Source organism: Xyrauchen texanus, chromosome 12, assembly GCF_025860055.1.
Source record: "Xyrauchen texanus isolate HMW12.3.18 chromosome 12, RBS_HiC_50CHRs, whole genome shotgun sequence".
NCBI classification, from domain to species: Eukaryota; Metazoa; Chordata; class Actinopteri; order Cypriniformes; family Catostomidae; genus Xyrauchen; species Xyrauchen texanus.
Window position 1 is genome coordinate 21,866,693 of NC_068287.1, and position 288,358 is coordinate 22,155,050.

The following is a 288,358-nucleotide window of genomic DNA, read 5'->3' on the forward strand; positions in this document are numbered from 1 at the left end:
AGTGGGATAAATGACAGCTTATTTTAAGAAAGTAAAAGTTACTAATATTTAAAAATGAGTATTTGCTGAATATAAGCAACTTGTGATTGGTTAAAATTTTGTACATTAATTTATTGAAAACCCCCTTAAAAACTTTGCCCATTCAAAGAGGCAAGATGGAAGCTAGAATAGTGAAGGTAGTCTAAACCATGCTGAAGGGTTGGACTATTGATTGTTTAAATGTCTCAAGTTTATCAATAGATTCCTTTTCTAACTGACAGAAGACCCGATAATGATGAAAAATCTGGCTTTCCCTTCAAGTGTCGGTTAATTTTTTTAGGCAGATTACACATTCCTAAAGAAAAAAGTATGACAAAAGACAAAAGGGAAGTTGCAATGCAAGGAGAATGAAGTAATGTATTTATGGGTCACAGCTAAAGGCTCTGAAGAAGCACATTAGGCACAGTATTGACTTGTGCTTAATTAGTGCTCATGTCGCCCCCTTGCGCCTTCTTCTGTATGTACAAGAGATAATTGGGGTTTGTTTTAATATGACAGAAGCAATAAAAGCAATGAGTGCAGCAGACGAGTGAACAAATCGCTCATCTTATAAGAGAATAAAGTAATATGCCTAAAGGATTACTTTTGTAAAGAAATTACAGTGACCTAAGGGGAAAGAGTACAAATTACAGAGGACATGTTTGAAAAGATGAATGCCATATCACTGATCATTCTACTAATTTATCACTAACATATGCCATTCAAAGCTCGTCACTCACCAATATTTCTGACAGCTGTACGGCTTCCAGGCTGTAAATGAATTAATGAAGCGACTAAGTCAAGGTCCCTGTGCCCTTTGAGCTGCAGTAATGAACAAAGTTTAAACATGCATTTCTTCTCCTCTGGGCCCCAGATAAAGCACACACATGAATTCTCCAAGTAAACTGTGACATGTGTGACATGCTGACAGATTGGATCCCTTTTTCGTTCTGAGCTGCATATTCAAAACATGCACTGTAAAACTGCTCCATAAGTTCAAAACATGTTTTTTAAAGGTGCACTTAGTAACTTTTGTCTTTGTCATCTTGTACTTAGTGCATCCACCTAGTGGCTTGGATGCATTATAATTTAGAATAAATAATTTTTAGTTTCAGATGCCATTGTAAAAATTAATTATTCACAGTCTGCCATGATTACTTTAATCAATGAGCGAAAGTATCAAATAACAGGACGGTTACTGAGATTAAGCAAGTAGTATTCGGCTGGTCATATGATTCTAACATGGCAGCCCCCATGTGCAGACCCTCTCCATGTAGAATTAAACAGCTTTTGTAAGGTCACTGAGATGACTGGAGTCTTAATTTTGATGTGCATTCATGATTTCCTGCATATATTTCAAAATTAGAATTCATATCTTTAAAAAAAACCACCGAGTGCACCTTTAAACTCTGAAAATATCTATTTAACTACAAAAAAATCTTATTAAAATTAAGCTGTTAATGGTTCATTCAATGTTGATGTTTAGTGAACGTACCTATTGATACACTAAGTTGTTTAGGATGTTGTTTGTTTGCAAGAGAAAATACTAGGCAAGTGTACACAAATATAAACGCACTCAATAAAATAAATGACAGCAATAGGACTGCCACAATAAAAAATCTGCTAGCACAGGACCATATGCCCCCCCAACTACTTGATCTTACCCTCCTGCAAACCAAATTATGAGTTATGCAGGGATGACAGGAGATTTAATATTTAATGCATTAATTATAATACAAGAGATGATATGCCAGGGAACACTGAATAAGTAATTATACAGTCATGACTTCATAATGACTCATCATGAACACACCTCATCTATAACTCAATTATACACACGGTGACACACTGTTGAGACAGCAAGACCAAGAAAGCATTATTACTGAGCAATTCATAAAATATAAATATTGAGACGAGCACAGATTTTAATTGGGAGGGGGTAAAATGGAGAAAATAGCAGGCAGAAATTTACTATTACAATCAATACAATAATATAAAAAAAGGTCAACCACTTAAGGCATCATGCAGTAAAACATGTAAAGCTTTTAAACAGCATGAATAAACTCCATTACACAAACCACTGCTTGCATATCAAAAATGACTGATTATGCCATTTGAGTCCTTTAAGGGTGAATCCAGCTGGCAAATTTTAGCCTTAATGGCCGATTTAAATTCACAACCCAAGCTTGCAACAACAAAAAAAAAGGCACACCAGACTACCAGTTAATTTCGGCATGAAATTAACATTGTGTACAGACACATTCTTTTAATACAAGCTACAAAAGCATGCCACATTTGTCCACAAGAACAACAGTCAATCAAGAACCGAACATAATGCTTTACAGGTCTGTGTATTTAGAGTATTGATTCACTTTTTACAAGAAACAAGGGATTTTAGTACATATTTACCAAGGTTTACACAAAACCTGATCAAATGTAATGAGGACATTGGTTAGTGGGTGTTGTTGTTTTGCCATGTTGTGTTTAATAATGGGTATAGTCATAGCATCTATTAATATCAGTCATGGTCTACTGCTAAATTATGCATTTAAAGTGAGTGTGTGATTAATGTAATCCGCCATATGACTCCACAGGTAACTCCCCGAGCAGCTCATCAAGACCATCTTAGGAAGAGAAACATTCACAAAAACATAAAAAAATTAGATTATTACTAAATTCAGACACACAAAGTAGATTGTCAAAGACTTATCTGATCTAAAAATAAGTCAAATTCTCTCCCATATTATTTCAAACAAATATAGTAAAATGAGGCTTAGCATACCACCCACTGTTTTAGACAAAACAATATTTGCAAAAAAATTAATAGTCTGATTATTTGTGATAAAGGCCATTAAGATAATTGCATTAATCTTAGAAATATTTCAGATTGATGACCTCCATATACTTGACTCATTTCTCATTCACTGACGTCCTTACATTTTTAAACCAATGAGCTCAAGTTTAAAGCGTGAGACTGCTTTGGTTGCTTTTCATAACTATAAAGACAGAACAGTACAAGCCAATAGCATTCGAGTGCGGGCTGTGAAGGAGCATATCATTGGTTTAACCCACTGAAAAAGCAAGGATCAGGATCTTCGGCAGTCTCGTTCAACAAAGTTAGAACACGATTGGATTAATTATTAGGAGTAAAAGTGACTGATGAAATTACAATGATGCACACACAACAGCAAAGCTGCTGAAAAAAATCCTAGGGAAACACTGGTCATGTTAATTGTTAAAAGACTAAGTGCTAAATCATCATCTAATTACTTTCATCATTCTCACAATGTTTACAGCATTACTCACAGCTATACCAAAAATAAAAAAGGGCCAATTCGAGAATAACAATTTAGAGCCATTGTGATTTTAAAATACTTCAGACAAGACACACTCACAAACAGACACACCTGTGTCCCATGCAGAGTCCTCGGTTAGCCCAGACCCTGTAGGTGCTTCACAGAGCTCATTAGAGACCGCTGCAGCGTGATCTAAACCAGCACAAGCCCTACTTTTCTGAACTGCATTTTCACCCTCATCTTCATCATCAAAATGGAGCTCCATCTGAGAGACAGGGCCCCCTGCAGGCATGGTGGGTTCACAATGCAATGCAAGCTCCTGTGTGTACACACACACACACACACACACACACACACACACACACACACACACACACACGGGAAAAATGTATACACAATAAAGACAATAAGGAACACATTGGAAGGAGAGTATCTCCTCAAGGCTTCTACTTCAATAGACAAGCAATATGACAGAAACCACTATATTAGATTAATTAAAAGGCAATTGCAATGTCATAGCTATGTGGATCTCTGGAGGAAAACCAATTTCAAAGAAAGTCTTAAAGAAATACACTGGAGAACAGGGAGACTCACCAATGGAGGATGGGATTGCTGGGATTTATGCAAGACTTCATCAGGGGAGTATATCCTGAGAAGGTTATTAGGCGTGACGTTCAGGTAGTGATTCCGATGTGTTGGTGAAAACACCCCCACCTTTAAAATAAGTAAATAAGTTTTATCTTTTGCTTTGTTGTTGGATAGACACACAGCAGAGAGGAAAATAAATAATGGAGAAGAGTGGGGAACGGGATTACGGAATGTTGAAAGCCAGACTGAAATTTGCTTTACCAGCTTGAATGCCGTGGCTCAACATTTCCGATAACATGCTCAAATGCAAGGCAATGACTCTGACATAATAAATCTTACGCAGTATGGAGGTGTTAATGTCTAAGATGTAGTTACTTGTTTTAGTAGTAGCACAGCTCCTGCCTTGAGCTCTTCCTGTCTGTCTTCCACCAGGCGACGATGGACAGTGCCCTGCATCTCACCTTCAGCGTGCAAAAACACAGAAAAAGTGTTGACTGTCCAAAAAAAAATAATAATCTTTGAGTAGAGGCTTTTCACTAACTAGTGTAGGAGTGTAGAATCAGACCAAGAATAGCGAAAAAGCCTTACACACCAGCTCAGTCAGGGACCTTCTGAGTTCAAGCTAAACTTTTTGTCTGTGTGTGTTAGACATTGATAGACATTGATAGCATAGTCAATAACACCATGGAATATGTTTGGAATGTATGTAATGCATTTATCATATTATAACCGTAATATTATTTTTACCTGTGGGGTCTCTGAAGATGACCTTCGCATCTGCATGTGTGTGTGTGATACTCTTCAAGACAACAGCCATGTTAGGGACCTTATTTTTAGCCAACTGCCTGAGAGCAGCCTGGAGGGAGGAGTGAGAGACAGATAACAAGTCACAAATAAGCACCACAGAAAAACAAGTGAATAAAAGAAAGAAAAAACATAAGTTACAGCACAGCCCCAAGGCCTCGAGTAATGAATCAAGTGAGAAGTTAATCATCATTTGTCAGCCTAATGAATATTTAACACAAGTGTGCCATTAGCAGAGGATCATTATGACGCACTGGGCAAAAAACGTTAAAATTACATTAATAATCACTTTAAATTGACTGATGACAATGGTGATTATGGTCGTGTTAATCATTAAGAGAGCTGCAGCGACTCATTAGTCCTGATTATAGTCCTGGACTTCCACTCTAGGCACAAAATAAGTACTGGTAATACAAATATTTATTTTCAGACTTGGCTAAACAGAAAAAAAAGAAATTCTACTGTCTGATAAAGATTTAGCCTTAACCATCCTGTTAGAGCAAACATGTAGTTCACCTTGCGTAGCACCATGACAACACTGTAAGAGCTCAGGAAACAAGAAGGGTTCTTCTCATCCAATCCCATTTCAGACTTCATCACTGCCCACGGCCCCCTACTGAACTCCTCTTCCTCACTCACCTGAGAGCTTGAGACCTGTTGAGAGAAATGGACACCACCAACATTCAGTCTGATGATTGAAAATTTGAGAGCATGTTACATAAGAGTGAAAGTGGATTGTGCAAGTATATCCACAGAATTGTTTAGGTTATAAAGGGCAAGCAAAAAACAAACAAAATGAATATTTTTTTAATTATGTAGTGTTCCCTTATACAGTATAAGAGAACCTAGTGCTTAAAAACAAATCAAAAGACACTGAAACTGACTAAATTCTTTTGGGAGCCATAGACTGACAAGAAATGGCACATTAGCATGCAGTACGAATAGCCTCAAGTCCATTTACTATATTTTCCAGGTTTGGGGAGTAATGGAATACATCTAACGGGATAATGTATTTAAAACACAAAATATTAGTAACTATATTCCACTACAGTAACAATTTACATTGTTGGTGCTCAGAATACAATTACATACTGCAAAAATGTTATTCTTCATGAGAATATTTGTATTTTTTTTTATGTAAAATAAAAAAACATTTGCTTTATCTTGTTATAGAAGAAATAGAGCATAAGTTAATTGGCCTTGTTCAGCCTAATATGTGTCTTACTGAAAAATGGCAGATCTTTTTTTACTTGTTATTAAAAAATCTGCTAGTGCCGAAGAAGTAATCCAAAAGTATTTAGATTAAGTTACTGACCTTGAGTAATCTAAAGGAACACGTTACAAATTAAAATTTTCAGCAAGCATTCTGTAAACTGTAGCGGAATACATTTTAATAGTAACCCTCCCAACCCTGGTAGTTTCAAATGGACAATCCCACATTACCTCAAACCCACATTTACGTACCTCACTACTACGCAGGCGAGCAACAGCTCCATGTGCAGGTGTGTGAGGAACTGACACAATAATGTCATCAAGACTCTGCCCACTGACCTACAAGACCATAGCACAACACAATTAAGCCCCTTTCACACACAGATCCCGGGATTAATCCTGGGAAAAGTAATTCTGGCAACCGTTCTGGGACTGCAAAATGTGTTCATTCACACTGCAAAACCTTTCCCATAATCTGTGCTCGCATTCACACACACACCCCGGGACAATCCCATAAAGACAAAAGTGACATCACGGTGTGACGTCTAAATGTACAGCATCTTAAGTTTACAGATAACCATATTTGGGAGAAAAACTAATTTATTGTTTGGAACCTAATGTTTTAGAAAATAGCAATAAATTAATTTTCAGTATCGTTATGTTCTTGCCCTTTTTGGGTTAAGAAAATAAACATGTGAACAAACAGTTGACAGCTTGTTAGCCAAGGAACACCATCCCAACCGTGAGGCATGGGGGTGGAAGCATCATGTTGTGGGGGTGCTTTGTTGCAGGAGGGACTGATGCACTTCACCAAATAGATGGCATCATGAGGAAGGAAAATAAAGAAAATTATTATTATGTGGATACATTGATGCAACATCTCAAGACATCAGCCAGGAAGTCAAAGCTCGGTCACAAATGGGTCTTCAAATGGACAATGAAGCATATGGCATACCTCCAAAATTATGGCTTAAGTACAACAAAGTCAAGGTACTGGCAGAACTGAAAAAGCATGTGCGAGCAAGGAGGGCTGTACAAACCAGTTACACCAGTTCTGTCCAGAGGAATGGGCCAAAATTCCAGCAACATGTTGTAAGAAGCATGTGGAAGGCTACCCAAAACATTTGACCAAAGTTAAAAAACAATTTAAGGCAATGCAACCAAATACTAACAGTGTATATAAAATTCTGAACCACTGAGAATGTAATGAAAGAAATAAAGCTTAAATAAATGTACAACATCTTAAGTTTACAGATAACCATGTCTTCTCTCTCATGAAGTCTGCTCTTTAATTTTTTTGTAAATAAATAGTGTATGGGGGGGGGTAGAACTATATTTGGGAGAAAAACTAATTTATTTTTTGGAACCTAATGTTTTAGAAAATAGCAATAAATTAATTTTCAGTATTGTTATGTTCTTGCCCTTTTTGGGTTAAGAAAATAAACATGTGAACAAACAGCTGACAGCTTGTTGTAAGGTTGCAAGCAGCAAGTTAGTCTACCTAAAAGCTATATTGAGTCATTACAAAACTGGTAAATGTGTATCTTTATGTGGTTGTGTTTCTTATGTAGCAGGTCTATAATTAATTAGTATGTACGGAAACTTTGCAATGTGTCTATCCGGAGTCATTACACACACCTACACCTTAATTTGTTCAGTTGAAGTCAGATGTTTACATACACTTAGGTTGAAGTCATTAAAAAAAAAAAAAAATATTATATATAAAAATAATATATTTTTTTTTTTTTTTTTTTTTAACCGCTCCACAGATTTAATATTAGCAAACTATAGTTTTGGCAAGTAATTTAGGACATCTACTTTGTGCATGACACAAGTAACCAACAATTGTTTACAGACAGACTGTTTCACTTTTAATTGACTAAATCACAATTCCAGTTGGTCAGAGGTTTACATACAAAGTTAACTGTGCCTTTAAGCAGATTGGAAATTCCAGAAAATGTTATCAAGCCTTACGGCAATTAGTTTCTGATAGGCTAATTGGAGGTACCTGTGGATGTACATATTTTAAGGCCTACATTCAAACTCAGCACCACTTAACATCATGGGAAAATCAAAAGAAATCAGCAAAGTCTGGTTCATTCTTGGGAGCAATTTCCAAACGCCTGAAGGTACCACGTTCATCTGTATAAACAATATTACGCAAGTATAAACACCATGGGATCATGCAGCCATCATACCGCTCGGGAAGGAGGTGCATTCTGTTTCCTAGAGATGAACGTAGTCTGGTGCAAAAAGTGCAAATCAATCCCAGAACAACAACAAAGGATCTTGTGAAATGCTGGAGGAAACAGGTAGACAAGTATCTATATCCACAATAAAATGAGTCCTAGATCAACATAACCTCAAAGGATGCTCAGCAAGGAAGAAGCCACTGCTCCAAAACCACCATAAAAAAGCCAGACTACAGTTTGCATTTGCACATGGGAACAAATAACTTTTGGAGAAATGTCCTCCGAAACAAATTTAGCTGTTTGTCCATAATGACCATCATTATCTTTGGAGCAAAAAGGGTGAGGCTTGCAAGCCAAAGAACACCATCCCGACCGTGAGGCATGGGGGTGGAATCATCATGTTGTGGGGGTGCTTTGTTGCAGGAGGGACTGATGCACTTCACCAAATAGATGGCATCATGAGGAAGGAAAATAAAGAAAAATATTTTTATGTGGATACATTGATGCAACATCTCAAGATATCAGCCAGGAAGTCAAAGCTTGGTCACAAATGGGTCTTCAAATGGACAATGAGGCATATGGCATACCTCCAAAATTATGGCTTAAGTACAACAAAGTCAAGGTACTGGAGTGGCCATTACAAAGCCCTGACCTCAATCCGATAAACAATTTGTGGGCAGAACTGAAAAAGCATGTGCGAGCAAGGAGGGCTGTACAAACCGGTTACACCAGTTCTGTCTGGAGGAATGGGCCAAAATTCCAGCAACTTGTAAGAAGCATGTGGAAGGCTACCCAAAACATTTGACCCAAGTTAAAAACAATTTAAGGCAATGCAACCAAATACTAACAGTGTATATAAACTTCTGACCCACTGGGAATGTAATGAAAGAAATAAAGCTTAAAAATAAATAATTCTCTACTATAATCCTGACATTTCACATTCTTAAGTATTGATCCTAACTGACCTAAGACAGGGAATGTTTTCTATGATTAAATGACAGGAATTGTGAAAAACTAAGTTTAAATGTATTTGCCTAAGGTGCATGTTAACTTCTGACTTCAACTGTATATACAAAGGAAACCCAGATGGGACTTATGACAGAAAGCAAGAACATTAAAGCCGCTGTAAGAGCAATTTAATTACAACAGAATCAAGAAAACACATAATGAGCCGTTTTCTGCAGCGCTTTTTGTGAGAAGTTCAAAGCGGCATTTGACGTTGGCATCGACACCCTCACACAAATCATAAACACACCCCCAGATCAGCACAAATCCTCTACCAAATTTCAGCGGGTGTGAGACATTGTGGCTTAGAGGCCTCTCCAGGTCTCTGTCTAACCATTAGATGACAAGGTGGAGGATCTGGGGGTGCTTCTGCAAGGCTGGAATCGGACAGATTAATCTTTGTGAAGGACGCATGAATCAAGGCACATACAAGGTTATCCTGGAAGAAAACTTGCTTCCTTCTGGTCCAACAACGTTCCCAAACTCTGAGGATTGGTTTTTACAGCAGGACAATGCTCCATGCCACACAGCCAGGTCAATCGTTGTGGATGGATGACCACCCGTCAAGACCCTGTCATAGCCAGCCCAATCTCCAGACCTGAACCCCATTGAAAACCTCTGGAATGTGATCAAGAGGAAGATGGATGGCCCCAAGCCATCAATCAAAGCCAAGCTGCTTGATTTTTGCACCAGGAGTGGCATAAATTCAACAGCAATGCGAAAGACTGGTAGAGAGCATGCCAAGACACATGAAAGCTGTGATTGAAAATGAGGGTTCTTCCACCAACTATTGATCTCTGAACAATTAAGTTAAAACATTAGTATTCTGTTGTTTAAAAATTTATATGAACTTGTATTCAAGGTCTGAAAACATGACTGAAAACACTTTTTTGTTATTTTGACCAGTTGTCATTTTCTGCAAATAAATGCCATAAATGACAATATTTTTATTTGGAATTTGGGAGAAATGTTGTCAGTACTTTATAGAATAAAACAAAAATGTTTATTTTACTCAAAAATATACCTATAAATAGTAAATCCAGAGAAACTGGTAATTTTGCAGTGGTCTCTTAATTTTTTCCAGAGCTGTGTATGTGTAAATATATATATTACACACACACACACATATATATACACATTATATATATATATATATCCTAGAAATTTGTGTCAAACTACAAACTTTAACAGTGGCTGTCAAACCTGTTGTGGTAGTGCTCCTGCTGGGCCTGGGAAACGGCGAGCTTTGGTTCGTCTCATACCACTTTGTGGTCTTTGAGGTGTCTTATTGGCTGCAGACACCAGCCGGACCAGATGATTAGTCAGGACTGGTGTGCTGAGGGGACGAGGTGTAAGAGGGAGATTGGGAGTTGAAGACACTGCGTGGTAAAGAGACCCCTGGGACTGCAGTGGGGTTCTTGGTGTCGAAGGACCCGTTCGACCTTGAGGCGACACAATTGGAGGCCTAGGAGATACAGGTCTGGGGAATCGTGGGACGGGAGTAGCTGGGGCATGCATGTGACTCGAACTCCGTATAGAGGTAGATAGATGTATGGGCCTTTGGATAGCGGAGGTAAATGAGGTATTAACCAAGGGTCGTGCAACTGCTGACACTGAGGCTGCTCCACTAGAGGCGTAAGGTCTCATTCGTTTGGCTGATGAAATGCGGTCCAATGGTGAATGTGACGCTGTATTCTTGTGTGGCTGAGAAACCATTGCAGAGACGCTTTCATCCAGTTCCTCCAAATCCACATCCCAGTCATCAAAGTCATCCTGAGGAGGGGGGTCTCTCTGCAGGACACTGAGTGATTCTGGGGGTTGAGGGTGTATCTGGTAAGAGGAGGGATGCAGAGATGATGCAGGTGCACGAAGGGAAGGAATGTGGGAAGAGAGTGACTGATGGCCAGGGAGAGAGAGGTCTCTTAAGGTTTTGACAGGACTGCATGTTGGGGTACACAGAGATGCTATGCAACCAGATCCAAAAGATGAACTAACATGGCTTTGTTGAACATGGTAAGATGATGGGTCTGATGTGGAAGCAGAAGAGGGCTCTGCTGGACACGTCCAATCAGCTTCAAGCAAATCCTACAGGTGAAAAATCGAAGTGACCTGATACAAATGAACTTGATAAAAAAAAAGCAAGGCTAATTAAGCAAGAAACTAAAACGTTGCCCACCATTGAATGTCACTGACTCAATATATACACTCACCTAAAGGATTATTAGGAACACCTGTTCAATTTCTCATTAATGCAATTATCTAATCAACCAATCACATGGCAGTTTGGTTCAATGCATTTAGGGGTGTGGTCCTGGTCAAGACAATCTCCTGAACTCCAAACTGAATGTCAGAATGGGAAAGAAAGGTGATTTAAGCAATTTTGAGCGTGGCATGGTTGTTGGTGCCAGACGGGCCGGTCTGAGTATTTCACAATCTGCTCAGTTACTGGGATTTTCACGCACAACCATTTCTAGGGTTTACAAAGAATGGTGTGAAAAGGAAAAACATCCAGTATGCGACAGTCCTGTGGGTGAAAATGCCTTGTTGATGCTAGAGGTCAGAGGAGAATGGGCCGACTGATTCAAGCTGATAGAAGAGCAACTTTGCCTGAAATAACCACTCGTTACAACCGAGGTATGCAGCAAAGCATTTGTGAAGCCACAACACGCACAACCTTGAGGCGGATGGGCTACAACAGCAGAAGACCCCACCGGGTACCACTCATCTCCACTACAAATAGGAAAAAGAGGCTACAATTTGCAAGAGCTCACCAAAATTGGACAGTTGAAGACTGGAAAAATGTTGCCTGGTCTGATGAGTCTCGATTTCTGTTGAGACATTCAGATGGTAGAGTCAGAATTTGGCGTAAACAGAATGAGAACATGGATCCATCATGCCTTGTTACCACTGTGCAGGCTGGTGGTGGTGGTGTAATGGTGTGGGGGATGTTTTCTTGGCACACTTTAGGCCCCTTAGTGCCAATTGGGCATCATTTAAATGCCACGGCCTACCTGAGCATTGTTTCTGACCATGTCCATCCCTTTATGGCCACCATGTACCCATCCTCTGATGGCTACTTCCAGCAGGATAATGCACCATGTCACAAAGCTCGAATCATTTTAAATTGGTTTCTTGAACATGACAATGAGTTCACTGTACTAAAATGGCCCCCACAGTCACCAGATCTCACCAATAGAGCATCTTTGGGATGTGGTGGAACTGGAGCTTTGTGCCCTGGATGTGCATCCCACAAATCTCCATCAACTGCAAGATGCTAGCCTATCAATATGGGCCAACATTTCTAAAGAATGCTTTCAGCACCTTGTTGAATCAATGCCACGTAGAATTAAGGCAGTTCTGAAGGCGAAAGGGGGTCAAAAACAGTATTAGTATGGTGTTCCTAATAATCCTTTAGGTGAGTGTATATTAGTCATCTAGGACGTTGACACTTACTAGCATTGATGTAGCATAACTCAAATGCAACAGTTTTTAGTTACTGAAGCAATTATAGAAATTCCCTATTCACTGTCAGCCTTGATTAATTTAATCCATTAGTTTAAATTTCCATTAACAGTGCAGTAACTGAGATTAAATTATCATTCGGCTGGTCATGTGATGCTAACATGAGGTGACCCTCTCCATGTAGAATTAAAAAAAAAGCATTTATAAGGTTTCTGATGTGACTGAATTCTTCATTTCATGTGAGTGGCCATGATTTTCCAAGTTGATGATGATCCAAGTTTAATATTAATTTCTATAGAATTCAAATATGGTGTATACCTTTAAAGAGTCTAAAAATGCATAGTATGCTGAAATACACATTTATACTCAGTCATATTACTACAAAAAACATTGTGTAAAAAGTAATAAGCATTATTGAATGCGTTTAAAAACACAAAAGTAGACAAATACTGTCCCAAACCTCATCATCCAACTCCTCTGCAACGCTGAATAAGCCTTTCCATTTATTACAAGCCTGTAAAAACAAACCGTGATTAACATCAGTCAAATATTCAGTTTGTATATTAATCATTTTAAGATAGCGTTGTCGCAAATGTCTTGTGATGTAATGTTATGCAAAAAGGTTAAAGAGCTACAATGTTTTCGAATAGCATGTACCAAGGCTAATGCAGTCTTACCGTAGCTGTCATGTCTGCTCTGTGAATCAAAGGAACAGATATAAACCGCGTCAAGTATGACTCATGAATGCATTAAACAATTAATTGGATGTTTCTTTTTCTGTTATTAGATATGCAACTATGAACACAAAAAGCTTAAGACTGTATTCGGTCTTCAAATTTCACACCTTGGCGCGGCCACGTTCAAACAACACGCACAGCGTGTGACGTATGCAGGTGACGTGTCATGTTTGAAGGCGTGTTTAGTGCCAATGCAGTGGCACCATCTGCTGGATGTAAATTACTGTTGGACACACATTTAATGTGGTTTATTCATTGAACGTAAACGGAGTTTATGCTCGAACGTTTGACATGCTCCTCGTGTTGTGCAATTAGTAATTTATAACGTGGGAATAAACGCGGTAATCCAAAGAGAACAAAATTGTTCGGTTTATGAATTTATTAAGCATAGCAAACTGCCAGGTATTTTATTTCAGACAAATGAGGCGATGAACCGTTCTAAGTGTGTGAGGGACATAATCCTCCCCCTTTAAACAAAATAATTTGGGCAGCCGGCAATAAATGTTCACAAGGGTAAAAAGGAGGCTCCCCTTAAGAAAATGTTGATTGTCAACCTTGGATTAAACCAAATATCTTGTCAGCAATCATCTTTTCCCTTTATTTTGCAAGTTGTCCACATTCGCGACGAAGTCTTAAAAACGTATTTACATTCTTTTCTTGCATATTCAACTCAAGATATCACTCGGTAGGGGATGGCTAACTTAGGACACAATGCTAAAATACACCAATATGATTTGTACATCAACTTCTATTTCCCAATTCTTTGATCATTTTAGGTAATAAAGTTGAATGGTTAAGACTTACAAATAGTCAACCATGTAAAAATGCACAGAAATGTAATACAAAGGTCCAAAAAATTGTAATACTTGGGTGTGATTTTAATGAGTCATATTGCAAAAGGGTAGCATACAAACTGTGGACCTGCTAAATTTTGCACTTCTTTCAAAGTTGACAAAACTTGGGAGACAATTTGTCTCAGCCAACAACAATGGACTTATGCTTGTACCATTGGTGACCTGAACAGTTTGCTTAGAAATCAAACAGTTGACCAATGTGATTCTCAATCCCTGCTCATGTTGTTACACTATATTAATCTGGAAACGGTTTCATCCAAAATGTGTTAAAAGGGCCTCTAAAAGCAGGATATTTTTTTACCAAAGTGACGTAAAATACAAAAGTCAAGAGTTCACTGAATACCTGAAATACCAATGTGAAGACTTTTTATTTTTTATTTCCAACAATACAGGAACCATATGTTTAAAATGACAGTTCTAGAACTTCTGGAACTGCTTCTTGGCTCCAGCTGCCTTGGTGACCTTCAGGACGTTGAACCTCACAGTCTTGCTGAGAGGTCGGCATTCTCCTACTGTAACGATATCACCAACGGTCACATCCCTGTAGAAAGACAAAATGGAGACATTAAAGAAAAAACCTTTATTCCACCTATTTTTGCAAAACACCAGTTTCAACAGGCTTGACCAAAACACATTTTCATTATGGACTTTATGCTGCATCAGTGATGCCGTTAAGGCATTTTCGTCAGAGTCTGATAGACTTGGAAGACCATCGTGAGAAAATACATCATTTGCAGCTTGTTGCCCATTTTGATGTCACCAAAAAAAAAAAAAGCGTATAAAATTGTCATTTGGGCCTTAAAACAATGTACCACAGGAACAGTAGCTTTACCTGAAGCATGGGGAGAGGTGGACAGACATGTTCTTATGCCTCTTCTCAAAACGGTTATACTTGCGGATGTAATGCAAGTAGTCCCTTCTGATGACGATGGTCCTCTGCATCTTCATCTTGGTCACCACACCTGGGAAAAAAAGTAAAAGCAAGTAAGCTCACTTGGTAACCCATGGAAATGTTGTGGACTAATGGACAGCATCCACAATACTATTCCACCTCCAAGGATAACTGATTTGAAAACCACATTGTTAAATAGGCTTAATTTACTAATGAAAGCAAAGATGAGATACTGGGAAGCATCAGTTAAGCCATTGGGCACTGTCCTCACAACCCAAAGGGTTCAGAAGACCATCGTGATAACACATCATTTGCACCCCAATTAAATGAGTACAACAAACAAACCAGAAAGTGCACTCACCAGAAAGAATACGGCCTCTGATAGACACATTTCCTGTAAAAGGGCATTTCTTGTCAATGTAAGTGCCATCAATAGCCTGTGGAAACAAAGAACTTGAGCTATTTGAAAGGTCACAGAGGTTACAACATGGAGGCATATTCTACTGCATCAGTGTTGCCATAGGCAGTATCCTCAGAGCTCTCTTAAGAGACTAGGAAGACCATCGTGAGAAAGACATCATATACAAAAAAGGGTCACACTTGTGCTCAAACATATACTCACCTCTCTTGGGGTTTTGAAGCCCAAGCCAACGTTTCTATGGTAACGTGGGAGCTTCTCTTTGCCACCTCCGTCACTTGCCAGAACCCGCTTTTTGTTCTGGAAGATGGTGGGCTGTTTCTGATAAGCCCTCTCGTTCTGAAAAGGAGCACATTCACAGAGTGGCATTCATAATTCTTACAAAAACAAATAATGACACAATGTTGAAACAGTCTCAATTTCCACAAGGCTTAGTAGCGTGTAGTAGCTACAGCCAAACTAATAGTGTATAGTTAACGTAGATTTTAAGCGTCAAGTAATAAAGTACAATACTCCGCCAATGAAAAACTAGCCCAAGTAATTTTTCTAAAGGACGTTTAGATCTGCGCCTCAGTTGCAAGGAAAACCTACCCATGTGCTGCAGATCCTGGCCGACAAACTCAACTCTAATATAATTAAGTGAGCCTAAACTCACTTGTGTGTAATTAAAATTTAACTACAGCGCGAAACAGTTGCCAACAAAGATTGTGTGTTAAAGAAGTCACGTTATGCTGGTGAGCTAACTAAGGCCGCTCGAGTTTCCGCTATTCAATGCCCTCTCTATACTACTCTCGGCGATGAAATAACACATATTTTACATCTACATGTAGTTAATTTGGTAATCTTTGCCTCGATAATAGCATACTTTCTGATCAACGACCAAATTTTTGGCTTAGAAATTAAATTCAATGTAAAATTAAACATTTTTATAACCACGCCGTTTGGTCTAACATACCTGCGTGTCCGCCATCTTCGCCAGCCGAGTCGTAAAGAGAACTACACATGCGCGAGGCAGACGGAAGAGAGGTTTGCACGGATATGACGAAAGAGTGAGGGCGGAGCTTTTTGGGACTTATTTTGCATTAAAAATAGGAGATCATTAGTACTGAAGCTTACTTGTACACTGCAATCTATGACCCTGATGTTACTGATGTGCTTAATCATATTAGGTTCAAAATTATCATCAATAGTACAGAACATTTGACAAAATATACAGCATAATATTAATCTTTGTAAAAAACACAGAAGATATGTACTACTCTGGAATGCTGACAGCAACATTTAGAATATAATTTTCAATGTGAATCTATACAAATAGAGTGTGAAAGACACATGCAATGACAGTGATATACCTTGGTTAATCAGCACTTTGTTTATATACCTGACCTGTTTTACCCTATGTTGCTATGACTTAACAGATTGTATTGCTTGCATTTCCTACAATATAAACTATAATTTTAGGTGCAGATTGCTCTCACAGTTCCACAAGTTTTTACATTGTTATTTGCTGTCTGTTTAACTTATGAAAGTGGTTTTCCTTGTGCAATTGCTCCATGCAAAGCAGTCTAGCCAAATAGCAAATTTAAATGTTATACCATATAGTATATGTGTCATGATATAAATAACAGAAAGGGCTCAACAATAAGGATGGCCCACTGGCTTGTGATAGAGTTTTTGGACAGTGGTGTGTTATCGCTGAAGGTTGCTAATGGCGTAAATGTGTTTTTACAGTATGCTTAAATTATTTAGTTGTCTAATAGCTGTCAATTGATTTAAGATAGTCTTGGAGGCATCAGTAAGAAAATAAAAAATGAAATAGTAATATTTTACATTGTGTGCCATTGTTTTCTAGTTTATTGCAAAGAAAATATTATTTAATGGAAAAATATACATATTATTCCTGACAAATATACAAAACAAATGTTAAATAATAAAATAAAAATGTGTAATTTATTTGTAGTGGGGCAAATAAAAATGTAAACTACTGCTAGACCTGCTTGCTATTTTTTATCATCATTATTTATCAGATTATTCAGACATGTTTATATGCCTATGATGTGGTTTGGAGGACATTTGATTACAATTTCTTATGGTGCTCTTCATTGTTCTAATACACAGATAGCAATCTAATAGTGTATTTATTTGTCCCTGTTGGGAAATTGTTATTCTTCACAGTAAACAAAGAGACAAGACAATATGAAACACCAGACATCAATAAATATTCAATATATATATATATATATATATATATATATATATATATATATATATATATATATATATATATATATATATATATATATATATATATATATATATATATATATATATATATATATATATATATAAAAGAAAGTACATATATAGCAGTGGTGACTCAGTGGTTGAGGCTCAGGGTTACTGACCAGAAGGTCGGGGGTTCAAGCCCCAGCACCACCAAGATGCCACTGTTGGGCCCTTGAGCAAGGCACTTAACTCCAGGTTGCTCCGGGGGGATTGTCCCTGTAATAAGTGCACTGTAAGTCACTTTGGATAAAAGCGTCTGCCAAATGCATAAATGTAAATGTAAATATAGCATATTTATGTAGTTGTCAAAATTTGCTGAAGGCTTACACATACCAACAAATCCTTCTGTAATATATAAGGTTCCCAAGAGCAAAGAACATTGAAATGTGAATGAGAAAGTGTGTAACGGAGACTTTTTAGTGAAATGCAAAATGTCTTTATGTTTGTTAACAAGCAGAAATGGTGTAGTTTGGCTTTATTGACATAAAGCTGTCTACACAGCCAAGTTAAGCCTGCTTTGTCTCTGTAAAGACACAATGTCGCATAAAAGACAGACTAAATCAATGGTCACATGAACATATTCACACAGAAATAAATAAATAATAATATAAAAATATATAATAATTACACACATCCACAGCTAATCCTCTCTCTCAACTACCTGCCCCACTTCCCAACAAACAAATCCAAATGACCCAGTCTACTAAATATCATCTCTTCATATGCTGCCACCCTCCCCATCTCCACGCACCACTCCTAAAATGGGGGCGCTCCAGCTGACTTCCATCCCTTCAAAACAATCTGTCTGGCAACCATCACACTTGTCGGGACCCAGTTCTTTATATTTTGTTCCCCATATCAATGACCTCCCCATCGCTTAAAACACAGAGTCTGTGCAAACAAATTAAGCACCTACATAGTTACAAACTAACTAGTAAGCCCTTAGTGTGAACTTTACATCCTAACTTACGTGAGAACTTACGCACAGCTGGTGCAACCCTAACCAGGTGTCGGCACGCAAGTCAGAATTGAGGTACAGTAGGCTATGAAAACAGGATTAAACTAAAGTATTTTTCTAAATAATACCGATGATCTTATTTTGACTCAAACATTATTGGCTCCTGTAGATGGGCATCAGAAAATACTTTGGATGAAGCAGGAACAGGAAAGCTTGAGGGAGGTAAGACTCAGAGTCAGGTTTCAGACATCAGATGAAAAAGCATCAAGTCTCGGGAAAACCTCTGTCAAGTCTATGGAATTGCAGAGAAAATAAACACATTTTTGTGTTCTGTAGTACTGTCTTTGACTGTGTATGATAACAATGAATCAATTTTTTGGATATTCAATTAATAATTTAATTCACTAGCACTAATTTAGAGCACTACATAAACAGTTGGCAATAACTATGGCTGCTGTGTACTAATTACCTAGCGACTAAAAAGGACTATGGTTTGGCTTGTTTTGAGTTGTTGTTGCAAGTAAACTTAATGAGCTTCAAACATCAGTTTAAACTTACACCAATTATGTTGGTAACCATCTCCTCCAGTTCATTACGAGCACCATATTGACCTGTCTCCGGGTAGACCATCGAATAAGGATACTGCCGCAAGCAAGTTAATCTGACAGTATACCTACGGTAAAACTCCCTATTGTCATACACATGTCCTTTAATCTAAACCTTCCACCCGGATCGGGCCCTTACGTGAGGCTGCTTCCGTAAGTTGGCTGATTAGATGCAATATATCAATGGTACAGCCCCTATAGCTGCATAAATGTCCTTAGTCTAAACCTTCCACCCAGGGCAGGCCCTTGCATGAGGCTGCCTCCATAAGCCGGCTGCTTCAATGCAGTTTACCAAAATCTAGCTCCTGTAGACCACCCTTTTAGATAACTCCACACCCTATCTAGGGTTTCAATACTAAAATCTCTCCCAGAACATTCCAAACTTACTGGACAACTTGGATTTCCTTCAAACTTCCACAGAGGATACAACTTAGTTTTTCCAGATTTTACTCTCCTCTCCATATCCTCTGTAATATCCCACCTCCATAATATCAAATCAGTTCAGCCAAGAATAATCAAAGTCTACCTCAGCAGAGTATATTTCTTCTTTAAACTCATCCATGGCCAACAATGCCCTTCAATTACGAAACCCCAGATAGCGCTCCTTATCAAGAGTTAACACACAAAAAAATCCCATCTGTCCGGCCACCAGACAACAACTAACTAACCATCGACATCCTAACAGAATGCCTTGTTACTCTTTGCTCTGGTCTATTTTCCCCCAAACAAAACAAGAACCCTAAACACCATGTTCAATTTGGCTTTCTTCAGCTTCCTCAGAGTCTCAGAACTCACCATGAACTCCACCTTCAACCCAGCCATCCACCACCTTCTCTGACCCTCAATTCTTAAACCATGACACAATCCGTTTCAACCCCCATTCAACAATACCAGTCACTGGCCTTTTTTCTACTCCAGAGAAACTCTCAAATCACCTCTCCACTCGACCCTCTATTTGTTGATGACAAAAGCCTCCCAGCGTCTAGACATTGGTTTCATTAAAAAAAATTCAAAAAGAATTATCCTCAACAGATTCGGGATTCTTACCAAACATTTATCTTCCCATTCCTTCTGCATAGGGGCCGCTACTTCAGCCGCCCAGAAAGGTCTATCTGAACACCAAATAAAAATGCTACGGTTGGTGGTCATCCCACACCTTTGAAACATACATTCGATCCAGCCTCCATCACATCAGTTAAGCACACCAAACACCTCTTTTTAGGCTCGGACAACGCCTCCCTACTATTACGCACCTCGCTGCTAACCTAGCCCCACTGGGCTCTAATCCATCTGGACGCAGCGAGGGCCCTCCCGTTTGAGTACACGGCCTGGCAGGCTCTCTCCCATTCGAATCGCCGCGTGGGCCCTCCTGATCAGATACAACGCGGACTCTCCCTTTCAAATTGCAGTGTGGGCTCCCGCGTTTGATATCATTCAGCCCGCTCCACTGGGGATGAGGACCTCCAAAAGCAGTGCTCCCTCATGACTCTTGGTCGAAAAATGCAGCAGCGAGATGCATCCCAGCGCAAAGCTTGCAAAATCCTAATGCAGCCCCTTGAGCTTCCTGTCTTTCACACTGCCACAGCAGTACCTAAATCGCAGCTTTCACCGCAAACCCATTGCTGGGACATGCTTTCCAAATGTAGCTCCCGCCACAGCCCCTTTCCAAATTATGCTGCCGCAGCAGTACCCAGCTCATAGCTCCACATGGTGGACATAGTAGGGAGATGTCGGTCCATCCTAAGCAGCAGCAACACCTCCTCATGTCTCCAGGTCGATAAACACAACGGTAAGATTCATTAGCCTTTCAAATTGATGCATCCCCAGTTGACACTGCCACTGCAGTACTCGCTCCCATATGCAAATAGAAAAAACGCAGCAGCATAATGTATCCCAGCATTAAAACTACATATAGCTCCCCCACAAATGGAAACTCCCACAATAACTACAGCCAATGCTGTTTGCTGTTTCATGTGGAAACGACCAATGAGCCAAATGTCTGAGACCAAATACTTAATAATATAACAACATTTTGGGTAGGCCTAGCCCACATTTGTCAATCGGCCTATGCAATTTATTAAAATGTAATCCAGGAGGCTTACCATTCCAAATGAATGACTTCGCTATGCTATCAAATTGCTTGAAACAAGAGAGGGGGACATCAACAGTGAGAGACTGTAGCAGGTAGCTGAATTTTGGAATACAATTCATTTTAATAACAGTAACCTTCCCAATCATAGATAAATGTAATGAAGCCCACCTTAATTCTAAATAAATCACACAAATTTGCTGGGAATAAAATGCCCAAATACTTAATGCCCTGTTTGGGCCACTGGAAGGCACCCGGATAGAAGGCTGTTACTGGGCAGTATGCTGTCAGAGCATTTGGATTGAGACCAACTGACTCTGTATCCTGAGAACTTAGAAAATTTATTAATAATTCTGTGAAGGCAAGTCATAGATCTAGCTGGGTCAGAGACAAATAATAAAATATCATCTGCCTAAAGCAAAAGCTTATGCACCATAGCTCCCACCACCACCCCTGGAAAATCCTCCTCCTTTCTTATCGCAGCTGCTAATGGTTCCAGGGCAAGACAGAACAATTATGGGGAAAGAGGGCAACCCCACTGGGTGCTATCAAGTGAGATAGCAGCGACTGGAGTCATTGGATCATTCACCACTGACCATATGATATTGATTAAATGGGCCTTTCAGTTCTTCAGGTAGTAAAACTTACTCCAATGTCTTGCAAGAAACTCCAGCCAACAGGAGGCATAAGCACCCAAAACAAGCAGATGTATCCTCAAGCTGTCATGAAGAAATGATTCTACACAAAACATACCACAGTCGCTAGTTAGAATCACTGCATAAAGAAACAAAAAGGTGCCCAATTTCCTCGGACAGTCGAGTGTATTTTTAATGAGACAGGTCCACTAGGCGGCAACATGAAAATCACCAAATGGCTTACTCACTCCAATGTTTTTATGAAGGACAATGCTTGCTGTGGGCATGTAAATATTTGAGGCCATCCTTAGTATCTATGCTCTGTTTGACCGGAAACATCAGTGCAAAAGTGATCTTCCATTGATGTAAGAGATTCTTCCATTCAATTAATCTATCACGTTTCTCTCTTGTCGAATTCACAAAGTCTGGGAACAAGAAAATGCTGTGGTTCTTCCACGAAAGCTTTCCTTTGCTCCTCGCCTCACGTAACACTAGATCTTTATCGGATGATCTCAGAAATTTGGCCAGAATTGATCGAGGCCTGTCTTCCTCCTCAGATCTGCAAACCGGGACTCTGTGAGCTCAACCAATTTCCAGCTTATGGCCCGCTATGTTGAGCTGACTCGGGAAGAGCTCGTCTAGGAATTTCATTATATCTCGCCCTTCCTCATGCTCAGGATTTCCAACAATTCAGACGTTGTTTTGAATTCACAATTCTCCAAATCCTCCAGGTTTTCCCAAACATGTTCCAAATCTATCTTGGTTGCTAGCAGATTAGCAGATAAGTCCCTCTCCGATGACTCCAGATAATCGATCCATCTCTTGATGTCCGACAATCTTGTAACCAACTCGAAAGAATTTAGTCCCAATGGAAGTAATCGATTGATGTATTACCGCAAGATCCTCCATGTCTGCAATGACTTTTGTCAGCATTGCCAACACATTCATCAATTCACACAGGATTTCTTTCAGTTCACTGTCCGAACTGAGTGCAGGGAATCAGCCCGAGCACGTAAGTGTCTTTTAATATCTCCAGAGCCTGAGGATTTAGATTTTTTTTACACATTGTCTTCCTAGAACATTTAAGAATCAGAGTGTATGAAATCTCACTGGTTTATGACACAAATAGTAATAAAATTATCGCCACTCACATGTCTGCTCCTCGCATGATGTCATGTGACTCCAGTTACTTTGATATTTTATATTCTTATATTTGGCATACAGTGAAATTGAAACCATAGATGCGTGAGAAAGCCAAAATCGATTTGTCAAAAAAACAATTGGGTTCGTATCACTTATTGTTCAGGCGAAAATGATATGTCACATATAACTATTTCCTTTCAAGTACATTTATTCACACATTTACTTTTAATAAAAATAAAAACACAAATAGGGGTCACGTGATGCCATGCGAGGAGCAGAGGTGTAATCGGCGAGCTCTGCTCACTTTGCTAATTGTTTATTTATTTTCATGTTATAATCTAGTGTGATTTGATACACCCAGCTACATATTTGTCCTTTGAGGTAAACATGGCAAAGAAGTCAAAATCCTTGGGCTCTGGAGACATAAAAAGACAATTATGTGCTCAAGCTGAAACCTCTTATGGGCCTGCAGACCAGGGACTCGGTTTGGACAGTACGGCGGGAGAAATCCAGCATCAACTCTCCAATATGTCTGTGATGCTGACATAGGTTGTTGCTGACTTCAGGATTTCTCTGTAATATGTCAATCGATTACGGCGATGGAAACAAAGTTGGTTACAAAAGTGGCAGATGTTGAGAAACGGATCGATTATCTGGAGTCTTCAGAGAGAGAATTGTCTGCTAATAAACTAGCAACCAAGGTACTATGGTACCTATGGTATACTAGATAATGTACAGATTGTTGGAATTCCTGAGCACGAGAGATCATGAGATCATCCAATAAAGATCTTGTGTTGCGCGAGGCGAGGAGCAAAGGAAAGCTTTCTTGGAAGAATCACAATATTTTCTTGTTCCCGTACTTTGCAAATTAGATGAGAGAAAAGAGACAGATTCAAGGAATGTAAGAAACTCTTACATCAATGGAAGATCACTTTTGCACTGATGTTTCCAGCCAAACTGAGAATAGATACTAAGGATGGCCGCAAAGTATTTATGTGTCCCAAGCAGAGGTGGAGAAAGTACGCAACTCCATTACTTGAGTGAAAGTACAGAATCTACTGATCAAATATTACTCCATTACAAGTGAAATTTGTAAAGTCAGATTTTTACTTAAGTAAAAGTAGATAAGTACTTGGTTTTAATAGTACTTAAGTATCAAATGTATATTTTCTTTTTTATGTCAATGCATTGTTTTATAATTCTTGCATTGTTGTATGTAATACTTACAATACCTTATGCCTCTGAAGCAACCTACTGAATACACTGACTAGCTTGTAGTATCTGTGGAATAAAGAGCTTTTAGAATGTTACAAAACCTATAGAAATAAAACAACTGAATTAACAAAAAAGCTATGATCATCTTAATGTTTTTATTTAACACTCCTACCCACCCCCACAAAAGCAGCATGGTAATGTTCTCACACAGCTCTGGCAGTGTGCAAAAATTCATGTGTATACATTTTTTTTATTTTTTTATTTCAGCTCTGCACATAACTAGTAATTATGCAAGGTAACAACAACATAAAAAAACTATAAAAGTTACAAGATTTTAACTTATTAAATTCTTAAGCTCATTTACATTTGAATTCACGCTTTTGCATGCTAACTAACGTCATTGTCGTACCTTACATATGCTTTAGCGGTGTATCCACAAGGCTATGTCAACTTGGCGGGCAAATCCATAAAAAAGAATTTGATCAACCATACTTCATATTGAATCATATTGAAGCGCTAAAGCACAGATCATTTAAAGTTTTCACAAGAAATGAATAGTTTACATACCTCAACATGCTTCCGCAGATTGGACGGCGAGTTTTTGAAGGTTGTGATATGGTTCGTTTTAGGCAAACAAAGCTTGGGGTTTGATTGTTGCACAAATGTTGGAATGTGTTCTGTATAATCTAGTTTTTGACACACAGGACATGGGCAAGGGAGGAGTAAGGAGACAATGAAGCAGGTTCAAGGTCAGTCTCTTTAATTGTTTGTTTAGCCACACAATCGAAGGTAAATGTCGATAACGTAAAACAGTTTGTATATAAATTAAAGCACTCTCAATTCTGGCGTGCCTTTTCAGGTCTCATCACTATAATGAGAGACAGGTGTTAGAGATAATTAAGACCCAGGTGAGCCTTACCACTCTCCCTTTCCCGCAGACCGACACATGACCACGCACATGCCCCCACTGCTGACTCAGGCCAGGGCAACATTCAGCCTGCCTACCTGCCAAAAACTGCCTTACCCCCTTTTTGGTCTTGGGCGCTGGGTAGGCTTTGATCATTGCGGTCGGATGCACCTACCCGTGACCCAAGTGGAACCCCAGATCCCTAACTTCCACCCGCCCAATTGCACAATTCTTTGGGTAGGCCATGAGTTCCGCCTGTCTCAGCACTCTCAGGACAGCCCTCAGATGTTGCATATGCCACTGCCAATCATTAATATAAATGATGATATCGTCTAGATATGCGGTGGCATATACTGTGTGCAGTCTGAGGACCTTGTCCATAAGGCACTGGAATGTGGCCTTCCCCCTCAGTGAAGCACATGAGAACGGGAATTCTCTCGTCTGTATCATCCTGATGCGGAGCCGAAATTGACGGCCCTGGCACCGCCTCACCAGCTATAGTATCGCATGTCACACTGTTCCAGCAACTGCTGATCGGCGACTTCCACAATGCCGTGGGCGTCATGGAGATGATGCGCAAAAGTGAACGGGCGGCCATGCTTCCTGAACTCAGAGACCGGAAAAGCTGCAGACTATGCTCTGGGGTCCAACCAACCCATTTCTGGATGGCCTTCTTCGGGTGGTTGTAATCTAGGAGGCTGGCGGTGGGAAGTTTCTGTGCCGCTAGCTCCGCATCCCCGGAGAGTAAGGGCAACAGGCATGACGCCCACTGATCAGGAGGCTACCTCCAAACCTCTGTGGTTTTCTCAAACAGGTCGAGGAAGGCCTCCGGATCTTAATTTGGCCCCATCTTCATGAGGGCCACCGGTGGATTAGGCTCAGGGGAGGTCGCAGTGCCAGCCCCCTCCCTGGCGATCAGTCTCCAGAGTACCTGCCGGTCCTCCGCTTGTGCCTCAGCAGTGAGGACCTCCAAATCCGGCTTCTCTGCAACACTGTGACAAGTTCTTAGCACTTGGGCAATGGAGGAGTCAGGAGACAACTAAGCAGGTTCAAGGTCAGTCTCTTTAATTGTTCCTTTAGGTGCACATTTGATGGTAACCATCGACAACGTCAAACAGTTTGTATATAAATGAAAGCACTCTCAATTCATGAAACTCTCAGTTCAGGCCATCATGCTTTCTGGTCTCTCTCTTCTCTCCTTGATGCTCTTGTGTGCCTTTTCTGGTCTCCCTCCACCATCAATATGCATGACCACGCCCCCTATGCCACAGTGTTTTGTTTCTCCACGTGGAAAGTGAATGGATTGAGACACCCCATAAAAAGAAGGATGGTTATTTATTTTCTTAAGTGTAAGAAATGTGATATGGTGTTTCTTCAAGAAACATTCCTCGCAGGAAGCTGAAAACGTTAGAACATATGGCGTAGGCCTGTTTTCGTTAGTGCTGGCTCAAGTAAGTACAGGGGAGTCATTACATTGATAAGTAAACATCTACCATACAAATCTTTCAAACAGATTAAAGATTCATTAGGGACAATCTTTATTGTTTTAGCAGAAATTCAGGGGCAAAGGTTGTTTTTGGCTAATATTTACGCACCTAACGTTGAAGGGATGTGCAAGCTGCTGGCACCCCTCATGATATAATATCGGGAGGAGACTTTAATCTTTTAATGGACTCAGTCCTCGATCATAGTGAAGCAAAAGTGTGTAAGCCCCTTAGAGCAACATTGACGCTTCACAGAATGTGAAAATATCTTGGTCTTGCAGATATTTGGTGACATTTGAACCCATCTGGTAGGGACTATACTTTTGACATTTTTTTCATCAGTTCATAAGATTAATTCTAGAAAATATATATATTTTTTATTTCTAAGTCTCTCTTTTCATTTGTTGTGGATTGCTCAATTGAAATATCTTAGTCTCAGATCACGCCCTGGTGAGTTTAGAAGTGTTGCACATATGGAGAAAAAGAAATCATATAGTTGGTGCTTTAATGTATCCCTTTTGCAAAATCCTGATTTCCAACAAATGTTAAAGACTGATGTTTATATGGAGACCAACTGGTCCTCAAGATCTTCTGTGGGCGTGGCTTGGGAGGCACTTAAGGTGGTTCTTAGGGGTCGGATCATACAGTATGCCTCATTCATCAAAAAATACAAAGCATGAGAACTTGTGGAGTTGGATGTGAATATTAAAAGAGCAGAGGCAGAGCTGAAGCGCCGAATGTCATCTGATGGCCTCAGAGAATTTACCCAATTGAAATACAGATAATAATATTTTGTCGAGGAAAGTGGAGTTTTGGTTATTCAGGGCAAGACAGTCATACTTTGAGTCAGGAGACAAAGCAGGGAAGCTTTTGGCTAGATATATAAAACATATATATATTGTCTACCATTCCCTCACTGAAATCTGCTGGGGGTGAAATTTTTACCTCGGCCATTGATATTAATAATGCCTTTAAAGAGTTCTATCTTGATCTATAGTTAAATATTTTCGTCTACTGGTGAAGATATTAGAAAATTTTAGCAACATTTCCCTGATCCAGCTAGATTTTTGTCAAATAAAATTTTTGACCAGCTAGAATTTTGTATAGGTATGGCATCTCTTATACATATAGATCAGGTGGGAATATATTAGGGGCTGTAGCTCTTTTGAAAAAATTAGGCATTTCATCAATATCACGTGGTCAGTGGCAAATGTTCAGTCTCCGGTCGCTGCCATCTCACTTGATGCCGAAAAGGTGTTTGATATGGCAGAATGGTATTATCTTTTTAAGATTTTGGAAATGTATGGGTTCGGAAGTACATTTATTGGTTGGATTAAGTTACTTTATTTACACCCTGTAGCAGTGGTACAAAAAAGTTGATTAATTTCAGATTATTTTACTCTGGATAGGGGCATTCGGTAGGGTGCCCTCTTTCCCCATTATTGTTCTGTCTTGCCCTGGAACCATTAGCAGCCATGATAAGAAAGGAGGAGGATTTTCCAGGGGTTATGGCGGAAGACGTGGCACATAAGCTTCTGCTTTACGCAGATGATATTTTATTATTTGTCTCTGACCCTACTAGATCTATGCCTTGCCTCCACAGAATTATTAATTCCTTTTCCAAGTTCTCAGGTTAAAAAGTCAATTGGTTTAAATCCGAAACATATCTGACAGCGTATTGTCCAATAACGGCCTTCCAGCCGCGTGCTTTCCAGTGGTCCAAACAGGGCATTAAGTATTTGGGTATTTTAATAAACCCTTTAATAAAAAGGTTTTCGAGCGATGTGGACAGGTGGGCTTCATTACATTTAACGATGATTGGGAAGATTAATGTTATTAAATTGAATTGCATTCAAAAAAGTAACTACCTGCTATAATCCCTCACTGTAGATGTCCCCCTCTCTTATTTCAAGCAATTTGATAGCATAGAGAAGTCCTTCATTTGGAATGGTAAGCGTCCCAGATTGCATTTCAATAAGTTACATAGGCTGATTGACAAATGTGGGCTAGGTCCACCCAAGATTTTGTTTTATTACTATGCGTTCAGTCTCAGACATTTGACTCATTGGTCTCTTCCACCTGAGAAAGCCCCTCCCTGGTTTGGTATTGAACAAGAATTTCTTGCCCCTAGTTCACCATTGCAAAGCCTCTCTATCAAACTAATCTGAGAAGTTAAGTTACACCCCGTTATTTCGCATTTGCACTTGGTATGGACAAAAGTGTCCAGAGTGTTTAACTGTTCAAGATTTTGCATAGATTTTATTGGACCCCCTCTAGATTGTATAGACTTGGTCTTAAAGACACCATCTGAGGATGGAGACATGGCCCATGTTTTTGGTGGGTTGCTGAGATCCAGAAATTCTGGTTGAAGGTTCAGAAATTTGTGTGTGACGTGGTAGGCACTCGGGTTTCATTTTGCCCCAGACTTTGTGTTCTGGGCGATGGGGTGGTCATCGATGTTGGGGATAGTCAAAAAGTTAATTGATTTCTGACCTGCGTGATGATCGCAAGGCAGGTTATTTTGAGGGGTTGAGGTCAGGTCAATTTTGCATCTTTTAAGATATCCTAAATACATTTTTTGATATCTGAAACTAAGATATGACTAGGCAAAATATAGTTGTAGATATCTTGAATTGGATTTATGACTAGTCAATATTTAATAGGAGATATCTTTAAATTGAATTTTTACCGTTTTCATTTAAAGATATCTATAATATATTTATGGATATCTCAAATTAATTAAAGACCAGGAAGATCTTTATTTGGAGATATTTGCAATTAGATATCTTGAATCAACATTCTTACTAGTGAAATATATTTTACAGATTTCTAAAATGTGTATGCACATTGCCACTCTTTATAAAAAATTATTAGAATGCATATCCATAGTAAGATTTTTGGGTTTATGGTTTGATAGCAGATTAACGTGAAGATAAGATGGTATAGATAAGATAAGTATAGATAAGATGGTGTGGAAAGGCAAGAGAATTTGTGTGTTATGTCAAATACGGGGAGCAGATAGAATGACATTAAAGTCTATATATACAGTTCATCCGCAAATTATTCACAGCGCTTCACATTTTCCACATATTGTTATGTTACAGCCTTATTCCAAAATGGATTAAATTCATTATTTTCCTCAAAATTCTACAAACAATACCCCATAATGACAACATGATATAAGTTTGTTTGAAATCTTTGCAAATTTATTACAAATAAAAAACGAAAAAAATCACATGTACATAAGTATTCACAGCCTTGGCCATGACACTCAAAACTGAGCTCTGGTGAGTTCTGTTTCCACTGATCATCCTTGAGATTTTTCTGCAACTTCATTGGAGTCAATCTGTGGTAAATGCAGTTGATTGAACATGATTTGGAAAGGCACACACCTGTCTATATAAGGTCCCACAGTTAACAGTGCATGGCAGAGCACAAACAAGACATGATGTCCAAGGAATTGTCTGTAGACCTCCGAGACAGGATTGTATCGAGGCACAGATCTCGGGAAGGGTACAGAAAAATGTCTGCATTGAAGCAATGAGCTCAATGGCCTCCATCATATGTAAATGGAAGAAGTTTGGAACCACCAGGACTCTTCCTAGAGCTGGCCATCCGGCCAAACTGAGCAATCTGGGGAGAAGGGCTCCAGCATTTCTCTGTGGAGAGAGGAGAACCTTCCAGAAGAACAACCATCTCTACAGCACTCCACTAATCAGGCCTGTTTGGTAGAGTGGCCAGACGGAAGCCACTCCTCAGTAAAAGGCACATGACAGCCCACCTGGAGTTTGCCAAAAAGGCACCTGAAGGACTCTTAGACCATGAGAAACAACATTATCTGGTCTGATGAAACAAAGATTGAAGTTTTTGGCCTGAATAGCAAGCATCATGTCTGGAGGAAACCAAGCACCGATCATCACCTGGCCAATACCATCCCTACAGTGAAGCATGGTGGTGGCAGCATCATGCTTTGGGGATGTTTTTCAGCGGCAGGAACTGGGAGACAAGTCAGGATCGAAGGAAAGATGAATGCAGCAATGTACAGAGACATCATTGATGAAAAGCTGCTCCAGAGCACTCTGGACTGCAGACTGGGGCGAAGGTTCATCTTCAAACAGGACAACGACCCTAAGCACACAGCCAAGATAACAAAGGAGTGGCTATGGGACAACTCTGTGAATGTACTTGAGTGGCCCAGCCAGAGCCCAGACTTGAACATCTCTGGAGAGATCTGAAAATGGCTGTGCACCGACGATCCCCATCCAACCTGATGGAGCTTGAGAGGTCCTGCAAAGAAGAATTGGAGAAACTGGCCAAAAATAGGTGTGCCAAGCTTGTAGCATCATACACAAAAAGACTTGAGGCTGTAATTGGTGCTAAAGGTGGTTCAACAAAGTATTGAGCAAAGGCTGTGAATACTTATGTACATGTGATTTTTTTTTTTAATTTTTTTTTATTTGTAATACATTTGCAAAGATTTCAAACAAATGTTTTTCACATTGTCATTATGGGGTATTGTTTGTAGAATTCTGTGGAAAATAATGAATTTAATCAATTTTGGAATAAGGCTGTAACATAACAATATGTGGAAAAAGTGAAGCGCTGTGAATACTTTCCGGATGCACTGTACATCAATGATACAGTCTGTACTGGACTATGGTTGTATTGTATATGGATCAGCAAGTAAAACTCATTTAAATAAACTGGACAGAATTCAGTCTCATGCTTTAAGTATCTGCTGTGGAGCATATTTAACATCTCCAGTTTCAAGTTGAAATGGGTGTAATGCCTCTAATATCTAAATTTATAAGACAGCAGTTAATGGGGTCGTATTGGGCAAACTTAGGAGGCCAGAGTGAAAATTACCCCACAAAAAAGGTAGCGAGTCTTAGTTGGGAACATGGGAAAAGTAAATGCATTGGTTGGATTGTTGGAGATTTAGTAAAAGATTAGAGGAGTATATATGCATCAATATTAACTATGCCACCAGTACCATTATGTGTCATGCCACAGCCCAATGCTGATCTAACTCTATTACAAATAAAACAAAATGAAGGACACAGAAGTGTATAAGGTTAGGGAGCATGTGGTGTTGAGATATGGGGATTTCACACACATTTTCTTAGATCCAAAAAATGGTTGCATACCCAATTCCAAAGTTGAAAGCTAAGTAGGATATCAGATTATTTATCGTGATTACTGGAGAAATGGTTGGTATAATGATAGCAGTAAAGTGGATAAGTGAAGTTAGAGGTCATCGTGTAAACATACAGTATGCTCAGACTCTAGCTCAGCCCTCTTAAGTCTGAGTGTTCAGCAATCAGATACAAGACAGGATTTGGTAATAGATATTCTTCAGGATTTATATTAATTACTGCAGAATAATATGTGTTCAGTTTTTGTTGGTTCTGGCACATGTGGGGTTGAAAGGAAATGAAGAGGTGCATACAGTACAGTGGATAAGTGTCTTTTAGTAGATCAGAAATAAAATAAATAACCAAAAATAATATTAATAACATATGGCAACAGCAATGAGATAATGAAATTAAGGGTAGACATTTGAATGCAATTCAACCAGCAGTAGGAAAGGGTAGTGTTAGATAATTTTGTCATCCAATGTATTTAATTTATTTTAAATACCCCCCCAATGAAATAGTTCTTTGCCTTATATGGGGGTGACATAAATGTTTGAACTATGTGTGAAACGTGAGAGTTGAGACAAGAAACACATTCCTAAAGAACACATCCTTTGAACAAGGAGCAGCTTTGCTTTGTGATGACACAAAAAGCTACATCACCCAGAGAAGTTGTTGAAAAGCATTAATTATTTCACAGGTAGGTTATTAGGAGGGAGAAGTAGAGAAGAGAATATAATAACAAGACCAAGGTTGGGTCATAGAGGGCTGAAGAGCACATTATACTTAATAGGGAAACATCCAACATGATTTTGTGAAGTGCGTGTGGAGTCAGTGAGTCGGTGGAGCACGTAATTGTTCAGTTGTAGGACATATAGAGTGGAAAGAAAGAGGGCTGGATGTGGGAGCTGGAGGAGCTGAACACGCAGCTGCAGCCCCGACGGGGTTAGGTAGGGTGGTGTAGGTATTTTATATGTAAAAAGTGCCGATAGTCCCAGTGGGCGATAGGTGGCGGTAATGCACCAATGGGTTTTCGAACCACTGTGAAACAGCAAGAAGAAGAAGAAGAAGAAGAAGAATACTTCACAGTAAACGGAAAAAATCTCGTTTATTTTCATGCTAATATGGCAGCGCAGTCGGGTGAAGGCGATACGGGTGAGTACCGCTTTTTTCAAATAAATATTATATATATATATATATATATATATATATATATATATATTCGTAACACAACTACCTAACAGAGTATGAAGTCGGGCGGTTTAGTGGATAGAATAGTAATTTGTCATGTAAACAAGGAGTTCGCTCACTGCCGACGACTGTCACAACACCGCTGTCTGAAACATGTCCGTACACATACTAATCACCGGACGAACAGCCGGACAGGACTGCTTATTTCTTACGATCATGACCGACATAGAGTAATGACGCAAAAACAAATAAACACATCAATAGACTCTGGCTGCGGCTCAAATACAAGTTGCCTACCCAGACAATATTGTGGGGCATCGAACATTCGGAACGCGCCTATGTTGCCCAAATAATTCTGTCTAGATAGACAGCTCACTAGTTTTTGTGTGTTACAGCCTGTGTGTGCGTGATGGCTACCCTCACATGCCCGATACCATCGTTTCAGTGATGATCAGTTAGGAGGGGAGTAAACAAACACACCTCATAGCGATATCTGGCCATGTACAGGTTTCGAGTTTGTCTTGCCTGTCGCTTTAAATACTCGTAAGAAATTAAATAGATGTTGTGCTTTTGTTCCCTAGAATAGGAATTCACCATTCCTTAGATCTAAACTGTACTTATTTGGCATGATGTGTGGTCATCTATTCACGACCAGACTGAGATAGGTGCTGCTATAGACGTCACAGATCGTCACGGGGGGCGGCACATTGAGGGACAACTTGAGGGCAGTAAATAATTTTTTTTATTTTCTAGGGCTGTCAATCAATTAAACATTTTTATCGAATTAATTACATGGTGTCCCGATTAATTAATCGCATATACAAATATTTGCTGAGAAAGCCCCTCATATAACAATAATTCAATAATGATTATACATATTTATATCAATATATAATTATACATAGTTATCTTTAAATATTTAAACATTATATATATAAATAAAAAATATTCAGATAATTAAAATGCATTACATTCTTAATCATTGATAAGACCATAAAGTGGCTTTAGAATACAATGTATTGTTTACCACCATATTATTGATCATAAGTCAATCATAGGCATACAGTTCACAGCAATCCATTTCACAAGTGAATTTGTCAATCAGTTGGAGATTTATTATGAGGGCTTGTTTAAGGACCCCTCAATTTGCACCTGCATCAGACATTTTTAAAATTATTCTTTTTATTAATGCTTACAAAACTTTTACATCTAGAGCCAAGAGGTATATTAAAACAAACAACAACAAAAAGGAAAATAAATAAATAAACAGTTTAATAAAAATATCAAATTGTTTACGTATGTCAATACACTTTACAGCTTTACTAATGGTTTATAACCACCATACTTACATTTATGAATACTAAACTTTGCCAACAAAAGCAGAACATTAATCAAATAATATTCCTTATGAAGAGACATGTCATAGCTAAAAAAATGAATAAAACATTTTCAAAACAACGTTGAAAGCTGGGAATAATATGATCGCTAACAATCTTGCAGAAATCAGACCAAAAACAAGTCGAGTAGGGACAACTCCAAAATAAATGAAAAAATGTTTCCTCCTGTAGACCACAAAATGTACAGAATATATCGACATCACAATTAAATCTCTCTACAAGAAAATAATTAGTGAGGTAGTACTTACAAATAAGGTTGAAGGAAATTTCTAAGATTTTATTCTTATTGGGTAACTTCCAAATTTTGCACCATCTCAATCCAGCCACACCCTGCATCAGACATGCTTGTGTAGCGTCTCGGGTGTGTTGCATCATAAACATAAAATGTTTAGGTAACTGTGTCAAGTTAAATATAGTTTAATACTCAATATTTAAACACATCTTGAGATCCCTTAGTTCGCATTTGTGCTCCTTCAAGTGTTTTGAATGCAAGAACATAACACATCTTTGTGTTGTTGCTGCTGAATGTTGTTTTCTTCACTGTATAAACTGTGTGTTGCAAATACAGCTGAAATTTCACTTAGTGCCCTCTGGAGTAAACAAGTGGTACTACAAGCTTGCATCTCTCAGGACTCTTCCTTATTATGGTCTGGGTGAAGTGTGATTATTTGCGTTATTTAATTAGTTTTTGCAAAATTAATAGCACTGAATTAACGCGTTAAATCAACAGCCCTAGTATTTTCTTTTTGCTAGCCAGCTGACACAGTCATGTAATTTTACAGATACATCAATGATGAAAAGAAATTCAAATTATATTAGTCTTTTCTTTGAGATGGCACAAAAAAGAAATGATGACTGAAACAGGCAAATTACTAGCAATGCAGACACAGTGTTTGTCTTGTACTGTGTGATAAATACATGTATCTTTTTAAATGAAAAATTATAAAATGCTGGGCCTTTATCGCATTTCAAGCCTTTATTCAGAAAATGATTGCATTCACCTCACATGAGGACCATTATATTTGTAATGCCTCCACCCCCAAAATGGTTTGGGGGGCAATGTTAAAGGCATGGTTACAGCCTTGATTTATATATTAAAAAGATTTTTTTTTGAATAATACAGTCAGTGAATAAAATTTTGTATAAATGAAAGCTACTTCCTCTTATATAATTTTCTCTTTATTTGGAACTTGTCAAACACATAGACCAAGTTAAAAAAAAAAAACTCAATTTGGTTTTAAATCAACCAAAATAATGCTGCATTTCATATTATGCCAAATTTCAGTGTGATTTTGGGGACTTATTATTATAAACTTTCCTAAAGAAACACAATATTTTCCATAAGCAATGCAATAAAAAAATATAATACAGAAGTAAAAAAAAATATTCAACAAATATAAACACTTCATAAGGCTTTTAGTACCCGTGTTTCCACTATCGGCCAAATGAGGGCCAATACCTTTGGGCCAAACAAGGCCAACTGGAGATTGAGGCAGGGTCAAAGTCAAAGGCAGAGTTTCGACATACTGGCCAGGTTGTATATCCAGCGCACAATAGTAGTTGTTTGGGAAAATTTAAACCATTGTGGGTATAATTCAAATCCATTAAAACTGATAATGGACATAGCAGTGCCTAAAGAAACAACTTTTCATGGTTCGAGATCATGGACGGTGTGCTGGAACATCATCCCACTGTTAGTGGAGAGACCACTCGGACACCATGGTAGTTACAGTCGGTGAGTTGTCAGCGTTAACATATCTTGCTAGCTAGCTAATGTTTACAAATGATATAACTCAATTTTTTTTAGATAACTAGATAACATGTTACCTCAGCTTGAGCTTCCATCTTGCTAGTGAAATGGCTGTGTTGTGTGACGCTGGCACACAGGGCCATGTTAAGGGTGAGTTTTAGGGCAACTCTGCAGTGCCTATTGGCCTGATGGTGGAAACACAGATACATTTTGGTTTGTTCTTGCTCAAGGTCCAAAGCTATTGGCCCCGGCTGGCCAATTGATAACGCTGGCTTGCACTGGCCTGGTAGTGGAAAAGCAGCTAGTGATTTAAGTAATCTCTATAGAGAATATATGAAAATGAATATTTGAAGGCAAACATGGCCAGTATTATTAAAACAAAATTGTATTAAGGGTGATGACATGTATTTAAAAAAAAAAAATGCATGACACATAATTGTTGCCGCATGACACATTTTCCTCATCAGTGTTGGTTAGAATGTCAGTCTGTCTAGCTATTTGTGATGTTTGACTTCCTCAGCGTTTTATGGTAAAAAACTCAATAGAATTAGAAGTGATCATGTAAGTGTTGTGGTTTGTGCCGCGATATCGAGAGAAACTGAATTGAGTAGTGCGATTGTCCCCGCTCTGCACTCTACTGTCTCTGGAGCAGAAACAGGAAGCCAGTGTACTCCATATCGCTTTTTCTAAAGCCAAATCAATTCCAAACACTGGAGGACTCTTCACAATATCGATCTTCTCGTTAACAGTGAGTTGATGAACTAGTAGCATCTCCACCTTCCTCCTCTATTTCTCCGACAGAACCGCGTAGGCTATGTGTAATGTGAATACAATTCTGTGCACATTTCTTGCCACACGGTCGTGACTTTGCGTAACCGCAATAGGGAGAATAATCCAAAATGTATACTGGTTGTCAAATTTATACCGGTTTATCATCACTTAATGTGAGCATTTTCAGAACACACGCGCATGTTCCGCACACACATACATCACCTGTCAATCAAAAAGGGTGCAGCTGTTACGGCGAATAATAAAATTACGTGCTCTGGATTATTTTCAACAGCAGAATAAGAATGTGAACATTTCTAATAAGTTACACAGGCCAAGGCTATCACAAATATAGCCGATTATTTTTTTAGTTATTGACGTTTTAATCAGTCTGCCGGTCAGTTAAGTAAAATCTTTTTCATTTGCCCCTTCAAATATCCACTTGTCCCAGACAAGTGTTAACGTTGAGATTAAATATTGTATTCAACATTCTCCGATAACAACTTTTTCTTCTGCAGTATTGCTCCTAATGTAAATATACATTGTTGTAAAGGAGTTTTAGATATTATTTTGGAAAACAAGCCAAAAAACACTAATCAAAACTTATTTTGTTCCAGTGTATAATGAGCTAAGCATACACTCTCTCACATTATGTTTGCTTTGATCCATCTTTAACAAACTTTTTCTTAATAGAGTTGCTTATTGCCGATTTTCTCCATGATAAGATACACACAGTGAACATGATGCATATATTATGATTCACTACGTCGCAAGCGTCACGTTATAATCTAGCTGCAGCAAATGTGCACGTGTGATGAGCATCCCCACACCAGAGTTTCCATCAGCCGGGAGAAGAATCATTCTCTTCCCCGGTCACTTCACGCAACTCATAGATGCACTGCTGACTGCACAGAGAAATGCCAGTTTCTGAGTTTATTTTCATAACCTGCTTCATTATTATTTTTATTTTAATAAAGGATGTTTTAAAGATATATTGGCAGGTGTTTTATTGAAACGGAATGTGGCACAATAATCGTTTTATCTAGATTATCTTGTTTTCATAATCGTTGGAAGCCAAAATCGTAACTGAAAATAAAATTAGATTAATGGCCCAGCCCTACTGTAAGTATTGTATCAGGCTTTGTGTATCATGGGAAGGTTTAAGGTCAGGTATCTAGTTCCAAGTTATTTTAAAGCTAAGTCCTCGTTTTATTTGTATATTCAAATATGTATAGACAGAAAGTAGTTATGAGAGTTCAGATTTAGCTTGAACCAAGTCTCTTTCTTCATGCATATTAGTTCTTTGCATCAACTTTACTCACCAGGAAACTGAAACCAAATGTGTTCTGAATTATACATAAACTGCTGCTAAGTCATTGAACAAACAATATGGAACTATCTCACTGCCAGATGCAGATCTGTTCTCTTTCAAAGTCAGTCCTGTGTTTTACAAATAAACTGTAACTGATTTAACTGTTTCATGTTAACATTTTTAATGGGTGCAACAACCATGGTAACAATCTTCAAGAATGTCTGCGGGATTAAAATGTTCTTACTCATCCCTCTCTTTTACTATGAGTGTCTTTGCTTTTACATTGTTTTGTTCTTTATTTTGTATTTCCTATTTTTAAAGGCAATGGAAATGAACAGATTCTTGACTTGGGAGCTGCACTGCTGAATAAGTGAGTATCTACTTCAATTTAGTTCTTGTTATTCATGTTCTATGCATTTGTTTTTTCATTACTTCGGTCATCTTGCCCCTCTCTCTCAGCTTCATCTATGAACGGGTTCGGCGGCATGGTGATTGTGATGTTGAGGTAACCCGGAGTCAGTTGGGTGGCGTGGAATTGTGTGACCCCAGCCATAAACGCCTTGCAGAGTGTTTGCAGCAGATTGGAGACGAGCTGGATGGAAATATGCAGCTGCAAAGGTAAGTTATATGCCTTTGCAGCTGAAAATACATTTCCACTGTCTCTGGGTTTTTATCAACATCTATGGCATGTGCATCCAGATGATATACTCTGACTATATAGTTAATATATCTATAAAATATGTAGCTATATACTACACATACGGCATGTATACTAAAACCATGTATGTATTAAAACTTCTGTGTACATTCAGACTATATGCTATATAATTATATATATAGAGAGAGAGAGAGAGAGAGAGAGAGAGAGAGACTCACACACACTCACACACATATATGTAGTTTGGGCTTGTTTATAGTTAAAAGTCCAACTTTATGCACCAAATCTTTTTTTTTTTCTTTTTTTTCTAGTTATTATTTGGAATTCAGTTGCACACTAAATGGATTTTGGGACTCTTTTAGTCAATGTCTGTGCTTGTCATAGTAAGGAAAACGAACAGAAGTTTCATCATTCTATAAATCAATAATAATAATAAAAAACGATCGGCAGATTAATTGTGTATCTGCCTTTGTCACCACCTTGGTTATTGATATTGGCAAAATCCACTATTGGCTGACCGCTGGTATATACATACTGCCTATATCAAATCAAATCAAATCACTTTATTGTCACACTACCATGTACACAAGTGCAACAGTAGGTGAAAGTCTTGTGTGCAGTTCCGAGCAACATAGCAGTCATGACAGTGACGAGACATATAACAATAAACAACATACTTACGCAACACAATTTACATATCAAATGTACACATACTTACACAACACAGTATTATATACAATGTACAGTTAACAATACACACAATATAGAATACACATACAATACAAAATTAAAAAATAAGAGTATATAAAATATATATATATATATATGCAGTAGTTGTATTGAGGGGAATATATTTGACAGTCCAGTGTGAGATAATAAGATGAAGATTAAGAAGATTAATAAAGTGCAGTGCTGATTGTTGATCGTGAGAGATCAAGTGTTCAAAAGTCTGATTGCTTGGGGGAAGAAGCTGTCATGTAATTGGCTGGTGCGGGTCCTGATGCTGCGTTACCGCCTGCCTATATAGTGTATTTAGTCTGTGTATCTATATAGTAGGTATACCTTATAGCTATATACTACACCTACTCTACAATTCAGACTATATAATATTCTAGATATTATGACCATATTTTATATATCTAAATAGTATTGACTATTATTCTGCTTGCATAGAGCTATATGCTACACCCACAGCATGTACATTCAGACACAGTATGTATATAGGCAGGCTGTATGCTGCTTTCTGTCACAGTCATAAGAACTTGTGTTTCACTTGCTGTGCAGTCTCTATTCTGTGTAACAGTGATGGTATATGGTAACCTAAACAGCCAAAATCATAAAATTATTTCAACACAGTTTGAATTACAGTTATTTGCCAATTATTTATTCTGCTATTTTTTTTTTTTTTCTGTGTGGGTTTTTAACCCAGTGAGGCTTTTTAACACTAAAATAGCATGTATCATTGCTAGTTTGGAACTGACTGTGTGGAACGGATAATGTCATATGAACCCTTCAGTATGAATATTACAGGAATAGTTTCTTTTCATTATCTCCTGCTATGCTCAGAAATGCTCACTGGATGGCAATGTGCTGCAACTCAATGATGTGCATCTCCATTCTTGTTTTGTGTTGTTAGCATGCTAAATGACTCCAAACTTCAGCCTACTAAAGACGTCTTCATCAAAGTGGCATGTGAGATCTTCTCTGATGGGAAGTTCAACTGGGGCAGGGTGGTGGCACTTTTCTACTTTGCATGTCGGCTTGTCATCAAGGTGAAGGTCTCATATTGATGCAATCCATTGTTTTAATTTAAGTGAAAATGAAAATTCTCTTATCATTTACTTGCCCTCATGCCATCCCACAAATGAAGATATTTACAAGAATGTCTCCGCTCTGTAGGTCCTCAGTGCAAGTGAATGGTGAACCAATCTATGATGCTCCAAAAAGCACATAAACACAGCATAAAAGTTATCCATAAATCTCCAGTGGTTTAATCCATGTCTTCTAAAGCAATCTAACAGATTTTGGGTGAGACCAGAACAAAATGTAACTCCTTTTTCACTGTACAGCTTGACATTGCAGTCTCTAGGCATGATAATGATTTAAAGCTTGATTACACTTCCTAGTGCTTGACGCATCTGTAGAGCGCTAGATGGTGCTACTAGTGTAATCGAGCTTGAAATCATGATAACCAAGAGACTGCTGACGTCAAGGTTTATTGTTAAAATATAGGTATATTTTGTTCTGTTCTCACCCAGAAGATTATACCACTGGAGATTTATGGATTAGTTGTTAGTCTGCCTTTTGTGTTTTTACCAAAGTTCTGTTCACCATACAGAGCTGAGATATTTTTCTAAAAATCTATGTTTGTGTTCTGCATAAGTCATACACAACTGGGATGTTCTGAGAATTTTCATTTTTGGGTGAACTAACCCTTTAATGTTTTTAACATTCTCTTTCTCACTCTTACTCACAGGCTATTTCGACAAAGATTCCTGACATTATCAGAACCATCATCAGATGGACTATGTCCTACATTCAGGAGCATATTATTAACTGGATTAGGGAACAGGGTGGCTGGGTAAGTAGCAAAAGTATGATTTACTCACCCTGTCAGTTTCTTAAAAATGTAAAATGTTGGGTGTTAAAATGAATGTGACATTTTCACACATGCTACCAATGACCTTTATCAAACCCACTGATACTGCCATAAATTGCTTCAAAGCAGCACGCCACCTTTGTTAAATTCACACAGTAATTTCTTAAAAACAACATTTCACTTCCTTATTGTGACAATTTAGGTGGAATGTAGGCCAGGACTTGATATCATTCATTTTGGGCCGTATTATAGAAAGATCCTAACTCTTGAATGCTATCTTATCTGTTTAGTAAACATGGCGATTTCAGAATCATAACTTAAACTTGTCAAATTTTAACCTTTCATTTAGAAAATGTCTGTAATACAGCCTCAAGATTTGATTGGAGGGAGGGAAACATGTTAGGCCAAGGGTTTATAAACTGTTTAATGTCAAGGACAACCAAATAAGATAAATGACTTTTCAGGGCCCCCATTCCTAAAATTTAGAGGCAGATATATATTTTTATGAATTAAAAATACCCATTTCTATTGATTAAGCTAAATATTATTGGAAAATCATTGTATTGATGCCACAACTAATTAACTTAAAATGGAAAATATGTAATTTGTATATAATTAAAACCCATAATTAGAGTAATGTTAGATGTGTAGACCAACAGAAAGATGCTTTCAAATGTATTTGTATATCGCTCTTCATAATAGTTCTCTCATCTCGTGAAATCTCATGATATTCTAACAGCCTTTAAAAAGTGGAACGTCTCCGTAATACAATATTATTATATATTACTGTATTAAGGTAGAGCTGTGAATAGTGTACTGTACTGTAGTTAATTTGCCAAGCCAAGATATTAAATGTGATTTCCCCAAAAAATACATTTTGTAAAATTTCTCTCTCTCTCTCTCTCTCTCTCTCTCTCTCTCTCTCTCTCTCTCTCTCTCCTCGTGGACCGCCTAGTGCCCTCTTGTGGCCTGGGGGGGTCCCCGGACCACAGTTTAAAAAAAACCTGTGTAAGGCTATAATATTATTTTTGGTTAATATTGTGATTTGCCTATGTGGCCTTGGTTATATCAGCAGAAATAAATTTCAGAGATATAAAAAGTTTATATATTTTAAAGAAAGTTTATGAAGAAAAATGTTGGTAATACATTAAGTATCATGAACTACAATGAAGAATATTTTTAACAGCACTTATTAACCTTGGTTAATGTTAATTAGTAAAAACAATATTTTTAATTTTTAGTTCATGCATTATTCTTAATGTTTATGGGTTTCAATTAAAAAAAACATGGTATATGTTGAAATAAACATTAACAATTGTAAAAGTATTGTTCAATGTTTGTCAACTAATGTAGTTAACGAAAACAACATATTGTGATATTATCCATTTTATAATAATAATAAAAAAATATGTACAGTGATGAATCATCTGTAATAACATTAGGGAGATTTATTAAGAAATTACATAGTCAAATTTAGATTTCATATTGTCTTTAAGTTCCTAATTGCTCCTACTCTTCCCCTCTTAACAATCTCTTTTTATCTTCTTCAGGAGGGAATTCGCTCTTACTTCGGGACCCCCACATGGCAGACTATTGGGGTCTTCCTGGCTGGAGTTCTCACCACTGTGCTGGTGATCCGCAAGATGTGAAGACAAGGACAGAGAGGAAGGTGGAGAGCAAGAGAAGGGAAAGTTAAGACAGAGAACAGAGGGTGAAACAGACTAGCAAAAGGGAACAGAAAGATGTGGGGGTTTCGAATAGAGAGACAGAAGGAAGAAAGGGATGAATAGGAGTTTTGAAAATGATTTCATCTTATAGAAAAAGAGATTGAGAGGGAAAGAGAGAGAGTCAAGGATGATATGGTTTTATCAAGCCACTCTTGTTACTCTTGAGCCTATAACCTTTCTCATCTACAAGCTTAAATCTCTATAATATTTGCACTGAAAATGAGAGTTTAATGTGTAAGAGTTCAGGTTTAGGCATAATTTTAGGTATTTATTTTTTGTTTGGGGTTAAGGGTGTTTAGGTCATATAGGTTCAGAGGCTTGGGTAGATTGGGTATTTGATTTAATTTATTGACATTGTTTCAATTCATACATTTGTCGTTTAAGATCAGTCTCATATTCTTTGTCAAATTGTGCATAATGGCAGTAAAAATAAGATTTAATTTGATTTATAATTGCTTTGTAAGTGTTGAATTGCTGTTATTTCTAAATGTTTTTTTGCAATGTGCTGTCATCTGAAAGGATGGGAATGGGCTCAGGGTGTATTTTGTGGATAACTGAATTTCTCCTCTCTTCCTCACTCCTCTCTTCTTTCTTTGTTCATAGTCTCCTTCAACTCATCACAGTAGGGACTATGAAATATCTAATCCAAAGGCATGCAGTTGATTGTACTTCAGCGATGAAGGTACAAGTTTAGCCTCTTAAGTGTACGTCTTAGTGTTTGCAACAGTGTTTGAGCATGGGAATGCGACAATGCAGCCAACCAATCAGCACTCTGTTGCACTATGTGGTTGTGTATAAGTTAATATGAGCAATGCATCCTTCCTTTGACTGGGATGGACAAGACAAGTGACTCTTAAATGCATTCAACTTCTCTGAGCCATGACGAATGTGTTTTTTACATAACCAAATTTTTTCCTTTTTGAACAGTGGATTTACCTGCCTGACTGTCCAAAAACAGGACTAGTGCAGATGTGATTCTTTCCACATATGGGGATGTAATGAATATCAGTTTGTTTTGCTCGAGCTGGTGCAAACACTCAGTGATTCTGTGCATTTGAAATACGCACAGACACTGACTTTTATCTCTGACTTTCAGACAGATCAGTTTAGCTCTTCCCCTCTGTAAAGTCTTCTCAGTACTGTATTTTTACGATGTTAGCCACACCCACAACCTAACTCTACTTGTAATTGATTTTTTTTATTAATTTGTTGTGTTTTTTTTACAGTGCCTTGGGCTTTTTACAATACTAGCCACCATTTTTCATCTTTTTCTACGTCTTTGTAAAATGGTATGAATTGTGCACCCTGAGGCAGTTTATGCGCTGTGAGCTCATGAATTTGTTTTGTAAGATGTAAAATGAAACAATAAATCGTTTTTATGAATTTCAATATAAATCTGTGTTTTATTGTTAGAGACATAGAGTACCAGCTGAACATAGCTAATAATTTTGATTATAATTTTCTGCATTTTAGAATAATAGTAAAATCATCAGAACTATGGAATTATAGGAATTCTGTAGTGACTAAAATGTTTAGATTCTTTAAAGTAGCAACATTTTGCAGTAGATTTTGAGGTATCCTCCTAAGAGGCTTTATAAACCGTACTAAAGGTACCCAAAAATTTTTTTACTTAACCTCATGTCATCCCAGATATGACTTTATTTCTTCCTTCAGAACACAAAATTTCAGAAGAAAATTTCAGCTAAATACAATGCAAATGAATGGGGTCAAAAACTTTGAAGGTCCGAAAAGCACATAAAGGCAGCATAGAAATAATCCATGTAACTCCAGTAGTTTAATCCAAGTCTTCTGAAATGATCCAATCAATTTTAGGTGAGAACAGACCAAAATGTAACAACATTTTCAAAATAAATATTGACATCAGGGATGCTTCTCATTTCCTAAATTGTGCATCCTCGTTTTCCTCACTCCGTCCTCGAGTCCGTGATCCGAAAACCGATCGAAGTCCGCCTGGTGTATCGATTCTTTAAATTCACCGTGAGGAGGCAAGGACAGAGAATGGAGGAAGCTTACAGAGGATGCTTGAGTGAGGAAACACAGGAGCATCCTATGCGGAAGACTTATTGGTTGAAGCACCTGACTCGCGTATTAATTCTCCTTTACATCTGACTCAATAGTTTTCATTCACGTATCACCTTTGCAATTTAAATAAACCATAATTGACACATACTTCAACACTGCATCTTGAATTATTTTGATTTATTAATAAATAAAGTTGTCAATAACATAACAGCAAGCAGGCCGAGGTACTGCAGCTGCGCTAGATCGCGCTCTGAAGTGACGCAAGTGAGCAGGACATTACATTTTATAAATCCATCTTGCTTTGATTCCTTGTCCTTGTTTCCTTTCCTCATTTCATAATAAGGTGGAGCTAGGAAGCAAGGAAAGGAAACAAGGATGCACAACTTTACAAATGAGAAGCACTCCAGCAGTCTCCATGGCGATCATGATTTCAAGCTGGAGCACACTTCCTAGCGCCATCTGTTGCTCTGCACATGCGTCAAGCACAAGGAAATGTAATTGAGCTTGAAATCGTGATCGTGCTTAGAGACTGCAATAACAAGATATACAGTCAAAAATTGTATTACATTGTGGTCTGGTTTCACCCAAAATTTATTCGATCACTTCAGAAGACTTATGAATTACTTTTATGCTAACTTTGTGTTTTTAGCAGCTGAGTGTTGGACCACATTCACTTGCATTGTATTGACCTACAGTGTTGAGAAATTCTTCTAAAAATCTTCATTTGTTCAGTGAGATTATCTCCAGTAATAGATAATTGCGACAACCGGTAAAATGTAAAGAATAAAAAGTTTCCTTTTATTAACACAAACATGTAAAACATTCCTTCACATCACAATCTTAAAATCACAGGTAATTTTCCACAGGTAGATCGTCCTGACATTGTAAACTAATTAATAAGTGCTTTGGGTTAAGGCGCTTGATTGACAAAAGTCTTGAAACGTATCTTGCCATGAATCAAATTGTTAAAAACAATAATTTTAACAATACAGGGAGGCAAGAACTGCATAGTTCTTTTCAAATATTTTAAAACAGTAAGAATGTAAACCAATAATATGACAATGGCTCAAGAAAGTCAGACCGATGGATACAGACATAGATGGCACACAGTTAAACTGGAACAAGCATACTTTCTTTTAAAACTAAGATAAAAATGTATTGTTTTAATTCCAAGTCATCTTAGACAGGACGTTTTATAGAAACTGATCTGGGACTGAAGAGATCAGTCTCTGGTCTCCAGCACTCCCTCTCTGATCCTCCAGCTCCATGGCATTTTGCAGCAAGGGGCGTGTCCACAGTCTGGGGCAAGCGTGCAGCAGGTGTTGTGCCTATGCTGATGATAATGATTGCAGTTCAGAGCAGGGACACAACGCAAGAAGAGGCTTTTTTCCTGAACCTCTTTGTCATGAGCTACCAGGCCACCATCCTCTGTTTGCAGGCTGAACACGCTCTCTGAGATCTGCCCGAGAGAGAAAAGTATTATACATTTGCAAACACAAAGCAGTAATGTAGATAATATATTGTTGCATTTAAATAAGACAATACACATTTCTTACCTGATCACTGATTCCTCTTGCAATGTGGCCTACTTTCACCCTGGGCGTCTCCCGAATATGAAAGCATTTCCCATTGAAGTCCCTGATATAAACATCCACTCCTGAAGAAACAAAGTACAGACATGAGCGTGGTACAAATAACCTTGCCCACATGTCTGATAAATGTCCTCTAATATCTTCTATTTCTTCACATATGTGTTTAGTTGTAACTTTTAATATAATTATTAATCTTGACTGGGAGGTCTTTGATATTTAATTAGGACTTGTTTACACACCCTCAAAGCACCGAGGAGGAGGTTGATGCACAGGGACAAGCCAGTCCCTGCTGAAGCTCTGGCCATCTTGTTGGCTGTTGTAAGAAAACACACCCGAACTGAGGTCATCTCCAGGACCGACTGACCAACGTCCTGAATCCTGGAGAAAAAAGGAAGAAAAAGAGACCCTTTGAATTTCATAGGCAGTTTAGGATAAGATTGCAAGCTAAGCCAACTGGTGAAGGTTTTCACATGTGTGGAATTGATGATGACATTATACTACAATAATCAGATGTCACTCTTAATAACTTGACAATGTATTTATTAGACATGTATCAAGTTAAGAGGAATTACAGGCTACATCATATTCAGCATTACGAACATGCCTGGGTTTGTTTACCTTCTTGTCCCAGTATTCTCTAGTTGAGAGGCAGTCACTACCAAGGCAAGAAAGCAGCTGTTCCTGTAGCTCAGCAGAATGAGGCTGGGAAAGGCTGCTCAGAAAAAAATCTACAGATAAATTGAGAGAGAACAAACTATTAGTAATTAGGTGTCATTGCAAAAATAATAACTGTTTTCAAACAGGTTTCCCAAAACACTTCCCCCATCTGCCATTAATCAAAATGAGATAGTGCCGCCCCAAACATACACTATTATTTGAGCCAATGTTGCTGCCTGGATGCTCAAACAAACTTCAGAGAAAATCAGCCTACAAATGGATTCATTGTTGTTTTTTCAGCATATTAAGATGGGATTGAAGTATTCACACTTAAGCTTTATTGAACCAGAGGAAATATGCAAAGTTCATTGGCCACTATGATTATCATGTGATCAGATGGTGACTCACCTCTCTCTAGTTTCCATAGCTCTTGCTCAGGCACTGTGGGTTCTGGCTCAGTCTTGTTGATTATTGGTGGTTCAGGTGAAGTGGCTTTAATGTTGAGCAGTGACTTTGGAGGAGTGTGGCCCTCGTCTCTTCTCTCTTTTTCTGTCTGTTTCCACTGTTTTTCCACTGGTTTCGCATAATCTTCCTCACCACCATCTTTCCTCTTCTGCTCTGAGTGCATCCGCTGCAGCTGAGAGCTATGGGAGGAGGTGGTGTAGTGGGATGTGGTGGGTGTGGTTGAGGGGGCAGGGTCAGTTTTCTCTGGCTTCCCCAGTGGCTTCTGATAGGTTCCTCCTCTTGCAGGGCTGCAGAGTCCCCCGACTGTAAATAAATTGATGACAAACAATACAATTCAATTTGATTTATGTATATAATTATAGATTTCCATACATCCATCCATCCATCCATCCATCTTCAACCGCTTATCCGAAGTCGGGTCGCGGGGGCAGCTGCTCCAGCAGGGGGCCCCAAACTTCCCTATCCCGAGCCACATTAACCAGCTCTGACTGGGGGACCCCGAGGCTTTCCCAGGCCAGTTTGGAGATGTAATCTCTCCACCTAATCCTGGGTCTTCCCGAGGCCTCCTCCCAGCTGGACGTGCCTGAAACACCTCCCTAGGGAGGCTGGCCAGGGGCATCCTTACCAGATGCCCAAACCACCTCAACTGACTCCTTTCGATGCAAAGGAGCAGCGGCTCTACTCCGAGCTCCTCACGGATGACTGAGCTCCTCACCCTATCTCTAAGGGAGAAGCCCGCCACCCTTCTGAGGAAGCCCATTTCAGCCGCTTGTACTCGCGACCTAGTTCTTTTGGTCATGACCCAGCCTTCATGACCATAGGTGAGGGTAGGAACAAAAATTGACCGGTAGATCGAGAGCTTTGCCTTCCGGCTCAGCTCTCTTTTCGTGACAACAGTGCGATAGAGCTAGTGCAATACCGCCCCCGCTGCCCCGATTCTCCAGCCAACCTCCTGCTCCACTGTCCCCTCACTCGTGAACAAGACCCCGAGGTACTTGAACTCCTTCACTTGGGGCAATACCTCCTTCTCCTAATTATAGATTTGTTTATTTTTAATTTATAAAACAGTTAGCTCTGATCCTCATATCTGAATTGTCGTGCGGTGTTCCAAGATTACTAATATAAAAGCACTGGGACGCTTTACTTTTTGTATCACTCTGCTTCTAAGTGTTAATTTTTGTCTTAAATGTGAGATATTTCATATAATTTACTTGTTTGTTTAACTGTTGTATATAAGCAATATCACATTCACAATTGTGCTGTTGTGCCGAATCACAGTTGTGCAACACTGTAAAAAATGTATTGCATTTTATCCAGCTTATGGGGGTTTTTGAGTCACAGATACTACGAAACGTGAATTACTTTCATCTACATAAAAACAAATGTAAGACCAACAATATTCCCCAAATGTTGTCCCAAATAGCCTAACAGAGTTGTCTATATGAACAATTATATGTTAAACAATTTTGCTGATTTGTGAATTCCCAGCATGCATTGCAACATTGATAAAATATGCGGTTAATGTTATAGTCACGTAGTTCTCTCAACAAGAAGTTTTGCATTAAGTGAACAAAAAAAATTCACATTGCCTAAACAAAGCAATGTTTCTGAGGACAATTATTAAGACAGTTGTTGAGAGAATTTAAAAATGGTACTGCATCATGTTGCCTTGATTTTTTAAATTTGCTCTACAATTCGTTTTTATTTTAATTGTAATTGTAACAGTGCACAACACTCGCACTTATGTGATATTGTTGAAATATACAAATACAAACAATACTCCAGAGTGTGTTGCATTGCATTTTATCTGTACCTTCTTTAAGTGCTTTCGCCGTTTTAAAGATGAGATCTTTGGCAGAGGCTCGTTTAATGGGATCTTTATGAAGTCCAGCTTTTATGACATCAGCAGTATGGGAGCTGCAGTCACGTGGAATTTCCCTTAGTGGCGGTGGCTCTTTAGCTATCTATTATCATGCACAACACAAAAAATATATATGTACACTTTTTAAAGATCCAACAATATTCTGAAACCTACATGATTTGCAATGCCAACTAAAATATATATATTTGCATAAAAAGAAGTGGAAAGGGCATACTTAAATAGTCAAATAGTATTCAATCATGCCTTACCTTGAGGCAGAGTGGGCGGGAATAATAGCGGGTCCATGGATGACAGCCGTTGAGCATGTGCAGAAGCATACAGCAGCTACTCCAGATGTCTGCTTTTGAAGAACGGGGTTTATTGAGCACCACCTCAGGTGCCATATGTGTCTCTGTGCCTTTAAGCTCTAAACACACATAATGTATAATTAGTTATTAATAACTCGTGCATAAACCTCTGTTCACCTGAAATACGTGTTTGCTACTGTAATGATATCACCACTGTACTTACCTTGACAAAAAATAAGTCCTTGTTTATCTAATCTCTCTGACTGTCCAAAGTCACACAGAAATGCATCTTTTCCATCCTCTGACAATAAAACATTATCAGCTGAAAAAGAGCACAAACACAAGAACATAAATTGAGCTTCTTTGTCAAAAACAACCCTGAGCTTTAGCAGTTTCTGTTGGTTTTAGGGCACTTCCCACATTAGAGCATCCAATGGTCATTAAAGTCAAAACGTAACAGCATTCACAATCCATTTTATTTCTGTTATGAAGCAATGGCTTATTTCCGAGTGAAACTGGATATTCAAATCACTCTTATCCTAATAAAGCACCAGCAACCACTTCTAAAAAGACTTTTTTTTATGTGATTTGGAGTTTGAAAGTCAAGTTTACCTTTGAGAGCATTTCGATGAATCCCATTCTTTTTCAAATCCTTCATTAATTGCTTTTATTGATGTAACCTTTATTACATTAATGGGCATAAAATTACTGTGCTAACTATTTGCACGATTTTATGCACAATAGACTTAAACAATTTCAAAACTGCTATTTGGCTACTGGTTAACATTAACCAATAGCCTGCGCAGCCTACTGTAGGTATCATGAATAAAAAAGGCAAGTTGTTTCAGAGGCTGAGCATCACATTGAGGAGATGTAATACTGATTATGTGTGCACTGTAAGACCGTGAACATGTATTAAGAAAATAAATAGGATCAATTTTGATCTCATGTTGCCTATAAATTCTAGATGCATGAGATTATTTTTGAGCATTGACACATCTCTTCCCAGAAGTCTCTAGTCTAGCACTGGCAAGTTCCAAGAATAGTTAAAATTGGACTGTGAAAGACTTTCGGTTTCAAATCTACAACTCACAACTTGTCAACTGTCGAAAAAATAAAAGATTTAAACTCTGATTATCAAAGAGGCTAAATATCTAAACACCAGATGGCGCTGTAGGTGACAGACTAAAAACGCTTGTTTTGCTGCTAAAATTGAACTCCCCCTTTATCAGTTCAAATGGATTAAAAAGACATAATTATTCCCATTTAATATCTTATGTCCTTCTGCTTTATGGATGGTCATTTCATCCAGTCTCTTGTTTCTTTCTCTTGATCTCTCTTTCTGTCCCCCCTCCCCTCATCTTTACCTCATGAGTCACACTGTGGGAAATTCCCAGCCCCTGTGCGGACAATGTACTGTGATCTCTTCTCTCTCTCTCTCTCTCTCTCTCTCTCTCTCTCTCTCTCACACACACACACACACACACACACACACTCAAGCTCTCACCACTTCACCACAGGTGCTGTTTGCCTCACCCTTTTCCTCTGAAAAACTAAACCCAACAACTAAACAGTAGAGTTTATTTCAATTCAATTCAATAAAAGCAAATGCAATTCTTCATATTGTTTATGCCTTTAGTTAACGTGCTCAATAGAAACCATGTGTCAATGTTCTCTGTGTGTTAACTTTGAAACTATCAGTTTCCAAAGAACTGTTGCAGATCTGAGAAAACAGACTCCACTGGGGAAATTGAAATCAAGAATGATGGGATAGTGATGTCAGTTTTCCACATAAATTCAATTGAGAAACCCTGGATTAGTCAAAAGAGGAGAGAACAAATGCTCACAAGCCTTTAGACTTGCTTATAAGAGTCTGCTTTCAAGGCTCCTTTCAAATCCCAATCTTCTCAATCACTCATATCTTCCAGAAATTGACACTGCCTGGTCTGCATTTTGGAATTACCTTTGATGTCCAGATGAAGAACACGCTTCTTATGCAGGTGATCTAGCGCTCCCAGTACCTCCTGAAGGTAGTGCAGGGAAAGATCCTCTGGAAGACGGCCTCTCTCTTCCACCAGCTGCCCTAGAGAACCTGAAGAGAGTGCAAACAGACCAGATCAAACATGGAATCAGCTTTCCATTTCTCCACAACATCGTTGTGCAGAACATTGGATACCGCAAGTAATGAAAAAAGCTGAATTGTGTCACGGATGAGGCAATCAGTGTCCAAAATGAACTTTTTGGCACACCTACTAATAGCTGATAAATTAAGAATATCTGCTGGCCATAATTACTTCGTACGGCCATGAAAAAATCATAAAAAATATAATTAATTATTATAATGAGACTATTTAACTGTTGTTTTCTTTGCATATTGTGGCAAACAGAACAATCACTTTTGTAGAGTGGTTGGATATCTTTGATTTGATTTGCTCATGTCACTTCACCAGGTATAAAACAGTGAGGCTCAGACAATCGTTCTTGCAATTTGAACAATGCATTGTGTTGAAGTTTCTAATAAAGGTACCAGCCAAATTAAATGTAACTTAATTGTAACCAGTAATAAAAATAACCAGTAATTTTATTTATTCACCAATGCCAAATTTACTTGCATTTGGCACATTGCGAGTGCTAATTTTGGACCCTGCGTGTAAGGGTCTATGAATGTGCTTTTGTGTTCTTACTGGATTTGAGTTCCATAAAGAGGATGATGGATGGACCTTCACGCACCACTCCAAAGAGTTCCACCACCCGAGGAGACTGCAGGGCACTCCACGAGCCCACCTCCTCACTGCTGAAACTCACTAACGGCACCTGAAAACACATCCGCACACATTTACAGATCAAACATACAGACTCAGCAATGGCAACAACATTTTTAGGGTTGATATCAAGGTGGTCACAAATACCTTTTTGGCAGCACAGATAAAACCGGTGCCTTTGTCTTTGATGCTGTAGACCTCTCCGAAGGAGCCTTGCTTTAGAAATTTACAACATTCATACTCCCGTCCCTCTCTGTACTCGTAATTCACTGGTTGTAGCCCCTACAAGGAATTTCAGATGTTAGGAAACCATAATAGTTTATTCTATGAGAGCACATCTAACTGCGTTTTAAAGGAAATTTTCACCAAAAAATAAACCTTCTCTCATCATATACTCACCCTCATGCCATCCCAGACGTGAATGACTTTCTTTCTTCTACTGAACACAAATTAAGATTTTTAGAAGATTATCTCAGCTCTAAAGGTCCATACAATGCAAGTGAATGATGACCAACAATTTGAAGCACATAAAGTTACTATTCATTTTCCTCCCTGCCCAGTAGGTGGCGATATGCATGAAGAAAGCGAATTGGCAAATAGAAAAGAAGCATGAGGAAGTGAAAGTGAAAATGGAGATTTAAAGTTAAACAAAAACAATTAATATTAATCTATTTCTCACCTAAACATGATATTGCTTCAGAAGACATGGATCAAGCCACTGGATTATTTTTATGCTGCCTTAATATTCTTTTTGGATTCACTTGCATTGTATAGATGATTAACAGAGCTGAGAAATTTGAAAAATCTTCGAATCTTCAGCAGAAGAAAGAATGTCATATCTGGTACCACAGACCTATTCAAAGTGTGAATCTTATGAAAACTGTCAAAAGATTTCATATTTTAAACCAAAATAAAAAATAAGCCTATTTTAGGACCATTAGCATATTTTTCATCAACCTACTGTAGTGTGTTTATTTAAATTAGATATTATTTAAATAATATCCAAATTGCAATGTACATCTGTAAAGTATAATTGTAACTATACATGATGGCAGTGTTTGCTACACTGAATTTACATGCTAATTTTATAAAAATAAAACAATGGTGTCCAGACAGGATGATTTACATTACTTGATTATGTATTACATTAATTTGAATGAGATTTTTTCACATTGAAGTGAAAAGAATTTGCTTAATTACAATAAAATAATTTCACAATGCAAAAAATCATAAAAGGCTTAAATAAAAATATATTAATAAAATCTATTTTCTTATATTTTCATTTTAGATTTGGGGGTGAAGTTTGATAAATATGATATTCCTAAATTTTCACCTGAAAATGTGAGATATTAGCACATATGACTTCCTGTACAGTGAGTGCGTGAATACGTTTTTCATTGTTTGCTTATTTCTCTTTGTGAGGAAACTCCCTTAGCAAAACTAGCTGGTGAGGTAAACACGAAACCCTCCTAAACGCAGCAAAACAGGAAATTGACAACCACAAGTAATTTTTTGTCTATGTGTACACATGCAGGCATGTGTGCTTGTGTTTCTCACTCTCTCTCTCTCTCTCTCTCTCTCTCTTCCTCTCTGTATTAGTATGCTTATGTTGTCTTTCCTTTATTATCTTTCTAGAGGTGTTGGGTTGTGTGTGCTTTTATGTCTGTGTACTCATACGTAAATTTGCGTCTTAGCATACAAGACAACTGATCTATGTGTCATACTCTTTCGGTATGAGTTCAGCTGTGTGTCAATGTCAACATGCCTTGTTTGTGTACTGTATATGTTTGCAGTGGTTTTAAAGCACCTCTTTAAACAGGATCCCTTCATTCTTGTCACTCTCCTCTCTCTCGTCCTCAGCCCTCGCTCTCTCCTCCCTCACCACGTCTTTGATAAAGCTGTATACAAAGCAGGGATCTTCTTTTGTTACATAGTTCCTCAGTGCAGCAGTAACAGCCAAGGGACATTCAGTCTCACTTATCAGTAGAGACTTCAGCTCTTTGCTCTCATGGTCATAGCTCTGGCAGGAGGAGATTCCTGTTAAGGAGGTCTGTCGGGACTCCAAATGATAAGAGTACGATGGGCCCTCTGTTTCCTGCACGGACACCCTCTCAGTGCTTAGGGCGCTGCTACTGTATGTATTGCTACTGCTGAAGCACACTGGGTCTCTAACCTAAACCAATAGGACACAACAAATGTTATTGGACAATTAGAGAGAAAGACAATTGCAAAGCACTGTATAAAGACAGACAAAAGGAAGTTGCATAAAATACATAACGAATATATGTAAATGTGTATATATCAGTGTGCCCCGTAGGCTTTTTGCTTCAGGCCTCCTGGGAGAGCAAAAGACAAGCTTTGTTTAACCTGTCTGACTCAGAAGTTAGCTATGTGTTACTTTTCCTTTGGGACATAAACTACTCAATGCTGAGACAACAATATAAAAATGCCAAAAGCCCAAGTCTTTGATTTATAGCAACAGATATATGGTAAATCAAAATAAACATCCTATAAATATACAAACTTTATATACATACACACGTGTACATCTTTCCATTCTTCAAATCTATGATAATAATAGTTATTACAGATAAATTAAGTCTAACCTGATTAAGAAATGAAAGGCACTCTCCGCTGTTCTGTTCTTGCACTCCAGTGAGCATTCGGTCTCTTTGTCGGTTTTCCTTCTCTCGCTGTATCTGCCGCCTCTGTCTCTTACGCCGCTTCTTTCTGGCCCGACTGTGGGAGACGGAGCCAAGAAGGGACGGGGAGGACACGGTAATATGTGGGCCATTTTTGTGGCTGAAAAAGAATTGGTTGAATTGCTTTAGGAACAGAGGCTCATCTACCTAGGTTGTGGTGATACTTATATTCCTTATTAAAGATAAGTGTTTGTGCAGGAGTCATGTAGGTCTTTACCTGCCATTGGGGCAGAACTCCTGTGAATCCTGGGACTCACCTATAAAAGGGGGGAAATCAGCAGTTTACTCATTCACTAATTCAATTAAGAGCCATTATTTCCTTACGATGCAGGGTATTTGTGTACATTTTATATGGTAATTCTACATAGATTATATTTTTTCTGAATTATCAATGCAATTGTCAACCCAGCCCTTGCTCTCGCCTAAAGTGAGTACTTACACTCTGCCTGGGCAATAATGGATGGTTTCTCCGTCCCATGTGGCCAGTATGTGTCCACTTGTTTGGCAGTACCATGACGGATGACCTTCCATAGGAAGGAACTGGTCAACTGATCCATTTTGTCAACCTCTCCTACTTTACTCTCCGTGAGGGAGGCTGGGCTGGAGCTGAGACAGCTGAGACCTTTGATTTCACTTTGGGCCAAATGAGAGAATGGAACGGTGGAGTTCAATATTCTCTGCATCTTTGAAAATCTACAAATCAACAAAGAAACAGGAGTGAGCGAGTAAATCAATTTATCAATCAAAACTGCATGCAATTCTGATTGCTCACATGAATATAGGAGAAGTTAAATTAGATGTCTAATATTAAACTTCATGGTGCTTTAAAGTGAAGTATGTAATTTCTGTGCCTCTATGCACAAAATGGATTTGCAAATATTATGATTGTTTTCAGACAGATTTTCCAAACACTCCCACAATCTTCCATTGGTCGGGCAAACAGATAGTCCCACCTCAAATTTACACAATTAGTTGAGCTAAATTTGCTAATGTTGGGCTCCTTAGACAGCTCAAACAAACAATGTTTTAAAAGCACCACAGAGCTACAGTGTTTATAGTTGTTGGGAAAATGAACTTACGATTGGCTTAGTCAAGTTGTCTCTGCATATTAAGCTGAGATTAGCTTTGCGTAGGCAGACTGTGGCAAAGGTCTGGGCTATATAGTAGCTTCAATTGGCCAAGAACCACCCATTTAGACAGAAAAAGGCTTCTAACTGTCATGCTAAGCGACCAATCACAGTCAGTTTTGTCATAATGGGGTGTTAAGGGTTATCGGAGATGTATCATACTATAATAAACTGAAAACAATATTTATATATTGGTGCACGAGTCTCCACAAGCGATTGCACAGAAAACACAGAAGAGTCACAGAAAATGTGTAGAGAGTCTAAGTACAGCCCAGAAAAACTGATTATAGAGAATTTTACAGACATAACTAAGTAAACAAAGCAAAAAATGCAGCTTTGCTCATGGATGTCCACTTCACTTTCTACTACAGGCCTCAAACGAAACTCTGAATATCATTTGTAATTTTTTTGATGTCACTAACCTGGCAAACTTGGGCAAATTCTGTGATTCTTTCATCCTCAAAAGCGCTCTTACTATCATCATGGAACCGTGTGAACTCAACTCGTTTTCCAGGTGGACTGATAAAATGTCATGTGTTTGTCTACTCGAGAAAGATCCATCGGACCAGCCAATCAGATTTGCTTTGAGTTGATCGAGAAAGCATTTTCAAATTTTGTGTGCTATGCGCATCAAACGGTTAGAGAACGGTCCGTAGGCTCTCTCTCACGCACACACATATCCTGAACATAACTGCTCTGTTACAACACACCTGGCCTTCTCAAACTGATGCTGGTTGTGCTAACTGGCAGGTGTCGGTATTGTCTTTCAGACATGATGAGGTGATATAAATTCAATAAGCGGTCAGACAACAGTGATTTGCTCACCAAGCCTGAACTTTGTACCTGCTGAAAGTAACAGAGGACACTACTCTCAGTGTTTGCTGTAAAGACAAAGACTCTATTCTTCACTTTAACACTTCCTTCTTTCAAAGACTGATCTCTGGGAGCCGGTCACATCCCCCATCTGCCAAGGATGAAACCTGAACCTCTTGCGTCAACCGCTTAACAAGATGAGGGCGGCATCTAAAACATGCCACTGCGAATGTGTTTGACACGTTTGTCAGTATGATGTTGTTTACCCACACCTCCTTAAAAAGCTGTGGCACTCAAGTTACACAAGCAAACCAGTTTAAAGCTAAATCTGATTATGGTCTCATTTTGGTAACGACAAAGACCAAATTTAGAGACATTATATCAGAGCTGTATCTCTGATTCATAACGAAACTAAGTTTGCTTGTTATCATAAGCTAACATTAGTGACTATTTCACACTAGGCTACTTCATTGTGGGTAACTGTGGGAGGTTAACATATCAAGAGTTTTTTCCTTATTTGATTGATCCATGATACACTTTCAAACCAAATTCAGCAGAAGTGCACAAGGTGTGGTTCATCATTAAGGCTACCCACAATTATGCTGTCTCTAACTCGGATGACTTTCTTTCTTTTGTGGAAAGCAGATGAAAATATTTTGATGGAAATATGATGCGAATATACAATATACAAAAAAGTCAATGGGGACCAGCACCAAAAAGAACCTAAAGACAGCATATAAAGGTAATCCATTCGACTCAAGTGGTTTAATCCAAGTCTACTGAAGCAATAAAATCGGTTTTGTGTAAGAACAGACCAAAATGCAGACACAAAAAAGCAAAGCACATGTACAGCTTCAAATCAAAATCGTGCCTAGGAAACTGCAGAAGGCAAGATTTATAGTGAAAAAGGAGTTACAGTTTGGCCTGTTCTCAAACAAAATCTGTCATTTCACTTCAGAAAACATGAATTAGACCATTTGAGTCATATGGATTACTGTTGCGCTGCCTTTATGTCCTTTTTGGAGCTTAAAAGTCTTGGATCCAATGACTTGCATTATATATATATATATAATGCAAGTCATTGGATCCAAGACTTTAAGCTCCAAAAGGACATACATATATATATATATATATATATATATATATATATATATATATATATATATATATATATATATATATATATATATATATATATATATATATATATATAATGCAAGTCTTAGCTTATATATATATATAAATACATGTATATATTAACATTATATCTCCATCAATATATCTTCATCTGTATTCCAAGTCATAAAGGTATAAGGGTGAGAGAATTATAATTTTTCGGTGAAATATTCTTTTAAACTTTGTTGGATAGCACATATCATGTGCTAATCATGTGGTTTTGCATGGGCAGGCACCAGTCACATTTTCTTCAGTAAATGTATAAATTACTGTGCAATCATTTAATGTATGATAAAATATATCAAATAAGTCAAAAGATGATGATTAATTGCTTTATGCACGGTGAGATCATTATTACAGAAAGTCATGATATGCATTCACTAAATAATTTGAACAAGAATTTGTAAGAACTAGAATAAGAAAGCATCTTATTCTTCTTCTATTTATCTGGAAAGATCTTCTTAGCCTGGAGAAAACTCTGCAAAATATCACGCAGTTACAGGCTGTTGCATCAGTGAGCCTTTATATGACCCCAGTTAATCTGTCCCACTCTCTTTCTCTCTCTCTCTCTCTTTCTCTCTCTCTCTCCTGCCATCCCTCTGCAGCTTGCATAGCTCTAAACTAAGAGAAAACAGGCCTCCATCTAAAACTGATCACGTCATCGGTGTAAATCCTGCCAACTGCTTATTGGCTGCAAGGAGCTGAATCTTCCATTTTGATTCCTAATAGAGATGCTGTTACATCATCAAAATGACTCCTGATAGGCCTCAGCACTGTGGGGACATAAAATTAATTTTCTAACTGTATTTTAGACAATTTATACATGGAATGGAACAATATAGTATGGCTGAATGATTAATAAAAAATAAATAAATAGAAATTGCAATATGGCATAATGCGATTATCAAACAGCAAAGGCTGTGATTTCATTAGGCTGAATAAATAAATAGTCTGCACGTGCTGCTTGTTTTTATATGCACAGCTCTTAAAATATTTGCATTAGAGGTGGAAATCACAAAGAAACTGACAAACTATACAATTTCGATAAATAGGTCACCATAAGATTTTATTGCGATTCTTTATTTTTTCTGTATTGCGATTCAAATCTACGATATATTGTGATATTTCACTCAATGTTTCTCATTCGTCTTCATCGGACTTAAGAGAACTGTTTCCAAATCATCAAATGAATATATTAAATTAATATAAAAGTGACAGTTTACAAAACAAGGCCAGTTTATTTCCTAATATCTATGTACAATGCAAAGCCATAAGCATATAAGGCCATAATGGCTCCCTATTTCTGTGGTTAGGTCAATGTAGCTTGTCTTTCTAAAATTAAATTATAGTATTTATGAATACAATAGGAGCCTAAACACTATAAAAACATTATTTATTACAACAAAGTTCCAATAGACAAAAGTACAGTATATTTGATTTCACCTAAAACTTTAGCCTATTTTATATGATACTAACATTTTTGACAAAATACCTCAGTTAATGTTACTACTGTAAAATCATGATAGGAGGGTGATTATGTGTAAAGCATGATAACCGCACAAGGGACATTTGTTGAATTCCTTTATCGATTTGGCAAAGACAAAGTATTTTCCCATCACCACAATATTAATGTGGAAAAATTTATATAATAATATTGATATTTGGCATGCAAATATTTATACAATATTACAAGGAAATATGTCACAATACTTTAACATATCGATATTTTTTTCCCATTGTTGTTGTTGTGATTATTATTACTGTTAATATTATACAAAAATATATTTATATAATAATTTCTTAAGAATAACTTATTATTTGGTTCCAAAAAATAATAATAAAAATGGTTTGAAAACATATCACAAAGTCAACAAAAACACATACGCATTGAATAGATACAATGTGAATTTTTTCCCCACTTTTTTCACTGTGTCTGATTTTTTTAAGAGGACCCAAGTGTGAACAAACTTTCTTGAACAGAATTTCTATTAGCAGTAGAGCATGCTTGCCCATGACTTAATTTTGGTCAAACACTTCTTAGTTTTTTGTTTTGTTTTTTATTATGTTAGCTAATCATATCGCTCTTCGCAATATTTTTCAAAATTATTCGATTTTTTGTCCAAATCGTTCAGCCCTACAATGTAGCAACGTCCAAAAAGACATGCAGCCAAACAACCAGTAGTTTAGATTTGCCAGGTGTGCATAAAAAGCCCCCAAAAAGCCCAATAATCTATATTATAGATATATATATATATATATATATATATATATATATATATATATATATATATATATCTTCTTACCTGAATACTGACTGCAGGTGAAGTCCTTTATTTTATTCCTTATAAAATTAACTAATTACAGTTTCAGGGTCTTATTCAGATGCTTTGAAATGCCTCTTCTTCTTGGTCCTTGTCATACATTTTCCCTAGCAGAGCCCCTCCCTACACTGTCAATCATCTTGGCAGACTGTCCAACAATTGGTCGAAAATAAATTGGGTTCAGCAAAGTATTCTGTGCACATTATTTATTTAAATATAATTTGAGCAATTTTTAAAACCTTCAAACTGCAGAAAAATCTAGTCCCAGAAACAAATTCTGCTGTAAAACCGTGGACTTGGCAACCCTGCTGTACTGTATAGTTCCTACAATTTTAAACCGAGACTTGTTTCAAACAGCACTATCATGCTGACTGTCCTTTCGATTAAAATGATTTTTTAGCCAGGCTTCCTAAAGAAAATTGCATATCTTAACAAAGAAACAAAAAGTAAGACATTTAATCTGGCAAACACACAAATGTGACTCAAACTTACTTGACTGAAAGACAGAAAGAAAGAGAGAGATCATACCAGTTAAGTGTTATTTATACAGGCTTCTGTTTTTCAAATGCATAAAGCAAGAGAATGTATAGCTCCTCTGAACTTCACATCTAATGCTCGTTTACTAACACTATAATGCATTCAGTCTCTCCTCTCACTGTCCTTTAGTCACTGTGTACCTCTAATGATTGATCCCGCTGGCTCTCAGCCATGTCGAGTGCGGCTGTGCTTTGATGGGATAGGGCTGATTTACGGGAAATCCATCTCCACTTCCCTGCTCTGCCCTCCTCCTCTTCTCTGAGGCAGCAGAGGCCTTTAAATAACTTCACCTGACTGAAAGCCTCTCATTCTTATACTTAAATGTCTTTTGAACAATGGACAACATGGACAGTCTGTTCAATAAGATCTTGCTGATATCTTTTAGTTTGAGTTTGGCATTTATTATCTTAATAAAGCTCTCTTTCCTCTTGAAAAATATGAAAAACCTTTTTCTTTCATGCAAGAGAGTGTGAGCATCACTCAAAACCAAGGGCTGGTTGCAGTAACATAGACAATAACTTAAGACTGCATCTAACAATTAGTCTGACTAACTAAAGACGATAGCATATTGTTGCATAAAACAAGCTCACAGCTGACTTTAGTAAGACAGTCTTATTCATATTGCATTTTGTAAAAAGTAAGACACTGACCGACAGTGGGTGCTCAACAGTTTTTCTTTACTGAAATGCATATAAGATGAATACAATACGTAAAAATCGATTCTAATAAAAAACTCAAAAGTTATTGATTTTAACGTAAATAATCAAAAACACAAGGAATTTTGTTACCATCTTAGAAGAGATGCATCCCAAATTGTACACTTATGCACTATTCAATGCCATTTTGTAGTGTAGGTACTGCTAGTAGTGTGTTTACACTAAAAGTGTAACAAAAAGAAGTGTACCGGATGATGCTCTTCTTTATTCAATAGTCAAAATTAAGTGTGGAATTTTGGACACTTCATGCACTCAGCACTGAGGGCTAGCCGACTTAGCGGAAAGGGCAGAGATGCATTGCCTGTCTAACAAAACAATTGTAAATAATGGAGAATGTAGCAACTAGCGAAACTTCAGTGAAGACAGCAGCTTACAAAAGTGAGTTGAATGCTTTACCATCACCCCACGCTGTGTGAATATGTACATTATTTTAGGTTTTAGTGTTAAACTGAATGTCAACACATCACATGCGCTTGAAACGTCACTTCCATTAGCTGCTAAATGGCGAATACTTGCGTGTAGTAAAACATTTTTACATGTTCCATTTGAGACAATACTATACTGAACATTTTTACACTACATGGCTGAGTGCATAGAGTTTTCTACAAGTGCATAGAGTATATAGTGTAATTTGGGCATAACTAAAGTCTTCAACAAAGTCTCAACTTAAACCCACTAGCTCAGCTGAAAGTTATTTTCCATGGCAGCATAGAATGTAAACAAATGTAAGCCATGGGTTAGGCAGTCTTACTCCCTGTCTACACCGGACATGAGTGTCACGTCAAAAGCAATCCACAGTTTTCCTGAGCAACCAATGTGCTGCGATATGATGATTCTAATTGCTTGTTTTCTGTTTATGGTCTTGAGATGCAATGTAAAACGAATCGAAACGACCGGTTTAGACGGAGAACAACAATTTAAGCATAATTTGGATTTAAAATAAATTTCACGCTCAACTTGTGCAGTTGTTGGCTGTCATAAAAACTAAAAGTTGTTAATGATATCAATGTAAAAAACCTCAGACAATCGCTTCATGTCATCTACATAGTCAGGTGAGACACTGTAAAAAAACAGTCATCTCAACTCTGTTTTTTGACAAAAGAAACATGATTTTTTACTATTTCTACAAATGTAATACTTAACCCACTTTGAATAAATGACGATGTGGGTGAAAACACTGGAGACCGGAAATTGAAAACAGGCTAATCATGGGACACTTCCACGTTCAGGAAAAAGTGGATTTAACTCATTATAATCAATGACACTTCTACACTGGAAGCGTCGCACTTACAGTACACTGATGTCCCGTTCCATTTTGCACAGTAAGCTCTGGTGTTACTACTGCTACTAACACAATAAAACGGTTTAGAATGTTCATGTCAATACGTTCGCCAAGCAATTGCAATGGACACATGCGGTGTAGATAGCGTGTTACATTTTAGTCTTAAATTAAATGGATCTTGACCAAGTTTTTATACAACTTACTGAAAAAGTTAAGACTGAAAATTTTAGACAACAAACTTGAAAGACTAGTGTAAAACAGATTTATCCAATTGTTAAAAGCTTTTCCTGGTAAACAGTGGTGAAGTTCAAAATGCCCACTTTCTAGTTAGTGTTGAAGATCTGAATATGATGCATTAATTAAAACTGAGAAAGGCTTTTTTCTTACTGCTGCTCCCTTACAATTCAATCACTGTCAGGCCAATCACCTGACTTTCCTAAAATGTCCATATCTGACCTTACAGCCAAAGCTGTATTTAGAAGACTACCTAGCAAGCTGTCCAATATTATATTATATGTTGCTGTTGATCTTGATGGTTGCAAATCAGAATAAAAACAAAGATCATAAGGGCCACAATTCTTGTGTAAAATGAAATGTTAGTGTTAATAGTGAAATTACTTTTGTTTACATCAAATCTATACTCCTTTCCGGTTATAACATTTTAATAAAACGGTTCGACTGCTTCAACGAATGATTTCTAAGTTAAATAGGTTTGTCCTGAGATAGATATGTAAATACAGTAATGTATATTTCGACAAACTTGTTCAATTACTGATCACTGGATCTGACTGCAAGCTTCTGTTTTCTTTTTGAAGGAGACATTTTTATGACATGGAAAACATTCTTTAAAAGACAACACATGTTCATATGTCCAGAGATCTGCCAGAGAAAGAGAGAAAACACAACTAGCAAAGCCGATTTCACATTTCAAACTTTTCTAGACATGTTTGTCACAGTCATAATGATTACTACAAAACTGGGAGTTACAAAGCACATCAAATCTGTCACTTCTAATTAACAGTTCAGGGAAATTGTGTGGTTTTCCTTGTAACGACAAGTCAAAAATTCGTTACTGGGTGTTAACTTTTCTACACTACTTACAGCATTAAAACTCTGGCCTGTAATTTTCATCAGGTTAAAAGTAAACAGTTCAGTTTTTGCAGAAGTGAGAACATGGAGCCAGAAGGTGATGAGGAAGAAAACACACAATGACAGACATTGGATTCAGCGAACCATGTAGCATATGGAACTGTGGATGTTTTGGACAACTCAAACAGGAAGAGTGTGGTATTGGGGCCAGAGGCGGGGCCAAGAAGTAAGAAAACACACATTCTAAGAGCTATAATGACAGCTTTTACCACTGAAGTGTGTCAAAACAAATCAGTTAACCAACGAGAATGTCCACTTCACAGTGACTATATGGTCCCATTTATACCTTGCATTAACATGTGTTTTCGGTGATCGGATCTCTATCGGATTTCACTTGATAACATTAAATGACAGGTGTAAAAGAACCCAAGATGCATTGTGATCAGATCGTGATTGGATCACTGAAACTACATTCAGAGTAGAGGGTGTAAATTGCAAGTTTTATCACAATACGATCTTATATCGATTCTCTTCCGATGTTTGCCGATACCTCAAAATCTGTTGCGATGCGTTTCTGATTCGATTAAATTCAGGGGCCTGCAATTGATATTACGTGCCTATTTTACACAATCAATTACATTTATTATCTCACAAATGCAATCAAAATATTATTTGAAAGATTTTTTGAGCTCTCTGAAAAGTGGAAATCCGGTATCCAGATTGAGATATCCACAACAAAATAACGTACTTCAGTTATTGAAAAAATATAATACAGACATATAAATAATATACAAAAAAACAGTCACATACATGTGATCATAAATCATTTGATGACAGCTCATTGCCTTGTGGAATGACCGAAACACTACAATGACATGATGTCATCTCTACAACAATCAAGTAAGCCGTTCAATCCAAAATACTCACATTCCCAGGACAGGAGAGTATATGCTATCCGTGTTTTTTACTTCCATAGTTGCATTGAAAAATTCTGTCCTAGTTTATTCTGATAACTGTTAGTAAGGGTGTTGATGTGAAGTTGGGAAAAGTCTAATTGTATGTTGTAATTGCGTAATTACATGTTCAAATTAAAAAGTAATAGATGTTTGGGCAAGGCAGTTGTTTTCTCTTTCCCTCATCAGTTCTGTTCAGAATGTCGGGGCTGTCTAGCTGTTTGACATGGTTAAATTGCTCCATGTCACTTTAAAATAGAAAATTCAAATGGGTCGCATGAGCCACGATTTCAAGGGAAGTCTGATTTAATTGTGCAGGTGAGCCACTTTGCCCTATACTGTTACCGGAGCTCACCCCTGCACGGATTGTGCAGAGCACAACTTTAGACTTCATTCAGGCTTCAATCACTCCACGCACATCCGTGTCCCGTGTGAGAAGCCTGATGGAAATGCGTTTACGTTAAATTCATTACACAGTTATTAAAGCGATGCGTTGCAGGTCCTTGTCTTTTTCTGTTTAGTCTGCCATTGCAATGTGAAGAATACAACATACATGTTCATCTTGCAATCTTGTCACATGAACAATGATCAATATCCCATTAATTAATCAATTGGAATACACTGTTCCTGTTTTCGATCCTCATTGTGGATCGCACGACACTCACGTAAAACCAGTCTTCACTTGTGCTTTTCAGATGAGAACCATGTTTAGCACATACAAAGCACCAAACGTGAGATGATTTTCATAAAATTTGCTTCGGCGACCCAACATCAAAAAAAAGAAAATTCAATTAAGGAATGAATTATCCATCAGTGTTTTTAAATTCTCTAAGATAATTTTCAGTTACCACAGCCTCTGATGTAATACGTAAGTAGCATTTTCCATTTTGCGCATGTATCTTTGATCAGATCTCTTTCCGATCACAGTGGGTATGCATTTGACTGCAAGGTGTAAATACAATCCAGCTAAAGAATATCCAGATACTATCCGGATATGAAACACATGATAATGCAATGTGTAAATGGGGCATGTCTGTGTTCCTGTGTGTTTGGGTTGAACATATAGAACTATAGTGAGCTTGTTTTACTCAAAATTACAGTGCCTTTATAACTGTACAACTCTCTAAAGCGAAGTGTGGATAAACAGCAAACCAGAAATAGTTAAATTTCAATGCTTGTTTGTTACTCTCTTTATGGAGAGAGAGAGAGAGAGAGACAGAGACAGAGAGAGAGATGGAAAAGATGAAACTACTAAAAGTATTTGGATGTTTGTGTATGACTGTCCAACACTGTACTGAATGCAAGGAATTAGAGACCTCTGGTTTTATAAGGCACTGAACTACTGTACTCAACTTCAGACATTCAAAACTAAGATGGATGAATGAACAAACTGGTTGAAGAATGAAAGTTTTCCAATTTGTGGACTTCAAGGAAAACAGACTGAAGCAGATACATTCATTAGGCAGTGACTCATCCACGCCCCCACAGATGCTTCTGGCCTGAGTAAATCCTGTTCTAAAGTCTAAACTCAGTTACAGCAGCCCTGCAAGATCTGTGACCAGCCCATTAAATACTGACCCCTGCCTGAATACCTGCCATGGGGCCCCTGTCTGGCTATGCCACCAAGACACACTCAATAAGCACATAAAAACCTTTGTTATGAGACACTGTTCCAATAAAAATGCAAGAATGATTACTTTAAATCACTACATTAAATACATCATAAGAGACTTATGCACATGTTATTTTATTAAATATTACTGTGGATGGATTCTCTCTCTCTCTCTCTCTCATCTCCTCACTCACTCTCACACACACACACACACACACACACACACACACACACACACACACACACACACACACACACACACACGACAACCGTTAGAGCCAAGGAACTAAATATAAAATGTAAAATGTAAACACTAAACAGAAAACACTATGCATTCACCCCAAATGTATTTGTAAATTATACGTTGTATTTTGTATGCTTATAAATTGCATCCATAAACGACTGAGCACAGCGTAAGTGTGCAAAAATAATATCGTCTTTTTCTAAAATGCTGATTTAAAAATAATAATTATTATTTTTAAAGTATATATGAGTGTTTTTCACAAGGCAAAGCGTTAAAAAAAACATTATAAAAGGATGAAGGAGACGCGTTTTTACTTCCTCCTTTGCGCCTCCGCCATTTCGTACAATTCAGAGCTAAAATTATCTGACACAGAACTCGGTGAATTCAACTGGTGTGTGTATGAAAGATATCCAGTCGTGTTGGTCACTATAAGGGTGATTAAATAGAGTTGAGGGGACTTACCGTAATAGTTGTAATCACACAGAGGAGAACGGTCTTCTGTCGGACTATATGTCGGTCTCTTCTGATCGCCTGAGACTGGAAGACTAAGGCTACGTCTCAAAACCTAGTGAGCTGCCTACCTAGACAGCATTTAGGGGCATCATAGGCGCGTTTATGCGGTTGACTAGATTCCTAGTTCACTAGGTTTTGAGAAACGGAATATGACATCACACCTGAAGTTTAATATTGAAGGTTTATTGGACAAGTAAGATTGTTTTTTTGTTAGTGCTATCAAAATTAAACAGCGCAATGCAATCAAGTATAAAATATTACACAGTACAATATAGCCTATACAATAATAACACACAGTACGGAAGTATGGAAAGTAACATTTTGTGGAGCACCCTTTACCGTGGTAAACATGGTTTCCGCCAAATTAGTTACTACAACCTTAATAAATATAGGCAAGGGTCTATCTTTTTCTATTTACAGTGTAGGCCTAGATGTCTAGTAGCTTAACCTAGAAAGGTTTGGGCGTTCAATATCGCATGTGTAAGCCACACACAAAATGTATTATAAAGTTGTTGTTTATAACGGCGGAAAAGGTAATGTGGCAGTCCCACCCATACTTGTTTAAAAGTTTAGTCCAAATTACTGGAATACACTACTGCGTGTCTCGCAATATTTGAACTGAGGTGAGGATGTTAATGCTTATTTACTATAAGACTATAGGACTCAATGGCTGTGTCTCGTTTCGAAGGCTGCTAGGTAGAACGCTTCCTTTGAAAGCTGCAGTATACCGAGTGTCCCCTTTAAACAAGCCTCGTTTAAACGAGACGGCCTTCGTAGGACAAACGGAAACGGAACGTAACATGGTTGCTATGACAGCACGCCACTCTTTAACAAGCGCGAGTGATTTGAGTGAGAAGGGAACAAAGCCCCTTTAGAAGGGAATATATTAAGTACATTTTAGGCGAGTTAGGATGTAGGCAGAAAATAATTTTACAGGTGTACTTTTAGTCTAATACTTTATTTTAATTAGATATTAATATAATTATACATAGTATATACTCTGCACTCATCTACTGAGGTACTTCAACTTGAGAATTAACATTCCTTGCGTTTGAACATCATATTTACGGGCAAATTGGCGTTATTTTTTTTTAGACATTTCCGTTGAAGCAAAGAATTGTGAGTTGTGAGTGCCCACGAAGGTTACACCTCATGCATCCTCCGAATTCCCACAAAAGAAGGCTGCATTCGAAGTGTTCTACTCGCTTTTCTGAAACGAGACAGCCTCGATGACGTATCGGGAGACAAATGCGACCACCGGAGGATGCAGCCTTCCCAACGAGACACAGCCATTGTATTCAGTTCTGCATAAATCTTCAGTTTTTAAGTCGTACTGGATATATTTCAAATTATTTGATCTACAGCGCCATCTATTGGGGTATGAACATGTAAGCTCGCTCACTGAACTATCTATTGGGAAAGAAACATCCCATGAGAGGGTATGGAGAAAAATTGAAAGTTATACAAATTCTGAAGATGGGCCAATGTAAGCCAGCCTGTGAATTCTTAAGGTATGTTTTAAACTGACATGTAATAATTTAATCTGTCCCAGCCTTGAGCTATTGCTTTAATAACAGTAAATAAAGATAATATACATCCATTCAAAATTGACCTAATTTCTTGAAGTAGGCTATGTAAAAATGTTCCAATATTTTTGCTTTCAATAAAATCATTAATTTGAACATTTATTTAAAAATATTTAATTGAATAAACTAACAACTTTCTTAACTGTGGGAAGAATCACTTAAATTGTAGTTTGGCTGTGGTTTGAATTACATTTGTTTTAAGCTAATATGTTTTCAAAACAGCAGATTTTGTTGTATAGTGTTGTAAAATTTGTGTCAGTTTGAAAAAGCCACACCAATTATGCTGAAGTCTTTTGTAACTGATACTATAAAAAAATGCATCAACCTTTGCAGAAAAGGATGGATAATTTCTTGTTCATTTCAATCACATCTGACATTTCATTACATCTTAAGTATTCTATAAACAAATTAATCTCAATTGTGATTGGATAAGTCAATGTGAGCCCACTTTAAACATCGTTCATAACAAATACAGTTGAAGTGAGAAGTTTACATACACCTTAGCCAAATACATTTTAAACACATTTCTGACATTTAATCGTAGAAAATATTCCCTGTTTTAGGCCAGTTAGGATCAATACTTTATTTTAAGAATGTGAAATATCAGAATAACAATAGAGAGAATTATATATTTCAGCTTTTATTTCTTTCATCACATTCCCAGTGGGTCAGAAGTTTACATACACTTTATTAGTATTTGGTAGTATTGCCTTTCAATTGTTTAACTTGGTTCAAACATTTTTGGTAGCCTTCCACAAGCTTCTCACAGTAATTTTCTGGAATTTTGGCCCATTCCTCCAGACAGAACTGGTGTAACTGAGACAGGTTTGTAAGCCGCCTTGCTCGCACATGCTTTTTCAGTTCTGCCCACCAACTTTCTACCGGATTGAGGTCAGGGCTTTGTGATGGCCACTCCAATACCTTGACTTTGTTGTCCTTAAGCCATTTTGCTACAACTTTTGAGGTATGCTTGGAGTCATTGTCCATTTGAAGACCCATTTGCGACCGAGCTTTAACTTCCTGGCTGATGACTTGAGCTTCAATAGATCCACATAATTTTCCTTCCTCGTAATGCCATCTATTTTGTGAAGTGCACCAGTCCCTCCTGCAGCAAAGCACCCCCACATCATGATGCTGCTACCCCATGCTGCACAGTTGGGATGGCGTTCTTCGGCTTGCAAGCCTCACCCTTTCCACCCCAAAGATAACTATGGTCATTATGGCCAAACAGTTAAATGTTTGTTTCATCAGACCAGAGGACATTTCTGCAAAAATTAAGATCTTTGTCCCCATGTGCACTTGCAAACTGTAGTCTGGCCTCTTTATGGCAGTTTTGGAGCAGTAGCTTCTTCCTTGCTGAGCAGCCTTTCAGTTTATGTCAATATAGGACTTGTTTTACTGTGGATGTAGATACTTGTCTACCTGTTTCCTCCAGCATCTTCACACGGTCCTTTGCTGTTGTTCTGGGATTGATTTGCCCCAAAGGACTTTCACCTCTAGGAGACAGAATGTGTCTATTTCCTGAGCGGTATGATGGCTGTGTGGTCCCATGGTGTTTATACTTGCGTACTATTGTTTGCACAGATGAACGTGGTACATTTAGGACTTTGGTAATTGCTTCCAAAGATTAAACTGACTTATGGAGGTCCACAAATTTTTTTCTTGTCTGATTTCTTTTAATTTTCCCATAATGTCAAGCAAAGAGGCACTGAGTTTGAAGGTAGGTCTTAAAATGCATCCACAGGTGCACCTCCAATTGACTCCAGTAAGCCAATTAATCTATCAGAAGCTAATTGGCTAATTGTCTAAAGGCTTGACATAGTATCTAAACGTCCGACCCACTGGAATTGTGATTTAGTCAATTAAAAGTGAAACAATCCGTCTGTAAACAATTTTTGGAAAAATTCCTTGTGTCATGCCCAAAGAAGATGTCCTAAACATCTTGCCAAAACTATGGTTTGCTAATATAAAATTTGTGGAGTGGGTAAAAAATTTCTTTTAATGACTTCAACGTAAGTGTATATACATTTCTGACTTCTACTTTTTGTGTCAGAAACTGGTGAGATTCTATACACTCTGTTTCATAACTATGGAGACAATATGTCAAAGAATTACTGGACAAGTATCTTGCTGTAATATGTTGATCGATTACGGCCATAGAGGCATGGAGTTGGTTACAAGAATCGGGGACGTCCAGAAACAGATTATCTGGAGTCATCGGAGGGGGAATTAGCTGCTAACCCGCTAGCAACCAAGGCAGATATGCAGTGCGTCTAGGAAAAGTTGGAAGACCTTGAGAATCGTAATCTGTGAAACAACATCCGAATTGTTGGAATTCCTGAGAACGAAGAAGGCAGAGATATGGTGAAATTCCTAGATGTGCTCTTCCTTAATCTGCTCGACATAACAGGCCATAAACTGGAAATCGAGAAAGCTCATAGAGTCCTGACTCTGAGATTCGTGGAGGGAGACAGGCCCTGATAAATTCTGACCAAATTTCTGAGATCATCCGATAAAGATCTCATGTTACGTGAGGGAGTAAAGGAAGAAGATATCTTGAAGAACCACAACATTTTCTTGTTCTCAGACTTTTCAAATTTGACAAGAGAGAAACATGATCGATTCAAGGACTACAAAAGCTCTTACATCAACGGAAGATCGCTTTTGCACTGATATTCCCAGCCAAACTTAGAATAGATAATAAGGATGGCCGCTAAGTATTTACATGTCCCCAGCAAGCATTATCCTTCATAAAGTCATTGAAATGAGTGGTGTAGTGGTCTAAGCACATAACTGGTAATCTGGTAATCAGAAGGATGCTGGTTCAAGCCCACAGCCACCACCATTGTGTCCTTGATCAAGGCACTTAACTCCAGGTTGCTCTGGGGGGATTGTCCCCGTAATAATTGCACTGTAAGTCGCTTTGGATAAAAGCGTCTGTCAAATGCATAAATGTACAGGTGAAACTCGAAAAATTTGAATATCGTGCAAAAGTTCATTAATTTCAGTAATTCAACTTAAAAGGTGAAACTAATATATTATATAGACTCATTACAAGCAAAGTAAGATATTTCAAGCCTTTATTTGATATAATTTTTATGATTATGGCTTACAGCTTATGAAAACCCCAAATTCAGAATCTCAGAAAATTAGAATATTACATGAAATCAATAAAAAAAAAGGATTTTAAATACAGAAATGCCGGCCCTCTGAAAAGTATAATCATGCATATGTACTCAGTACTTGGTTTGGGCCCCTTTTGTATTAATTACTGCCTCAGTGCGGCGTGGCATGGATGCTATCAGCCTGTGGCACTGCTGAGGTGTTATGGAAGATGAAGATGCTTCAATAGCGGCCTTCAGCTCTTCTGCATTGTTTGGTCTCATGTCTCTCATCTTTCTCTTAGCAATGCCCCATAGATTCTCTATGGGGTTCAGGTCAAGCGAGTTTGCTGGCCAATCAAGCACAGTAATACCATGGTCATTGAACCAGGTTTTGGTACTTTTGGCAGTGTGGGCAGGTGCCAAGTCCTGCTAGAAAATGAAGTCAGCATCTCCATAAAGCTTGTCTGCTGAAGGAAGCATGAAGTGCTCTAAAATGTCCCGGTAGACGGCTGCGTTGACTCTGGACTTAATAAAGCACAGTGGACCAACACCAGCCGATGACATGGCTCCCCAAACCAACACAGACTGTGGAAACTTCACACTGGACTTCAAGCATCTTGGATTGTGTGCCTCTCCATTCTTCCTCCAGACTCTGGGACCTTGGTTTCCAAATGAGATGCAAAATTTGCTCTCATCAGAAAAGAGGACTTTGGACCACTGAGCAACAGACCAGTTCTTTTTTTCTTTAGCCCAGGTAAGACGTTTGACATTTGAAGCCCATGTCCAGGACCCGTCTGTGTGTGGTGGCTCTTGATGCAGTAACTCCAGCCTCAGTCCAGTCCTTGTGAAGCTCCCCACACATTTGAATGGCCTTTTCCTGACAATCCTCTCCAGGCTACGGTCATCCCTGCTGCTTGTGCACCTTTTTCTTCCACACTTTTCCCTTCCACTTAACTTTCTATTAATGTGCTTTGATACAGCACTTTGAGAACATCCAACTTCTTTTGCAATTACCTTTTGAGGCTTTCCCTCCTTGTGGAGGGTGTCAATGATGGTTTTCTGCACAACTGTCAGGTCAGCAGTCTTCCCCATGATTGTGAATTCAACTGAACCAGACTGAGAGACCATTTAAAGGCTCAGGAACCCTTTGCAGGTGTTTAGCTGATTAGAGTGTGACACTTTGAGCCTACAATACTGAACCTTTTCACAATATTCTAATTTTCTGAGATTCTGAATTTGGGGTTTTCATAAGCTGTAAGCCATAATCATCAAAATTATATCAAATAAAGGCTTGAAATATCTTACTTTGCTTGTAATGAGTCTATATAATATATTAGTTTCACCTTTTAAGTTGAATTACTGAAATTAATGAACTTTTGCACGATATTCTAATTTTTCGAGTTTCACCTGTATAAATGTAAATGTAAATGATTCTCACATTGCTCCCAAGTGAGCTTGACTCACTGAACATTCATTTGACTGTCCGAGGAAATTGGGCGCCTCCTATTGGATGATTTTTTGCAGGACATTGGAAGGAAGTCATCTGCTGCACTTATGAAACAGCCATCTCACTGAACATTCGTTTGTCTGCCCTAGGAAACTGAATGTTTTTTTTTTTTGTCTGTGTGTGCGTGTGTGTGTGTGTGTGTGTGTATGTTGGTTCTGCTAGAGGCTGGAGCTTGTTTGGGGAGGAACAAACCTTCGGTACAGTATTTGGATGAATCTACATTTTTCAGTGTTTATTTTTTTTTGGTTCAGGGTTTGATTGTTGCACTAATGTTGGAATGCGGTCTTTATAATCTTCTTTTTGACACACAATCTATTTTTCCTAATATGTCAAAATGTCAAATGTCAATCAATCTTAACCCCCACAATTACCCCTCATAATCCCCAATCCCACACTGACCCCAACAATATCACAGTGGTCTCAAATGTTATAGATACACACATACACAAAAAATTTAAATAAATAAATAAATTACATAAAAAAATATCATAATGAATATGTCATAATCCATAAATGACATATACCCACCCCATTTCTCCACGAACATGCTGTACCGCCCGGTTTTCTAAATACCCCTTCTTCAAAGGCCACCACCATTCTCAACTTCGAGCACCACTCCTGGAAAGAAGGTGCTTCAGCCGACCTCCAGCCCCTTAAAATGATCTGCCTGGCGATCGTGACACTGGAAGACCCAACTCTCACGTGTCTATTTTCAATGCCTATGACTGCCCCATTGCCCAAGTTACAGAGTCTGGGGCAAAATGATACCCGAGTGCCTAATACATTGCACTCCAGACTCTGAACCTTTAACCAAAACTCCTGAATCTCAACACACCTCCAAAAGACATGGGTCTATCTCCGTCCTCTGATTGGCATTGGCAGCAGGTGGGTGTGTCTTTAAGTCCATGCCTATAAAATTTAGAAGGGGTCCAATATCACCACTCTCATAGTATCTGCTGCTTTAGGAGGTTGTATGCTATTGCCCTAAACCAGTACAAAGCAAGTGGCACAGCTGTAGATACCTACAACATTTAGATAAATATCTGAATTAAACACTCTGGACACTTTTGTCCATACCGAGTGCAAATGTGAAATAACAGGATGTGATTTAACTTCTCTGGTTAGATTGATAGAAAGGCTTTGCAATAGCAAAAAGGGCAAGAACTTCCTATTCAATACAGAACAAGAGAGGGGCTCTTTCAGGTGGAAGTAACCAATGAGCTAAACATCTGACACCGAATGCCTAATAATAAAACAAAATCTTGTGTAGGCCTAGCCAACCTTTGTCATTCGGCCTATGCAGCTTAATAAAATGTAATCTGGGGCATTTACCATTCCAAATTAAAGAATTTGCGATGCTCTCAAATTGCTTGGAATAAGAGAGGGGGACACTACATTTACATTTATGCATTTGGCAGACGCTTTTATCCAACGCGACTTACAGTGCAATTATTACAGGGACAGTCCCCCCGGAACAACCTGGAGTTAAGTGCCTTGCTCAAGGGCACAATGGTGGTGGCCGTGGGGTTCAAACCAAGGACCTTCTGATTAACAGCCCTGTGCTTTAGCCACTACGCTACCACCGCTCGAAAATTTTTATTATTCATTATTCATTATTAACTCTAACTAAATCAGACAAATTTGCTGGGAATAAAATACCCAAATACTTGCCCTGTTTGGGCCACTGGAAGGCGCCCGGCTGGAAGGCCATTAGTTTACAGTACGCTGTCAGAGTCAAAGCTTCGGATTTAGACCAATTGACTTTGTATCCTGAGAACTTGGTAAAGGAATTAATAATTGTGTTGAGGCAAGGTATAGATCTAGTGAGGTCAGAGTCAAATAATAAAATATTATCTGCGTGTAGGACTTTCCACTAAGGATCTGGAGCCCCCTTTTTAGTGAGGTCAGTCAGCGGGCTGGTGACATCCGAATAATTAGGCACAAATCTTCTGTAATAGCCAGCCAGCCCCAGGAACTGCCTCACCCCCTTTTTGGTCTTGGGTCTAGGGCAAGTCGCAATCGCCGCGGTCTTGTCAATTTGGGGACGCACCTGGCCATGACCCAAGTGGAACCCCAGATAACGTACCTCCACACGCCCAACCGCTGCACTTTTTCGGGTTTGCCGTGAGCCCCGCCCGCCGCAGCGATCTCAGGACAGCCCTCAGATGTTGCATGTGCCGCTGCCAATAAATGATGATATCGTCTAGATAGGCAGCGGCGTAAGCAGTATGCGGTCTGAGGATCCTATCCATGAGACGCTGAAACGTGGCTGGTGCCCCGAACAAACCGAAAGGAAGCGTCACGAATTGGTGTAATCCAAACGGCGTGGTGAAGGCCGTTTTTTTCACGGGATATTGGTGTCAAGGGGATCTGCCAATAACCCTTCGTTAGATCCAAGGTCGAATAAAACCGAGCAGTACCTGGAAGACCCAACTCTCACGTGTCGAATAAAACCGAGCAGTACCTAACCGATCGAGCAGTTCATCAACACGGGGCATTGGGTACGCGTCAAATTTGGACACCGCGTTGACTTTTCTATAATCCACACAGAAACGTACAGACCCGTCGCTCTTGGGAACAAGGACGACCGGGCTGGACCAATCGCTGTGGGATTCTTCTATTACTCCCATCTCAAGCATCGCGTCCAATTCTTCCCGAACTACTTTCTTTTTATGTTCGGGCAAGCGATAGGGGCGGCAACATACCACCACACCCGGCTCGGTCTCAATGTGGTGTTGTATGACATTTGTGCAGCCCGGTAGAGGAGAAAACACGTCTGCAAACTCTTTTTGTAGTTCGGAAACCTCTGCGAGTTGGCGCGGCGAGAGGTGGTCTCCACAAGGAACCGGAGTGTTAGGATTGCAGGCTTTGTTTACCTCCGGTCCGAGCTCCGCCCTCTCCGGAACTACCGTTGCCAACGTCACAGAGGCCGCCTCTTCTCTCCACAATTTCAGGAGGTTGAGGTGATATATTTGACACGCTATATATTTGTATTGAATTTCATTTGTACTATTAGAAGGTCCCTCCTCCCAAGCTTGACGGATGACGTCGAGGATTCCGCGTGGGCGTCACCTGTACAGCAGCTCGAATGGGGAAAACCCTGTGGAGGCTTGCGGGACCTCTCGTACTGCGAATAACAGGGGGTCCAGCCACTTATCCCAATTCCTAGCGTCTTCGTGTACGAATTTACGAATCATATTTTTGAGCGTTTTATTAAATCGTTCCACCAGTCCATCTGTCTGAGGATGGTACATGCTAGTGCGAATCGACTTAATGCCCAAGAGTTCGTAAAGTTTGCGAAGTGTTCGTGACATAAAAGTAATGCCTTGGTCGGTGAGGATTTCTTTCGGAACCCACACCCGGGAGATTACCTTGAAGAGTGCCCCGGCAACACTACGTGCTGAGATGTTGCTCAAAGGCACTGCTTCCAGGACAGTGCCTTTGATCCACCAGGACTAACACAAAGCGATGTCCGCGTGCTGTCCATTCTAATGGCCCGACGAGGTCCATTACAATTCTCTCGAAGGGAACCTCGATCAATGGAAGGGGGCGCAAAGGCGCTTTTGGGGTGGCCGGTGAGGCGGGAACTAACCGCTGCCTCCACACTATGTTTTTCTCCCCGGAATTTGATCGCCAAAGTCACCATGGGATACTTGTGAACATCCCCATGCACACACCTCACCCTCACCCGTTTAGCTGAGCCCAAAGCCCCGGGTTGAACCAAGCGTTGGTGGATGGTGGTCTGATTACAGCCTGTATCCAACAATGCTTGGTATGTACCCCCCTGGATCCTTACCGAATCTGCACGCTCCAGCCCGATCGGGGCAGCCTGCGGGACATCGGAGACCCGCACCACCGTCCCCACCTCCATCAGCGGACACTGATCCCGAAGTGGTCCGGGTCTCCACACCTCCAGCAGGCCGCCCAGGCACCACGGCCGCACCCGTAGCTGGCGGGCTCCCACCTGAGGAGGAGAGCGGCTGAAGGACGGAGAAGGGGTAGGCGGGTTCTCCCACGGCCGGGAAGTTGATCTCGGGAATCCTCCACGCCTCGCGCTGGGCAGGAACGGGCCCTGGGGAGAGAGCAGAGCGAGAGGGCACAGGGGAGGGAAAAACAGGGAAGACACGGGAAGGGGAGAGAGCTCGTCCGCTCGAGTCGCCATGTGGTCCTCCGAAGACGACGGCCTCCAGCGACGCCGGTGGTGGCACTGGACCCACTCCGTTCTCCTGGGCAAGCTGAACAAACTGCTCCAGTACCACCTGATCGACAAGTCCTCGACGTCGGGTCCCCGCAAGCAGCCACCTCCGACAGGCATCACGGAGCCGCTGGCTAACGCAAACGGCGGTCGGACTTATCCAGTTCATAGCCCGAAGAGCTGGCAATTTCTTCCGGCCCGACCAACCCGTTGCAGGATGGCTTTCCTCAGGTCTGCATAGGCCAGGAGGCTTGTTGCGAGTTGTGCTTCCCCGGACAAGAGAGGGACTAGGCGGGCTGCCCACTGGTCTTGTGGCCAACCCCAAATTTCCGCCGTGAGTTCAAATAAATCGACGAACGCCTCTGGATCATCTGCCGGCCCCATCTTCTGTAACGCGGGCGGGGGCAGTGTGGCGCGGGTGTCCGGGGTCGTGGCTGCGGCTGGAGCGGCCTCCTGGCTGAGGAGGCTCCGGATAGCGAGCCGGTCCTCTGCTTGAGCCCGCATGATTTTGAAGAACCGACGATCCTGGTCTTGCCGGAGCTCAAGCAGGGATTGTTGGTGGCTTTGATGGAGTGTAGTGAGGGACTGGAGGACTTCCGCCAGCTGGGAGGACTCTATGGGGCGACTCTTTTCCATAGCTTGGAAAAGAAAATTCCTATTTTTTCCCGGGTTTCGGCACCAGTGTAGGACTTTCCACTAAGGAAGGGACAGGAAACAGCATCAAAAGTAAGGTTTCTTTAATCTTTCTTTCTTGCTACTGCAATTAGACACAGGTGTTAGACATAATTTAGCTCAGGTGTAAGCGCCCTTACCGCTTTTCTCTCCCAGACGGGCGCTTTACCACGCCCCCGCTGCCACATGCCCCTGGTCTGCGGGCCTGTCTGAGGTTTCAGCTTGAGCACGTAAGTGTCTTTTAATAACTCCAGAGCCCGAGGATTTTTAATTCTTAGACAAATTGACTTCAAAGTGCAGATATATAGCAGGGTGTATTGAATCTCACCGGTTTATGACATAAAAATTATTAAAAAATAGCAAAGTTTACACATCTGCTCCTTGCATGGCATCACGTGACTTCCATTAATAATGCTTTTAAAGAATTCTATCTTGATCTTTATAGTTCCACGTCTTCGTCTACTGATGAAGGTATTCGAAACTTTGTGGAACCATTAGAACTCCCTAAACTGACGACTGAGCAAAAAAAATTTCTTGATTCTGAGATAACCTTGGAGGAGCTTGGCGAGGTAATTAAGGCCTTGCCTACATTTTTACATTTTGAATTACAATTTTTTTTTATCTTATGCTACAGAATTTTCTTTACTTTTGCAAGAAGTTTATACAGAATCATTAATGAATGGATAGCTTCTGCTAACCATGACACAAGCCAAAGTCCAAAGATCCAAGCGAGTGTAAGAGTTACCATCCAATTTCCTTGATCCAGATAGATGTTAAAATATTGTTATAAATTCTGGCTAACCGATTAAGTGAAGTTATGTCATCTCTTGGATCAGGTGGGGTTTATTCTGGGCCATAGCTCTTCTGATAACATTAGGCATTTCATCGTGGTCAGTGGCGAGTGATCAGACTCCGGTATTTGATATGATTATCTTTTTAAGATTTTGGAAATATACTGGTTCGGGAATAATTTTATTAGATGGAATAAGTTACTTTATAGACACCCTGAAGCACCGGTACAAACAAATGGATTAATTTAAGATTATTGTACTCTGGATAGGGGCACCTGGCAGGGTTGCCCCATTTTTGTTCTGTCTTGCCCTGGAACCATTAGCAGCCAGAATAAGAAGGGAAGATGATTTTCCAGGGGTGGTGGCGGGAGTTATGGGGCATAAGCTTTTGCTTTACGCTGCCGATAATTTATTATTCGTCTCCGACCCCACTAGATCTGTGCCTTGCCTCCACATAATTATGAATTCATTTTCTAAGTTCTCAGTATAGTCAATTGGTCTAAATCCAAAGCTTTAGCTCTGACAGTGTACTGTACAGTAATGGCTTTTCAGACAGGCGCTTTTCAGTGGCCCCAACAGGGCATTAAGTATTTTGGCATTTTATTCCAAGTTAATTTTGATCCCTTGATAAAAAGGTTTTTGAGCGATGTGGGCAGGTGGGGTTCATTACATTTATCAATGATTGGGAAGGTTAATGTCATTGAAATAAAATGTTCCAAAAATTCCAAAATTACTACCGGTTACAATCACTCCCTGTAGATGTCCCCCTCTCTTATTTCAAGCAATTTGATAGCATAGTGAAGTCCTTCATTTGCAATGGTAAATGTCCCAGATTGCATTTCAATAAGTTACATAGGCTGATTGACAAAGGTGGGCTAAGCCTACCCAAAATTTTGTTTTATCATTATGCATTCTGTCTCAGACATTTGGCTCATTGGTCTCTTCCACCTGAGAGAGCCCCTCCCTTGTTTTGTATTGAACAGGAATTTCTGGCCCCTATTTTGCCATTGCAAAGCCTCTCTATCTAACTAATCTGAGAAGTTAAGTTACACCCCATTGACTCGCATTTGCACTCGGTGTGGACAAAAGTGTTTTTTCGGACCTTGCAAGAGTGTTTAATTCGGACCTTTATTTAAATGTTGCCTCGAGCATATGGCTGAAACCCATATTATGGATTAACAAGTCCCCTTTTTGCTGGACAGAGTGGATCGAGAGGGGGTTACTACACTCTGTGACCTATATGATAGAGGAGTTTTGAGATCCTTTGGCAGTAGTGAGGGTTAAATTGATTCTGTTTTTATGTTTTGCTTTTGTTTGTTTAATAGATGAATCAATCAAAATTGTTAATCACCACAAAAAAAAGAAGAAAATAGAAAAAAAATAGAAGAGGTTTGACCATCTGTTCAGTTTCTTTCAAAACCAGTTTAATTTCTCACTTATTATTTGTGCTAAATGTATTTGATTACAATAGGCTACAGTAACAGCATTCTAAATTCCTTTTGAATTTTGACTGAATAATGCTTAATTATTTACTGTCCGAGTACTTTAGAGTAGGCCTACTATCCTCTCCTAGTTAGCTACAGTCACAGGGTTTACAGGGTAAATAACTAAACACAGCAGATAACAGCAATACTTGAATGATAAGTATGCCTACACGTAAATAGCAAAAGTATATTATTAATTGGCAAAAAGAGTCAAACAAAAAATATCAAACTGAGTAAGTTGAGGATAGCTACTTAAGTAGAAAATAAATAGATTCAATATAAATGTTATATAGCTATAATTTTTTTTAAAGCAAATTGAACCCACATTTTAAGGTTCATTTTTTTAATTACAAAAGTCCATAACACAAAAATCTCATATTAATAACACAAGTTAAGACGTAACTGTATATATTCATACAATATACACCCTAACGATGGTTAGCTACGCTTTATCCCAGTCCCAAGGCGCTCGATATATGCATCGCTTAGATGATTGGACAGCCGGCCCATCAATCAAAATAAGCGTACTGCCATTGGTCCGTCGCTCATCTGCTTGCTTTCACTAGGCGTTTCAGTCAACAACAGGAACAAGTCGAAACGCAGAAGACGAGCAGAGCTGGAGAGAAAATGGCCGACAGATTCAATAGGTTCAACGAAGAACGTGATTTCCAGGTAAAATGTGCAGAAATATCACGTATTGGACCAATCTGTATTTAGAGTATCTTATTTTGTACAGTTTAGCGTTTTATGTTTGGCATTCAGAGCTCGCGCTGCTGCTGTGACACTGGAGCAGCAGTAACGTCCCATTTTGGCATTGACAAGCTCGAGATCAGTGAGGTGTCCGTGTCGCTTTCCAGTTTACCTAATGCATATTTAAGAATTTCCAACGAAATAGCAAATGGGAGTTGAAGTTTGAGAAGTATCGTTATTTGACCCTACGTGTTTAACAATGGTATGTTGTTCATTTGAGGAGAGGTTTGACGCTGGTTGGATGACCGCAGCTGTGCCCGGCCTGGCAAATATCTACGCACTAACGGCCACCTGACCGACTAACACACACAATTTGAATTTATAATGTTAGCTTTTGAAGCCTCAAAAACAAAGGTTGAGTTCGCAAATTAAGCTCTTTTTAGTCCAAATTTTAGCAGTGTATCTTGTTAGTAAGCCATGATGTGTCCTGCGTCTGCTCTCCGTTTGGCTTTATGTGAATAATGTACGCGTTGTTTAATTCTTGTTTTTGTCTAAGACTTGGTGGCATGTCCAGCACAATGCCATGTTTGTGCTGTATTTTGCATACCTGATTTGCAAGTTATGCCAGCTGATATAAAGACCTGCGCTCGTTATTGCTGCCGTCTGTTTCTCAAAAGTAAGATGAATGCTTCAACACACGATGTGATCGAGAGATCCAATTTTTATTGCATTGTGTGATATCTTTGTCATTGGAGTGTTTGCATGTCAGTGTTTAAAACCGATGTTTGTGTGTAATGTGTATGATGCTTGAAAAATCTAGCTTGAAATGAGGCTGTGTACGGACCTTTAATGGATAAAGAAACCTAGAGGAACCCATTTTAGACATTCTTTAATAATTCTGAAGGAATCTGTTATGTTGTTTGTTGTTTTTTACTTGGAAGACGATATTATGTTTGTTATTAGGTCTTTCTGAGAACGTTTTTTGCTGTTCTAGCTAGAGGCTGGTTAAGTCTTTTACCATACTGAGATGTGTGGGCAGATAGTCCATGTTGTCAAAGAAGTGTTCAGCCATGCACCCAACCCCCTTCTCTGAAAGAAAGGTTTCTGAAACTACCCAGCTGGGCTGTAGCTGCATTGAGAACTGACAAGAACAAACATTCTTTTATTAGTGTGCCCATGAGCAGTGTGAAGCCCTTAGTTTAGATATGATCTTGCAGCCAAACTGAGAGCTTGTACATTGGCAGTGTGTCATGAGCTGGAGATATACTTGACCTGAATTTATATATAAAAAAAAAAAGACTCAAGTTATGTTACTGACATAGACATATGCTTTGTATTTATAGGTAAGAGGGAATAAAAGTATGTTGTCCGTGTCTGAATAAAACTATCTAGCTAGTGATAGTGGGTGGTTTTGAGAGAGCTTAACCCTAGATCGATATGCTTGTCAAAAATTGTCTACTTTTGCATTTATTTTTAGCCTACATGAAGTGGTCTTTTGATCTGAGATTCCAGGTAGTTCTCAATTAAGACCAATTCAATTTATATTTTTTACTTCTCTTACACGTGTCTCTGAAGTACTCTATTCTGATATTTTTGAATAACAACTGCACATCCAGGGAATTAAAGACCTCTGCACGCGTCCTAGGAATTAGTAGAACGAATGTCTGTGACATCATTTGGAATGAAATCTGGCCAAAACGAAGGTGTTTTTGCATTGGTTTCAGTGGTTCCTAACCACTCACCTGGGTGAACATTCAGGGGAACTTCTTACCGGCTGCTAAACACCTTCTTACTGCCATTGGTCCACGTCATCGGTAGGTGTGATCTGGAGCTCCTACTTGGAGTCTGACAACCAATTTCCATTAAGTCATTTAAGATCAGTCAACATGAGCACACCGGTGTGCTGAGTTATTAGCAACCTGCTGTAAACTTGCCTATATCTACATCATCCTGAGTTGCACTTTAATTACTGTCACTTTATAACTGTCTGCTACCTCAATAACTGCTATGTGCATAGAACACTATCTCATAGTATGTTATGCTTACGTTTTTAGAAACTGTCATCTTTTTTAGAGATGCACCGATTGCAATTTTCTTGGCCGATTCCGATTTTTTTGCAAGTGTGACCTGCCGATACCGATTTTTTCTGATTGTCTTTCTAAGAACCATTATTGACTGCATATACAAACAAAATCTACCTTTCTTCAATGCAACATTTTATTTTCATAATTAAATAAATTATTAAACATTACAATTTCCCCCAAACTGCACTAAGTTACAGGATCTTCTCTCACTTAAACAACTCTCAAAATAAAGTGCTCTGTGACTGGAAAGAGGTCGAAATAACAATTAACTGCAAATGAGTTGCTTTATATAACAGATGTCATTTTCCACTATTTTTATAAATGGACCTTTTTCTCTTTATTACTCGTCTAACAAAACAATTCCAAAGATCTGAAAAACTGAAGTGTCCAATACGCTCAACTTATGTTAGATGTCCAAAGTTGTAAAACTGAGTACTGCTTCGGGAATGGCTTGTAACATACCTGTCAACACTCCCGTTTTCCCGGGAGTCTCCCATTTTGTTATTTCTCCCCAAAAAAACTCCCGTAATTTGTATGGCCCAAACCACGTTATATGAATAATCACATCAATGTGTTATTCCAAGGTGGTCCAGTTGCCAGATCTTGAATGAAACGCATCCTACTCACACAATCGACACATCATACAAATTACAAATAATTTATGACCTCAACCTGGCAACCTACAACCCATTTGCGCTGTTGATATCTGCGCAGGCAGTAGACGCGGGATGTTAAATCAAGCATCACTGGTAGATGGGAGGAGAAGACTCAGCTGGTGTTCCGGTGAAAAAAAACAAAATATACATGTACATTTAACACCTTATTGGTCCGACGTGGCGAACTCGACCCACGGTGTGTTTCAGAGGTTTATGTTTTTGAAAGATAAAACTCCAAAAAAAAAAAAGTAAACATAATACATATATTTGGAAAGCTGAGATACTCGTGATTCGAACGATGTAAACCTTTTTAAGATACAATCACAACAGCAGGTACAATCTATATCTTTGTCAGACCACCAACATATAAACAAACAATAACAAAATTTAGGCAACTCACCTTTGAAGCCTCAAAGTAGCCCACTGAGCCATAACTTCCCGACAAAAAGCGGTGTTGTTTCATTGTCAAATGTCCAAACGATCAAATCAAGTAAAATGTTTAGTCCAAATCACATTATTACATCAATAAATATCCACAGACTCTTGTTGCATCATTTCAAAGCACCTGGCATCTGTGCCTAATCTTTCACATATAATCGGTACTAACTTCAGTTCAGATGTAAACATTTCCTATATCCGGTATCAAAATGGAAGCACGCACTCTGACCTTTCGATTGACACCTCATTTGACCCAATAGGAGCTTCCATGTCCTGTCCAAAGCCTTCAATACCCAACCACAGTCTGTGTCGAATGTAAGGGCATACCCACTTTCCTTTGTTTACTGATCAAACCAATTACATCGAAGAGTGGAAATGACTGACGCATCGTGATAGCCAATGAAATTCTGAAAACAGTGATATGCAGCTTTAGTCGGAAGATTACAGGATGCTTCTGAAATGTGTATGCATAAAATTGCCTTGCCATTACCCAGTGTTTTGTGCGTCTGCGCGTAAAAATATTGGAGAGCTGTTTTGGAACTGTTTACACATTTGTCGATTTAAATATGGTGAAACGGACGCTGAAAAACAGGATTTTCACCCCAGGATGTGATATAAGAAGGCATTCATTGTCAAAATTCTGAGTTTGGAGATGAAATTTCTGAAAACAATACGGATGATTTGGAGGCAGAGGAAATATGGAGAGATGAGACATGGCTCTGGACAAGTAAGTGTTTTCTTGTGTTTTATAACATATATTACTGTATATTCGCATAAATAAGCTTTAGTTTGAATAATGAACACATTTTGTAATTACCCTTTGTCGTGTGTTTCCTCAGTGAGTGTTTGAACAGTTTGTGCGTGTTTTTGTATTTGTATGTGCGTGTGTGAGGTTTTAGTTCATTGTTTGTTTCAGATCTATTGACATGCTATATAGATGTTTTGTATATTTACTGTAAAAATATATATATATATATATATATATATATATATATATATATATATATATATAAATGGACCTGAATATATATATATATATATCAAATCAAGTAAAATGTTTAGTTTAGTTATATAAATGGATCTTGAAATATATATATATATATATATATAAGTTGAAAATAAGAATATATGTTGTGTTTGAGAGTCTCTTTGTTACAATGCGGGGAGGTGGGGGAGGGGTAGGCCCATCTATTTGTTACAATGCTGAATTGATGGGGGGAGGTGTAGGCCCATCTCTTTGTTCCATAGTACATTGGCAAAGTATACAGTATTTACAGTAAATATACATACAATAATGCATATTTACACACTTTCAAAAAGAAAAAACATATATATATATATATATATATATATATATATATATATATATATATAGATATATATATATAGATATATATATATATATATATATATATATATATATATATATATATATATATATATAGATATAGATATATATATATATATATAATACAGAAAAGATGGAAAAGTTGTGTCTAGCTTTGTAAATTACATTTATTTATTCTCCCCACTCAGCAAGCTGCCACATAAAGTGGAGCAGCAGGACAGCACCTCATCAAGAGAGGAGGGCTTTCAGAGAGACCCTTGCTGAGGAGCATGGCAGAGTTGGGGTCTCACTCCACAGCCAGACCCAGTATCTCCTGCTCCACCGAAGAGCAGATCACAGGCCGTTGCACATCACCAAATCTTGCACCGCTGGTGCGTCTGAAGTGCAGGCAGTGTCATGCAAAGACACCAGTGAAGTACTCTTCCTGTGTTCTGCCTTTGTGCTTTGTACCCAAATGTGACTGCTACAATGACTGGCATGTTGCTAGAAACATGTACAATTTTATAATGGTTTGTAAATACTTTGTGTAAAAATTCATGTAAATAGTTTGTTGTGTATTTTTTATATAAACAAATTGTCCACCATAGCACTAGTTTTGACTCTTTTATATGCACAACATTTAGTTTCAAGAAGGGAAAAGGCACTCTAATGTGTTTATGCATCAGTTACTCTGTGTCAGCAAAACTAATAGTGGATCTGTATATGGAATATGATAGCTCTAAGTGTCATCTTTCATTAGAGCCCAAAATTATGACTGTACGTTGAAGCGTTCAAAAGTAGGAGCCTTTTTGTCCTAGGTTACCAAAGGGTCCTTTTGGAGTATCCAAAGGCACTTTTGTAAAACGCCTGGGTGTACCCTTAGAAAAACATGTGTAAAATATTCATTTTTTATGGTATTGTTCTAAAATTTGAACTTGGACTAGGTAAGGCTTCATGCTGTGATCCCATTGTGTTCTCAAGCTAATAGCTACAAGTTATAGTCATCTGCAGGCATCTGTATGCAAAAAAATTTTCAGGTGGAAAAAAAACTTCTATTTCATTGTGTTCAAACTTCTATTACTCAGAATCAGTAGCACTTACAGTAATTCTGACTGCTGGGGAAAAAACTTCAGAGTGTCCCCTTTCAAATGTGACCAAAACCATGCATGTACTCCAAACGGTTCAAGAACAGCTTTAAATTTACTTTGGGTATGCCTTGATTAGGCGTTTTAGGCTAATTTTACAGGATTGGGAAGAGGTTAACAACAGCTGTATGGAAGAATTTAATTTCATATCCCGAAGCCATATCGACAATGCCCACGCCTTTTGCAATGTGTGTCGCACTGATTTTAATATCGGACACGGTGGGAAACATTACGTTACTCAGCACATTAAATCACAACTGCACAATTTCTATAGTATTTAGCCTGCCTCTGCCATCCAGCACCCCACTTCCCCTCACCCTGATTTGTGTACCCAAATGTTGAAAGATAACAGGCTGTGTGTGTGACATGACACGAGATTAAACAACTCAGGCAACGCGACGTCGGAAAGTACCTCCTACTTTGTATCGAGGAAATGTATCAGATTTCTGAACCCTTTGTCCTCAACTATGGAGAACGGCTGGTCATCCAGCGCATAATTTTCCTCGTAATTGCTTTGGTCTTTTCGCTGCTCATTCCAAGGAATGATAGGAGAGGCTGCTGACTTGTGGATGGCTCTGAGCTCTGGCTAGCTTTAGCCGCTTTCCCTTGTTAGCTTCTTTTTTAAAGTGGGCATATTCAGCTGGGTGATGGTGTTTTAAATGTCTAATTAGGTTTGTTGATCCGAAAGTTATTGTGGTGGTTCCCCCACGGTTTACTTTGGCCTTACAATTATTACACATTTCGAACTTTATGTATTCTTCACCGTGATCTTCCACGCCAATGACATGTTTACGTGCGGCTGTGACGTTATTGCCTGCGCCGCTGGCAACAAAACATCGGAAAGATGTGAGGCTGACCAGCCGGTCACCGGTACGGCCGAGCATGTGGAAAAACGGCTAATTCCGGTCCCTGGCCGGTCGATTGGTGCATCTCTAATCTTTTTGCACTACTGTGTACTGGTCGGCGCTGCACTGTCTCTCACTGTGCCTATTGTCCTGTTCATTGTCAGAAATTTCTTGTACTGTCCCGTACTTTTTGCACATATTTGCATGTGCACTTTATATAGGTATTTAGTTGTGTAGTCTCATGTGGTCCTGTGTTTGTCCTATGTTTTTTTTATGTAGCACCATGGTCCTGGAGGAACGTTGTCTCATTTCGCTCTGTACTGTACTAACTGTATATGGTTGAAACGACAATAAAAACCACTTGACTTGACATCTGTACGATTGTCCAAGTAGGGACATTTCCAAGAGCATGACATGCCATTATTTTAATCAGGCTACAAAAGGAATCAAATCTAAAAAAAATTCTTAAGTGCCTATTCACTCTTGTTATATGATGCTTCACATATGCCATATATGCCTGAAGTGGAAAGCCATTAACACATCTGCCCAAAGTAAGATATGCCCATCATTATTCTTTTGTCTGTATTCTGCCCATTAACACTCTTTTATACATCTATATTTGGAGTAACAGTATCATCATAAATTTCAACAACAGTGTGTAATCTGTGCATATAATGGCCGTGTATAGCGTTGTTAGCACATTAGGGCCATTAATGTAATGTATAAACATGGACAATGTTAATGTTATCTACTGCAAATATATTACTTTAAATCATCATTGAGAAGTTAAAAAAAGCTTCTTTTACCTGACTTGAATGAAATCTTCTCATAGAATGAAGCATTGCTATCACATTTTAATGTCACTTTAGTTAAGTTTTACATGTAGACTTGAGGGTCCTCATAATTAAATGTACCTGTAAACACCTCCCCCAGCTGTGTGGCCAGTGTCTGAATGTTCACATACAGTATGTTGTTGCTCAGTTGTTTCAAACTTCTTTTTGGCTCTCAGCGAAAAACTAGGAAGAAATAACTAAATGAAAACAACACCAACATGAACTGCTGCCTTGTCATTATTTTCTTCTGTGTTTTCCCCTGTTGTGTGCAAATCAGTGCAATTATTGTTGCAAGCTCGTCTTTCATGTTTTTTGTTGGATTCTTATCATGAATAAACTGCTATGTGCGTGAGTTTGTGAAAGAATTTCGGGATCGTCGTTTCATTCGGGCACAAATGGTCATGTTTGATACAGCTGGTCTGCAAACAGCCGTGTTTGTGCACTTGACTTTAGTGTATGCACTTAACTTGCGTCTTTGGCACGCACCACTGTTCTGCCATGATTTAAACTGAACTCAAAATCCATTCTGATTCTTTTGAGAATCGATTCAGAATCGTTTGAGTATGAATCGTGATGCATAGCTGAAACCATTTTTTCCAACAGCTTAGAAAGTAGTGCCGGTATCAGATTATGTTTGCTGATATGATCCGATATGAATTTTTTTTTCAGTACATATAATGCAGAAAACAATACTTGAATATTTATTTTTTTAATTTAAATGGTCAGCCATTGACTGATACTGAACATAGAGTACTGATGTTTATTTAGCTATTTATAGTATTTTTATTTATTCTTTATTTAAATTGTCAACAACTGGCTGATACTGAACATACAGTACTGTCGAGAAGCTGTTTATTGTATTGGTGGTTTATTGTATTGGTGGTTTATTGTATTGATGGTACATGTACGTACGTATATATATATATTACACTTTTAAACATGGGGAAAATCAAATTATAGATGAGTGAAAAAGGCAATGATCCCTAGCATATTATTTATACAAAGTTAGATTTTTGACTGTCCAACTATTCTTTATTTTCTCAGTGTTCATTTCTAGAATTTGTTGACTATGTGTAATAATAATAATAATGTCAAATATTCTTTTGATTAAATTTCTTTTTAAAAAAAAAGCAGTCTTCTGACTACCTTTGCATAGTCATATCGGTGCAAAATCAGTGCACAATCCTAATAGAAAGGGTCTGTTTTCATTCCAGCACAAAAATGAACTATCATCGGCCACCATATCGGTAATCTGTGAAATTCCCCCCTCTATAATCGATATTGAATCGGTTTCAAATATCCCATATCGGTCTGGGTCTACTAGAAAGCGAGAGACCGTTCTCCTCCCACACCTCCTCTTTGGCAGTAGTTCTCTATATACTGTAAATTAGGGCTGGCCGATTTAAAAAAAAAATATATATAAATTTTAATCGACAAATCAAGATTTTGCATAAATACATTGCAAACGTTATTGTTAGATACATTTTAAATCCACCAAAGTTTGAATAAGGAAGATAAAAAGAATTCATAGCGCTTGTCTTAATTCCACTCCTGATCTGATCAGCTGCACGTGTGTGGCATGCTCCAATTGAACTTGACTGGTTAACAACATGAAGAATGATATAAAAAAGACAGTGGCAATATTTCCAGTTGTATACAGTGTGATTGTAGCTCAACTTCGTCCTCGATGATTCAGATAGATCACTAATTATTGCTTTGTTCTGTACATGTTTTAAGTGTAGTGTATCTATTGGCTTGTCATATTTTGTCAATATTTTGACAACTTTGCGAGTTGAGTTGTAATGATAAATTATTTAGATTTGCTTCACTGCTCCGCATGAACCGCTAGAGGGCGTTTCTCTAGGGGTTTATGAATATACAACAAATTGTTTTATATGTATATAATGAGTATTTTCTAGATAAACTTAATAATAATATATTATAGATATTGCTTTCTAGGTAACTTTCTAGACCAGGGGTCACCAACCCGTCGATCGCGATCGACATGTCGATCTTTGAGATTTTCCTGTAGATCGTGAAAATAATATTAAAACCGCTTCAGCCCCCCTAAACTTCTGCCTAGCCCCCCTAAAAATGTGTGATTAAGTGTAGGCTACACAATTCGTGTTCGCTTCAGTGTTGTTATAATCAGATTCAGCGCGTTCTTCATCTTCAATCCAGCAGAGCTGAGCGCACGTCAACAGAGGACAGTGTGTGTGTGTGTGTGTGTGTGTGTGTGTGTGTGTGTGTGTGTGTGTGTGTGTGTGTGTGTGTGTGTTCATCTGAGCCTCATTGGTCTGCCACTGCTCGTCAATGTCAGAATATTTGAGATGACCAATCAAATTAAAGTAGGCGGGCTTTATGTGCGCAGACGCTGCAGAGCGCAGGAGTTTTAGCCAAGTTACAGACAGCTAACATGGCTGAGGCTCCGTGAAAGAAGCCGCAAACCTATTATTTTCATCCAGAATGGGAAGAACAGTTCATTTTTACGTTAGTTAAAGACAAGTGTATATGTATGTTATGCCGGCAAACACAAGCACTGGCTAAAAGAGGAAATCTGGTGCGGCACCATAATGATAACCATCCAACCTTTAGGGACAGATACCACAGACAGTATTCAATCACAGGCATCGCACTGACTTGAGTGAACATTACTGCAAACGTTTTGCCTGTTGGTATTGTGAAAGTGATGCTGCATAAAATGGACTAGACCTGCATTTAGTTTAATTTACTGGGGAAGTTATTGCCATTAATCTGCTTTCTTAAATGATACAAAGTAAATAAACATACATGAAGCAATATCATAAGCTTCACAATTAACTGTTATTAATGGCACTACATTAATAACAGTTAATAACAGTTGGGATTTTTTTTTCCCCACTATGAACAAAATAACCTTACCTACATAATTCATAAATGCTGTTCATTATTAGATCTTATACTACAGGGCTGTTGAATGCTTGATTCTGATTGGTTGAGAACGTTCTAAGGTGTGCAATTATTTTCAGGGAAACGCACGGCTAAAGTACTTCCAGGCAGGTCTTGACCGCATTACAGTTCCATATCACTTCGCGTAGTCAACTGTAATAACGGAAAATAGGATACAATTCATAACAAGAAGTGACAGCGACAAATCCACTTCAACTTCAAGAGGAAAAAAAATGACAGACTATTTTGATTTTCCGGAAGTAAATTTTAATATTTATGGTGAACATAAACATTTTAACAACTGGGCGACCGCAGTATTGGATAGCTCAGGTGAAAAAACAAATAAACGGAAGAGGACATCAAAGGCAGCCGGCAACAACAAAAGACATAAAACAATCAGCGAAGAACAGCTAGACCGACTTGAGGGCAAAAAACATGAAGAAAACACCAAAAAAACAACAGCTTGGGCTGTCAATGTGTTTAACGACTGGCTTAAGCCAAAAAATACTGTGGACAAACTAGAGAGAGACGGGGCAGACTCTTTAAATACCCAGCTGCGGGTTTTCTATGCCACTGTCCGAAACGCATCTGGCGCAGAGTATTCAGTGTCAAGTTTTCACTTCACCATCAATGGAAACGTGCAGTTTAATTTTAATAAATAAATTCGTTCGAATTAACGAATTAATTATTCCTTACTGAATTAATAAATAAATTAAATAATATGACGCACATGATTTTCTGTCTCATTATTGCAACCTCTGTCTCTCTAATAACTACACTAATAACTGCATTAGTCTGCTGTCAGTGGCTCAAACCTCCGTTACTAACTCTAAAATGACGTTTTGGAATTGGCAACGGAGGCATGGGATTAGATGCGTAAGAAATTAGTCCTACATACAAGAGCGTTTTAATGACAAAAACTTGACAAACGTCTAGAATCACATCATCTGAACAATGTTTCGAGGTGTGGTAACTGTAGTATAAGCGGAATAATTGACTCCGGGCCGTTGAATTATTAGAAAAATAATGCACACCCGAGGTGTAAGTGGAGTGGCCGTTACACCTTGGGTGTGCATTATTTTTCTAATAATTCAACGGCCCGTCGTCAATTATTCCTTACATGATACATAATGCATTAATTAATTTTAAAGTTCCCTCTTATCACCTAATTTTTCAAAGGCCCTACCTACATAATTCTATAAAGTAAATAGAAAATAGGCCACATTCCTTTCCTATTTGTATTCATATGAATTTAATGCAACTTAAAATTTATGTTGTGACGTAAAGTTCTTAAAGCAATAGCTACGACCTGTTTAATACACCAGTTACAGTCTGCCTAAATAAAAGGCCTCAAGTTGGAAGTATTTTGGCTTGCTTTCTCTTGCTTCATTAGGTAGATCTTGCCTTTAATCAGGGCTGAGGTCAGGGATCTTGAGCTCAAAAAGGTTGGTCACCACTGTTCTAGACAGACTTGGTTGAGATAAAATGAATATCTACACTGGCTAAGAATTATTTAGCAGTTTTCTTATTTTATTCTATTATTTCTGAGCATGTGGATGTATTAGATTGTAATTTATTTTACATTAGCACCTCCTCCTGTGGTGCATTTAGTGTGTTTTGTAAATTTTTCTTGCACACCTTTGTTGCCTTTAATGAATTCAACTTTGATTTCTCTAACCAGGTTGCCTTGCATTCTAATAAAGAACATACAATTTGAATTATGTGTGAGTACATTTAAAAGTTTTAAAGAAAATTATTGATAATCGTGAATCGTCCATGAGATTGAGGGAAATGTTATATCTTTGCCATATCACCCAGCCCGTCGAATAATTGGTCAGATTGGTGTGTGGGTTAGATTCAAGGACACATGATATTGAGCATCACATTATTACTACCCAGTATACTGTGAATAAGTTCAACAAGGTATTCAGCAGCATGCTAAAATACATTATTGGGTGATGGAGACCAGAAAAAAAATAATTGGTATAGGATTATTTATCGGTGTGTTTGTGGTAGCTCTAAACTGTGTGTTTTTTGACTCCTTGTTTGGTTGTATTTTCTAGCTGCAGTACTGTGTTGTGTACAGATCGCAGAGATGAGTTACAGGACTGGAGTGCATCTTGCAGTCTAATGAATCATGCTACACTGTCTGAGGAGCAAGTTTTGCTTGGTTGATCTACAACAGAAGTCCAACAAACTGTCAATCAAATAACTAGGGCAAACAAAGGATTACAGTGTAATACAAGCAGGTTAAACAAGGATGTTGGAATTGGAAGCTTATTTAGAATCCCCCTACCACTTAAATCAAAACTGTATTTTAGTGTTCTGTTCTATCTTTTTTTTTTCATCCCCTTTTCTCCCAATTTGGAATGCCTAATTCCCACTACTCGGTCCTTGTGGTGGCGCAATTACTCACCTCATCCTGGTGGCGGAGGACAAGTCTCAGTTGCCTTCACTTCTGAGACCTTCAATCCACGCATCTTACTCTGCATGTGGAGGCTCATGCTACTCTCCCTGATCCACGCACATCTTACCACATGCCCCATTGAGAGCGAGAACCACTAATCACAACCACAAGGAGGTTATCCCATCTGACGCTATCCTCCCAATATTTTTGCTTAGGAGACCTGGCTGGACTCACTCAGCACACCCTGGATTCAAACTTGTGACTCCAGGGGTGGTAGTAAGTGTCAATACACACTGAGGTACACGGGCCCCCCTGTTCTCTTCTACCTTGATATATTTTTGTGTGCCCCACATCATATTCTCTCTCAGCTGTTGTCCTGTCTGTTCAGTTTCATCTCCTGATGTGTCTGGACTGAAACGGTCTCTGATCCTGTTGTTGTCGAGCAGATGTCTGTACTACCAGCAGATGAGATTAGAATGCAGGCAGCACGGAAATGTATTTCCTGGAAAGGTCTTCCCTGATGGAGGTTCCTCTGTCTGCTTGTCCTAACCTTTGGGAATTAGTTCTCACCATGGAGTATGGATCAGCTCTTCCAATCTTACATTACACCCCATATATCTTCTCTTCTCTATCCCAGACAAAACCCAAAGACAAGACCAAACCGAAAGAGGGTCTCTCAACAGTCTCCTCAAATTTCTCCAAATATTTAGGGTTTGATTTGAGTCACACAGGCATTGTGTTTTTTGTGATTTGATTATTAATGCCAACCAGGGTTGCAAATTGTAAGATATTTTCATTAACGTTAATGAATGATAATCAATTAATCATTAACAAAAACAATAATTAACTGCAAGCTTGAAAGAAAAACAATTCTTCAATCAAAGCTTTATTTATTAGGGATGTCATAAAATATTGATTATTGATCTGCATGTTATATTATCTATATATTTTTGAGGCATTGACGTATTAAAATTAGCCAACATTTATGTAAGAAGCCTTATTTGCGTGCTTTCAATTCACTCAGTTGGGTTTCTGTTTAATAGTGTGGCGAATTGGCGTTGGGAGACCACAAGAGTGTGATATAACTTTTACTGAAGCCGGGTTGCAGATAGGACCAAAAGCACCAGTATCACACATGGAAGACGAGCTGATGCGGCACAGCAGAAGGCAGTCCAAAGTTACAAAGATTTTTGTACTTCAAGAATGAACAAAGTGACTTTAATGAGTTTGCAGGTTAGTGTATGAAACTGGTGTAACTTTGCAAACTGAACGATTAGAAATGACGAAATTTTTTATGCAATTTCCCTGTATGTAGCATTGAGAAGGTAATTGAAAGCTGTCAAACCACAAAACAACATATTTGTAACTAGGGCTGACCCCGACCAAAGATTTTACTGTTCGACTAGTAGGCGTTAAGCCATTTGTCGGCTAGTCGCATGTTTATGATATTAATTTAATTACTTGAATATATATTAGAAAATGGTTTGAGTTCCAGGGCTGAGAATGAATGTTATAAGTAACATTGCTAGCACTGTTCTACATTACAGAGAAATACCAAACAGTAATAATAAGCCTTTAAAATCAAAATTTTAGAAGCGCATGCACGAAGTGAGCCGCAGTGACACCGGCATAAGCGGTAATGATTCTGAATGTGTTGGAAAACCAGCAAGGATAATGTCTGAACATTTTGATAATATATATATAGAGAAATGCGTGATAGGGTTTTGCAGATGATGGTCTCTGGGATCAACGATGGTGTATATATATATATATATATACACACACACACACACACACCTTTAAACATGGGGAAAATCAAATTATAGATGAGTGAAAAAGGCAACGATCCCAAGCATATTATTTATACAAAGTTAGATTTTTGACTGTCCAACCATTCTAAAGCAACTTGACCTCAACATCGGGGAGAAATTCCATACTGTAGAAGAAAACGTGAAAACATTAAACGGCCACTGAAGTTTGTGGATGTAGCCTACTGTTATAAAAAAAAATTACATTTTAATAAATTCCCCTAAGAAATGTGTATGAATTTGTGAATTGTTTAATTACATTTTTATGTATTACTGTTAATGGTAACTCTTATAGAAGAAACAGATTCAAGTTCATTAAAGCTTGCTGTTGTTGGTCGTGGAATTTTTCAGATATTTTTTTATTTGAAATGAAGTCAAATAATAACATGCTGTATGAATATATTTAATAACATGCCTCTACACTGGTGACAGTGAGATGTCAGGTGAATGTATCTGCATGCTTTCCTGGCGAGAAAGGATGTGATTTACAGTGTGGATGTTACACAAGACCGTGGATCAAAACTGCTTGTTGTTAAGTTTTACTTTAATTCATTATCCATATTTATGCAGTAAATGTAACACAATTTTGTGAGTGTTTAAAGTAAAGAAGGAAGACCTGTTTATCAGACCTTATATCTACAAAAGTTAGCTTTGTTCAGAAAGTATCAACCTATTTGAATGAATTTTGTTTGAGTGATATAAACTTATCCTATAAAACACTATGGATGTGACACAGTACAACATCATAAATGTGGCTCTTATAATGCAAAAAAAAATAAGTGCTGTTGTGTCATACTAAGTGTATATTTCTTGGAAATTCTTGTCTTTCTGTAAAATGATTATTGTTAATATGAAGTAAAAATAAATAGTCCTTCGACTCAACTTTTGCAACCTTGAAATATGGCTGTTTTTAAACTTTTGTTTTAGAAATGGTGCACTCCTCATTAGAGATGTATAAACAATGCATTTTCCTAAAGTCCTTACTATATTAAAGTAAAATATAGTCCTAAATAAAAATGTTTTGTTCTTTTGCTTAACTTAATTTTTTTCATAGTTTGGTTGACATATCCATGTAATTGCCCTATTGCATTGTTGCAAATTGGCAAGCAAAGGTTTATTGTAAACTCAGAAGGCATACTCTTTAGTTATTCTAATAACTATTGCAAGAGACCTTTAGGCTGCTCCCCTTAGGGGTCACCACCGGGACAATCCGCATATTTGACGGATCGTTTATGCCAGTTGCCCTTCCTGACTTAACCCCCAGTTAACTCACTCACAACTGCAGGGCAGTTTTAGAGTCTCCAATTCACTTAACCTGCATGTTTTTGGACTTGTGGGGGAAACCAGAGCACCCAGAGGAAGCATGCAAACTCCACACAGACTTCTCATTCTTGTTTGAATTGAGACCCTTTTTATATTTAGAATATGTCTCTGTAATTAAAGCGCTCAATGATCATAGTAATCTCGAATGGTCACCATTAGAGCAAATAAATGCAATCAGACAATTATGTATCTAAAAGTTTTAAATGAATAGCTATCACAAAAATGTTCCATTCTCATATTTTACATAATTTTTATAAGAATATTTCAGCACTGTAGGGCTATATAATGCAAGAGAATGGGTGCCAAAAGTTTTTTTTTTTTTTTTGATGCTTCAAAAAGCACACAAATACAGCATCAAAATCATCATAATACTCCAGTAGTTAAATCCATTACTTCAGAAGTGATATGATAGGTGTGGGTGAGAAACAGATCAATATTTAAGTCCATTATTGCTAGAAATTCTTATCCCTTCCCAGCAGAGGGCATATGCATGAAGAATGTGAATCACCAAAAAAAAAAAAAAGAATGTGAAAGTTAAAGTGGATATTGACAGGGCAGGGAGGAGAATTTATAGTAAAAAACTGTGTGATTTGTATGTGATATTTAGAGCTTCAAAATTTTGGCACTCCTTCACTTGCGAGTTATGGACAAAGAGCTGAGAATTTATTATAAAAATCTTTGTGTTCTGCTGAACAACACAAACGGGATGTCGTAAGGGTGAGTAAAGATGAGATAATTTTCATTTTAGGGTGAACTATTCCTTTTAAGCATGAGTTTCTTACTGCTTAATTCTTGTTATTGATCAGGATGGGCTGATTAAACAGACCTTTAAACACAAAAGTTTAAACAGACCTTTAACTAGAACTAAAAAAAAGAATTACTGTCATGTGATAGACATATAAAAATGTATAGTAATGTTTTATTCTGAATTGATAAATATGCTATTTCTGATGTAGCAGTATGTAGATTAATTATCTAATTCTGAATTCTTCATAAGTAGACATTTGTCACTAAAGTAATTACTATGTCTATTTTGATTGATCCTGCATTTTGTTTGGACCAAGCAACTGCACCAAGTGTAAAAGCAGCCTAAAATGTCAATTTCTTATTTCCAAATATTTTTTTTCTCAAAGTGGTAAAAGTGAATGGAATAATTGGGGAACCAGAACCATTAGCCTAAGAGGAATCCAAATTAGAACCGGGATAAATTGCTGTTAAATTATAATTCCCATGGGTAATAAACCCATCCTTCCCATTGGGTTTGACAGATGCATGTTGTGTGTTCCCTAGTGTTCATATTCGACTCTGGTTATATCAGTTACACCTCTTCGTAATCCCTCAAATCTCTCTCTCGCTCTCTCTCTCTCTCTCTCTCTCTCTCTCACACACACACACACTCCGTATTGCTGTTCAGCTGCCACAACACGTTATGCTGTGTCAGAGGGCAGGAGCGTGTCAAATCGTAACCCTGCTGAGAGTGTGTTTTTCTTTGTGTGTAAGCACACACCGTATTGCCGTGGGACATATGTGGGTGTATGATATTGCATGTTAGCATACCCAAATATTTGCACACTCTTGCACTTTAGTCAAGTGCAGTAATTCTGTTGTTGAGAGTGAATTTATAGCAATGTTCTTAAGAGTCTTAGTAGCTAAAACATTTAGCTCTTTACGAAGTCTGTGTGTTAGCAGCCAGTCCTGCTGTGAGCAGATTGTATCTGTGTGTGTTTGTCATTGACCTGTCATTGGGACTTATTGTCTCCCTGTAGCAGGGGCTTGTGATGCATAACGTGATGCCAGCGTAACACAGCTCACAGGAAACTTGACTTAAGCTGTTTTTGTTGGTATTAAATACTTTTTCTGTCCACTCATTTGCTGTTTGATCCTGCGGTTCGTAAACATGACTTTAATATATTAACATGAATAGTTTCAAAGTATTTGAATTTTTATTTATTTTTTTTTATTCGTAAGAAATAGGGCTGTGCAATTAACCAAAATACATTTTATTTTTATTTAAGCATTTGTGATTTCTTAACCTCAGAAAGCTGTGATTTTCCTCTCACCCCACTCAGTGTGCAAAAGATGTTTACTGATAAGATTGCAGTGTGCTTAAAAGATCTAGCATGTGAACAGAGCGGGCTAATGATTCATGAGGAAAGTACCGAAACGGGGAAGATGATTTCAGGGCAGAATAAATGCTTTGTGCCAGTATTGTAGTCAAGACCACCTAGACAGAGTCATGACCAAGACCAGAGTGTATTGGGACCGAGTCAAGACTAAGGCAGGGCGAGACTGGGTCAAGACCAGACCAGTGCGAGAACTACACTACATGACACACTTAAGATAAAATGTGGAACATGCAAACAAAGGAACCTTTCAAATTGATCTGAAAGATCCACGTTCCTATAAAAACACCCACAAAAAGCATTCACCTCTTATTTCCACACACACACACACACATCACACACACACACACACACATATATATATATATATATATATATATATATATGTGTGTGTGTGTGTTATTTTAAACCAACAAGTGTGTTTTTGCTAACCACATAGAAAATAGAACAAAGAATACCAAATATCCAACATATAAAATGCTAGAAAAGTTGTAAATGAGTTTAAAAAATAATGGCATAATATGCCAAACCTGAACAACTGCAGTGGCAAAACACTCTCAAAATGCTCAACATTTCTGTTTAGCTCTATTTTAGGATCTCCACGTGTGTGTGCTCCAAACACCATTAAAATAATAAAATAATATTGACACTTACTTAAAAATGACATTGAGATTGCAAACGTTAGGTAGCTAGCTTTGCTAGCATTACTTCCACTTGGCTTACTTTTTTTTTATGTTTTCTTTCTAAATGCTGGTAAAACTGATGTGGTCCCAGCTGTCTCGGTGAGAGTCTCATTGAAAAAGTGTTTTCTTTTGGACGCAACTGTAAATTCTTTGTGGTTCAGGTAACCGAATTTAACTATCGCTGATTTTGCCGACATCTTCGTGGCAGATAGCCGCTGCTTCCCCTATCTCCATTCACTTTTGGGGTGTGGGGAGGGGTGATGGGTAATTTCAAATAAAAATGAGTGAAGTTATTGGTTGCATTTGAAGCGTGATGTTTTACATCCAATAACAGTAATGATATTAACAAATAAATTAAACAGTGCACAGACAATTTAGTGATATTCCCGCAGTTGTGGTCTTGACCGTTCTTGAAATAAATTCCTGAAGCTGCGTACACACTGCCAGCGACTTTATCGCTGCAGGTCGCCAGTGGCTGGCGGTGAAGTCGCTAGTGGGTGTTCCCACTACTGGTTGCCTAGTAACGTTTATAAATGACATTCACGGATGCCATTCCATTGCTGTTGACAGCGAATCTCTTTTCTTGCCACTAAAAACAAACATTTTGGAGGGAAAAGACTAAATATAAATGGAATCAGTACATAAAATGCTTTATATCAAAGATGAATGAGAAACAAGTCATGCTGTTTGCCAGAGTGGCTGTTTATCTGCGTGCGAAAATGCAAATGTCGGTCTGTCTGGGTCCATAAAATCCTCATGATCTCAGATACACCTTTCCACGCAGTATTTTTCTTTAAAATGTCCTTGTACGTGGGAAGAGACATATCATAGAGCATTGGAAAATTTCTAACAGCAAGAATTAGCCTTTCATCCATCTTTCCGTGGAGAGAGAGAGAGAGAGAGAGAGAGAGAGGATAGCGAAGGAGCGTGAGCTCTCCGTCGTCTCTCCTATTGGCTGTCAGCTTCGTTAGTCAGCTCCAAAGTTGAACTTTTCTCAACTTTGTCGCGTCGCTGGACACGCCCACATCTAGCGCCAACGGTCGCGACAGCTCGTGTCGCCGAAAGTCGCTGTGCTCGCATTGAAAATGAATGGTATTGAGTCGCTGTCGCGCGCAGTGTGTACGCACCTTGAGTCCTCTGTCCGAGACCGAAACAAGACTAAGTGTAAATGCTGTTGATACCGAGTTCTACAACACTACTTGGTGCTGAATTTTTTTTTTACATCTGTGGTTTGGCAATATTTTGAATACAGGAGAGATGTCACAGACCCAGGTAATTTGCAAGACCTGTCAAAATATTATTCCGACAAAACAAAGTAAAGTTGTGCTCACACTGCCAGCTACACGCAGCACAAAACAACCTCATCTCATTAATTTTCAATGAGAGCTGGCGAATTCCGGCAACACGAGCGACAGCGACCAGATGTGGGCTTGTCCAGCGATGAAACAAAGTTGAGAAATGTTTATGTTTATTCAAATGAAGAGCGACTTTTGGGAGCGACAGCCAATACGAGAGAAGATGGTTGAGCTCACATGATCCTTAATATTTTTAGAATATTAATTGTAAAGAAACAGTGCTGTTTAGACTCTCCATACACACCACTAGCGACCTAACCATGTGCTACTGGCGACATGCAGCGACAGTGGTTGGCAGTGTGAAACGTGAGACAGTACCATAAAGTGCTATACGAGTAAGGCATGTCGATAAAGTTCCATGACATGAACAAAAGCACATCCCAAACCAGGTCTGAAAAGGGTGAATAAAAATCTATTATCCAGGCATTTACAAGAGGAGCTCAAAACAGCATAAAGAAATAACTGATGCCATCACGTATCATTTAAGGCCCAAATATACTTCATACCAAATCGAAGCACGAATGGGTGTGATGTCATTTAGAACAAAATTTGGCCAAAATGTTTGGTGGTTCATAAGTTTTAGGAAAATGTCTAACCGTCTTAACACCGTCTTACTGCAATTGGTCCATGTCATCGGTAGGTGTGACCTGGAGCTCCACCTTCCTTGACACGACAGCTCATCTTGTTCAGTCAGTTAAAATCAATCTATATTAAAACATCAGCGCGTAGAGTCATTAGCGAGCTACCAATATCTTTACGATCGTTCATGGAGAGAAATTGTCCAAGACCATGCCACGTGTTTGTTTTTTTTTTCTCTGTTTTGTTTAATTAGTCTACAAAAGGAATCAAATCTACTGAAATCTATCTTCACTCATGTGCCATCTGCAGTGAAAGCCATTCACACATATGCCCAAAATAAGATATGCCTATCATCATTCTTTTGTCTTTATTCTGCACATTAACACTTTTATACACTGATCTTTGCAGCAGAAAATTACAATAACCGAGTGTAATCGGCACATATTATGGCGTTCATTATCATCATGAATTCAAAATGTCTACAAGACAAATAAAAAATGTAATCTCTCTTTCAATTATTTATATATATATATATATATATATATTTATTTAAATCATTAGCGAGTGGTTAAAACAGCTTGCTTTACTGACCTCATGTGAATTTTAAAGAGGCTTAAAGTCTTTAACACATTTTTAATGTCTCATTATTTTAGGTTTTACATGTAGCATCCTCATATTTAAATGTACTCTAAACACCTCCCACAGCAGTGTGGCTGGTGTCTGAATGTTCGGAAACAGTATACCGTTGCTCGGCTGTTTAGAACTACTTTTTTACCTCTGCATAAAGGCCTCAATAAACGTCCGGAGAAGTTCTTATTCGTTCTTCATTCAAAGACACGGTGCCCATGTACGCCGTCATTAAAGACAGCTTCCCAAAAAAGATACAAACTCTCCCAACTGCCATTGCGAAGATATTTTTCACGAGTTAACACTGAAAGGCATTTGTGAATGTTTAACATGTGAATTCTCGCAATATCAAAAAATGGTGATAGTATTTTTTTGTCCATATTGCATAGCCTTAATAGGACTGCACAACACTTGACTGAATGGTGGTTTTGTGCCTCAAGAAAACTATGTCAATGTTTGAGTGGTTTATGATGCAATATCACATAATTGTTCCCTAATGGAGCCATGACCTAGTGGTTGGGCATATTGAGCATTGGCACTCAGAAGGGAGACACTGGTTTGATTCATGTCCATATTGTTATCTGATCCATTCCCTCTCCCTACCCCTACTAATTCAGTTACCGTCTCTATTCAATAGAAAGTGGTAAAATATATTTTTTTCAAATGAATAGAGAGGAGGATAAATAAAGAGTGAGGGTTGAAAGTATCTTCTCTAGACTGATTGACCTATCTTTCATGGATAAAAAGAAGAGCAGATGGATTGGAAATCACCCCTCCTCTCTTTGAAGTTGACCTTGTTTTCGCATCTGATAAAATTGTCGGAATTGAGGCAGATAAATGGTCCTGTTATTTTTGAGTTTGGCTTTATGCTTTTAAGTCAAAGATGTTTCATTAAAATGGGTTTTTAATTTTGTTTGCTCATTTCCTCCTGAAAAGTGGAACATTGTGCCGTCTATTTGTTTTGTGTGTTTGAACTGCCAAATTTCGAGGGAAATCACAGATGAACTTAAGTCATTTTAGAATAAATAATTTTACAAAGAATATTTGCGCTGCTTTTAATTTGTCTTTTTTATTGCCTCTCTCTCCTCAGGGTGGAAATCACTTTGACCAGTATGAGGAAGGCCAGTTGGAGTTGGAACAGGCCTCTTTAGACAAACCCATAGAATCGGTAAGGCCACACCCTTCACTTGGTACTTTTGCACTAGAACAGCTGCTTCCTGTGTGTGAGAGTGGATGATTGGTCCAGTCAGGGATAGCCAAACCTCATTTGTAGTCAGCCTCTTCCCCTAATGTAGCGATCTAAGTTTTTAATAAATAAGCCAGAACTACATTTCTGGAGACTTATGTCCCTCTGCAGCCACCATAGATCTATTCCCTGTTCTCCACTCTGTCAGTGAACACAGCTGGTTTAATCATCTGTGTGACTGCGAAGTGTAGATACAGGTGAAGGAGATTTGTTGGATTGTACCAATCACTGTGATCAGCTTGCAGTTTTCTTCTTTGATCACAGATTTGAGTGGGGTGTGTATGTGTGTGTGTGTGTTGATGTGTTTATGGATGGAAATGCTTGTGAGAGTGTTAATTGATGTTCCAGACTGAAGCATTTTATTGTGACATATTTTTTAAATCGTAGACTGGATGGCACACTGTAGTGAAGGCAAAATGTGGGTGATTCTCATGAAATCTATCAGGAAAATGCCCTGGTCATATTTAATCCCAAATCAATAAAAAAAAATTATATTTTTAATATAACAATTTATTTTTCATAAAGAAAATGAAGCCTACATTTACACCTATTAAGATTTTTTGCATTGTAACATTATTTTCAGGACACTTAAGCTAATTTTACCCCCCACTTCTTATTACCGTAGCACATCCGGAAGTTTTTCTTTTACTATTCCCATTGTTTTAAATGAAAATTCTCATTACTGTAACAGCCAGATTTATTCTATTACAGTAAGAAAAGATGCTGTCAGAGAATAATAATAAAAATAAAAAACGTCAGCAAAATAGAATTGACTACTCCAAGTGCTCCCAAGGTTTTTTTTAAATGCACAATCTTTTTTCATTAACTAGTTCAACACAATCTAACCATTTCAGTTTAGGACTCCAATATGGGAAAACAGGCCATGGAAATAACTATTTAATAATTACCGTAATTTCCGGACTATTGAGCGCACCTGAATATAAGCCGCACCCTCTGAATTTTAAAACAATTATTATTTTGAACATAAATAAGCCGCACATGTCTATAAGCCGCAGGTGCCTACCGGTACATTGAAACAAATTAACTTTACACAGGCTTTAACGAAACGGCTTGTAACAAAAAATAAAAAAATAGCAGTAAACAGTAGCCTACCAAGAAAGTCATTGGTCACTATCTTCCTCCACCTGTGCACTGAAACCACTGAAGTCATCTCCTTCGGTGTCGGAGTTGAATAGCCTCAGAATAGCCTCAGCTTTAGTTGTCTTTTTGCAACTAAAAACGCTGCTGTTTCCAACGTCTTATCATCAACTCATTAAGACCAAGCTCCCGTGCAGCAGCTCTATTTCCTTTTCCAACAGCCAGATGAATCGCCTTCAACTTGAAAGCTGCATCATATGCATTTCTCCGTGTCTTTGCCATGATGAGGGTGACAAAATGACTACCGTAATCAGAATGATGGGAAGTTTGAGCGCGCTCGATTTAATCTAAACAGTAAACAAAAAAGTTGTTTGACCTTAATTGGTCTAATGAAAGCTTCATGCCGCCAAAAAACTGAGCACGTCACAGAATGTTTTTTTTTTTTTTTTAATAAAATTTGAAAGCGGGAAAAATCCATATATTAGCCGCGTCATTGTTTATGCCGCGAGGATCAAAGCGTGGGAAAAAGGTTGCGGCTTATAGTCCGGAAATTACGGTAAATTTTTTCATAAGCAATGTTTTCCCACCAGTCTCGTTCATTTAGGATGTTATATTCATGGTTTACTATTTTATGGAGGTATAACTGCTATTTTATTTAGCTGTTGTTTAACTATCACTTACATTCAACACGAAATACAATATTAACCGCAATCATGTTTCTGCATGTGTAACTTTAATCAAGTCCGAGGGACATCTTTTTCATGACCGTCTTTTAAAAAAGCCTTTATTGATAAGATTGTGTAGATTAATAGGTTTAGAGTGCATTTTAATGTGTATTTTGCTGAGTTCAGCATGTCCCGCACAGCAACAAAGGCCTTAACTTCTCTCCCGCCGGTCACAGCACAGTAAGTTCACTAGGTAGACCACATGCAATTTGCCGTGCTTTGTCCAGCGGGTCTGTGAAAACTGGATTTTTCTCTTCAAGTGCTGTTGCATTGATGAAATTATTGTTTTTCAGGTTGACAAACAACTACATTGGTTTTCCAATCTAAAGTGAAATGCTCTTACATAGCTCACACTTCTTGTCATTGTGTTTGGACCCTCTTCCGTGGACTGCATCTCTTATGCCTTATTTTCTAGGATTTGTTTTAATCGAGTAATCAAATTACGTTCAAAAGCCTTAAAAAGGTCTTAATGGTATTAAAATAGACTTCAATTTCTATTTGCAAAATAAAAGTTCTTATTTGTTTCTTTTGTTTTTGGAGTAAAATAAGACCAGGGCATTTTCTTGACATTTCATTTTCAGGTAGAAACATGCACGTAGAAAATATATATTTTTTTCTCTCCCCAATTTGGAATGCTCAATTCCCAATGCTCTAAGTCCTTGTAGTGGTGTAGTGACTCACCTCAATCCGGTTGTCGGAGGATGAATCTCAGTTGCTTCCGCATCTGAGATCATCAATCCGTGCATCTTATCACGTGGCTTGTTGAACGCGTTACCGTGGAGACTGCTCATGTGGAGGCTTCATGCTACTCTCCGCGACATACATGCACAACTCTCCACGTGCCCCACCAAGAGCAAGAACCACATTATAGCAACCATGAGGAGGTTATCCATTTGACTCTACCCTCACCAGCAAACGGGCCAATTTGGTTGCTTAGGGGACCTGGCTGGAGTCACTCAGTATGCCCTGGATTCGAACTTGTGACTCCAGGGGTGGTAGTCAGCATCTTTACTTGCTAATCTACCCAGGCCCCCCGAAAATATAATTTAACATAGGCCATACTCTCTTACTGCCATACAATTTTTTTTTACATATTATCCATGATTGCTAAATTTTTAGTAATAGCCTTATCCAAGGCTGTCTCAAATTGCAGGCCCACTTGGTTACAGAGAGTGATTGTCCGCATGGTGGCTACATCAGAAGTGCCGCTGTGACTTGGATGAGCTCCATTCAGCTGCTGTATAGGAGGATGCCAAGGGCCCTCATGATAGGCACAGTATATCAGACCACAGTACAGATAGTCCTCTCCCTTAGTTCAGATGCCCTTTTCCTGCCAATGGAGTTGCAATAAGCATGCGAAGCAAAGATACAACTCCGAAACAAAACTGCCCCTTCAGAAGATATGCATCAATACTCCAGGCCAGACTCTGAGACTGATGAAGGTCAACTGAACACACAAGCATCCAGCGGTTTTCCATCAATACATTGACTCCAACTTCAACAAGATTAGACTCCGAAGGAAACCTCTGATACACAGGCACACCACCAATTAAATTACACAACTGCTGTGTGTGTGCTTCAAGCTAGACTGACCTGATTTATATATGAGCCAGTCAGTGTTGAGGCTTTCAAATAAAATTCAATTTGTCAAATTTAAGATAAAAACGCATATTTGAATGCATTTGGATGTGTGCCAAGCATTGATGATGACTTATGGGCTAAAATGGACAAAGTGCAAAGAATAAAACAGAACGCAGGTGTCTCGATGCATTGTAAAGGCTGAATTTTGTTTCAAATTGATGTAGTGCATCGTTACTGCTTGAGGACCTGAATAAACATTGAGACATGGCACCATCTTGCGCATTCTTGGATAGAAAAAGACAAACGCGTTTGGAGTGAACGGCCCATTCGGTGGAGGTTTTTGGCAGTTGTGTCTTAACTCTGCCTTGTTTTTCTCTTATGAGTGTCTTGCTGATTTTGAGCAAGAACCTATATGAATTCCCAGAAGTCATAGCGACACTGTGGTGGCAGATGAATTACATTTATCTTAGCTTGGAAAGACTGGCCTTCAAAAGAACATGAAGTCTGTTCTCTGCTTTCTTAGCATTGAGAAGCACCCACTGTGGTACCACAGGTATTATGAAGCTTGAGTCCTTGGTAGTGCTATGGCACCAGTATAGGCTAATGTGCAACACTAAGTTATAGGGGTGTAACAATATATCAATGTAACAAAAATGCAATGGTTTGCATCGTGAGTTTAAAAAAAAATAAAAAATTATAATTACGATATAAAGTTAGATTTAACCAATTAAGCATCTCTTTTGACCTACAAATGTTTGAACTACAGAGGGGCAAAATCAGGATAGGCCTGTGCAGCATGTGTTGGTATGATTCATAATTTCTCTAAATAACCATAATAAATGACCAATGTCTTATGGATGCATTTTGGAACATAAGCAAGTGTAACACAGTGAGCACCAGGAGCGAGAGACATGCCCTTTCAGTGCGATGGATCAAATGTCTTTAACTGGATAAGCATGCTCTTCAATTACAATTAATTTTTGGAAATCAATATTTTGTTCTAATCAGTGACAATACTATTTTAGGAAACTTTTATATTAATTTATAATTTAATGTATGTAATCAGTGACAGTTTTTAAGCATATGTAACATAATTCTGTGTTTTCAGCTAAGCAGAATTATGAATATTTCTATTCTGGTGTCACCATTGCCCTGCTCTGGGCTGATTTTTAGCCCAGTTCATATCTGATGGATCATATGCATTTTGAATTGATTTTCTCACAAAATGCTAAATGGCAACAAAATTATCACAGCACTTTCCTAAACGGCTATTTGTCACTTTGCACTCCAAAACATTTTTAATTAAAAGTTTAAGAACTGTTCATTAAGGGAAAGGATCGTATTTGGGGCTGAAGTTCCCTATTAAACGCATTGTTTTATAGTGGGCCAAAAAAATCATATTACAATGGAGATTAATTTGTTTATAGAATACTTGAAATGTTATGAAATGCCAAATGAGTTTAAAATTACAAGGAGATTGTGCACATTTTCTGAAGTAGTTATTTTGAATAAGCATTATCTTAATTTGTTACTCAAAGCCTCTTGCTGCCTCAAAATTATTTGCATTAGTTGACAAATTTTGCACTGTAATTATTGTCCCAATATCTACACATTATCACTTTAAATCCCTTAGGGGCCTTTTAGCCCAAATGAGGGGTAAAAGGCTCCCTCACCACTTTTTTTTTTTTTTTTAAACTTAATTTTAATCAAAACAACCATTTTTGTACTATTTCAGTGAATAATTCCAATTTAGTGTCTCAGCCCTGTTGACAGCCCTACTCAGTGTGTCATCCACCACCCCACATAGGGGAGATCTAGAAGGGAGTATGAGTGTTTTGATTGAAAGTGAGTGTGTTTGTGTGTGTGAGCACAACAGTACCCAGTATTTTGTGTCTGTGTGTTTGTTTTTTGTGTTAGTGTTTGTGTAGGACAGTTAATTTCAGAAATGTTCAGTATTGTACACAACTTGGGGTGTTCGACATTTCTCTCCTGCAGCGAATTGGCCCCAATTAGCTAAGCAGCTCTGACCCGGTTTGTATCTGCACGCTCTGCTCTCCTCCTACTGTCTCTTTAGGGGCTCCTTGTAACGCTTCTCTCTCTTTCTTTCACTCTTTCTCTTTCTGTATCTCTCTCTCTCTCTCTCTCTCTGTCTCTCCAACACAGTGATTCGGTGTACAGTACCCTCTGTCATAATGTGCTGGCATGGTGCTTGTGTAACTGGGATTGCATTTTTCGCTAACTAGGCATGTAGATAATATCGCAGGCAGCTTTCCTCTCTGTCTGTCTGTCTGTCTCGTTCCTCTGGTTCACTCTGGATTTCAGAGGCTTGCATGCCTGATGCCTCTCTCCTCTTCTCCAGGTTGTTCTCTCAGCTCCGGTCACATGACAGACCTCATTACTAAACATATGCCTATTATTCTAATTGGTTAAAATCCCTAAAGCAGAGAAGTCTATGTATTTACATTGTTAATTTGTAAAAGACACATTATAATTTGCTGAAGTTCCCTATCCTCAAATGTATCTGGTTAAAAAAAAAATGTAAGGTCTTGCATGTAAGATTTTGGTGACTTCAGAGCTCCAAAAAAGTTGTATGTCCAATTTACAGGCCATCTGTTGAATGAATTCAGTTTATTTCAAAAGAACAATTTTTTTCAATCCATGTGCGTGTGATACTGGAAATGGTGAATGTGAATTCAAGAAGATTTTTTTTTATGCAACTTCCATTTCAAGTTATTCTAGAAGACACATTTTCAATTTGTCTAGCATGTTATTGTAACATGCAAGGCTCGATGATAAGTTTTTGTTTTTCGGCTGCCCCGGACAGGCCAGTAGTTCAGGTTTTGAATTGCCCTGCCAAAATTTCCACTGACCCAACACAAAAAAAATTACATATATTTTAACAATGTAGTTTTGTATGTATATGTGCCAGGAAGAAATATTTTTATTTTTCATTAAACAAAAGCAAGCTTTGCTGGGAAATGATGCTGTACAATGGTAGACATTATTGATGGATTTGTAATTAACCCTTTTTTTTACCTATGCCATTCTCACTACTTTGACAAACTCATCTGTTACCTGGCCTTCGTGAACAGATTAAATATGCAGATTTTGCTACTACGATGTTTAATATTTCACAGATTTCCTAATATTTAAGTTTGTATTGCAAAACAACATGTTTACATGATAGACAAATTTACCACGTAGTGACAACACAAGTGATCGTTCCATCAACTGGCCCGAAATTCTCTCACACTGGCCCCGGTGCCAGCAGGCCATCCTAATTTTTGAGCCCTGACATGTAACATTTTTATTTGATTAGATTTGATCATATCAAATAATTACTACTTATTGTATATTTATACTTTTAACACAGTAGAAGTAGCCATAGAAAAATCTTTACAGGTCTCTAATTATGAAGAGAACATTTTCAAGAATTCTCAGGCTTCATAAGCACCCCCTCAGACCTATTAGATATAGTTGAGAGGACCCACCATCCCAGATTGTGGGCCAGAAGGACACAAGAGAGAGCAGGAGAGTTGGCCTGGCTGTCTCCCTGAACCAAATGATTCATGCTCCTGCACTATTGTCTATGGAGGGGTATGGAGAGCAAAGCTGCCACACTTAGTGTTCATGAAGAGAAAAGGCACTACACACCGCAGGAAACGATGGCTATCCCTGTCAATTCATTCAGTTTATATACATAGTATACAGTGCATAATGAGTCCTCAAAAACACAAACACACAAAAACACATTAGAATTAATTTAGAGAGGGGTGTATTTGCTCTTTGGTTTCACGTTCTGGATATTGTCAGGGGTATTTTTTACCAAACACCAATGGTGTATTTATAGTACTGAACTCCTAGCAGCTGGTTGGGGTAGACGGTGACAGCCATCACTGTGTGTTTGTGTCTTGGGTTTGAGCACTGTGTTTGTCATGCTCTTGTTTCCCTTGCTCCTCCTCTGCCAATCATTGTGTGTGATTTTTAGGCAGCTAGTGGTCTGTGATACTTTAATTGCGATATTCTCTTATTTTCCTTTTATCTACTCATTCCCTCTTATCTTGCTCTCTAAACAAATTTTTTTATGTATGCATGTAAAGTCAGTAGTATTAGTTGCGGTCTCTCTCTCTCTCTCTCTCTCTCTCTCTCTCTCTCTCTCTCTCTCACACACACACATACACACTCCCATTCATCTTACTATGTACCCCAACCCTAATTTCCTTTCCCCTGTCCTCTAAACCAAGGAGATGTGCACTGGGCAGTGACCTAGTCAAATTTTACAGTCACATTTTAGACTCTATTTAACTGGCTACACTCTAGGCTTCACTCTGACCACTATATGCTATGTTTATGTAACTCAATGCAAGTATTTACTGCCTAACAGGACAGATGTTGATCCATGCAATCTTCAAAAATATCAATACACAATATAGCTTTGCCACAGCATGGATACACAGACTCCATACCCCTAAGTGAAGCTGTTGATGATATTCTGTGTGAAAAATTAAACCCAGGAATGTTCTGAGAAGGATAATCATTTTTAGTCAGCCCTGACCTGTAGACGCCGATCTTACACCTGTCTTTTTGGTAATCTGTGATGACAGTTTGTTTGCCATGTAAAATCCTTTTTTTTTTTTTTTTTTTTATTATTGGAAAGTTGTGAGGTTTAACACTGGGACAAGGGCTTCCTGTGCATTCAGAAACATATTTGAACATTTATTGCAGATGTCATTGGATTTGGATAACAAAATATCAAACCAAGTTGCATTTATTTGAAAGACAGCACAAGCCCCCTTTTCAAATATAACATTTAGCAAAAAAGAAATTTGTTAGTTATTAAATGATAAAACAATAGCTGAAGATCGGTGGTTCATAAACTGGGTGCTGACACGACATTTAATATTTTAATACCCATCAATGTTAAAACTACTGGCAGTACAGAGTTCTGACTTAATTATGTTTGTCCACAGCCGGCTGCTTTCAAATGCTCACATACAGATGTCTGTGTGTTCTCTATTGATTGCCCGTGTCTCGTAGTGAATGCAGCTGCACGCGTGAACAGTCATGTGCTTGGTCAAAATGCCCCTCCTGACCCGATATCAATGTAAAGACAGCCGTTAATGTATTATGAGAATGTAAGCAGACAGGACAAAAATCTTATAATTTGAAATATCTAATTTGTGTAAATGCAGCCTTAATAATAATCAAACAACAATATTGACAAGAATGAGAAAAACGCTCACTGTCCCTGGCTGGATAACTTTAGTAGCTGTAAGCCCAATACATTTCAATGACAGACCTGCTTCTCAATCAAACTCTGACTGCATTGAATTAGTATTAATGTATATCTAATAATTAGAGATGCACCGATTGCAATTTTCTTGGCCGATTCAGATTTTTTTACAAGTGTGACCTGCCGATACCGATTTTCTTTTTAAGAACTATTGTTGACCACATATACAAACAAAATCTACCTTTCTTCAATGCAAAATTTTATTTTCATAATAAAATAAATTATTAAACATTACAATTTCCCCCAAACTGCACTAAGTTACAGGATCTTCTCTCACTTAAACAACTGGAAAGAGGTCGAAATAACAATTAACTGCAAATGAGTTGCTTTATATAACAGATGTCATTTTCCACTATTATAAATGGACCTTTTTCTCTTTATTACTCGTCTAACAAAACCATTCCAAAGATCTGAAAACCATACCCGTCAACACTCCCGTTTTTCCCGGGAGTCTCCCGTTTTGTTATTTCTCCCAAAAAAACTATGTATGGCCCAAACCACGTTATGAATAATCACATCAATATATTATTCCAAGGTGGTCCAGTTGCCAGATCTTGAATGAAACGCATCCTACTCACACAATCGACACATCATACAAATTACAAATAATTTATGACCTCAACCTGGCAACCTACAACCCATTTGCGCTGTTGATATCTGCGCAGGCAGTAGACGCGGGATGTTAAATCGAGCATCACTGGTAGATGGGAGGAGAAGACTCAGCCGGTGGGCCGGTGAAAAAAAACTAAATATACATGTACATTTAACAACAGCTGTATGGAAGAATTTAATTTAATATCCCGAAGCCATATCGACAATGCCCACGCCTTTTGCAAAGTGTGTCGCACTGATTTTAATATTAGGACACGGTGGGAAGAATTACGTTACTCACAAAGGCACAATTTGTATTTATTTAGCCTGCCTCTGCCATCCAGCACCCCCCTTCCCCTCTCCCGGATTTGTGTACCCAAATGTTGAAAGATAACAGGCTGTGTGTGTGACATGACACGAGATTAAACAACTCGGGCAACGCGATGTCGGAAAGTACCTCCTACTCTGTATCGAGGAAATTTATCAGAATTCTGAACCCTCTGTCCTCAACTATGGAGAACAGCTGGTCATCCAGCGCCATGAATTCCATCATTTTCCTCGTAATTACTTTGGTCTTTTCGCTGCTCATTGCAAGGGATGATAGGAGATGCTGCTGACTCGTGACTGGCTCTGAGCTCTGGCTAGCTTTAGCCGCTTTCACTTTTTAGCTTCTTTTTTTAAATGGGCATGTTCAGCTGGGTGATGGTGTTATAAATGTCTAATTAGGTTTGTTGTTCCGAAAGTTATTGTGGTGGTTCCCCCACGGTTTATTTTAGCCTTACATTTATTACAAATTGCGAACTTTATGTATTCTTCACTCACAGTGATGATCTTCCACGCCAATGACATGTTTACATGCAGCTGTGACGTTATTGCCTGCACCGCTGGCAACAAAACGGACCGGCTTGGGATCTGTGAGACGTGAGGCTGACCGGCCGGTCACCGATCCGGGCCGAGCATGCGGAAAATAGGTTAATTCCGGTCCCTGGCCGGTCGATCGGTGCATCTCTACTAATAATCGCACAGTTAATTGTATGTCAATAATTTAAGTAGTTTAATTTTGCATTAATTGCTTTTTTTAATGGTTTTATATTATGATTTTTTTAAATGTTTAATTGTTGCTGTTACCGAAGAAAATGTTTTCTCTATTTTATTACTAGCTCTAAATAAATAATTACTTAAAAAGCAATGTTTAATTAAGAAACACTTGAATGCTGTTTTTATTTAACTTGTTAATATTAAAACATTCTGAGAAAAGATGCATCATCAGTGGTTTGCAAATTCCACTTGATTTTATATGTAATGACATTAGGTGTGGCTTACAGTAAGTGTCCAAATACACTTGGGGCCACTGTAGTGAAAATTTTTATTAAAATTAAAACCACACATTGCCCCTCTGCTGTCCTCCCATTTGGTTCTGAACAGTTCCATCTTTTGTTTGTGGCAAGGTAATTAATGCATTAGATTTATCTCCCTTACCCCCACCCACCAACACACTCCCACCCCCAAAATACATTACAGTTCAAAGAGAATGTATTGCTTTGCCTGCTACCCCACCTTAACTTGGTCACCTCTGCCACACCGCTCCGATTCACTCTTGGTGGTAATAACCCTTTCTCGGTGTAAAGCGACTGACCTTTTGCCATCCTGCTGTGGAGTATGATGGTCATGTAAAGGTGAGTTTCGTGGGAACACTGTCACCTCATAAATAGTCTCATCCTTAGCCACCACTGTCTGGCTCATACAGTTTTCTGCTGTTTGCAGACTCACCTGATTTGACATTCAAATTGGGCCATCAGTTCCTAGTGTGGTTATATCACTGTGAGGTGCTTTTTATTTGTAGTGTGTCAGCATGATAATCCCTCAAATCTTTTAAGCACATGCGATTTTTGTGGGATGGTTTTATTTTTTTTTTACATGGAACGAAAGAAATAGAATAGAAAAATGTCTTTAACTTATACTTAGGCAGTTAATAAAGATTTGCAACTACAACAATGTGCAGGACCATTTGTATTCTTACTATTGTATTGGTTATGTAATATTGACATGCCATATGCACCTGTCCACAAAATTTTTACATGGTGACTTTTTTTTTATCATCACTATGCTATGAATTTCCCAGTAATGCATAACATATGACATTTGACACATTTTTGTCAAATATATTTTTAAAACCTCTGCTTACACGTCTGATAAAATTCAGACTATATTTGGTTTTATTATATTGGTAAATGTTAGTCTTAATGAAGCTGTCCTAAACGCTCCTAATATTATCTGTCCTGGCAGACCCCTACACGCATTCATAGCCACACTGGTATAAAGAAATGCACACGCTGCCCTGCACATCGTTCTCTCCCTGTTTTTAATTTAATCCCTCCCTTTCCCTCCCTGCTGTTACTATGCTGTTACCCCACTCCTCCCTCTCTATCACTCTGTTCTTGTGGGAGTGTACTTTTTTGGTCAAAATAACATGTTGTTTTTTTGAGTATATGTATTTATATTAATTGAGAGTTAGTGGATGTGTAGATGTGTTTTCACTCTGATAATGTAATTGATCAAAGAGACAGTATGACCAGTAGAAAGCTGTAGAGGTTGGCCAGTTTCTTAAGTTTTGTGTTATGTTTGACTGTTCTTTTGACAGCCCAGGGTTTAAAAGCCAGGTTCGTATGGACATGTTTTCATTCCATTTGCACTGCTGTTGGATTCTTCGGCGTTGTTGCTTTTTATCTGTCAGTTTCATTTTAGTACATTCATCTGTTTGTCCGCACAAAACCCACTCGCTTTTCATGTCTGCCTGACATGCCATTGCCCTAATCACAGCACTGGTGATTGCCTCAAGGCCAATTTCTGATTTGAGGAATAAGACAACTCTTCTTTAAATATTTTGGTTCTCTTGTTCAATTAGTCTCCTGTTCAAGAGGGAGGAGTTTAGAATTACTATGTAAAGTGCTCCACTCAGCAGGAAGATGTAATGTGAGGTCAGTTCAACGCATGCCTCGCTAGTCTTCAGAATGATGAAATACAGTGTGGTGTTCACAGAGTATTCTGCAGAGCCACTGCATTGCAGGCCATTTGGGCTGGGCTTTCTGCAGGCACATCTGCACTGCTGATAAACTAAAGACCCTGGGACTTGCAGTCTTTGGATCCTGCCTTCTATATTCACAGTCGTGAATCATGTTGTACCTTACATGTTCTAATAAATCCTATTTTACATCTATTTCTTTAGATGTTGCTATGGTGATGTAGTCATTCTCGTTGGAATATGGGAGTCACATGCTTGAATTAGCCTGATTCTGGTTTTGACTTGTGCTCTGTGGCATCCACTGCCAACTATAAAAAAAGGAAATGATCTGATAGACAGTTATCCCACAGTCTTTTTTCATCCCTGTAATTTGAATGAAGAACACGCACAGGTCCAGAGGGTGTCCCGAAGGGGATATTTTAAGATGACCATTAGTACACCTCCCCTGCACTAGCCATCTGGGGAAACATTTTTCATATTTTATCACCACACGCAGGAGCAGATATATAAATTGGCTGAATATTAAACACTGTTATTCTCTATATTTTATTGTAATATGGTGGTTTTCTTTCTTTTCTATGCCAAGGACCCCAAAATTTCCCAATTGAAAGGAGACTATATATTTTTATTTATAAAGACATATTTACCAATATACTGTGTGAGAGAAATTGTATGTGGCATTATAAAGATAAGCTGTTGTTTGATAAATTATTTGGCTTTTAAATTTTGTACTAAAGCTGGAAAAATATTTTAAATATATTCGGTAACATATTTTTAATTTGGCAGCGTATCTATTTCCTATCCATTATTAGAGGAATGTCATTTTTGTTTCACTGAAATTTATTTGATGTCTATTGAAAGTAGAACGAAACTGAAATAACGTCAAATATGGTAAATATATAAAGAAATGTACCCTTTGTTTTCTCTGAAATTCTCCATGTATCCCCTTCCAGACCACAGTTTGAAAATCCCTGTTCTAAGATGTGTACAACTTTTCCTACCCTTTTGTTTAATTTAATATAGATAAACTGAGCAAGAAGCCTTGCTTTAAAATCTGTGACAGATTTTCTCAGTTGAATCTAATGTAATCTTAACTCAACCTTTAAGTGAGTTACCAAGCCAGACATCTCAGGAGGCCTGTTGCAATAACCCTATAAAATAAATGGAAAAATATTAGTAAATCCCAGTGGCAATCTTGACAATAGCAGGAAAAAATAGAATAGCTATTTGAACTCAGCTCTATTTAAAACAAGTCTCATCATTCTCTAATAAAATAACAGATCATAAGATTGATGGCTGTCAACTCATCATTCAGCATCCAAATTGGCCAAAACGTTGAAGGGCGTGGCAAAGAAACGGCAGTACTTAAGGAAAGTGGGTGTGTCTTGTGGAGGCGACCGCTCCCTCCCTACCCATAAAGCTCTAACCTAGTTATTGTGCCATTCCTTGCCTCTCACACCACCAGTCATAGTTTAGCCTGTTCCATCTTAATCTCGTAAATTGTGACATTTGTTTAGATGACCTTGTGCATCACTGCTGTATAGTTGGCCTCATCTCTAACAACATCCTGAGCTCTTTGCCTGCCCTCCCATTTCCTGTATATGCTTATTACTATACAGACACAACTAACACCACCGTCTCTTTTTATTAAAATTGTTTAACAAAAAGCTGCATGCTGGTTAATAGTATTGTTTCAAATCTTAATTTTTTTTTAGAATGGCCTTTTATTTGTGGTGCTTGTGTGTAGATGACTAATGTTTTCCCAGTGCATTTAATTTTTGCATACATTTTGTTTTTCTTTATGATTGGATCAGATTATAGCTGTTTCTATTTTTGTCATATTGCTTTTGATTTTTGCATCATTTTTTTTCATTCATTATCCCCTTTATTTATTTATTTATTTATTTATTTTTTAAAGAAGCATTTAAATGCATGTACACAATCCCACACACTTGCAGATTGGGCCTCTCTATGGTAACCTGAGGCTTCTGTCTCTCCCTTTCTTTTTGTCTATCTGTGACTCTGTCTACCTCTCTCACCCCTTAATCTCCTGTTGCTCTCGTTAAAGCTACATACTCTGTTTTCATGGGGATGAACTCACAAAAAGCTTGTGAAAGTTTTTGGTTTAATGTATATGCAAGCTCTGTCTGTGCTGTTCTTTCCTCTTTGTTTAATCTTAGTTGTTTATGTATTAATGTTTCTCCCTGAAGCAGTTTATATATGTACGTATATAACCGTACATTCCTCCCTCCCTTCTCTTGAGACTGAAAGTGAATTTGTAGCCTCAGAGGTTGGTAGCGTTCACATACATTTTCTTTTAGCTGTTACTTCTACTAGGAGTGCCCCCATTTTAAGCTATAGTTTATATTTTAGACTTTAGAATTCAGATGGGTTTAGTTACTCCTATTGTTAGAGCACTGCACAACATTATCCCCCCAGACTGTAGGAGCTTTTCTTCCTCTTGTTCTTTCTATCTCGCTCTCCTTTCCACTCCCAATCTGACATTGAGTTTAAAGGTGTAGCAGATGTTGCTAATTTTGATGACTGTGAAGATGTTTTGACAGTTGTCTGGCTACCACGTTTGATTGTGACCAAGTGTGCGTGTGTGTGGAAAGCGCTTCTTATTATTGGAATATTGTGGTCTTTCCTCTCTTCCTCCCATCAGGATAACATTGGGCACCGACTTCTTCAGAAACATGGCTGGAAGTTGGGTCAAGGCCTGGGCAAAACTATGCAGGGTAAGCAAGCACTCTTTTCTAGTGAACTCTTTCTTCTCTCTCTCGCTCTCTCTCTCTCTCTCTCGCTCTCTCTCTCGATTTCCACCCAAAAGCATCAATGCCCTATGGTTTGATCATCTGTTCTACCACACTCATTTGTATTTATCATTTGTGCTGACATAAATTATGTCTGTTAGGAATGGTTTTGTTTGGGGTATAGTGCTGATGATATACAATGAATGGGGGAATATGATGAGATAGACGGGGGAAGAGGTTGGTAAGATTGTCTGAGGTGGCAGCAGATAGAATATTTGTCTACAAGTGCTCCCATGGAGCTTTATTGTCTCTAGTAGGTATGGATAGACACAGAATGTCAGAGATGTGCATTGGGGCGGCTGTGGCTCAGTTGGTAGAGCGGGTCGGCCACTAATCGCAGGGTTGTTGGTTTGAATCCCGGCCCACACGACTCCACATGCTGAAGTGTCCTTGGGCAAGACACTGAACCCCAAGTTGCTCCCAATGGCAGGCTAGCACCTTACATAGCAGCTCTGCCGCCATTGGTGTGTGAATGTGTGTGTGAATGGGTGAATGAGTCACAGTGTAAAGTGCTTTGAATACCGTTCAAAAAAGGTGCTATATAAGTGCAGACCATTTACCATTGTTGATGCATGTTTGTTATTGAGTTCAGCAGTTGTTTGTTTTGCATGGTGCTTGAGAGTAGAAGAATATTGATATGGGCCATTCTTCCTCCCACAATAAAACTAATAATAAATATAACTGTTTATCCTTCAATAACTACACTGTGTCTTCATGCATTTGCTTAATTAGTCATTTGTGTTACAGCAAAACTCAAAGACAGAAAACAGTCCATAGATATTAATGATTTCTCACTGGAGCAGTTTTAGAGTTTATGAATATATTTTTCTTATTTCTGAATGTATCTCTGCGGTGTGTGATGCTTTCATGGTTTTTAATGGTTGTCAGTATGTCACAATGACATTTTGATATTGACAACAGAACTATTAATAACTGTTTAATTATTGTTGATCTTGGGCCTATTCAAGTATAACTGTTTAAGACACTTAAGTAGAATTGTGAAATTTTGAATTGGATTTATATAATACATTTTTTGTTATGACTATTCAAGTCAAGCTGTTTACACCATTTGTAAGTGTATGTAAGATTTCTATTCATCCATACAGAACTCAGTGGATTTGTGATTTTATTTGTGTACCTGAATATTAAAGTTAAAATAAGCTATTACACCATTCTAAGTAGAAGCTGATTTTATATGTGAGTTTTATAAAAATTCTAGCTGCACTAAGTTAAATGCATTAAGCTGAAGACATCTTTTAGTTACTTTGTTTACCTAGTTATTTTTGTAAACAAACAAATAAATATTCTGCAGCTCTATCTAGGCAAATACAAGTATTGGATTGGGACTTGGTATCGGCAGATATTTAAATATCGGATCGGGGGCCAAAAAAGCTGATCGGGACATCCCTACTTTGGTACAGTTTGGGACATAGAAGGGAGTCCCTTTCTTGGATGAGTAAATGTCTAAATTGTCCTCCAAGGCATAGACTTCACTGTTCTCTGTCATTACCTTATGCTGATTCAATTATTGGCAAACTGAGGTCTATTTTGAAATTGATCAGTGGATTCTGAGACGTGCACACACACTTTTTCATCCCAGTAGGATGCGTGTTTGTCGATGTTTTGTTTGTTTCCACAGAAACATTTCAACACACTCATGTTTCTGGAAATTGATCTGTCCACATGCAAATCAGTACGAGCCATTCCCAACAAAAGGAATATCGAAGGCAAGAAGGCAAACCCAGCTGCCTTTCTATCTTGCTGGCTTGTTAAAATTACCTTTATGAAATTGGACTAACAAAAAACAATGAGAAGAATATTAATGATTTATTAGACTCACTCTAGCCTCCTATTGGATATAATGATTAAGGTTTGTCTGAGTTTACTTTTTACAAGGTCATTCCGCCCATGAGTAAAGTATGTGAGCACCTCCCTTGAGACTGCTTTTATTGCAAACATTTGAATGTGTGAACGCACACATGCTGTCCAGACCACGGCCCTGCATCCGTTAAAATAACTCCACTGTTTAAGTGCTGAAGTCTGCATTGTGTAAACGCCCAAGACCTTAATTCAGTACTACTCAGTGAGAAATGCATCATATCTGTTTTCAATGCTCCCAATGTCCACTTGCCTCAATATTCCATTTCAACCATATTAAGAAAAATAATATTTTTCAATAATTCACCATCATTTCATCCACATCCATTGTTGCGAAGTAGATTCAGAATGTATACACTAAAAATCAATTTAAAAATGAAGGCATTGTTTTTAAAAAAATATATATTTTATTTTATGAGCACAAACAATTGTCATTTTATTTATGCACCAATATAACAATAAATAGTAATTAACAACAATATGCAACTGCATATATTTTTCTTTTACTAAACAATTTAATTTCAGTTAAAAATAATTGAATCAGTGGGCCATGGTCTTTAGGAAGTTTAATATGTAAATAAAATGATATTAAAGTCATTGAGTGCATGTACATGCACACCAATACGCTGATAACTACCAAAAATCAGGTGTTTCATGCAATCTGTGTAATGAGCAAAAATCTATGTATGCCAATCAGTTTGCTTAAACCATAATGAGCTTACCCCAGTAAAGGAGCACCTTTTTAGGCATTTACACATTAAGCATAATTGTAAGAGCATGCATGTAAATGTGCTCATTGTGGAATTTACAATGTTGTTTCATTGTATACTGGCAACAAAATCATAATAATGTAATCACATGATATATCTCACAGCCATACTCTGAAAATATTTTCCTTTCGGTAACCGCAGAAAGCACAATGGCAAACAAATATATATATTTTTTTTCTTTTAGCAACACACTCCATTGGCTGCTTTTGTCCCATCCAAGTCAAGTGAGTGATAGATTGAAATGTTTCTAGTGTGCGCCGAGGCCACCCATCTGTTTTCTACCTTGGTTGTCATCATCCTGTCATCGTATTGTTTTATACACACAGCAGACTGGGAAGGTCTGAAGTTTTTTGCAGCGACAGAGATTCCAGATCAGATAAAGGCCTGGAGATTGCTGCAAGCATGAGGACAAGATTAGTTCCATCTTGCAGGAGAAGAACTAGGGAGGCATGAGAGTGCTTGTGGAAAGTATGCACTGCAAATTAAATGCAAATTGATATGTGGAACTTGTGAAGAAATTGAGTACAGCTTTCTCCTGAAGTAATTGACCCATGTATGTGTGTTTTGACCCAGTTGCATGCTTGTTGGTTTGAAAAGTCTTAACTATTCGAAAGAATGCACTTATCTTAGAAAGTTTTGTTATACACACACAAACAAAAACACGTCTGTTCACCCATTCTGGTGCTCATGCCATGATGTTCAAACCTTTTCCTTTTCTCTCAATCTTTTGAACACAGCCTTTGTAATGAGTGTTAATTTAATGAAATGTCTCCCCAATGCTTCGAGTTTCCATTGTATTGACTTTTTTTTTTTTTTTTACTCTTTTTTTTTTTTTAGGTAAGGTTTGTAGGAATACCCCCCACCCCTACCCCCATTGTATGTCTGTGTGTACGTTTGAGTAAGTGTGTTGATGTTTTTTCTTGATGTAATACGAAATAACTCCCCCTTTTACAGTGTAGCCTAACGGCTTCTCATAGTTCTTCTATAAACGCTTACAATCACTTAACTCTCTCTGCTCAAAATACCAGCGCTATGATTTGAAACTCACACCAAAATGGAATCAGTACACATTTTTATTGTAGAATTACATGTTTTCTCTTGTGCTCAGAATTCACCTATAATAGAATAGTATTTGTATATTAGTTTACTATATGTTTGGCTTTGATTAAGGGGGGTGTTGATTGGCTGAAAACATGAGATGGGACTTACTGATTGGCTGTAAAAACAATTCTGCCTCTTTCCCATGATTCTCCCTGAATGGCTTGCAGAATGAGCCTCAATCTCCTGCCCATTCTCCCACTTCTTCCACCTTTGATCGGTCTATATGTCTGTGCCCACTTTTGTGAAGGGAATGTACATGTGTGGTATATGTGGGAATGGAAATTGTGTTTTGAGAGTGTGTGTCACTAAAATAAGGGGTGGGGGCTCAGGTGTTTTGACTTGCAGGGAGAAGTCTTCACACCATCCCGCCTGCATCCCACTTCTCCTCTTATAAGTATAAAATTGAAAGTCTCACCTGACCCATCTCCTTCCCCCTCTCCTTCAGAGCATGCTGGCTGTTGAGACCCAGTCTTGTGAACCTGAGTTTTCAGCAACGCATGAGATTGAAAAACAGATTGGAATTGATTGTAGATAAATGGCAAGAGAAAAAAGGCAGTTTAATAGATCTACTCCTCTAAATATGGTGCGCTGCTAAAAGCTCTCTCTCACAGTGTATGCTTCTCATAGTTTTTACAACTGCGTGATGAAGTATGCATACGATGGCCTCTCTGTCTCAGAACCATATTCACGTGGAGACTTGGAGCTGCATAGGAGAAAGGGGAAGCTGGGAGGAGGGTGTTCTTTTTTGGATTGTGTGATGGTTGGTATATTTCTGTTGACAGTCTACCAAGAGAGGGGAAACGAGAGAGTGGACAGCTTTAGGACCATGAGAGGAGGATAGTGGAGAGAATTCTGATTGAAAACCTATGTTTTAGATGAAAGTCCACTGCAAGACATGGAGAAAGAAATTAGTAACCATGTCCTTTGTCTTGGAGGATCCTGAAAGCCTGACATTATAGTACCATTTAAATGTTCTGAAATGGGCAGGAACGAGGAGGAGAGCAGGAAATGTCGGGGATGGTGAGAGGGTATCCCTGTAATCACCCCGGCCCAATTGTTGGGGATACACCAAAGCCCCTGCCCTCAAACCGACCCCTAACCCTTTACCCCTGAATGCTCTCTTTGTGCCTCAATCTTCCTGCTTAACCAATTGGTGTTTCTATTTTGCAGCATTATGATCCTGGCCATGTTGTGCTGATGGTAAACTTAGTGGTAAATGTTATTTTTTGCCCTGATTGAATTGGTAATTTTATTTTGATTTTAATTTATGCTTTCATTTTGTTTTGTTTGATTTTACTTCCCCCATTTCTTGTTTTCTCATCATCAGAGCACCAGTGTTTAATAGGCTTAAACTGTCTCCTACCTCTTTTTTTTTTATTAGTCTTCATTCTGCTGCCTGTCTCTTAGTATTCAATAGGTACACTTCTGTTTGATTTCAGTTTTTGGGGGATATTTACATTCACTTCCCCTTTTTTGTAGCATTGCACCTTTTTTGTCCAGTCTCGTCATATTCTTTCATTGGAATGCATAATACTAGTTTTGACCTCACATTGTTCCTAAAGAATTTGATTGCTGGGAAGGGAAAGGATTGAGATTGTTGACTTTGGGCCTGATTTTGGGATTGCCCCCTACCTTTAAGGGAAAATTAGAAAACATACTCCGGTAAATGATATTCAATTTATGCCATAATTAGGCTACACTAATCAATTTATCTGTTTATCATGACAAGAAAATTAAGACTTTACCAATTTACATAATATAAATACTATTTTATTAATAACATGCATGCATGCATAATGTTCAAAATATCATCTTATTATCTATATTATACATATTATCTATTTTCATTAAACATCATAACTAATTTAGCAGCAAGGTCCCCTCTTTCAGGATTCCACCTGTTATTTTTCTGTGCATTTTGTCAACTTCAAACTGGAGAGCATTGACTTATTAAAGGGATACTATTGAACTTTTAAAGGAATTGTTGACCCCAAAATGAAAATTCTGTCATCACTTACTCGCCTTCATGTTTTTACGAACTCGTATGGCTTTCTTTCAGCAGTGATACTCAAAAGATGTTAGGTAAAATGTTCATCTCAGTCACCATTCACATTAATTGTATGGATAAATGATGAATGAAAGTGAATGGTGACTGGGAAACATTTAGCCTAACATCTTTTGTGTTCCACATAAGAGAGAAATTTATATGGGCTTGGAACAACACATGGTCAAGTAATCATAATAGAATTTTCATTTTTGGTTGAACTATAATTTCAACTACACGTAAAGGTAATTGTTAAAGTATTTGCAAATAACAACAATATAAATGCAAGTCTACATATGACTGCATGTCATGCTGGAAAATAAGTGGCTGAAGAGAAAGGCAATAATGTAAGTTGCATACTAAAAAATATTCCATCTGAATGAAACTAGAGGTAATAATTGAGGTAAGTAGTAGTCACCTGTGAGATTTAGATAAAATTGTTACATTTGGTATGTTTTGGCATCCAAAATGTAACTAAAATGTTCCACCTCCCGGCAGAATGCCACAAGATTTTGTAAATTCTCAAAGGGTGTCATGACTGAAAAAAGGTTGGGAAACACTGATCTTATTTATAAAGTGCTAATTTATTATATAAACTTTTTTACATTTTGTTGTTTATAAACACTAGTGCACCATAGTAGTAGGTTGAATCCCACAGTGCACTTCCCTGAAAGGTATGTTAGGGGCTGGAGTCCGATCAGGCTTTTATCGTTCTGCACATGCTCCATCACTTCATTAAAGGAGCAATTATACCACTGGGCTGAAGTTAGTCTTTCTCTCTGCCACAAATTAGACAGTCTAAGGTTTCCAAATAATAGTGCATCTTTTTCTACTTTAAGGGCTAGGAATCATCTGTGTCTCAATCATAGTTTTCTCAAAATGTCCGGCTTCTTAATACTGATTACTTTATTCTTTTTAATTTTGTGAAATATAAGACTTAAAAATAATTGTACTAAATGTTCAACAGGGGTAAAAATGAAGTTAAATGTACTTATTTTCCACTCAGTTTTGGAAACCTATCAGGATTTTTATCTTGTTTTTAATAGTTAATAGGCAGATTTATTTACCATTGTCCAGAAAATACTATGCTAATAGTATAAGGAAATTCCCATAATGTAGCAGGGCTTTCTGTGTCTCTTGCAGCTGTGGATAAACAGACCATATGCTAATTCCTAGCCCTTTTGTTGCAGTATTTAAGTTAATGTAGATATGACTATTCATATTTCTTGTGCCGTATCATGTCATATAACTTGTGCTACTTAAAAGTTTATTTTTTGCCTTTTGTCGTTATAACATCAGCCCAAGGGTATGAACTGACCCTGCTTTTAAAACTTGACCACCCCCCAAAACACCAATTTTTTTCACAAATTGACTGTGACCGTGGTGATCTCCATGCAACCACAAATTAGTGTGACTTCTTTCATTGAGCCTCTATCTCCTTTATTTGAGACCCACACCCACCTTTTCCTGTCTATGTGTCTGTATGTTTGACACACCCACCCCATCCCCCACACTCTCTCAGGTAAGTATATCCTTTCCCCAACCCTGCACTGTCACCATGGCAACCTCTAGCCTTTGACATCACTTCTGCTGTAGCTCAGTGCTTGTCCTTATTCTATTTTCTTTCTTTGTCAACCCCCTGTCTCGCTCTCTGCTTCGTTTGGCTGATTATGAGTGGATTAAGCAATTACGTGTCAATCTTCAATGTAGTTTTGTCATCTTTTATTTCATACTGATTTGTTCATTTTTTTTTCTTATGTTTCTTTTCCTCTAATCTAGGTCTTTTCACAGCTTGTGTATATATATATATATATATATATATATATATATATATATATATATATATATATAAATAAAAAATATGACCGGCTATGAGAATCCATAAAACAGTAATATCATGGGGGACCTTCGTTTGCATCTAGGTGGACCTGCAGGGGTTTTAACTGCTTCTGGTTTTATGGGTCTAAAGAGGAGAATGTAAGACATTCAGGAAGGACATACTGTGTATTAAGGAAGTCAGTGTTGTCGCAGTGCTGTGAAACAATGCTTTAAATGCTTATCTCTCCTCCCTCTCTTAAGCACTCCCCTAAAACCCACATGATTTTCTGCCCTGAGTTAAGAATATTACTTGGACAGAGCACAATGTATACTGCATTGTGATAACCCAAAAAGGGAGGGAGAAGTATGGGGAAGAACAGGAAAAATGTAAGAAAGGGACAAAAGACAATACACAGCGAGGAGGCCACTGTAGAGATTCTCAAATAGTTTAAACTATGTCTTCCCCTTGTTTTCTGTCCCTCGCTTCTTTTAATGGAAGCTTTTTATACTGTTTTAGTGTATGCAGTTCATTTGCGGTTAATTGTTCATTCTAAAACGATTTGGCTGAAAACTCAACTGGTAAACGAGATTAAAACTGGCCTTAGTTACTATCATATGGCAGACCTGGAATGGCCTTTTATAGGAGAGCTGCACATGAAGCTGTGAGAATGGCTAGAATTTGGTTCACTCTAGCTTTCTGGTCTCTTGCACTTGAAGGCAATCACTCTAACCCAGCACCCTGTGCTCTAAGCAGGCTGCCCTGCCCCAAGTTTAAATTTTTTGTCTGAAGAGCAGTCTAACCTCTGTCCAATTTCTCTTCTGCCTCTTCCCCCAACCTCACAGGACGAACTGACCCGGTGCCCATCGTTCTCAAATATGACGTCATGGGAATGGGGCGCATGGAGATGGAGGTAAGAAGATGGTTGTATGTGCTCTCTTTTCTTACTCTCTACTGAATGTAAATGTATTAAGGCATATTTAACCTGTGCGTCTGTTCACACACCCACAGCTGGACTATGCAGAAGATGCCACAGAGAAGCGTCGGGCGCTGGAGATAGAAAAAGAAGACACAGAGGAACTGCGTCAAAAATACAAGGTGAAATTCTGTAATAGGTACAAGGTTTATCACATTGTTTTTATCTTTCCATTCATCTGTCAGCTCTACGCACATCATCTCTTCTCTTTTCTGTCATCATTATCACCTTCTAGTACTCCTCAATTCCCCATTTGTTATTGAGTAACTGAGGCTTATCTTATTAAAATTCTGTGGATGTTTCAGATCGATTTGTCACAGTCACTGGCCTTGGACAGACACAAAGATTCTCTTGTTTCACTGCAGCACAAAGACATACACAAACAAACAAAAAGATAACTGAAGATAGGTGTGGGTACCCTATGTCTATCTCTAAAGCTGTTGAACATTTTAGGTTATCAGCAGATAAATGTGAATATGTATCCTGTATTCTCCTTCACACGCAAAGACATGAGATCTTTAACCATGACAAATTATCCTACATGTACAGTATGCAATTCTAGATTAACATTGCCTCTTTCCACAAACTCTTATACATCAGTCAGTTTTCCAGATTTAGTCAACTTCCCTCCATTAATGTTTGATTTGTTTTGTTGTGTTTTGTAGGATTATGCGGAAAAGGAGAAAGCCATAGCCAAAGCTCTGGAGGACTTGAGGGCCAACTTCTACTGTGAGCTGTGTGACAAGCAATATCAGAAACATCAGGAGTTTGACAATCACATAAACTCATATGACCATGCACACAAACAGGTAAGAGAGATACACATAGGCATGACTACTGAAAAACATATACACTACAGGTCAAAACTTTTGAAACACTTGACTGAAATGTTTGAAATTATCTTAAAAATCGTATGATCTGAAGGCGTGTGCTTAAATGTATGAAATTAGTTTTGTAGACAAAAATATAATTGTGCCACCATATTCAATTATTTAATTATAAAACTAAACTTTTATATAAAAAAAAAAGAACTGGATGACTTGGAACAAATAATAAAGAACAGAAGCCAATAAGTGCTCAACGTAGATGGGAACTCCTTCAATACTGTTTAAAATGCATCCCAGGGTGATACCTCAAGAAGTTGGTTGAGAAAATGTCAAGAGTACATGTCTGCATATTCTAGGCAAAGGGTGACTAAACAAAATCCCAAATAAATCAAAACTGTGTTATATTTTAGCATCTTCAAAGTAGTCACAACATAATTCCCATAGTTCCATTTATGTTATTCCATAGTTTTGATGATTTTACTAATATTCAAAAATGTGAAGAAAATAAAATATAAAATAATGAGTGTGTTTCCAAACTTTTGACTGGTAGTGTACATTTGAACATGGCATTGTTTTCTTCATATTTAAAGATCAATTCACCTTGTGACACCACAACAATTTTCATCTAATTCCACCCTCAATCAATTCTTGTTCCTCCTCCTCTGTCTAATCCTACAGAGACTGAAAGAGCTGAAGCAGAGAGAGTTTGCTCGGAATGTGTCATCTCGTTCTAGAAAGGATGGCAAGAAACAGGAGAGGATGCTGCGGCGTCTCCATGAACTGGCAGAACAAAGGAAGCAGCAAGAGTAGTAAGTTAAATTTGAATTCTGTATTTTGATGGTTTTTAGGGAAGTTTTACCAGTCATATCACATCTTTTCACTGTGCCATAGTATTGCCCATTTACAGATATGGTTATGCCAACAATGTTAGTGGTACTTTTCAGAGGGATAAAATAGCAGCAATGATATTTTATTTTTACTCACCACCCTTTTTTTACAGTGTCCCTGGTAGTGGCCCTATGTTTAAACCCACTACAGTGATAGTAGATGGTGAGAAGGGAGACGACTCCATGGATGGTGTGCCTATGACCATAGATTCCAACACAGAACCTATTGACGATAAGGGAGTCTGTAGTGTTGGTGATCAAGGCTCCCCTAGATCAACTCCTTCCATCAGCTTTGGCTTCAACAAAACTGGCTCTTCCCCAACGCCCTCTGGAGGCTCACATGCTCCCAAAGTTAGTGTCTCCTTCTCCTTAGCTAAAAAAGCCCCCGTCAAACTTGAGACTGCAGCAGCTGTCTTTGTAGACCCTGGTGAAGAAGCAATGGAGGGAGAAGAAGGTCAGGAAGAGGGAGGAGATAAGACAGGAGGAGAGGAAGGAGCTGTGGAAACTAACACTGATAGCCCACAATGTGCAGCAGGAGGTGAGGATGAACTGTCACAACCAGATGATGGAGGAACCCTGGCCTCCACTTTGAATAAGCTGAAGATGATGATGAAAAAGGAGGAAGGTTACTCTGGACAGGAGCCACAGTATTACCATTATGTACCTCCTACACACTGTCGGGTCAAGCCACATTTCAAGTTTCTGCTTTTCATGAAGGCCTCAGACCAGTGTGCCAGTGAAGAGGATGGAAAGAAAGCTGAAAAAGCAGTAGCTGGTGAAGATGGAGAGCAAATAAAGCTAAATGTCAGCAGCAAATATGAAAAAGAGACAGTGAACGAACCTACACAAGTGCAAAACACAACTCCTCCTCCCACATCAACCAAAATGAAGACCGAGGAAGTATCATGTAGTAGTACCTCAGCGGGGCAAAGTAATACAATAATTTTAGAAATTTCTTCCCAACCAGCTGATGCCAAGCAAGGAATGTCTGAGCCTCCAGACACAGGTCCCCGCATACCAACTGGGCCTTTCTTTCCTGTGCTTGGTAAGGATGAAAGCACCACGTTGCAATGGCCTTCTGAATTGCTGGAGTTCACTAAGGCTCAGCCATCCCTCTCCTACAGTTGTAATCCTCTCTACTTTGACTTCAAGCTGTCTAGAAACAAAGGAAACTGGGCAGGGAAAAACAGCAAATCTGCCAAGCCAGTTAGCACTGATGGAGGAGAAGGATCAAAGTCTGTCAGCATGGATACTACTCCTGATGTAGGAGAGGGATCCAAGTCTGGCAGCATGGATACTACTCCTGTCAGTAGTGGAGAGACCTGCACTTCCACAATGGTAGCAGGACCAAGTACTGATCAAAAGAAACATTCATCCTTAAAAGAGGGAGGTGCTGATAATGAGAACAAAGAGCAGAAATTACAAAGTAGTGTGGATGTGTCTGCAGGGACTAAGAAAAAGAAAAAGAAGAAAAAACATAAGAAATCAAGCAAGCGTTCCAAACGCAGCGAAAAAGTAGCAGTGGACGTGGAGTTGGAGAATGAGATGTCAGAAGATAAAACTAAAAAGAAAAAAAAACATAAAAGAAAGAAAAGCAAAAATAAACCATGTGATGCTGAGGAAAATGAAGAGGGAGGTGACCGCAAGGAAAAAGAGAAAGATAAGGAAGAAGAGAATCACAAGGAGGGGAAAGATGGAGTGTCCTCTGCCCAGTCATCTGGAGTAAATGTGTCCCATGATGGAGGAAAGAGAAAACGGTCCCACACAATGTCACAGTGGTCTGGAGTTAAGGAAAGCAGTGCAGGAAAGCCAAGCTCTGCAGAAGAGCACAATGGTACTAAAAGCCTTAAATCTGACCCCGATGCACCCGCAGCCTCTTGCTCTGCTTCAGCCCAGAAAAGCTTAAGTGGAGGTCGACCTCCCAGCAGTGACAGTGAAGAGGATGGAGGATCATCCTCTCAACATTCCCGACCAGCTCGCCGTTGCTCCACACCAAAACGTGAGCACCACAGACACTGCAGTGATGATTCAGGACAATCAGGACGTTCACGTAGTAGATCGTCTCGTGGAGGTGACCATAACCATAGACGCCACAGAGGTCAGAAGTCATGCAGTCGATCTTACTCGAGTAGCTCTGAGCGTTCCTCTGCTGGGAGCAGTGCTTACAGCCGCCGTAGTCACAGTTACTCAGACAGTTACAGTGACTATAGTGATGAAGAACATCGTCATAGAACAAGAAGACCTTCTTCAGACTCAGACTATGAAAGGCGTGATAGTGGGCGGTCTCACAGACGGCACTATTCCTCATCTTCCTCTGAGGACTCTCGTTCACGATCACGCTCACACAGCCGCAGAAAACATCATAGGCGGAGACACCAACGAAGTAGTAGTCGCAGCTCTAGTCGCAGTAGTAGGAGCAGCAGCGCTCGCCACTATAGACGAAGCACTTATAGTCACAGCCGTAGCTCTGCTAGTCGTTCATCTAGCTCCACTAAAGGTTCTCCACATCGACATGGTCACAGCCGGCGATCTGACAGCTCCACACGACGACGTGATTTCAGCAGGTCGCGCATTTACTGTTCCCAGTCTCCAAGGTCCTCCTCTTCCCGCACACAGGCACGAAAGAGCAACTCTTCATCAGCACAAGGAACTAGATGTAGTGGTGGTGCTACCTCAAAGGAAGGTGGAGGTGCTGCAGAACATCGAAATTCATTCACAGCTCGGCAGCTACTGGAGAAAATCCAGTCTCGAAAAGGAGGGGATGAGTCTGGAACTGGCACCAAGCCAGGCATCAAGATCAAGGACCCTCCACAAGGATACTTTGGACCCAAGCTCCCCCCTGCCCTTGGAAACAAAAGTATTTTGCCCCTTTTTGGTAAACTCCAGGCAGGAAAGAAACCATCATTATTTTCTCTTATACGTTTGAATGAGAGTGAAAAGTCAGAGCAGGGGAAAAATTCTGATAGTAGTGAAGTTATCTTGGTAGAACCCATTCGTGAATTTCCTCCCCCACCCCAGCCACAAGTCCAACAGCAAAAGCAGCAGCAACAACAACAAAAGCAACAGTTAGAGGAGGCCGTACCAAATGCTGTAGTGCCAGAGGATACCAGACATCCAGTCTCAGACACACAGGCCCTTCAGGAGTCTCAGCCACAATATGAGCACGATCCAGCTATGATGATCCCACAATACCAAGGTGAGGCAAGGCAAGACCCCAGTAATCCCATTTCGGATGGACATCTAATGGGGTCTGATATGGGTACGCAGTCTACTATGCACACCTACACTGGTTACTCTGCACCCACAATGGAGGATGGGGAAATGGGCATAGAAGCTGAAGAAGATGGACTTGCACCTTTAGAAAGTCAACCAATTACCTTTACTCCAGAGGAAATGGAAAAATACAGCAAGTTGCAACAAGCAGCTCAACAGCACATTCAACAGCAGCTGTTAGCCAAGCAGGTGAAGAGCTTCCCTTCAGCCGCAGCTGTTGCAGCGGCAGCTAATTTGGCAGCAGCGGCTAACCTTGCCCATGCTCCGCCACCTCCACCAGCTGCATTGCAGCCTATACACATCCATCAACCCACAGTTTCTGCAGCTTCTGCTACCTCCATTACCACAATGCAGCATGCCATCCTGCAGCATCATGCTGCTGCAGCAGCCATGGGTATTCATCCCCATACCCAGCATCATCATCACCCTGCACATGCCCAACTAGCCCAGGTGCACCACATCCCTCAACATCATCTAACCCCTATTTCCTTGTCACCATTGGGACATTCCTTAGGCCACTCATTGGGTCACTCTTTAGGACACACAGGCTTGATTCCAGCTCACCACACTGCCTTTTTGTCAGGCCAACCAATACATATTATACCAGCCTCTGCGCTCCATCACAGCCCTCTTTCTCTACACCATATCCCCCATGCTGCCCTTTACCCCACTCTCTTTGCCCATCGGCCAGCCACTGCAGCAGCAGCAGCTGCCCTGCAGTTACACCCATTTCTTCATCCTATCTTCTCAGGGCAGGACCTGCAACACCCACCAAACCATGGCTCCTGAAAATTATATTTGAGGTGTGAAAATTTAAGTTTAGTTGGGTGGTATGTACTCTGCTTCCATAAGGGCATCTCATCAGGACAGTTTATGGGTATATTTTAAAAAATTTAATAAACACAAAAAGTATGATTTTCTTGGCCACCTTTCGAGATTGTAATGTGATGAAAATCATGTGAAATCAGGACCAGGAGATTGGTCGGCAGTGGTATATCGTATGTATATTCCCTCAAGGAGTAAAGAAAAGGTGCAAGGGTTTATTTTTTAGGTCAAGGACATGGATTTCACAACTAGATAAAGGACAAGAAACCACATCTTTAGTTTTCTATGGTATGTCATACATTTTTGTTCATTGTCTGAAGTTTTTCTTATATCCACAGGCTGATTGTAGGCCTTAAGTGTGGCTTGATAGGGTTGACAAGGGCAGTCTTAGAGGGTCATTGGGAGATAGTTTTTTTTTGTGTACTAAGCATTCTTGACTAAATTAATTGACGTGTATGAATATGCAAAGATATAATTGTGCCTGGTTCTCAAAAAACAGGCTATGATGAATTTGACGATGGGCCCACTACAAGGTTGCCATAATATTTGGTCATTTTTTCAGCTCATACTAATTGTTATAAAAGTACCATACTTCTATCAAATGGTGTCAGAAAACATGAACAAGATTATTACAGTTAAAAGCCATACTCCGCACTCAACTGTGTAAACTTATTTTTTTGGTTGGTTGCAAATCAATATTAATGATCTGAAAATAGTGAATGGAACGTAGACATCACAAATGTTGATGTCACACGTTTTTATATTGTCACAGGCTGTTGGAACTGCATACCAAGTTACACTTTGGGATTTGAGGGTTCCCATCCCTTGTAATTAAAATTGTGAAATATTGCACTGAAAAATGTACATTTTAGATGCTGTTTTTTGCATCTTGTAACAACTGTATGATTGTATTCAATAATTTTATTTTGTTTTTTATTTTAAATTATTTTATATTTTTGTTTCTTTTTTTGGAAAATGTTTTTGTTGTCTTTCTGCACAATTAGTTCAATGTAAATAAACTTGTGTAAAAAGATAATGTAAAATAAATGTTTGTAACACCTGCTTAAAAATGCTAATAAAACAAATAATGAAATAAAGGATACATAAACATGATCAGGGCTGGTACTTCAGAGGTCAGGGAAGTATTTGGAAAGTGGATGGACAGAAGAATGTTGTACAAGTTTTGGTGACAATAATTGTGCTGTAAACATTAGCTTTTTGAAGTCCTCTATTCATCAGCAAATACAAATTTGACTAAGTAATCACTTGTACAAGTATTATACTTTTAATACCCAGATAAGTCTTTGACATAAAACGTATTTAACCTGTAATGTTAAAAAAAAAAAAAAAAACAATGCTTGAACATTAAAATAAAATGCTTTGCACTTTCTCATGGTCTCCTCTCAATCACCGGTATAAGATAAAAATTGTGTCATTTCCTAGACTTTTAAGCGGCCATACATCTTGCACCACTTTTCCCTGCATGCTAGGTAGAAGCCCAGAAAACAGCTGCAAGGTATGTAAGTTCCTTTTAAGATACAGTATAAGAACACAAACTCAAAATATGATGGTCACTTGTACCTGCATTTGACTATTTTGCACAGGAAAAAAAAAATCCATTGTCCATGGTAAATTAACATTGATCCCGATTTTGCAAGAATGTGTGTTTACTTGTTTTGTGACCGCATCAATCATACATTTTATTCTACAACCACAGACGATTATTGGATTTAAACACTAGATGGCACCATTTGACTTTGCTTCAGTTGCATTAGATCAGAAAGCAGGATATGTTGCAAGATCATTTTTTTTTATTGCATTAAAAATAATACATTGAATAACAACAGTGGGTTACATATTGCTAACAAAGGGACAAATAAAAACAATACAGAAGATATCACATGTAAAGATTACATTTTCAATGTGACATCCTTAAGGATGTTATATGTTAAGTTTTTGAAGATGTTTAGACATATTATTAAGAGGCAAAAAGCGATTTTACATCAGCAGAAAAAATTCTAATATTAGGTTTCGATTGTATTACTCTGGCTTTGTGAAGATGAAATAACAATAAAGAACAATCAAATTTAGCATCATTACAATGAATATCTGAAAGAAAAACCATAGTCTCTGTAATCTGCACCAATTTGTTAAAACATAAATATAATAACAAGGTTATTTCTGTCCAAAAAGATTTAGAGAAAGTACACTGATAAAACAAATGTAAAACTGATTCTTCCATTTTACAAAAGGAACACAAGGGGGATACATTCTCAAAAAACCTGTTTAAAATCTGATTGCATGTGTAATATTTGTGAGTAATTTTGAAAATAAGTTCTCTAATTTTATTTGGGATAAGAAGTTTGTAAGGAGAAATCCATAAATTGCTTAAATTAGAATATACTCAATTTTGAACAGGCTATAGAAAGAGTTACTTGATCTGAGACAATAGCATTTCCAATGAAAACATTATTACATTTCTTGTCTAGAATATGGATACTTTAATTGAAAGTTTAGGAATATGATTAGACAAGCTAGCATAACTTAGGTGTGCTCTAATTAAAGATTTGATGCTTTTTTTTTACCAAAAAGGGGCAAAATAATACTTTTAACCACCTTATTGAAGTCTCTTTTAGAAAACGGGGCACCCTTCAGAGTAATAAATTCATTAAATGAGATAAGTTCCCCTTGAACAGCAGAGTGTTTATAGATTTGATAATTTTTGCAAGATAATCTAGCCGTGCGTTCAGACCGCTTCTCGCCGCCGAGAGACGCTGGCTAGCATAGAAAATTAATGACTTCCGGTCGATTGAGAAGGGTCTAGCTGCAGACTGTGGGCGATTGGAGCTCCACTCTCAAACAGGAAATACGTCACCTCCACTCCAGTTATTGTGCTGTAAAAATTGGGCAGTCACTTATTTCCAGGGGTTTCAGTACAGCGTAAAAATGTGACGTGGTAGTGTAGGCGTTCTCCTAATTCAAAATTTGCATAGGTCACCGATCATGAAAAGTGAATGATGATAACCCACATCGCTAACGGTTGAATTATTTTCCTTTTTTGCCGCTAATAGAAACTGATGTTGAAATTTAATATGTCAGTTTGGCAAAGTAGATTAATCCAAAATCACACGCTAAAATATGTAAATATTAATGTACCAATAGTATCAATGTAAACAATCTGAAGCCCGCGATGAAAATATGAAACGCCCGCGGAAAGAAGGCACTATAATGCGCATGTGCGCTGACCTGAAATTTGTTTTATGTCATGGCCACGCCCCTTGTGCGTCGCTGTACTGAAACCCCTGTACTTTAGTGAATGCCGTAAAAATTGAGAAGGGTCTGGCTGCAGACTGTGGGCGATTGGAGCTCCACTCTCAAACAGGAAATACGTCACCTCCACTCCAGTTATTGTGTTGTAAAAATTTAAGTTTATTTGGTTTTTTTTTTGTGTTTTTTTTTTTTACATAAAAACAATTAAAACTTAAATTGTGGAAATTATTCTTCATTATTTTACATTGGTTGATTTGTACATGTTATTTAGCTTTAAATAGAAAATTCTGAAATTATTTTTACTATAATATTATATTTAATAGTCATAAACCGTAAAAGTGTAGTATACTGCTTTGATATTCTGTGTGAAGATTAGGTGAGGTCACGTATATATGCGCTCGGTTAAAATATATATATATATATATATATATATATATATATATATATATATATATATGCGCTCGGTCGCAGTCATAGACAGTATAAGGCCGCAGTGGAGGTGACGTATTTCCGCTTTTGAATGGAGCTCCACTCGCCCCGTAGTCTGCAGCCAGCCCCTATTGGAGAGATTTGACGCTCTCGACCATAGACATAATAAATACATAGACGCCCTATTGGCCGCTGGAGCGTACGTCAACGGGCCGCCATATTGCGGAGGGCAACATTCCCATTTCTCTCATAACGGGAGTTGAGGAAAAATGCCTGCCTCATGTGCTGCTTGGGGCTGTACAAATCGCCGCACTATTGAAAACAGGTCTCGGGGAATTACTTTTCACAAGTAAGACTGAACATTTGTTTTTGGTTGTATTTGGTCGTTATATAATTAGTAATAGTAACGTTAGTTGGCCACCGGAGTTAGTCAGACTAAAATAGCTTGCTTGCGAGCTGTGAAAGTTGAGACATGAGTTGACATGATTTATAGTATAGTTTTATCTTATATTTTATATTATAAAGTACATTTCCTGAAAATCTAAATATTTTCTTAAAGACTTTTATGACAAGTACTCGTTACACCATGTACGAACCACTGAAATCGGTTGATAAATGTAAACGTTATTTTTGTTTTTATCCAGAAAAACCGTTTACTTGCATTTGATTACAGCGCAGTCTTGCCCTCCGCAAAATGGCGGACACGTTGACGTATCGCAGCAACGTTCTAAAGCGGCCAATAGGGCGTCTATGTATTTATTATGTCTATGCTCTCGACGCCTCTGGTCTGAACGCACGGTTGGGCGGTGTGGGGCGTCAGAGGGAAGTTAAAATGCAGCCAACATTATGGTAATGAGCTTTGACACGGTTCGGGAATATACATATTATATAGACTCATTACAAGCAAAGTAAGATATTTAAAGCCTTTATTTGATATAATTTTGATGATTATGGCTTACAGCTTATGAAAACCCCAAATTCAGAATCTCAGAAAGTTAGAATATTACATGAAATCAATAAAAAAAGGATTTTAAATACAGAAATGTCGGCCCTCTGAAAAGTATAATCATGCATAAATGTACTCAGTACTTGGTTTGGGCCCCTTTTGCATTAATTACTGCCTCAATGCGGCGTGGCATGGATGCTATCAGCCTGTGGCACTGCTGAAGGTGTTATGGAAGACCAAGATGCTTACTAGCGTCTTAATAGCGGCCTTCAGCTCTTCTGCATTGTTTGGTCTCATGTCTCTCATCTTTCTCTTGGCAATGCCCCATAGATTCTCAATGGGGTTCAGGTCAGGCGAGTTTGCTGGCCAATCAAGCACAGTATATACCATGGTCATTGAACCAGGTTTTGGTACTTTTGGCAGTGTGGGCAGGTGCCAAGTCCTGCTGGAAAATGAAGTCAGCATCTCCATAAAGCTTGTCTGCTGAAGGAAGCATGAAGTGCTCTAAAATGTCCCGGTAGACGGCTGCGTTGACTCTGGACTTAATAAAGCACATTGGACCAACACCAGCCGATGACATGGCTCCCCAAACCAACACAGACTGTGGAAACTTCACACTGGACTTCAAGCATCTTGGATTGTGTGCCTCTCCATTCTTCCTCCAGACTCTGGGACCTTGGTTTCCAAATGAGATGCAAAATTTGCTCTCATCAGAAAAGAGGACTTTGGACCACTGAGCAACAGACCAGGTTTTTTTTCTTTAGCCCAGGTAAGACGCTTCTGACGTTGTTTGTTGTTCAGGAGCGGCTTGACAAGAGGAATACGACATTTGAAGCCTCAGTCCACTCCTTGTGAAGCTCCCCACACATTTGAATGGCCTTTTCCTGACAATCCTCTCCAGGCTACGGTCATCCCTGCTGCTTGTGCACCTTTTTCTTCCACACTTTTCCCTTCCACTTAACTTTCTATTAATGTGCTTTGATACAGCACTTTGAGAACATCCAACTTCTTTTGCAATTAAATTTTGAGGCTTTCCCTCCTTGTGGAGGGTGTCAATGATGGTTTTCTGCACAACTGTCAGGTCAGCAGTCTTCCCCATGATTGTGAATTCAACTGAACCAGACTGAGAGACCATTTAAAGGCTCAGGAACCCTTTGCAGGTGTTTAGCTGATTAGAGTGTGACACTTTGAGCCTACAATACTGAACCTTTTCACAATATTCTAATTTTCTGAGATTCTGAATTTGGGGTTTTCATAAGCTGTAAGCCATAATCATCAAAATTATATCAAATAAAGGCTTGAAATATCTTACTTTGCTTGTAATGAGTCTATATAATATATTAGTTTCACCTTTTAAGTTGAATTACTGAAATTAATGAACTTTTGCACGATATTCTAATTTTTCAAGTTTCACCTGTAGAAGTGCTCCGCTCTAGCGAAGTCTAGAGAACACAACCGTGTAAACTTTGGTTCCCACCAAACATTAGTTCCAAAGACAAAAAGGAGGAGAAACCCGTGTCGGGTTTTCCCGTAATATTTGATCTGTCCTTGTTTGCTTACAGGGATATAAATACAATTTTAAAAAACGATGAGTGGACAAAGGTGTCTGAACGTGTTGGTGTGCCAGATGAGTTGATGAAGTGGATATTATGGTTTATATAATAATATTTAAAAATATTTCATGAGGATATACGCTACTTGAGATATGTCGTCAAAAAGATACCGGTTGACATGTCTGGATGTTTTGTGGCCCCTTTAAATATAGTTCACAAAACAAAGCATTCTGGACGCACGTTGCCGCCCATTTCAAACACGTCAGAGAGTCCACAAATTTTCGATAGCGTTGTTGGCAGGGCAGCCAGAGCGAATTTTGACACTCTCGTCGCCTCTTAGTCCGTGAGGCAGACCCCCAAATTTCAGAAATTAGTATCATAAAAGGGCACCAATGTTGCTCTTTTTTTTTTATTCAACAGAGGGATGTCCCTGGACCACAAAAATGCATGATAGCAATTCTTAGTGGGTAGCTTAAGGTACAAAAATCACCAATTTTATGTATGACCCTCCCAAAATTTGGCGAATTCCACGTAAGGTCAGTTATTTCTTTAATTCATTATTTTTGGTACCAAAAAAAACCTTTATACTTGGTGATATCTAGGTTGGAATATTGTCAAAACTTGAACTTGTTTCAATAATATAGTTGTTATGATTATTTCTCTACATAAAACATAGTGGTGTACAGCTTTCACTCATTGTTTTAAACTGAAGACCAATCTGTACATGCTTCCATGTAACAGGTAAGAATGGATTTTGCAGTGTTATATATTATACAATTATTGATTAATCTATCAAGTCAATTCATTGTATGCTAATTACCATGGATAACTAAACAACAAGTGAAGTGAAGTGAAGTGAAGTGAATGCTAATTGTCCAAATTGTACATTTGTTGACTGTCCGTGTACTGGTGCTTGAGATGTCTTTATCTTAGATGCACACTATATGCAGAAACACACATAAGCAGACATTTATTATATTACTCCTGAAGGCAGACAATAAACATCAAATTAATTTACAGCTTGCAGAAATATGTATAAGGTTCAGGAAGAGAGATCTCCTCAAAAGAAACGGCCTAAAATTGAAAACAAGTGTTTAATACATTGCAATGAAGAGGACCCAGAGAAGAATTTAACAACACCAAAGGACTGGAATTCGTGGACAACATTGGTTAAGGCAGCAGAAATAAGAAATCATAAAGACATATTAGATTTGGCTGCGAGTTGTTCTGAAGGAGAGGTTCCACAAATATGGTATCACAGGAGGTGCCGGAGTCTCTTTACAATGAAAAGGGATTTGGAAACACTCAAAAGCAAACCATTAGACACTACAACAGAAACAATGGCTAGAAGGTCCATACGAACTCAGAGCTCTAGTTCATTGGTGTATGAAAAAATCTGCATCTTTTGTGAGAAGTCTTCAAAGTTCAGACCAGGAACAAAAAGTAGAGCGCCGTTAATGCAGTCTGTGTCTTGGCAGTCTGATGCTGCAGTTAGAAATGCAGCTCTAGCCAACCAGGATAAAAGAATGATTGCAGTTACTAGCAGAGAGCTGATAGCAGCAGAAGCTCACTACCACAAGAGTTGTTACAGGAACTATACCAGAGTCCTTACATCTCATGATGCCCCTTCAGAGAGGTCAGTAGTGTCTGATGAAGAAAACAGGTATAAAGCCACAGAAGCAGCTGCATTTGACGAGTTGTTTGAATACATACGGGAAGAACTGATGGAACATCCTTGTGTTATGAAGTTTACAATTCTCACATGTAGAATCAGAGAGTATATGCACAAACGTGGCGTTGACACTCTGATGGAATCAACCATCAAGAACCTTAGAAGAAGATTAGAGGCAGAATTTGGTGATTCCCTACATTTTTGCAAGTCTAACAATGGCAGGTTACTGATGTATCCTGACACTTTGTCTATGGAGCATCTTGTTGTTGAGAACAGTGAAATACATGACAAGCTTAGTCAAGAAACAACCTATACAGACCGCATATATGCTATTAAGGCGCTTACAGGAAATGTTGAATTGATCCAAATGATGAATCGCCTGGGACACTCTGTATCTTACACTTTGTTAGAGGAGATAGATACAGCCTTGTGCCTGCAGAAATTAACCATGGCAGATGCTGCAGGTTTGGCTGTTCTTCCTAGCAACATAAAGCCCAATGTGCCTACGACATTAGGATGGGACAACATAGACAGAAACGAAGAGACATTGACTGGAAAGGGAACATTCCATAGGATCAATGGAATTGCAGTCCAGCCTTTGACAGAGGGTCCATCACTTCCACCAATGTCCTATGAAATTTTACTTTATTTCATCATAAAAGAGAAGATGTAAAACAATAGATATGTCAATATAACACAGTTTATCAATGTTGAGATTTATTTTGCATAATTAGATTTTTTCAGCACGTTTAAATGTAAAATTTGTAATTTTCATACATTAAGCTACCTACATGGCACTGCTATCATGCATTTTTGTGGTCAGGCGGCATGCCTGTTTTGAGAAATAAACATTAGAATTGGTGCCCTTTCTGATACCAATTTTCTGCCCGCCTCACGGACTATCTGGTCTGAACGCACGGTAAAAGGATTTAGCAAGAACCATGTTTTGGAGAATTTTCATTCATCAGTTTTAAACATTAATGTCTTACGAGAACAGTTTTATCAGGTTTTAGAAAACAACTCAGAGTTTAATAGAATACAAGTAGTGTTAAGGTTTTAATAATTATTATAAATAAAAATTCACAATAACAATTAGTTTGATTAAAAACTGAAGTCTCTAGACTCACAGAGCACATGCAGTGCATACTCAAAGGCCTGGAAGCAGACATCGTCATTACATACAACTGTTCTAGGAGGAAATCGTTGAGGATTACCTTGCTGGGGATCTGAGCATAGGTGTGCCAACAGAGTACCAAGATCAGTAAGCAGCTGTCCAACAGTATATCTAATTTCCTGTTTGCCAGGGACTGTGACCTCTTAGAGTAAGGCGCAGGGTTGGGGAGTAATGGAATACATGTAACGGGATTCTGTGTTTAAAATACAAAATAAGTAACTGTGTTCCACTACAGTTACAGTTGAAAAAATCTGTAATTATAATACAGTTACATTCAAAAAGTGTTTTGATTACTGAAGAGATTACTGCATTTTATTGTCATTTGTATCAGTAAATATTTAGTGCTTTCAGATGGAAAACATTTATACTTCTAAATGATGTGATCCAAAGTGCATTTAAACAGCGGTGAAACACTTTCTTATGAAATGCTACATTCATACGAGCAGACAGAAAAGTAAGTTTGAAGTAAATTTGGAGCAGAAGAAATATAAATAAACCTTGTGTAAATTCTAAATTCGGCATTAGTTGCATTATGATGTGCATCTGCTCTAATACTTCATTGTGTTGGTGCGCATATTTGCATTGTTTTAACCCCTCTTTGTAAGTCCCGCCTTCTCGCACACCAATTGGTCGATTATAAGAGGCTTGCAGACACTATTGGCCAAAATCCTGCCTGTCAATCTCTCCGTGAACACGCGAAGTAACAGCAAATGACTGAGTGGAAACAATGCCCAAACAAAAGTGCAAATTTACAGAAGATTTGCACAAAAAAATTCCCATGGTTTCGTTTGGGTCAAGATCTGTGGGAAGCAGAATGTATGACATGTAAAGACGGCACTTATGTGTCAGTTGCTAATAAAGGTTTGAGTGATTTAGAAGCACACATTAGCTCTGCAAAGCATAAAGGGTCAGCAAAAGGTGAAAGTTCATCAGGTAAATTAACGGACTACTTTTTGTGACCAGGTAAGTTGTTATCACATTGCTTCATTTTCCATGGCCATTCAAAATATTAGTAATAGTAAATGAAGGTACAGCCATGGCATCAAATGTTTTATTTTAGTTCATCGACATTCAAAAGAATGTTGGACATTTTTATTTATATATATTTATGTTATGATAATAGAGTGTCTTTTTCACTGTATTAAAGTTTGCATTCATAGTAACACTGTTTTGAATTTGCATTGTTTTCTTGTAAAAATATTTAATAAAACCCCTTAAAATAAGATCAATTAGCTTGATCTGGTTTTAGAAACAACTGCATAAGATATTTAGGTTTTTCAGAGAATGTATTTTTAACATGTGTGTTTTTTTATAGACAAAGCAAATGTAAAAAATCTACCAGTGCTGAAAAAGTAATCCAAATAATTTAGGTTACTAACCTTGAGTATTCTAATGGAATACATTACAAATTACACTGTTTTAAGATTACAAAACAAGTATAGTTTTGTGTATTTGTGTGTGTTTACTGCAAAGAAATATTCAAGACTGTACACAGCCTAGTAAGGTTTAAAGGCATTATAAACAAATTCGATTTCAGCACAGCAATGAATAATCAAAGATCGAGGACTCAAAACATAAGGGTTTGATGTCCAGAAGGTAGAGATAAAGAAGCAGAATAAGGGACCAATTCTTTAATCCTTCTGAATGAAAATGTTGCAACTTAATTTTAATTACTAACTGCTCTGATACTAATATACCATCAGCAACAGCAAAACAGAGATGGAAAGAGAAAGACATGAGTCAGGAGTTCTTCAGTCGTTAGCAGCAGAAACTCCACCAAAAAGAAAAGTGTGCAGGTTCATGCTGCTTATTTCAGTCAGCTTAGATAAGTGATGAAAGAAAACAAAATCTTTTAAAAAATACTGCAGATATAGAAATTAAATATTAAGAAATACAGTGCCATAGATGAGACTGACCTCGCTACATCTACTCTGTGTCTGAATTTGAAAACATTTTGAGGTATGTTAGAAATGGATTTGTTTATAATTAACAATTCATTTTCACAATAAGATCCATGAGAGATGGAATGTGCCACTGATGAGCTCCACCAAGGCAGTAGTTCGGCTAAAGGTTGGAAAGTTCAGCTGAGGTATCTAACCACTAGGAACATGACAAAACAAGAAGCCAGCATTCCAGCAATCATGATGAACTTGTCCTGCGATGCTCGTTTATTAATCAAACGCATAACGGTGTTAGACAAGCCCAACATATTTGCAACATCCAACATCTTCTTATGGATACCCTAAAAGAGAGAAAATGCAAGATGTTACCAAGAATCTCTGAGACCATTTGTTTCTTCACTCCGGAACATACACTAACAAAACTAATAACATGCTCCAATGAAGGTAGAAAAAACCAGAGTATCTCATATTAGACCTTGCGGTGGAGTATATGCTTAAATATATCTAAATTCAAAAAGGAAGCATATCCTTCACACTTTAATCAATACAACAGGCACAGGTGAAAAAAACAATAATACTACAAGATAATAGGGATGAGTAAAATATCGATTTTCCAATGCATCACGATCTTAATTTGAATGATCTTGATTTTTATATCATTCTTATATCCCAAGATCAAACTTTTACTCTATGTGGCAACCCTTTACAATGCAAGTAATTAAACCACTCGCATGTGCAACCAAATCTCACACCATGCAACTAAAAATGTCACCGATTATCCACTAACTGTTCAGATTTCCCTCACCAGTGATTGAGTAGTATAGTGGAGAAATTGTTATTAGCACAGAGGTACTTTCACTGTGTGTTGAGAGTAAAAGTTTGGTTAAACTCATTCCGTGTGTACAAAGACGAGATCCACGGATCCATATGTCATTGAATAATGTCTCTTTTAATTACTTTGTTTTTTATAGTCAGTTGTTGATTAAAAACAAAAAAATAAATAAACATTTGACTCTAATCACATAGGATGCACTAAAGAAATTACACACGTCTTCTCTTGTTATATGCACTTACTGGCTAATGCCACTAGTCTTGAAGAGACAGTACAGATTAAACACGTACATACAAATAACTTGTAAATAGTTCGCATAGTCCACTTTTATCAAGTAAACAATACAAATTTAACAAAAATATATATGCAATATAATATATTCAATTTCATACCATTAATTGATGGAATAGACTGAATTTGAACATTTTCAAAAGCTAAAATGTGACCAATTTTGATGAAAAACTAATATAATTTGTCAAATTAACATTTTCAAATTGTACCTCGAAGGGTTGCTTAGAAGGTCAAGAGCATAAGCTGAGAGAGAATTTCTTTTATATGTAAGAAAAATTTAAACTTTTTAACAAATGTACCCATATAAATCGAATTGAATCAAGATCAGAACTGAATCAAATTGAGAGCTTTTGAATTGGAATCAAATTGGAAAATCTGTATCAATTCCCAGCCCTACATGATAAGTAAACACATTTCTGTTTGTTTGAATCCTATGAGCAAAAGATAAACCTGCGTTCACTGAGTAAAATATCTGAGGTACAGATTCACAGATTCAACCCCCCTCCATCACTGACAGGTAAATGCATTAATCGCGATTAAGAGAAATTAACGCATTCAACTTTAATTAATCGGAAGTGTTAATTCTGAAGCGCAAATTTTTATATTCCACATTTTTTATACTTTCAGACATGTGATTATGTGTATTCATTAGCCAGTTACATGTCCGATAAAATTATATAGCCCTATTGAATCAAGTTAAAACTGGTTATTTCTTCCAAATAAACCATTGATATCCCTTTATAAAACTTGAATTAATGCTGAAGTATGCCATTTCTATGACACTAGCACCACCAAAAGGAACTGCAGTAATAAACAAGGTTTCCAAATAGCTTTCTGAATACACCCCTCACCTGCATTTGTTCAAACAATTAGACAATTAGAGCCCTGCCCCATCTTGAGTTGAGTAACACCATTACTCAAAAAACACAGGATTTTTTAAAGCACCACAGAGACTGTTTACAGTTTTGTTTTTGAAAAGATTAACCTATGAATGGCTTATTTATAACTGGCTCTGTATATTACATACTTACAAAGTTACATACTTCAGCATTAACATCGACAAACATTATTACATTATAAAATGCTTCACATATTATTAAAACTGCAGCGATGCTCTGAAGAATGCGAAAGCTCTGAGCAACATCAAGTTTATTTTATTTATAGATAAATCCAAACTATATTGTGAGATACTCATGTATCATACACACCTTGAGCGTGCTTCTTTGATCTCTCAGGCCGTTAAGGATACTGGAGCCTGAGCCTAGAAGATCATCCATTCCTCTGTGTGCATTGTGTAGATTGGTATTAAACTGCAGGGTCTCATCAATGGGGATGGAGGTGTCGGCATCCTACATATAAACATATCACTTTCAAAATACTGTCAAAATAATATTAGAAGCACGATGCCTTTATACATAAGACATTCTAGGAATAGTCTACGAGTAAATAAATCAGTATACAAGTTTGTAATATACTATTCCATGAGTACTGATGATCTCACGCCATCAGCACTCAGACGCTTCAATGTGTGTATCATTCCGCTTGTGTTCGTGCCATTCTAAACTAAATGTAAGAGCAGTGCAGATGTGTTAAGAGCTTTCTGTCTCTTTACATGTTATATTCTGACATTACATATTTTAGCCAGCAGGTGGTGGCAAACGACCATTTTTGTGTGTAACATGAGCCAGTTGGTGATGTGAAGTTTGCGTCAGTCGGTGTTTACATTCAACAGCACTCCGTCATTGCTCAAATTACTACTACACTACTAAAGCTAGGAAATTTAAATCACTAGGCTTTTAACTAACAACTTCAGCATTAAGGCTCATCATAGCTGAGACACAACAGACTGATTAATTACACATACTCAAGGCGCTTACCTCTTACCGGAGTTTCTACATTGGAGAGGACATACTGTTCAAAATGGCGGAGGAGATTGCAGTTTCTATAGAGAAAGACTCTTGTGAACCATCTACCGCGAAATAGGGAGGAATACCCCCATCTGGAACGGCTATTTTTCCAACGATAAAATAAGACGGATTTCACAAAAATTACATTATTTTCAGAAAGCTGACTAACGGGGGGCCTGGGTATAATCAAGATTCAGAAGCAGTTCCATGCACAAATGCGTTTTTTATGACCGTACTCAGTTATTCCAAATATTATAAAACGTACTTGTACATTGAACTGTTGTATATAAGAATATCACACTTGCAATCGTCTGCGTTCTCATGCCTATTGCCAAATCACAGCAGTGCTGATGTAGAGCCATATCGCACTCTTGCTCGTGTGATATTGCTTATATATATGTGTGTGTGTGGCCTAACTAACATTTGTTGTGAAACTTCGGCTCAAAAGCTCCTCTCTCTCTCTCTCTTGTGCCTCACGAGTGTCGAGTCTGTGCTGGAAGTTCCTCAGGGCTGTTTGTAGATGCTGCACATCATACTTCAACTGATCAACACGCCTACACAAAGAAAAACAAAGGAAGAGGGGGTTGCTTTCAATCAGAACAAGCTCAAATCATATTTTGGGAAACAAAGAACTTTATACATTGTATAGACCACTGAGTGTCTAAACTAACTAAACATGGAAGAACATGCAGTGTATTGGTAATAACAAGGACAAATGACAATTGGGGATGTGCACGAGTAATCGATTAATCGAGTACTTGTTCCGATTTTAAAATTCGACTATTAAAAACACTACTTAAATATTGCAATTTGAGTTTTTGCCTGCCATGGATAACAATGAAACTGCTACTCTCACCAAAATCTTTTTGTTTCAAGTACAATTCATTGGCTGGTGCTGTGGATGCATGACGTTGTTAAAGGAATAGTTTACCCAAAAAGAACATTTGAAATATTTAAATTACCGAAAATATTTTTACACTTCTCATAATAACATAAAAGATCTCTAACATTGTGTTTTGTGCTGTTGCTTCGGCATAGCATCTCTCACTCCCAGTCAGTCAGCCCCGCCCCTCGCGCACGCATGCTCTCTCTTTCTCTCTCTCTCACACACACACACACACACACGCACGCACTGGAACCAATTATCTAACGTTAACGTTATTACCAGCGGCACTGACAACGTAACTATTTTCAGCATCTGAGGAGCAAGTACAACACAGGTAACCACTTTTGTTTCACTTCTTTGATAGCTCACAAGTCAAGTCACAACAAGAAAACGAGAGAACACTCACTGCAGTGACTGAGTAACTTTAGAAAGTACTGATGTATTATAATCATACTCATACTAATCATCATCAGTGAAGACAGTAGTATAGTTTTATGTTGCATTTCATTCTGAATGTTTACTTGAATACTTGATACCCTACTGCTGTTAAAATCTTTTAAAGCTGTTTAAAAAGCACAGAATTTTCTTAATTTGTGTATTTGGTTTTATTATTTTTAATTTATTTCTATTCATTACTGACTGTTTACTAGTCTTGAATAATTACTTAAGAACTTGAAACCATTCTTCTATAATTAACATATTAGTTAGCAGGGCTCCAGACTAAAAAAAATGACATAGGAGCCATTGACTCCTAAACAAACAAACAAACAAACAAAAAAAAAAAACATTTAGAATCCATGTGGCTATTTTAGTTGCCACATCACAGAATTACTTGATTTAGATTGTTGTTAAATAAAACAAGATAGAAAGACAAAGAAAAAGACTGCTGGTAGCTCATTAATTGGGAGCTTAATATATATACTGTATAGTTGAGAGCAAAAATGTGCATTCCCCTTTTGTCTCATAAGTTTTCATACCCCTTTCAGAATGTATACAATTATAAGAGATAAAATATATATTTTATTTAGTAATGCCCTTCAGAATCTACATAACAGTATTTACATAAACCGTCTAGAGCATCAGTGAATGTTTGCACCTTGTGCAATAGTGGTTTATGAGTCCATCAATGGTGTTTTAATGGTCCTAAGTATCAAAAGCTGGATCTCACATCACATATAAATAAATAAATAAATAAAAAGTGCAAGTCATAAGTTTGCATACACTTAGGTTGAAGTAATTAAACAATTTGTTTAACAAATCCAAAAATGTAATATTAGCAAGCTATAGTTTAAGTTGATTAGGACATCTATTTTTGCATTACACAAGTAATTTTTCTAACAATTGTTTACAGACAGACTGTTTTCAGTCTGTCAGACAGACTCACTTTTAATTGATTAAATCACAAGTCCAGTGGGTCAGACGTTTACATACACTAAGTTAACTGCGCCTTTAAGCAGCTTGGAAAATTATAGAAAATGATGTCAAGCCTTTAGACAATTAGCTTCTGCTAGTAGGTATACTGAACTGGAGGTGTACCTGTGGATGTGTTTTAAGGCCTACCTTCAAACTCAGTGCCTCTTTGGTTGACATAATGGAACAAATCTAAAGAAATTAACCAAGACCCCATAAAAAAAGGATTGTGGACCTCCACAGGTCAGGTTCATCCTTGGGAGCAATTTCCAAATGCCTGAGGGTACTAAGTTAATCTGTACAAACAATAGCACGCAAGTATAAACACCATGGGACCACGCAGCCATCATACTGCTCAGGAAGGAGATGAATTCTGTCTCCTATAGATGAACGTAGTTATGGTGCGAAAAAGTGCCAATACCATTCAATATCAGAACAAAAGCAAAGGACTTTGTGAAGATGCTGGAGGAAACAGGTAAACAATTATCTATATCTACAGTAAAACAAGTCCTCTATCAACATAAACTGAAAGACTGCTCAGCAAGGAAGAAGCCAATACTCCAAAACTGCCATAAAAAGCCAGACTACAGTTTGCAAGTGCACATGGGGACAAAGATCTTACTTTTTGGAGAAATTTCCTCTGATCTAATTAAATAAAAATTTAACTTATTGGCCATAATGTCCATCATTATGTTTGGAGGAAAAATGGTGAGGCCTTCAAGATGAAGAACACCATACCAACCATGAGGCATGGGGTGGAAGCATCATGTTGTGGGGGTGCTTTGCTGCAGGAGGGACTGATGCACTTCACAAAATAGATGGGATCATGAGGAAGGAAAATTATGTGGATATATTGAAGCAACATCTCAAGATATCACCCATGAAGTTAAATCTCAGTTGCAAATGGGTCTTCTAAATGGGACGATGACACCAATCATACCTACAAAGTTGTGCCAAAATGGCTTAAGAACAACAAAGTCAAGGTATTGGAGTGGCCACCACAAAGCCCTGACCTCAATCTGAATTTGTGGGCAGAACTAAAAAAAAAAAAAAAAAAGCATGTGTGAGCAAGGAGGTTTACCTGTCTCAGTTACAACAGTAAAGCTTGTGGAAGGCTACCCAAAAAGTTTGACTCAAGAAAAACCATTTAAAGGCAATGCCAACAAATGATAACAAATTGTATGTAAACTTATGACCCACAGGGAATTTGATGAAAGAAATAAAAGCTGATAATTAATCATTCTCTCTGCCATTATTCTGCCATTTCCCATTCTTAAAATAAATTAGTGATCCTAACCGACCAAAGACAGGGAAAGTTTTCTATGATTAAATGTCAGGAATTGTGATATATATATATATATATATGTCAAATATAAATCTTAGACTTTCTTTACTGCTACTGGATGGCACAGACACAAAGACTACACGAGTGCAAATTGAATGAAATCCCAGATGCAGTTTATTCTGCTACTCCAAACCCACAAGTGGTACACAAGTGATAATATCACTTCGGAAGGCTTCAAATGTACTGTATGTTTCTATGTGTGTACATTTTTTAATCTTGAAGTTTTTTATGCATAGTGCTATTTCCATTAGAATAACAGATTCAGAGGTTGAACTTCAATTCTAAATTTCAAGTCATTGATTACTTGTGTCTTTTTGGTTGTTTTTTTAGAGTACTTGACAACCAAATAACTTGAAATGCCCATCCCTAATGACAATAGTTATGACAAATGCACTTGCTGAACTGAAATCTTCCATTTAAACTGAGACTTGCATTGTTTGTCTAATTTACCTTTAGTAACATGGGATTTTATGAAATTATGTTGAGATGATGTTATTTCTATGTGTGTAAGAGGGAGAGAATGTGTCATCCACACATGAGGCTCTGGCTCAGGTGGTAGAGCAAGCAGATCAGCTACCCATAACAGGGTTGGTGGTTCGATTCCCGGCCCACACGACTCCTTAGGCAAGACACTGCACCCCAAGTTGCTCCCAATGGCAGGCTAGTGCCTTGCATGGCAGCTCTGTCATCATTGGTGTGTGAATGTGAGTGTGGCTGGGTGATTAGGACACAGTGTAATGCGCTTTGGTAACCTCTAAGGTTAAAAAAAGCACTATATAAGTGCAGACCATTTACATGTTCTCATACAGGCACTCTTCAGGAAGTCTCTGTCTTTAATGGTGATTGATTGAGTGAGTGCCTCAGGTCTGTTTGTGCAGTGTTGTAGCCAGGCTTTGCCACACAGGGCAGGAAAGCTGGTGATGACGTGGTCACCGACAAAATGTTTTCACTGGAGCCCACTGTCACAAGACAAACACTATTAATCTTCATCACATTACATTATTCATCATTTAGAACACGCATCCTCATCTTATCCAGAGCCACTTACTGCACATTTTTAATAAAGGGATGATCTCCCAGAGCAAACTTAGGTTCTTTCTCATGGGCCATGAATCTTTTTGGCTTTGAACTTACAACCTTTGGTATACAAACCTACAACAGCCCTATTTTCCACCTCAAGCATACTAAAGTTAATCAATTCAATTCAGTACTTAAAGTCCATACATGCAAAAGCTCTGAAACCATTAATCATTATTTTAAATAAATAGAACTGCTGGTTCTGTTTTGGTTATGATTACAGATAAAACTTGTAATTTCATGATCTGACAAGTTTCACTTCTGTGGGCTATGAAGAAATCCAGCCTTGAACCAAGACTACTCAGTAAAACATGCATTGGAATCCCATTCATTAATGTGTAAAATGGCAATAGCTGGTTTCTGTGTGGGTCAGCTTTCTGGCGTACTTCTTCACAGGCGGGAAAGGTCAGGGTCAAGGATGATGGAAGAACTAGTTGTCATGGACATGTTTGATGATGCACTCACAGTTTGGCATTTTGGCGCCGATTTGGTGGTTCTTTGCACGCTAGAAACTCCAGTCGCTCCAGTTGGTTCAAGATCTGATCAATTCTGGCTTGTAGTTCATTCTCAAATACTGTAGGAAAATACAAACATTAATATTAGAACACAATTTATAATTATATCCAATATTTCACAAAATAATCTTTGAACAAAGATGAAAAAAGCTAAACTAATTTACAAGGAGTAAAAATAAGTAAAAGCCAGCTTAAATCCCCTTAATGACAAAGCAAACAAATGTGTGCCACACACAAGGTATACATTTTACAGACAGAGTGACGCATTGGAAGGCATATTTACTGATTGTGAATTAGTGTAGAGCATGGTGGGAAACTTTTATCAGGCATTTTCTAGGACAGAAACTGCCCCCACCCACTGAGAGAATACAATCTCTCTCTCTCTCTCTCTCTCTCTCTCTCTCTCTCTCTCTCTCTCACACACACACACACACACACACACAGGATCCTTCCCACCTATGACATCTCATATGATGTAATCTGTATGGATAGGCAGCTGCCTGACTGAGACGGTTATCTTTTCAGACTCCTGACAGAGCCACAACACCACCTCAGACATACACGCACACAAACCAAACCACTCTGCAATTTTCCCCTCCAGCATCCATTCTCGATCCTCTGTCAGCTCTTGCCCCCGACCCGACCCCACCCCATCACTCCTCCCTGTCCTTCCTGCTGTGGCACCAGCATGGCTCCCAGCGCTCTGCTCCACCGCAACAGAACAACCAGCTGAACCTTGGCACCATGCTGACTCTGCAGAGTTCTTAAGTCTGCTACCAGATCTGTGGGACAGCTGCAATCTGGAGAGTAGCGAGCTACCTCAACATATATTACTGTTTTATATGTCATTTTGTTACAGCCATTGTTACCTGGTGCACTTTTTGCACAGTTATAAAATATTTTGCAAGAGAATATACAGAATTAATTTAGTGATTGGAAGTATTTTCCTGACAGCGTAAACAAACCCAAAACTATGCTTCATGTCTACACACCACAAAAGTTGTGATTGGTCTATTTGAGGTAGCTTCGCATTTCCCCTCAAATTTATATCAAGATCTACACATCATATCGCATTGACTTTGGGCTAGTTTAAATCTGAAGCATGTGCTGTTTTTATATTCTTTTCATGTTTTATTAAATTACCAGTGAAAACGTGACAGAAAATCCACATCTGTTTACAACTAAACATGTAACTGTGATTGCTTTCATTGCCTTTACTTGCTTTATAAATGGGCCTGAGTGAAAAAATATGCTTGTTGTATTCTCTTTGTTGAAAACATACTATCTGCATGATGATTTTGCTCATGTTTGACATAGGGGTGTAAAAATGCATCGATGCCTTACAATTATTTTACTATAAATTCTCCTCCCTGCCCAGTAGGTGAAAAATGTGAATCGACAAAAACAAAAGGAGAATGTGAAATTGAAAGTGGAAATTTATAGGAAAAATCTGTTTCTCACATATTGCTTCAGAAGACCTAGATTTAACCATGCGTTTTCATTTTAGGGTGAACTACCCCTTTGAGTAATATTGATAATACGTGAGCAATGCATTATTGCAAGTTGTGATTACGGGCATGGTAAGCGGAGGCAGAAACTCAACACTTAAGAAAAGAGGTTTTCTATTAATAAGGAAATATGGACAGAACTGCCAAGCTGTGAATGTAATTTTGTTTATGAGTGAGTATTCAGTTTGAAAAGCATATCTTATCGATAAGAATGAGGGTTGTCATTGGCAGTATGAGAAAACCTGTTTAATGCTACTGCAAGCAAATACACACATACACACACTGACTTACAGTGGAGTGACCGTCGATCTGTTGTCTCCAATCGTCCCATTTGAGATTGAACCTGCTGGATTTGTCTGGTTATAAAAGACACAGAAGGGGTGAGAGGAGAGAGAGCATTAAATACTGTGCCTCATGAAAGCCATTATTCAAATGTGTTGTTAGAGATATAAAAACACTTTATATTCATAAGTGTGTTCAGCTTATATCAAGTATGACGTCAGTTTTCAGCGTCTGCATTAAAATTCTCTAACTTACAGCCAGTGTTACCAGTTGATTAAGACAAATATGACACACTTACACTCACTGTGAAACACTATAAAGCTGGCAGACTCTAATAAAGTGAAGTTAAACACTAACTTCATTATCTACACATATTCCTATAACAGATATTGACAGACCAAAACAGCTTATTAATATTTCAATTATCCAGAATCCAACGAGCTTTTTTATGTGTTTATAAAAGACATTAAGCATTTGAGAATTGTTTACAGATAATCTAGCTAACTAGCAAAGGATTATCATGAACAGCATTAACGAACTCACTTATTGGTCTGATGGTAAAGTGTCTCCATCTTCAGTGACGCCAACCATTTCAAAGTAAAAACCTCTTAATCAATAGCTACGAGGTGTTTTAATGTTTTCGTTATCGTTTACTTTCACATATCGCTGTCAAAATAACTAAATAAATAAGTATATACGTCACCAAGAAAACGGACCTCTTTTAGACGCCCACTCACTCGCCTGACGGAATTCAGCTGTGGACAATAGAACAGCGCCTCTAGTGAGCAATGAGAGTAATTGAAGTTCTCAGTAGGACTGAAAAGAAAATCTTTATTTTTGTATTGTCAAAGCAAAGGTGCTGATTTTTATTTTATTCAAGAGTCTCATGCTTGTGAAGTAGACGTGACTTTTTGGAGGAGTCAGTGGGGTAATGAAATTTGGTTCTCATTCGGTAGCAACAGCTCTGCAGGGGTAGTTATATTAAAAGGAAATTTCAAAGGACAAGTTCACAGTAAACAAACAGATACTGAAGGTAGATGGATAATTCTACATGTTAGTATTGATCTCTCTCACTTTATTATAGTGAATGTTTATGCCACTAACAATAAGCAGAATAATAATAATTTGTTTTTAACAATTGAGGATAAAATGAACCAAATTAGTTCTAAATTTCCTTGTGCAAAAATGATTTGGGGTGGGGACTTTAATATAGTTATGGATGAAGAAATGGACAGATGGCCTCCAGGAAATAATGGAACAACATGTGAATTAAAACACATATGTGCAAGAATGGATCTTTTAGATATTTGGAGATATACATACGCACCAAAGAACATATACCTGGAGTAATAAGGATTTGACTAAACAATCTCATATCGATTTTTGGCTCATTTCTGCAGACAGTGCAAATAATGTTGAATTAGTTAAAATTGATACTTCAATATTAACAGATCATAAGGCTATAATTATTAAAATAAATTATGTTGAAGATCCAGTTGGTCCAAAAAAAGCCTATTGGAAGTTGAATAAAACCTTGTTAGAGAATGAATGGTTTAAAAATAAAGCTGTTGAAATTATAAAGAAATATGGAAAAGGGCATGTATCCTTAATACATTTGGTCACAATTGGGAATTAATGACATTTGAAATAAGGAGTGTAGCTATATGTTTGGGGAAAAAAAATGCCAAAATAAAAAAAGAGAAAGAAAATAAATTAATTGACGAGATAATGGAATTATCCAGTAAGCAAATTTTAACAAACGAAGAACTTAAACATTTGGCCTCCTTGCAGTTACAATTGGACACAATTTATGAAGATAAAGCTAGAGGTGCCTTTATAAGGAGTAGACAGAAGTGGATGGAACAAGGGGAAAAAGCACAAAATATTTTTTTAATTTAGAAAAACGGAATTGTGAGGTATCATCTATGCGTAAACTCATGATTAATAATAGAATATGTGAAAACAATAAAAAAATTGCTGAATATTTCACTCAGTTTTATAAAAGTCTTTACACTTCAAAACCTTTTAATGAAAAAGAAACAGATTTTTTTTTAGCAGAATTTCAGATACAACAAAGACAATAGATGAAGAATTTAAATTATTTTGTGACAAAGATATTAAATTGGAAGAGGTTCAAAATTGTATAATGGGATTAAAAGATAATAAATCTCCAGGGAATGATGGGCTTATTAGTGAATTCTATAAGACGTTCAAAGTTCAATTATCTCCTTTTTTAGCAGCCATGTTCAAAGAATCTATAGCAAACAAGGAATTACCTGCAACTCTTAAACAGGGTCTTATTACAATTATTCCCAAGCCTAATAAGGATAAAATGTATATTGACAACTGGAGACCAATTACCCTTCTGAATAATGATTCAAAGTTGTTTGCTATGATTTTTGCAATAAGACTAAAGAAAGGTCTGGAAGAAATTATTGACGAAGAACAATCAGGGTTTATGAATGGGAGGCATATCAGTAATAATATTAGGTTAATTTTAGATATGATTGATTACAATTGTTACATACCAAATGATTCATTCATTTTATTTATAGACTTTTACAAAGCCTTTGATACCGTGAGTCATGAGTTTATGTTTAGATGTATTGAACACTTTGGTTTTGGAGAATACTTCCAAAAAGCTATTAAAACTATTTACAATGGATGTAATAGCTCAGTCAAATTAACAACAGGTACAACTAGTAGATTTGAGATTAATCGAGGTATACAGCAGGGTAGCCCATTATCTCCATTCTTGTTTTTATTAGTTACTCAAATTATGGTGCTACACATAAAAAGAGCAGAATTTGAAGGTATTAGCGCATTAGGAAGAGTATTTAAATTGTGCCAATTGGCGGACAATACGACTATTTTTCTTAAAAATGACCTAGAAGTAATAAAGGCGGTTAATTGTATTAAAGAGTTTTCTTCAGTATCAGGTCTAAAAATGAATATTAATAAATTTGTGCTATTTTCACTTAAAACATGTGATTTAACAGAATTAAATGGTATTCCCGTTAAGCATACAGTTACATATTTAGGAGTTATAATAGATAAAGATGAGAATGAACGCAGTGTGCTTAACTTCAGACCTATAATTAACAACATTAAAAGGAGATTTAATGTATGGCTTCAAAGAGATTTATCCCTGAATGGAAGAGTCTTACTGTCTAAAGCAGAAGGGATATCAAGATCTGTGTCTTTAGCTTTAGATATGCCATCTAGTGTATACAAGGAATTAGACAAAATATTATTTAATTTTTTATGGAGAAACAGACAACATTATTTGAGAAAGGACATTTTTTGTAAGCAAAAGAGTAAAGGTGGGTTATCTGTGCTTGCCTTTGAAACCTTGAATAATACATTTAAGGTTAATTGGTTAATTAAATTCATGAAAGAAAAGGACAGCATGTGGTACACATTTCCAAAGTATTTGTTTGATATGTTTGGTGGCAAAGATCTTTTGTTGAGATCTGATTATAAAATTGACAAACTACCTGTGAAATTAGCTAAATTTCACAAACAAGCTTTATTAGCTTGGATGCTGGTGTTTAAGCACAATTTTTCCCCAAATAAATATATTATTTGGAATAATAGAAGTATTCAATATAAAAATAAATCTCTCTTTTATAAAAGCTGGTGTGAAAATAATATTGTGTTAGTTAGACAACTTTTAAATTCAAACGGTAATTTGTTAACTTATAGTGAATTCTTGGATAATTTTGGGTTTCCAGTTGCACCAAAAGAGTATGCTGTTGTGTTTGACGCCATACCTCAGCAGGTTACACATTTTGTAATAGCTTGTGGAAGTGATATTTCTGAGACAATGTATGTTAAAGACAGCATGTTAATAGGAGATATTGATATCCTTAAACACCATTGTACCAATAAACATATTAGGAATATTTGAATAGGCGAAACAGCTACTCATAAAAGTTCATTGTGGAACAATGTATTTAGACATATAAACTGGACTAAAGCTTGGAATATTTGTGAAAAATATTGTTTAAATAATAAAGTAAAAGAGGTTATATTCAAAGTTTTACATGGTATATATCCAGCTAAAAGTGTATTAGAGAGATTTAATTTAGATATTGATTATTCCTGTGATTTTTGCTCAACTGAAAAAGAATCTATTGTACATCTTTTTTATAATTGCGTATACTCTAAAATGTTTTGGGTGGATATGGAAAATTTTATCAGAAGGAAAACCAAAACTATATTCAAACTAAATAATTTTGATATATGTATATATTATTCCAATGAAAATAATAATAATAACTTTATTTTTCTTGTGCAACGTTTTATTATTTTGGGGAAGTTCCACATACATAAAAAGAAATGGTCAGGGTCCAAGCCAAATTTCATTTATTTTCTCCAGGAGATCAAGAACTACAGCACCTGTTTGGAAAATATTGTCAACAAAAAAGCAAAAAAGACTTGTAGTGTTTTTCATGGTTATTTTTTTGATTAAGGAATTAACATTTTGTACACTCTGGTATTTTCTGTATATATTTGTATAATGTTATATATTATGTTCTGTTAATAAAAAAAAAAAAAGTTCTCAGTAGGAAACAGAGGTGACCATGCTTCACAGTGAAATGGAATGGGAACACCGGATATCTTTTCACCATTTTAAAACTAACATCCTCTAGGCGAAAACATGCCCATCAGTGAAAATTTACCATGGTAACTGTAGTTTCTTAAAAAAACAAACAATAAAACTGGTAGCATGGCATTAGACATCAATGTCATAAAAATTAAATAATAAAACATAACAAACAAATTGACTGAAAGATTAAGAAAGATTGGTTGAGGAATAAGCTCGAAGTTGTGGCATAATTTTGAATAGCACAAATTATTTCGACTCGTCCCTACTTATCTTAAAAGAAGAAGGAAAAAAAAAGAATCAAAGTCACAGTGAGGCACTTACAATGGAAGTGAATGTGGCCATTTGTATGATTTTTGCTTTTTTTTTTTTTTTTTTTAAAAAAAGAAAAGGAAGGGCAAGTCAAAATAAAGTTGTGTGGTATTCAATATTATGCCAAAAATGCTGTTGATTGATCTTAACTTGTATTGAACCCGGAATATTCCTTCTTTCATGAGGAAATGAACTACAGGACCATGAAGCATTGCAAAATAATGGAAAGTATTAAGATATTTACATATTTAAGTAGCTTCTGGAGTGGGTGGTCATGCCACTTCTTTTGCCGCAATTTGTTCAGCGTGATTCTAATGCTGCTTTCCATTCAACTCTGAAAGTCAGATTTTACTACTGGGAACTTACTACTGGGAAAATTGCAATGATACATCACTCGAAGTCGTAATTCCAACTTTTTAAATTTTAAACTCTTTTATTATTTTTTTCTTTTTTTTTATATATACTGTATATATATATTTTTATTAATGCTTACAAATCTTTTACCACAATAGCCAGGACGTATATTAAAACAAACAACAGCAAAAAAAAAAAAAAAAAAAAAAAGAGAGAAATAAACAGTTTAAATAAAAATATCAAATTGTTTACATATGTCAATACACTTTACAGCTTTCATGTTTCTCAAATTGGAAATTGTACTTAGGTATTGCTGAACCTCTGAATTAAAAATTAAAAGTAAAAGTAACGACTTAGGTTTACAAAATATGCATATTATTCCACATATAACATCTTTTATGTGAGAAATTATGTTTATAAATCAGATTCCAAGAAAGGAATCTAATTTGAAAATTAGATAACTTAATCAGAAGATTGGTAATATTGTAGTTACAGAGTAAAATAAAATCAAGACCACCAATCTGTGAAAAAAATAAAATGAGGTGTAATATTACAAATACTTGTTGGCTTTTTCAGAAATTGCTTGATCCAGTTAATTTTAAAAGTATGGCTAAGAGTAGTAAAATCCTGAAAGTTCAGACCTCCATTTTCAGTTGTGTTCATCACCACAGATTTCCTTTTGTAATGGGTCTTATTTTTCCATAAGTAAATGAAAAGCATTTTATCAATAGTTTACAAATATTATTATTGACCACCAGGGAGAGAGCTGCATATGTAAGTCTTGAGATACCCTCTGCTTTTGTAATCAGTACTCTGCCCTTAAGAGATAAGTCTCTCATTAACCATTGATTACATTTTTTCTTTGTTTTATCAATAATTGGGGAAAAGTTGAGCTCACACATATTATCTTCATTTTTCACAATCATTATGCATAAATAAGTGATTTCATCTTTTATAGGAATATCACAAATGGATGATAATTCACATTGCTGAAGGGACATTAATGCATGGATATTATTAATAGCTATATGTATTTGTTCTGCATTTTTTAAAAAGAGAGTGGAATCGTCTGCTAAATGGCTAATGATAATTTCACTACCCTCAATTGTAATACCCTTCATTGGACTTTGTTTAATAGAATCTGCAAGTAGTTGTGAACAGATTAAAAATAGATATGGAGAAATGGGACGTCTAGGTGAGGTGCCAGAACACAACTTGATCGAACAATTGCCATTGGAATATAGATTTTGAATCGTATTAACAAAAATTTTTTAAGGGCCAAATATATAAATTGATGTTCGATTGTATCAAAGGCCTTAAGAAAGTCTAGAAATAGGATGACGCTCTCATCTGAATACAGGTGAGAGTAATCAATAAGATCTAATACCAAACTAATATTATTTGAAATATGTATATTACTCATAATACCTGACTGTGTATCATCGATAATGGAGTCCAACACTTTTTTAATACGGGCAGAAAAAATAAAGGCTAAAATTGTATAATCATTGTTAAGCAGACACATTGGGTGCCAATTCTCTAAAAATAAGGTGTCCCTTTTTGGTTTGGGTATTAAGGTAATTAAACCTTGTGTAATGGTGGGCAGGAATTTTCCATATTCTATACTTTGAGAAATGTTTTAAAAGAAAAGGAGCAAGTTTTCTGAAAAGCATTTATAGAATTCCGAAGTTACACAATCCACACCAGGGGATTTGTTTAACTTAAGCTCCCAAATTGCATGTTGGACACCCTCTAAATATATAGGATTATCACAGAGTTATTTATCAAATTTGGTATAAGTGAGACTATTCAAGAAATCTAAAGTCTCCCTTTCAACAAATCTTGACTCATAGAGAGAGCTATACAAATATGAACAGTAATCTGTGACAGTCTTTGGGTCATGCGATATTGTACCATTAATGTTTAAATGTGAGATTGTGTTTTTCACTTGAAAATGTTCTAAACTAAATAAATATGCAGAGTTTTGTTCGCCCTTCTCTAGCCACCTCTGTCTAGATCTAATGGAAGCCCCCTCTGCTTTCCTTTTATAGATTTCATCCATCATTCAATTGGTAGATGATATCTGAGTGAGAACTGACATTTTAGAAACTAAGCTATTTTCTTCAAATTTTCTAACATTAGACAATAAACATCCATATTTTCTTAAGAATTTGCTAACTTCAAATTTAAGTAGTTTCCAATTATTAAAATAATCATTACTAATCTGAGCTATATTCCTATATTGTGTAATCAAGCCAGGAATGGTCACCTTTACAGATTCATGTTCCAGAACAGAGCTATTAAGCTTCCAATAAGAGTTATAATGGATGGTGGAAAAGGAAGATTGCAAAGCAATATTAACAGAGACTGCTTTATGATCTGTCAATGGCGTGGGAAGAATACTGACAAAAACATTTTCCTTCTGTAAGCTACAAGAGGTTAACCAGAAATCAATACGAGACATGACAGTACACGCCTTGTTTATTCCAAGTGAAGGATTTCAAACCAGGGAATTTTTCTCTCCAAATGATTATTACTCCAAATTTCTGCATAAAGTCCTGCAGTGTGGTATTGGAAGAAGATAAAGCACAAGGGGGCCATCTGTCAAGAGCATTATCCAAAGTGATATTAAAATCTCCTCTTAAGAGATTAATAAGAGTGAATTTGGATAAACAGTGTGTTAACGTCAGCGCATGCGCAGTAAGTGGTGGCAGAAACCCCGCTGACTGTTGTGTTAGATTTGACAGATTAGACTCTAATCTGATTCTAATCATTAGGATTAAATGAAATTTTTACTCAAAACCATAATAAATACAAACATATTCTTTGCGATGCAATTACTATAATGACATGAGTTAATAACAAACATGTTATCATGTTCGCTATAAATTTATTCTGCAAAGTTGTGAGTTGAAATGAACTCAGGCCAGTCAGCTCTGTTAATGATCTTGAAGCCATACTTTTTCAACAACGCAATCCAATAAAAGTGTATTTTTTACGCATGGTTTTTGCCACCACTTCCTTGTTTGACCTAAGCTGTGACATTTCCAAAGCATTGGTCTATTGCTAGAAAGCAAGTGACTAAAGAGAAAATTTAAAACATTAATTTCTGTCATCACTGCTCACGTCTGAAAGAGTTTTTCTCTGCCATGGAACAAAAAAGGAGATGTTAAGAAAAACGTTTAGTCTCAGTCACCATTCTCTGTCACTGCATCTTGTTTTTCATTCAATGTAAGTCAATGGTGACTGATAATATCCACTGAAATAAGAAAGTCATACAGGTTTGCAACAGCATAAAGGCAAGGGATGACAGTTTAACATTTTGAGTTAAATATCTCAATTAAAAACGGATTGACAGATTTAACAGATTAAATTATGAAAGGGGAGAGGGAGAGATGCTGTGCTGCTGCTTTCCTCTGATTGGTCTGAATAACTCCCAGCATCATGCAGGCAGCTCTGTCTTGTCTGTCCTCTTTGCTCCGCGACATTTTTACTGCATGAGAAAAGGGACGTGTGGCGTGAGCGCATGAGAACAGAGTCAATTGCGTTGGCAGCCCTAGATCTGGCGAGATGGAAATGAGAGATATATCAGGTGTAACTCTGCAGCTGAGAAGTTCTGTTAGCTTTACAATTATTGTCAAATGTAATCAGTACCACCGCTCCCTATAAGCAGACTACGCAGACGCAGTAGTGCACAACTCCCTAGGGGGGCACCATCATTCACCAGGAGGGAACCAGAAAGTCTACCGGCTGCCCTTACTCTCACGTTATATGTTATTTGAGGACCCGAAAGTAGACGTAGTCGAGTCGTGCAAATCTGATGGACTTTTGGAAGCCTTACAAAGGAAAGTCTGCTTTAACCTCTGTGTGGGGATTCCTGCCGAGGTCAGGCTGCGGGGCCTTTCTGACCAATTATGATGCTTGAGGAGCTTAATTTATGACGGTGAAACATTCCAAACTGAAAGGCTGGGTTTTTCCGTTTCAAATGATGTTGGTGGAATTCTTCTGCATATATAATCTTACAGCTGTGACATGGCATAATGCAGGCTGAGTCATGGCTGTGTCATGGCATGGAGCAGGCTGAGTCGTGGCTGTGACATGGCATGGTTCAGGCTGAGGCGTCGTGGCTGTGACATGGAGCAGGCTGAGGCGTCGTGGCTGTGACATGGAGCAGGCTGAGGCGTGGCTGTGACATGGCATGGCATGGAGCAGACTCAGGCGTGGCTGTGACATGGAATGGAGCAGACTCAGGCATGGCTGTGACATGGCATGGAGCTGAATCTGGCGTGGAGGTTACATGGCCTGGAGCTGACTCTGGCATAGCCAGGCACCTTCCTGCAATGGTAAAAGAACACCATCAAAATGTTGCTGCTTTTTGGCATTAAAAATCACAATAAAAGTGATACATTTCCTTAAACGTCATATTCCGAGCATCTGGCAATGGAATTCATTTATGGTTGGAGATCGGATATATCAAGTAGGAATATCCCACATCAGATTTGAATGGAACGCAGCATAATAGACCTTAGTCACAGTGGCCACATTAGATTTTTGACATGAATGAAAACTAGGATTTGTGGGATAAACCTATGTTCTCTTCAGTGACATGCACTGTTTAAAGCTATCAAAAAGCTCCTAGATCATATCTTATTTTACACAACTCGTGTTTTCTGGAGTTTGTCTACTAACATTTTTTGGAATTTTTTTTTTTCTTCAACGGAACAATCCAAAACACTTTTAACAATAGTACAGTCGAATAGAATTGAAGAGACTGTCTGTTGGAGTCGGAATGGCATATTACCCATACGATCTTTACTACCGTTACTAGTTCTGCAATATCTTTCTATGGCAGAAATAGTACGAGTAGTATGGTAGTATGACATTCTGAACTTCTGAACTGAGTCATTACCGTCAAAAAGGCAAGATGACGCTGTTGTGAATAAGGTTTAAAAGTTGGGTCCCGGAAATACAAATCCCATAAATCTTTTGGATATATGAATTCATTAGCTGTGTCTCGTTTCGAAGGCTGCGTGCTAGGTAGGACGCGTCCTTTGAAGGCTGCAGTATACTTAGCGTCCTACTTTAAACAAGCATCATTTAAACGAGACGGCCTTCGTAAGACAAACTGAACCTAATGTGGTTGTTATGACAGCACGTCACACTTTAACAAGCGCGAACGCTTTGAGTGATAAAGTAATAACGTCCTTCTGGAAGGGAATGCAAGAGGTACATTTTAGGATATTTATAATTATGTAAAGAGAAAAGAAAATAGATTTTACAGGTGTACTTTTAGTCTAATACTTTATTTTAATTATATATTAATATCATTCTACATATTATATACTCTGCATCCATCTACAGAGGTACTTGATATTTGGCGTGATTCATCGTCCGAATTCCCACGAAAGAAGGTTGCATTCGAAGGCTGCATTCGAAGTGTTCTACTTGCTTTTCTGAAACGAGACAGCCATTGTTAACCATAACTTATAAACCTTTAAAGACAGACCTACCGTGAGGTCTGAGGATGTTAATCAATGGTAGGCCATACCCCTGTCTCTCTAAACTCTGAAACAACGTGTATATCTGCACATATTTTAATATTTTTGCAGTAAAAAACACTGTTTCTCTACTTGAAAACAATAACTTTAAAACAAAAGTTTTATATTTCCTCATCATTTAACATGCGATTATGTCATTCTCAATGCTTCAAGGTTTTGTAGTTCATTCAATATAGACAGTAGGTAGGACAGTAGTCTTGTCCTTTTGTCTAAATTTCAAATACTTATTTGCCTCAAATCAAAATGTTGTGATTGGATCAGAGCTGGTAAGTTTGATTCATGGTCTATAACTGGTGGTGACGTAGTGGGCTAAATCACATAACTTTTAATCAGAAGGTCGCTGGTTCGATCCCCACAGCCACCGCCATTGTGTCCTTGATATTTGCATTGTGTTTAACAATTAGTAGCAAGCTTTAAACTTAAACTGTGTGAATTAAAAAAAACTTCCCACAGGAGTTTTGTATTCTGCATTACCACAGAAATCTGCTTCATAAAGCCCTTTAAATGACAGCTATTAATGTAAACCTAAATCCCCTGTGTAATATGAATCACCCAGCAATTGTACTTTTATGAAAGCCAAATACCATCCTCCATACAGCTTGAGGCCCTGGGATGATGTGTCGACTTTCATCCCTTGATAATAATTACATTTCTCTGGGCTACTTTTGTCCACTCCTTTCGCTCAATCCAGCTTTGTCTAATTATGTTGGTTTCCGCAACCCTGTATCAAAACGCTACAGTCAGTTTTGGTGCCTCCCATGCCTGAAGTCACAGACACAAAAATAATGATATCAAACTTTCCATAGGAGAGGCAAACAGATCTCACACAGATACCAGCGGCTATGAAGAGCAAGATGAGATGGTTTGTTGACTTGTTCATCACAGTTTGACGCAATTGAGTGGATGAAAGTGACATTGATTTCTCTACATTGGATTTTTACCCCCTGTGGTTAAACCTCAACAATGTCATCACTGAATTCTCCAGAGCCAGGTTTGTCTGTGTGGGTGTGATGTGTAAGTATGTGTATATTAAGGTGTACATAGGTAAACAGAACAAGACAAAGCAATTTAGGGTATTGGCACCCCTATAAACACTGCAAAAAATCTATTTAAGAATAGTTTATCCACATTTTTTTTTAAAGAAAGTCATATAAGATTGGAACGACATGAGGATAGATAAGTAAATTATGAAAGAATTTTCATTTTTTGGGAAAACTACTACTTTAATAATTATTTTTTTTTTGGTCTTGTTTATTGTACATTTTAATTGGAAGCAAAATTTGCTTAAGATATAATGTTTAGTATTAAGTTTTACCCCATTGAGAAATTGTTTTCTATAAATGTAAAAATGTAAAAGTTGTTTTCATGAATTCTACAAGCTGTAAAATTGAAAATAATATCAATTATTTGAAAATAATATCAAATATTCCCACAAAAAAACAAAACAAAAAAAATCATGGAAATGTATTATGTGGGCCCTAATGTGTTGGAAAATAGCAATTAATAAATTTTCAGAGGTACCTTTATTTTCTCGCCGTTGAAAGGTTAATTCACCCAAAAATGCATTTACTCACCCTCATGCCATCCCTTATGTGGATGACTTACTTTCTTCTACAGAACACAAACAAAGATTTTTAGAACAATATCTCAGCTCTGTAGGTCCATGTTGTGCAAGTGAATGGTGACCAAAACTTTGAAGCTCCAAAAAGCACATAAAGGCAGGATAAATGTAATTAATCTGACTCCAGTGGTTTAATGGATGTCTTCTGAAGTGATCTGATAGATTTTGGGTTAGAACAGACCAAAATATAACTCCTTTTTCATTGTATATATTGCCGTTGCTGTCACTAGGCATGATCATCATTTCAAGCTTGTTTACATTCCTTAGTTATTGAATCATGCCCAAAAATCATCATTACTAAGGAAACTTATATTTTTATAGGAAAACTGAGTTACATTTTTGAATTTTCTCACTGTTTTTTGGAGCTTCAAAGATTTGGTCACCATTCACTTGCATTGTGTGGACCTAAAGAGCTGAAATATTCTTCTAAAAATCTTAATTTGTGTTCAGCAGGAAAAAGAAAGTGATACACATCTGGGATGGAATGAGGGTGAGGAAATTATGAGAGGATTTACATTTTCTGTGAACTATTCCTTTAAGGAGGTTTTGATGTTTTTACTGGAAAACACAATAGATATACTGATTAAGAAAATCAGTGAAATTATTTGCAGTAAAAGTAATGGACACAGTCCATTTTGTCCCAGTCATTCATCTCTAGTCTGGCAACCAGAGGTTTTCTTGGGTCAGGTGTGTGTAATTATGGGTTTCTGTGTTCATTCCTTTGTATGAGTGTGTATTTGTATGTGTTACTCAAGATCAGGGCAGCTACCTGTTTTGACTGGTGTTGAAGTTTACTCCCCCAAACCATTAGTGTGGTGGGTGAGACAGGCAGGATTGAATTGAGGCTAAATGGAGCTGCTGGTGGTTGATATCTGTCTCTCCAGGCTACTTCTCTGAAACAGTGGCCCTTTTTTTAACTCCTGTCTACCCTCCACACAGCTTGCCCCCAGCACAATCACTCTTCATGCTCTTTCTTGCTGTTCACCCCCCCATCCGCTGTGCACTCCATCCTTACTGTCATAACACCTCCTGGGGGCAAGAGAGAGTTGAGCCATGAGAAACGGAGGTGGAGAAAAACAGGAAAGTTGAAAAGAATGGGATGATTATTCTGGGAACAGGAAGATAGAATGGAAATATGTTTGCTTCTTATTTCATTCTATCATATTTTCAGAATTTACACATGTCAAAACAATCTTTCCTCCAGCGACAGAGCATCATTCAGCCTTCTCCCATCACACTCCAACACATACACAGACGTACACTCACACACCTGATAACCAGAGGCAGGGTTTTTTGGCAAGTTATGCTGATTATGTGCTAAATGCCCTGATGACCTGTTTTAGTTGTGAAATTAACAACAATGCAACCCCAAAGAAAATTGTTTTACTCTTTCATAGCCTTGGAGCATATGGAGTGCTCAGTTATGTTTAATTGAAGTATCAACATTGTTTCCTTATGGAAAATAAAAATAGATACAAATGAGACAATTGTTGAGCTCTGGTATTTTGGTCTTGGAAGAATTTCATGAGTAACATTTGCACTCATATTGAAATCTTTGACTTTTGATTACAGGCTGTATCTTAGCAAATCTGTGCACAGTTTAAGACATTACTTAGATATTTGTTGCATAATGCTAATTGCCATAAAAATGTCCCTCCTTTTCTTAAAAAAAAAAGAAGCAAAACACGAGGTTACAGTGAGGCACTTACAATGGAAGTGAATGGGGCCAAATTTTGGAGCGTTTAAATGCAGATATGTGAAGCTTTTAATTTTATAAAAGCACTTGTATTAATTCTTCTGTTAAAACTTTTGTATTATTTGAGCTGTAAAGTTGTTTCAATTTAAATTTTTACAGTCATTTTAGAGTTTTAGGGTTTGTTGAAATGACATCATCGACAAAGTTATTGGCTATAACTTTAAACAGAAAAGGTTAGTGTAAAGCAGCTCAATGGAAAGGAGGAGGAGGCGAGAACCGGCCTGGCGATATAAACAATATTTTAATGAATAACTTAAACAAAAGACAAACACACACACATGACGGACATGTCCGTAAACGATCTCTCTCTCGTCGCACCACTGTCCGTGATCGACCTTTATCCCTCCCGGAGGCTTAATTAGCCTGATAAGGGACCAGGTGTGTATAATCACGATCCGGCCCCGCCCTCCGCCCTGTCACATTCCTCCCTCGTTCTCTCAGGCAGGGGAGCCCCCGGCATGATGTACACCACCCCCCCGCCCCCCTCTTTCCCTGGGGGAGGGCGTGCCCTAAGCAGTGTCTGCCGGCAGGTCATCGCTGTCTACCTGGATGAGGGAGGGGACAAGGGGAGGGAAACAGAAATATTAAACGAGAGGGAAAAGGCCAACGCGGATCAACAGTGAGAGAGTGAGGAGAGAGAGATGAAAAAAAAAACACTTACTCGCCAGTTCTCCGATATGCCGTAGCTTGTTCCTCGACCACTCCTCCACCCTCTAGCGGACGACAGCCATGCCTCTCTGGGCGGATCGGAGGCAGTCCTCCAGCCCCTGGCGGACGGAACGCCCCGCCACATTCTCGCCGAACAGAAGGGGTCTCCCCCGCCCCTGGCAGAGGTTCTCCCGCTCCAGGCGGTCGGCAGAGAGCCCCTCCCCACTCACGGTTGGCGGTCTCAGACCCCGCCGCGTTTCAGCGGCCGGTAGGGGACTCCTCTGCCCCTGGCAGCGGCCCTGACCGTTCCAGGCGGTCAGTTAGGAGCCCCTTCTCCCCCCGTGGCTGCTGCGTTGGGGTGGAAGATAGTGGTGAGAACTCTACTATGGTGTATCCCTCCTCCTTCCCGAGTTTCGGCACCAGTGTAAAGTAGTTCAATGGAAAGGAGGAGGCAAGAACCGGCCTGGCGATATAAACAATATTTTAATGAATAACTTAAACAAAAGACAAACACACACACACACACACACACACACACACACACACACACACACACACACACACACACACACACACATATATATATAGTATTAAAATACTACAAAAAATTTAGTATTTTAATATTAAAACTGCTCTATTGTCATTTCTTATGTCAGAGCAGGTTATGGTCAATCCATATAAAAATCAAATACACCATTATATGCCCTTCAAATATGTCAAAAATATTTTTTAACCTCATTTAATTCTCCATAGCTGTATAGCAACAAACCTGTTGTTATTTGGCAAGTATACAGTACAGCACACAATAAAGAGAACAGAGCATAGATAAATTCACATAAACAAAGACAATACTGTGTTATATAGTTTTTTCCTGGGCTTGAAGAACATGTATCTTGTGGCTGTGGGTAATCCAGGCATACACACAACACTCACTGTATATAAAACAATATACACACTGGCTACAAAAAAGTTTGGAATAATGTACAGAGTTAGCTGTTTTGGAAGGTAAATGGTACTTCACCAAAGTGGTATTCATCTGATCACAAAATATAGTCAGCACATTACTATTTGAAAAAAGTTTTTTTTTTCTTTTTATCAAATCTAGACAGACCCCATTTCCAGCAGCCACCACTCCAACACTTTATCATTGAGTAATAATGCTAAATTGGTAATTTGGTACTAGAAAATCACTTGCCATTACATCAAACACAGCTGAAAGATATTTGATTTGTTAAAAGGTCAATATTAGGTCAAAAATGGCAAAAAATTATTGTTTTGAGGAATGAATACAGTACTTGAAATTGCCAAAAAAGATTTCATACAAAGGTGTACACTATAGTCTTCAAAGACAAAGGACAACTGGCTCTAACAAGTACAGAAAGAGAAGTGGAAGGCCCGATGTACAACTAAACAAGAGGATAAGTACATCAGAATCTCTAGTTTGAGAAATAGATGCCTCACATGTCCTCAGCTGACAGCTTCATTGAATTCTACCCGCTCAACACCAGTTTCATGTACAACAGTAAATAGAAGACTCAGGGGTGCAGGCCTTATGGGAAGAATTGCAAAGATAAAGCCACTTTTGAAATAGAAAAACAAAAAGAAAAGGTTAGAGTGGGCAAAGAATTGGATAACAGATAATTGGAAAAGAGTGTTATGGATCTTAACCCCATTGTGCTTTCATTCAGCTAGACTGTAAGGTGCATGAGAAGTGCCCGACAATAGAGGTGAAATGTCACCTGAGTATCTGGACAAACGGAGAGATAGGATGCCAAGGCTGTCATTGCTGCTCGTGGAGGATTTAATGATGAGAACTCTTTGAAGTGGTTTAAGAAGTTCTGAAATTATTTTATTTTAGTATTAACTTTTCATGTTATTAATGTCCTGACTATTCATTGTGATCTGTTGAATGCCACTTTGGTGAATTAAAGTACCAATTTCTTCCCATATGAGCAACATCTGTACAATATTCCAAACTTTTGGCTGCCATTGTATATATATATATATATATATATATATATATATATATATCTATATATATATATATATATATATATATATATGTTCACTCCAATTCCCAATGGCAAAGCTATCATTATTCAAAGCATAGAGTCAACACTAATAATAATAATAATGCTAGCAATATGTTTATTAATAACTTTTTGTGTTTCAAATTTGTTTGTTGGTTTAAATTTATTCAATTGTGGACATTGGTTCCACACAAGAAAATGTGTTCCTTTGATATTAAATTAAAATATAGGCTCTAATAAAATACTTTGTGTAGTGAAAACCTAAATTAATTGAGATAACCTAATTTAAATGTAATCTGTTCAAATTATTGGAAATCCCATGCTCGGTTTCAGCAATACATTGATGTATTGCTGAATATTATTCACATTGCCCCAACACAATTGGAATAAGTGAACATATATTGATTGTACACAATTAAATTAAGTTGATACCATGGGCTAAAGAACTGTGTTCCGTTAGCTTATTTTAAATAAGTTAATTGAGCAAACAGTAAAAATCCCGTTGAGTGAACACCATTTGAATCCATTTGAAAATTTTATAGCAAACTGATCATATAATTTTTTGATGACTGTGCTAAATATCACTTGGACTTTACGCAATATAATTATGTTCTCATCTCAAACATAAATGTATTTTGTTGATTTCAAGTGTAATGATATTTTCAAAAAAGCTGCTTTCCCTTTTTCAGTGTACAAGCTATATAGCAACAGTGTTGTTTTAAATACTAATACATATTATACACGTTATTATCAAAATATACACATTCATAAAATAACAATTGTAATATTTGATTGTTAAGATGCATTCATTTTTGCTGAAGTTTCATGTCAGTGTTGCTTTATTTTTCTCAAATGCCAAGGTATTTTATTGGTGTAGAATGTGAATTCAAAAAATATTGAGAAGGTATCAATCTTTTTGAAAACTCAAAAGAGCCATTGATTGGTCGAGAATTTACATGATCAAATAATCAAATCCTTGTAATAAAGGTAACAATGTACAAGATGGCTGACTGTCCATAGAAAGAGTGCAGATGGGTTCATGACAGATAGGCTTGAGAAAGAAAGCGGGTGGACAGTGGACAAAGAGCTCCAATCACAAGAAGTCTTTAGGTGAACACACATGATGTGTATGTGTATGAGAGAGAGAGACAGAATGTTGATGTGAAGAGGAGAGGAGTGAAGGCTGCTCCTGCCTCCTATCTGCTGTTATCTTTACTGCATTTGTTGATCAGTCTTGGAAACTCGTGATGTTTTGAATCTTGTCTTAAACTTGAATTGTATAATAATATGTGTGGGATGAATGTTATTCTGAGTGGCTTTGGATGTTAACTTAACAGGTGTTAGCACTACGCTAAGGCTCATGAGAAATCCTCTCCCACCGTTTTCCCAGCCCTCAGCCATCCAGTTAGAATTGCAATAATACTTATCCCTGATCTGTGTATCAGTGTGTATGATTGTACATTGGTTGCAAGGCTGAACTAAATAATGCACAAGAGAAAAGTTGGGATAATGTCTAATATTTTTCAGCAGAAATGTTTTCCTTTAGTTTTCGCAAAAGTTCCCAGTGATGTCTTGTCTTTGTGGTAGTATTCATTAACAGCTATTTGCTGTTTAAAATGTATATGTGTGTGCAAGAAAGAATGAGTGTGTCTGTGTGTAGAAACCACCTCCTGTTGATCTCTATCTAACCTTTGCCCTTAAACCTATTTCTTCAAACCTATTTCTTCAGTGACCCAGCATAACAGGCCCCTCCACCTATCATATATATTTTATAAGCCATCATCTAAAGGAGCTGCCTTAAAGGGACTGCCTTATCACTCACTCAATCCAGACATTGAATGTGTGAACAGGACCCCGTTGAGAAATAAAGTGTCAAATGCAAGTTTGGGAGAAGCTTGTTCATTTAGGCCTACCAATCGTATCCCAAGGATAAGCAGCTGCTTCCCTCACTCCGGTGACGATTCTTCATAACCCCCCACCTCCCATCTCCACCTTTATATTATATGACACCTATACTGATTATTATTCAAAACTGTCATTATGTCAATATGGACAGCACACCAAATCTGCTTACCTTAATTCACTCCAGGACTATGAACCCGTGAACTTGTGAAATACCAGTAAATCAACTCTGGCAATTTCCTGGAATGAGACGTTATAACATTACCAGAAAAGTTCTATATTGATGATGTGTGCACATAGCCATAAGATTAACAGTTAAGCACATAAGAGGTCAGGATGCACTGATATAAGAAGTCTGCTTAAGGCCAATCACAATGTTCTGATGGAGATGATGCAATTCATTTTCATTAGATTGGACAGGTTGGAACTAAAGCGTTTGTCTTCATCCGAGGAGATGAAGAAATCTGCTTACAGAAACAGTAAGTGACTCTGTTACTTAAAATAACTAGTCTCTTTCGGGAACAAGGTATACACAAGACCAAAAGCCATGTGAAGGTAGATGCCTACTTTTTCTTGCTGTATTTTAATCTTGTGCATCCCCGCATTCACATGCGTGGACATTGTATTTTGGCTTCTGGCGCACCGAGTCACATAACACAACAACATGACATTGATTTCTATTAAGCGCTACTACAGGCGCAATGTGAACAAAAGTGCCTCTGGTAAGAAACCTCTTCAAGTTTTTTAATTGAAACCTATTTGGGTGTAAAGTGTAGTGACTTTAGTTTCATTTGTTTTGCCACTTAAATAATTTTTGGAGCATCAGCGTGCTGATAAACATGACGCGACATACGTGGATTTTGGAACATTATTCCCTCAAAAGTTGAAAAGACATGTTTGTTATTTTGAATACTTTTCAACATTACCAACATATGTTGGTTATTTGACTTAATTTTAATATACATTTTGTTGTTTAATATTAAAATTTTGAGTTGCCACAGTATGCAATAGACTGGCATGTCTTAAGGTCAATATTAGGTCAAAAATGTAAAAAAAAAACTGCTTTCCCTAGAAACTCGTCAGTCAATCATTGTTTTGAGGATTGAAGGCTATACAATGCTTGAAATTACCAAAAAGCTGAAGATTTCATACAAAGGTAAGGGTAGAGTGGGCAAAGTAACACAGACATTGGACAACAGATAATTGGAAAAGAGTGTTATGGATCTTAACCTCATTGAGTTTTTGTGGGATCAGCTAGACTGTAAGGTGTGTGAGAAGTGCCTGACAAGACAGCCACATCTATGGCAAGTGCTACAGGAAGTGTGGGGTGAAATGTCACCTGAGTATCTGGACAAAATGACAACTAGAATGCCATTGTCTGTAAAGCTGTCATTGCTGCACGTGGAGGATTTTTTGATGAGAACTCTTTGAAATTTAAGAAGTTCTCATTTTTCCCCAAATTGTAATAGTAATGTTTCACTGTAAAGCATAGTGCACTGTATGGGTTCATCCAAAAGCTGAAACATTTTGCTTTCAGAGGCTTTATATGGAGTTAGGATAAAAAAATAAAAAAATAATAAGGTGCATTTCAAACTGTTCTGAGACCAGTGCAGACAGACTGGAGTTTAAGTCATTCACTATGCAGCTACGTGCATTGACTCCTAATCCGACCAAAAGTTCAGATTCAGGCTGCAGTTGATGTTTGGACCACTCAATATGTTTGGCAGACATGGGACAATGGTAATAAGTACATATATTCAGAATTTATAATGTACTTTGAATCAAAATTAATTATGCTAATTTTGATTTAATGTCTGTAACTTCTCATGAACATGAATAACCAACACTCCTGGAAACATAATAAACAATTTGATAAAAATATGACTTCCTATAGCTTGGTATTATTTAAAATTTCAAAACTTAGTCCTGCTGTCCACATAGATGTAGACAAATGTAAGGAGTACTGAGAGCTCTACACTTTTATTGGTAGATAAAAGCATTGTGATATTAGCCAAAATATTTCATAAACAAACATGCAAGGTATAGGTAATGCGTAAAACTTTTATGAATGGCATATGTCGCAATTCTGTGGAAATCTCAAGAGTTTTCGGCGGAATTATGCATGAGTAGATTCTGTCTGAACCTCATTGGTGACACTTCAGCTGTCACAGAAATTCAAACAGATATAAATTTCAACATAATTTCAACATTACATGTTTTAAATGTTTTCTACTTAAATAATGTTATTTTAGAAATATGTGTAATGTATTTAAAAGTAATTCACTAAATTGAAAGTCAGTAACTGTAATCTGATTACACAAATGTCAAATATAATGCATCACACTACTTTTTATTTTGAGGTTATTCTGATTTTTAAAGGTTTTCAATTGGCCTTTGTGAGGGAATTCACCCCAAATATTCATATTAGAGGTCAATCAATACAGGCTTGTCAAAAGATTCTTACATTTTTACATATGGTACCCTCAATCTTAAATATTTGTTTAAATCCTTTGTTCCTGTGTGGAGCTTTTCAAATCAGTCAAACTTCAACAAACTTCATACTAAATGAGGTTCCATTTAGAAGGCATCTGAGTGTGAAGGCAATAGACAACAGTGACTAAATCACTTTCCTTCATTCTCTTCTATCTGTTACAAGTAACTAAATCATTCATGAGGCCCTTCTTTTTTATTACGGAGGAAAATTGTATAGGAAGACTGGTGACTGGATGTACAGATTGACACAGAACCAGCAATAAAATAATCTAGAGAGTTGGACAAATAAAGGAATAGAGAATGCAAAAAGTATAAAAAGTTGGAGGGATGAAGGGATAGAAGGTATAGTGATATGCACTTAGCTTGTCATAGCTCCAGGCACTGTGACTTTGTGATGTGGGTTGAGCAATAACATTACTTATTTCACATTCCAAATTCTTACCCTGTGCCATCGTCCAACTCTCTCACTTATGTTCACTGAGTATGTACATAGTCAAGACGCTCTCTCTCTCTTGCTCTCTCTCTTTCTTTAGCATTTAATATGGTGGTCTTGTACATTGCATAGCAATTCATAAGGTTGCAAATTCAAAGAAATGTGTTCTTGCTTAAGGCTAAAGAACTAACCATCAGTGTGTTCCAATAAGTAACACATAAACCAGTAATCTATGTAAGCCATTATGGATAGAGGACATTTGCTAAGCATCGGAAAATAACATTTATGAAAATGTCCACTGTGTGACCTATTTACTTAAACACACCTCATCACCTAAAGGGAAATAATACTTTTTGTATGCATCACTGTCCTGGATCAGCTTTTAAATGTTTCATCTTGCCATGAGATTTTTACTTGTGCAATTTACTTGTAATTGATCAAAGATTGCTATGTGTATCTGTTTTATATCCAGACTGAAGATGGCAGATAAACTGTCCTGTCCCCAGAGGGTAACAGGCCTACCTGCTTGAGCCCACTGAGCAAACAAAACAGTGTTAGATCACACACACACACACACACACACACACACACACACACACACACACACACACACACACACACACACACATTCTCATTACATTAAAAAACACAGAAATAGTGCATATACATAAAAATACTGTATATACTGACGGGGGCAAACACATTTTATGCAAGTGCTTTGTACAAAAGCACAATTTGAGACATAAATTAGAGGGATGGAAATATATACATACATCAAAGACATAGAAAGGCACAGTTATTGAGGAACCCCCCCCCCCACACACACACACACTCCCTTGTTGTGGGCCTCTCTCTTGGGGATGTGTGCGTGAGAAGAGGGCTGTGGACACTGGGCTTTGTGGAAATTAAGGCTTTAGGATTCATTATTAAACTAGTGCTGCATCATCCCTCCCAGACCTCCTGCTGTTCACCATACCAGCATATCTAATGTATCTGCAGTTCTCTTACTTCAGTCTTAAACAAACTTCAGACAATAACTTATTCACATTAGCCATTTCTCTCCCTGTTGAAAAGACCAGAATGAATTTCCATGTTGGTCTAAGCTGGTTTACACTAGTTAGCGCTGGTTTGGTGCTGGTCTAGATGGTCAACCAGCATGGTCTTTCTGATCAGGCTGGTTGACCAAGGGAGGTTTGGTGGTAAGGCTAGTTAAGAAGCTTGATAGGGACACCAGCATATCCCATGTGGGGACTAGGATAAGAAATTAAACAGGGCTTGGGGCAAAAATGGCACCATAAGTGAAAACTTTCCCCTGATATTTAAAATGTGGGGCAAATTCCTATGTTTTTTTCTTCTGCCATTTAAAATATTTGATATTTTCTTCAAAGCCATCAAGTTATGGGTTTAGACATCATAGTGACCATTTTGATTAATTTGTTCATAGTAATTGTAAAAGTAAAAGTATTTGACATAAATTGTGTGTTATATACTGAATAAATAGAGAAAATATAGCCTACCCTTATAAAAATAACCATGAATGTCGGTATCAGGAGGCAAACATGGCCCCTTAGTAAAAAAATTGAATATTTAATTCAAAATCTATGTGTTTGGGTGAGAAACAGAGAAATATTTAACTCCCTTTTCACTATAAATCTTGTCATCTGCAGAATTCTTGGCGGGATCATTATTTGAAGCTTGATTGCATTTCCTGTCGCTTGAAAAATTTACATAGAGCTGTACACACGCTCTATGCATTTACATGCACTGAACAGCACTAAAGAGTGTAATCAAGCTTCAAATCATGATCGTGCCAAGGAGATTGCAGATGACAAGAGTTATAGTGAAAAAGGAGTTACATTTTTGTCTGTTCTCACCCAAAAGTGATCAAATCGCTTCAGAAAACATGGATTAAACCACCTGAGTTGTATAGGTTACCTTTATGCTGCCTTTATGTGCTTATTGGAGCATCACATTTTCAGACATCTTGTATTGTATGGAACAAAACACCTAATATCTCCATAAAAATATATTTGTTTATATATTTTTTTCGCAGAAGATATCGTACAGATATCATATAGAAGTCATACAAGTTTGAGATGGCATAAAGGTGAGTAAACAATGAGAGAATTGTCATTTTTGGGAGGACTGTTCCTTTAAAGGTGCATTATGTAAGATTCAGAAACCCTTGTTATTAATGACACCTATAGTCATTAAGTGAACTGCAGCCAGCTACATGTTGCTCGTGCTCGTGCTTGTGCAGAGAGGGACGCAAGTGAGTGAGTATCGACCAAAACAATGACGTAATGTACAAAGAGACAACATGATTCACCGGCATCATGCTGACAGACGAGGTAGCATAATTCAAATTACACAGTTATGATTGTCCTGGAACAGGACTAAAACAAAGTGTGGATATAGGTCTGACTATGACGGACTGTAGTTTGAAGATCACTTTTCTTTGAATGATAAATTGACTGCGTTTATACGATAGCCTATACTGGAGTTATTAATAGCTTTTAGCTAAATTTGGTGGATGATGACAGTAGCTGTTTATAAAATAGACTGTACATTATAAAAGTAATATTGATGTGATTCCATCACAACTTTCATTTTGATATATCGATGCGTTTTTGTTTTATAATAATATAATGTTTATATTTTCTGTATAACCAAGTTACGTTACACTAATTAAGGGAGCATTTTACATTATCTTGAACATTGTCTAGTATTCATTTTATGTGTTATTGTAGTTTAGCAAAAATTACACAGATCAATCCTTATGGCATTATATTTCACATGCTTTGAATTTATGTTAGCTTATCTGTCCAGTAAGAAGAATGCCATTTCAGGGTCGGTTTTGATCCCCAAAACAGGAATCAAATGGCCTGCCGATGTTCACTCTAGTTTTCGCTCGACCACGATCATGTTCCCGCTTAGCCAGATGGGATTCAATAGATAAATGTTTATTTATTTATCTATTTTTTTGTGTAGAAGTTGTTGTTGTGCTGGGAGCTGGTCATTTGCTGGATTCCATCTTTAAGATAACTTTACCTAGTGTTGCAGTTTGTTGTCGCTGTTGATTAGCAGAAGAGAAGCTATTAAAGTCTGAGACAAGGCTTGCGGGAGTGCGCATAAACGTCACAACCTTTGGATTTTACCAGCAAAAGCGACCTGCTCCCTTCACTCTGAAAATCAGTCTACAGGCTTTAATAGGCAACCTAGGAAGTCCGGGAAGGGCTCATTTAAGTTGTGTTACAAGCCATTCACACCTTGGCAAAAAAGGCGACTATTACATGAAAATTGTTACATATTGCACCTTTAAGTTCTGAAAAAGGTGGGGACCAGAATTCAAACTAGAACATAATGCTGTTGCAATTGCATAATGCAATTCTGTTTTTTTCCAACAGTGCCGTCACACATTTTTCATTTTTTCATCCTTGTGCTCACTCCTGTTCACTCACTCACTCACTCACTCATTCTTCATGCCCCCCGTCTGTCTGAACTCTACCTTTCTCTCATTGACATGCCCCAAGGGACAGAAATTCCTTTGCTGAAGCATGCGTGCATCAGTTTGTGTGCTTAAATTTAGTCTACAAGGCTCATGTTAACTGTTTTTAGACCTTTGGTTTATTACCAAATCAGCCTTTATTCACAAAGCCTCAACATGACATGCATGTTGTCTTGTAAACATGAAATCTTTGATTCTGTGTGTCTTTAATAAAGGTAAGTACTAGGAAACAGTCATTAGATGAGGTCTGGGTTGAGGATCTGGCCAGACAGTGTAAGCACTGATCTGTTTGATGGAGCACAACTATTATACTCATTACATCTTAACAGAGAATAGGAGTCTTGTTAGAGCTATTACCTTAACACACATCAAACACAGCAATATATGAATACTTTAATGTTTAGACAATTAAGCACTGTTTTTGCGTATGTACATCTTGATGAGTTGAAAAGTGCGTGATGAGTCAGCTTATGAACATCACTTAAAAGTCATTACTTCAAACTCTTGACAAGTGTGGACAAATTTGTCCACAGAACAAAAGCAGAAGCACCAAGAGCACATATGTCCCATCAAATTTATATTTATTAATTGACTATATATATATATATATAAATTTGGTAATACTTTAAAATGAGGTACCATTTGTTAAAATGATTTAACAACATAAGTTAACGTGAACTAACAATGAAAAATACTTTTTAAGCTTTAATGAGTCTTAGTTAATGTTAATTTTAACACTTACTAATACATTTTTAAAATCTAAAGTTGCATTTGTTAACATTACTTAATGCACCATGAACTAACAGGAACTAACAATGAACAATTGTATTTTTTTACTTAATTGTTATTAACTAACATTAAAAAAGATTAATAAATTGTATAACAAATATATTGTTAATTGTTAGTTCATGTTACATAATGCATTAACTATGTAAAGTGTTACCATAAATTATATATATATATATATATATATATATATATATATATATATATATATATATATATATATATATATATATACAGTATCTCACAAAAGTGAGTACACCCCTCACATTTTTGTAAATATTTTATTATTGTGACAACACTGAAGAAATGACACTTTGCTGCAATGAAAAGTAGTGAGCGTACAGCTTGTATAACAGTGTAAATTTGCTGTCCCCTCAAAATAACTCAACACACAGCCATTAATGTCTAAACTGCTGTCAACAAAAGTGAGTACACCCTAAGTGAAAATGTCCAAATTGGGCCCAATTAGCCATTTTCCCTCCCCAGTGTCATGTGACTTGTTAGTGTTACAAGTCTCAGGTGTGAATGTGGAGCAGGTGTGTTGAATTTGGAATCATCTCTCTCACAATCCCTCATACTGGTCACTGGAAGTTCAACATGGCAACTATCTGAGGATCTGAAAAAAATAATAGTTGCTCTACATTAAAGATGGCCTAGGCTATAAGAAGATTTCCAAGACCCTGACACAGAGCTGCAGCATGGTGGCCAGGACCATACAGCGGTTTAACAGGACAGGCTCCACTCAGAACAGTCCTCGCCATGGTCGACCAAAGAAGTTGAGTGCACGTGCTCAGCGTCATATCCAGAGGTTGTCTTTGGGAAATAGACATATGAGTGCTGCCAGCATTGCTACAGAGGTTGAAGGGGTGGGGGGGTCAGTCTGTCAGTTCTCAGACCATACGCCGCACACTGCATCAAATTGGTCCTCATGGCTGTCGTCCCAGAAGGAAGCCTCTTCTAAAGATGATGCACAAGAAAGCCCACAAACAGTTTTCTGAAGACAAGCAGACTAAGGACATGGATTACTGGAACCACATCCTGTGGTCTGATGAGACCAAGATAAACTTATTTGGTTCAGATGGTGTCAAGCATGTGTGGCGGCAACCAGGTGAGGAGTACAAAGACAATTGTGCCTACAGTCAAGCATGGTGGTGGGAGTGTCATGGTCTGGGGCTGCATGAGTGCTGCCAGTACTGGGGAGCTACAGTTCATTGAGGGAACCATGAATGCCAACATGTACTGTGACATACTGAAGCAGAGCATGATCCCCTCCCTTCGGAGACTGGGCCGCAGGGCAGTATTACAGCATGATAACGACCCCAAACACACCTCCAAGACGACCACTGCCTTGCTAAAGAAGCTGAGGGGCATCCTGACCTAAATCCTATTGAGCATCTGTGGGGCATCCTCAAATGGAAGGTGGAGGAGCACTAGGTCTCTAACATCCACCAGCTCCGTGATGTCATCATGGAGGAGTGGAAGAGGACTCCATTGGCAACCTGTGAAGCTCTGGTGAACTCCATGCCCAAGAGAGTTAAAGCAGTGCTGGAAAATAATGGTGGCCACACAAAATATTGACACTTTGGGCCCAATTTGGACATTTTCACTTAGGGGTGTACTCAATTTGGTTGCCTGCAGTTTACTGTGTATATATATATATATATATATATATATATATATATATATATATATATATATATATATATATATATATATTAGGGCTGTTGATATAACGCGTTAATAACGTGCAATTAATTTTACAAAAAATATCATGTTAAATAGATTTACGCATTTAATCGCAATGCTTTCCTGATAAATTCCTGAGAAATGCATGCTTGTAGTACCACCTGTTTACTCCAGAGGGAAGTAAGTGAAATTTCAGGTGTATGAGCAACACACAAACGTGCGTTACGTTCTTGCGTTCAAAACACTTGAAGGAGCGCAAATGCGAATCAAGGGATCTATTAAGGTAGTATTAAACTATGTTTAACTTGACTCAGTGACCTAAACATTTTACTTTTATTATGCAACTCACCCGAGACGCGACACAAGCATGTCTGACGCAGGTCGTGTGGTTTTTACCTCACAAATACCCTCACCTATTTTGGGAATGTGTCCACGCTGTAGTATTTTGGAGAACATTTTGTTTGTTTGTACGTACCTCTATTTTAACTAGTTTTTCTTTGCTTTATAAAGACGTTTTATTTGGTTTTCACAGTTTTGATAACTTAAGTTAATATTTTCTGATTAATCTGTTTAATTTTCTTGCCAAGTTTTTTTTTTTTATACACAAGTGTAAATTTATGTCTATAAAGCCCCTATTTGCACTTTTTTGTAAAGACTTAAAATATTATTTAAATATTGTTTGTACCTCCAACAACTCCAAAGCATTGAAAACCATTGCATTATGTAATGAATATAATGTCTTGGCATTATTGTAAAATATATCTGTAGTATTGTGTACTATGTGGCTTGTTTCTAAAAAAATTAAAAATAAATGTCTGACGCAGGTGTACATTGACGGGTCCTTAAACAAGCCCTCATAAAAATCTCCAACTGACTGACAAATTCACTTGTGAAATGGATTGCTGTGAACTGTATGCCAATGATTGACTTATGATCAATAATATGGTAGTAAACAATACATTGTTTTTTTAATTATGCATTTTAATTATCTGAATATTTTTTTATTTTATATATATATATATATATATATATATATATATATATATATATATATATATATATATATATATTTGTATAATTTTTTAATATTTAAAGATAACTATGAATAATTATATAATGATATTAATATGTATAATCTTTATATATTGAATTATTGTTATATGACGGGCTTTCTCAGCAAATATTTGTATATGCGATTAATCGCGATTTATTAATCGACAAATTTAATATATATATATATACTACAATACTATATACACCAATTAGCCACAACATTTAAACCACCTGCCTAATATTGTGTAGGTCCCCCTCGTGCCACCAAAACAGTGTCAACCCGCATCTCAGAATAGCATTCTGAGGTGATATTCTTCTCACCACAATTGTACAGAGTGGTTATCTGAGTTACCATAGACTGAACCAGTATGGCCATTCTCTGTTGACCTCTCTCATCAACAAGGCGTTTCCATTCACAGAACTGTTGCTCACTGGATGTTTTTGGTTTTTGGCACCATTTGGAGTAAACTCTAGAGACTGTTGTGTGTGAAAATACCAGAAGATCAGTAGTTACAGAAATACTCAAACCAGCCCATCTGGCACCAACAATCATCCATGCGATTATCTAATTAGCTAATCCTGTGGCTGCAGTGCATAAAATCATGCAGATGAGGGTCAGGAGCTTCAGTTAATGTTCACATCAATCATCAGAATGGAGGAAAATCTTTATCTCAGTGATTTGGACCATGGTATGATTGTTGGTGTCTGTCAGATGGGCTGGTTTGAATATTTCTGTAACTGCTGATTGTGGCAGAGGGGCATGGTCAAGTGCCCGTCCTGAGAGAGAGAGAAGTGGTAAGGGCACTTACACCTGAGCTAAATTTTGTCTAACACCTGTCTCTAATTCCAGTGAGCACAGGGAGAGAGGATAAAACGACCCACACCACCAGCAGTCCGGAGAGAGAGTCTGGGGCCTGAATGATTGTGAAGCTGTGTGTATATATATATATATATATATATATATATATATATATATATATATATATATATATATATATATATATATAAAAGAGTATTATTGTGAGACTGTAAACTATTATTGGGAAGCTGAAGAGTCACTGTTGTGATGCCGTGAGCACTGCAGTGGGTCGATTAAAAATCCTTACCTGAGAGGAGCTACTCGCCTTCCGTGTTCTCCTTCCAAACCCTTTACCCTGATCTTCCTGGATTTTCACACACAAAAGTCTCTAGAATTTACTCAGAATGGTGCCAAAATCAAAAAACATCCAGTTCTGTGGACAGAAATGCCTTGTTCATTAGAGAGGTCAACAGAGAATGGCCAGACTGGTTTGAACTGACAAGGTCTACAGTAACTCAAATAACCTCTGTACAATTGTGGTGAGCAGAATTTCATCTCAGAATGCTTCTCTGTGATGCAGGTTGTTTTAATATTGCGGTGTATATATAAATTCGTTGATCATTACAAAAAAGTTTTAATGTATGTACATGAAAGGCTAAATTGGGCAGTAACTGTCCAGACTGCCATTCTGGCACCTTTAATTAAAAAAAGAAATATACAGATGCGCACTGCCACTCACTGCAGCCCGTGTTCTGTACACATAAATTGCGAAATATGTAACCAAGTGCACACCTATTTCTGACATCCACTGATATACAGTTGCAATTTCAGTTGGTCTATTAAAAAGCTGAATACCTAGATAATTTTTTAATACAGGACCGCATCAAAAGCAAGAACATATTGGTCCAAAATTTTCACTATTAATTGTATATTTATCTACAGTATACTGTGTGCCCAAGTTTTGATGTAGTTGTTGTTGTGTGTTTTTTTTTGGAAATATTTGTTTGTTGTCTAGTAAATATACTATTGGGTTTACTGAGGAAAATGCTTTTATTTTGCACTCTTTTATAATTTAATACAAATATTTTCATTACAAATGATACTTTCAGCATAACAATTTGAGTCAAAAGTTCAAATGTACTTGAATTTCCATATCCCAAGCACTAAGAAATTCAAGTCATGCAAATTCAGCCTTTTATGCTGAATATATAATGAGTAAGAAATAATGTTTTATTATTAATATTAAAATATAGAAGGTATGCTTTTTGGGGATGAGGACATGTTATCTTCTCATCTCGCCTAGAGCATCAGAATCACTGCACGAGTACCCCCACCTCCAAAATCCTAATTTAACCCCTGATTATAAATATATTATATTTATTTTATATTTATATTGAACATATGAAAGTACCTTGACATACATTTTCATGGTGACAAAGTTGCAAAATTGGCTATATCTTTAGACAGAAAAGGTTAGTAAGTGATTTCATCACACTAAAATCATGTTAACACATATTGTTTATGTCTTTTGGCTAGACTTTTGAAACAATAAGTATTTTAATGTTCACGGATTGACCCCATTCACTTCCATTGTAAGTGCCTCACTGGAACCCAGCTATTTTTAAAGAAACGTCTGAATGTAGTTTTGTGGTAGACAATATTACACCATAAATGCTGTCAAGTGAGCTTAACTTTTACTGAACCCGGAATATCCCTTTATATAAATAATAAATTATATAATGGTCAGTGTTTAAACCAGGTTCCCCTTGCACTGTACACAAAATCTGTATGTTTAGACTAACATGTGATACACTTTCAAGTAGAACTACAAAAATATTAAAGTGTGTATTCTTTTTTTTTTTTTTTTGTCATGTCCTACCTCACCTATAGCAAAAATTGTGCCAGGACAGCCACTGGTTTCCCCCTTAAATATAGGTGTATAATGACCCTGGTTACAAGACATTCACTTGGATTTCTAGTGTTCAATATCTAGGTCTTGTTGTAGTATGCCTGTAGTGTGGTGTACATCGTCACATGAAAGGTCAACAATTTGTATATGTTTTGGGTGAGTGAAATGAGAATGAGACTTAGGTTGAGAGAAGTGACAGGGGAAATACTGCAGGTCAGGATCCATCAGTAAGCTTCATGATTAGCTGTGATTTAACTAGAGAGCAGGTGCTTGCGTGCATGAGCTCTGGACAGGTGTGCCACCACAAACACAAAAACACAGAGAGAGAAAGAGGAAATCGTGCATCTAAATTTAAATAGATAAATATTTTGACAAATCTGGGACATCATTTTTACAAATGCATTAAGTTTATTTGAATATGATATCTTAATTTTTAAATAAGGAAATAGGACACACAATTTAAAAATAAAAACTGTGTAAATACATTTAAAGCTTTTAAAAGCAACATTGTCTTAAATATCTAGTGAGAAATTAATAATTTCCCCCATAAACTGGGTGAGGTAGCAGAAAAAATCCCCAGCATGAAATGTCTAAAACACCTTTGTTTACATATTACACTTTCAAAGCTATGAAAACACAAACAAATACATAACTCTGTAACCCTCAGGTTGATAGAGGGTTATAAAGATATACAGGTTGTGCTTTAAATGTTACAATTTTATGAGCTGCAGCAGAGAAACATACACATACATTTGCTCACATGTACACACACAATCTCAAAACTAGGGAGCAATCTCTTTGGGCTTCCATGGCCACCGCTGGGGTTTCGGGTATTTGCATGTGCTGAGTCCGTGCGAGAACTCAGGCTTTTTTCTTTTTTTTTTTAGCTTAGTTGCTTTCATAGAAACTGAATAGATTAGGGTAAAGCTCTCACACTTTTGCATATGAATTTCAACAAGACACATCAAAACCCTGTTGCGCCAAATGTTTATGAACATTTCAACTGAATGGCATGCTATTGAATGCTTGGACTTTCTTCCTCTTGATCGATGCTGCCAATTTTACAGCAGTTTTCCTCCTTCCCAGAAATAGCACACACACACGCACACACACAGATTAAACAAGCACTTTCACATGCTCATACTTTCAATTTAGATCCAACTCTACATGAAGAAATGCTTGTAAGTAATGTTAACATCAAATATATGTAATACTTTGTTTCTAAATGTTGAAATGTGCTTTTACATGCAATACACCAACACAGCTTGTTTTTAACTTTCTGAATCAAATTTGGATAACAAATGTCATTCTTTGTGATTTGTGTTGAAACATGAAGATACAAAATAACTGAATAATAATAATTAAAAAAAAGACAAAAATGAAAATAAAATAAAAATCATTTTTACCATTACAAAGGCCTCTATTGGGCATCCAACATGCAAACTTTGAACTCTGACACATTCTAGCAAAAAAGCACTGTTATTTTCTCTGATTGGTAATGAGCTAAATAAGGCACTGGAACTGATTTTATGAAAGGCTTCACGCACATGAAAGGGCTTATGATGAGTCTCAATTTATAGGGCTGAGAGATTGGCTTACTAGGGTAAGAGATGTTTTCCTTTGTTCTGGATGAGACCCACTCACTCTCATGGCCCTTAATGGGAAAGTCAAGTATAAAGAATACACACTCAGATGGCCAGATGTTTGCATACACTACAAAGCGGTAGGGAGAGGTTATGTTTGGTTCACAGTGTAATGATACACTTTGTTCTGGTCGTTCTCTAGTACTTGTGCTTTTTGACATATATACACACAGGTAAGTGGCATTTAACGCAGCACTATTTAGTTTAGATTAAACTAAAAAACTCTTCTTTTAAGAATGCAGTCTGGAATACCAGTAAGTGCCCTTGTAATTGGTTCAACTGTTGATCAGTGTTGTCTTATTTCAATAAATACATTCCTTTTACCAAATGCAGCCATTAAATGACAGTTCAAGATATAAAACATAACTTTTTTGATTATTAAATTTTTTTACATTCATTAAAGGTCTATGGAAGCAGACTGTTTCCCAGTAGATTTCCAGTTTATAAGCAAACCCCCTTCCCCCCTATTGTTATATATCTTTGTTAAAGGGATAGTTCACCCAAAAATGAAAAAGTATTCCATAAGACTCCGGTGGTTAAATCCATGTCTTCTGAAGCGATATGATAAATGTGAGTGAGAAAATTATACATTTTTAAGACTTTTTTTTTAACATAAATTCTCCTTCCTGCCCAGTAGGTGGCAATATGCACAAAGAATGCAAATTGCGAAAAAAAGAAGAAGAATGTGAAAGTGAAACTGGGGATTAATCATAAAAAAGAACTTGAAGATGCTGTAAGCGATTTTTTTTATGGAAAGGTATGCAAAAATGTGTCCTACCCCCTGAAAGATTTTAATGAAATAAGTGCCATGAGATATCTCACTGGTCTATGTGACAGTTCTAGACTCTGGTAACAGCAAATTAATATGTGTCTGCGGACAATGACACTTTCTTCCTGACAATAATTCTGCACGTTCTAATAGTATTGTGGTTGCAGCGAAGTATTGAGGCATAATGCATTTTTTCCAATGATTTTGATAACAGTTGTGGGTGCTATTTTACTACTTTTTTCAACAACCATTTCTGCTCTCAATAAAGCTCATTTTGGTATATTAGGATTCTCATGGAAGTAGAACGGGTGAAATTGCGTACAGCACTTTTAAATATTGATCTGTTTCTCACCCACACCTACAGTATGTGCTTTTTGTGAACTTAAAAATTGTGGTCACCGTTCACTTGCATTGTGTGGACCTACAGAGCTATTCTTCTAAATATCGTTGTTTGTGTTTAGCAGAAGAAATAAAATCATACACATCTGGGATATCATGAGGGTGAGTGAGTAAATGATGAGAGATGTTTCATTTTGGGGTGAACTATTCCTTTAAGCACAATAACTTTAGAGTACTTACTTCCTCACAAATTAAAGACTACCATAACATAAAAAAATAACAAATTCTAAGTGTTTCATACTCTCAGTATAATTTTAAAGCCATAAATGGACTCTCAGCGCAATAGAGAGATATACAGCTTAAGCAGATAACGAGACAAACAGTCAGACCTGCAGTCAGAAAAGTAAGTGGGCAGACCGCCATCTCACTGCCAGAGTATTAGTTTGAGTATTACTGAATATTGCAGATCTCAAGTCCATTGCAATAAAGTGCGTATTCACCACAAACAGTTCAAAAAGCAACCATGCCTATGGGGTTCTTTGATGGCCATTGGCTTAACACTGCATTTCAGCAGAAGTCAAACTGGCATGTTCCTCATCTTGTGAGATGAGCTCTCAGTTCGAAGAAGCATGGAAACATATGGAATTTACTTTATGTATTTAGCTTCCATGACAGAAGACGAGCAATTTTCATCTAGTCGAGCATCTCAGATATGCTCTCAGGCCCATTTACAGGTTCGCCAACACTTGTCTGAGAGCCCAGAGTTTGACGGTCAGCATTTAGCCATCTCATCGAAGCCATTTTGAATTAGGTGAGACTGGTAGATATTCTCTCTTATGATCATCAACATCTTCTCCCTTTGCATTAGGTGGATGAAAGCCTTTTCCTCTGAAATACATCTTGTGCATTTCTCCTCTCATTAAATTCTAATAGTCGACTTTTCCATTCAATGTAAGAAATATCACACTTTTCACTTCCACACTTTTCTCTTTGTCTCCTTCAAACTCTCACTCGGTCTCTCAATGTTTCTTGCAGGTATAGACCTCCTCCTCTCTCAGGCAGGTTTGGCACTCTACGTGACAGCACCAGCGGACTTGGCAGTTGCAGGAGAGTGTTGTGAGGCGCAGGGCTGTGTTGTAACCCCGTCCACAACACAGGCTGCTGCAGCTTGTGTCCTTAGAACACAGTCTGCCGGCTGTACCGGGCGAGTAGCGTGATGGCCTACAGAAGCTGGGCGACTCCTCCAGAAAAACCAGTTCGGTAGGTCGTGGCCGGGGACCTATGTTGCTATGACGATGGGGCCCTGCCAGTTCAGTCTCCCCTGTAGCGGCGTTGGTAACGCTGTGCACATGAACACCGGTATCATAACGATACTTTAGCAGGTGGCCAGTGTCATGAAAAGGGGAAAGCTGCTTCCAGCATGTCCTCACAGCACAGGAGCCAGAGACACCATGACACTTACAAGTAGTCTTAAGTCCACTCTTCACTGCCTGAGAAGGGGGAAGAAAGAGATAAGGAGAAATTAGTGGGAGTGAACCAAAAAATCTGAAGAGAGAGGGGGTGAAATTAGATGCTTATTTTTGGGTACCACTGTTCATTGGCCAATCTAGACAAAGAAATTAGATTTTTTTATCTCCTTTTTCTCCCCAAATTGAAATGCCCAATTCCCACTACTTAGTAGGTCCTCGTGGTGGCGCAGTTACTCACCTCAATCCAGGTGACGTAGGACAAGTCTCAGTTGCCTCCGCTTCTGAGACCGTCAATCCGCGCATCTTATCACGTGGCTTGTTGTGTATAACACTGCAGAGACTCCCAGTATGTGGAGGCTTATGCTACTCTCCGTGATCCACGCAAAACTTACCACATGCCCCACTGAGAGCGAGAACCACTAATCGCAACCACGAGAAGGTTACTCATGTGACTGTAACCTCCCTAGCAACCGGGCCAATTTGGTTGCTTATGAGACCTGGCTGGAGTCACTCAGCACACCCTGGATTCGAACTTGCGACTCTAGGGGTGGTAGACAGCGTTAATACTCGCTGAGCTACACAGGCCCCCTGGGAGGGGGCGCTATGGCTGCTTTGGGACACCAGGCTTTCTCTTCAGGAGTTTAGACCAATAAAGATGTATTTATATTCCTTCAGACTCTAGTTATACAAATGCAACATGCGTTCTTGACTTGCACATCCACTGCTGTTGTTTTTACCTTCATCTTCTAATTTTTAGTGGCAAATACATCTAGAGTTTTGTGATAGAAATGGCTCAAAATGTAAGCACAAGCACATGTGTATTTTATGCATTCAAAGACACGTGGTTTGGAAAATCGGGCTGCGCGCAATCAGTGTTCGCACACTCTGCTGATGACTAGATTTATGTCACATGTCACGTCTGACCGAAGTATACTTTGGGCTTTAGTCTGGACATGGCCTAAGTCGTAATGATTGCTATGCCCCTGTTGAGATGTTCACAAGGATAGTGTTGAGGAATTCGGTGGGTGCTCTGGGACTCCACAGCCTTGAGCTAAAGGTGGTAAGTAAATGATGGATGTCAGTGGATATCTGGGCCAGCAGTATTTCTTCCAACTCTTTGAGGACCTAACACTATTATTGCTGATCTATGGTCAGATGTAAATGATGGATGTCAGTGGATACCTGGGCCAGCAGTATTTCTTCCAACCCTTTGAGGACCAAACACTATAATTCCTGATCTATGGTCAGATTTCATGGTCACAATTCCATCTTTGTTCCTTTGCTCTGTCTTTGTATATCCCTGAGTTTGAGAGCCAAATCTTTTTTGTCTGTTTTTATCTGTCTTCGCCTTCTCAGTTCACTTATTGGTACGTTATAGACCAATCAATCTAAAAGGGCCCAGGGGGAGATGGGAAGGTCAAATGATCGATTGGGGGTTTCCACCCAACACAGCTATGAGGGCCCACCCCAGGGCCACCCGAGAAAGATAGCGAAGGAGATGCGATGAAATGGAGAGAATCTGAATGGGGAGGGCATAGCAAGGACTCAACCACCTTTGGTTGTTTTTGTTAACTGCCATCTGTGGCCTGTCAACTATGGGAAACAACAAAAACAGAGACTGAAAAGATAAGATCCAAGTTTGTCCAGCTGTTCTTCTCTTACACTCTCCTTGAATCTCTATCTCACACATAAACCCTGACTCCATTTTCAATCTATGCCTTTCTCCCTGAGGCTACCAGTCTCCTGGTAACAGTGCTGTTTTGAGGGATGTTATGAAAATTTATGAAAGTCTGGCAGAGTGGCGGCAGCAGCAGCAGTAGTGAGACTGGTAGAGCGAGAGGCATACAGTAGGTGGAAAAAATGCTCATATATTACAGATGGCTCCACTCTGTATAATCACACTTATAGGAGACCTCTAATTTTGAGAGGGCCCCCACAGCAAGCGCTGTCATGTCTGGACCAGGGAAAGGAACACCTGGCTCCACAGAGCTGGCCAATACCTGCTCACCTACCTTCCTCACCCCACTTGCTAAACTCTCCTTTGGGCTACAATATACTAGGAGACCGCACCCCCCCAACCAAGAAACTCCTCTAGTGTTCAGGGGATGGGAAGGTAAGAGAGAAGTTAACCTTTTACAGATGCTCTCTTCTTTGTGCTTGAAGAAATGTTCCAGGTACAATACAAGTTAAGCTAAATTGACACTATTTGTGGCATACGATTGATTACCACAAAAAATTATTTTGACTCATTTGGCCTTTTCTTTCAAAAAAGCGCAACTCGAAGTTAAAGTGAGTTACTTACAATAGAAGTGAATGGAGCCAATTTTTGGAGGGTTTAAAGGCAGAAATGTAAAGCTATAATTTTATAAAAGCATATTAATTCTTCTGTTAAAATTAATGTGTTATTTGAAATGTTAAGTTGTTTAAATCATCACATTTACAGTAGTTTTAGTATTTTTGAGTTTGTTGACATTACATCTTCATCTATAACTTTACACAAAAAAGGTTAGTAAGGGATTTTATCACACTGATATCATGTGAACACGCATAATGTTTATGTCTTGTTGCTATACTTTTGAAATTTAAGTATTTTAACATTTGGCCTCATTCCCTTCCATTGTAAGTGCCTCGCTGTTACCCAGATTTAAAAAAAAAATAAATTTAAAGAAAAGGATAGGCAAGTCAAAATTATTTTTTGTGTTAATCAATATTATGCCACAAATGCTGTTGGCTGAGGTTAACTTGACACTGGAATATTTCTTTAAGAGGCGAGTTAAATGCTCCATTATTAACTCTACCCATTATATCACTAATCATTTTTACTGTAATGTGTCACGAATGTAGGTGAAGGCAGACGAGGAGCGAGGATCTAGATGCAGCGGTTTTTATTTAAACAAAACAAATGGTAACAGACACTACAGGAACAAAGGAAATACCCGCGATGGGGAAAAACAAAGCAAAACAACACGAAAGACATTAGATGGGTATAACGGGTAGGTGAAACAATGACGGAGAGCTCGGACACAGGCATCCACAAACATTAAAGACCGACAGGGGAATGGAGAAATAAACAGGATTTAAATACACGAAGTGATGGAACTAAATGATAAGCAGGTGAAAACAATGAGTGAGTGCTGGCAGGTGGTGAGGGCAAGGAAAGATGGGAAGTGTAGTTTTCTTAGACAGGGACTGGTGAAAACACGGGCCGGACCACAAGGAACGTGACATGGAGTGTGAAGTGCTGAGTGAAACAGAAAACACTTGGACAGACAACAAGGGATCGTGACATAATGTTTGTTTGTTTGTTTGTTTTAGACATGGTAACCCTATAGTTTTTTGTTGTTGTTGTTTTGTTTTTTTTTTGCTGACCTATACCATGGCAATACCATGTTTTTTTTTTGACCATGGTTGTAGTATGGTATCCTTTGACCTACTTTGGAGTATCATATGAATCCAGATTGTAACCATATACATTATGCAGGATTGGAGACCAAATTTATTAATTTAAGAATCAACCATTGAAAACCTGAATATTGGAGGCTGGTGGCTTTGTTGTAAATATCATGGTACATTAATATTTTAATAATGCAGTACCATTTTATATACATCAAAGGACAATGGTATTACCATCTGATACCATATACTGCCATACTTTTTTGTAAAAGATACAACAGAATAAATCAACATAAGTTCCAGGTTCAATTGCTCTTAGATCTGGAAAAAGTGCACTGTGAGTTAGCGGCAATAATTCATTGTTAATGATATTTCACACAGTTTTGTAGCTTACCCGAATACCGACGTTAATGTTATGAGCATCGATCTGGGCACGCAGGTCCTTGCTGACCCGTTTCTGCCCCAGAAACTTCTTGAGAAACTTAGTGCTGTATTTCAGATTGTCCCCGCAAATGCCCCACTGCCAGGCTTCGCGGTGTTGCAGACCCGGAGAATCATCGCAGGTGCAGCGCTCCATGCGCCCTGAGCTGCACGCTTTCGCCAGCGCGTGAGACAGCGCTGCTGATGACACCGCGAGCAGAAAGGCCGTCTCTTTAAAACCTGATGGACGGATGAATCAATTATTGAGCATTGTGCAAAGCTGATTTAAATGGGCCATATTGTAAATTGTAAATATATCAGCACTTCTAATGTCTTATGAGAAATCGTTTAGGATAAAGGCTTCTGTTGAAGGAAATAAATGTAAAAGATGAAAATCTAAATGTCATACTATGTCAAATATCTTTAAAGTGGATGCTAATGATCATGTCCATTATTGGCGCAGGGGTCAAAGACGTCCATTTTGCGCATGTTTTAGGCTATATAGGAAAACTATTTGAAAAACAGCGCAGACGGTCGTAAAACTTGTTCGGTCACTGGCCTTTCTCCTACATTTAAATAATATACTATGCTTGCTGACTTTTTGGACCATGTACTAGCTCACTACAACTTTTCCAATTAAGTGTTAAGTGAAGTGTTTTTGTATTATCCTTTAACCAACCCCCTGCGACCTCCTCGTATTATTGTTTGCTTAGCTCACAGCCGAGGGGTGTATTTTCATCCAATTAATTATTATATTGACTAAAAGTTCTCTGTCAGATGAAAGCGCGCGAACACCCGCCCTTTTCCTCTGAGAACTGGGCGCTTTTCCGCGAGATAAAAATACTCCCAACTGGCCCCGCGAGGCCTCACCACACAGGGCTTCCGCGCTTCCCAAGTCCCTAATTACTAGCGAACTGGCCCACGCATGGCTTTTAAATTGACATCCTGCACATTTACGCACATATCCGTTTGGAAAGGCACCACGAATAAAGGGAGGACAAATTGGGGTTTCTGCATCCTTGTTAATATGCCAAACCATTGCCATATGCATTTATGCAGCGAGGTCCTATTTAAATGCTACCAAACATTTTCAGCAAATTGTCAAATTGTGATTTTGAGGGTTATTTTCAAAAGTTCAACAACATTGTGCGTTCACTCTTGGGTGCATATTTGTACCCTCAATTAGACAAAAGGTACGTTTTTTTGTTCCCCCAGAGGAAATATGAAAGTACAATTAAAGGTACACAATATGCCCTTATGGTACAATTATATACTCAAAATTAGTAATAATTTTAACTAGAGGTACAAAAAAAGGTCCCCTTTTTTCTGAGAGTGAATGGATCTCAAAATTCCTGGAGGGTCCTACATTTTCCATAATAGCAACTTACCTCGTTTTAAAAGGCTTCCACGGCCATCCATACTACAGTTCCAGCGCTCGTTGCGGAATTGATAGCGGCATTCCAGGAGGCTGAGGCGGACAGATTCCCTCAGAGTCTCCGCCATCCCAGGTTCCCGCCCACACAGGCGCTTTTGCCGGCGCGTCAAAGTCATCTGCTCGCATTGTTTCAGGTGCGCTTTACCGTTAGGAGGCTCATTGGAAAATGGACCCGGCAGAAATAGCAGTGGTTCGCGACCTGTAAGCCTAACAGTGAAAAATAAATAATCCAGTTACTAAAACTAGTTAACACAGGCTACATATAAACCATTACTGAATTTACAATAACGTTAGTTTTGATTCTAAACAACCACACACCATACATTTAACAATTAGTCTTCAATAACTTAATAAACAGTTAGGTATGGCTCTTTGACAAAACATTATATTTATTTGTATTATAAAAGTTGCACGTTTTGCTCTTTTGCTGATGAACTTGTCAATGAAAACCAACCCATAATCATTTGTTGTTGATGTTGTTTTTGTTTTTGTTTTTCCTCAGTACTCACTAGTGGTGACGCATGTGCTTTGAATACATTTTAAATTACACAATTTGAATAGTCGTGTTTGAATAGAAAGTGCACAGATAGACCTACCAGCTCCACGTGTTTTCCCCGAGTCACTCAAATGTTTGGAAAATGCGCCCCTGTAGCTATTTGGAAACGCACTGCTGTGGTGCACAAGAAGCTACAGTAACCACTCTTCAAAAAATACATTGCAGAGTGTTTTACCATGTTTATAGGATTCTTAATATAAACACAAGTGGGGCAACGTCCTGTGAGTATGAGCCAGAAAGATCTTAATGATCAGGTAGCGCGAGGGCAAGGACACGGTGCCAAAACCATCGAAGGACATCTGGATCCATACCACTGCACTGCTCCTAACGGCAATAATCGACCTGAACAGCAGGGCTTGATTTAAAAAAAAAATAATAATTAATGTTTAAAAAACTTTAATTGCGTGTTATCTAAGGGCTATTACATTCAAGTCTGAAAGCATGGCTCAAAAGTCGCAGTTTTCTAATTCATATTAGATTACATTTATAAGGCACATATTGCAAATCATTTTCATTCATCTTTTGATTATTTGTAATATACAACCTGCTTTTTAAACATATTATGTTAAAAAAGCAGAGAGAGAGAGAGAGAGAGAGAGAGAGAGAGAGAGAGAGAGAGTGAGAGAGAACAATAACAATATATGCGAATTGCGCATGGAATATCCAAGATCATCTAACATCTTTCCACCTGTTACGACAGACAGAACCCTAAATCACAGGTTTGTTCCATAACATAGGATTAGTATAGTCCTTATCAAGTATAAAAATAATGCTATAAGAGACCCTTTCCATGAATGTAGAGAGACGGAGGATATAAAAAAAAAAACATGAATGCTGACCCGAAATATGCTGCTGCGTTGGACAGAAGGATGCAGAGGGCAATAAGTCGCAGCGGACAGGCAGTCCTCGCAAGCCCGGTGCACATGATGACGGGTCGACGCTGCTCTTCATTGCGCTATCTGTCCGTGTAGAAATCCCAGCTGTACTGTACAGCGCTACTCCTTACAGAGACAGAAACTCATCTCAGCCCTTGGGGTGGCGCAGTCCCGAGAGGGGTGAAGCGTGTGGAACGCGCGCCAAATTTATTGGGTCATCAGTAATTTACTCCGCCCAGTGCCAAGGAAACTATTTTGCAACAGATTGGCAGGTGCGTTTACCTGAGAAATGGCACAAATGATTCACATTTCCTTAGGGCAGGGACAATTTCAGACAACTTCCATCGTTTCCAACTTCCAGGCCAGAGCAGATATCCATTCGTTGAACGCCACAATTAGATAATGAGTGCATTCAAATTCACTAATAATGTGCTGGTTTATTAATTATCAAGTGTAATTCTCATTACGTGCTTTCGTAATGGTAAATAGATAATTTACTGTGCACAAAATTTCGCAACTTTCGCAGAATATCTGAACTATGAAACGTAAAGTTTCATTTTTTTTAATGTCAAACCAGCCTTGCCATATAACATTTACTAATTCAGAATTTTGAGTGTCATTATTCTTTTTATAGTACCTAAAGTGTAAACTTGTTCTCTGAGTTCAGTAAGGATAATTAGTGTCTGTTCTCGTTTAATTCCAAAACTGCGGCTCCATTCTCATTTCCTCAACATCATTAACACACAGGCGTCTTTGATGCCGTTGCTTCACTCTTGTCATCACTAAGCACAAGATATAATGAGCTAATCATGACTAATCGTTCATCTCAGTTCCTCTCCTCTCCATCAAACTGACCGACTGGGCACCAGATTTCCCTTATGATGTCACGTTCTTTGTTTAAAACACTCACATATATGATGGAGGTGTTTCAGGTGCATTTCCTGCTTGTGCTGTGACCAAATCAAACAATATGAAGACTTACACTGTAAGTGAAATGTGAATAACATGGGTGAATAAGGTAACCTAAGGTAAAAAGGATTGCATGACACTTCACACAAATGTCTTATATATATATATATTCAACAGTTAGTTCTGGTCCTCGAATCTGATTAGACGAGAGAGGTTCCATGAGCACTGATGGTCTGAAACAATCAGCATTCCGAGGCTTCACTGTGTGTGTGTATCACTCCGCTAGTGTTCTTGCTGTTCTAAACTAAAGTGTAAGAGCAGTGCAGATCTGTCAAGAGCTATTTTTTTTACATTACATATGTTAGCCAGCAGGTGGTGGCAAAAGATCATCTTTTTTTTTTAGATGTTAAATGTACAAAAATATAATTAACTCTCTAGCAGTTTATTTATTTTACACTTTAAAGGGATGGTTCACACAAAACAGTTTTTACTCAAATTTATGGAATCCCAGATGTGTATGACTTTCTTTCTTCTGAAGAACTCTGACTAAGATTTTTGTAAGAATATCTCAGCTATGTAGGTATAGAAAATGCAAATTAATAGTGACCAGAACTTTAAAGCTGGAAAAAAAAAAAAAAAAACAGACACAGAAAGGCAGCATAAAAGTAATCCAGAAGACTCCAGTGGCTTAATCCATATTTTCTTCAGCAATCTAATCGATTACACTTCCTAGTGCTTGACATATGTGTAGATTGCAAAATTGCACTATAGGAAGTGTAATCATGCTTGAAATCATGATTGCCAAAGAGACTGCTGATGTCATGATTTATAGTTGAAAAAGGAGTTATATAGTCATCTGTTCTCACCCCAAACTGGAAGGGTTAGATTTTAAATGTATTCCACTACAGATTACAGACTATATTTAGATTTATATTTATGCATTTGGCAGACACTTTCATCCAATCCCCCGGAGCAATCTTGCTCAAGGACACAATGGTGGGGGCTGTGGGGATCAAACCAGTGACCTTCTGATTAACAGTTATGTGCTTTAGCCCACTACACCACCACAACTCCAGACTACATGCTGTAAAATGTAATTTGTATTTATTTGTATTCTAATACTTTGGTTTACTTTTTCAGCACTGGTAGATTTTTTCACTTGTTTTGATTATAAAAAATCTTTTGCAATGTTGTTTCTAAAACAAGATAAATCTAATTGATTATATTTTAAGGATTTTTAGATATTTTTACAGGAAAACAATACAAAAATTATTATCAAGAATATGATTTTTGCCGTAATATCAAAGGTTTTATTAGAAAAATTATGATCCAAATTGAATTGTCTGGATAAAAAATATGATCGTGGCTGGTAACATGTTTATGTAAAATGGCTAGAAATAGCATTTTAGCTTAGCATAAAGCTGAAAATTTACACAAGGTTTATTTCTATTTCTTCTGCTCCAAACGTACTTCAAATGTACTTTTCTGTCTGCTCGTATGAATGTAAGGCATCATAAGAAAGTGTTTCACAGCTGTTCAAATGCACTTTGGATCGCATCATTTATATGTATAAATGTTTTCCATCTGAAAGGACTAAATATTAAATGAAACAAATTAAAATAAAATGCAGTAATCTCTTCAGTAATCAAAATATTTTTGAATGTAACTGTATTCTAAATACCAAAGATTTAAATTGTAACTGTAGTGAATACAGTTTATTACACTTATATTTTGTATTTTAAATAAACATAATTCTGTTACATGTATTCCGTTACTCCCCAAACCTTCATATGGATTATTTAATTTTATGCTGTGTTTATGTGCTTTTTGGAGCTTCAAAGTGTTGGTCACAATTCACCTGCATTGTATGGACCAACAGAGCTGAAATGTTCTTCTAAAAATCTTTGGGGGGTCAGGACTCCCCTATCTGAGGTTTGCCCCCCAAAATATCATTAAAATATGTGTATTGTAAATAATATAATGATATATTCTTAAAATAATTGTTTAAGAAATAAAATAATACAAATGCAAACGGGGCAACAACAAAAAAAAAACCTTCAAAAATTGCTCTTGAGAATTGTTACGTTTATTGTCCCACCCCCCCAAATTTGAAATTTTCGCCCCTAGTTCCATAGAGGAAAGAAAATCATAGGCGTATAGGCTGGCATGAGGGTGAGTAAATGGAGAGAGAATTTTAATTTTTTGTTTAATTATCCCTTTATGGATCTTTCAGGTCAGAGAGAAACGCCCCTGTTTTGCCTTTTTGTTTTTTGTCAGTACTATTAATGCATTTGCACGGAATATCTCCTTCCTGAAGTTTAAATGAATAAAGTTAGTATAATTAATATAAGGGCATATTCTCTTTGTCTCCAGCTTTAATGCTAACACACCTAACTTTAAAGAACAAATTTAACTGTATCCTAAAACATGCTTTCAAATGGCCAGAGCAGAGGCCACTGCAGGCGCAGATGAGCATCCCGTCTCACAATAGCTTTGAAGTTTAAATCAATTTCATACTGTACAGCACCCTCTGCTGACTGGACCAGACTCCTTAAAATGAATGACATATTGCTCAACGAGTCAATGAGAACATATTACCCCATCTAGTGGACTATTGTTTTTGTGACTTGATACAGTATGTATGAACACCTGCCACGCAGCAGTCTCTTCGCCACTAGAGAGTGTCAGTTCATACATTCGACGAAGAACACCTAGAAGTAGCCAATCTGCCATTTATTTAACTATTTACGTTGTAATTACTCAATCCTCCGGTTTGACATCATGAGGCCCTCATCTGGAGCATACATTTTCTTAAACCAAAGAACTCTGGCTAAAACAGGTCGACTCTTCTTTTATTATTCATGGCAGAGGATGTGGCCTTTACACGCGTACATCTGCCCCCACGCCCACGAGGCAATCATTGGACGATGACGTTAACAGGGTGGGCTTTCGCAAGCACTTTGGATAATATGATTGGACAAAATGTATGTATGGGCGTGGCCGATGACGCGACTGTCCTCGGACAAGAGAAAGACGCCATTTTGTTTTTTAGCGGTGACGAGGAGAACCGGAAAATTGTAGCGAAACTGCACCAAAAGGTAAATAAAGCCGTAACGACACACATTGCGTTATTGTTCAGAGATATGTTAAATCGAGCCCGTTTCATTTGAACTTCGTACACAATTGGCCAACAGAGGAAGAGACCTCAGTTTTGAAATGGTCGTTTTTGTCCGAGAGGCTAGCGGGCTAACGGACTGATGTTTGCTTAGCTGATGTGTAAATGCAGAACCGGCTCGCGCCTGCTTATCCTATTAATCAGACCTTTTCAGAACTAATTTATAAGTGTTAACGTGTATTCTTGCCGTCTACGCAGGTGGTATTGTTACTAATGAGTGAGTGTATAAAAGACGTAGCAGTGTAGTATACAGTAGGGTGATCTTGTTACCTCGCCTGCGCCCTTAGCAGCAGATGAGGCTAGGACGCTTACTTCATAAACAGAACTGAAGCGTGTAGATTGATTGATTCATTGGCTATCACAAGATCGTTCTCGTTCATATCGTTTAGCAGAGTAGATTGGAATAAGCGTGGAAATACACAGAGTACTGTGGGTTATTTGATTCATTGTTAGGCCGTGTTTCTGAGCTGCAGTGGATGTTGGATTTATTTAGTTTAGACTTAATTTGAACCTTCCTGCCGCTTTGTCTAGCTTTCTCTTGTAGGTGTTTTTTTTGGCTTTTGTCTACACACAGTGTCACTGTTTTAGGAAGTTCACTAGAAATTATACGTGTATGTATATTAATGACGCAGTGTGAAGTGGTATGGTATTAGTATTATATATTGCGAAAGACTGTAAACGGATGACCACTGGATTGTATACGAACGGGTATCTTGACTCCGATTAAAATCTAATCTGAGGTAGGTGTTCACGATAAATGATTAATTTCAACCCCCTTCGGTTACTGTCCAGACTGAGACTTGCATTGGAAAACTAGATCAATGACGTGTACAAGCTATTCGTAGTGTAGCGTCATTTTACTACTGCTGTTTTCAGTTGTACGGTGTTTCGTAGGCAAGCCTAGCCCCTCGCAGTCAACCCTAAATATAAATGACACACACTGATTTCTGGTTTGTGAGCACTTCTTGCTTTAATTGGCCTTGTATCTGTCGCAACGTTGAAAATGTGGATGGGATCAAATGTTGTCATGTGATTTGTCTCTAAGCTCTGTTGTGCTCTCACTTCTTAGTTTTCCTCATAAATGGGTCATGGTAAAGATGAACCATTTTAGACTGGTGGCTTTTTTTTTCTTGCACTTTTGTTGTGCATTAGTCTATATTTTCATGTAGGTAAATGGTGAAGTATCCTCCTTTTTGATGCATGGACATGTTTCACGTCTCTTAAAACAGTCCACAGATAATGTATTGAGTTGTTTAAAAAGCTTTGCATTGTCAAGTACACAGTTGTTTTATGTTTTACTCTACACATTTCCACATTATTTAAACTGTTTTGATTGAGATTTTATAATGAAGATATGCCAAAAGTTAGGGCTGTCACAATTCTGAAATTCAGTCATCGATTTAGTGTCAAAAATGGACATTTATATGACAGTTAAATATTACATATTTGACTTGGACTATATAAATCAAATACAAAAATAGGGATAAATGATTTCCTTCTAAGGGTTTAAAAATTATGAATGCCATAAACAATAATGTTTTAAATATTAAACTATTTTTAAATACTTAAACTATGTCCCTTTAGTCAACTTTATTTTTGGTCAGTTTTTTATTTACACTGTTGTTTTTGGAACTCATATTTTTATATATATATATATATATATATATATATATATATATATATATATAAAATGCAGTAGTAAAATATTTCTGCCTTAATTTCTTCACTTTTTACATGTTATTTTAATGCACTTTGATTAAACCCACAAGCCCTTATTTTGCATGAAGCAAAACCTTTGAGATTTTGTTTCATCATTTTATCACTGACCCACGGAAATAGAATAAGCTGGCGAGTAAAGGGGTAGGGCAGATGTGCCTGTGCTTTTAAGGCATAGTTAAATTGCCAAAATAATGTTAAAAGGACAATGATTTCTCAGCGAAATTACCTGTTATAGCTCCTCAGTTGTTTGTGTTCAAAAAGTCAAGTGAGCCTATTTTTCCACTAACTTTTATATGAAGAAAAAGGTCTAAACAATACACTAATGTTTGGTTTCATTAAATGAACAGCTCTTGTTAATTTTATATTGTGTAAATTCTTTTTAACGTGTTTTAAATATAGTTGGAGTTTATAAAATTATTTTAAATGTAAAACTTATCTTGGCTATAAAATATAAATCACTAGTATCTGTAAATAAATAAAAGTACTTTAGTTTAACCACTGACGGACAGTGTATATAGCTTACTAATGATTACGTTTCTTGAATATGAACTATTATAATAATACCTGGCTAGGTAAATGTATAATCTATCAAAACTCTTCTTTGCTGCGGTTTGCTGCTGGATTAGCTGATATTATCTCTGCACTGCCATCTATCGTTTGGAGAACAGTGCAACTGAGGTGTGCGTCAAGTTTAAATGTTTGAAGCCACTGATAGATGCGTGCATAAGGCGTGCTGCGGTTCCAGGCGAAAGTATAAACAAGGATGAGTGATACACAAATAGAGATCGGCTGATATAGATTTTTAAAAAATGATACGATAACGATTATTTGTATGTATATGCAATAGCCGATATGCTAAACCCATTTTTTTTTTTTTGAAATGCTTTATTTTTTAATCGTTATTATATTACTGAGAAAATATTAAACGGAGATAAAATGTGCAAACATTTTATTTTACAATAATAAACACATACCATGTTTTTTTATATAATTACAACAACAATAATAATATGCAAAATAATTTGACAACATATGATCTCAAATGGAGAACATAAATGACAAAGGAGTCATTGCTTAAATGTAATCTCACATTTTAAACTAGACCTACAGTTTAAAGGTTTAGGTGTTGTTTAATAGGCTAAAGGCAAATAGTTAGCTGGAATAAGTATACATTCTCAGGAAAGTGAAAAACAATAAATACAACACTGCGATTACGGAGTCCATCCCAAATGGCATCAGAATTATTAATAATGTTTTGTCGATCGCGGCCTCTCGAAACACCTGCTGACAGAGATGACATTTTTTGTTTCCCAGTGAGCAGCAATTCTGCAGCTTATTTAGAAGCAAATGACATGCAAATCAAATCAATGCTCTCATTGTCACCTGACACACAGCTATTTTAAACACATTATTGTGACATGTATTTTGCCCCATGGATGTCTTTGCATTTACACAAAACTATTACTTGAACGTTGTCAAGGAGATAATACATTTTACACAGAACTGTAATCGCATAGATTATGATTCATAGCAAAGTTAAGTTTAATAGCAAATTTTAATATAATTTAGGAAATTTTAAACAAGTGGAAACTTGTTAGATATGGAAACAAGGTTTGTTCATGACTGAAGACCGCATGGATTTAGACCCATTTGCTAATTATTGAAATCCTTTTTAAATCAAGACTTTGTAGACAGGCAATTCCAGCATTACGGACATGACATTTGCAGGGAAAACTTCAAATTTAACATCACATATAAAGTAGTGCTTTCGAAGTTAACGGTAAATAATAATTCTCGCAAACGCCGCTAATGTCACATGCATTGTCTGTCGGGAAAACAGATGGTGGGAGACATTATGTTGATACCTGTGCCAAGCATTTTATCAATGTACATAGCAGTAGAACGAACATGCCCGCAAAGCACCGATAAATCCTGTCATAATACACTTACAACTACCATATATTGTACATAATTTTAGTTATGAGTTCATTTTCTGTTGTTCAACTCTGTTGGTGGGGTAGGTTTTGTGTGGATGACTGAAAAATACATCTGAATGTAGCATATTTTGTCCACTCATGTTTATTAAGATTAAGTTTATTTACTACAAAAATGTATGTGATTAATTGCTATTAAATATTTTAATCGTTTGACAGCCCTAATATAAAGTAGTCATGACCAGTATATAGAATCATTTGAATGAATAATCATAAAAACTTGCAGATAATGTCCAAACATCAGAAAATGTTAAGTCTAAACTAATTTTTTTCCACTTTAGATCAGGAAATAAACTTGCATTTTAGACGTGCCTACAATAGACATGAGTTTTTGGGAGACCACACACTTTGTAAATATTCAGTCATTTGAAAAGCATAATCAAGGAATAATAATAGCCACATAATTTAGGACAGTTGGCACTCCTATGAACATGTTATATTTAATTATTTTAATCGTTGTTTTCACATAAATGGGGAAAACTGTCATTAAGAACGTGACATCTCTTCGTGCAGTACAGTTGTGCAGTACAGTTGTGAAAGCAGCACTTACAAGATGAGAGGAAACTGTCCAAATTGCTGTCCAAAAACATGTAGACTTTGATCTCTGAGACATCTGTATATCCTTCAAGGCTGCATAATGGATTGTAATAACACTGAAATCATGATTTGGTCTTGCACGAATACTAAGCCTTGAAAGGCTGTGTATTAAAGGTTTGACACATTAATGAATTAATTGTTTTTGTGAAGTTTGATCCAAATGGTGTACACTCACATGAGATGAAGACTGTACTTATAATAGTTTTCAATAAAAAGGTGTTTTATTCTACATGGTGCGGTTCACCCCCTTCGATGTGTTTCACCATGTTGAAATCACATGACCTGTGGTGTTTCACTAAACGTTGAAGAAGAGAATCCTCGCACTCATTGGCTGCCGCCTGTGTAGATGATCTTGGTTATGCTTAGAACATTGTTTGGTGATGTGAAGAGCAAAAAGAATCAGAATGAGCTGTTTTGCCAAGTATAGTTACACACACACACACACACACACACACACACACACACACACACACACACACACACACACACACACACACACACACACACACACACACACACAAGAAATTTGTCATGGTGACAGAACACAATGGAACATACTTATTTATCATGCTTTAGCAGCGGAGACAACGGGAGATCCAGTAGCTGTGCTGCTTTAGTTTTTCGGATAATAACATGTATCTCTGGAAAATAATTTTTGGTTACATAAAGTGAAAATAAATAGTTCTTCAATCCCTCTTTTGCAATTATAAAATATGGCTGTTTGAAAATGTAGTTTTAGAAATGGTGCACCCTTCATATGAGGTCCATAAACCGTGCCATTTCCTAAAAAAATCCATTATTGCACTTTAATATATTAAAATAATGATCTAAATGAACAATTTAAAAGGGGGTGTGTGCCTTTGATTAAAACTTTATTTTTACATGGTATGGTTGACATTTTCATGGAATTGATTGTGGAAAACTGAATACACGGACGGAATCGGTGAATCCAGTCATAAAAATTGTATTACCTTTTAAATGTGAATTTGTAAATTGATGAAATTGTGACTGAAATATACTACTACTGTGTAGTCAAATGTAATAGTAAATGTAGTAATAAATAATCCTAATAATAATGATAACAATTACATTATATTTAAGCAATATCTCAAGAAAGAATGATGTTGTACTGAATAAGGTTTCCATCAATGCTTTCATTATTACTGTGGTGCTCTGCTGTTAATTAATGCCTATTTGTGCAACTCCAGTCAGGGAATTAAATACTTTATGAATTAAAACTACTTCCTCTTTATTTGGAACAAGACAATGTCAAAGTACATAAATAAATAAAAATCAACCTTTCCAAAATGCTAAATACAAAAGTATTTAGATTGCTTTTACAGTATTATGAGTGATTAGCCATTTGAGAAACAGATGTTGCACCTGTTTTAATAACAAGCTCCTCTTCATTTTCTTGATCTGTTTGGGAGTCATTTTGGGTGGGTTTTCTTGGGTCAGAAATGATTGAGAAGCATTAGTGATCCCGCTCTGAGCTCTGCTGTTTAGAAAGCACAAATTTAGAAAAGCCTTCTGGATTTGTGTGCACTTTGAGGCATCAGAGACGTACTGTGGCTACAGTCACGTGAGATATTCGCATGTCAGATGAGAAGAATATTTAGCACTTTTAAAGTGCCAAACCCGTGATGAAGGTCATAACATTTGCTTGGGCGGTCACAGAAAACTGTTCAATGCCAGAAAAACCCTGTCCATGTTTCTTCAGTTCTCTTAGTCTCACGTGAAGCCCTACCCACTGATAGATAAGCCCATGCTGCACACATAGATATTTACATATCACGATATACACTAGTGGTGCACCGATCAGAAAATTTGAGGCAGAGACCTATCTCCAATTTTTTCGGTCAAGATCAGCCAATACCAATTTTGTTATATTGTGTAGTTATATGTTTATGCCCCACCCAGTTAAATTAGTTTAACACTTTTCAAAAAGGTTCCATTTGTTAACATTACTGACTGTAGTGAACTTAATGTTAGTTAAAACATAAACATCTTTAAAATCAAAAGTTGTATCGGTTAACATTATTTAATGCACTAACTAACAATGAACAATTGTAATGTTATTAACTAATATAAAGTTACCTAAATTACATTGAAATTAATTGTGAATTTCCCCCAAAAAATGTTTAAACTGTTATGAAGTTCATTGTGACATACTGGTAAGCAGTAAAAACCACGAGAGCATCACACACAGCCGAGATACGTTCATAAATAAAAATATATCCATTACAAGTTCTAAAACTGGGAAATCAAGTGAGAAATCATTCATATCTGTGTTTTGTTTACTGTCTTTGGCGTTTTGCTGTAACACAAATCACTAAATTTAAAGCAAATGCATAAAGATGATGCAGTGCTGTTATGGTTAAAATATAATTGCTGTGATTAGTGGTACTGTGAGCAACATTAATCTGATTTAAATTGGGATCCTCACAGAATAGCACTTAGATGAGTGACTGATGAGATATTGAGAGCACCTGGAGAGCTGCATGTTTGAATGACACCATGAGTGAAGCTGAAAGTGCTCATGATCGCTCAAACAGTCTATGTCACTGCACACAATGTCTTATTGTCACGACTCGCGTTCCATCATGTATAATCAGATTTGTATATTCATGTTTATTTGTTGTTTAATTCGTTGGATGTGTGCTTTCTGCATGCTACCAAAATGATCGGCATTGTTTCTAGACACGATCGGCCAATCACCGACTTAAGACGAAGATCAGCCGATTTAGATCATTGGCCGATCGAACAATCGATGCACCCCAATATACACAATATAGCAAAATCTCTATCGAATGACACTTCATATTGTCGCCACAATATCATCAAACCTAAAAGACTGCATCTTGACTATGTAAAATCCAGCTGTAGCTCGATTAAACTGCTCATGTAAATGTACAGACTGTAAAATGAGTGTAGTTACTATTGTTCCATACGTTCCAGCTTTATTTTCACTTGACAGAGATTACTGTGCTGTTGTAATAACTACAACAGCCTCTTTAAGAAGAGCTTCTCAATTGACCTTTTCCACTAAATAATTAAACTTCTCTGGTTCTTGAAAATAATATAGTTGACTTAATTTGTGGCAGGTATATGCTATGGCTAATAAAAACCATCTTTATCCTTTCTCCATTGTATAATTTCACCACTCACTTTTCAAAATGTTGTGTACAATTTCTGTGACGGTTCATTATTGGGGAAATATCTCTTAAATCTCAGAGGTAGTCATTTTCATGTGGGCCCTGAGAGTGTTTTTTTTTTTTGTTTGTTTTGTTTTTTAATAGTTTGAGGTCTGTGAAGTAGTTATGTTGTGTTGAGGAATGTATGTTCCAACTCACAGCATTTGAAGCCCCACCCTCACTTGCTTTACTCCGAGGACACAGCTTTGACATCACAACATGGGTGTGTTCTCACACATTCTTGGCTGCTAACTTTGTGCCATAATTAGACATGCCGTAAACTGAGTACAGGTATTCTTGTTGAAATGAGTTCTCTGGTATTTAAACATAATCTTGTGCTTTTTCTTCAAATTGGCATTAAAGATGTGCAGTTATGACATGATGCTTCATTGTGTTTCGCAGTGTAAGCTCAGCTGTCATTCCCATTTGTCCTTGGGATCAGCTTGGTCTCCACTCTCCCTGGGAATAATCTACCACTTCTACCACTTCTTCCTGCAACATATCATTGTTTAAATGGATGATTTTAAAGAGTGTTTGGTCTTTGTCTAAAACGGCAGTTCATGTATTGAGTTACAGTTCGGATTAAAGGGTAACTCAGTCGATGTGCGCCAGTCTGTCAAGTTAGCCTTCCCTCTCTCTGTCTCTGATTAATTCAGAGGGCAGGTGTCTCCTCTTACAGGTTGGTCAGGTTTCTAGTTATCCTCCTGTACTGTTCTTTCTTCCAGTGGCATCCTGCATTCACCTCATTACTGAGCCTATTGTTTCTCTGTGCCTCTCCTTCCTTTGTCTTTTCTCTTCATATGGTGAATCAGCTTTGAGCTCTACTTGTTTCCTCACTAACAGATGTGGTTGAACTATAACCTATATTCATGACAAGCTTGGTTTCAGCAGTGAAGTTTAAATTGGGTGATTGTGTTCTGTCACTGTTTTTGATACCACACTGCAGAAACTAAAAATCTCTGTTTGAGTGGGAGACTCAAAGCTAGGGTGGTTGACTGACAACTCTTGACCTGCATTACCTTTAGTTTCTCATGAGCTCTTGTTTGACAATAAAAAAGTAGTTTTAAATAGACCTTTCTATAGTTTAACCAATAATGTCAGTTGAAATGTGACTCTAATAAGGAACATATTATACTGCGATGTAACTCCACCTACCCTCAATGTTCCTCTCCACAGATCTGACACAATGGGGAATATGTTTGCAGGCCTCTTCAAGAATCTCTTTGGGAAGAAAGAGATGAGAATCTTGATGGTGGGGTTGGATGCTGCTGGAAAGACTACCATCCTGTACAAACTGAAACTGGGAGAAATAGTCACCACCATCCCCACTATCGGTCTGTAGCACTGACATGCCCTGTTACATTCTTAATTTGCAGTCTTTCACAATCATCTTGCTTGCAGATTGTAATTTCTGTGCCACTATCAGCACCAAATCGAATTGCATTAGCTCTAGGGCTGGACAATTTGACGACGTATATCGTGGCAGTTGGCATCAATATAAAGTGTCAATCAATAGAGATGTTGCTATATCGTGTATATTGCGATATGTAAATATCCATGTGCACAGCATATTTTCAGTAGGCAGACAGGTTTTTCTGGCATAATCTCAATAAAAGGGCAAATTCAATGACAATTATTGAATTTGATGCTTCTCATCTGACATGCATATCTGTGTTTTACATGAGTGGCATGTGAGTACAGCAAGCTTTCCAATGTTTGTGCTTCAGAGCACAGAGCGGTATCATAGTGCTACTCAAAATCGCGGCGAAGACCACAAAACGTACATAACCCATTTGAGTTGTACTAAGTTAATTTGACCTTAAAGCACTTTGAAGGATGTCAAAAATCTCAAACGGCTAGACAGCCCGACATTCTAACCACCACTGATGAGGAAAACGGCAGCAACACTGACCTATGCCAAAAATAAAGATTTTTAAACTAATCAACATTACTCTTACTAAAATTCTGTTCCAATGATTTTAGATATTCGGAGGACCTTGTTTACATTCAGATGTTCATATACTCTATAGAGCTGACTTAATTAAAAGGTTTATTTTCTTTAGATATTTTTTCACTTATGCATTATTTTCTTTATTGCATTGCTTTTAGAAGATGTTGAGTTTCTTGAGGAAAGTTTATAATAATAATAATATTGGTCAACAACATATAAAACTGAATTTTGGCATAATGTGACATTTAGTGGTTGATTTAAAAGTATTTTTGTCAAGTTAAAGAGAAAATTACTAAAGTAGTTTTCAATTAAAAGTATTTAATTTACTGATTGGATTATCCCAAAATAGACAGCCATATTGTAATTTAATATATAAACAAATTTGTATTGATTTTTTAGAAAATATTTACTATCTCATGATAAAATTATTCAGGTTGTGATAAACGATTTTGGTCATATTGCCCACGCCTAATTGGCTCAATCACAGTGGCATGAGTTTAGGTAAAGCCTACCTGTTTTCCAAGGAATGGCTGATTGGAAGAGTGTTTGAAATTGCAGAAAGAAAAAAAAAAGATAAATTCTGTTTGGTGCAGCTAGATGATATGGCCTGTTCACACCAACCCCCGAATGTTCGACGCAAATGATCGTTGTGAACGAGCTTTCGAATAGGAAACATTTTGTCCTATGGCGCTATTCACACCGGGTCCTGCCGACAATCTGAAGGTTTTTTTATTGAGAGCAATCCATTTCTTTTCCTTTGGACTGCAAAGCTGACGAAGCAATGAGAAAATGCTTTTAGTCACACATCCCAGGCTGCTGCAGCAACAAATTCCAGTGTGTTGGTGGTGATACTTGGCAAACCAACATTAGACACCTAAAGAAGATCAACCAGGAACCAGGGTTGTGTCTAGAAGGTAACCCCCTGGTTTCCCAATGTTTTGCATGCGACGTTCACACACTGTGTTTATTATGTTTATTTCGAATCACACAGAAACCCTAAACCTAACCTTACTAACAGCGAATGAAACTCGTGAAACTTTGGCTACCGGGGGTTAACTTTCAGGCACAGCTAAGTACCTATGTTGAAGGTGGATGTGGAGCTGTTGCTGGTGGTGTGCTTTTTGAAGCTGAACACCTTTTGGTTAATTCTTAATAGGTTTAAAAAACAAAAAAACAAATGCACCTATTGTTCTGGAGTGTATTTGCTGTTCAAAATTTTTTCTCGATTTTGGTGTGAATGGGCCTTTTTATCTGCAGTTCGTGTCAAAAAATTCAGCTCAGATTTGGTGTGAATAGGCTCTTACTCTTAACTTTTAAGCTGTTGTTCTGTAACACTTATGTAGAGATGCACCTTTTTAAAAAAAATTTTTTTTAACTCTGACTCATTTATTTTCATGATGATATAGTATAGAAAAGTGAGCAACTTTTGCTGTAGTTTAACTCTTACATTTCCTTCAATCTTTTCAGAGTGCAGCATAACTGAAACATGTAGCATTATTTTTTTTACTCTTATTTGTTCTTTAATTCTGTGAGTGTGGCTGTTTTTCATCTGCCTCTCATTCCATCTCTCTGTGTTTCCAGCCTGTGTGTGTGGGTGTGTTTGTGTAAGTGCCCTCAGGCTTTAGTTTTATTAGAGTGGGGCCCCGGTATGAGCCACAACCAGTTCATGCCCTCTCACCTCTCATTCCATCTGACCTTCTCTCTTTGAGCAATTGTATCTCTTTGTGCAGGTTTTAATGTTGAGACAGTAGAGTACAAGAACATCAGTTTCACGGTGTGGGACGTTGGCGGTCAGGACAAGATCCGGCCACTCTGGAGGCACTATTTCCAGAATACACAAGGTCAGTGTCCACACATACACACAGTAGGGCTGAAGCCCATAGTATAATTCGGTTTTGACTCGAATGCTTTGCGTCTGCGTAAGGTTGAGCCTTTCACTTAATATTTTCTTAAAGTATTCTTAATTTGACTGTGTATGCATACAAGCGGTGCGTGCGTATACCCTACAACTGCTATAAGTTACTGGACTATTTCACTTCAGGAGTTTAGACCCATAAAGGTGTCGTTATATTACTTCAGACAGGAGTTATACAAATGTAGGCATATCCTGACCTCCTCACACACATGCTTTTGATGTTCACATCCACTTTTGTTGTTTCCACCTTCGTCTCCTGATGTTTAGCTGCAATTACCTCTTCATCTAGCACTTTTTCGTGACAGCAAAGGCTCCGTGAGTGTTTCCAAATTGTGGACCTACTTTTAAGTGCAAATAATTCCAGGCGCATACACATTCTGTATGTTCAGAGTGGGTAAAAAAAATCAGGCTGCACACGTTCAGAGATCGAGCACTCGGCTGATGATGAAATTTGCATTGCATGTCCTTTAAGCACACACCAAGCATTTGCGCCTGTCTGAAGTATACTTGGGGCATGAGTATATGAGCCAACTGCCTTAAATGATACCTCACATTGTGATGGTCACAATTCAATACATTGCAATGAATCCTAATGTCATAATTGGAGCGCAATTGTTTCTGCTTACAACAAATTCTGAAATAATTTTACTGTGTAACTTTAATGACTATGCTTACATGTACACTAGAATTTGGCTTATTGCTAGAAAGCGGTGTATAGCGGAAAGCAGCATTGTGGTTAGATTCACTGTTTAAACGGCATACTCTTTACTCCTGTATACATGTGCCTGGTCAGTAAGCAGCTTTCTCCACAGCAATGTAATTTTTCTGCAACACTTTTGTTAATCATAATCATGGTATCGGAGGAAGACTTCACTATTTAATTCTCTGTTGCTTTGCTTTATTTCCAGATATTCCAGAGTTGTTGCTCTGTTTGTTTCCTTAACTTTCTGTTGCAATCTGCAGCAGAATGGGGTTTCCCTTTCACATTAAACTCAGGATTCCCTCAATATATGAGCGCATATACTCACGTGAGGGACCGTTAATATTTTGCATTGGTGTGTGACGATGGGTATAGATTAAAGTGTATATGCTTTTCCCAATCTACTCCTAGAAATGTCAAATCCTTTCCGCTGTGTTGACTTGATGTTTGGCTCCATCCACACTTCTCAAAAACCCGAACACTGCTTCTGTGTTTACATAGCCACATTAAGCAGTGTTCTCTGGGAGAAACCTAGGTTTGTTAAACCGCTTTCTCTTTATCACTTAAATGGCGTAAGGAAATCGGCGTTCTCGTTTACATGATTAAGAGCACCGCTTTCTCAAAAACCCTGGAATAAACCGTTTTCTTAAATGCATGCAAACGTTGTCAATGAAATTATACATATAATGAAATAGTACCCCTAAAAACTTGTTTGCGTGAGAGTGAAACAGTGATAAATGCATGAGACCTTGTGTATCTATGAGGGTGTAAATATGCGTGATCAGTTTCAATCTCTTATGTAGCCTGTTTCACTTTTTGTCCAGTATAATGACTCAAAGAAGCAGTTTTGACAAACTTATTTAGAGTTCTAGGATATGATTATGAATGCAAACCATTTAAAAAGATTTATATAAGAATTAATGCAATTTTGAGAAATAATATTGCAAAATATTGATATAATTGTATCATTGATTGTATCATGATTGTACAGCTCTAATACACATTGTACCAGGCATTAACCATTTCAAAGTTTAATTGCCCTTATTCTCTCACTTTCACAGGCCTGATTTTTGTTGTGGACAGTAATGATAGGGAGCGAGTGAATGAGGCAAGGGAGGAGTTGACGAGGATGCTGGCAGAGGATGAGTTAAGAGATGCAGTGCTGCTTGTCTTTGCCAACAAACAGGTGAGAGAGAGCTGTACAAAATTCTGTTTGTAAGCACAAGCTGCATCACAGTAAATTTTTGGCTCTGTTTTTGAAAGCTCAATAACTGACTGCACCGCTCCTTCTGTCTGTGTCCCTAAAGGACCTGCCCAACGCAATGAACGCAGCAGAAATTACAGATAAGCTGGGCCTTCATTCCCTGCGTCACCGTAACTGGTACATCCAGGCCACCTGCGCCACGAGTGGAGATGGCCTGTATGAAGGGCTCGACTGGCTCTCCAACCAGCTGAAAAATGCTAAATGATCCATTCCACCCTCCCTCTTCTGTTAGCGCTTTGTGTGTAAGAGTGTGTGTAAAGGGTGACAGCACTGGTTTGAGTCTCACCCGGTTGCCCAGTTTATTCATTTCTTTCTTTTTTCCAGTCTTGTAAATGTCAGAGGCTCTGCCCAGTGCTGTCTAATATACACATGCAGTGACTGAGTGTGTGTGTGTGTGTGTGTGTGTGTGTGTGTACTGAGGGTGGGAGCAGCCTTCTGCACGTAAAGAATGAACCAGGATGTTAAATATTTGTTACCTAGTACACTTAAATGAGACCACAGTCCTGATTTTCATTTTCCCAATGTTGAAAGCAATCACGCATGATTAAAATGTTACAAGGTATGAGTTGCCATTCTTTGACCCCCACATTTGATAAAACTCATTGTAACCTGCATCAGGTTGGGAAAAAGAAGGAAAAAATCAGGCAATAAAGTGACATTTTCCATCCATTCTTCTTCATGTTTTTGAAAATCATGCTAAGGCTTTCAGGTATGTCACATGTAGCTTTGTGACCAGCTCACGTTTCCTACTGCATGTAAGCACAAGCCTGTGAGACCTTTAGTTTACAAGTTTGTATGTTAAACAGCTTGATGTTGTCTTAATATTGGCTGTTGGAAAAACCTTTGACCATGTGTATCTGCTCTCTTGAATCTCATAGAGCTTTGCAGTTACGTGATCAAACCCAGAAAAATGTATAAATGCTGTAGTATGATCATCAAATTGGATCCCACAGCCTTACATGTGTTGTAATTGCCATGTAAGTAGCAGGAGTTATGTGTATTTGGGATTGTAGAGGGAGTGAGCGCCCTCTGCAGGAGCAGTGAGGCCTTTTGAGCGCTGCTCCCACTCCAGTGGTTCTTTTAGCTCTTTCTTTATTTTTATTGTTGTGATTGATTATTTTTTGTTATTATGGTCTCTTTCAAGGTTTCCTGACTCCAGTTTACTGTGGTCTCTTGTGTCAGAAATACTGTCAGAATCTGAGCATTTAGGCAAGGCCACTAATGGCTTAATTGGATGCATGTATTGTTATTTTTTTTTTGCCTGATTAATGAATAACAACAAGCTGAACATCCAGGCACATCTGCAACTGATCTTAAAGTGCGACTGATAAGAAGTTGCCCTGGAAACAGAACAGAGCTTGAATCTAGGCATACCTGGATTTATCTATTGTTCTCTGTTGAGATATAAGAGAAATGCATATCAGAGCCTTGCAGACTCAGAACAGCTGCAGTTAAATCCAAACTCTATAGTAACTTGACAGGGAAATGCCCACTGTTCCATGTTTCATATTTCTATCTTTCTTCCTTCATCTGTTAATGGCTACTTTACCTGATGCACCGGTTCATTTTCAACACATCACTAATAGAAATAAGCACCAGCAGAGAGCGGCTGTGTTCACTTTAGAGCGTGTACACACATCTTCTCATTATCCAGAAAACTGACAAGCAAATTTTATTTTCCTTCATATTCCAAAGGTTACTGCAGTGTTGAATACAGCATTGCACATGCATGCTGTTAAGGCCATGTTCTGGATGACCCCAAAGGTCCTAACCCTGTACTAACCTCTCACAAAGGAATTGGTGATGTTTCACCTTGTCTCCAACTGGACAGCAACACCTCCCGCCCCGCTATTTCTGTCACCAAGTCAGCAAGTTTCATAACTCTAATAATGTTCTTTGGCTGTTTAGTTATGATTACTATACAGATCTACTGTAGTAGATAGAGATTTATTTGAAAAAGCATCATCTATGACAAGTAATTAAAGTGTATGAACTTAAGTATGAAAATGTATTTAGCTTGCAGGTTTCATTTAGCTATGTTCAGATGTGAAGCTTTGATGAAGAAAACAAAATTCTGTAAAATAAAACAAAAGCAAAGAACGTGTGCATATGTTTGTTTTCCTTTACTTCAAATGTTTTTTTTTTTGTTTGTTTTAGCCTTTTTTTAAACCCATCTTGTAACATCTGATAAATGCACTATATTAAAGAGATCTCTATTAAAATGGCATGCATTGTTACTTTATTGTTGGGTTTCACTTATCTTACCTGGTTTTGTTTACAATAGCAAGATCCAACTTTTCTATATTGTTCCAATTGGTGGAGCTGTAGATTGCCGGTGTTGTAATCTGCTTTATCTTGAGGCAGCGCTGTGGAACTGTTTAAAATTGGCCAGCAAACTGATTGGTGACAGGGTTTATGGTTTGTGGAAAGTTTTTTTTTTTTTAATCCACTTCAATCAAGAAGAAACAGCAAAGCAACCATTCACATAAAATTATGCCATAACTATTAGTGACCGTATTACCTATTTTCTTCCTCCTGCAAACACACAGTGCAGCATGACAGGCCACATCATCCATCCTAAAAGGAGAGAAGGGTCTGATTAATTGCAGGAAATCAAGTAAAATGAAGCTTAGATTATGCTTTTATGGAAGCGTCAACCGCACAGTCTGATACAGTTTCTGTAAAGTTTAACTACTGTACAGGTGTTCAACATCTGTGACTGTAGACAGTCCTCCACACCACCAGAGAGAGCCTTATGTTTTATTTATATCAAGGCAAAAGTGAATTGTTAAATCTCTCACATATTCCTTATTTGTTTAACTGTCATTTAACAGCCATACGATCTCCCACATTCTAGGAGGATGAGCTACAAGCAGACATTCAAAATCCAGGCTACAGTCCATATTGGAATTAGACCGAACATTCAAAGATACCTTCCTTTTCATTCAACACAATTCCTTCATAGGCATATCACTTGGTCCATGGTCCCACTGGAAATGTTTCACACATGACGCAGAATGGTTGACTCAAACAAGTTCTCCTCAAGGACTACTTCCACCTAGTGCTTCACACATATTTTTCTGTATGCAAACCAGTTTACAATTCCTCCTACTAAAAATAAAACGCCAGATCATGACACTGTCACCACTACACTTGAATTTATGGATATGTTATCTTTGTTTTTGTGCAAAAAATAAGAATTAGCTTTCTGGCAAGAAAGTTCAAAGCTTAGCCAAATTTCTCATCACCTTTTTTTAGGTTGTTTCTCCACATGCAAATTAAGCTCATCATTTTATCGACAGCTTCAGCTGTTTTCAGAACGCACGAAGTCAGTGAATTTATGGTTCATCTAGCAATTAAACACTGGTGGGTTTAAATGAATATTATGTTCTACCCTGCTAAGGTATTTAGCTCAGGATTACTCAAGTTTGAACACCTCATCCAGTTCAGGTTGTTAAACCAAAGGAGCTACTCTAATATTAATCAACTTATCCGAAATATTTTTTTAAGCATTTCTGAATATATCTAAAGACTGAACTTTTTGCAACACCTGCCTAGGCTATATGGATGAATTGAGAAAATGTGTAGGCCAAATGTATTTCTTACAGGCCACAAAACTACATTTAGAATTTATTTTTATTGTCAGGAATCATGATTTTGTTCCACGTATTGTTGTTTTGGTTGCTTGATACAGTGAATACATGACATTTTGTAGAAAAACACTATAGTAGATCCTATAGTAGGCTACATTTTCCACCGGGGATAAAAGTTATCTGAAGATGGATGTTTCCTAGTAGACTGTTTGATTTGAAGGTGGTTAGCTGGTCTCCAAGCCTGGTCAATCTTGTTAAAGGAATATTCTGGGCTCATCATTTGTGGCATAATGTTGATTACCCCCCAAAATTATTTAGACTGTGAGGCACTTACAATGGAAGTGAATGGGGACAATTTTTAGAGGGTTTAAAGGCAGAAATGTGTACCTTGTAAGCATGGGGTGTACAGTTACGAATTAAAAATACTCAGGTTACTGTAATTAACTACCCAAGCATTGTCATCACAGCTGAACATCACAGCAGCATCTGCATGTGAGTTTAATGTGTGTGCATAGGTGGAAATCGCGGGGGGGTCGGGGGTCAGGACCCCCCCTATCTGAGGGTTGTCCCCCCCTAAAATATCATTAAAATATTTGTATTGTAAATAATATAATGATATATTCTTAAAATAATTGTTTAAGAAATAAAATAATACAAATGCAAATGGGGCAACAACAAAAAAAAAACCTTGGTGTCCCCTTCAAAAATTGCTCTTGAGAATTGTTGTGTTTATTGTCCCCCCCCACCCAACATTTTGATGAAAGTTTCGCCCCTGTGTGTGTGTGTGTGCATGGGTGAATGAGTCACAGTGTAAAGCTCTTTGAAATCCGCTAAGGTTAAAAAAGCTCTATATAAGTGCAGACCATTTATCTTTCTCAAGCCATAAATCAGCATTAATCCTGCCTCTAGTTTGAAGATTGTATATACCTGAGATTATTGGGCTGCTGTGAGAGATAAATATAATGTTATCAATAGTGCTGGGCAATAAAATTATCTACATGTTTATCTGAAAAAAGAGAGATGTCCTCGATCAAACTTTTGAGTAGTTTTCTATGTTCTACATCTAGAACAGGGGTATTCATTACATCAATTGCAATAGCAAGAGCACCACTGGTTGGTTGATCTAGATGAAATATAAAAGATTGACTTTTTATTTCCTGACGTCTGTCGCTGCAAGTTGTTTGATTGACAGACGGCTAATGTAATGCGCGAGCCTAAATGATCAAATACACTTTATAATTCCAACAATGCCCGTCTTGATGAGGATTTTATGTAAACGCAGTCATTTATGTCTAAAGTGAATTTAAATAGTGGGACAAAAAGCATATTTGCATCAAAATGTTGGACTTGAAGTGTATATGTAGCCGAATTGAGCACTGTCTAGTAGACTATGACATAAAAAGGTTATTAATCAAACAAAAATAACAAGGAGATGAGAAAACCACATTTGTTACATTTGGCTGAATAACTTTAGTAGCTTTAAAAGTATTAATGTAATACAATAAAACAGTGAAAAATTTAATAAGATTATCTAAAAAAAAATATTGTTTTAATAATACTGCCACCTGATGTACAGAGTGTGTTAATTGGTATAATAAATTATCAGGAAAGTAGAGATGATAAAATAATTTATAATTATGCTGCGCTTTAACAAAAATAGAAAAGTGTCATCATTTGTAGAGCAATACTTCAGCAGAACATTCCACCATGATTGTGCATCATGCATGAGAATGAGAACACAACTATTTCTGGGCTTAACGATTACTTTACAAGAACTAAATCAATGTGGAACATTATATCTCAATGTGCTACTTAAAGAAATATTTCACACAAAAAGGAAAATTCTCTCATCATTTGCTCATCCTCATGCCATCTGTCTTTGACTTTCTTTCTTCAGAACACAAATTAAGATTTTTAGAAGAATATTTCAGCTCTGTGGGTCCATACAATGTAAGTGAAGGGTGCCAAAATTTGGATGCTCCAAAAAGCACATAAAGCAGCATAAAATAATACATACAACTCCAGTGGTTAAATCTAAGACTTCTGAAGTGATATGACAGGTGTGAGTGAGAAAAAGATCCATATTTAAGTCAATTTTTGCTAGAAATTCTCTCTGCCCAGTAGATGGTGATATGCATGAAGAATGTGAATCGCCAAAAACACAAGAAGAAAGTGAAAGTTAAAGTGGAGATTGACTGAGCAGGGAGGAGAATTAATAGGAAAAAAGGAATAAAATATTGATCTGTTTCTCACCACATCTATCATATCGCTTCTGAAGACATGGTTTTAACCACTGGAGTCACATGGATTAGACTACTTTTATGCTGATTTATGTGATTTGTGGAGCTTCAATATTTTAGCACCCATTCACTTTCATTGTATGAACCAAAAGAGCTGAGATATACTTCTAAATATCTTAATTTGTGTTCTTCAGAAGAAAGTAAAACATACACATCCAGGATGGCATGAGGGTGAGTAAATGATGAGAGAATTTTCATTTTTGGGTGAATTATTCCTTTTTAAGCGTGATGTAGCCCATATACCAAACAACTTTTTCCATGCCTGCGCTACCTCCTCTGTTGTGCAGGACAGGATGTGCCTAATGATCATGCTTATTTAGCATTTTTTTGCATTCCTTGCATTGTTTGAACATGTTTTATGCACAACAACACATAAACTGATTTTAATGTAATTGTTTCATACATTACGATTTAAAATGGTGATCAGTGTATTGAAAATTACTTAATTACTTTAAATTACTTTAATCTTTTCATTTCTGTTATCATGTCTCCCTTTTATTTTTTGGAATCAGATTCATGTAGTGTTTATCATAGATAAGTGATGTATTTTAAAAGTTGGCATACCGTGTTCATTATAATGGGGCATAGATTTTGCAGCTCAGTACTCAATACTCACTACTCATGAGTACTTTTAAATAAGCTACTCTTTTACTCTTACTTGAGTAGTTTTTAGGACAGCTACTTTTACTCTACTCACACTAATTTTTTTGAAGTAACAGTAATTCTACATGAGTATGATTTTTTCAGTACTCTTTCCACCCCTGCTTGTAAGTTTAAAAAAGCACATACATTTTTCTGTTAAAACGAAGTGTTGTCAAATTGAATATAACTTTACAGAATAAAGGTTAGTAAGCGATTTTATCACACTAAAATTATGTTAACACGTATTGTTTATGTCTTGTGGCTAGACTTTTGAAACTAGTTTTAAGACATAAACAGATTGACCCCATTCACTTCCATTTTAAGTGCCAGATGTTTGCCTATTTTAAAGAAAAGGATGGATGAGTCAAAATATTTTTTTTGTGGTAATCAATATTATGCCACAAATACTGTTGATTAAGCCTAACTTGTATTAAACCTGGAATATTCCTTTAAGTTGGTCTGTTTTGATGGTTTTAGGAATTTTTCAGATGGGAGAACATGTGGCTGACTGGCTAAACACCAGCAGACCACAGGCTGGTTTAAGTGCTTTGTTTTTGTCAGCAGGGATTCAATTCAAGCCATAATGTCCCTAATAAAGTGGCCATTTGGTGAGTAACTGCATTTTATTTGTGTTAATTTGGGACCCTGTCTGCAGTCATGGAAAAAAATAAAGATTTTTATGCTTTAATTTTACTTTCATCACTGCAGAATAATTAAAGGGAATTACTGTATATCCTTCATTAAACACATTAGAGGAACTAACCTTCATCACAGCAAAACCTGCACATCCAGAAAGATCCAGTGCGAATGTTTCACTCTTGTAAAAGGCTTCCCCGTGTCACTCAGATACTAGCAAAGCTAAAGAACCATCAGCATTAATCTGCAAATGAGCTTTTGTGAAACATGAGATCATGAGCTTCCAATTTTCCCCTTTAATTATCGCAGTGTTTTTTCTTTAGTAATTCTTTCCATCCTCCTATTTTCCTTTGCGTCTCTCCGCCCATCTCTCCGCCCTACTTTTCCCAATCCCCATGACTGATATTCAGGATGATCAGTGGATAATGACTTCCAGTGGACAAATTGTGATAATTTAATCATATGCTTTGATGTTTCCTGGGATCTGCTCAGCTTGAAGATATTAATTAGCATTATCAAAAACGAGGAGAGACAAGGAGGGATTTTTCGTTAGATACTCTTCCCACTAGACATCCTGAATGTGATCAGAAGGTTAATACTATATTCTCTTACTCCTTGGTGTGTTCCATTAACACCACAGCATATTGACTGTCATGCACAGTTAAAGACAGTGCTGGAAAATATTTATTCTATGGAGTTCAAGCACAGTCCCTTTAAGGCAAGTCAGTTCACTCAGCGGCCATCTTGGATCCTTGGGGTCTAGAAGCTATTTTCTTGGCATGCAAGTACAACTCTGATTTACTTGAATGAGGACAGACAGAAATGTCCCAAACTGTGGCAAAATGGCTGCAACTAGACATTTGGTTTAGTGGTCTTAGCTGGTCTCCCAGCCTGATCATTCTGGTCTATTTGCTGGTTTTAGGGGGATTTTGTTCTCTAGTCTATTGGTCAGACTGGAAGACCATATGTCAAGTCACCAATACAGTTTGAGAACAATGGTAACATAACTTCTTTTGCTGAAATCAGGGTCAAAAACACCTTAAGACTTGTCCTATAACCACAAAGTAAACAGGTGATGGTTTTTCAATAAGCTGATGGATTCTTTTAATTGATAGGCGGGACTTTCATTCCTACTGACTCCACATTGAGCATCGCTATTTGATTTTTCTGGTCTCAATTCCATGCACACAATTTCATGTACTGTCTCTGGTTGACAGTCAATTTCAGGGGTTGCACCAATTTAGGTTCGGTTCAATTCAATTGTTTAGTTCAAAATATTTACAGAGAAAGGTATTTTGCCACAGTAAGCACCCTAACTTGGGGTTTTGCACAGCCTCTCAACTTAACTGTCTTGCTGCATTGACCTTCCATATATAAGTCACCACTAGAGAGAGCTGTTTAACACAGTCTCAGGTGAGAGGGATGGGCCTTGTCAGTCAACCAACTCTTATAACAAATAGACATAAGGACCTGTTAATACTTAAAAAACTACAAGAATCTTTCCTTTTTTCTTTCAAATGCTGATTTGAGAAAAGTCAGCAGTCAAAGTACTGCGATGAACATTTAACTGCAGAAGCAATATTCAGGTCTCTTCTGCTAGGCATCTGTTCTCATTGTAACATGCTGTAGTAATGTACTTGTACATTTTCTACCCAGTTTATGAACACGTATTTATGTATCTCAGCACAAAGTCATCCCCATATGCTGTGATTTAATGGGGAGCGCTGATGCCTGATAAGTAGGAATGATGGTAAATGTGGGACACATAGATACATTTATGACTGTATGTAGCAGCACAGTATAAATGTCTGTTTGTAAACATTTGTGTGTAGGTAACGTGCATAGAAGTTGTGACGACTTTTGCGTGAGACTGTTGGTGCATCTCCCACCTTTCCGCCCAGTAGCAGAAGGGACTGAATCTCAGGGTACATGTTACCTTGGAAACGGTACCTTACTTATTAATAGAGGCTGAGGAAAGACAGAGAGAGAGAGAGAGAGAGAGAGAGAGAGAGAGAGAGAGAGCGAGAGCGCGAGAGAGAGAGACTGTACAGGAAGAGATAAGAAAAAGAAAGCTCCTGTATTTCTGAGAGCAGTTGGGTTGGTGAGGCACATCTTTTAATATTCATATTGGATTCAGCATCACACACCTCTAGTTTAATGTCATATTAACCCCGCCCAACAACCTTAAACCGTTCCCTTTATGTCTCTCAGGAGAGAGAACAGGCACATGCAGTCTCACACATGCATGCACTCATGCACCTACCCAGCATTAATTGTATTGATCGCTGAACCTATGGCCCCTTTGAAATTTGAGGGCAGTTATTCATTTTACAACCTCGATAACTTCACACTCCACCACACAGAGCATCGTTCCTCCAATGCCACCCCAGTATGTCCCAGTGGACTGTTTGAAGGCCATCATGTACTGAGGAAAAATGGATTGATGAGTTTTTCCCACCTGTATTCCCCTCACTGTCATAAAGAAGCAAAGTATGATTGAGAAGAATTTTCCCCATCTTTATTAGTGTTGTGTTAGATGTTATTTCATATATGTTAAAGGTCATGCCTATTCACCTCATTTACTTATCAATTCATAATTATCAATTCACTCACCAATTATGATGTGTTATTATCCATCCATCCATCCATTCATCTACTGTATCTGTTCATTCATCCATAAATGCATCTGTCCATCCATCATCCATCTGTCTCTCTGTTCATCCACCCATCTGCCTGTCTATTCATCCATCCATCTGTCAGTTCTTCTATCCATCCATCCATCCATCCATCTGTTCATCCATGTCCATTTGCCTGCCCATCCAACTATCTGTTCATCCATCCATCCATCCATCCATCCATCCATCCATCCATCCATCCATCCATCCATCCATCCATCCATCCATCCATCTGTTCATCCATGTCAATTTGCCTGCCCATCCAACTATCTGTTCATCCATCCATCCATCCATCCATCCATCCATCCATCCATCCATCCATCCATCCATCCATCCATCCATCCATCCATCTGTTCATCCATGTCCATTTGCCTGCCCATCCAACTATCTGTTCATCCATCCATCCATCCATCCATCCATCCATCCATCTGTTCATCCATGTCCATTTGCCTGCCCATCCAACTATCTGTTCATCCATCCATCCATCCATCCATCCATCCATCCATCCATCCATCCATCCATCCATCCATCCATCCTCCAATCCGTCTGTCTGCCTGTTCATCCATCCATTCGTTCATCCATCCATCTATCATCCATCCATCCATCTATCCATTTGTACATCCACCATCCTTCCTGTCTGTTTATCCATCCATCTGTCCATCCATCCTCCAATCTGTCTGTCTGCCTGTTTATCCATCCATTCATCCATCCGTTCATCCGTTCATCCATCCAGTAATCCATCCATCCATCCATCTCTCTGTCATCCATTCATCCATCCGTTCATTCATCTTTCTGTCTATCCATCCATCCATCCATCCATCTGTCCATCCATCCATCTATCTGTCCATCCATTCATTCATCTGTTCATTCATCTTCCGTCTATCCTCCATCCATCCATCTGCTCATTCATCTATCTGTCCATCTGTTCATCCATCGATCCATCCATTTGTCCATCTGCCTTCTATTCTGTCCATCCATCTGTTTATCCATCCATCCATCCATTTGTACATCCACCATCCTTCCTGTCTGTTTATCCATCCATCCGTCCATCCATCCTCCAATCCGTCTGTCTGCCTGTTTTTCCATCCATTCATCCATCCGTTCATCTGTTCATCCATCCAGTAATCCATCCATCCATCTCTCTGTCATCCATTCATCCATCCGTTCATTCATCTTTCTGTCCATCCATCCATCCATCCATCCATCCATCCATCCATCCATCCATCCATCTATCTGTCCATCCATTCATTCATCTGTTCATTCATCTTCCATCTATCCTCCATCCATCCATCCATCTGCTCATTCATCTATCTGTCCATCTGTTCATCCATCGATCCATCCATTTGTCCATCTGCCTTCTATTCTGTCCATCCATCTGTTTATCCATCCGTCCATCCATTCATCTCTCCATCCATCAATCCGTCTGTCTGCCTCATCCATCCATCCTTCCATCCATCCATCCATCCATCCATCCATCCATCCATCCATCCATCCATCCATCCATCCATCCATCCATCCATCCATCTGTCCATTCTATCCATTTGTCCATTAATCTGTCCATCTATCTGTTCATTGATCTATTATTCCATCTGTCTGTTTCTTTGTCCATCCATCTGTCCATCTGCTTATCCATGTCCATCTGCTCATCCATGTCCATCCGCCTGCCCGTCCATCCGTCCATCTATCCATCTGTTCATCTATCCATTTGTCCATCTGCCTTCCTATCTGTCCATCTGTATGCTTATACAGCCTACTGTCCATCCTTTTATCCATCCGTTCATCCATCTATCCTTCTGCCTGTTCATCCATCCGTCTATCCATTCATCCATCTGCTCATTCATCTATCTGTCCATCCATCTGTCTATCCATTAGTTCATTGGTCTATTAGTCCATCCGTCCACTCTTCCATGACCATCTGCATGCCTGTCCATCAATCCATCTGTCCGTCTTTTCATCTATCCATTTGTCCATCTGCCTTCCTATCTGTCGATCCGTTTTATACATCCGTCTGTCCATCCATTCATCCATCCGTCCATCCATCTGTTTGTTCATTCGTCTGTCCATTCATACAAATGTCGCTGTGCCTGCCCATCCGTATGTTCATCCATGTGTTCAACATCCATCCATCCATCCATCCATCCATCCATCCATCCATCCATCCATCCAGGATTGTAACCATCTGTGGCAGCAGGGGCGTGGTCAAGCGCCCGTCCGGGGGAGAAAGCAGTAAGGGTGCTTGCACCTGAGCCAAATTATGTCTAACACCTGTCTCTGATTTCAGTGAGCATGGGGAGACCGGCATATAAAACGGCCTCAGAACCTCCACATGGGAGAGTGTGACACGCGCCAGTCCAGTGTTGCCGCGTACAGCGCATAAGAAAAGTGTTATGTTAATTGAGAAGTTTTGTTGAGAACCAGCAAATTGTTATGTGCTTGTGGAGGAAAATATGAGTTGTGAGCAGTGCTGTGGCCATTAAAAGCTTACTTGTGAAGAACTCTACGTCTTCGTTCCCTCCTTGTCATAATACATCCTTACACCATCATACACATCGAGAGGGACTATTACCCCAGTATTCAGATAAGTGGTAGATTTATAAAGGTTTTTTACAGATTCAAAATTTTTTAATTTGTTACACTCCAAACCTCCCACCGACCCTCCCAAGCCACCTTTCATCTGTCCGTCCATCTGGCTGTTGCAATAAACCAAGATAGGAAGACAAGTCTTTCAAAAATAAGAATATACTCAATATTGTTGGGAGAGTTGAGAAAAGCCTATTCTATGTGTCTTTTTTTTTTATCACGAGTGCATTTTTACTAATTCATTGTGTGGATGAGTGTGTAAATGTGTTTGTTTGAACTCACCTGTATTTAGCAGTGCACAGTTGGACATGGCTTTGCTCTTTGCGTGTATGTGTGTCTTTGAGAATTACATCTGCTATGTGACCTCTTTTGAATGCTCAGATCACCCTTTCCTCCTCTACAAATTGACAGCTCATATCCAGCTTCACACGCAATCACTGGCACGCGAGCCTCACTCTAGAGACATTGGAGATCACTCTCTCTCTCTCTTGAGTGTTTGTGTGTGCTTTGGAGCTATGGTCAGTGGTTCAGTGCTCTGAGATATTTTCTATGTCCCTATTTATATCCAGTGTTGGTTTTCCCGCTATATGTCTTTGAAGTCTTGTAACCTGTATACAGTACATTCTTCTCCATACATTCCTATACAGCGTCTTCAAATCTGATACCCTTCTCTGTCTATTTTTGTGTTCACTACTAATGCTACCTGTTCTTTAGGTGCTATAATAACCTGTCACATTCAGACCTTATCAATGCCCTATAGATCTTTGCAGACCCTGTCAACAGCTCTTCACAGTTTCTTTACTTCCTCATCTCACACGATGCAAAAATACAGCACCCCTCCATCAGCCCTGTGGTTACCATGGCAACCTAAAGTCTGGGTTGGTGTGTGATGATATGTGCTGTTATTTAGGGTTATGATTTGAAGGAAAGATTAAGGAATATTGTCATTTTATAGATTACATAGAACTTTAAACAGTTCTCCCATAACATTTTTCCTTGGTAATAATTTTAATGCAATAATGGAAAATTACTCTGCATATGAATGAGTCTAGTATAGAGATGGGAAGATAACTATTTTTTGAGTGAGGACATTGGAGTGATGGCATGTAATATGCATATATAGTCATCCTAATTTGTGTTATTGTGCCACAAAGAAAGACAGAAATCTGTTTTTCCCACCCATTAAAACACAAATCATTACATCAACTCTCAAATAACATGGTGTTTGTCCAATACCAATTAAAGTTGACTCCAGATCTATGCAGAAAAATTCATATTGATTTTCTGTCTCTGTGTAGAATGAAGCAAATAAAGGCACAGAAATGGTTGAGGTATTCGGAGCAAGGAGTCAGCGTTTGGGTTAGTATTGCCCCGTTAGTCCCAGCTGATAGATTGCTTAACTTGCCATCTGGTTCAGACTGGTTACACTTTGAATTTGGCAACTGTTTTGCTGCTGAAATCAGCCTCTTACTGAAACTTGAATCAATGTACCAAGTGGCCAAAGCAGAAAGTAATGTTCAATGTATGGATACGTCAGCTTCAGTTTCAGGGTGAAATGTATATATTGTGTTGCCTAAAGCAAGGTATATTTAAATTTTTTAATTATATATACAGACAAAAGGAATGTATATTTTAATAACTCTATACTCAATCCAACCTAAACTTCAACCCTAAACCTAACTGTCAGTAAAAGTGTAATTTTAGACTAAAAAAGCAACCTCCAAATCTTGCTCACCATTATTTATGTAATAACTTACTGGTTCCCGTGGATCTAGAACTTGTGTCTCGGAGATTCCTCACGCAACCCTAGAGGGAAATGTGTTCAAGCTTGAATCGATGAAAGATATGTCTGATGGTGGAGGAAGCTTGTCAGTTATCTGAATGGAGTTGATTTCAGTACATGAACTTTCGAAAGCAACTTCATGAATCAATTTCCTGTGCGATCATGTTGTCTGGTTCTGAAGAGCATCTTTCTCCATTTGCAGCCATTCAAAATGATCTATGCATTCTGACATCTTAAAATTCGAATCCATTTATTTTGCATTTTAAAACAGGCCAGGTGATAAGGATGTCAGTTTAAAAAAAATAATCTTATTTGTTTGTCATGAAAATTAAAAATAATTGATTGATTAAACTTTTACATTAGTACAGCAAACACATGTAGATGAATGGGAATGTTAACAAATAGCTTTCTCTGGGTATTCTAGACCTCCTTGGTTTAGAGAGAGACATTTTAAGGAGAATCATTTATAAAAGATAAGCTGTTTTTTATTTTAAATCCAGCAAGATGGTAAGAAGAAGGGATGTCAATGTGTGATAAAGAATAGAGGTTATTGAATCCTTTGTGCCTGTGTGCTTTCTTACGGAGTCATCCATCAACCTAGCTCTTCGTCACTGTTCCATGACAAACAACACAATAAGGCCTTAATAGTCTGAGCAAAAATGTTAAGGTTAAATCTGAAGTTTGTGTGTGTGTTTGTGTACCTGTAAAGGAACTGCAGTAGTGTATTTTCCATTGAAAAACTGTTGCAGTGGCCCAGGAATTTTTGAAAACAAATGTATACAAGTGTACACATGGCATGTTCAATGGTCATGTTGGTCTGTGTTGATGTGTTGGTATGTGTAGAGGTACTGGGGGAAGCTATAATACATATAGCCAATGTGTATTAGGTAGGGATGGGACGAAATTGTGATATCATTATTCGGTTGGAAATACGATGTGAGGTTCACAATTCAATATAATCTTGATTCGATATAATAACACTTAAATAACAAAATATTACAGAATTGTTTTTATTTTCAGAAGTTTATTTTGAGTAAAATACACATTATAATTTCTCATCAAAAAACGTTATTTAATACATTTCTGTACAATGGGCAGATCTGTGAAGAGTGTGTTCACAGATGAGTGTGTGCACTGTGGAAGTTAGGAGCAGATTTGTAGGAATCCTCCATAGAAGTGTAGTGAGGTGCAGAGAAAAATGGCCAGCAGATTGGAAGGCAATCACTTTCCTGACATGCGGGCAGAGATGAGGAATCCTCAGTTTAATATTTGTGAGTGAAGAGAACAAGCATACAGCAAGCTGGAAAGTAACCACACTCCCGACACGCAGGCAAAGATGGGTAACCAAACAAATACATGAGACAGGACCAACTAGGCAGGGAGAGTGAGGTAAGTTACTTCACATCAAACAACAATCTAGCAAGGATACTGAGAAAATGAAGGGTTTAAGTAGGGAGTGATTTAGAGGAAAACCAGGTGTTGCAAGCAGGCTAATTAGTGGTATGATCAGCATTCCCCTTGGAACAAATAATGTTCCCATGGAAACACTGATCTTGTATGCCAGCTTCGCCTGCGAGACATGAGGGGAGAAAATAACAAAACCAGAGCCATGACATCTTTCTCTATAAGAAAAGATCACAAGCAAATAATCTTTTAAAATAGTGTGGTACAATCAGGCAGATTAGGTGCAGAGTAAGCAATAGAACTGTACAAAACCTGTCCTGAAAAAGTATGTGAAAGTGAATATAATGTTTTTTAGTCATTTGTTTGTAATCATTATTATAATCTTATTTGAACCTTTTTCTTTTTGAATTCCAAACATGGTTACAAAATATAGTTAAATCATGGTTACTATATGGAAACTACAGTACTGTTGCAAAACTATTGTTTATTGTATCAAAACCATGATTTCGGCTAAGAAAACATCTCGATTACGCATGTATTCTCAGGTCCCTGTGACGATTGGAATAAGACATTGTGTCAGGAAGCTGAAGTTGAACGTGTGAAGCTGTCCGGTATAAAAGCAGGCATGCAAACACCATTCCTCAGAATTTTCTGTCTGAGGGACAAGAGTGCATCACTTGCACCTCAAAGAACTTTGTAGTGCGGCCAGCTTACACAATGTCTCGTTCCCTTCATCTCAGGGAGTCAAGGTTTCATTTGTAACCGAGATGTTCCCTTACAACTCAGTACACTTAACATTGCGTCAGGAAGCTGACGCTATGGGGAACAGAGTCCCATCACGCCGCACTACACAACCTCACCTTCCAGAGAGGAAACTCAAAATTTTACCCAGCATAACACCCTGTTGGTAGAATGTCAGTGCTGTCCATAGTAGGGCTGCAACTGACAATTAGTTTGATAATCGATTAATCAAAGATTATTAGAACGATTATTCGACTATTCGGCAATAACTGCAACGATTAATCATTTGCTCTTAACCGATTATTCTGCTTGTGTCCTGACTTAAAAGGTTGTATTAACTGTGCTTACTAACTGATATTCACTGAATTAAAGGGGGAAAAAATACTTTTTATAAGTTTGGTGGCGTAGTGGGCTAAAGCGCTGAGCTGGTAATCAGAAGGTCGCTGGTTCGATCCCCACAGCCAACACGATTGTGTCCTTCAGCAAAGCACTTTACTCCAGGTTGCTCCGGGGGGATTGTCCCTGTAATAAGTGCACTGCAAGTCGCTTTGGATAAAAGCGTCTGCCAAATGCATAAATGTAAATGTTTTCCATTTAAAAATGTCTACAAATCCTTAAAACAAGATACCTTTAATTGAGAAGCAATATATAAGATATTTAGACATGCTTTAAGAGAATGTATCTTAAATATATAAGTGTATTTTGTATATAAGTGTATTTTTTACTTGGCAAGTACAGTAAATCAAAATATACTTATATTAAAGATCTATTCTCTAAAAGCAAGTCTACATTTCTCATATGCTGCTTCTCAGGTGAATGCATATTTTAAAGGATTTTAGGTATTTAAAAATATTTGTATTTTTAATATTATATTCAACATTCTCAGATTACAATTTTTCTTCTGCAGTATAGCTGCTAAAATATTTATATTTTATTTATATAGATATTTAAATTGGAAAACATGCCAAAACAAAAACAAATCAAAAACGTATTTTGTTGCAGTGTATAATGGGGCAAAGACTTCCTCTCTCACCTTTCTGTTCACTTCAATCCATCTATAACTCACAAAAAAAACTCCCTCGTATTAATAAAGCTGCGTATTGCCAATTGTCTTCATGATAAGAAATGCTTTACATTTACAGTGACATATATTATGATTCAGTAAGTCACGAGCCATCACGTTATAATATAGCTGCAGCAAGCGTGCGCGCTCGAGTGACAAGCCTCCCCGCGACAGAGTGTGCATCAGCCGTGTCCCCCTTAGATCGGACATTCGCACAACTCATAGAAGAGGTGCTGACCACACAGAAAAATGCCAGTTTCTGAGTTTGTAGTTATTTACATGATCTGCTTCCATATTATTTTAACTTTAATAAAGCTATAACGCATTACATATAACTGAATTTAAGATGTAACGTCGGGATGTTACCTTTAAAGAGCTCGACCCGCAAGTTTTGCTTCAGTTGTGCGGCAGCTCCAGCTCCGCTTGTTCCACAATGAGAATGTTTCATCCCCTAAATTACTTGCGTGGAAACATCCCCTAAGTTATAGTATTATTTTGCAAATAATACTATAAGCAAAAACCAACAAAAAAGCAGACCATGTCTGGGTTTCCCTATAGCATTGCAACTTAAGCATTTACAATCATTTTAAATATCGTTGCTCGTTATTTTAAGATGGAGTAATGGATATTTCCCAAACTAGCATGCAGATCGCTTGTTAAAATAGGTCTTAAAGGAGTCCTATTTTGCCCCTTTTTACAAGATGTAATATAAGTCTCAGTTGTCCCCAGAATGTGTCTGTGAAGTTTCAGCTCAAAATAACCCACGGATCATTTATTATACCATGTTATAAATGCCTCTTTTTGGTTGGAATAAAAAAAAAACTGTTTTCGTGTGTTTCTCTTTAAATGCAAATGAGCTGCTACTCCCCACCCACGACATAGCTCTGGTCTCTGTGAATACAATCAGAGACAATGGTAACTTTAGCTGTATTAGCCGTGGAATCAGCTAACAAGCACATTTGGTAAGGCGATTTGCAAACATTCACTAAATATAAAGTGTGATACTTACATCTTCAGGATATAAAGCTGGAACTCGAACAGTCGGTACTGATCCATGCTTTTTTTAAATTCTGCTTTATATTGACACTCAGTCACAAAGATGTCTGGTGTAAAATGATTTGCACAAACATGACACATTTTGTGTGTTTTGGGGCACATTTCCTTCAAAAACAAAACTTGTCCACTGCATCTTCAGTGGCTCTGATGCCAGGAGTACATGAAGACTCTTATGTTCACTTTTATGTTTGTGTTTATGTTTATGTTATGTATGTTTTTATGACACTTCTGAAGCTGAGACATTCTTCCCACTCTATCTGCTCCAATGTAGAAACAAATGGTGGACTGTGTGTAGCTCACTCAGGGGAGGATCTGTGATAATAGGGTGGAGTCCGTCACCAGTCGTGGGTGAGGCTTGATCTAACATGACGTCACTTTAGAGCAGAAACAAAAACCGTTCATTTTGACACATTGTTTTTGAACTGTTTTAGAAATATAAGAAACACACAGCCAACTCACATTTATGTTCAAACACCATGTAAAAGTTTGCCTAATAGGTCCCCTTTAATGTGTTTCCGGTCCAAAGGTGCTGAAACTTTGGCAAATATGCTCAGGAGTTTGTCATCTCAAAATTTAAATAATGTGGAAATAATGACAAACATCATGGAAGTTGTAACCTTGTCAAGGCTCCGAAATGTATAAACTATTACTGAATTTAATTTTGGAAATAATGATGGCATTAATAAGATGGGATTTCAAATGTATTGGTTCTAAACTTTATTGAGATTAATGAAAGTGATGCAAAAAAAGCATTTAACATGAATGCTTACAATGTACATCATAATAAGGGGCTCTCACATTGCCTAAAGTTTTTTTCATTGCCTGGGACCTGAACATATGCACCATGAACAGGATTCAAATGATGGACTTCAGTAATGAACTATAGACCTCTGTAAATATGAATCATCTGGTTACAGTCTAGGCACTGTGCACTTGTAGCCTTCGCCTGAATAAATTCAATATCCTACATAACCACAAAAAAGTATGCTTGACTACACAGCACATCTGGATATATGCCAAGCTTTAATGCCCTTCTCCATCATTTGATCATTGTTTGATGAATTACTGCTGATATGATCATTATATTTGGAGTTTCTGAGCAGTAAATAGTGATCTGTTTGAGATTTGTTGACACTGAATTTTATATAACCACGTTGAGCAGTTGGTGTCCTTTCTGAGGGAAATAGCATGTGGAGAGCAGAACAGAGATGAGGAAAGTTAAAGAAACACAGGCACTTGAGTCTGTCCTCATCAGCTTTACTGTGCAGTCAGAGCAGTGAAGGGGGAATGACATGTGCCTGTGCCTGAGGGAAGACCGGAGAGGAGAGGATGGAGTGCATCTGAGAATGCTGCTCAGTGCTTTATTGAACATAACCACAACTACCTTACTAATGACACACACACACACACACACACACACACACACACACACACACACACACACACACACACACACACACACCAAGTATAGATGTGAAAGGCACAGGCTAGATTGAGTTTAGGAGGTAGAGACATAGAAACTTCTGGAAGGATGCACATCCATTAACCTCCTTCTTATTGAGGTTAAACCGAATAGTCAAAAAGCTGTATGGGACATTCGTGTTAATATCTTAATACAAACATTTTTGGAAACTGAAATAAAAATAAAAAGTAACAACTGGAAACTGGACTAAAATAACTCTAGACAGCCTTGAGAAGTGTATAGCTTTAGTTCACCCAAAAATTTTAAAATATAAAAAGCTTAAATAAGGACTTAAAAGTCTTAAACTTAGTCCATATGACATATTTGGGCGAGCTGATCCTTTTAGCATATTTAAATGATACTAAATATGCTAAACTAAACCATAAATAAAAACGAATGAAAAACGAAAACTAATCTAAATAAACAAAAATCAAACTTAAATTCATAGAGTTAAAAACTATACTACAGTACATTGAAAGAACAAATTGAAAATAGATCTAAGTTCAAAACTTTTAATAACCCTGACACAAACACAAAAGGTAGAGGTCAGCAACCCGACTCGGGCCTGACTTCACCTGAGAAACTGCCGGGTTTGGGTCAGTTTTTCATGTATGACTTCAGGTACGTTTCTGTTTTTTAATTCCTTATTTTAAAATTAAACAGGTCCACCTAACTTGTTTCGTGCACGCACGCACTTTCACTCACAGACATATATGAACGTATGAATTAGGGGCCATTCACACCAAAAGTATTTTTGTGCACGTCTGGTCTGTTTTATTTATTGTTTTCCTGTGCAAGCACAAGCTGAGTGGTTGTCTTTGACAGTTGCATCATGTATTGCTGTTCCTTCAGAGTCTTGAGCAAGACATTTTTTAGACACATTGTCTTGTTAAAAGAACTTCTGTTTCATTTGTTGCACTGAGACTAGCTTGTTTTTAGTGTAGGTTTCACAAAGATTCAACGGGTCGGGTTCTGGTTTAATTTTATAGCTTGTGCAGACCTCTAAATATAAGGGTAAGGGAGACAAGTATAAAAGTGAGAGCACAGGATAGATTGAGTTTTGGAGGTATAGCTACAAAAGAACTCCTGTAAACATGCCCATCCACTGACCCCCTTATGATTAAGGTTAAACTCAGACAACATGAATATATGAATAGTCAAATAGCTCCAGGGGAAGTAAACATGGTCAGCGGTGGTCAGTATCTGCCAGCCAAGCACTTTCAGCTTTGCATGGCCCTGTAATATGTGCAGATTTAGAAGGAGTAGGTTAAAAACTGTGAAACTGCATATTCTGCCTCTGTCATAACCACTCAGTCATTTTCTCTACAATTCTCAGAGGAAATAATTTCACTGCTGGTTGGTAGAGCTCACAAGCCCTGGCGATATTTAAATTGCAGTAATCAAATCCCTCAGTCTGTCTCAGCATGCCTCCACTGATTAGTGCTCACAGATGCTTTTTAAGGGTACAATTACTGTCCAGAAATCAAATATGCTGGAATATGCTGAACTATTGCATCATAATAAATTTGCTTGGAATAAATCAGAACATTTCTCAAAGTGTATGGACAGCTGTGTGAGTTTTGCTTAGTTTATTCACACAAGCAGCCTTAAAGGAATGTTTCACAAAAATGAAAAATGTTGTCATCATTTACTCATTACCCTTATGTTGTTCAGCAGGGCTACTACAATTTTTGTTGCAGTATTGTTTATTAATAGTGTGAAAAGTTTAGGGGCACGGTCAAAAATGTAGGGGCACAGTCAGATGCTAGATTTTAAAACATGTGTAATGTCTTTACACGTGTTACCTGTAACTGTTAAATAGTTACTACAGAATTTAGAGACAAAAGATGATCGATTCATGAACAGGACACCTTTTCTGATAAACCTTATTCAAGCAATTTATTAAGGTATACTTACAGGCAGCACCAAATAGCATCAGACCTGACTGATCACCTTTTGAGCACCTAATAAACAAAAAATATATTGATGACACTTTATACTTCCATTTGCCAATAACAAACAATATAGTGGTAAATCTTAAAGGGTTGGTTCACCCAAAAATGAAAATCCTCTCATGATTTACTTACCTTTAAGCCATCCCAGATGTACTGTATATGACTTTCCTTCTTCAGCAGAACCGAAGTGAAGATTTTTATAAGCATATTTCAGCTCAGTTTGTCCATACAATGCAAGTAAATGCAAATCCATCAGTCTACTGGCAATTTGATGGTTCAAAAGTCAATCATGAGATAATTGTAATTTATTAATTAATAACTATTTATTGTAACTATTTCTGTTAAGCGTTATAATGTAATAATACTTATTGTTTATGTTATTCATGAAAGTTACAGAATGTTAACAAAATATGTTTTATGTTGTGCACATAAACGTCCTCACAATTACTGTCTATTGCAGGTGCATTTCTGCACCCGTATATGCAGTTTTCTTTATTTTATTTTTATGAATGAAAACCTATTTTAGACGGAGGTCTTTGACCATTGTGCCACATCTTGCTTTTCTTCTCAGAATCTTGCACTTGAGCACAATGTTTTTAAAACATTCATCAGTCCTTCATAATTCAAAACAAAGCAAGAAAGCAAGAAACTCCACTTAAACCATCTTTACATGATATATCTGCCTATACGGCTGCACTCCCTCTTGGTCTCTGCATGCACGTGAGAGAGGAGAATGCTCTCAGACATGTGAGAGTGAGAAAACAGCGCTCTTGATGCAAATATAATTAACGCACCACTTTGAAAAGTACTTTGCATATGAGGTTAGACTACACACTCTTACACCAAAATCGTAAGGGTTCATATGACTTTTCTAAATTTGGCTAATTAGTATGATATCGTACGACTGCAGTTGTATATAATCATACGACTTTCACTACAGCCACTGATGTCGCTGGACATCGTTTACATCTAATACGTGACAATTACTTGCCTCTTTCACACATAACAGCTTCCTATCATGTTTACACGCTCTACTGATCGGTTAGGTTTAGATAAGGGGTTTGGGTAAGATCATAATATTAATAAGCATGTCCTTAATACCTCATGCCCAAAACTCACGCTCACTTCCGCATTAGATATCCGGGCATTTGCACACGATGAAATCTTACAATTTCATATGAACTAAATCATACGTTATAGCCAATTCACAAAATATGTATGAATAAATAAATACAAATATTGGCAGTTTGTTTGTCACTTCATTCTTTTTCCTGCAAGTAGGCTCCAGTACAATTTTGTATGAATTCTCTCTTTATTTAGCGAGTGTGCTCGTTCGAAAACACCTTTAAAGTTCTTTTAAGTTTATTAAAAGTTATTTTTCTTCCATCTAGTCAGAACCTGGTCTGCAAAATCTGCCTAGAGAATAATTTTTCAAAGAGATTATTATTTCAAAACAAAACTTCACGAATGTATTATGTTGTCTGTATTATATTACATCACTGGTGATGCTTAACACAGTAATTTCTTTGACAATACCGTATTAAAATGTATTTTCTGAAAGATAAACAATGCATACAGTTATTTCAATATAGTGGGTTATTTTAGTCTCAAACTGAACACAGCTTCCTTGGCAATTATGCACCACTTTCTTGCAAAAATCTCACAAAAAGTAATTTTCTTGTAGCGTCATCAAGGCTGTCTTTACGAAACTGAAGTATTCTTCAAATGACATTGATTGAACAAGCAACAAATAATCTCTTTATAGATGAATGCTTTTAACGTCATGTCTAAAGTTACTGTAAAATTAGCTTTGAGACGATTCATGCTGACATTCCTCCTGACATTTTTAAAGTCTTATTGGTATTGTTTCTTTGAGTCAATAATCATTTATGAATTTTGAAAAGAGCAGTAATGGTTGGTATTAGTGATGGCAGGATGATTCTTATTACAGTCTTGGGATGCTCAGTTAGATTAAAAGTGACAGTGTAATTCTGGAAGATGTTACATTTAATTTTTGAATGATATTTATTAATGGTTAAAGAGAAGTCTGAAATGTCTGCACCACTAGCATCACTACCAAACGGAATTGTAAAAATAATAATTGTTTTCAAAACTTTCATTGGTTGTAGATAGTCCCACCCTGAACTAACACTACTGGTTGAGCCAGTGTTGTTGTGTCAGTCGTAATCTGAAAATGGTTTACTTATATTTGACTTTGCATATTAAGCCTGTATATGAGATATTTTTTTTTACATTTAAATAATTTTGACTTTTTATCTCATAAATTACAAGGTACTGTTTCACAGTTTTGACATATATCATAATTTTGACTTTTTAATCTTGTAATAATGACGTATTCTCATATTTATGACTTTTAGTCTGATAATTATGACTTTTTATCTCTTAAATATAACTTTTTATCTTGCAAATTTTCTTTGTACTTGTCAATTTTTTTTAGCTTTAAATATGTTTAGATTTTTATACATTTATTTTGTTTTTACATATTGTAAATGCAATTCCGGTAGAACCAAGAAATCTGCACAAGTGTCTAAAAATTCAATATCATCCAACATGCCCCAAGTTGTTTGTCTAATCAGGTTGCATATTAATTAATGCGGTTGTTGTAATGAAAGGTGCCGTAGTCATGTTATTAGTTTAACCAGAGACAGCAGATTCAGGAATTACTGCATATAAAGGGACATTTCACCCAAAAAGGAAAATTCTCTCATCATTTACTCACCCTCATGCCATCCCAGATGTGTATGACTTTCTTTCATCCGCAGAACACAAACGAAGATTTTTAAAAGACTATCTCAACTCTGTAGGTTCTTACAATGCAAGTGAATGGTGATCAGGCCTTTGAAGCTCTAAAAAGTGGTTTAATCAATGTTTTATGAAGAGATCCAGTTGGTTTAGGGTGAGAACATACTAAAATAAAACTCCTTTTTCAAATGAAATTTGAAATTGACAGCAGTCTCCTTGGCAATCATGATTTGAAACTCAATAACACTTCTTATAGTGCCATCTTGCACGCTGCACATGCATCAAACACTAGGGAGTGTAATCGAGCTTGAAATCATGATTGTGCCTAGAAACTGCAATGGCAAAATGTACAGTGAAAAAGGAGTTATATTTGGTCTGTTCTCACCCAAAACCAACTGGATAACTTCAGAAGACATGAATTAAATAACTGGAGTCTGTTGGATTATTTTATGCTGCCTTGATATGCCTTTTGGAGCTTCAAAAGCCTGATCACCATTCACTTACATTGTGTGGACTTACAAAGTGGAAATATTCTTCTAGAAATCTTCACTTGTGTTCAGCAGAAGACAGAAAGTCTGTCTAAAGAGTTAATGATGAGAGATTTTTCATTTTTGGGTGAACTATTCCTTTAATGCCACTTTGTAGCCCACTGTCACTGCCTGACCTCTAAATTAGTGCAGGTGCAATCAGCTACAAACAAACTGAAAAAGTTGCTCTATTTTTGCTGAGGTTGATACTTTATCCCAATGTACCAAACTAGAGTGCTTTTTCTTCCCCATCAATATCTGAGTTGTTTGGTACTGTTGTGAAATTGTCTTGTGTCTGTTCATTGTAGATTCCTCTCACTCCAGGCTTGGTAGTGGTCCAAGGACTAACATGACCTGTGTGGTTGTTATTTCTGATAAATCCATATTTCCCTCTCACTTTCTCACGCTCATGGTTCCCTTCACCCCAATCGCTCTTTCCTCTCTCCCCTCTCTTGCTTTTCTCGATCATAATCGTATTGACCTTGAAAATTTCTTGGCTATTATAATCATCCCCATCATCATCATCATCATCATCATCATGTGCTAGATTAGAGACAATGAAAATGAGCATGATTGAGGGTGTGTGTTTGAGTGTGTTTAATTATGCACTTGTGTTTGAGTGTGATAGACCCCCGTGGTCCAACTCTAACACATGCTGTACTGCATATTAATGAGTGTGTGGTGTGTGTGTGTGTTCTGATCTTACTCATCCATTGTTTTGCTCTGTAAGAACCACTAACAGAAACTGCACTGAGGTTGATTTGCAATCAGATTTGCAACCCATCTCATTACAACACACAGAGGAGTTTATTGGCTAAATTGATCTCAGACCTGCAAGTTATATATTGAACTGTGCATAACTGCCTGGCACTTTGCCTGAGATGTCCTGTAATCTCCTGTTTTTAATAGAGGTATAGCAGCAGGTTAAAGCTGTCCTCGTCTCTCTTTTTTTTACTGTCATTTAGCAGATGGACTGCAGGCAGGCAGGCATGTTCCCCGAGCCTGCTTGGGCATACATTATTAATGAAACAAATCATTAAGAACTCTCGCTCTCTCCCTTGCTATCCCTTTATCTGTCAATTTTCCAGCCCTTTTCTGTGAAGCATCCATAAAAACACATGCACACAAATAGCTCCTCGCAAAAGAAACCGCAAACCCACCCACAAGTTTATGTCATGGCCCCTTCTTTTGCTTTTAGTAATGATCAGAAGATTAGTTTGACAGATGAGTTAGTGGTGCATAACAATGTTCTCAGATTCATAGCATGTTCTTTAGCAGGATTGAAGAATGACATTAATTTGACCTTCAGTATTTCCTTATTAAGGATATGCATGTCAGCTTAGTGTTATTGCTTATTATACAGTTGTCAATTTACCATTTAGCATTTCCTTAGCATGCAATAATACACCACTGTCTCATGGATGAAAATAAACCTTCTGATCATTATTAGATAGTTTGTCTGTTCCCGTTACTCAAATGGGAGATTATGCTGGCGATGCCAGAATCATGGGTTCGATTCCAAGGGAAAGCACATATTGAATTTATACCTTAAATGCTCTATAAATCACTTTGGATAAATGTCTGCCAAATGCAGTGGATAAATGTAGCATGTTCTCTGTGTTATGTATTCCCACCATCTGTTCCACGTATTTACACTTGTAGTGCATGATGTCATTGTTTGTCCACAGTTATGTTATGTGACATTAGGATGACCTTGATGATTTTTATGGTCAGGATGATGTGGAGGAGTTGGATTTACCTATGGTGTGTGATCACAGGTGAAGAAATAGTGTAGAATCCACACAATGGGCATATATCTCTGCTTCAGTCTGATAACAGCATGTTTGCCTTTGTCCACAATATCTGGCAGTGATTTGATAGAGTGTATGTGACAGTTAGTGTGTGTTCGAGAGAGTGCTTGTACATGTGGCTAAAGGACATGGAGAATTTTGGCAAAACACCCTTCTTTTAACATGCAAAAGGACATGCTGCTGTCATGGCAACCTTGCCATGTTTCGTCGCAATTATGAAACACTGCCTTGACACTTCAGAATTTCTTGCTACAGTACATTGAACTTCTAACCAAGACTTTCACACACACAGGATCACGCTCACTTTATGGTTCCTTCTGCTAAATACGTTCACACCATCACACTTCCATCCTCCCTTGTCTGAAATTGTCAGTGTCAACACCTTTTCCTCTTGTCACTCTCAGTTTGTTAATTATTGTCATTATATTAATTTAACTCCATCTTACCTTCATCTCCATGTTAAAGTGCTTTAAGTGGTTTACATTTTAAATTTTTTTGAAAAGGTAAGCAGAAAATGTTCCTTCTCCCTGAAAGATTCCAGTAAATAAGTATCCTGAGATATCTTACTGTGACAGAACTAGATTGTGTAAACAGCAAACAGAAATGTGACCACAATCTGTGGACAAATTCTTTGATAAGCCAATCAGAAGACTTTGATGTGCTTTCTGCCTGTCAAACATTTTGCACATTCTCTTAGTGTAGCAGTTAAAGTGGATCACTCAGGTTTAATGCCATATTCAGATTCATAACAGTTTTCATCGGAGTGCACTATTTTGCAACTGTTGTGCTCGACTACCGTAAGAAGATGCACTGCTCAACAGTTCGGTGACGGTTTCAAAGGTATGTTTGGAGGGCGGTGTTTTGAAAAGAGGTTGTGTGTGTAATTTAACGGCTCAGTCTTGTGGAAGTTCCAGAACAGCTAAAATCACTTACAGCACCATAAATACCTGGTGTTTACATCGTAACGTCTTTTGTGATCTGATCACAAGTGGTCAACAGAGATAGATCGCTGTTTACAACTAGTATTTACAAGTGGCTCAAATGTACAGTATCTACTCTCCTGCTGTTTTGATTTGAGTGATCGGATCCAAAGTCTCTTTAAAGCAAGTCAGATCACCCGGCAGCCATGTTCGTAATGCCCATTGAATAGATAAAGATGAAATCTCTAAAATGGTAGGTCACAATTATGAGCAAATTACATATTTCAAACTAGCAATACAATCTGACAGCAGTGCTATCATAAATTTAGCATATTTAGCTGAAATCTCACCAAAACACAGTTTTTTCTCAAAGTGAAATTTGGCAACATTTGTTCTGACCTCAGCTGTATTTACACCTTTCCTGGGAATTTGCATGGATCAAAAGCATTTTTTTTATGTTTTTCTTGGGATCGTTTTATGGGTGTTTTTCCATTCCACTGATGGTCACAAATATGGTGGCTGTGGGGAAAAATGATGTCACTGTTGGCTCATAAAAGTTTGGACTAAATTCACACTGTATTTATTTCTGTCCAGTTGCGATTGGCTCTACCAAGTGAATTTACTAGGTATAAACAAGGTCCATGTTACATTTTTGTCACTTTCCTCTCTATCATCTCTTGTGGTCTCTTTAATTATATGGAGGAACTCCTGTGTCTCCCCTTCTCTCCCCTAGTCTCATCGCCAATCATTTTCAGCACCATGGAGAGCTCCAACCCCTGAAGCTCACAATAGAAAGTGAAGGAGAGAAAATAAACACTGATTATCCCTCAGCCCAATGAACAATCGCTGCAGAAAATAGATTATACCTTTAAGAGAGATAGGGACAGAGAGGAGAGAGAGAGGTAGAACAAGAGCATGCTAATCAAATTATTTTTAATTTTATTTTTCCTTGGTCCAAGCTGTGTTTAGCGAAAGCTTTTGCAGCTTCTCCAGCACACGTAAACCATCTTAATTCCACTGCGCTGAGCCAGGACACACACACACACACACACACACACACACACACACACACACACACACACACACACACACACACACACACACACACGCGCGCGCGCGCGCTTGTTCTCCTTGACTTGCACACACACACACATATCGGCTCACTCGCGTACAGTACAGTCTGCGTGAATCAGCTGGTGAGAGCCCATCTCGCACGCTGAGAGAGCGAGGTCGAGGAACACAGGAAAAAAGCAAAAGAGAGAGACAAAGGAAGGCAGGAACGCAAGGAGACGAGGAGCGAATAGAAGCGCGGCGGCTCTGGGAGAGGCTAACAGAACGGAGTGAAGAGGAGAGAGTAGGAGGACAGGAGGGTGGATCAGGAAGCAGACTGGTGGCTTTCTCTTGTAGGCAGCGGAACACGGTGAAGGCAATTATGGGAAATGCACCATCTCAAGGTAAACCTTTTCTCCATGAATTCCTGTGTAGCAGGTGTTTTTTGGTTTGCATGCTTTTTCCCCCCTCATCAGCTGTTATTTTTGTCTTTGGAGATGGGGGTGGGGCAAGGTGAGATAGGAGGTGTATATGTATGTGTTTGTGTATGTGGGGCTCCATCAGTGGTTTGTGCTAATTGTCCTGTTGGCTCCAAGGCAATGCTGGTGAAGAAGGTATCCAGGGATGCTAGTGATGGAGGTGGGTAGGCTGCCTCATTGGGTGTGGATCCATGCCTAGAGATACAGGAGGCTGGAAAGAGGGAGGGAAAATAATCTATAATGCATTGCTAAATGCATTAAAGTGTGTATCGCTGTGCATGTGTATTGTTGGTGTGTGTCTGAGCATTTAGTGGCCATGTAGGAATACCGGTAAGTAACACTGTGTGAGTGAGCATGTGGTGAGAATATTTTTGATGGTTGTTAAGGCAATTTGAACAAAACACTAACCTTAAGTATTAAACTTTTGGTGCATAACTCGTACTGTACCGTTTGTGCTACATACATGAATGATACTTTAAATTGTACAGCTTGTTGAGGAAAGGGGTGCTATTATTTTTCACACTTAGGATTTTCACTTAGGATGTTTGTTGAATGAGGGACTAAAGCCATTTCTAGGAACCAGTATAATATTGAGAACCTATTATATTCTGTAATTTTTTACCTGTTTAAGAGTTCAAATCTGAAAACCAAATGTTAATCTTGTATATGTTCAAAATCCCGTTTGCATTATACAAAACAATGAAAATTTGAAATATATATATACATTTAATTTATACTTGTTTACATTCATGCGATGTCTAGCTGTTTTGAGTGTTTACTAGGAGGTTGCTAAGGTGTTGCTAGGTGGATGCTTAGGCATTACGAAATGATTGCTAAATGGAAGTTTATTGGCCCAAGTCAACAGAGACAATCCACAAATATCATTGACATCATGATTCCTAGATATGGGGACAGTTGTTATAGATTTCCCCCCAAAAAGTATGGTTTAGCATACCAACATTTGAACAGGGCCATTACGCAACCACCTAGCAACTAAAGCAATGCACTAAACACACTATAACAATCGCATAGCATCCTGTGGCAAGTTTGTTTTACGTAATTGATTTTTTTCATGGGCAAGCACCATTCACATTTTCTTCTGAAAATGTTAAAATCTAGCTTTAAATTACACTTTTGTCTTGTATGTCATAGTCATTGAAGTAAATCCTCCAGAAAGAACATTAAGAAATGGAGACAATAGACAATGGAGAAAATAGAAAGCCAGTGAAAGAAAGATTTAGAGGCATTTGTCCCTGAAGTCTGCTTAGAGGAGAGCAAAAATTAAGGGACAACAAGAATGACAGAAACATTTAATATAAGGTCTTTGACAGAAATGGTACAAAAGAAGACAAGTAAATTCTTCAGAAGAGTGAAAAACATATGGCAGAGTAGATGGGAGATTGAGAGGATGGCATTTACTAGGGGAACGTTAACATGGAGTGGAACACTACAGAAGGATGCAAAGAGAGGGAGGGACAGAGGGCTGGCATGCCCACACTTTCTTGGGACAAACTAGCTTTGATATGCAAGAGAGGGAGGGGTAGTATACCTAAAAGTTTGATAAAGACAACACTAATATTTAGATGAGATCAGGAGAACAATGGCTTTTTTTCTCATTGTCTTACCCTCACTTATAATAAATAATCACTGATTTCAAAGAAGTTTTGCCAAACCCCCTTCTGCCATTGATTGGCCAGACTGATAGTCCCACCCTACATGGGATATTCAGACAAACAAAGCACATTTGATATTGCTACAGAGTGAGAGTGTTACCCCTTTTCAGGACAATCAAACTACCAATGGAAATAACATATGGTTGTATCTGCAAATGCATATTAAGCTGAGATATGAGATAGTATTTTAACATTGAGAAAAATTAGACACTTGTGCTTTAACAGATAAAACAAGAGAAAGTCAAACAAAACATACTTCGAGTGAAAAGTGCAGGTGTTGAAGGTGTGGAGGAAGGAGAGGGTAAAAGCTTTGCTCTGAGGAATGGAAAAGAGAAAGTGGTGTCAAGAAAGACAGGTGGGTGTAACGAGAGTATAGAGCGGAGATGAAAGAAAAGAGAGAGGATGAATGCAACACTACGATGAAAGTGAGGGATAGAGAGATGACATGAAGGAGAAAGGATTCCAAGATGAAACTTGAGAATGAGACATTGCAATATCTGTGGTGATCTAGCTCCAATCCTATGGTGATTGTATGTTTGTGCAAAATCTTAGTTTCTTAAATTATATTATCTATAGGCAGGGTTGGGGAGTAACGGAATACATGTAACGGGATTACATATTTAAAATACAAAATATAAGTAACTGTGTTCCACCACAGTTACAGTTTAAATAATTTGTAATCAGAAAACAGTTACATTAAAAAAAATATTTTGATTACTGAAGAGATTACTTTGCATTTTATTGTCATTTGTTTAAATTAATATTTAGTCCTTTCAGATGGAAAACATTTATGCTATTTCTAGCCATTTTACATGCACATGTTACCAGGCACGATCATATTTTATTATCAAGAAAATTCACGTTGGATCATAATTTCTTTTTTTCTAGTAAAACCTTAGATATTAGGGCAAAAATCATATTCTTGATAATAGTTGTTGTACTGTTATCCTGTATAAATATCTAAAAATCCTTAAAACAGGATCAATTAGATTGATCTTGTTTTAGAAACAACACCGAATAAGATATTTAGGTTTTTCAGAGAATGTATTTTTAACATGTGTATTTTGTCTTACTGTACTGGCAGAGTTTTTATAGTCAAAACAAGTGAAAAAATCTACCAGTGCTGAAAAAGTAATCCAAAGCATTTAGAATACGTTACTGACTTTGAGTAATATAATGTTACAAATGACATTTTACAGCATGTATTCTGTAATCTGTAGTGGAATACAAAAGTAACACTCTCAACCATGTCTATAATATAGGATATCTTGACAAGGTTATAGTATCTAGAACAGTGGTTCGCCATCCTGGTCCTGGAAGACCTCAGCACTGCACATTTTGGATGTCTCCTTGTATACCTAACGTTTCTTACATATCCTTATCTTACATACCCCTTACATATCTAACATACTGATTATCTCATTAGCAGAGACTCCAAGACCTAAAATAGGTGTATCAGATTAGAGAAATGATTGGATCCTTCAGGACCACGATTGAGATTCACTGAAAAAACTAAAATATATATAGTATGTAGTATCTATAGTACAACATCTGTAATATAGTACCATCTCTAATAGAAGTTACATACTGTATCTTTAGAATTGTATCTTTAATAGAAGTTATTTTATCTGTTATACCATCTCTAGTATAAGTAACAGTATCTATAAAATTTCTCTTGAAAAGGTTACAAATGTATATAATAACAACTTACATAAAAGTTATAGTATTTAGAGTTCAATTTCTCTGGTAAAATAATATATATATATATATATATATATATATATATATATATATATATATATATATATATATATATATACTAAATAATAAATAATACCTTTAGTAAAAGTTATAGTGTCTATAGTACAGTATCTCTGGTAAAAAATTCTAGCTTTAGTATAGTCTCTTACAAAGTTATAGTATATCAATTAAAAGTATAATATCTGTACTATACCATCTCTAGAATAAGTCAGTTTCTATTGTATTTCTCTAGTAAATGTTGTATTATCTAGAGTACATTATCAAGTAAATTGGTAAACATTCTAGCTTTAGTATAGTCTCTTGCAAAGGTATAGTATATCTAGTAAAATTATAATATAGTATAATATCTGTACTATATCATCTCTAGAATAAGTTACAGTTTCTATTGTATTTCTCCAGTAAGTTACATATACTGTACATATAATAGCAACTCTAGTAAAAGTTATATTATCTAGAGTACATTATCAAGTACATTTGTAAAAATTATACTTTTTATAGTTGGCCTATAGTACTTCTAGTAAAAGTCATAGTATCTAGAGTATGTACAATATTTTGGGTAAAAAAGTAGTTTTAGTATAATCGCTTACAAATATATAGGATCTCATCTAGTGTGCCATTTAATTAATCAAACAGCCATAACAAGAAAACGAGAAAACCACTCACTGCTCTTGACTGGGTAATTATATACTTTTTACTTTAAAAGTAAACTGAACGCACATCAGGTCATGTTTCTAAGTGGTGCATGCAGCAGTTTGCAGTGAATGTTAACTTATAAGCAGCAAAGTTGCCTGGATAACTTGTAATTCATTTGGTAACTCATTTGTTAATAATCTTGCTACTGTCTATAACCCTATTTTTTAATTAGTCTCTGATAATATTGACACATCATTATTAGAGGTGTAAAATGCATCATTGTGCATCAATCTTGCAATACAATTTTTACACATATATGGAATTTAACAATCCATTATTCCTAACATAATTTGCAGTGCTAAAGTTAAATGACCATATTTCCTCTCTCTCTCTCTCTCTCTCTCTCTCTCTCTCTCTCTCTTTCCCTGTGTGTATGGTCTGTACAGTATGTGAATGCGTTTCTGGGTGAGACTGGGAGAGAGAGACAGAAATACCAGTAGCATGCTGAATCGGAATTGAAACGTTAATATAAGCAAACATTTACACCCCTAAGGCCGGTTTCACATATCCTATTTGAGCAGGGCATGTGCAGCTCGTTTTTGTTTTGGCACCCATGTTAACACCCTTCACAATGCAAGAATGAGTCGCTAGGTAACGTGCCACAGAAGCGTCCCAGACGCGGCAGTGAGCAGATAGTTTCGGGCGCCGTGCCTATTTTTGCCGCGCTGCTCACGCTGAACTCAACGGCTCTGGGTGTAGCAGAAAACGAAACAATCAGGAGATTATTGAAAAGATGCAAAGTAAATCAACAATATTTAAACCGAACCTAGCCTACTATACACTATAAAAAAAAAACAACTTTTTTAGTGTAATCTGAGATAAAGCAGCAAAATTTATGATACTATTGTTGTCAGATTTTACTGCTGATTTTAAATATGTTCTTTGATCATACTGAATTTTTTTAACTGTACTTTTATGCCGCTTGTTTACAAAGAAAATAGCTGCCCAGCCTGCGTAAGCGTTCCAAAAATGACCACAGAGTGGACTGACTTGCCTTAAAAACTTTAAAAAAGCTTTGATATATTAACCAATCATGACCAAGTAGGAAACAAGTACAGGTGACTGCCAGCCATTGCCTTAGGAACCTAGAAAAAAGGTGCGGCCAATGTGAAAGGTCAAATGCAACGCGTTGCTCACACCCCGCTGACGGAATATGTGTGAATCCGGCATAAAAATGGTATAAAGTGCCTTCTGCCACTGTACGTACGATTATCGCTCCGACTGACTTAAACATTTTCTCTGAGAATATTTAATCAATCATGACGTGTGTCCCATATATCTGTTGGCTGTTTAATATCAGAGTTTATACCACAGGTCTGTTGAATGCTTGATCGTGATTGGTTGATGAATGTTCTAAGATGTACTATTATTTTTCATTGACACGCACAGCTATGAAGTAGTTTTAGGTCTTGACCGTATAATGGTTCCATATCACTTCACCAAATTATTTCAGTTATTACAAAGAGCCGTACAAGGCTCTAAAACAAAATAACCAGTTAAAACAAAGACATTGGTTAAGTACATCTGGTAAGAATGACAAACAATGTCAAACAATTTATTTCAATTTCATTTGAAGCATCCTTGGGCTCCCTCTCTCTCTCTCTCTTTCTGTCCCTTTGGCTCTCACCCCCACACACACAAGCAGATCCCTGAAGCAATCTCTCGCAGTTTACAAGTTTCTCTCTTTCGATCCCTCAAAAACAAACTCACACACACGCACTAACTTGTTACTCCAGTAAGTGCTCCAGTACAGCAGCGCAAGCCTCGCAATCCTCCGTTGCTTGTTCTAAAGTGATGTTTTGGAACTAGCAATGAAGGCTCGGACTGTCTTAAAGCAAGACACTGAATCCGTGGTGAAAGTAAGTAGTTTCTATCAATAGAGCATTTTAGGGATGAAAACCAGAAAAGTCCTTGAGATAAAACCCTGAACGATGTCTTAAGGTGTGGTAACCGTGGTGTACCATGGTAATAATTGACTCTGGCCCATTGAATTGTTGAAAAATAATGTACACCTGAGGTGTAATGGTCCGCATAACCATCTCGGTTTTGCATTATTTTCCAACAATTCAACGGTCTGTTGTCATTTATTCCTTACATGATACCCGATTCCTGATTGAATCGTTCTTTGAACAGGTTCTTTCGTCGGGGTGTTTCCTTTAACGACACTCAAAACGCAAGTTTTGCTTAAGAATACACTTATTCCACAACGAGAGAGCTTCTGTATATACTTATTTTGTATTTTTGCATTATAATTCCCTCATACTTTATGATATACCTGAAGCTGTTTGGAAAGTTTAGACTGCTTCTGGACTGTGAGCTGCATAATTCTTCCTCTTCTCAGTCAGGAGCGATCTGCAGTGCTGCTCTCATGTGTCATCATTAGAGTTTAAGATGATCAAAGGACTTTTCAGAACTGTGTCTACAATTTTTTATTGTCGATGTTGTCGATAACGTTGATTAATAGTTTCAGCCCTACTTATTATACAAAACTATCAAAGTAAGAAAAGTAAGACATAAGAAAGGCTCAAATACAGGGCAGCACAAAACCGATTATCCTGAATGCAGGATGACACGCTTTAATGTAACCGGAGTGCTTCAGGGCGATCCTTGCTCTGATTTCAAAAGATAATAAGATAATATTGTGGGATCTACTTCATGACAAAGCAGGTTAAAACATTTTTACAGTAGCAATTTATATAAGCAGAGTCAGATAGCAAAAGTCTTTAATCTCTCACCAATATCTCACAAATATGGTAACATTACTCACAGCAGAGGATTTAATGTCCAACAATGTTAGTCTTGAAATGTATTGTTGATGTAGCACTTTGTTGTAACAACAGCGCATAATAAGAATAAACCTAAAGCATTAAAGAGACGAAACTTCTTACAGAGGGTTTTAACGGACTGACTGTTATTCACTGTTAAGCACATCAAGTTATCATCACGCAAAAACACTCTCTTAGAAGTTGCGTCTCTCAATTGATTTTTATAATTGCATCTCCCATTAAGACCACCACCATTAAAAATATGATCTGCTAGTCGTCGACCCCCCAACTGACTTGTCAGTTGTTAGACAACTTGTCCATTAGTTGACCACGCTGGGACATCCCTAATTTACATACAATAATAATAGTAAAAATAATGATCTACTTTATAAAACAAAAATACCACCAAGCATGAATATTTGAATTAAACAGAAGAACAAACCTCGGTAATGCTAATAAAGAGTTTATGAAACAATTTGTTAATGCCTAAGAGCTTAAAAGCTTGTGTTTATGAGCTTATTTCATACATAAGTGTCATAAAAAGCACATCTTTTAAAAACATTTTGAGAGAGGAATATATTACTTCAGGGCACAATACCTTTCTTTATTCCTGCTGTTATTCCTGGAACATTATCTCTGAAAAAGAGTGAGAACCTTGGCAAGGTAAAAATAGTCATCCTGATACTGCATCAAAATATTTCTGGTGTCTGATTGTTTGAGAGCAGTTGAAGTGATTCATTCTTGATTTGAGTGTCTGCATGTAATGTATTTTGGGCTAAATGGCAGTTAATGGAATGGTTACAAATGACATTGTACAGTTCAGCTAAACAGCTATTCAAAGGGATGTATCGTAACACTCAGTCAGGAGGTTAGACAAGTATTTAAAATATTGTTATTCCCTTTAAAGCATTACCCCTTTAAGACAATTTGTGCAATAACTGCTAATGCCACAAGTCCTACGTTCACACAGCGAGTGTGTGCATCTCAATCAGTTCCCTAGTTCAGTAGTCAGGACACTGGTCAGGAAGTAGGATATTTCTACAGCTGTCGCAATCACAAAATCGTTCCAGTGCACTGAAACATTTGCTCCCTAAAAATTCCCAGAATGCGCAGTAAAACCAGGGAGCATAATTTCTCTCAATGTTCCCTTACCGAAAATTTCGTCAGGTCTTAGTCGTTAGAGGATGAGGGCAAGTGTAAATATATGATGCCAAAGCCTTTCGTCTATAATGGGAAACAATTTTTAAATATTAGAGTTGTTAGAATGTTTTTTTTAATACACTCCTTTTGTATATCCTTCTTCATTTATCTTAATTATCTTTCATATTAAGGTGTTTTAAAGGGTCATACTCTTTTATTTTTATAATTACTGTTATCCCTGAGGTCCACTTATAATTTTGTTTTCTGCACCATAAACAGTCATAAATTAGTAATATATGCTAATTTTCCACCCTGTATCTAGTTCTCTGTCTGAAACGCTTTTTTTTGTGCTTTTTTCTTTTATTTTCCCTTTAATGTAATCATCATGCAGCCCCTCTAATGCAGCCACATATATCTGAAACTCAATTCAGTTGGGGAATGAACAAGTTCAGCTCGACAAAAACAAAAATTATATCTCAGGGTTTGCACATAACACACATTCAACACATTGCATCCAAATCAAACTGTTTACTCAAGCCCAGCAGCACCATAAAGCATACAAATTAAACAGTCATGCCAGATGAAACATTAAAGAATGGAATGGTCCTTATGGTTTGGTGGTAGGGTCCAATAGTGTTTTTAACAGTCCCATCTTTCAGTAGCCATTCCTCTTCAAAGCCTAAATAATATTGTGTCTGTTTTAAAAGCAATCCATGCTGAAATGTGCCGAACGCACATAATACAATCCATGGTGGAAGTACCACACACATAATCCTGCACTGATGCGATCAGGAACTGTTCAACTTCAGCTGCTGTTTCTTAATGTAAGGATGCTTAGAAAGAGGACAAGCCAGAGATGCTGGGCTTCGCTGCTGCAATATCTCACATCTTTAAACACAGCACAGGAAGTGGTTCTCCGGAGCAGAACAAAATGCGTTTTTGGAAGTTTAACTTGTTCCCCTCTTAAAATGTGGCACACATCCCCGGAAACGCATCAAAATGATCAAATATGTCAATCTAGTGCATGTTTATATAGACTAACAAATAAAAAAGTGCAGATAGGCGCAATAACATGTCTAGGACAAAATGCAGCACAGCAGAATGAAACAGAATGGGGGTCTCCTTTTAAGATAAGGGGCGGCTGTGGCTCAGGTGGTAGAGCGGATCGGCTACCAATCACAGGGTTGGTGGTTCGATTCCCGGCCCACATGGCTCCACAAGCTGAAGTGTCCTTGGGCAAGACACTGAACCCCAAGTTGCTCCCAATGGCAGGCTAGCACCTTGCATGGCAGCTCTGTCGCCATTGGTGTGTGAATGTGAGAGTGGATGGGGGATTGGGACACAATGTAAAGCACTTTGGTAACCTCTAAGGTAAAAAAAAAGTGCTAAATAAGTGCAGACGATTTACCATTTCTAATTTGACACAATTTATTTGAATAGTGGCAAAATGTATGACAATAGTCAAACATGTCAGTATAGTGCTTGTTTATATAGAAAAAATTATTTAAAATAGTCCAGATGGGCACAAAAATTCCCCTTTGGTATGCAGGAATAGTAAGCCTATCTGTCCCTCTCTCTCTAGCTTACTGACTGAGTGCCAGTGGGCGATAATCTAAAAGAAGGGCATTGATGTATTGCTGTGAATGTGGCGATGCATTAATAAATACCCCATGTGACGTCACTAAATCACGGAATTAGAAAACAAGGTGTTTTTGCAGCTTGGTTTCAATAAAGAATTTTTATGCACTGAGGAGAAAGTTTTGAGATCTGAAACTTACAGCATGTTTTTTATATAGTACAATGAACTCTTATATGTCAGAAGATCAAATAAAATTAGATTTCTCATGTCATGACCAATATGCACAATTGTTTCATTTATATAGTGATGTTGCTGATTAATATCAGCTTTGTTTAATGGTGTGACCTCGTAATCGTGTCGCAGTTAATTAATTAATAATTGTCCCAAGTCCCAGTGGATAATCTGTTTTCACAATATACTTATTTACGACATAAGGAGCCAGACGAGACACCCCCACTGTTTGCGACTGAAAACTGTATTCACTCTTCAACAGATGAGTCTTAAATTGTCCTGTATATACATTCGTCAACTCTCTAATTCCTAACCTCCTTTAATGCCTCTTACCATAGTGACAGTTAATTATTAATTGTCAAAACTTTGTCTTTTATGATTTAAAACTTATACCAAACTCTTCAGCATTTCAAGACATTTCCGCTGCTTTCATCCTCTCAGGTATGTGGTCAAAAATGCTCTGGTTTCATTTAAGTCCTTTTGTTTCCGCCTCCACTAGGAGCACAGGAGTATTTCCTGCTCTACAACCACACAGTACCCTTTTTAATACAATTTTTTCATTACTAGAGAGCGTGATAGCCCTAACATTAGTGACTGACAGCTAAAATATAACCATCAAAGCATGCACTTTGTCATGTTATTGTCATACATATGATATGACTTTTAGTCGTCAATTGTGATTTTGTTCATACAGCACACATCAACCTATCTCGCTCTAACAATTTGATTTTGACACATGTAAATTTAAGGTAGTCACTTCAGTTTCAGAATGCAGTTGTCATTTATTACCAAACTGTATATGAAAAGAACCATACTCCAAATGTTTAGCACTCCAAACATGACTGGCAACCTTATTCTGTTGCTGTGTGAATGTTGCCTAAGGTGTTATGATATTGTGCTGGTGATACTATGTGTGAATGTGTGTATTTCTATGTGTGTTTGACAGAACAAGTCTAAACTCCATGTTACATAAGGGACAGTAACATGCCTGAATGTTACTGCCTGAATATACTGTAAATAAATAAATACTGTATATACCCCACTTCTTCACTCTAGAGTGTGGGAATGATGCTTTCTCACAGTGGCTACACTATGATGTACAAATATTCACCCTCCTTCTTGAGTGTTATAATTTGTAATAATTTAAGCATGAATAAAAAATGAATAGTTATGGGCTACTGAGAATTTTAATTCCAACATCTACATTGATACACATCCAGCTATCAACAGATCTTTATTGAGAGTCTGTTGTTTGAGGAGGTAGGAAGAGCATTTAAATGGCTTAAAAGTTTTTAGCTGAATATCTGCATTGTGTTCAACCTCTAACACCCAATTTTAACACCTGGCCAGGATGGACTGGCCATCGGGAGCACTGGGACCTTTCCCGGTGGGCCAGTCGGTCTAGTAGTGGGCAATCCTTCCCCCGTCTGACCACAAAACGATCAAGGGTCAGACACTTTCCCCACTCTTATTTATTATGCACTTCCATTTTCCAAATACTCAAAGAGTGACAAAACCTTGCTAACCGATTAAATCACTGTAACACAGTTAAAGGATGGGCAAGGAGGAGGCGAGAACCGGCTTGTAAACATAAATCATAATTTTAATGAAAACTTAAACCAAAAGCATAAACAAACACACACACACAACGGACATGCCCGTAATTCTCTCTCTCTCGAACCATCGTCACCGCCTTTATCCCTCGCGCGCCTCATCAGGCCGATTGGGTACTTTTCCGAGTACTTTTCCGCACCAAAAGCAGTATTATCACTTTATAAGACATTAATATAACCACTGTAGTCGTATGGATGACGTTAATGCTGATTGTCTGTTCTTTTTGAAACATCAAAAATCGTGTTTCCATCCACTTCCATTATTAGGACTTACTGAGCAGAGATAATTTTCTATTTTTCTTCAAATGTGTTCTGCTGAAGAAAGGAAGTCATACACATCTGCGATGTCACGAGGGTGAGTAAGTGATGAGAGAATTTTCACTTTTGGGTGAACTATCCCTTTAATTAGACTTTTTACAGATGTTGTTGTTAATATCAGTAAATGTACATCTGAATGTCAGATGTGCTGAATTGTTCCCAGATTGAATAATGAAATTCATAGCTGCTACATTGAAATCATCAGGGATATATTTCCATAGAAATAAGGCTTATGAAATTGAAAGAGCTGTTTGATATTAGGCCAGCAGTCCTATCACTGTGCTAATATGAGTGTGTGTGTGTATGTGTGTAGACGTGTCCTCAGAAGAGCCCTGCCATTCTAACAGATGCTTTTTTTTATATAAATTTCCCAGGAAAAAAGTAAAATTAATAATTTGCATGTTAATCTGAGTGCATTTGACTGTGTGTGTCCTCAGCAGAGCTCTGCAATCGAATGAATGGTTTTTTATATGAATTTCAATGTGATTGGCTGATGATGACATAATGGCTTTGTAACAGTGCATTGATGATTGGATGGAAATCATCCACTGGATGGAACACCAAGTGTCACTGCTTTTACACTAAAATCATCTAGAGCTCTGATCCGCAGTTTAGTGCAAAATGGGAAATGCCAGTCCTCCGACAATGACATTGCTGTGACTGGTAACCTTGAGTGGCATCCATGCGTAATTCCCTTTCACTCATTCATTTCTTGTTTTTCTCAGTTTATCTCTCTGGTACAAATACACAAACATACGAACAGGTGCTGCTAGTATTCATTGGGGTTTCTTAACAATAGGGCAGCTTTAATGACAGTTATTTCTTTCCAGGCTCAGTCTGAATTAATTGGAGCGCTTTCTGTTTTTGCAGGGTGTATATTTTACTCTTCATTTTTAAATATGTCAGTATCTGGACAATATTACTGCAATAACAGCTAATATAGGCCTGTAATCCCTTTTGTAAGTTGTCAGCATCTGTGTGTGTGTGTGTGTGTGTGTGTGTGTGTGTGTGTAAACTTGCAAGATCATGCACATGCCTTTTTGAGTATTTCTGTTTGTTTATGTGTATAAGAAATGATTTACTAGGAGCTTTAGGTCTTGGCTCACAAGATAAACCATCAAATAAATCAAAACATTACACCCCTGAACACGCACTGTGTATATTGCATTTGAGCGTGTGGCCATACAGATTTACGTCAGAAATCCAGTGCTTGGCTGACTTTATATGTAGGATCTATATAAATCAGTGTGTAATTTGCTAGTGAGCTCAGAAAGCCCACAAATGCTTTTTTGCACTTTGTTCATGTGGATCAATTAGTCTTCATGAATGAACAGCCAGATACCCTTCAGTGTTCCTCTTGTCCTGTGTGTTGGATGATGCTGCATCCAAGCCACTATGTGTCATTGTAAGTCCAAGATGTCACAAAAACAAAAGTTACTGAGCAAAAGAGGAACATCACATACAGCTTGTCAATATAAATAATAGTTTAATATAAAACTTAAATAAAAGACAAACACACACACACATGACAGACATGTTCGTAAACTATCTCTCTCCCTGTTGAGAGATATCCTCTGCAGTTGACCTTTATCCCTCTCGGGAGGCTTGATTAGCCTAATATGGGACCGGGTGTGTAGGATCACTACCCGGCCCCGCCCTCCGCCCTGCCACATTCCTCCCTCGTTCTCTCAGGCTGGGGAGCCCCCAGCATGACGTACATCCCCCCCCTCTTTCCCTGGGGGAGGGCGTACCCTAAGCCCCGTCTGCTGGCAGGTCATCCCCGTCTACCTGGACGAGGGAGGGGACAAGGGGAGGGAAACAGAAATAATTAAACCGGGGGGGTGTACTTCCTGTAACAGTGTAGTACCCCCCCCAAAAACACTGTAAAATTTAAAAGAGAGGGAAAAGGCCAATGCAGAGCGGAAGTGAGAGAGAGAGGAGAGAGCGATGAAAAAAAAACTCTTACTCGCCAGTTCTCCGATACACCGTAGCTTGTTCCTCGGCCACTCCTCCACCCTCTATCGGATGACAGCCGCGCCTCTCCGAGCGGATCCGAGGCAGACCTCCAGCCCCTGGCAGACGGAACGCCCCGCCGCGTTCTCGGGGAACAGAAGGGGTCTCCCCCGCCCCTGGCAGCGGTTCTCCCGCTCCAGGCGGTCGGCAGTGAGCCCCTCCCCGCTGGCGGTCGGCGGTCTTAAATCCTGCTGCGTTTCAGCGGCCGATAGGCGACTCCTGCGCCCCTGGCAGCGGCCCTGACCGCTCGAGGCGGTCGGTTAGGAGCCCCTTCTCCCCTCGCGGTCGGCGGCCATCGTCCTCTTTCAGGCGGCTGGGCTCCTCGTCCCCCAGCAGATGGCTGCGGCTGCTCCATTGGGGTGGACGGTAGAGGCGAGAACTCTACTACGGCGTATCCCTCCTCCTTCCCGGGTTTCGGCACCAGTGTAATGTGATCAATGGAAAGGAGGAGGCGAGAACCGGCTTGTCAATATAAATAATAGTTTAATATAAAACTTAAATAAAAGACAAACACACACACATGACGGACATGTCCGTGAACTATCTCTCTCCCCACGACGCATCCTCTGCAGTCAACCTTTATCCTCTCGGAGGCTTGATTAGCTTAATATGGGACCGGTGTGTAGGATCACTACCCGCCCGCCTCTGCCCTGCCACACATACCAATAAAAAATTAACACAAACATCAAATCAACTGAGTGTGTGTATGTGATACACACACACACACACTCAGTTGATTTGATGTGTGTGTGTGTGTATGTGTATATGTATATATATATATATATATATATATATATATATATATATATATATATATATATATATTTAATGAAATTAAGACATGCCAGTCTTGCATACTGTGGCAACTCAAAAACAAACACAAAGACAATGTTAAGCTTCATTTAATTAATCAAATAGCTTTCAGCTGTGTTTGATATAATGGCAAGTGATTTTCTAGTACCAAATGAGCAATTTATCATTGTGACGTAATGAAGCTAGGAAGCAAGTTGCAAGTTGACAATTAGTTTATTGACAGTCAAATTGAGAAGATAGGGGAAAAGTCCGGGGTGATGGTCTAGTGGCGCAGAGTCTCCAATGGTCAGATGATCGTGGTGAGAAGAGTGAAGAGAAGTGTTGAACAGACACGGCTAATCCGGTAACAGCAAACAGGACACCTAAACAGGGACAACGAGAGAACTGGACTGGAACTCTGAAGAGCTTAACAACACCGACATCACAAACAACGATCTGACAAGGAGATGAGAGAGTGGTGAGAATTTAAAGGAATGGGAATGAGTAACAGCTGGTGAGAGGAGTGATTATGCAGAGCGCTAATCATGGTACAAACAACACGCCCACACATTCACGCACTCCACACAACACACACTAAGAACAAGGCACGAGACAAGGAAGAGACATAGGATTAAATACCGCGATAGTACTCCTCCCCTAGGAACGCCTCCTGATGCTCCCAGGCTCCCCTTACCTGCCGATTGTAGTCATCGATAAGGGAGTGATCCAGAATGTCTCTGGTCGGTACCCAACCTCTCTCCTCCGACCGTAACCTTCCCAGTCCACCAGGTACTGAAATCCGCCCCTCCGCCTTGAGTCCAGAATACGGTTGACCGAATAGTAGGTTCCCGCCTACGAAGTCGCGGGCGGGGGAACCGAACCGGCGGGTTAATGCGGAATAAAAGACGGGTTTTATTTTGGATACATGAAATACGGGTGAATTCTCCTGTACGCTGGAGGAAGGTTGAGGCGACTGCCACCGGACTAACGATCTTGGTGACAGCTTAACGGGCCAATAAATTTAGGTGCAAGTTTATTAGATAATGAACGTAGAGGAATGTTCTTAGTAGAAAGCCACACTTTTGACCAACGACGATAATGGAGGCCTAGACCGTGGCGCATCAGCTTTGGCCTTGGTGCGTGACCCCACTTGGAGTAGAGTCTCCCGGCCCTAGTCCAAGTGCGGTGACACCTCTGGATCTAAGGCGTGAGCGAGGGGACCGCGACTCGATTCCAGACTAGGAAAAATAGGTGGCTGGTAACCTACACTACACTCAAACGGAGATAGGCCCGTGGATGATACTGGTAACGGTTGTGGGCGCACTCAACAAAAGACAGTTGCTGACTCCATGAGGAAGGATTCTGGATACCAAACATCGTAACGCTCTTCCAGATCCTGGTTGGCTCGCCCAGATTGACCATTGCTCTGGGGATGAAACCCTGAGGACAGACTAACAGTCGCCCCAGTAATTTACAAAATTCTCGCCAAAATTTGGACACAAATTGGGGTCCTCTGTCAGAGACCACATCTGTCGGGAGGCCATGTAGCCGAAAGACGGGTCAATGACAATCACCGCTGTCTCCTTGGCAGAGGGTAATTTGGGCAAGGGAATGAAGTGGGCCGCTGAGAACCGGGTCCACCACGGTTAAAACTACCGCGGTGTCCCTGTGAGGGTGGGAGGGCGGTGATAAAATCTAGAGCGTATATGGGACCAGGGTCTCGATGGCACCGCAGCGTTGAAGTAACCCGCCTGGGGGTCGATTGAACTCTTACCAGTGGCGCAGACTGAGCAAGCCAAAACAAAACTGTGAACGCCACTTAACCATCAAAGGCCACCAGAATCGTTGCTTGACTAAAAACTTAGTTCGATTAACTCCTGGATGACAAGCCACATTAGAACAATGTCCCCACTGAATAACGCTGGACCGTGAATCCTCCGCACAAACAAACGGTTCGGTGGGCACCGAGCCGGGCGCACTCTTCTAAGGCCGCCTTGACCTTCGATTCGATCTCCCATGTGAGTGTAGAGATGAATAGAGTCTCTGGTAAAATGCACTCGGAGTAGACGGGCGCTCGGAGTGATCAAAAATACGTGATAAAGAATCGGGTTTGATGTTCTTGAACCCGGCGGTACGAGAGAGTAAAATCAAAACGACCAAAAAAAGAGCCCACCGAGCCTGCCTGGAGTTTAATCTTTTAGCTGTGCTGAATATATTCCAAATTCTTGTGATCGGTCCAGACGATAAAAGGTACCCTCAACCCTCCAACCAGTGGCTTCATTCCTCCAAAGCTAACTTGACTGCCAACAACTCTCTGTTACCAATGTCATAATTACGCTCGCCGAGGACAAGCGATGAGAAAAAACGCCGCAAGGGTGTATCTTGTCGCCTGAAGGAGAACGCTGGGATAGCATTCGCGCCTACCCCCACCTCTGATGCATCGACCTCCACCACGTAACTGACGTGATGGATCAGGGGTTATCAGGATGGGGCTGAAACAAAGCAACCTTTCAGTTTGGCAAACGCAGCCTCAGCTGCGTCTGACCACCTGAACGCTGTTCTGGGGAGGTCAGGGCGGTCAGAGGTGTGGCTAGTTGACTGAAATTGCTAATGAAACGCCGGTAGAAATTGGCTAACCCCAGGAATCTCAGTAGGGCCTTACGAGACTCTGGACTTGGCCAATCTACCACAGCCTTGATCTTCTCAGGATCCATGCATTCCTCAACCGACACGATGTACCCTAAGAAAGGAACAGACTGTGCATGAAAAGCTTATTTCTCCGCTTTGACAAAAAGCCCATTCTCTAGCAATCTCTGAAGCACTAGCCGGACGTGCTGCACATGTTCCTGGAGAGAAGAAGAAAAATCAATATGTCATCCAGGTAAACATATATGAACTGATCAACCATGTCTCGCGAGCACGCCATTGACGAAGTGCCTGGAAGACCGCTGGGGAGTTGGACAGTCGAACGGCATGACCAAGTATTCAAAGTGACTCCTGGGGGTGTTAAAAGCGGTTTTCCATTCATCCCCTCCCTGATGCGACCAAATGATAAGCATTACGTAAATCCAATTTCGCGGAAGATGGATGCTCCCTGCAACCTCTCAAAAGCTGAAGACATCAACGGTAGAGGATAAGTATTCTTTACCGTGATGTTGTTCAGCCCCCGTAATCAATGCAAGGTCGCAGAGATCCATCCTTCTTCCCCACAAAAAGAATCCCTACCGCTGGAGAAGAGGAAGGGCGGATGAATCCATTAGCTAGAGAATCAGAAATATATTTCTCCATAGCCTCCTCTCTGGAATCGAGAGTGAATATAACTTGCCCTTAGGCGGAGATGTACCTGGCAATAACTCTATGGCACAGTCATAGGGACGATGTGGAGGGAGAGAAGTCACCGAGACTTACTGAACACCTCCTTCAGGTCCAGGTACTCATGGGCACGCTAGATAAATCCACCGCTCTTCCTGAAAAAACAGGGACAAAAACAGACCTAACAGGCAGAAACAAGACAAGACTTATGACATTGAGTGCTCCACGCTGACACAGACTTAGACTGCCAGTCCACTTTAGGGTTGTGATGGGTGAGCCAGGGATGACCAAGGACTATGGGGGCAAGAGGAGTGTCCAGTATGTAGAAGGAGATGGTCTCGTGTGATTGCCTGACGGACGAGAGTGATGTCTTCAGTGGCTAGGGAAATGGTGGGAAGTTTCTGGCCATTGAGGGCGTGAACAGCGATCCGGTGAGTGAGAGACTTGAGGGGGACTTGGTGGTTGAGTGCAAAAGTGTAGTCCATGAAATTTCCTTCGCCCCAGAATCCAGAAGTGCTCGACAGTCGTGACGGTGATTAGACCATTGAAGACTTACCGAAGGAGGGTAGATGTGGATGAGGTCTTCTGGCGGAGATCCCACCCGATAGTAGCCTCATACTTGCTATCGGGCTGATCCTTTTAAAGGACAGTTGTAGGCAAAATGTCCAGCACCACCACAGTACAAACACAGTCCCTGGGATCTCCGCTTTCCTTCTCCTCCCGGAAAGCCGGGCTCAACCCACCTGCATGGGCTCGATCACAGACGGGCTGAACGCTGCCCCCGCCCAGAACATTGACCGCCTAATCCTCTCAAGGGGCGGTTGGTTTGTACTCGCTGTTCCATTCTGGATAACCTTAGCGCCCACTCTAGCCAAGGCGATCAAATCGCTTAGCTTGGTGGGGAGATCCATGGCGATATCTCCTTTTGGACGCCGATCAGCCAGCCCATGCAGGAACATGTCCCACTGCGCCTCGCTCCATTGGCTCTCCGCCGCTAGCTCCGAACTCGATAGAAAAGTCTGATACAGATCTCTCCCTGACGCAAGTCGGCCAGCACTCTGGCTGCCTCTCTACCGAGACAGCACGGTCGAAAACTCGCCTCATCTCCGCTGAGAGTGCTTGAAAAGAGGTGCAGCATTCATCTTGATTCTCCCACACCGCCGTTCCCCAAAGGGCCGCTCTCCCAGAAAGTAGCGCCAGGACAAAAGCTTACCTTGGTTCTTTCATCACAGAATGTTCTGGGTTGTAAAGAAAAATGCATTGAGCATCGTGGTTAGAAAAGCTCGGCAAAAATTAGGTTCACCTGAATATAGCTCTGGAACCGTAGGCGGGCCCGACTGGGAGGGGGCGCTGGTGGTGGTTGAGGAATCAGCGGCGCGGTGGCGCAGTGGGAGCTCGCAGAAGTTGAATTTGCTGGGTGAGTCCGACACCTGCGCCACTAGAGCCTGGACAGCCGAGCCGTGGTCATTGAGATTCTTCTCCTGGTTCTCCATACGAAGTCTGCTGTTCATCACGTAATTCTTCTAGGCTGTCTGAATTGTTACTCGCTGCTTCCATCTTGTGGTCAGATCGCTCTGTGACGAATGAAGCTAGGAAGCAAGTTGCAAGTTGACAATTAGTTTATTGACAGTCAAATTGAGAAGATAGGGAAAAGTCCGGGTGATGGTCTAGTGGCTGAGAGTCTCCAATGGTCAGATGATCGTGGTGAGAAGAGTGAAGAGAAGTGTTGAACAGACACGGCTAATCCGGTAACAGCAAACAGGACACCTAAACAGGGACAACGAGAGAACTGGACTGGAACTCTGAAGAGCTTAACAACACCGACATCACAAACAACGATCTGACAAGGAGATGAGAGAGTGGTGAGAATTTAAAGGGAATGGGAATGAGTAACAGCTGGTGAGAGGAGTGATTGCGGCAGAGCGCTAATCATGGTACAAACAACACGCCCACACATTCACGCACCCACACAACACACACTAAGAACAAGGCACGAGACAAGGAAGAGACATAGGATTAAATACCGTGACAATCATGATTACGCAAGGATAAGGTGTTGGAGTGCTGGCTGCTGGAAATGGGCAGCCACCACTCCAATATATATATAATTATAAAATATCTAATGTATATATATATATAATTTATTTATTTTAAATGTATACATGTTTTTAGAAGGAAGGAACTTTCTTAGGACAGTGCAAAGTAGAATTAAATTTTTTATGAAAACGAATTAGACATTTATTTTTAAGTTAAATAGTCTTAATAGGTGCAAGTCCTCATTTCTCCAGATTGTTTAAACTGGCAAATTTGACTTTGTACTTAAAAAAATTTGGAAAAAGTAATAAAAGAGACACAACAAAAAGGTTATTTAATGCTATTATTATAATCATTGTATCCTATAATGTTGGTGTTTTCTTAACTAGTAATCAGAAAAGTTCCCCTAACTGTGGAGTGGTGGTGGAGTAGTGGGCTAAGCGCATAACTTGTAATCAGAAGGTCGCTGGTTTGATCCCCACAGCCACCACTATTGTGTCCTTGAGCAAAGCACTTAACCCCAGGGTGCTCCGGGGGGGATTGTCCCTGTAATAAGTGCTTTGGATAAAAGTGTCTGCCAAATGCATAAATGTAAATAAATGTAAATGTAACTGAAGAATCACCTGTATATGAAATTAAATTATATCCAAATCTTGTATTGCTCTGATTCCCTGCTGTCTCTGATATTCTGTTACAATATGAAAACAGACTTTCAGAAGCTTTTACTTCTGGAATAAATGTTGATTCTTATCATTACCTGATATAATTCAAACAGTGAGGCAATCACACTTCACCACAGATGCCACACAGATGCCTGAGCCTGTTCTTTCTCACCCGCAGTCACTGAGCTCACTGCCTCTTTCAATATCACTGGCTACTTTTTGGCAGCTACTTTGTCTCTCTCTTTTATTTTTATCTGTTCTCATCTATGTGCTTCAAAAACACATCTGCACATATCATTGTCATGTATTTATCTTATGCAGTATGTTCAATTGGGCTTCTAGTTTCAAACAGATCAGATCCCATTGATATTTGTGACTGCCAGAGATTATATTAAATCTTTTTGTCTTACCTTATATACAGTATTTTGCCTTATTTAATGTTTTTTTTTTTATCTGATTATTAGTTTAGCTCTTCTATTACATTTTTTTCTTTCTTTCTTATATGAATCTCCTGTTACCCACACAAGTTGCAACTTAATCTCTTTAATCGCTCCCTTGCTCACTCTACCTTACTTTCTCTACCTTTCTCTTCCAGCCTGTCACACAAGTTGCAAATTTGTAAAAAATAAATAAAAATAAAAATACTATAAACACAAATTCAACATTTTACACCATATCATCACATCCTAAACTTAGTTAACACAATTCTCTCCATGTGATCACAATAAGCAAAGCTCTTTGGTATGAATATATTTACACATACGTAAAAGCGTGGTCACATTACTTTTGCACAGCGAAATCTCGTTGAAAATCCACTCAATTGGAAATTTTGCCTGATGGACTTCCAATGGCGAAGAATTTCCCCACGCGGATTTCATGTGGAGTTCAAGTTTGTTGAAATTTGGCACGCAAATTTGCGGCATTGACCAATAGGAAGTTGCTTAGTTGGGCAGTGACCACTGTGTGTGCAGGGCTTCGTACACAGCTACACTGAATATTCACAGTGGATGAGGAAATCGTTTTAGCTGTGAGTTTATTTTATAACTTCACTTTAAATGAAATGCAGCAGAAAAAAGAGGCTACTTGGCAATTCATTTTTTGATGGTTCCACACTTGATTCACATCCACCAACACCTTCTTTGCCTGGGGAAGTTTGTTTGTGATTCGGTAAATGTGACCACGCCAGAAGAGCTGTTGTGGCGCAAGGACCCACTAGTTTGGCCTGGGCCACATCCCAAACTCACTTCTCTCTTCCTTCGGCTCTCTGAAAGTAAAGGCTCAAAAGCAGATAAATAATAGAAGAAATAGAGGAAAAAAGATAATGTTTATTTATCTGCATATTTGATGGCTTTGTGAGCTGATTGAAGGCAAAATTGTATGGCTTTGTGAGTCTATTGAATATTTAGTTTTAACATAATAAAGTGTTTTAATATCTACAAAGATAAAGGTTACTACGATTGAGTTTGTAGTTTTGATTTTGTGGCAAGAATTCTAAGAAATGTAAGGTTACCGGTTACTATAATTCTTTCCTGTCAGCAGCAGAACTAGGTCAGGCTTGGCGAGTTGGAGCCTGAGTCTGTGTCTACTGACAGAAACAAGCAATCACCACTGTGTCTGTCCTGAGGTACCCACAGTACTTTGCTATTAGCCATTAGTAGCAGACAATGAGGCTCCATCAGCACTGAGCTTCAAAACTCAATTTAATGAACACATTCAATGAATCATTCCTTGCAGACATACAGTATATCTGCTTTTAAAAGGCTTACTAATCCTTGCACTTGCTCTTAACCAGGTGTTAGTCGTAAATCTAGTTTATACAGATGATTGAAGTGTCTATATCAATTACAGATGTCTTCTATGTGCGAACTTAATGTAAAGAGTGATAGGGAGACGAGGAAGAGAGCAAAGTTGCTAATAATCTAATAGTCTTATGTGTTTGCAGGAAGGTGTTTAATATCATGGTGATGTCTTTTGTATTTGTAGGGATTTGTATGTGAAGTGTACACATGTAATGTATACAAATAATTATAAATACTAATGAGATGTTGTTGTTAACAATGAGTTATTTAGGGAGGGAAACATCCAGCTACTTATGTTAATACACTTGGTCATAAAAAGCAAACATGTGATTTTTACCCTTGGATTTACTTGATTCACACACATGTACAGTTGCACACACATACACATTCACACAGCTATAAATAATCTTTAAAGAATTCATTTCCAAACAAGGTTAAGGATCCATGTGTATTCCAGTCACAAAGACTTCATGTATGTTTATGTGTGCTGCATATGTGCTTGCGTTTGCTGTGTCTTTCTGAAACTGTGAAAGTGTGTGTTTGCACTGAAATGGTAATCACCCGGTCTCCCTCTGACACTCGTCTACCTCCCTCAGTGCTTCAACCTTTACTGATGGAGAAAGGGAGAGAGATGGCGCATATGGCAGTGGCTCAAGAATATAAAGCAGGTGGAGATGATGTGGGAGTGTGCGGGAGCAGAGGGGGGTTATGGGTTGGGATGCGGTGATGCACTGATGACACCTTGCTAACAATCCTCACAACTTCTCATAGTAATATCACAATATTTTTATTTTATGTCCCTCTGTGTAAATCTGGTTCTAAATTGCACTTGAGATGTTTCATACTCTGTCAAAAATACTTTGTCCTGTGGCCTAAAAAATATGGTATGATCTAAATGATTGAATTTATACTAAAAATAAAAATGTATTGAATTTTAAAATATCTTTTATTCTAAATGTATTCTAAAAGTCAAAAATATAACTAAATTAACCTGACTACATTGGGTAACACCAACAAAAGTCATTTTTAATGGTCAGATCAGAAATATATCCTTACTTCTAATGTATTTTTCTCAACACTGTTGACCACATTACTTTCTCTGTAACAATTGCCCCTGACCCAGCCTTTGTGTACTACCCTGGCTCTACCACCTGCCCTTTTCTTCTCATGGTCATATCTGAGTCTGCTCAATAATTTAGTTATGTGTGTGTGTCAGAGAGTCTGTTTATTTGTGTGTTCAGTTTTTCATCAATAATAGTATAGTACGTATTTATACAGCTAGTATTTAAGCTCAGTCATAAGGCCACCAGGGTTTTGTTTATAAGCAGCTCTATATGGATGTACTACAACGAACAACTGGATAAATATGTGTTACACATTTATAGTTGCTTAATAAAACATAACAATCTGGAGCAAGTGTTACATGTATTTGAAAAGGGGTTTAATTAGCAGGTCAGTTAATGTTTTGCTTATGTTTCCACAGTATTATAGTAATTTGCTAGTTAAATTGCTCAGGCTGTCTGTGGATGTGTGACAGGAGGACAGAAAAAGGTTGAAACAGGAAATGCTGTAAGCCAAGAACTCTGATGATGAGAAGAACTGAAAGAAAGGAGGGAGCGAGGGAGGGAGGGTGAGAGAAGATGTGTGTTTGTGTGTGTGTGTGTGAGAGAGAGAGAGAGAGAGAGAGAGAGAGAGAAAGGGAGAGCGAGAGAGCTTTCATGTCTGATCGAGTTAAACCTCCAATTGTTTGACCTTCATCAAGATCAAAATCAGAAAAAAGAGTGCAACAAAGATTGATGCCAGCACACAAAATCTCCTTCTCTCTTTCTATCACGGTGGGGACTTTGTATTGATTTTTTTTGTTTTTATACTAACCTTATGATATTTTATTTCCTGTAACCCCACCTATCAACCTTACCCTCACACACTTTCTGAATTTTTTGATTTTAATGAAGACTTCATCTTGTATGTTTATTGAGCCTTGTGAGAACTGTTGGCTGGTCGCACAGTGTAGATGATTTCAGGGTTTTCTATCCATTCAGGAACATTTGGTCTCCACAATGTTGGTAAAACCTGAACCACACACACCTAACTGAATTAAATTAAGCTGCATTATATGAGTAAACACAAATACTGCATTTAAATACTGCAAACTCAGTTAAGAGGAAGTTATTTCTTCCTTTCTGTGTGTGTGTGTGTGTGTGTGTGTGTGTGTGTGTGTGTGTGTGTGTGTGTGTGTGTGTGTGTGTGTGTGTGTGTGTGTGTGTGTGTGTGTGTGTGTGTGTGTGTGTGTGTGAGATAAGCATCTGCTGTGCTCCTGTGTGTATCTGACACAACAGGGTGTGAGTGGGGTCCAACTGGTATGGTTATTTGTTTGCTCCACAGGATAACAAACATGCGTTAACCTTTCTACAGCCTTTCTACAGAGACAACAATAAATAGGATGGGGTTGACATCACATATAGGTGTACAGTAGACAGATGTAGATATGATGGAGACTGCCAAACTGACACACTAGCATATATAATGTTTGATTAGTCAAGAATACAATTAATATTTGCACACAGAATTAATGTGTCAACACGCATACACACATAGACTTGTACACACACGTAAAATAACTTGCCACATTTACATTTATGCATTTGGCAGACGCTTTTATCCAAAGCGACTTACAGAGCCCTAATTACAGGGACAATCCCCCCGGAGCAACCTGGAGTTAAGTGCCTTGCTCAAGGACACAATGGTGGTGGCTGTGGGGATCAAACCAGCGACCTTCTGATTACAAGTTATGTGCTTTAGACCACTACACCACCACCACACCACTTAGCCAGACAGATGCTGTAGTCATGGAGATGCTTGAAACAGTCATTCATCTCTTTCATTTTCAAACTCTCAAGTGTTCTTCTATTTATCTTACATCACAGCCTTTGTTGGAGAGTGAAAGATGTTTTAGAAAGCACCCGAGGTAGATAGCGAATGACACAAACCATCTGTTGCCCCTGCTGTGTGGAAAGGATGTGATGTCGTCACTGTTGGACAGGTATCAAAGACGTGGCCTCTCTGCAGCCTGGCATCTGTGTGGGCAAGATGTTCTGTGTTTTAGCTTTTATACACACAAATACACAGTGAACTTTCAGTAACTTTGCAAGAGTTTTTGCAGCGTTCCTCTTTTTGTCTGTCCAGAAACACCATCAATAACCGTCCACAGGTCCTGTCACTTAAAGATCCTCTTAGACATTGACTTGGTGACAAAAGCATTGGCACCTCCCTCATTGTTTCTTACTCTGTCAAACACATGCACTCAAATGCTAAATCTCTCTTGTGCACTCAGTTATATTTCTCTTTCGCATCCTTAGTTTCTGTCACCATTTCAGGTATGGAATCTTCAAATATTCATGAACTTCTAAAATTATTGATGCAGAGCACGAGTGTGTCCCGTGGGAGGGCTTCTGTGTTTTACGGCTTTCATTTAAGGAGCCTGTTGTTTCTGGATTATATGAAATGTGAGAGAGTGTGAAAATATGTGTGTTAGACTGAGTATGTATGTGTTTGTACACTGAGAAAAATGCTGCTTGACAGACACAGTTTATGAGATTCCATCTTCAGTGATTTTGGCAAAATTAAACTACAAAAAAGAAACGTTATGAAAACCGATGTCCAACTTTGCCCAATGTTACTAATAAGAGTAGAGGAATTGAATGGAAGGACATGCATACAGGAACTGATCAGGAGCTCTAAGCAATATTGAGGGAACTTACAAAATTATACTTCTAAATACTAACATCAAACTAAATCTCAAACACTGATCTAAACAACAGTTCACTAAACCTACAGTAGGTCTCTAAACACTACACTAAAAAACAGGTTTCTAAACACTAACCTAAACAGCACTACAATAAAGAAAAACACTCCTTAAAAGCGACATAAACATCCCTGCACTAAACGAAGGTCTTTAAACACTAACAACACTACACTAAACCTAAGCACCATCTAAAAACTAACCTAGGTCTTTAAACACTAATCTAAAAAACACTACACAAAATCAAGCTCTGTAAATGCTAACCTAAACAACACTGCACTCTTAGGTGGGTAGAGTAAACAAAAACTGTACCAAAGTACCATTACTTAAAAAAAAAATTACTCAAGTAGAAGTAAAAGTACTAACATAAATAATTACTTGAAAAAGAGTAAGAAAGTATCCAATTAAAAGAATATTCAAGTAGTGAGTAACTTGTTACTTTCACAAATGACATAATAGACGTATATTCCCCTAGATTCCATTACATAATGCATTTTTAACATGAACTACAGAATTATTATTATTATTCATGGAAATTCTGTCATCATTTATCATCATGTTGCTCCAAACCCGTGTGACTTTCTTCCATGCAACACAATAAGGAGATATTAGACAGAATATTTGCCTGAGTCACCATTTACTTTCAGTGAATGTGTTTATATACTGTATATATATATATATATATATATATATATATATATATATATATATATATATATATATATATATTGAAATTGAATGGTGACTGAGACTGACAGTCCCTAACATTCTGGCTAACATATATTGTGTTCCACATTATACAAAGTGTCACACTGGTTTGGAACAACATGAGGGTAGAGAAATGATGACAGAATATTACATTATTGCTGAGCTATCATTTTAAAGAGATAGTTTACCCAAAAATGAAAATTGTCTCATTATTTACTCACCTTAATGCCACCCCGGATGTGTATGACTTCCTTTCTTCTGCAGAACACAATTTAAGCTTTTTAGAAGAATATTTGAGCTCTGTAGGCCAAAATTTTGATGCTCCAAAAAGCACATAAGGCAGCATAAAAGTAATCCATAAGACTCCAGTGGTTTAATCCATATCTTCAGAAGTGATTTGATAGGTGTGGGTGAGTGTCACGATTCCCTTGTTGTCTGCCCTGTGTTTCATTTGTCTTTGTCTAAAACTACACTTCCCACAATTCCCGGATCTCATCACTGCTAGCACTCTGTCATTGTTCGCACCTGATTGTCGTTTGTGATCATCCTGTGTCTGTGTATATAAACCCTGTTTGTTCTCCACTCCTTATCGATCGTTGAATGTTGATGTTCCTATGTTTGCTCCGTTGCCTGTCTTGCCGTGTTTTCTTCCTGCCTTGTTTCCCTAGTTCCGTGTTCCTCCGTTGTGTTCGTGTTTTAGTTTCAGTTTTGTCCCCCCGTGGATGTTTTTTTTTGTTCCTGCTTGTTTTGTGTTTACTCATTTCAGTTAATAAAGAACCCGCATTTAGATCCCACTCCTTGTCTGCCCTCGTCTGCATTCATAACAGTGAGAAACTGATCAATATTTGTCATTTTTTGCTAGAAAGCAGGGGGCGATGTGCAGAGAAGAAAGGAATCACCAAAAACACAAGAAGAATATGAAAGTGATCTGTTTCTCATCCACACCTATTACTTCGCTTCTTAAAATACTGATTTAACCACTGGAGTCTTATGGATTGCTTTTATGCTGACATATGTGATTTTGTTTAGCTTTAAAATGTTGCCACCCATTAACTTGCATTGTATGGACCTCCAGAGCTGAGAAATTCTTCTAAAAATCTAAGAAAGTCATACACATCTGGGGTGTCATGAGGGTGAGTAAATAATGAGAATTGTAATTTTTGGGTAAACTATCCCTTTAAGGGCTCTTGTCAGATCTGGATGAGGTTTGGAAACATTTCTAGGAATTATTACAGTGAAAAAGTGAAAATGTCCCACAAGGACTTTATATATAATGCTGAAATATAATGCCTTCTTTTGCTTTTAATAGCTTTTAAAGTCTTGTGTGGATTCTTATTTCAGTGTAGTTATAGTTTTCAGTGTTGTAAGTATTTAGATCATTAGTTCTGTACAGCAATACTGTCGCTCTCTAAATGCATTTACGCAGCCTAGTGAGTAGGGCACCAGCCCCGGTCGTGGAACTCCCCATATCCACTATATAGTGCACTATTTCGGGTGTCTGCCATTTTGTAGGAGTGTCTCAATTCTGAGTGATCCACACTTTCCCTACTTTTGTTCACTCATTCTTACCCACAATGCACTCTAATTTCAAGTGTACATTTGATGTACACTCGACAATGGTTAATTTACTTTTCATTGTTGATGGGTTTTCGAGAGGGGGGATCGTCGAACTGGATCGCGCAACCTTAAAGGCCATGGACCCACCGGGCAGTCAAGGGCCCCTGGTAGTCAAGGGGCCCTGGGCACTGGCCCCATTGGCCCGGTCGGTAATCCATCCCTGGTAAGGCCCAAGTATTTTAAAAGTTCATATATGACCTTGTTTCTGCGACAGCCCCAGAGCTCCGACTCTCGGTGTATACGTCAGTGTCCAAATTCACAAATTTTGTTCACTTAACTGCTGAGATATAGTGCACTAACTGCCATTCACAATATAGGAAATAGTGAATGAGTGAACAATTGCAGACACAGCCACAGCCACTGCGTGCCCTGCATACCTTGCTGTGCTCTAAAAGGCCCTATCGGTTGGCTTCAGAAGACATTCATTGATCGACTGGAGTCATGTGGATTACTTTTATGCTGACTAAATATGACTTTTGAACCATCAAATAGCCAGTAGACTGATGGCACCCATTTACTTGCATTGTATGGACAAAAAGAGCTTAAATGTGCTTATAAAAATCTTCACTTCGGTTCTGCTGAAGAAGGAAAGTCATACACATCTGGAATGGCTTAAAGGTAAGTAAATCATGATTGAATTTTCTTTTTTGGGTGAACCAACCCTTTAATGTTCACTGTTGTTCATTAAATATAATTTTTGCATTCGCATTTGCTCAAACAGCAAAATTAAAAATTAAAAAATGTTTGCAGATTAATCACAGCGACCAGAATAGAGAATGATGCAAAATTTACGCTCACTCCCTTAGCAGCTGTATTTAAAACCGCAGCAGTGATGACTAATTTTGTTTTATATATATTAATGCCAGCATAATCTAACAAAAAACATAATGTTATAACTCTACATACAATGATTTAAAAATGTAAATATAAAAAAGTTTATACTGCTAAATTAAGCCGCAAATGCATCATCACAGTCTGTGAATAAGGGTTCATTCAGGAAACCTGTTTGAAACTTGCAATCTCCTCTGGTGATGCTAGTGGCACCAAAATTACACACCTTAAAGGTGACAAATGGTGTTTAAACATACTCAGCAGCTTCTTAGGTGCTAAACAATTAAAACAATAACTCATCAACTTTATAAAACCCACAGCATAGAAATGTAAGGCCTCATTCACCTGAGCACTTTGCTCCACCGGAGCGACCTTCAATCCATTCAGCACAAACACAGTTAACAGCCATCCAGAGAACAGCAGGATTTGTGGGTTAGGGCTCCATGCTGAAGAGTAGGTGGACAGTGGTTGTCAATAACCTTTGTGCACACTGAACAAAAGATGGAAAGAATAATCCAAAGGGAGAGAAGTGAGAGAGAATGATAGAACTCAGGAGGGAGGATGCAATATCACAGCGATCCATGTGTCATACAGACAGAGAAACAGGAAGGAAGGAGAGCAGAAAAAAGGAGAGATAAATCAATACTGATTCATATGCCTTGCATGTAAAAATAAGATACAGGACACAAGCAGTGGGATAAGTAGAGAGGAGAGGAAATTACAGGCACACAGCAGTTAATTCGGTTTATTCTCTCTCTCTCTCTCTCTCTCTCTCTCTCTCTCTCTCACACACACACACACACACACACACACACACACACACACACACACACACACACACACACACACTCACAAACACACACACACACACATGTTGGTCTACCTATCAATATGAGGACTTTCCATAGACATAATTATTTTTATACTGTAAAACTATAGATTCTATCCCCTAACACAACCCCTAAACCTAACCCTCACAAAAAACTTTCTGCATTTTTACATTTTCAATAAAACATCGTTTAATATGTTTTTTTTAAGCTATTTAAATTATGGGGACACTAGAAATTTCCTCATACACTACATTTATAGCACAATACCCTTGTAATTACAAGTTTGTAACATAAAGTTTTTTCTCGTAAACCACATACACACACACACACACACACACACAGCATTGTGAATGCCAGTGCCTCAATTAGATTTCATTCACAGTGCACTAAACCCAACTGAATAATGCAAATATTATTCAAGTATTACTACTTTGTGTGTGTGTGTGTGTGTGTGTGTGTGTGTGTGTGTGAGTGTGTGTGTGTGAGTGTGTGTGTGTGTGTGTGTGTGTGTGTGTGTGTGTGTGTGTGTGTGTGTGTGTGTGTGTGTGTGGGGGGCTGTTTAGGTGGTCTATGAGGACATTATTTTAGGTTACACACTGGTAATTACAAGGGTATTATGCAATAAATGTGGTTTATGAAGACATTTCTAGTGTCCCCATAATTCAAATCACTTAAAAAACACATTATGCTTTTTTGAAAATGTAAAAATGCAGAAAGTTTTTTGTGAAGGTTAGGTTTAGGGGATTGAATCTGTGTGTGAAATCAAATCTGTTTGATTTTTTTACTTGAGAGCACTGCAAGTGGTTGCAAATGATTCTGAGGTTTGTTTATGTTTAGCGCAGGGATGTTAAGTTAGTGTTTAGAGACAATCCATAAGACTCCAGTGGTTAAATCAGCGAAGTAATAGGTGTGGATGAGAAACAGATCACTTTCATATTGTTCTTGTGTTTTTGGTGATTCATTTTCTTCTCTGCACATCGTCCCCTGCTTTCTAGCAAAAAATGACAAATATTGATCAGTTTCTCACCCATAACAATCAAATCACTTCTGAAGATATGGATTAAACCACTGGAGTCTTATGGATTACTTTTATGCTGCCTTTATGTGCTTTTTGGAGCATCAAAATGTTGGCCTACAGAGCTCAAATATTCTTCTAAAAATCTTAAATTGTGTTCTGCAGAAGAAAGAAAGTCATACACATCCGGAATAGCATAATGGTGAGTAAATGATAAGAGAATTTTAATTTTTGTGAAACCATAATTTAATATACTCTCATCATTTCTCTACACTCATGTTGTTCCAAACCAGAGCAACGCTTTGTATTTTGTGGAACACAACATATGTTTGACAGAATGTTAGGGACTGTCAGTCTCAGTCACCATTCACTTTCAAAATATATAGAAAAAAAATCCACATTCACTGAAAGTAAATAGTGACTCAGGCAAACATTCTGTCTAATATCTCCTTATTGTGTTGCATGGAAGTATGGGTTACTGATGACAGAATTTCCATGAATAATAATAAGAATAATAATAATAATAATTCTGTAGTTCATGTTAAAAATGTATTATGTAATGGAATCTAGGGGAATATACGTCTATTATGTCATTTGTGAAAGTAACGAGTAACTCACTACTTGAATATTCTTTTAATTGGATACTTTCTTACTCTTATGTAGTAATTACTCTAAAGTAATTATTTATATTAGTACTTTTCATTCTACTTAAGTAATTATTTTAAGTAATTATTCAACGAGGTTCCACCCACCTCGTTGTTGTAAGAAACAAATTGATAATTATATATTTTTTTACTTTAATTCATTGCTTCTGCCAAGCTCTGGATTATTGTTTGAAATGACCTAACTCTTGTGTGACATTCGTTCCTCTGTTGTTTACAAAGCATGCGCTTCCAATTTCTCGCATAAACGCAACATTGCGCTTACGATGTGTCGACTTCTGGCAGGAAGCTATTTGTTTTTACATTAATAAAGCTTTAATTGTCAATTCATTTTTTACACAATGTTACCGGTTTGCTTCTGAAGACATTAATTGATCGACTGGAGTCATGTGGATTATTTTTATGCTGCCTAAATATAACTTTTGAACCATCAAACATACAGCAGACTGATCACTGGCACCCAATCACTTGCATTTTATGGATAAAAAGAGCTGAAATGTGCCTATAAAAATCTTCACTTCGGTTCTGCTGAAGAAGCAAAGTCATACACATCTGGTATGGCTTAAAGGTAAGTAAACCATGAGAGGATTTTCATTTTTGAGTAAACTAACCATTTAAAGTAAAAAAAGAAAATCTTGTTTCATGTTTTCATGATCCAATCAAATCCCAGTTGGCAAAATCAAGTCTTGGCCAACATTATTTGCCACTAAATATTCTGTTGCACTTGTAAATACTTCACAGGGTTTAAAACTGTTGCACATGCTCTATCGTGTTGTCTTCACAATACACACACACTTACATGTTTACACATGTACATAAAAGTCTACACACACAGAGGAATTATAGGTACACAGATTTGTATATACTTTCAAGACACTGACTGCCATAGCCACACAGTTTTCTATTAGCTACCGTATAAACAGCATGTTATTCTCTGCACACACATACATCATGGCACAGTTTCATAATCACTTTAATTGGAGGCAGTAGAAAGGAGGTAATTTGGCAGAGCGGAAGAGGAGAGAAAGAGAGTGAAAAGAGAGATAAAAAGAGTAGGATTGAATAGCTTTGTTTACTGAGCTACTGATGACTGGTTTTTGGCTGCTGTTTTTGTTGGTGTTTTCAATAGTGTCTCTAGGGTTGAATAGAGGTTAAGTATGTCATTTAAAAGCATGGAGCAACATTCATAAGCATACTCATTTGTCACATTTGTGGGTGTGGGTAAGGTTTTGACTGGAGAGCAAATGTCCTGTCAGTTGAAACCTGAAATCATCTACATTATGTGGACCAGCCAACCATCACCATGAGGAAAACCACTTCATACACATACTAAATAACGTCTTAATAAAAGTCTAAAAATCTAAAATGTTTCTGTGAGGGTTAGGTTTAGAGGAAGGGGGTCAAATTAGGGGATAGAAAATATCTGTATAAAAGCAATGGAAGTGAATGAAAAGTCCCCTGATAACAAAATGTGTATGTGTGTGGATGTTTTATTTAATTGTGTTCATATAAAAGTTTTTATTTATTTTTTCATTTCTTTTAAATGTTCACCATAGTTTCCCTCCCTCCTATAAAAAGATGAAGGGGGAGGGCATTTAAAGTGGGTATAAGACAGGTTAGAGTGCATATGGAGAGAGAGCAAGAGAGAGAGAGATAGAGATCGAGAGAGAGAGAGAGAGAGACTCTTTAAATGTATCTTTATTATAACAATTTTCTCTTGATTTACATAAATTGTTCACACTTCATTCAAAATACCTTTCTTTTGTTTTTTACACACATGTATATTTAAAAGTCCTTGCAATACCTCATTAACATCCCAGATTTCTACAAACTTTGGTAAACAGTCCACCAACTTGTAATAAGCAAACTCTACTTTTAGTCTAGCTTCCTCAAGTCCCAAGAACATAGGAACCACACATATTGCATCTTGCCCTAGAAGTTTATTTTTTCTTGTTTTCCAAATTACTAATTTTGCAGTGCCAGATAAAAAAAGTATTAAAACCAAAGTCCTTTTTCTTTGAATTGAATACCTAGGTCCAAAAATAACAATTGGAAGGAAAACTCTTCACCCAAAGATACAAACCAATTGCTTTAAAGGGAATAAAGATCCCCCTAAATGTGAGCACTGCACAAATAAATGGAACAATGATTCTACCTCTAAACAAAAAGGACAACCCACTCCAATGCTAGGATTAAGATGCACCACATGTCTGTTTGTAGCTAGTGCTCCATGTACAATTCTCCACTGGAGATCACCTGTCCGCTTATTAATTGGACATTTGTACAGAGTACGCCAGCAGCCTTTAGGTGAAGAGTCAAGTCCAAAAAAATCCATCCATTTTGTTGAAAAAACACCAGTCAAAACCTGGCATTTGACTCTTTCACACAAGTCAAGTGTGAGTCCCAGTTGACTCGAAACATTCCAAAACTGGGGTTTTAAACATCAACAAACAGTGATTATCTTCTTCCCAATTCTCCACAGCAACACTAATGATAAGTAAAGGAAATGCATAATCATGCCCATCTGTCCACTCATGAATCATCTTTGTGTTGTCCTGAAGATCTCTGTACTCATCTCTTAACTCCCCACGTACTTCTGCAAAAAACTGCTGTATCAATCTTACAGATTTTACTTCAGTCCTTTGGCTTATAACTTACACACTGCTACTCAATCCATGGCCCATCTTCGTGTATCCAGCAGCCAGCAACCATGAACGTAAACATGCAGATGATAAAAATCTTAAAGAAAAAAGAGGGTAAAAAAAAAAACAATGGTTGTTCCAACAGCCAAGGCCCAGCTGTTAAATCAAGTGATCTTGACACAGTAAAAACAAGAGGCACCTGCATGCAACAATTTCACCAATTTTAAAAAACCTTCCCCTAAACCAAAAACTTCCAACACATTAAAAAGATAGTTGTGATCGACATGATCAAATGCTTTTTCTTGATCCTGGGAGATCAAGCCCATTTTTGTTTTACAAACTCTGCAAATATCCAAAACATCCTGTATCAAAAATAAATGATCCAATATTGTCCTTTCTGGAACAGAATATGTTTGATCCCTGTGTACTACTAAATGACCTTTTTAGGCAACAGTGACAAAACAGCACATTGACAGGACACAGGCAACATGCTATCTTTGTTACTTTCATGAAAAACATCATAAAGATTCTGTCCAAAGCAATGCCAAAAGTGTTTAAAAAATTCAGGTTGTAAACCATCAATGCCTGCCGATTTTCCTGCATTAAGTTGACCCAAGGCAGCAGTTAGTTCTTGATGGGATATATCTATATCCACAGCAGTCTTTGAGTCCGAGTCTATTTCAGGATAGATCTTGAAAAATATTCTTCAGAACACTTTGCATCACAATATTCAGCAGTATAAAGGTTTGAATAGAAGTCCACTGCATGACGACGCATATCTCTGATATCATACGTCGTCTTCCCATCAGGAAGACGTAAGCAGACCATCTGTTTGTGCTTTGCCACTTTATGCTCCAAATGAAAAAAAAATATGCACTTGGAGCATCCATGTCTGCAACAGAAATAAAACGAGACCTTACAAAGGCCCCTTTCACTCTCTCATTTAAATAAGATCCCAACTCCATTTTTTTCCTCTGTAGCTTACTACTTAACATTGGATCATATCTATTAATTAATTCTGCTTCTATAGATGGTATCTCATTTTCAACAGACTCAATTATTTCTTTTAACACTTTAGTAGAATTGGCAGTATATTGCAGGCAGAACACTTTGATATAAACTTCTCCTATATCCCACCACTGTCTTAGGTTTTCAAATTCTCTGTGCAATTCTAATCCCCCCCAACTATGACATTTCCATCATTAATTTTTTTTTAAAACACATTACTTAAAACACCAGAAAACATTAATCTTTCAAACTCTACATTTGGTGCATACACATGTATGGAATAATACATTTCTTCATCAATGTCAGCTTCAACTACAAGGAGATGACCATTTATTGGTTCTTCTGTATTCAAAACAGTAACTCTTAAATCAGGTGAAAAGAAAATTGCCACTCCTGAACATTTGTTTTATGGCTTAATTTATACTGCCCTTTCCACCACAGTCCCCACTCAGCTTCATTACCAACATCACTATGTGTTTCTTGAAGATAAATAACATGTAATTTTTTCTGCTCTATCATTTCAGATACTAATGCATGTTTGTGCATATCCCTTCCCCTATTAATAAGAGAACCAATTCTTAAAACGTCCATATTTAAGTTTAAGAGGGAAAAAAACGATAGAAGCAGCATTACAAAAAAAGACACCACGTGATGCATGAAAATGTTTAGCTAAAACAAAACCTTTAACATTCTCTTTTTTCCACTTTTCTATACTTTCTAATTGCCGTTATATGTTTCTTTAAACGAAACCTTTTCTTTTCACTTAGGATCTCAAACATTCTTTTGATGTATTGAAACAGACTTCTCACACTTCTAAATATCTGGAATCACATTAACTTGCTTCCCAAAAGTGTCATCCAGAAAAGCATTAATCTCTTCTAAAGTATACAATGAGTAATCTTGTGAGAACTCTTGAGAATTCACCTCACCACTACATAGAGAATCTTCCTGTGATTGTACAGATGCATTCTCATCTGACAAAGTTTCATCCATGCCAACCTTATTGCATTCTTTGTTGCAGATCAGCTCCATCTGCTCCTTCTCCACCACACGCTCCATATTACAATCTCTAGACTGAATACCACTAATACTTGGTGCAGAATGCAATCCATTGACATTTTCAAAATTCAGTGTTTCATCAATTTCTCCGTACATATTTACAAACACAATTTTAATAAGATCAGAAACAGTAGCTATTGTTTTCACCTCGCTATTTTCGGAAGCAGCTACACTAACTTCTGAAGCTCTTACCTCAGGAGGACCCTCAATCTCACAGCGAACTCCTTGGGTAGGCACAAGCTCAGAAACAACACCAATCTCTGATCCTGAAACAATGCTTTCAATGCCACGTTCTTTATCCCGTTTATGCCCGACATCACCGCATTCAAAACACTTCATAATATCGGTTGTTGCGTAAACCATATATATTTTTCCTTCAAGTTTCATATGGAAGGAAATATCCAGCGTTTGCTCCCGAGAATCTAAAATCATGTTAACTTGTCTCCTAAAAGACATCACATGTTTTAGAGCCGGGTGTTTGCACCCCAGAGAGATCGCTTTGAACGGACTAACAATTTTCCCAAAACGTACTAACTCGCGCTCCAACACTTCATCGGTTATTAATGGCAGGACGTTTGAAGTTGTGATTTTAGAAGAGGCCGCATAAAGTGGAGTAACTTGCACCAAATCGTCATTTACAAAAAGGTCACTTTCAATTATTTGGTTACCAAGATGCTGCGCTTTCAAAAAGACCACAACGGCCTTATTCAAGCGAGAGGCAGATTCAATATTTTCATGGCCTAACGCCTCCACTGTCGCAACAAGCACATCTTCCACCATTATCCCATCAGCAGGTACACACCTTAATCCATTGCGCGAGGACAACTCCTCGGCCTGAGATGCCATCCCTCTGCGCAAAACACACTTAACAGAAACAATACACTAGAATAAATTAAACATTTAGGAAACCATGCATAAACAAGATTACATTGAAAAATGAAGCATAAAGAGAAAAAAGGATAAGTAAAATCCACCACTCAGTCTTACCACTCTACCACTCTCGCACGTGCAAACTCCCAGAATGCCCAGAGAGAGAGAGAGAGAGAGATAGAGAGAGAGAGTGATTGAGATTTGAAATAGGTTGCTTTCATACCCTATGATCCTTGTCTCTATTCAGATCTTGAATAGACGTGTGTGTGCGCATATGCTCATGACTATGTGTATTATGTATACCAATATGCATATCATTGGCAATTCCTAATATATTTGCAGAAGTACAGTATACTGTGCAGTACTCTATGTGGACACACACACAGTGGGGTATAGTGCAGTATTTGGAGGAGCTTAATCCTTTAATGCAGACAGCAGCTGTCGTCCCTCTTCCTGCTGTTTAGATTAGATTGTGCTGTTTGGATTGCACAGACAAAGAAATCAAAAGCTTTTGTATATTCTTAATTGTTTGCTCACATCATTAGCAGGCCTAAAAGAAATGCTGGCATTTCCATTGTGTGCGTTTCTGTGTGTGGTGCAGCTTGCATATTTGATGCAATATAAACCCCCTTTTAAGGGACTGTTACCTCTACCATCTAAAAGTTTGGGAGAGTAGGACCGTAAATACGGGACACTCAAATTAATACAGGTTTAGGGACAAATTGAGGGACTTTGGAGAAATATAGAGTGAAAAGAAGAGATACTTTGTTTGTGAGAAACACACACAAAAATGTGTGTTACAAATTGTATTATCAACATACTAATTTAAATGAAAACTGAATTAAAAAATGTGTATGATTTTTTTGCCCCCTTTTTTCTATAAAATATTTTTTGCTGTAGTGCCAGCATTCAATCAAAGTCCACATGTTTCTGGAAAACCTAATGATCCTTGTTATCCCAGCATGATTTGAAAACATTTCAAAGAGCATCTTGTGTGCTTTAATCTGACCTTTTTTGTTACTTTTTTAACCCTTAAATGCAGAAGAATTTCACCAAACACTCATTTTCAAGTCTTTAGAGACTCACATCTATCACAAATGAATCTACAAAATACCCAGATAGTGTAATTTATATTAGAAAATAATATAAAATTATATTTTGGCATATTTTTTTGTTTTAATTTTCATATTTCTAGGAGATAAAGGAACAAATCATAACAAATCTAAAACATGATTCATTACTTTCGCACTCATGAGATTTCATGAGACATAACTGGCTGTCAAAAACATATTGAGCCACATAGAGCACATAATGAGAAATATTTTCTCTTAGTCTAAATAGATGCACATAATTTCAGTAGTACACCCAAATAACCTTAGTCATATCATACTGTTCATGTGTTATACTTGCTATAGTTTACTTCCATGTTGTTTCTTCATCAAATAGCAATGTCAAATGTAAATCAAGTTAATCACTGAAACATCAGTGCCACCTTGAGTAAGAAATAACAAGTATAATATGTATGTGTACAAGCATTTGGAATACTGATATTTCACCATTGTTGATAATTCATTGTTGCACAGAAAATCAACGTGATATAGTATTTATTTGTATGAATAAAGTACACATTCATCATGTAATAAACAAAGAAATAGATATCCTGTGATAGTAAACTTATAGAGATATGAAACAATCATTAAAATATCATTTATAGAAGTGCAAAATAAGAAAGAAAGAAAGAAAGAAAGAAAGAAAGAAAGAAAGAAAGAAAGAAAGAAAGAAAGAAAAGAAAAGAAATATCACTTTTACATATCTAGGGTCTCTAATGACCCTATACACTTTTGGTAATTAAACCATTATAAACTTTTTTTTATTTATTTTTTTTATGTGCATGTTACTCTATTTATAAGATAGATATTGAGGAATACCAAAGATGTTTGGGCTCAACATTCAAAAAATGGATGCGGTACAGGGGATGGAATGAGGTCCCTGGTCACTAAAGACCCAAGGTGTGCGTTTAAGTGTTAAATAAGTTAACATGACAGTGTCACGTTTGATTAGTGGCCTTAGAAATAGTAAAGAATCTGAAGTATTTCTTCTTAAATGTATATTTATTTATTCAAAATCCTCAAGCTTTAATTATTTCCAGGACATTTATTTTTTCCTGGTTTTCAACGTGATCTCTATCTTGTGAATCCCAGAGTTTAAAGAACTCAGACACTAATATGCTTATTGGAAGAACCCATTACAGCCTAAACATTTTTGGTCTCCAAATAGCCATTTAGTCAACTCTAGAAGCCTATAAAGTTAAATTGTTCTTAATAGGAGAAATGTTACTAGAAAAGAAAATATGTGAGATCTAGAAGAATGATGGAATTATTGTGACCATGAAAAAAGAGAGTAGAGGTATGGAATAGGTTTCTCACCACAGGCATTCTGGATGATGTCTTTTGATGCCAGCAATTTCCCCTTTCATAGTATGCACTGTGGCCTTTGACAGCCTAGACCAATTAGTGCAGCACATCAGAAGAGCATGCCAGAGTGGAACTATCATGGGAAACCATGCAAAAATCCACTGTGAGTTCTAGAGTTATATACAATTCCTGGAGCTGCAGTCTTTGCATATTTAAGGGTGGTTTCTTGCATGTTTACAATGAGGTTTATATTATATAGCAAAGGCACTTGTACTATAAGATATCAAATTCACGCCCCTGTAAACTCAGATAGAAAGCTGATCTTTCAAATCTGAATGATGAACTTTTCTCAGTGTAGCAGATGCTGTGAAGCAGGCACTGAACTTGGCACCAGCTGCAGCATATTGTAAATGCATTCATTGAGTATTTGGTGTGGGGGGGTGGGGGTTCAAATTCTTTAAAACAGATGCTGAGTTGGCTAATTTGCATGTCAACATTCTGGCAACCTGCATGAGCTTCGAGTCTGGGGCAGGGCAGACAACTATCCAATATTTTGAATTTGGACTGCAGTACCCATTTCAAAGGCTTGATGTCAATCTAAAATATAGCACCATTAAAGAAGACTTTAAAACAAATAAAGGGTACAAATGATTCTCTATAGTAAGTAGATTGCACAACAAAAATGAAGCTTAGTGTCAAACTGAAGACAAACTGATAACCCATAGGTGCAATTAAACTTAATGTGATCTTTTTGGTTATTGATTCATTGTCATTGTTTCATATAATTATTATTATTCCTCATTTTATTATTGCATTATATTTAATACATTTCTTAATATTGAATACACAATTATTATATTTATACATTCCTTCCCTGCTGTCATATTGGAAGTTTAGTTCCAGTTTTATAGTCATGTGTTCATGTGTTCTCTTACGAGAGGTTCTCTCGTATTGCGTAAGCTAGCTTACGCTACGGGAAAGATTCATCTTTTCTGAGATATTGAAGCCAAAAAATTATCCTTAATTTTTGTATCCATTGTCAACGCAGTGCGGCAGCTGCAGACCTTGAGCGGGCTAGCTAGCTGAGCTCATAGGTTGCTCTGTGGCAACTGCTGCAGCCTATAGACGAGCTTGGGCTGAACTCAGCATCCAATGAGAGGCGTCTCGCGCTCACTGCATCAAAGCCCGCCAAAATGGGCGTGACTAGAGGCATATAAGCGTAGTTCAGTAGGCTGGAACCCTGATTTTCATCTCTTCAGCGAAGCTCTCCGCGATCGCTGACCTGGAAGCCGCGTCGCCGTTCGAGGGGCATCTAGCAAGCGTGGACAGCGCTAGAAGAAGCCGGCCGCCTCAGCCACCTTCAGCCATCCTGCGAAGCTACGCCATCCGACGACGTATCCTTTTATTCAGCAAGCTAGTTCTCACGAACTATTCACAAAAGAGTACGAGCGTCTTTTTCAAGATGCCTCGCTCCACTTGCGCCTCATGTCGCGCTCTTCTCAGCACAGGAGACAGCCACATCATCTGCGCTCTCTGCCTGGGACTGGGGCACGCAGAGCTCGCCCTCACTGAGGGCGGATGCGATTTCTGCGAGGAGCTACCGATGTCGACCCTGCGGGCTCGACTCGGCGATCAAAGCAGAAACCGCCGCACCGCTTTACCCTCAGCCGCGACAGGAAGAAGCGCCGCTCACAAAGGCTGCCGGAAACTGTGGTTGAAGCGACTGCCTCGCCGGAGCCTCTCCCTCGAAAGCATCGCTCACCCTCCCCGCCCCGGGATGCGCAGTTGCCGCCGAGCAGCCGCGACTGCTGCCATATCGGATGACGAGGCGGAGGATAAGGGCCGCTGTTCCATCATGGCTTCGGACAGCGAGGAGTGGACAGGCTCCCAAGCCTCCTCCTCGCCCAGGAATCCAGCAGGACCCGCCCGAGTCGGCGGGAGTTAACACGCCCTCACACAGGCCGCCGACCGCCTCGGGCTCGAGTGGTCACCGCCCCTGAGCAGGCACCCAACAGACTCGACGGCTGCTTTCTTCAAAGCCATCGCCGCTCTACACCCGCGCCCGGCCGCTCCCTTCCTGCCGGAATTACATACGGAGCTTGCAAAGTCGTGGAACGCCCTTTTTCAGCCAGGACCCATTCCCACGCCTCCACCTCTCTCGCGCCGGTGGACGGCGCCACTGAGAGAGGCTACTCCTCCATCCCCCGGTCGAGGACTCGGTAGCAGCACACCTTTGTCCGCCCTCGCGAGATGGCTGCTCCAAGCCTGTGCTCCCGTCTAAGGCCTGCAGAGCGACTTCGCCTATGTTGGTCGCGCCTATTCCGCCGCCGCCAAGCCGCATCTGCTCTGCACTCAATGGCCGTTTTACAGATCCTACAAGCAGACCTTCTTCGGGAGTGGGATGAGAAAGGCAGGCACCCAGAGGCTGTTACTGATCTACGGCGCGACAGACCTCGCCCTTCGTGCTACCAAAGCTGCAGCCCAAGCTCTAGGGAAGTGCATGGCCTCGCTGACTGTGACCGAGAGACACTTATGGCTAACACTAGCCGACATGGGAGAAGCAGAGCGCTCCACGTTCCTCAACGCACCGCTCTCTCCGACCGGTCTCTTCGGCTCCGCGGTGAGTGGCATTGTTGACCGCTTCTCAGAAGTCCAGAAAGCCACCCAAGCCATGAACCTCTTCCTGCCGCGTCGCGCTAGCTCCTCTGCAGGCCGCTCACGTGATCAGCCTCCTGCACGAGCCTCTTCACAGCGGCCAGTTCAACAAACTCAGACTTCTCAGCGCCGACAGGGCAGCCGCCTCGATCGCGCTCAGACAGCCGCCGCGAGACCGCCGCCTCGCGGGCCTCGATTTAAGGTAACGCTGAAACCAGAGCAACCGAGTCTTCCTAACTTTGTTGAACAAACGACGGCTCAGTCCCGCTGCGGCCGGACCACCGTCAAAGCTTTGCCCCTGTCAGTCCCCTTCTCTCAGGCTACTACAGTGGTGAATTTAGCAGCCAACAAGCCGGTGACACTGCCCGCTTGCTCAGCACTCAAACGCCGCTTTCACGGCGACTCAAATAAATCTTGTAAAGAGCAAACATGTCTTATGTGTAGAAAAAGTGCCCACAACCCAGTGTTCGCCCCTACACACAAGCATAACACATCCCATGCCCCTATCAGAGCACGCTCTCATAAAGCGGTTACTGAACCGCTCGAGCGCCAGAGTCAATGAAGGCGCCCACAAATGCATGCGCGTGCTCATTCTCTGCCCGCTCTGTCACACGACCAGCCCTATGTGTAGAAAATGTGCCCACAATCCAGTGTTCACTTCTGCACACAAGCACTGCATGTCTCGTGTCCCCACCAGAGCACGCTCACATAAAGCGGTTATGAACCGCTCGAAGCGCTAGAGTCAATAAATGCGCCCACAAATGCGCGCAGCGCCCATTCTCTGCCCGCTCTGTTACACGGCCAGCAACCATTCCTCTGTGTGTAAGTCCCGTGCCCATGACTATGCTTGCGCATCACGTAACAGATGTGACTCTTTCCCCATTCATTCCAATCGGAAGTCACTCACAAAACAGCCTGTTCATGCTGTCTGCGAGCAATCATGCATGAACACACTAAACGCGCCACACATTTTGTTCAGCTCTGTGTGCGGCAATCAGAGCGAATTGGCCATTCACCCTCTAGCGTTACGCTTCAAAGCGTGGGAAGCTATTCCAGGGATATCCAAGTGGGTGTTAAGCACAATACAACAGGGCTATTTGCTACAGTTCGATCGCCGCCCCTCGCTTCAGAGCCGGCTCGAAACCACTGTGAACACGGAAGCAGCGTGCATGCTTCGCTCAGAAATAGCAAGCCTTCTGTGCAAAAGGGCCATAGAAAAGTGCCACCCTCTCTGAGCGAAGTCGGGGCTTTACAGCCGCTATTTTCTTGTTCCCAAGAAAGACGGCGGCCTCAGACCCATATTAGATCTCAGGGTTTTGAACAAGGTGCTTGCAAAAGACCGCTCAAAATGCTTACAATCAGGAAACTCCTCGCGCATGTGCGCCAGGGGACTGGTTTATTTCTCTCGATCTGAAAGATGCATACTTTCAGATTCAGATAAATCCCCGTCACAGGCCATTCTTGAGATTCGCCTCGACGGCCAGGTTTATCAATACACCGTCCTTCCGCTCGGCCTGTCCTTAGCACCTCGTACTTTCACGAAGTGCATGGATGCGGCGTCGCACCCCTGCGGAGTCAGGGT

At 38.2% G+C, this 288,358-nt stretch overlaps 9 protein-coding genes and 3 non-coding genes across 22 annotated transcripts in view; 4 read left to right on the forward strand and 8 right to left on the reverse strand.

The window, feature by feature from the left end:
- Positions 1–1,810: 1,810 nt before the first annotated feature.
- hrob (homologous recombination factor with OB-fold) lies at positions 1,811–13,392 on the reverse strand. Its single transcript, XM_052138641.1, has 10 exons — positions 13,255–13,392; positions 13,038–13,091; positions 10,319–11,200; positions 6,171–6,257; positions 5,223–5,360; positions 4,650–4,758; positions 4,278–4,363; positions 3,909–4,028; positions 3,426–3,633; positions 1,811–2,642 (listed from the first exon to the last, which is right to left on the reverse strand). The coding sequence occupies exons 1-10, from the start codon at positions 13,264–13,266 to the stop codon at positions 2,584–2,586; spliced, it is 1,755 nt and encodes a 584-aa protein (XP_051994601.1). The 5' UTR covers positions 13,267–13,392; the 3' UTR covers positions 1,811–2,583.
- Positions 13,393–14,508: 1,116 nt separating this feature from the next.
- LOC127652808 (40S ribosomal protein S11-like) lies at positions 14,509–16,494 on the reverse strand. The gene is made up of 5 exons (XM_052139201.1): positions 16,434–16,494; positions 15,683–15,817; positions 15,422–15,497; positions 15,001–15,130; positions 14,509–14,709 (listed from the first exon to the last, which is right to left on the reverse strand). Exons 1-5 carry the CDS (start codon positions 16,446–16,448, stop codon positions 14,586–14,588), a joined length of 480 nt encoding a protein of 159 aa, XP_051995161.1. The 5' UTR covers positions 16,449–16,494; the 3' UTR covers positions 14,509–14,585.
- Positions 14,819–14,904, reverse strand: LOC127653491 (small nucleolar RNA SNORD35). Its single transcript, XR_007971810.1, has one exon. It is a non-coding gene; the product is annotated as a small nucleolar RNA SNORD35 (small nucleolar RNA).
- On the reverse strand, positions 15,294–15,376 carry LOC127653492 (small nucleolar RNA SNORD35). The gene has a single exon (XR_007971811.1). It is a non-coding gene; the product is annotated as a small nucleolar RNA SNORD35 (small nucleolar RNA).
- LOC127653490 (small nucleolar RNA SNORD35) lies at positions 15,560–15,646 on the reverse strand. The gene has a single exon (XR_007971809.1). It is a non-coding gene; the product is annotated as a small nucleolar RNA SNORD35 (small nucleolar RNA).
- A 16,488-nt stretch (positions 16,495–32,982) lies between the features above and the next one.
- Positions 32,983–44,701, forward strand: baxa (BCL2 associated X, apoptosis regulator a). Its single transcript, XM_052139271.1, has 6 exons — positions 32,983–33,090; positions 38,675–38,723; positions 38,813–38,971; positions 40,648–40,783; positions 41,488–41,592; positions 43,161–44,701. The coding sequence occupies exons 1-6, from the start codon at positions 33,060–33,062 to the stop codon at positions 43,257–43,259; spliced, it is 579 nt and encodes a 192-aa protein (XP_051995231.1). The 5' UTR covers positions 32,983–33,059; the 3' UTR covers positions 43,260–44,701.
- Positions 44,702–46,176: 1,475 nt separating this feature from the next.
- Positions 46,177–68,153, reverse strand: LOC127653482 (mitogen-activated protein kinase kinase kinase 14-like). Its single transcript, XM_052140186.1, has 16 exons — positions 68,060–68,153; positions 56,167–56,420; positions 55,945–55,984; positions 55,632–55,827; positions 54,833–55,198; positions 53,173–53,307; positions 52,948–53,077; positions 52,227–52,355; positions 50,487–50,585; positions 50,225–50,382; positions 49,908–50,058; positions 48,038–48,397; positions 47,591–47,700; positions 47,212–47,350; positions 46,937–47,037; positions 46,177–46,839 (listed from the first exon to the last, which is right to left on the reverse strand). Exons 2-16 carry the CDS (start codon positions 56,408–56,410, stop codon positions 46,603–46,605), a joined length of 2,595 nt encoding a protein of 864 aa, XP_051996146.1. The 5' UTR covers positions 56,411–56,420; positions 68,060–68,153; the 3' UTR covers positions 46,177–46,602.
- Positions 68,154–82,031: 13,878 nt separating this feature from the next.
- LOC127652574 (G patch domain-containing protein 8-like) lies at positions 82,032–135,446 on the forward strand. Of its 7 annotated transcripts, none has more exons than XM_052138784.1 (9): positions 82,032–82,121; positions 94,459–96,035; positions 104,391–104,468; positions 119,522–119,594; positions 128,124–128,191; positions 128,290–128,376; positions 128,920–129,063; positions 129,760–129,890; positions 130,082–135,446. In XM_052138784.1, the coding sequence occupies exons 2-9, from the start codon at positions 96,006–96,008 to the stop codon at positions 134,028–134,030; spliced, it is 4,560 nt and encodes a 1,519-aa protein (XP_051994744.1). In that variant the 5' UTR covers positions 82,032–82,121; positions 94,459–96,005; the 3' UTR covers positions 134,031–135,446. The 7 variants fall into 7 exon arrangements, with proteins under 7 accessions (XP_051994744.1, XP_051994745.1, XP_051994743.1 ...); XM_052138785.1 differs by having other exon boundaries at positions 82,043–82,121; positions 95,846–96,035; XM_052138783.1 differs by lacking the exon at positions 94,459–96,035 and having other exon boundaries at positions 82,044–82,121.
- An 8,775-nt stretch (positions 135,447–144,221) lies between these two features.
- LOC127653238 (Golgi SNAP receptor complex member 2-like) lies at positions 144,222–155,809 on the reverse strand. 3 transcript variants are annotated; one of them, XM_052139852.1, is made up of 6 exons: positions 155,074–155,102; positions 153,225–153,333; positions 152,542–152,641; positions 148,463–148,595; positions 147,343–147,483; positions 144,222–145,352 (listed from the first exon to the last, which is right to left on the reverse strand). In XM_052139852.1, the coding sequence occupies exons 2-6, from the start codon at positions 153,232–153,234 to the stop codon at positions 145,191–145,193; spliced, it is 546 nt and encodes a 181-aa protein (XP_051995812.1). In that variant the 5' UTR covers positions 153,235–153,333; positions 155,074–155,102; the 3' UTR covers positions 144,222–145,190. The 3 variants fall into 3 exon arrangements, with proteins under 3 accessions (XP_051995812.1, XP_051995811.1, XP_051995810.1); XM_052139850.1 differs by lacking the exon at positions 152,542–152,641 and adding an exon at positions 155,608–155,809 and having other exon boundaries at positions 144,274–145,352; positions 155,074–155,138; XM_052139851.1 differs by having other exon boundaries at positions 152,542–153,333; positions 155,074–155,111.
- A 31,143-nt stretch (positions 155,810–186,952) lies between these two features.
- LOC127653252 (protein Wnt-9b-like) lies at positions 186,953–197,528 on the reverse strand. The gene is made up of 4 exons (XM_052139876.1): positions 197,385–197,528; positions 195,943–196,196; positions 194,529–194,794; positions 186,953–190,762 (listed from the first exon to the last, which is right to left on the reverse strand). The coding sequence occupies exons 1-4, from the start codon at positions 197,468–197,470 to the stop codon at positions 190,292–190,294; spliced, it is 1,077 nt and encodes a 358-aa protein (XP_051995836.1). The 5' UTR covers positions 197,471–197,528; the 3' UTR covers positions 186,953–190,291.
- A 3,802-nt stretch (positions 197,529–201,330) lies between these two features.
- LOC127652821 (ADP-ribosylation factor 1-like) lies at positions 201,331–217,060 on the forward strand. Its single transcript, XM_052139222.1, has 5 exons — positions 201,331–201,427; positions 210,185–210,342; positions 212,690–212,800; positions 214,636–214,760; positions 214,882–217,060. Exons 2-5 carry the CDS (start codon positions 210,195–210,197, stop codon positions 215,041–215,043), a joined length of 546 nt encoding a protein of 181 aa, XP_051995182.1. The 5' UTR covers positions 201,331–201,427; positions 210,185–210,194; the 3' UTR covers positions 215,044–217,060.
- A 26,969-nt stretch (positions 217,061–244,029) lies between these two features.
- Positions 244,030–288,358, forward strand: part of LOC127653334 (SRC kinase signaling inhibitor 1-like) — a 191,864-nt gene continuing 147,535 nt past the window's right edge. For all 3 annotated transcript variants that reach the window (XR_007971792.1, XM_052139985.1, XM_052139986.1), the window contains exon 1: positions 244,030–244,203. Coding sequence is in view for 2 of the 3 variants with exons in the window: in XM_052139985.1 (XP_051995945.1) it covers positions 244,182–244,203 (22 nt within the window). In the remaining variant the exon portion in view is untranslated. The remainder of the gene's footprint in view (positions 244,204–288,358) is intronic.

Bases quoted from the DNA above. Each gene is read 5' to 3' on its own strand.
- LOC127653238 (XM_052139850.1), bottom strand. From the start codon at position 155,636: ATGGAGACACTTTACCATCAGACCAATAA. The intron at 148,596-153,224 runs GTGAGTGCATCA...TTCTTTGTGTAG, and splicing joins CGGCGCCAAAATGCCAAACT to GCGTGTTGATCAGTTGAAGT. The intron at 147,484-148,462 runs GTTAGTTAGGCC...GTTTATATGTAG, and splicing joins GCCGAAGTTTCACAACAAAT to GATGCCGACACCTCCATCCC.
- LOC127653252 (XM_052139876.1), bottom strand. From the start codon at position 197,470: ATGTGCACCGGGCTTGCGAGGACTGCCTGTCCGCTGCGACTTATTGCC. The intron at 196,197-197,384 runs GTCAGCATTCAT...TTTCACTGTTAG, and splicing joins AACGCAGCAGCATATTTCGG to GCTTACAGGTCGCGAACCAC. The intron at 194,795-195,942 runs GTAAGTTGCTAT...TCCGTCCATCAG, and splicing joins TGGAAGCCTTTTAAAACGAG to GTTTTAAAGAGACGGCCTTT.
- LOC127653482 (XM_052140186.1), bottom strand. From the start codon at position 56,410: ATGCAGAGAATATTGAACTCCACCGTTCCATTCTCTCATTTGGCCCAA. The intron at 47,701-48,037 runs GTGAGTCACCAT...ATTTATCTGTAG, and splicing joins GCTATGGAAACTAGAGAGAG to ATTTTTTTCTGAGCAGCCTT. The intron at 47,038-47,211 runs GTGTGTAAACAA...TTGTTTCTTCAG, and splicing joins TCCTCCTCGGTGCTTTGAGG to GAGTGGATGTTTATATCAGG.
- baxa (XM_052139271.1), top strand. From the start codon at position 33,060: ATGGCAGCGCAGTCGGGTGAAGGCGATACGG. The intron at 33,091-38,674 runs GTGAGTACCGCT...CTATTTTTAAAG, and splicing joins GTCGGGTGAAGGCGATACGG to GCAATGGAAATGAACAGATT. The intron at 38,724-38,812 runs GTGAGTATCTAC...CCTCTCTCTCAG, and splicing joins GGAGCTGCACTGCTGAATAA to CTTCATCTATGAACGGGTTC.
- LOC127652821 (XM_052139222.1), top strand. From the start codon at position 210,195: ATGGGGAATATGTTTGCAGGCCTCTTCAAGAATCTCTTTGGGAAGAAA. The intron at 212,801-214,635 runs GTCAGTGTCCAC...TCACTTTCACAG, and splicing joins CTATTTCCAGAATACACAAG to GCCTGATTTTTGTTGTGGAC. The intron at 214,761-214,881 runs GTGAGAGAGAGC...GTGTCCCTAAAG, and splicing joins TTGTCTTTGCCAACAAACAG to GACCTGCCCAACGCAATGAA.
- LOC127652574 (XM_052138782.1), top strand. From the start codon at position 118,985: ATGTATATGCAAGCTCTGTCTGTGCTGTTCTTTCCTCTTTGTTTAATC. The intron at 119,147-119,521 runs GTTGGTAGCGTT...TCCTCCCATCAG, and splicing joins GTGAATTTGTAGCCTCAGAG to GATAACATTGGGCACCGACT. The intron at 129,064-129,759 runs GTAAGAGAGATA...CTAATCCTACAG, and splicing joins ATGACCATGCACACAAACAG to AGACTGAAAGAGCTGAAGCA.
- hrob (XM_052138641.1), bottom strand. The intron at 5,361-6,170 runs GTACGTAAATGT...TTCTCTCAACAG, and splicing joins CTCGCCTGCGTAGTAGTGAG to GTCTCAAGCTCTCAGGTGAG. The intron at 4,759-5,222 runs GTGAACTACATG...TCCTCCCTCCAG, and splicing joins TTGTCATGGTGCTACGCAAG to GCTGCTCTCAGGCAGTTGGC.
- LOC127652808 (XM_052139201.1), bottom strand. The intron at 15,131-15,421 runs GTGAGTGCACTT...TTTTTTTCCCAG, and splicing joins CAGAGGCCGTATTCTTTCTG to GTGTGGTGACCAAGATGAAG. The intron at 14,710-15,000 runs GTAAAGCTACTG...GTCTTTCTACAG, and splicing joins CACCTCTCCCCATGCTTCAG to GGATGTGACCGTTGGTGATA.